The 227,059-nt window shown below is 38.6% G+C and overlaps 2 protein-coding genes and 1 long non-coding RNA gene across 3 annotated transcripts; all 3 read left to right on the top strand.

Moving 5' to 3' along the window:
* Nucleotides 1–50,256: 50,256 nt before the first annotated feature.
* LOC145769201 (uncharacterized) lies at nucleotides 50,257–51,563 on the top strand. The gene is made up of 2 exons (XR_014288990.1): nucleotides 50,257–50,353; nucleotides 51,412–51,563. It is a non-coding gene; the product is annotated as an uncharacterized LOC145769201 (long non-coding RNA).
* Nucleotides 51,564–57,855: 6,292 nt separating this feature from the next.
* On the top strand, nucleotides 57,856–67,478 carry LOC145779754 (uncharacterized). The gene is made up of 4 exons (XM_082591397.1): nucleotides 57,856–57,919; nucleotides 59,680–59,818; nucleotides 66,953–67,058; nucleotides 67,418–67,478. Exons 1-4 carry the CDS (start codon nucleotides 57,881–57,883, stop codon nucleotides 67,476–67,478), a joined length of 345 nt encoding a protein of 114 aa, XP_082447523.1. The 5' UTR covers nucleotides 57,856–57,880.
* Nucleotides 67,479–92,628: 25,150 nt separating this feature from the next.
* On the top strand, nucleotides 92,629–226,790 carry LOC145779630 (uncharacterized). The gene is made up of 39 exons (XM_082591268.1): nucleotides 92,629–92,812; nucleotides 92,926–93,102; nucleotides 93,356–93,420; nucleotides 94,393–94,694; nucleotides 94,840–95,196; nucleotides 97,161–97,240; nucleotides 97,927–98,071; nucleotides 102,525–102,687; nucleotides 105,097–105,259; nucleotides 106,378–106,518; nucleotides 117,957–118,148; nucleotides 118,870–119,037; nucleotides 129,409–129,600; nucleotides 130,322–130,489; nucleotides 140,863–141,054; nucleotides 141,776–141,943; nucleotides 152,317–152,508; nucleotides 153,240–153,407; nucleotides 159,563–159,706; nucleotides 160,103–160,189; nucleotides 160,379–160,551; nucleotides 160,654–160,791; nucleotides 161,322–161,452; nucleotides 161,529–161,613; nucleotides 161,698–161,791; nucleotides 162,692–162,835; nucleotides 164,263–164,382; nucleotides 164,576–164,695; nucleotides 171,162–171,290; nucleotides 171,962–172,096; nucleotides 203,173–203,295; nucleotides 203,465–203,579; nucleotides 203,702–203,838; nucleotides 204,092–204,214; nucleotides 204,533–204,655; nucleotides 205,389–205,567; nucleotides 217,710–217,860; nucleotides 224,816–225,006; nucleotides 226,391–226,790. The coding sequence occupies exons 1-39, from the start codon at nucleotides 92,629–92,631 to the stop codon at nucleotides 226,553–226,555; spliced, it is 6,024 nt and encodes a 2,007-aa protein (XP_082447394.1). The 3' UTR covers nucleotides 226,556–226,790.
* The last annotated feature ends 269 nt before the right edge of the window (nucleotides 226,791–227,059 follow it).

Raw genomic sequence — 227,059 nt, 5'->3', positions numbered from 1 at the left:
GTTCATCTTTCACTCGTTGCAAACTAACTTATTACTAGGGCCATTTCATTTTAATGCAAAAAAAAAATACTTTTTACTTTATTTTTGCTAAACGGAATTGCTAATTTGGAGACAATTAAGCCGACAGCAAAAATCAATCATGCTGTATCTATGTCACAACAACAAAAAACTTGATTCACTAGCTTATACCCAGGGTTTCCATCGACATGGACCCAAAAATAAGGACAACCGAAAAATTAGATTAGCATTTAAAAAACGTTTTTGAACATACTTTGTATTTATACGAGCCGTATCATATCACATTCCATGCTTTTTGACAAAAACAATCTGCTCCAGCAACTATAGAAATTGCCGCATGGATCTAACGGCAGCTCAGTTCTTAGATTTACCTTTACTTGTAGCTGGGATTTGATTGTCATTTCACTACTGTAAGTCTGTTCCTTTCCTTTGTTCACTGCTCCGAAACAAGAGAGAACACTCTTCCCACAAACGCTTTGCTGACCGGAAGGGAGAAAATGATGCTAACCAACTTGTGCAGTAACCAAATGATGCTAACCAACCATCAGAGGAAAAGAGTTGTTTCTGGTAAAGATCTTCATCTACTTGGCCTCAGGTTCATCCTTGCGGAACACATCATCTGGAATCTTTTTGAGCAGAGTGTTAACAGCCGAGATCTCATTGAACAGCTCATCTTTCATTGCTATTAGTGGATCAACTTGCTTCGCCAACCCCTTGACTTCCTCGAACTCGATTGCTTGATCTTTCAGCAGGGTCCAGTTGATGTGCGGTGGATGCTTATCAAATCGATACCACTTGTTGATATATTCCAAGGTGTAGAACTCCTGGAAGCTCGCTTTGAGAACCTTAGCATGCTCTTCATCGACTGTTCTTAGTAGTTCGTCTGTTGTTGCTTCGAAAATCTCTCAACAGTGGCGTTGCAATATTTTGATTTTGAAATATTCAGTTATCTCTTACAGTTCTGGAAACAATGCAGTTGACTTTTGGAAGAGTAACAGTGGTGTATTGAAGTGTAAGAGAGCGCTGTGGAGGAATAATAGGATGATTAGTGACTCTTCTGATTTAAAGAAATCCTCCAATATTCTTGGTGGATGTTTCAGTGAAAGAAATTGCGCTTTAATTGGTTCCCAGAGATCGATCATTCGCTCCAGTACAGCATCAAGTGTGGTCCATCGAGTCGGCGTGTGTGTTAGTAGAGTCGAGCAGTCGTTATCAAGCTCCTCACGTACTGTAAATCCATGAGCCTCATCACCATTTATTATCATTATTACCATTTATTATCATCACTATCACTCATCATCAGTACGATTGTTTCTATGTCAAGTGTGAGGCACTCTTATCTCTTCTCTGCTACGTTATGTAAAATATGAGCAGGGAAGCCGACTTGGATCTGATGAAATGTTCGTTCTTTGAGACGAGAGAAGACGTTCTCTTTTCCACTATGCTGTGATCCTCCAAAATTCACTGGTGCATTATCGGCACAAAAGGATGATAGTTGTTTCATGTCTGGGCCATTCTCTTGAATAAAGGAGAGAATAATGTTCGTTATCAGTGCAGAGGTCTCGCCTGGCATCAATCGCAGGTCAAGAAGACGCACTCGCACTCCAACTTTGGCGTTGAAGAATCTGATGACTAGAGGAAATAGCTTCACCTCGTTGTGATTAGAGGCGATAACCAAGATGAAGAAGGGCAGTTCAGACAAAATCATTTTTTGAGTGTATGGAGCAAGAACCCAGTAACGTAGTCTTGGTCCTGAAGGAAGCAAACTTCTTGATGGCTTGGTTTTGGAGCGGAAAGTCCGCAAAGGCAAAACGCAGCCGCATCAATGGGGTACGGTCGTTGGTCAAAGCGAAAAACCATAATATCTCCGTGGGAAAGTTGTAAGATAAAATTCCCAAATCCTTCGTCTGTATGGAATGACACCGATCGAAGCACTCTTCTGAAAAAGTCTTTTCACGAATTGTATTTCAGACACAGTACAGCTCCACTGGCTTTTACAAAAAGAGAGCGCAACACAGTACGCAATAACGAAAAAAATTGTCACCACAAAACAGATTTATGGATAAAGAACGGAAATTTCGTCTAGTTCCTACGCAAAGCAGAACGGTTTAATATCTGACCAACTTTCTCAGCAACAGTCTACGAATGATCTAACTGATTGCCATATCTCAAACGTACATAACTTGTATCTATGACGTAACAGTCAAGCTGTTTGTTGTGTAATTCCACACGAGGTAAATCTAGATGATGCAACACATTATAATTCACGGTACGTCTTACACGGTTACTTCTTACATGACGTAAGACGCCAGGTTAATTATGACTTTAACGGTTTTATGTGACGTTTGAACTGGGGAACAATTGTCCGTAATAGTTGTGAAAATTCATAACATCAGCTTTCGGGTGCAGATAAACTCTCCCACTCAGCTCAGTACGATGTCAAAAGTTGAATCAAACGAAATATTTTCGGCAATAATTGAAATACAGGTATGGCACCCGGAATTTTCTGAGCCAAGTTTTTTATTTGGGAACTTAGAAAAAAAATTTAGGACTATTTGCTGTACTGTACACCAATATAAAGCAAAAATAAATTTATTCCTGTTACAACTTACGGTATGAACGCAATAACAACGGTTAAATTTAAACTCAATACAATACATTACAAAGATTATAAGGACATATTCTCAGAGTTCAATTGAATATTAATAAATCCAAAGACATCAGAAAATCACTTCCCGCATGCAATTCCAGACCGACATTACTCGCTTAAGGTTTTTTTTGTTAAAACATACTTAATGTTCAAAGCAAAACAGCCATCACAATGAACATCTACCGAAGTATACTAATTTACAGTTCTTGGTCAAGCAATGAAAATTAATAGACGGTATTGTTATTAATACCAATTCAATATGATTTCAGTGATTATAATACAATGTAATATATAGCGTATCAAAATTAGCGACGACATTTTAAGGTACACGTTAATTCGAAAAGAAATAAGAATTTATCAAAAGTCTCAGTCATTTTAGAAGATTTCACATTTTAGAAGATCATATACGTCTTGGAGAGTAGCTAGTTCAGAAAATTCAGATAATAGGAAACCAAGGAAGTTTCCAGAAATAGTTTGGAAAGAATTGGTATTTGGACGTATTACTATTAAAATGAATTATGTTATATAACTAGATAATTCACAACACTATTTTAGTTATGCACAGATATTAATTAAAGTATCAGCGGTACTGGTGCAAACCAACTAGCAAGATGAAACAGTTTACTATCGTACCTTTAGCACCATGCCACACATCGAAAGCATGCTCTGTCTCGGGCATGTTCTCTCGGATAAACTTTATTATTTGTGGATGTCGGTCTGTGATGAGTAGTTTAACTGTGATATCAAAATCACAATTAACAATGATAATCCATCCATCGAATTAGTCCAGTTTTTTTCATTGCGTTGCTCCCACCGGTGTGATTACTCCGTGTAACCAATATGTAAACGTACAGTAAAATAATTCGGAATCGCACTTTACAACACAAAGCAGCTTATCTGTGTGGGTTTAATTAAATCATTGAACAAGAAACTGAGGGTAATATAACATAGCGTATCTGAACAAGCCGTAAGTCCACCACTTTATTCATTCTGAAGTCATTCACTGCGTAGGTCCCAATTTTGGCACACTGTCCAGGACTGTCCGATCTGCCATCTCCAGCTAGGACAAGGTCACCACCAATATTTAGTGCCCTTTTCAGTACAGCCGACTGCTCTCCTCGCCAAAAACCTTTGACTGCAAATACAGATTTGCCAACGTATGGAAAGTAGTAATTGTAGCAAACTTTAGGTGTCCCAGCATCTTCAAAGTTTTAGTGCACGACAAACCATTTGCAAAAAATGGAACCAGCTAACAACGAATTGCATAAAACAACATCTTTCATTATCTAACAATCATGTTTCATAATCAACAACCAGCTAACAACATCTTTCCTAGCAATGGCTAGCTCGCCCACACTTTGAAAAACCGACAACGAAAGCAATTCTGCGTTACGGTTGTGTATGTGCCCGATCTGAACAAGGACGGTTTACAGTAGTAGGCGTCCGGCACGTTGGACACTGGACAGGTTTCAAATGGCATTATTTCAAATAATGCCATTAATAATGCCATTATCTCGCTGCTAGAGTGGCGCGTCCTCTTAAAACCCCGTGTCGCTGCAGATAGGGTTAAGTTCGAATGAAACACAATAAACTGTCTTGTCTTCATCGACTGGCGATGAAGGGAGCAGCAATGAACCGGGAGATCTGAAATATACAGTACACAGTTTAGTTGTGTAATGCGGCCCTTGCACTGAAAGTATTGCTCACCCCTTGCCTTCTGAAAACTGAATTAAAATAAAAAAAACTCTGTACGCAAGATAAACATGGTTTAGCTTTATCAAGAGCTATACAAAAAAAAGATGGAAATGTGCGAAAAACGATATTTTTTTACAAATACCTCGGTTGTTTTTCATAGTTTCATCGAGATATCGGTGAGATGGCTTAAGGAAAAATCTGTGTCCACTTCTTTGCTGTCTTCAAATGAAATGTTTTGAGTACCGAAGGCGTGGTTCTGTGGGAGTGGAAGCCATAAAAGTCACTGGCCTTCGTTTTTTTTTCCTGGACATTGCATGACACCCCGACACTATTTATTGAAATGGTACACTGAATTTCTGAGAAAAAAATTAACTGAAACAAAAAAAATTGTCTGACTTAACCAACGAAGACATCGAAATAACAAAGGACATGATCCTCTACAATCAATTCCCCGGCGGATAATACAAAAAAAACACATTGCTTTTGATCATGATGAATGTCGCTAAGCATATCATCATCCAAAAAATGATATCTATGGATATTGGCAACAGATGCAATGGAGCACAAAACTGTCCACTATCCAAGCCCTGTGGATGGTCATGACGAAAACAAAAGACATAACACAAAAACATAACATTTTTTTGTTATTTGACATTTCCCTTTCTTCTGAACCTACTTTTACGGTCAGAAGAAAGAAGAACAAGTCGAGACTCTTGCTTCAACCGCCCTTCTCAGCCGTCCTTGATGGTAGAGACGACTGATTGCAGCGGTGGGTCTCATTAGCTCAGTACAGTCGTAGAACATCTTTGAAAATTTTTGGACAGCCAAGAGCTTAACAACCCATCTTTAACCCGCCCCTCTCACTCATCTGAAACGGCCCGATGCCGGAAGAATGATTGCAGCCGGGAAATCGTTAACCGTCCCTCGCCGCCCTTCCTCTTGCCCTGGGATGATAGGATTGCAGCGGACTATCCAAAGAAGACTTTGGAAACGAAAGCTACCCTTCTTCTGGCCGTCCCTCTCTAGCATCTCCGTCAAATGAGATGTCAGACTACATGGCCCTTTTTCACAAGCCGGTGCCATTCCTCAAGCATCAAGAAGAAGCACACACACAAACAAACTCAAATTAAATTAAACTCAATTCTCTACCAAAACGTTCTACTTCTCAAGCTTGACTTGCCACCTCCTAGTCTGCTAAAACATCAGCAAGAGAAAAGTTGAGACAAGTACGTAGATAAGTTTGAGGCATCCAATAACCATCATTTTATAAACCACACAGATTACCATCTACCGGGGTGGGGCCCTTCGGTCAGAGTATGTCTCTCGCCTCCCTGGTAGGTATCTTCCATGCAAGTATGGTGTGTCTGCTTAGTGTTTGGGTGTGTGGACGGCTCTCGGAGCGGACGCACTAATGATGAGACAGGATACAAATCGATTTCATATGGAAAATTGTAAACCTGCAAGATGTAGTGGTAACCACCTTGAACTCTGAGCGTTGCGCGAAAAAAATGAAAAAGAAAATTTTTGTTAATGTATATAATATTATATATTATATAATATATACGGCTTACGCCGATTGAGCACTTTACTGGGGGCACCTTGCTATGCATTGCGCAAAGCTCACTGCTTGCAGTTTGAGCACTTTGGCAAGGTTGGCAGTAGTACTATTTTTGGTGCTTACGTAGAAAGTGACCATAGTTGAACCAAATTTTACATTTTTGGCAATAAAGTTTAACCGGTAAGTGTTTTCACTCAAAACAAACTGAATACCGTAAACGAAACTCTTTAAACTAGCGATTTGTGTTTTTACATACCTCGTAAGTAACTTAGTTGTAGCATTTTTTTCACGTATAAGTAAGCTACTCATTTGGCTCAACTATGGAATCGCAGCTCCATAGTTGATCCACCCAGTGTCTTTAGTTGAGCCACTGTACTGTAGAAAAGGGAATTGATAAACTGATGAACCTGTGCGTTTTATAGCTTAAAACACACATTGAGATTAAGTGGTTTCATTAAAGGTGTATTGACAATGAGCAATATGAACGATTTTTATCGTTTGGCATAAAAATATGATATTGAGGTTCACCTTGGTTTGCATGATGAAAAATGAAAATCATAACAAACAATTGCTCGAAGTGATTTTCACAGCTATTTGACCCTTCGCGATGATATCAATTGTAGTTTCTATTACATGAAACCTGTTCAAACTATTTTTTTTTAAAACTGTGGTTGATTCAAGAATATAATACTTTGTAAATATAACTAATTACTTCATTTTTGTGTTTTTACTTCGACTTTTTCACAAGCAAGACTTTACACAAAACAACTTCAGTGTGAGCCTACCCAATAATGTCGATAAGTTATTTGCAACGTGAGTCGATTGACCAGAGTAGCCTCAGTGGACCAGAAAGCTGTGGCCAAAACTTGATTACTTTTATCAAAAGGTTTGCACATAGGGAACAGCAATCACTTTGTTTCAAATCAGCAAATCACTTTTTGTCATTGGTTCAACGTCTGAACTAATATACAACAAAATTGGTTTTCTGGATCTTTGGTTCGGAAAAACATCATTATGATGTATTGCTGAAAATTGAATGAGGCTGTTCACCAGGCATTAAATTAAATGATATGAGATGTTCTACTGGTGCAAATTAAGCTAAACTATCACAAGATGTACACAGTGACAATCTGCTTTTATTCCGACGTTTCGTCAATCAGACACGACTGACTTCTTCAGGGGGCTAGACCAGGTAGTGACTACCTGTCTAGCATGGCAAAACACAGGACATATTGCTGAAAACCCTGAAGCCCCCTGAAGAAGTCAGTCGTGTCTGATTGACGAAACGTCGGAATAAAAGCAGATTGTCACTGTATACATCTTGTGATAGTTTAGCTTAATTTGCACCAGTAGAACATCTCATATCATTTAATTATGATGTATTGTTACGTGGTCTATCAGCCAGCAGTAGTTTATGCGCCTTTTGTTTTTGGTTATGTATCAATTACAAAAGATGGCTTTTGCAGTAATGCCGTCAACCGCAAACTGCATCTAAAATGTTATTTCAAAAATTGAAGAGAAAGAAATCTTCTAATGCGTAAGAAATAGCTTGACACAAAATGCATGTCCAACAAATTAGAAAAACATGTAGAAAACCTTATCTTGCAAATCTATTTGACAACATAAAAAAGCCGTTTCAATCGCTTAGACACAAACGTGCATTTTCAAAATATCAAAAACCTTCAATTTTGCCGAAGAAAAAAGTCAAAATTTTAGTGATTTTTTTGTATGATAATAACAATCAGCCTAAAAAAGATTTTTTTTGCAAGGTTTGATATCTTGCTAAATGTATTTATTTTTCCTATCGTTATGCCACGACTTTGAGTTTGTCACGCAGAACGGGAGTTCCCTTTGGCAATGTACAAACGACCTTTTCTATAGCCTACCAATATGATGTGACTAAACGATTATTGTCACTTCACTTTATCAAAATTGTTGCAAAATTATTTCATTCAAAGTGACCATTGTTGGTAGGTATGGAAACAAATCAGTTTTGTAATGCATCGTGACATAGTTTATCAGTCAGGAGTTCTAGACACTTTTTGTTTTTGAAGTGCATGAAGGTCCAAGTTGGAACGAGCTCCTATCGAAGCAAGTAACTACCTTTGGATAGGTTGTGGTTCAAACACCATGTGACACCAATAGGCTACCTTACTTTTCTGTATCAACCGCTAGCTAGAAAGCAAATCAGATACTTTTTACATCGATTCAACGTCTCTAGACGTTGAAACAATGTTAAAAACAAATAAATAGCTCCCTGGGATGTGCTGTAAACTGCAAAGTGTTTCTCGATCATGTATAACCAAATTGGACAGTATGAGTGTGAAAAGAAAACTGAACTGAACACAATTGTTACAAATAAAATGTTTACTAAAGCTCATTGCTTGATTTAGTTTTAATATCAAGCGATGACAGTACATTTGAAAATGTGTAGACTATAACATATGGCTCAAAAATGACTTGAAACAGTTTATTTTGCCGTGATTTTGTCTCATTCTCTGCAAATGTTGAGACAAAGCGAAAGATTTTTGCAATGCCTCGGGCAAAACAACAAGCAAACGCAAGTCAGACGCCAATTACGATTTCATTGAAGCGTGGACGACGTCCACGCGTAAGAGATTAAAATCCAACACAATGGAATTATCCCGTCACACTCAATTATAAAGTAATTAAGAAACGATTTCTCAAGTCAAATAAAAAAATATGACCAACCATCAAATTATTTGATTTTTCAAGTTACGCTGTTGAACAAATTGCAAAAGATTTTCGATGCTATGTTGTCAGATAAATTATCTGCATCATGTGAAAATTTGATTGATCTATTTTGCGTAGTTTTTGAGTTACACGAGCTGAAAGTGATAGTATCGAACCGACCCCCCCCTCCGCAAGTCAACTGGCCAAAATACGTCACAGGAAATAGGGTTAAAACGAAAGTGAACTTTCCCTTTTTTTTCCGAAAAAATTGAAAGTTTGACCCCCCTGCGGAGGCAGAAGATGCACCTCTAAACTGATGAAATTTTGTACACGTAACTTTTTTATGCATGTGCCACTTTTTATGACTAGCCGTTTTTGAATTTCAAAAAAAAGTCAAAAACGACCCATCCTAATGTGCAGTTATAGTGCATCGTCAAATTTATCTAATAATTCTCACTTTTATAAGAGATACTTTGTTTTGCATATCTATAATATATATAAAACATAGTTATTACTCTCTAACACCTCTACACCCTGTTTCACCCAAAAAGGAGGATCATCAGAAGGTCCTTATTCAAATAGAATCTATCTATAATAACTTCAAATTATTCTATAATTTGAAACTACCTAAGTTATTCCATTGCAGAAGGTTGCCACTTTGATCAGTCTCTTCTAAGGGACAGTGTTCGAATGTTAGGAGGAGCACAAACTTTTTACCGGGTTGGAGATTCGATCAAAGTTTCTTGCAAACAATCGAACAGCTTTCTGAACAGCGCCAAGTCCTAAATACGATGCTTCAGAAGAGACAGATGGGAAATCGACTACACTTTCCTCCGATGCTTTCTTGAGTCATAATCTCTACGCTTTGCCATGTTTTTCAATCCATTAAGCTTGTTACAGTTTAACAATAAACATTGCAGATAAATTTTGTATTATTTCTTTCTTTGTAAAGCTTCATTTAAATTGTTTGGGCAATCGCTACCTAGACTAACCACAGCTAACCTCTATCCAGACTAACCTCTTTCTTTAGAAAGAGCCTTGTTTTGTAACACTGTTAAGTGTGCAAGATTTAAAAAATTATGTTTTCAATTTTTATTCTTTTTCGTCAATATAAATGTAATCATGTTCCTGCACTAACGCAAGTAGTTTGTTGATTTTTTTTGTTAATAGTTAGTCATGGTTTTATCAGTTTGATGTAAATACAACCTTAACAAGTATTGACCATACAATAAAGTTGTTTTTCTTAAGTTGGTCAACACAGAAATCGTTGACATCACAATTACAGCAAAGAAACAAATACTAGATAAACTTTTGTTGCAAACTCTACATGGACATAACCAAATTGGACTGATAAGAGAAATCGTGGTTTATGTACGAGCCACTTTTTAACCTAATAGGCAGCAATCGGTGTGGTTAGAACACATGCGTAGATTTCTTGGATAGGGAAGTAGATGGACAGCCTGACTTACAATCAAATACAATTTAATAATTCATGCAAAACTTAATAAAGCAAGTTATTAACTAGTTTCAAAGAATGTGTATGTATAAAGTGTATTCTAATAATAATTGTAACAAGTGCAAACAAAGTGCTCGATGCAGGTAGCAGAGCTAATTCAAATACAAAAAAATGAACTGGCTGAGTCAAGCGCTACCTAACGTTTCATGCTACAAGGTGACCTAGCAATTAAGCGCAACATTGAAAAACAATGCAATATGTAAGATAAATAATAGTGTAAAAGTAACCTAGATAACAGAACTTTCTTTATTAAAATGGTTGTCAAATATTTTTCGGTGCAACGCATTTGGAAGAATTTGCTGAAATTGAGACGCCCAAAAATGCGTGGTGACATGTCATAGACACAAGGTGGCATGTCATAGACGCATGGTGACACGTCACACAGTGATATGTCATAGACATGTGGTAACAAGTCAAATCACATATACAGTATATGGACATTTAGCCTATAATACGCCTACCTAGTATGCAACTTAAAACCTTACGGGTTTATAAGTGATTTTCGTGCTAAAAGTGAAATTTTGCTTGATTTACCTTTAAAAATACTAAAGGATAAAAAAATTAAGATTTCGCGTTTTAACCCTCTATCGCCCAACTCATCAAATTTGTTACGTTTAGAGTTTCTTTGTTTTATTGGTCAACAAAACAGATTTTCGCTTCATCACTCACATCACCATATTTGTTACGTTTCATATTTTTATTTTATTTTGGAAACTCTGAAAAAATCAAGCTTGTGTGTTCGAAATCAGCTTTTCGTTTTTCTTTGTGTGGAGACTTGGCAGCAGCTGCTAACTTGTCCATTTACTGGTATGGTTTAGCAGGTTTAGAAAAGAGTTCGAAAAGCATTAATTTTTTTTTGTGTAACTGCTTAGGTGTATATTTGATTATGCATGAAAAGTTTTGTCAACTTGATTCCTGGAAGCATATATTAGCCTAGATCTAAACGTACCTAATTTGAGCACTTGGTTTTTTGGTCCATTAGTAATCCTGCCCATTAGGGTGGGGTGAAAAAGTACTAATTTTGGAGTTGAGCATTCTCTCGCAGATATTTCTTGTGGAGGTTTGAGAAAACATCACACAAAAAATTTCAGCGATTTTTGACAACAGGAACCTACCCACTTTTTGAGTTGAAATTTCATAATATTTCAAAATATCCCTAAAATTTCAAAGTTTTTTTCGCATTATTTAAAGTTGATATAATATTGTAATATTTCTTTTATACCTAAGAGTATTAGTTTACTTATGTGTTTTTCCCAATATGGGGCCAATAGATGCAAATTAAAGTAGGGAAATGAATTATAAAAAGTGTAAAAATCTTGGATTTTTTCTAAAAATTTACTAAAGTCAAAAGTTACTCTATCTAGTTTTGTATAGGCCAATAATTCCCGCATTCAATAGTTTCCTCGTCGAATAGGGCCTCGTCGAAAAAGTGCCGCGTCGAATAGCCGTTTACCCTTTTGTGATTGTCTGACAATTTGATACAGACGGTCTTCTTCTTTCGTTTGAAACTAGATCAAATTTCAGGACAGGTGGTGGAAAGCCAGGTGAGTGTAGCTTCGTCCAGCGTTGCTATACCATGCGTTCCATTTGGTGCCTTGTAGATGGGACATTCGAGAACGACATGGTCAGCAGTTTGTTCCTCCGCTCCGCATTCGCTGGCCGATGAGGGAGCCAGACCCCACTTGTGCATGTTGGAGTGGAAGCGACCGACTCCGGTTCGGATTCTGTTGAGCTTGACTCAAGTCGGCCGAGGCAGGTCCATTCCAAGGGGGCGTGCCACCGGGTGAGTTATAAAACCATGTAGTTTGGTGTCGGTAGCGCACCACGCTGCATTCCAAGTGTCTTCCATGAAGTGTGCTGCGCTGATGGCATGATCGCTGAATGGATGTAGTAATTCAACAGCAGCTGGCACAAAGGGGTGTCTTGACTTTAGTTGCCGGGGAGATTCCTGAGGTGGGATGTTGAGTTTTGCATGGAGCAAGTGGTTAGGATCCCCCGCCCGGCAAGCCAGGTGTATTATGGCTCCCTTTCGGCGGAGCTCAGCAGGTTGGATGCCTGCAAGGATTGGTAAGTACTCTGTTGGAGTTGGGCGCAGGCATTCAGTCTTCAGTCACAGTTCGCAATGCGTCGTTGATTGGGCTGTCGATGAGGCGGGTGTGGGCACTGCGGCACCAGGCAGGGGCGCAGTATTCAGCAGTGGAGTGAACCAGAGCCAGGGTTGCAGTGCGTAAGGTGTCAGCACCTGCACCCTAAATTGTGCCTGCCAGACGTCTCAGCAGGGCGACGCGAGATGTCAGCTTTTTGCGTAGTGACTGTAAATGGTGACGGTATGTGAGTGACCTGTCAAGTGTAACCCCAAGGTATGTTGGTTCTGGGCAGGACGGCAGAATTTTGCCGTTAACGGTCACTTTCAGGTCACGTTTTGCCTCCCTGTTGTTGACATGGAAGACTGCCGTCACAGTTTTACTTTCGCTGAGCTTCAGTTTCTATTGATGAAGGTATCCAAATATGGTCGTCATGTCTTGGCTCAACGTCGTTTGTAATGATTGCCAGTCTTTCGCAGAGTACAAGATGGCCAAGTCATCAGCATATGCATATTTGTCAGATGTTGTTGATGGTAGGTCGTGCGTATAGACGTTGAAAAGGAGGGGAGCCAAGACTGATCCCTGTGGGACACCGTTTTTGAGTCGCCGCAGTCTACTTGGTTTTCCGCTTCCGGTGGCAAGGGTAAAACTCCTGTTGTGGATGAGTTCCATGATCATTTTGACCATGTGCCTGTCAGGGAGTAGGCGGAGTAGCTTGTAGATTAGGCCACGGTGCCAAACAGTGTCATAGGCTGCTGTTAGGTGGATAAAACAGCCCCCGCTTTCTTTTTTGCCTAGAAGCTCTTCTCAATATCTTAAGTTAGTAGTGTGACTTGGTCTACAGTTGACTTCCGGTGTCGGAAACCAACTTGTTCTTTGGGAAACAGTGGGTCAATTATTGGTTCGACACGGGCGTAGATCAGTCTCTCAAGGATCTTGAAAGGGATGCAGAGCAAGGAAATGGGGCGATTTGCATCGTCTAGTGGTTTGTTTGGGTTAATGGCTTAGGGATTGCGACGACCAGAGATCTTCTCCATACTTTAGGAATCTTGAGGCGGCACAGGCAGGACGACAGGAAATTCTATAACCAGGACTTTAGAACATAACCAGCGTGCATGATAAGCTCTGGACATATCCTACCTGGACCAGAGGCCTTACCTGGTTTTAGGTGCTTGAGGGCAGCATTGAATTCGCTCCGTTAAAAGGAGCTAGAAATGCTCTCCTAGTCTGGTGTGTTGATTTCCCAAAGCTTTGTCACTTCTTTGGTAACAAACCGATCGGAGATATGGTTACACGGCTTATATATCCCATTTTTTATTACCTGCGATGCGATCTTATTAGCAGGAATGGGACATTGTCGGGGTGATTGTCTTGATCGTCCGTAAGGTTATTGAGTGTGCTCTACGCTGTACGGCTTGAGTGCGAGAGATTGGATGGTCTCTGTCCAGCGTTCTTTTTTTTTGCATCGAGTCATTCCAGAAGAGCCTTGGCGGCTAAGGGTGTTGTTTGACCATCTGAAGAGCTAACAAAAGATTGGTAGAGGCGCTCGCAATCTGCATCCCTAACATGGAGTGTAGTTACTTCTACGACCGCAGCACACTCTGAAAATGTGATAATGGCAATGCTTGCGGATGACACCAGAAAAGTTCGAGAAAATGCAGTCATGGCAATATTGAAAATTCGCAATGGGGCAAATATTGGTGATAGATCCGTTCGGAAGTTTGTTGTTCCAACGATAAATTATGAGGCCAACCATTATTCGACATCACCGTATATTTATGTTATGAACCTATCTTCACAACCACAATTACATCTGATTACATCATCTCATATCGTGAAAGCAAAATAGAAGTGAAAAGCTATCCAAACCACTCCCAATCAGTAGAAAGAATTGTGAAAATGGTGATTGATGCATCGTACAAAGTGTGTGGGTTTGATAGAAGACATGGATTCATCCGTGCTGGTATAGCTTCCAGGAATCTGATTCCTGCTGCAGATACAAAGGCGCACTACAGCCAAGCACATTTGTAGATACTGTTAACACTAAAATCAAGTGCTAGTATATTTGTGTTACAATTGAATTAGTGACTGTTGAATCCAATGGATTTTGCATGACTGTCATTTTATATTCCCAAAACTGATTTTAAAATGCAATGGTATTCGATTTTTGAAAAAAATTGCATGTTTTTGCAAAAAAAATTAAAGCAATCAAATCTCAAAACCTAAACAAAACTTGTATTAGAAGCTAGTCCAAGTCATTATTAGTGCAATGTAAAATAGTATATTGAACATAGCCAAAAAAAGTGTCTTTAAAGTTCTATTTTCATAAGCATATGTTTTGCATATTTTTCGAAAAAGGCAGAATTTTCAACCCAAAAAGTGGATAGGTTCCCAAGGTCAAATTTTCCTCAAATTCGGTTTCTGGTCATTTTATGTTGTTCCACAAGAAATATCAACGAGACAAAGTAAAATTTTTGGTTCACCCCACCCTACTGCCCATGTGGACAGTTTTGTGGACCAACTGCAGCAAAAGGATGTTATTGGCATGGTGGCAGAGGTTAGCGAAGCCATAATATAAGTCAGTTGATTAGGTAAACTGTAATACTAATCTTATTTTTTTAGTATTGGCCTAAATTGTACCGTACGGTACATTGTATTAGCTGACTTAGGTGACATTTTGGTCTTTTGCTGCCATTCTTGCTGTGCAAATAATTTTTGTTCATTTGCCAGCAGAAAAAATAAATAAACTGAACTGTTTTTCAGCATTACAGTTTTTCAGTTACTATAAAAGAACAATGGAAAGTAGGACATTTTATGGTAAACGTAGGCCAAGAGTTCCATTATTTGCAACCGCTATTGCTGGAGGACATGCTGGAGAAAGTGATGATGAAAACTTATCTGATTCGGATGGGGAATACTCACCTGAATCTGAACAAGTTGGCATTGGTGGAAGTGATGTTATGAATCAAAGTGATTCAGGTGAGGTTCGGTTCTTTGTTTACTATGTTTGATAATTCACTGACGGCATTTGATAACCTCATATTCATTGTGATGTTTATTGTTTTTTCAGATGATGATGAGAATGTGGTGGATGTCTCTGTTCTAGATACTTCTAAGAAAACACTGTCTTGGAAGGAAATTAAGGGAACAGCTACATCTCGCATCGTACCACAATGGTTAGGAAGTCCACACAGGGCTGACTGCATCTTAGCATCCATCAACTACTTTCGTTCTTTTTTTGATGCTACTATCATGAGTCACATTGTGTTACAATCAAACTTGTATGCAGTGCAAGTTGATCCATCGAAACCGTTGGGAATTACTGCAGATGAACTTGAAAAATTCTTTGCAGTTGTAATGTTGATGTCCATAATTTATCTTCCAAACTCAAGACTGTATTGGTCTGTGGGCCTTGGAATAACTAAGGTTTCAGAAATTATGTCAAGGCGTCGTTTTGAAGAGATCAAGAGATTTCTTCATTTCAACAACAATACTGACATGCTGGCACCTGGTCACAATGACTTTGATAAGTTGTTTAAACTGAGGCCACTGTTGAACCATCTTCAGAAGAAATATAATTCTATCCCAATGACACAAACACTTAGTATTGATGAGCAAATGGTCATATTCAAGGGGAAGTCATGTATGAAGCAGTACATACCAAGCAAACCTCATAAATATGGCTACAAAGTTTTTGTGCTGTGCAACAGCAAAGGAGTCATACATGACTTTGAGATTTATACTGGCAAAATAAGTGTTCCTATGAATGAACCTGACCTTGGAGCCAGCTCGAATATTGTGGTGCAGTTGTCGAAAGTTATCCCAGCTGATAAAAACCATTTACTTTTTTTTGACAATTGGTTCACATCCGTATCCCTGATCTGTCATCTTGCAAAATCAAAAATTTTTTGCCTCCGAAACAGTGAGAAGCAACAGGCTACGAGGTTGTGACCTACCATCAGACAAGGACATGAAAAAGAAAGGAAGAGGAGCACACAAAGAAAAAGAATATAAAATGAACCATGCCACACTAAGAGCTGTCAAATGGCAAGATACAAAAGCAGTGACACTCCTGACAAGTTTTGATTCTGCCCATCCATTGATATTGGCTGAACGATATGATCGCTCTAGCAAAAGTAGAATTGAAGTTACTTGTCCTACAGCAGTGTCCACATACAACAAGCACATGGGAGGGGTCGATCTGCTTGACTCCTTGATTGCTCTTTATCGCATCAAGATTCGCTCTAAAAAATATTATCACAGACTGTTCTTCCACTTTTTAGATATGACGGTAGTCACTTGCTGGCTACTTTACAGGAGAGATTGTGACAACTTGGGTCTGCCAAAGAACAAGCAACTTCCTTTGCTCTTGTTCAAACATGACATTGCTGAGGCTCTATACAAAGAAGGTAAGGTTATGGGTGCAGCAAAACGTGGAAGACCATCTGTTTCAGTAGAAAGAAGGTATGAAGAAAAGAAAGCTAGAGGCCACAACTCTAAAGCCATACCACAGCAGGCTGTTCGACAAGACAACTTTGATCACTTTCCGATTTACAAGGAGAAGAGAGCTCGATGCAAGCTGCCTGGATGCAAAAGCAGCCCACACCTTTTTTGTCAGAAGTGTGAGGTCTATCTTTGCATCGATAAAAGTAAAAACTGCTTTTTGAAATTTCATAAGTGCTGAACAAGCTCTAGTTTAGTATTAGATTTACATGATATGTTTCTTTTTTTCACCAGTTTCATTGCATTTTGTTTGTTTATGTAGTTTTTCACAAATTTTCTCCATAGATGACCGGTCAGAAGTCAATGCAGCGTAATAATATTTGTGGGGTAACTGGCTGACAACAAAGGAGCACCAAAAGAGATATAGAGAAAAACAATCATTTACAAAAATTGCATTGAGCTGATGTTTTGATTTGCTTTCAAGCTTTGTTTACCTATGTTGTGTGTTATTATGAATAAGGCATAAACAGGTGCCGCTATTCTCATTTCATACTTTGTGTTGTAGATCATGATTTTAACTGCTTTTGGGCTGATTAAAATTGAAACAAACATGTTTTGGATGTACTTTGTCCCACAAAATGACTTTTACGTCAAATACGGAAAGTTTATAGAGAGTAGCTTAGTGGACCAGCGTTACCAATTTGTAACGTTTCAAAAAATGGAATAAAACAAACAAAAAAAAAAATTTTTGTAACAGTGCACTGTCAACATGTAATTGAAGAAGAAAACACACCTAGTTATTTTTTTTTATCCAAAACAAAAAAGTGGACGGTAGAGGGTCCCCTTGTGGAAGATCCAGAGGACCCAATTCTAGTCTAGTCCCAAATTATTTTATCGCGTATTTCGACTCCAAAGTTACGTTTGCTTTAGCTGAATGAAATGTAGGCGTAGTTACTAAGATATGATAAGTCAAAAATTCAAAATTATAATAAACAAACCAAGAACATTTTTAAAATCTTACGATTTCCTTACTTTCATTCAAAAACATGTAGAATTATGTTTGTTGGAATCACCTATAACATACTGAATGCAGCCAAACATTTCTTAAACATTTCTTATTATGTTAGCTTGTAAATGTTTTGAAGCTTTTAGCTGTTTCTCAACTCTAATCTAACAAAGAAGCGATGAAGAGTTTGTTTCAAGCACAGCAGCAACAAAGTTTGGACAAAGCTGAAAATGTGGATGCGAGTACTTATGGTGCAAAAAGACCAACCCGAGTAGCCAGCTGCGTTGAAAAGGGGTTCAAGGGGTAGTTTTGAACCCGGTCCGGCATGATTTAGGGTTACGAAATCTTTCCACGAGGCCAGGGTGTTTGAAAAACCACCGCTTACTCTTTGAATATGGTGCGATTTTTTCATAAATGCCTTGAACTGGGAAACCACAATTTCATTGGTAGTGGCCCCAAGTTATCCTCTCAACGGCGCTGCGGGTAGCAATAATAGCGGAAGTATATGAAATGCATGGAGGATTCACTGCAAGCTTGAAGAGCGACAAAAAGATCTTGATTTTAGAAGAAAAATAATTCAGTGCTTGCTGAACGTTCAAAAACACCGTGCAACAGCAAGTAGTGTTTTTACAAAACCACTACAAGATATAGCCTGCGCTTTTATGGCCTACTCTACACCATTTCCTAGGGCTAGAAACGTAAAGCTAAGGCAGGTGCAGCAGGTGCAGCAGGTGCAGAGAGAACAAGGGAAGTATGCCAACAAAGTGCAACATTCTTCTGTATGAGGAGCGTAGTAAAACTTGTTTAAAAGGTTATCACACTCGTCAGTGCTTTCACGAACAAATGTATGTTTTTCCACCAATTTGTAACTCTTATTCAAACAAACGTAGTTCCAAGTAAATGGAGTGAAAAGTTGAAAATCTTTTACTGGAAACTGCCAATGTTTCACAGGGGTGCCATGTCGTAACTTCCGTTAGAGACATGCGTTGGTACCTAAAGATACGGCCTGATTTGTCATATTTTGCAGAAATTTTCAGATTTTGCTAACTTTGGGCGAACGTTTAAATAAATTGTTCTAAAAATTATATTTTTACGCTTACTTTACTGTTTTCCCTAGATGACACAATGGGTTTTAACATCCTCAAATAATGAAAAATAAAGAAAATTTGATTTCGAAGATTTTAGTCAGACCGTTAATTGTTCAATAACAGCTATTCCTGATAACGTTTTGCGGCATCTGAAAAGTAAAATATAGTGATGATGAATAATTTCAACAGTCTGATTCAGCGTTTTCAGCTTACTTTTTCTCATTTGCTACTGCTTTCCCAAGGCAACAAAAAGCTTTTTATATCATTAGGAGACTGCAAAAAGTAAAAAAAAATCTCAGAAAATGTCAGTCAAACACTAGCAGTAGTTGTAATCAAAAACTGGAAAATGTGACAAATCAGGCCGCATCTCCAGGTGGCCATGAGACATGTTAACGACAATAAAAGCTTCACACAATAACTTTTTATTACAAAAAAAAAATATCTACATTTTTAGTACGATAAACAAATTTATGGTGGGAAGTCCCATTTTCCCGCACATGGCGGGTTTTTGAAAGAGCAAGCTTTACTTCGTACTAGTGGAATGGAAAAAGCAACTATTGTTTTGCCGCAATGATGTTATTTTTTTTAATTTTCTCAGCTTTTTCTTCTTTGTCAAAGTTTTTTAAATTAATTGATTCCATAAAAAAATATCATCTACAAAACAAGCAGAAGTTGACGATTGTTTGAGAGTATCTGTCAACTCCAAGGACTTGAAAGTATCTTGTTAGCTTTTCAACCCTAGGGCTTACCATCAAATCTCATCTTCGGCTATTTGTTCATCAATGCACCACGATTCACGAATCATGTGATCTGTATAGAACTACTTCAAGCCACAAGAGTATTCGGTCAAGAATCAGCTTCTGTCAGATTTTCACCGCATCTGGTCTGCAAGACGCTGAATTATTTGTCAAGCATCTGTCGCATTGGTATAAATTCTGTCCGCTACACACCCGGCGGCAATTGGTATAACGATGGTTATCGCATAGCGGATGAAACATCATGAAGTTAGAAACATCATGAAGTAACGATTTAGCCAGTGCACTCGGACAACTGTGCTAAAGCTAACCTGTTGCAATACCAGATCAATAGTTATCAAGAAATCTCCGCGGTGTCGATTTTGACGTGTTTATAATTCAAATAGTATACGTAAGTAATAATCGTAGACAAGACGGAGGTTTGCACAATGAAAACTAAAAATCGATAATCAAATAGTTAATCGAAAACAACTGCCCGGTGGTCGAATAAACGCCTCATTAACCAGACCTATTTGAAATGAGGATTACAATGTTGGCACTGTCTTTAGTAACAACAAAGGTCTCACAAAGCAGATGAAACAAGCGACAGTGAAGTAAACAGATGCATGGTCCAGTTTTGTAATAAAAATGAGGTGATCTCTGCGATATTAAGTGGAACTCTAGGCTTGATTTCAACAATATTCAGCCATCCAAACAATGACGAAACCACAACAACGAAAGCCTTTCTTGTTATTTACTTCTACAAAATAATACAGTCTGACTTGACATAGCAGGTTCTGTAACATCATTTTTGTGAATATAAAAATGTGATTGTGAAAAAATACTTTCCTATTTGGAAACTTGACGGTCTGATTGGATTACAGAAAGTACTTATACTTTTTACTTTGTCTGTAATGCCAGGGAATAAACAAATCTAATTAACTCTCTTACATTTGTCATAGTCATAAACTGGTGCCAGTACTTCTAGAATTGAATTATTTTAAACTTTTAAGGCATCAAAGATAACTCGTGTTATCGGATTCTTTCAAATTGATTGTACACCAGGGGTCATCAACTGGCGGCAAGAGGAGCGCATGTGGCCCGCCACGCTGTTATGTACGACTAGCCAAACACTAGAAGCCCTGACCGGTCATTTTTGACCGGTTTTGCTCTTCATATTTTTGGCGTTCTTGCGATTTGCTTGGTCATACCCCTTGAGTTTTCATAACTTTTGATAAAGTTTTAGTAGCTGTAATAACTTTTCACTAGAACTTCGCAAACAGAGCATTTCACACATCTACCTATAAGCCCTGACCGGTCAAAAATGATCGGTGCGTGATAAGAAGATATCTAATGTTCGAACAATGCTTGTTTGTATATCTTGTAAATCTTTGTATATCTTTGCACGAATATCAATGTTTGAACTAAAATAAAGAAAAAACAGTAAAAAAATGCGTTTCATACAACCGGTCAAAAATGACTGCAATCGTCTTTATAGGTAGGGAAATATTTCAGGGCTTCTATTGTTAATATTCTATCGTCATTAGTGGGCGAAACAAGATTATTAGAAATTACAACCAATCGATTATTACGTCAGAACAGCAACAGAAATTGCAACAAAAAATCAGAATCTGTGTAGCTTTAATAAAATATCAATAGAGAGAAGAAAAACTACGTTAAAAGAAAATTTTGACCTAACCATGAAATTTGACTTTTTTTTACTTGATAACTTTAAAACATCTCTTCGTGTCAGCCTGAAATTTAGTTTATGGACGTTATATAAACTTTGAAGAGAGCAGAAAAAATTTGATTTTATTGACTTTTGGTTGCCCTAGTTATAGCTATTACAAACCATGAGACCAATTAACTGCAATTAATTGATCAACTACCACCTGTACTGATCATTTGTATTCAATCAATCAACCTAAAATACGACTGGAAGGCTACAACTACCACTACGAATTACTGTACTGAATTCCTGTAATAAATTGCAAATGGTGTTTTAAATTTCCCTCCACTTCACTATTGTGAATAAATTTTTCACTGAAACAGAACCCAATTATGCTTCAGTCAGTAGGCTAACACTCTATCTGTTCTGCATTCTCTGAGCACTGATGCTTACTTGATACTTGAGTAGTCCATCTTGCCTTTACTTTTATACCTACCCTACCTGCAATGCCTATTGCCCATACCCTGCTTTCACCTTTTATACTAAGTTTTAGTAGCCTACTTACTTATATCCCATGCCATTATCTTTTATATAGGCTACCAAGTAGGCTGCTGGCATACCCTGCTTATTTAACCTACTGTAGTTACCTAACCCTATAGCCTAGCTTAGTCTGAGTCCAGGCAACCATACCTGTCAGGAGAGTTACAATTGAACAGTAGCCGCTTTCAATATGTTCTGAATGATTGGAGGTGTCAAAGCTGCAATTGGGGTCTTACTGGGAGTTAACACGTTCAAGTGGCCACCAACTATGTATGTTTTAAGATCTGAGCACACATGTTTCCAATATATTTTTATGTTTCATAACAAGAGACAGTGAAAAACTGGACTGATGCATTCCAAGCTTTATTACTGACTGAGTTTAAATGTATGATGATTGATGAATCAACCATGTTTGAAGGGTGTGCGACGCACACACCCTGAATATACGCCACTGCAATATCCCTGGAATGGGGTGATTTACTGAATAGTTGGACCTTGTTGTGCACACTCTTCCTGGCGTTCAATTAAAAAATGGTTTTTGATTTTGCGATTTACTCGACAAACCTCCTAAGAAACTCGAGTTGCTAAGCGATCTGTTCCCGACGATCCTCCCAATAGCGCACCAGTATTGATGTGCATTGCACATCATACAACTCTGCTACAATTTTTTTAGACAAAATATTGAGCAACAATGGCAATTTTGCTGCTAGCGTAGTCGAGTGATTTTGTTGATTTTTATATTAAATGAAGTATATTTCATCAATGTTGTTAAAATCTAAACTTTAAAAGAATTTAATTTGAGGCTGAAAAAAGAGGGTAAGTTCAGCTTAAGACACATGATCAAACCCATGATTCAAATTCGTTGCTTTTATACTTGCTAAAAACTGTTTTTTTTTTGGGAGGAAACTCATTTTTCGTATTGTTTCTCGACCAATTCTGATTTCTCTCCGAGGCCCGGCGTTGTGAAACCAAATGTGTAACGTGAAGGTGTTTTATAAGTTACACAACAAACACACAATAGTAAAACTGAACAAGCTAAACCAGTGCTTCCCACCCGGGGGGGGGGGGGGGGGGGGAATTCCCCACTAAGGGAAAATTTTGCAATTTTCAAGGCGGGGTTTGGTTTTAGAATTGTACACCTTTTTAAGCCTAGTAAGTTGGCATACACTACAGCGTTAAAGAGGAAATTATCATTAGATTAACTCCCGATTATTTAACTATATCTGTAGCGACACGGGCTTTATGAGGACGCCCTACACTGAGCTTGCTTCAACAAAAGATGCTCGCTAAAACATTTAAATTTTCGTTTGAAAGCATAGCACTTGAGCACTCGACTACAAATTAATAATACAGCTGACGTTGAATGGCTCCATGCTTTTTTGTTGAGAAATCAAGTTGGAGATTTGAATGTCACTGGTCGATGCTAATGTGACCTATTTTGAAAGTGGATATATCGGTCGCAGTATTTTGTTGGCGGAGGAAGAGCGCAGAATGCAAAGTTTTATTGTTGGCTGAAAAGAAGAGTGAGGTTCGGATTGAAGAACATTTGCCAGAGGAATTCATGAATCTTTTTGATGATGAAAAAATAGGCGGGCTATCAGCTCCAACAGAACTTTGTTACGTCATTACAGCTCTAGCTGTTCAATCATACACTACTGTGTCCTCTGATAAAGAGATAAAGAAGAGACTTTTAACAGCTGGAAACAAACGTGCAACGTTAACACGCAACGTCTTTACCCAAGCTCTATTGCTCTTTTAAGCTCTTTTAAGTTTTTTTCATTTTACCAATAATCGAATGCATATTGCAGAAATTTTTTGATTTTTTTATGCAAACCACGTGTAAACAAATGTCGTTGCTATAAAAATAAAGTCACTTTCTGCAACAGCACCACAGCAAACTTATAAAAAAAAAAAATATTTTCTGCCGAGTGTACTTTTTGCAAACTTCTCAAATGAACATTGCAATCAGCAATGGAAACGTACAATGTGCAGAATTTAAAAACTAGCACGAACATGGTCGCACCGCCATTACTGTATGTTGTATGAATTATATAACAGATGGTGTTGCTTATTATTGTTAAGTGTATACGGGAAAATGAAAAATAAATGTATATTTGTTGCAAAAATTCTTGATGTAAATGTTCTGCCTATAACTAGGTGCTTCATTCTACATTACTGTCTTTTGAATATTTTAGTAATTGCTTTATTAATAAATTAATCAATTGTCTCAATCACCTTTTCTAGGATGAATTGTGACGTATTTGTTGACATCACATCCAATGATAAATCCATCCATGATCATTAGATAGTGCAAAATCATTAACTACTTTCAACACTGGACAGTTTTACTAAGCATTGTTTTTCGCTAGTTTCAACAGGTAAAGCGCTGGAACCAATAAAAATTATTCTCCAAAATACCGAAAAAAGATGCATTGAGAACTGTAACTTAAGCAACGGGTTAAGAATCACTGATCCAGCATGCCACGAATGGATGGTGTGGTTGCAGCACACTACCTAGGTTTGATTTCAACATTTTGCGCTGCATCACCAACCAGTTATCAAATCATTTGCTTTTTACATTGAATCAACTATCTAAGACAAACCCTTTCAAGTCTTGTGGGTCATATGTGTCTCAGAGAGGAGACAACGTAGGCTAATGGGACGTTTCCGCCATATAAATCCTTGTACTATTTCGATTTCAGTCCTTTTAGACCAGCTCAGTTGCCAGACATCACGTGACTTCACGTTTTCCCGCGTGTCGCCATTTTACATCCTGGAATTGTAGCAACAGTAAATATGCTTGTTGCTCAGTGCAGCAAAATTGCCTGTTTTTAGTAGTTCAGTGCTATTTCTTGATCAGATATTGTTTAAAAAGGTAGTTTCAGTGATTTTGCATCATGTCTGAGAGTTTTGGCACTATTAGTTAGTCGGAAAAATAAAATAAAATAGTTTATTTGGTTTTGGGACATATATGTCCCGTCAGACTTTTTGGTCGGGACGCATTTGGCCCAATAGACTTATAATCAAACGTGTTCAGGCTGAAATAATAAATATCATCGCTCCAGTTCTGCAGATATATTTACGAGTATTTACAAAAAAATGGCTAATTGTGATCACTTTTTGAATGCTGACGAAGTTAGTAGATTCTAGAAGATTGTTCGTCATCTTCTGATGATTCAGAATTGCTGACAGACGAAGATTCCGATGATGAACTGTCAGATTCTTCATCAGAATCTTTACTTGAAAGTGAAGAGGAAAGTGAGCAAGAAGATTCTACTACTTCTTCTTCAGCTGTTGGCCCACAAAATGCTAGTGAACAGGAAATAGGAAGCAGAAGAAATGAGGAAAGGCAAAGTACTGAAAGTGAATCGCCAGCTGACGACTCAATTGTGTGGTCTGGTATGACCAGGGCCTCTGAGAGAAGTCAGCACTGGTCGGGAAACAACACGAAAAATTGGCCCCATAGTATTTTTTAGCAAATATTGCATTGCATGTTTGTGTTAAGCTAAATTAGCCTACTTTCCTCAGCATAAAAAGAACTTCGTTCAATGTAAAAATCATCAATGTATAATCACTGGATTACACTTGCAGCAAAAAAGACATTGAGGCAAACTATTTTGTCTAGAAAGCTTTGCAAACACACAATAGGCCTACAGGCAACGAAAATAATTTAACCAAGCATTTAATTCAGGAGTGTCCAAACTCTTTCCCACGAGAGCCAGATTTGATAATAAGTGTTCGCGGGCCAACAGCCACAATAATTTTTCTGAAAACTGCAAGTTGAATTTATATGATTTTTGCATGTCTGCAGGCCAAAAATAACACATTGTACAACAACAGGCGGGGGCCATACAAAAACGTCTCGTGGGCCGGACTTTGGACATCTCTGATTTAATTCGACCCTTTCTGGACTTTTTGCAATGCAAAGTTACGGATCACAGCATCAAATGATAAAATTTTGCGACGTCTGAATTGATGCACAACATGTACGAGTATAGTTGGTCTTTTATAGTTAGGCTCGTATAGTTAGGCTTGTCAATCGGTTTTGAGTCATAGGCCTACTGGAGCACAAACAATTCTTTACAAATTTCAGTAATTGCTGAAACCACGTTCTCAAAGCACAACCGTTGAAGGTAGCTACCAGAACACAAAAAAAAAATCATAACAAAACTATTTGGAAAAACCTTTCGAAAGTTGCAATCAATGATTCCTTGTGTGGAGATTATGGGGTGGTTCGTTCTGGTTTGCAGCTGAAGTTTGCTGTGTGGCTTTCTGTCAAAAGTACCAACTCATCCAAAATGTCTTGAAAAATGTCATTGTTGTAGCCTACAAATGGTTTAAATTTGTCCCACATGCCCACAACTGCACAACAGACATACGATGACATTTTCATGGAACTTCAAACTCATCGACGATATGTTTAAGTTTGTTGATACATTTGTCAATTTCAACAACTATCGAATCCTTTGCAATGTACGGTAGAATACATTTCCTTCGAATGATTCAGCTAGTTAAGTGGAGTTATAAAAGCGTTCTGTCCTCAAGAAAACAAAGTCATTTTCTTTTAAATTTATAATTGCCACTGCAACATTAGTTTGCGAGTAGTAGCCTACTCTTCTCAGCTTTCTCTTACTTAGATTACATCTTCCTTTAATTTCATTAAATTCATCAGTGAATCTTGTTTAGGACCGTAACCCACATAATGCAAAGCAGTCACAAATTTAAAACTGCTAGTTGTAGGCTACTTTAGCATTGACTCAGCTTCCGATCAAGCTCTTGTTGGTTCCAACTTGATGAATTTAAGAAACGTCTTTAGAGCTTCAATTGCAAAAGGGCAATGTAAAGCATTGGGTTTGACTGCACCACGCCTTGATTACATTCTCGAAGTCAATTTTCTTTGCAAGATGATAGCAGGACAGCTTTCCTTAGATTTTTCAGAAATTTCCTCTGACTGGGCTATAACTTTAAAGATGACACAAGCTCACAGATAAATCAATTACTCCAAAAATGATAAGACATTTGAACAACGCTGTCTGTAGGCAACATAATGAATTCCAACTAGATTTTAGCAACAACATCCATAACCAAAAAGCTCAAGTAAAGAAAAAATTCACTACCTTCCAAAATCACATCATGAGAAGCATGACCAACAAAAGGCTACTTGACCACACGACAACAGAAGATCTTTTAACTATCACAAAAGTACATCCAATTGAAGCAAAGTTAATAGAATCAAAGATTTTAAAACTGTTCGGCCACACTAAAAGATCACAATTCGGAATCAGCAAAGTTTGCACAGAAGGAAAAGTAGAAGGTAAAAGAAAACGTAGCAGACAACCAAAACGATGGCAAGACAACATTCAATCATGGACCGGACTCAAGTAGGCGAGCTGGCTCAAAATCGCCACTCCTGGAAGCAAATAACTCATGTTGATGCGCAATCTGCTGCAGGCGGAGGAGATAAAGTTACAACATCTTATTATATGCCTGGCCAAGGCAGATTTTGAAGTTAAGGTTCAGTTGTCAAGCAAAATAGTTCCCGCTTAGCTAAAACAGCGCCAGTTTTCAAGTTGAAACTATCAATACAATCGAAACCGTTCAGTGATACAGAAATCATTTCAGCTTCAGATTTTACGTCTTGAAGCTGTTCAACATCGCCTGCCTTAACACGAAAATGATTTGTTCTTGATGAGAAGCATCGAGAGTGACATTTACAATGATTGAGAAATACTTAGAACTACGCACTTCATTTAAAAATTTGTTGATTATTTAGTCGGTACATTGTTACTTTAGTACTAAAAATAGGCCTCCCTCAAAAGTGCAAAAACAAAAAACTACTCGTTTTTCCTTTACAATGTTTTGCTAGGGGGGAAACTGGCCCGACTTCCCCCCTCTCGGAGCCACTGGGTATGACACAACAGTTTTACCCTCGAATGTCTCTTTCTCCACCTGAAATTCCAACAACCCATCCTGATCTTACGGTCAGGTCCAGTATTGTTGATATATTTTTGAAGTTGTTTCCTTACAGTTTGTGTTATAGTCGTCATTTTATTTACGTTGAATATATGTAACTCGTGACCAGCGTCACTACATAATCACCGTTCAGCGTTTTCTGGTACAGACGTTGGAATTGATTACCACCGCACTGCGCGTGTAATCAATTGAGCATTCTGTACCACGTTCCTTAGTTGATTGTTTTGCGTTTCTTTCTTGATATATATTGAGTTGTTTTTGTGCACATAAGTCAGTAAGTAACAAGAGGTAAATGGTTTTCTCACTTGGTTGGCTATCGCTACAATTATTATTGTTTATTTTATATTAAACGTCTGGAAATACAATAGACATTTAACTGGCGTCGCCGGCAGGATTGTTTTACAGAATTTCAAGAAAAGTTTAGAAAACATGGAGAAACTGATAGAAGTCCTGCAACAACAAATTGCCAAACAAGAACAAGAAAAGCGCCACCTAGAAAAATTACGAGAAATACGAGCCCAAACTGCGAGATCACAGCCAACAACAATACAACAGCAGGTATCTTTACCTAAGTTCGTAGCGTTCGATGCCACCACTGAACTGTGGGCAGACTATTGGCAGAGGTTTAACACCTTTGTAGCAGCACATTCAGTCGCACAAGACAAAATGCCGCAGGTTTTTCTCACCAATCAATCACCTACAATCTACAAAATGTTAACAAATTTGGCTGCGCAGGAAACAAACCCAAAGGAAGTCAACGATCTCACCATGACGGAAATTACAAATTACATGGCTCAACAATTCGACCCAAAACGCTTCATCGTGAGGGAGCGATTCCGTTTCTGGAGCGAAATGAAGCGCAAGCCCGGTGATACAGCTCAAGAACTAGCCGCCCGCATACGTCAAGCAGCTGCCTCCTGTGACTTCTCGTCCATTTCAAATCCATTGGACGAAGCTTTACGTACTCGTTTTATTTGTTCAATAGGTAACGAGGCGGTGCTTAAGGCGTTATTCAAAATCAGAGCTGATGAACTTACTTTCAAACGTGCGGTGGAGGTTGCATCAGAAACCGAAGAGGCAGCCAAGGTGGCCAAAGAAACTGTTTACAGCACTCCACCAGCACCAGTTGCGAAAGTAAGGACCATCAGCAAACCTCCAAAAACTAGGCAACTTACAGGTACTTTCTTTACTTCTAAAAATAAAGAATGCTATCGCTGTGGTAATTCCAACCACAACGCCAATGACTGTAGGTTTAAGAAAGCCACTTGCCATTTCTGTAATATTACCGGACACTTACAGAGTGTTTGTCGAAAGAAAGCTAGACAGTTCAAACCTTCTAAGGTAAATTTTATCGAGGAAATTAACTTGCTTTCTAGTTCTTGCAGAAAACCTCGAAATTCAAAGTTGGAAGTACCGATCTCCATTAATTCGGTAACCACACACTTAGAACTGGACACTGCTACAAATGGAAATTTCCTTTCCAGCGACGTCTGGACTCTGGTAGGCGCACCTCAATTGCAAGCACCAGTGTCGCAGTTCCAATCTGCTACCAAGCATCTAGTACCAATCACGGGTTCTTTCACGGCCCAGGTAACTTGTCCTTCCACGGGAAGGTCAGATAATATTCCTTTTGTAGTCGCGACAGTCAAAGGACTAAACTTGCTAGGTCGTGATGCAATCTCGTCTTTAGGAATTTCTATCGATAAATTCCTTCTGTCTAACTGTTCTACTTTACTGAGCATCCAGTCATGCGACAAGCCTGATAAGAGTCTGGAGAAGGCATGCTCCCTCTTATGTGACGAGTTCAAAGATGTTTTTAAGCCTGAACTCGGGTGCTTACGAGATTATGAACTAGACATAGATTTTAAGTCTGATGCTAAACCTGTTTTTCTCAAACCTAGGCCTGTACCTTTCGCGCTAAAGGAGGACTTAGCACAAGCCTATGATTCGGGCATTGCACGTGGTGTATGGACACCAGTTCAGTTTTGCGATTGGGGCACCCCGGTTGTTCCAGTCCGTAAGCCTTCAAACTCTTCAGAAGCGAAGGCTAAGTTACGCATATGTGGCGATTATTCAGTCACGGTGAACCCTTCCCTGGAGACCCATCGTCACCCGTTACCCTTACCAGAAGACTTAATGCAAAAGTTGGGTGGTGGGTACGGTTTCAGCAAGATAGACTTGGCTGATGCCTACAATCAGATTCGACTTGGTCCTGACAGTCGAAAACGACTCGCATTAAGCACTCACCGTGGCGTACTTTTACAAAATGTTTTACCTTTTGGCATATCTTCTGCTCCAGGTTATTTTCAGAAGATCATGGACGACCTTACAGCCGATCTTCCAGGGGTCGCAGTCTACCTAGACGACATTCTTGTCAGTGGCACTACTGCTGAGGAGCATCTCCAGAATCTTAGACGGCTCCTCGATCGACTTCACTCAAAAGGCCTGAGGTGTAGGAAAGACAAGTGTAAGTTTGCACAACCTCAGGTAGAGTATCTCGGACACATTTTGTCCAGGCAGGGCATCTCCAAAGGTCCTAAGGTAAACGCCATACTGGAAATGTCTGACCCCACTGACGTATCTTCTCTTCGTTCATTTTTAGGTTCCTTACAATTTTACTCGAAGTTTCTACCGTTGAACGCTTCTACAGTAGCAGAACCACTATACCATCTCACGAAAAAGGACATTCCTTGGAGATGGGGAAAACAAGAGGAAAACTCTTTTGTTCAGCTGAAGCATTATCTTTCTACTGATGAGGTTCTTACACATTTCAATGCGTCACTTCCGGTAGGTATCGCATGTGATGCTTCTAGTGTGGGCATTGGTGCTATTTTGTTTCACTGTTACCCAGATGGCACAGAACGGCCTATAGCAAACGTTTCAAAGATATTAACAGCTTCGCAGAGAAACTATAGTCAAATCCAAAAAGAGGCTTTGTCGATAATTTTTGCGCTAAAGAAATTCTATCAATATCTTTTTGGTAGATCATTCATTTTGGTCACCGATCATAAACCATTGCTTAGTCTTTTTGGCCCGACCAAATCGACACCTTCTTTAGCAGCAAATCGTTTGGCTCGTTGGGCACTCTTTTTGTCGCAGTTTACATACACTATTGAGTACAGGAAGACGAAGGATCATCAAAACGCTGATGCTTTGAGTCGCTTACCAGCAGGAGGGGATAAAGTCTTCGATGAAGAGGAAAGTGCGGATGACATTGATATCGTCTGCGCTATCGATGCTTTGGATTTGCAGGTCCAGACCCCAAATGCCGCCTCACTACGTAAAGAATCTTCTAAAGATCCTATCATTTCCACGGTAATGCGTTTCATTCATGAAGGATGGCCGGCCAAGTCTTCTCCACAAGACCCGGTCGAACCGTTCCGTAAGTACGCAGACTCTCTTTCTACTTGTTACGGATGTCTACTTTACGGTTCCAGAGTGGTCATCCCTTCTAAACTTCGTCCTTCCGTCCTTCAGTTGCTTCATGAAGGACATTTCGGCATTGAGAGAATGAAGCAGTTGGCAAGGACGTCCGTCTTCTGGCCAAACATCGATCGAGACATCGCGGAACTTTGTCACAAGTGCAGTACCTGTGGCGAATATCAACCGCAATCTAAAACCCAGGTCCAATCATGGACGGTTCCAGAAGCACCGTGGAGTCGCTTACACATAGATCATGCGGTAGAATTCATGGGTTACCATTGGTTACTCAGTAATGATGCTTTTTCTAAATACCCATGTATTCATGCTACTACTTCCTTATCTTCAACAACTACTATCAACCTGCTAGAAGAAGATTTTGCTCCTTTCGGCTATCCCCATACTATAGTTACCGATAATGCTACTACTTTTAAATCCACAGAATTTCAAACTTTCTGTAAGGAGAGGGGTAGGGTAACGTACATCACGGGTGCCCCTTACCATCCGGAAACCAACGGAGCGGCGGAGCGCCTCGTACGTACGTTCAAGCAAGCACTTCGAAAATCTTCCCTACCCCCGAAGCAGGCAGTCTTGTAGTTCCTACAGCAGTATCGACGCACACCCACTCCGAGTGGCTACTCTCCAAGCAAATTACTCAACAATCGTCAGATTCGAACCAAGATCGACACGCTTCTCCCCACACCGTCTCAAGTGGTACCCCGACAAAAACCTCACAACACGGACGCCTCCGAAGGTACAAAACGACATTTCAAACCGGGAGATCCCTGTTACGCGCTATCCTTCACTCCACGACGGAGCCAGGATCCTCGTTGGGTTCCAGCCGAGGTTATTAAGCGACAGGGTAGCAGAATCTTCCTGGTACGTCTGCTGCCACATGGTCCGACGTGGAGGCGCCATATGGACCAACTGCAACCTCGCTATGCATCATCGGAGGACCAGGAGCCGGGAAAAACTCCTGCACCAACAGTCGACTCCTCCGCTGTCTCCACCTCAGCTCGAACGGATTCGGACGACACACCGACTGTACCGGAATTCGGGCCACACAACCCACGAAGGTCGAGCCGTCGCCGCAGACCTCCGGCCCGTTTCGGACTTTGAGTTTAATTGTTTAATTCGGTGTCTTGTTCATATTTTTCTTTGTGTATAAAAATTATCGGGGAGGTGTTATAGTCGTCATTTTATTTACGTTGAATATATGTAACTCGTGACCAGCGTCACTACATAATCACCGTTCAGCGTTTTCTGGTACAGACGTTGGAATTGATTACCACCGCACTGCGCGTGTAATCAATTGAGCGTTCTGTACCACGTTCCTTAGTTGATTGTTTTGCGTTTCTTTCTTGATATATATTGAGTTGTTTTTGTGCACATAAGTCAGTAAGTAACAAGAGGTAAATGGTTTTCTCACTTGGTTGGCTATCGCTACAATTATTATTGTTTATTTTATATTAAACGTCTGGAAATACAACAGTTTGTTTATCCACATAGCTGCATGTACAAACGAAAGATTAGATATTTTTCAAAAACGAAAGAAGCGGAAGATCAATCCAACAAATGCTGGGGAAATTATGCAGCTCTTTGGGTGCTTTCTAATAACTTGCTACAATCGACTTCCAGAGCTTACTGCCTATTGGTCCACGAAAAAATCTCTTGGAAATTGCTTGGTGAAGGAAACATTTTCAAGAGATCGTTTCAGGCTACTCATGTCAAAAATGTATACCGCTAAGCCTGAAAAACCATCTGCAGCCGGAACGTTGTATTATATTGAGGATTTAATAACTTGCCTCAAATTTACTTTTCAAAAATATAGGGAAGATAGTCCTTACCAAAGTATTGAGGAATCAATGGCGAAGTTCAAAGGAAGATGCTCCTTCAAACAGTATCTTCCTATGAAGCCTGTCAAACGAGGAGTGAAAATATGGATGCGCTGTGATTCTCAAACCGGCTATACATACGACATGAATGTATATTCTGGGAAAGAGGAAGCTCCAGCACAAGGTACTCTTGGTGAAAGAGTCTTGAACAAACTGGCATCAACCATAAAAAAAGGAGGTGTTACTTTAGTCTTTGATAGGTTTTTCACTTCTGTTCATCTCATAAATTCTATCGGCTTTGCTGCTTTAGGAACTTGCATAAAGTCTCGGAAAAATCTTCCGGTGTTTCTGAATCACTTAGAACGCGGGGAATCAGACTTTAAGTGCAATAACCAGGGAACCATAGCGGTGCAGTGGATTGACACAAAAGAAGTTATACTTCTGAGTGACTGTTTTTCAAATGCTGTTGTACCAGTCAACAAAAACCAAAAAGGTGGGTCTTCCAAGACCATTGCTTGTCCCGAAGCAATTGGATTTTACTGCAAAGCAATGGGAGGGTTAGATAAAGCGGATCAAATGGCTGGCTTGTATGACATTGACAGAAAGTCAACAAAATGGTGGAAGAACGTCCTATATAGAATGTTGCTACACTCTGCTGTAAATGCATGGGTCATCTACAAAGATTTACAGAGAAAAGAGAACATGCATTTACTTCAATTTATGGTTGAACTAGCGGAAACGCTGACTCAAAAAGGGCAAAGTGGTGGAAATGTGAGACGCCGTAGGGATTCTGGACGGCCATCTAAGCGTGTTAGGATGATGGTGAATGTTGGCGTTCACCTTCCCAAGAAAGGAGCAACCCGTCGAAGGTGTGTTGGCTGCAGCAGGAAAGGAAAAGAGACACGCACGAAAATCATGTGTTGGAGTGCAACCTGCCATACTGCAAAGCTTGTTTCAAGCCTTGCCCATGGCCACCTAAAGATACGGCCTGATTTGTCAGATTTTGCAGAAATTTTCAGGTTTTTCTAACTTTGGTCAAACGTTTAAATAAATTTTTCTAAAAGTTAGATTTTTACGCTTTCTTTATTCTTTTCCCCAGATGACACAATAGGTTTTAACATCCTCACATGTTGAAAAACAAAGAAAATTTGATTTTGTAAATTTTAGTCAGACTGTTAATTTTCAATAACAGTCTGATTTTGCGTTTTTCAACTTACTTTTTCTCATTTGCTACTGCTTCCCTAAGGCAACAAAAAAGTTTTTTGTCATAAGGAAACCGCAAAAAGTAAAAACATCTCAAAAAATGTCAGTCAAGCACTAGCAGCAGCTCTAATCAAAATCTGCAAAATGTGACAAATCAGGCCGCATCTCCAGGTGGCCATGCCCTGCCACACCTAAACTTTTAGAAATTGCTTATTTACGTAATTGAACTCCATGAACATGCATGCTTATTTTTTCTTTTGACGTTTTTCGTGTGTTTCATTTTCATTCGTTAGTGCATTGAAGACTGTTGGGACACTGGTGTCCCGGTTAAAAAGACTAGTGGGACAATATTGTCCCAGCCCCATTTTCCTCCATTTTCACCATTTTATGCAGCTGAAGTTAACAGTATGCATAACACGCAGTATCAACGACATAAAGCACAAAAAATTAGTTTAAAATTCCTGCAGATGATATTCAGACTTGAAACAAATCGACTAATTTGTTTGTTGGGAACGTTGTCAAGAACATGCTTCATCTCGATTCGTCGAGACAGCAAAGTTTTTTTTATAGGTAGTATGAAGCATGGAATCTATTAGTTTTGAAAGGTAGTGACTTGTAGAGTTACTTGTACAAATATTACATTGTTTCCTCGGAATTATTAATATCTTCAACCACACTTGAAACACGTCGATGATGACAACGAAACACAAAACATTTACAAACAATCAGTATAAAACAAACAGCCTCAGGTAAGTTGGTCTAGAAACCGAGTGATTACTCTTCGTTTACCTTTCATCTACCTCCTTTGTTCCTCATCGTTTGTTGGCATCTTTGTTTTCAGAAAATCATTATTAATTGCTCAATGTGTTATTTTAGACAAGAAGTGTTTTGAGATGAAAGATAATAGTCCGGCAGCCCGTGACGTCTTTGTAACATCATAAGGTACAAAAGGCTTGAGTGTTTTATCAACCTTGCCCTACTGTGGGATGTTCAGAAACCCACATCCGAGGTTTCACTGCTGGGGCGTTTGGGGGCTACGGCCCGGTGAAAAACCCATTTTGGGGGTCAAAAAAACATCATAAGGTACAAAAAAAACCTACGCCAGATTTTATGCCTTCACTTGTAGACTTTGGAACAAGTCGATCTGGGTGCCCCAGGTGGGGCATTTCCGAATAAGGAGCCCCCAAAGTTGGGTCAAAATACGTAAAAATAACATCATAAGATACAAAGATGGAACTTGTATCATCAGTTGGGACGCGTTCCACCGAGTTCGAAAAAACTTTTCTTATGGCTCCAAGGTGGGGCTTAACCTCATCTTAGGATATACAACCCCCAAATTCAAGGTTGTAGCTTATTTGGATGAAACCAAGTGTTTGTAAAACGTCAAAAAATTTTTGGTTTAGCTGAGGATTTTTCCTAGCACAAAAACTGATACCGGATGCGAAAGTCATAATTCCATAATAAGCAACTGCGCTATAATTTAATATTTTACTGGTTGAAGACTGTAGTGTACAGTAGCCTAGTAGCATACATTGTGATAATGATTTGGCACAACAGGCATGCTTTCGTCATAGACTATTAAGTGTTACTCTGTATGACAACATAATGATATTATGCTACTCTTGTGGTTATATTTCGTACAAGACAAGAGTCGAAGACAATAATAACGCATAGAGAACTCCACGTGCTGTTTCTGAAATTCTCATACTGACTGCCAGTTAACCTGCGCCAATAGAAATGTAAGATTTAGTATTATAGATTAAAGATTTTGAATCTTGCCAGTGTGTAGTGCCGGTTCCAGTAGCCTACCATTTTAGTTCTACTCAATAGAAAAGGTTAATTTGATGAAGATATTTACAACAAACTAAACGCTAAGCTACATCTCAGGTTAGCAGACAGCATTAGTAGCACAGAAGCATCTGGCTGATGCAAAAAGTAGAATTCGACCACGACAACTACCGGTATAGTAACCAGTTTACAAGGGCTATCAAATAATAAAGTTTTAGTCTTCAATTGTTTAGAATACCGGTAGCGTAGTCTACGTTTTGAGCTCCTACCAAGAATTTTCAAGGAAAACCGAAACAGGAGAAAATGGCAAGACTGCCCAGTACTGGTATGGATACTTAAAACTTGTCAAGACGTACCTCTTCTTTGCTCGGAGTATTTATTCTGCAAATCATCAGTTGTTTGTGCACTGCATAGGAGAGATGTCAAGCGTGTTCTTCATTTTCAACCAACCAAATTATGCAAGATGGATTTTGCCACTGCAGGATAACATGCTAAAAATGAAAGAAACTCACCCTAGAATAAGTGATCTGTTTTCACCCTGGAATAAGGCATCTTGTCCGTAAAAAGGACTGAAAAAAACTTCTATGGATGTGCTGTTGATCAAACTTTGGAGCAAACAATCAATGCAGAATCCGCCAATCGACTCACTGGGATTACGTCTTTCACCAATTTAATTGGTGCCAGACAGAGATGGGCACTTACCCACTTTATGCGCCAAACGATCCTTCCCCACTTCTATGAAGATCTGGGGATGACATCAGCAAAGAAAGCATCATTCGACCTTCATCCTTCATGCATCGATAGAAATCGCAGACATTTGGATAAACTAATGCAAAAAGTAAGCAATACAGTTAATCCATTTAGTGCAGGCTTCGATGTATCCTTTCTATTCAATATTAGCACAGGAAAAGCAGTGGCTCCTGCCACTTCAAACTTTCTTTTGAATGTTTTTCAAAAAAGAACTGAGGATAGAAACAAATTTATTAGTCAATGCCACCAGGACGCTAGCACCTTCAACAAGCCAATACGTAAAAACAAAATCTGCAACTTTGCTTCTGAAGCTGCCGTTGTCAAAAGCATAACCCGCGAAGGCAAATTTTCTCTCTTGAGAATGGAACGCAATTTGATTGGAAGGCTTCTATGTTTAGCAGTAGATCACAAGGTAGACATGGAATTGATGCTGTCTTACCCCTTCACACCAGTACCACTGTCTTTGTGCCATATGGATGCAACGATGAAATCAACCCAAAGTCAATGCTTTTGAAGGCTCTTTAAAAGAAAATTGAAAGTACAGATCCGCCTTTTGTTGACTGCACGTTGATCGATGGTATGTTTCTTCTTCACACTCTTGGATATTTGCCGATGACGTTCGGAGGTGTTGCAAAGATGACTTTGAAGAAATTGTGCAGACACAGTGGGAAAACAATACACGTTGTTTTCTATTGAACTGTATCGCCGTCCATCAAAGATGCCCAGCGAGATCGCTGAGCAATTCATGACTTCCGCGATCAGCAATACGTCATCGAAGGAGAGGCCATGAAACGACCTGTTAATTTTGCAGCCGCAATGAGGAATGACAACTTCAAGCAAGCATTGGTGTATTTTCTTGTTAATTCTTGGAAATCAGATGAGTGTTCCAGCTTCCTCGACTTAAAGGTTCTTTATGCTACACTTATGAAAAATGTTATGTTTATCGAAAAGATGGCGAAAAAATGTTGTCTGGTGAAGAGGAGTCCTTGTTATGCTACCACGAAGAAGCAGATACGCACCTAATGTACCACATCATCACCGCATGCCAAGATTTGAAAAATGTGGTAGTCCGCTCTAATGACACGGATGTTCTGATTATACTGTTGGGAAATTTGTCGTTCGTACAAAAAGACGTAAACATATGGATGAAAGTTGGTCTACAGGCAAACAATACTCTGAGATATATTGATGTATCAAAGCTTGGCAGTAATTTATCTCCAGACATGCTTTGGTCGCTTCCCGGTTTTCATTGCTTTACAAGCTGTGATTATACAGCTGCTTTTTTGGGTAAAGGGAAGGCTCGACCCCTTAATATATTGGAGAAAAATGTGCATGCTCAACATGTCTTTGCTGCTTTGGGATATTCGAAAAATCTTGATGAAACCATTGAAAAAGGCATTGAAAAATTTGTGTGCCAGATGTATGGATGTAAAAGTGGTCATTGCCTTAATGAATTACGATTTAAAAAAATCATTGAGACATACAAACCGAAAGGTTCCAATCCATTGCGACGACTGAAAGGTTCAGATGGAAGCAACTTTCCCCCGTGCAAAACTGTGCTCCATCAGAAAATACTCAGAGCGAATTACATTTGTGGCATTTAGAATCATGTTGCCGAAAAAGGAAGCTTTTTCCAGACACCAGTTGAAAGCGGCTGGCGTTTGGAAGATGGTAAATTCACTCATGGAGATCCAGTTCCGTCCACGCTGGATAACGTTCTGCAAAGTGAGAAGGGTTTGGACCAAAACGGAACAGAATCAGATGATGAAACAACAGAAACGGATGAATGTGACTTTTCTGACGACCAACCTGCAGACCTTAAATGAATAGATGTTTTTGCCTTTCTCCACCTCAAGCATAAATAAACTGTCGGCTATAGCCTACATAAGCAACTTTTTACCTTTATTCTTGTAAACATGGGGATAGAGTATGATTTGAACTTGTATTAATTTTACGGTTTTCACCAGAACTCACAAAACCACATGGAACAAGCTGTTAGGATTAATCTTTTCACATGGCTGCAAACCGGGGCCAATGGTGCATAGCCTACTCAAGAGAGATTATGCAGGAGGCATGCTTTTCAAGAAGCCTTTTGACTTGATGAACAGGGCATACGTTTTCAAATAGTTCAATGTGCATCTTTTCGTTCTAGTGTAGCCTATAGTTTAACGTTTCTTTCGCACGCCTTCCAGGTTTCGTTATTTTGTAGCGAGCAATTTTTCCATTCCTTTTAGCACAAATCACATGTTATTCGAGAAGTCCTCTCAGTTGTTTAAATGACACCACATAGTGTGATTTGTTTCTGTTCAGTGTTTAGCCTGAAAGAAACTTAAATGTAGGTAGGCCTACGTACAATCAGGGGCGGATTTTCAAACTAAATTAGCCCGGGAATTTAAAAATAATAACGGTCCACTTCTATCAAAATAGATTTAGCATAAAAATGCTCGTTTCACAAACAATTTATTTCATTTCAGAAAAAGTCTTTCATCGGTAATGATGTAGGCTATAAAATTAGACATTGTACGTATTTGTACAGCAAGCTTCGATTTGTAACTTGAATCATTGTCAGTGTTATTCAAACAAACAATAAGGATATAGCGCTACGACTATTATATTTCAAATAAAATTTTTTTTTGTACATAAAACAGGACAGTCAGGGCCGGATTTAGCTGATGAGGGGCCCGGGGCACTTTTAGATCGGGGGGCCCCCATGCGAAAAACCATCTCTACGTCTACAGTAGCATCAGTCCAGTACTGCACAGCATTTTGCAAACTTTAAAGGCCAAAAGGAAAAAATATATAACAAAATCACATTTTTTTCCACATAGGGGAGCCCTTCAAAAGTCGGGGGACCCGAGGCAACTGCCCCCCCTAAATCCGGGCCTGAGGACAGTGACCCTCTGACCGGCCAACAGGGAACGTTCTCGAAATCCTAGTAGGCTAATGATTAGCCGCCAATCCACCCCTGCGTACAATATCTATTTTCATTGTGATAAATTTTAACCTAATAAGTAAATGTTATGCTGTGTAGATGATTATATCTTACATACTTCGTTGATTTTCCAAAATATTTGCAGACGTTTTGAAATATATACGAGAGACACTATTGGTTTTATACCTTATGATGTTAATTTTGTGAATTTTAGGGGTTATACCCCCAAAATGAGGTTAAGCCCCACCTTGGAGCCATAAGAAAAGTTTTTTCGAACTCGGTGGAACGCGTCCCAACTGATGATACAAGTTCCATCTTTGTACCTTATGATGTTATTTTTACGTATTTTGCCCCAACTTTGGGGGCTCCTTATTCGGGAATGCCCCACCTAGGGCGACCAAATTTTAATGTTCTGAAATCCGTAAGTGAGGTACTATCACCTACACTTGGTTTCATTCATGTACCTTATGATGTTAATTTTGTGAATTTTAGGGGTTTTACCCCCAAAATGAGGTTAAGCCCCACCTTGGAGCGACAAGAAAAGTTTTTTCGTACTCAGTGGACCATGCCCCAACTGATGAAAGAAGTTTCATCTTTGTACTTTATGATGTTATTTTTACGCATTTTTCCCCAACTTTGGGGGCCCCTTATTCGGGAATGCCCCACCTGGGGCACCCAGATCGACTTGTTCCAAAGTCTACAAGTGAAGGCATAAAATCTGGCATAGGTTTTGTTCTTGTACCTTATGATGTTTTTTAACCCCCAAAATGGGTTTTTCACCGGGCCGTAGCCTCCAAACGCCCCAGCAGTGAAACCTCGGATGTGGGTTTCTGAACATCCCACAGTGGGACAAGGTTGATAAAACACTCAAACCTTTTGTACCTTATGATGTTACAAATACGTCACGAGCTGCCGGACTATAACTTCCTTATCTTTTTCAATTTAAATCATCACTTCAGTAGTTTGTTGATATCAGTGCACTTGATGTCATATTATATTTAAAGTCAGAAGATAGAATTCAATGTTTATATCTCATACAACGACTACTTACTTCGTTTATGATCTCACATGACGAAGACACCCAAACTTGAAAGCTTTCAAATTTGGTTTTATTCTTTTTTCATCATTTTGCCTGGAGGTGAATGAATTGGTGAAACTCTTTCAATCATGAATTTTTTTAGCTTTTTTATTATTTTTTGTGTAATTCTGGGTAAATTGAGTACGCTGAACATCAATAACCACATTTTGTATTCCAAAAATTTTACTTCGGGAGAAATTGCTTGTATCAATATATGATATAATATGATTACTTGGGTGAAAAATGACAAAATTGTGTTTTAAAACAAAACACAGGATAAGTAAGAAATGATAACATTTTATCTTACATACATATTTAATACTAAATTTTAACACATTATAACATGTTGTTTTATTTTTCAATCCCCTGCAGGCAGCTCCCCCCCAAAGTTGCACAAAACATTGACTAAATAGCCTTTGGCTTACCCACAACAAGAAGCAAGTGGTCCAAACAAGCATGTTTCATACGCACATTAAATATACAATGCATGGAACTGATGAAAACAGTTTCTATTTTTTGTTCAGACATGCATTTTACGTAAAATACACACAAAATTGCATTTTCATAACCCAGAAAATTTGCAATTTGCATCGTTTGTCGCACCTTCCAAAACTTGTCTGTTTCTTTTTCATTGTTCTTGTCAATGCAATAAAGATTCATGTTTAAAGTAGTGAATCGATTATAGCTTATTGCATAGTATCCGCAATCAGTGGATAGCATCGACCTTTGCTCTAATACTAGCCAAGCTAGGAATATTGGTTGCTACCCATCACAATATGCATCCAGAAGAAATATTGCTTTCCAAAGAAATTTCAATCTTTACATTTTTGTTGAAAATAATACATGTTTGTTTTTATACTGTGCTAAAAAACTTAGAAAAGTATATGAAACGTGATGTTGGTTCAAATAAATTTCATTCTCCAATTCTTCTACTGGTGTACTTGGGGTAAAATTAGTTTTGACCAATGTAATTTTTGAATTGGTATTTTTGCCTGTTTTATCAGTTGGTTTTATATAACTTTTTCTTTCAGTTCAAGCTCAAAACTTTGAGCATCTTCAATAAGAACTTCGTTATAGCTGTTCCCACTTGAACCAACTTGCAGGTCTTCTAGTACTCCATCATCTTCACCATCTGATAAGTCATCCATTGCCATCCACACATCCAAACTGAACTTTGCTAAGCATTTCTGCATCTTCAGCAGCATTTCTTCTATTTGCCATAACATTACAGAAATAAGATCATTTGCATAACAAGCCTGCATTAAGCACAAATATATATAGAAAGTTTAGAAACTCCAAAATAAAAATCGGAATTGAAGAAAAGTATGATATGATGTCTCGATATCATTTCGTTTTGGTAAATAGCAGAGATAATGCGAGACGTTAGCTGTCACAGTTCAACGTTTAGTTTTGATACTACTGTAATGGTAAGTACAGTTCTGAACAAAGTGTATATACTTGCTTCTTTTGATATGCTACAAGTATCTTCCATTTATATCCCACAACCTTTGAATCATTCTGCATCATATTTGATACACATGTCAAAAAGTACCAATACTTCATGAGAATCTAGTCTAACATTTCAAGCTAATTAAAACTCAGCAGATGAAAATACAGAGCTAAGTTAACATGCACATAACCTAAGTCAACAACCTTGTACTTTAACCACCAGTAATTTGTGCCAAACAGGAAATTACTCGTCAAACTTGATTGAATTTCATTCCCACACTCCTTGAGGCATAATACAAAGAGAGTTGACAAATAAAGTAATTAGGGGCTGCTAAACCAGACTTTAAAAAATGTATCATACATGATACAAAATGAGTGAAAGGGAACAACTTGTTAAAACCTCGCTAACAATCAGACGATTCAAGTCAAGTTAGAAACAAAGACCCAGCCACAAACCTCAAACTAGATGTCGTGTACTACATAAAAATTTAAAATAGTTTGACTTAAAAATCAATTCACAATTTTCAATTTCAGAAAGGAAATATTAGCAATAATGATATGCAGCGCAATTTGTCAAAGCCGGATAAGGTTAAAGGTGTGCAACAGATAAGTTTCATTCGTAGTTGCAAAGTGCAATATTTCCTTTCACAAACCGAGTTCTATCAGAGGATTTTTTACTGTAACTACAGCATGTAGCAGCAACGGAAAGCAGTTACCGAGTACATAGACTTAAATAGTGATACGAATAGGTTTGTGAGTAGTGGGTCTTTAGAATGGCAAATATGTTCAACTGAATTGATCGCACGTGAGGCCTTCACCTCGGCAAGTAAGCAATTGCTTAGTGTGGAAATCCAAGGACGCAGAAACAGTCGTGAATCTCTTATTTGACCAAACAAAGTTGTTTTAAAACGTCCTTATGTTAACGACGTATTGCAAAGGAAACGCATGTTATTCGTTATGTTATGTTATTACACTTCAGAAAGTGTGTTCATATGTTGAAGTGTGTAGTGTGAAGTGTATATTCTGTCATTAGACAAGTAATTGAGTTTCAAAAAAGTAATTTGTTTTATATTGAGCAGATAATCCACAACAAAGTAAGCATTTTTAATAAATATTTCGTTTCAGCATATCTGACATTCATGGCAGTGAACACACTTCTGGTTAAGAACTGTAACACCAAAGTGTAGCATTGACCATACATACCATGTGGATTAGTAACTGATAAGAATTTCACTTTAAGTATGACAACATGTTTTCATACATGAATAAACATAGACCCTTAATGAAAAAATAACTTTGCTGTAATATAAGCAACTCATCAACACCGAGGTAATACTGTTTGTCTTCTGTGGGCTATGTTCAAATCTTAGAAGCACAAACTTTTAACAAGTTCGAAATTTGCTCAAATTTTCACGTAAATAGTCGAATAGCTTCCTGAGCAGCGCCAAGTTTCCAATCAAATGCTCGATAAGGAACAAATAGGAAGTCAACTACACTTTCCTCCAATGCTTTCTTACGTCATAATCTTTGTACTTCATCACAAACGGCAATTCAGCAAGTTCATAAAACTTTCAACAACATGCACAAAACACGGAAAGCAAATGTTAATTAATCATTTGGGATAAATACTTTGCTTCGACTGGCTAATTTTGCAAATATCAAAGTAAAAGCATTTGTCACACAAATCATACGCCTTGATGACGTCAATATATTCGTGCGTGCGTTGTAGCCTGAAATTCACGCATATCCATTTTCTTTTACTTCTTGCAGTGATCATTTGCAAAGTTAGCAATAATAACACTGAACAAAAACGTTTCTACTTTTTTTTGATATTTTTTGTTTTGATATGTTTTTTTTCTGGCACTGAACTAGAAAGCGGCTTTAGTTCCATCTCAATGACTTTCGTTTTTTAAATTTTGCAGTTTTACCCTTTTTTTTAAATTCAACATATCTTTGAAATTCTACATGTACGAGATTATTATTGGCAAATTGATGAAAAAGTTAGCATGCCAGTTTGTTTACAAAGAACTATATAAACCAATATACTTGTACCACATCAAAATAAACTTTTTATGTTGCAGCAAACAATCAGTATCACCATATTGGGAAGGACAAAGTACACTACAAGTAAACCAATTCTGTTGAATTTATAGTCTTCATCCAAAATCAAACATTCACACATAATTTCCGTCATGGCCTTATCTCGTTTTCTTTCACAGAGTTCTTCTTTATTACCTGAGTAGTTTAGTTGATTGCATCACTGTGTTCTTCGATCATATCTGTCATAAAATGTTCATGCAAGTGATGCAGCTTAAGTGACATCCCATGTCCAATAACGGATCTAGAAGTAAATTAGTTGGGTACAAACTTTACAAGTTGTAAACAAATGGGTAATACAACACTTTTGAAGTTTTTTAAATATTTTGTAATGCACGAATGTTTTCTTAAATTACACACACTTTGTATTTGCCCGTTGTAAATAAGATTTCCATAAAAGTTGGGAGTACTTGTATTGATTTAACATAATTTTAAATTTAAATTCGTTTTGAAGATCAGTTATTACAGTATATTAAAAAGAAGGTAATTTCTACTAGAAGATAGGTAGAGTTTGAACTGAGGAAGACTTTGGAAACATCACATACAGCACCTGCCTAATTTTTCATGCAAAGGTTGTTAAGTAAAATGCTGTTACTTTGCTTACTATTTTTCACAACTATGTTCTCAACACAATGAACACAGTTTATTTTGTGTCTTATAGAACATTTTAGAACTTTCACGTAAATCATCAAGAAAGTTTGGAAAACCGTTTGACATGTCTCACCGTTCCCAATGATAATATTTCCCTAACCTTTATTTACTACTTTAAAGGTCCATTAGCTATCGGTACTTTCTCTTAGATATGTTGTATTTCTTCTGCAATTAAAACCATAACACTCCACATTATATTTGTTTTTGGGCTATGGTTTGAGAGCCATTGTACATGGCCGGCCATTGTTACATCATCTATGTTCAAGTCTTTAATAATGGTGTAGTTGTCAGTGACTATTTTCGCTATTATTCGCGAACAACTCTTCCTGGTGATTGTGTGTTACTCCAATTACCACAACACTTGTTGTGTTGAAGTTACGAATAATGAAAACGAGATTTTACACCAGTATCAAACAATTTAGAACAAAGTTATGCTTTAAACTAGGTGCCTGGTAATCATTTGAAACTACAACACATTTATTCATTTTGCAGGTTTTATCACATTTTGTTATTCTACTGTTGTTCTTGATGTTTTATTGTGATGAAAGAATGCTTTCATTGTCAGTGTTGATTGGAGTTTACTTCCTGAGCTTAGTCGAACTCGGACAAGGTGAGTTTGGTTTGAAGTTTTACAAAGTTTCAAATCTGCAGCAATTGTATTTTGTGCCTTCATACTCTATGTGCAATTTTGTACCTTCACATTCTTATGTGCAATTGTGTCATGGCCCAAAACTAAATATTCAGGCTTAACTCATATCACTCACAAGTGAAGTAAATGTTAAAAAAAAATTTTTTTTTGTATAAATTGATAGGGTCCAGATCGATACCATTCCTTCATACATCATCACCATAACATCACATTACCGTCAACATTTTTGATTTTTGCTTGAACAACGCCCAAGTTGTTATGGTGTGTCGCATGTGGTCCAGTGGCTTTTGTTTCTGGCGTTTAAATTCATGATACGCGGTTTAAAACATGCAGTTAGTTTGTTGTTTGATCTCACCCAATCAAGATTTGAAAAAAAAATGTTGTTTGATTTGTTTATCAATATTCTATTTCTGTTTTGAAGTCAAATCAGTGAAAAATAACTAAAAACAGTAAAAAACTAACTGTAGATTCCCTTGATGTCACCCTTCTTTTGCCTAACTTTTACATAAAGGTCAATGCCCCACAAAGAACCTGAGAGCAGCTCTCGCAGTTGGGAGACCCCGATGCCACAGACGATCATGCTCACCAACTAATGATGGATGTGGAAATGAGAGGAGATGTTTGTGCGACCAGGAATGCGGATATTCTTGCATTGATCCAAGTAAGACAAGTTTCAGTCCATCACTAAAACTGCTATGTACTGTAACTTCAAACATATTAAATGCAGTTGCCGGTTGTACCCTATGTTGTAATTGTTGTATACGTAACAAAGATTCTGGAAAGTACAAAAACACTTCCAATTGTCCCTACATAAAGCCCACTGTTCAAACTTGCTTAAAAGTGAAGTCTAAGACTAAATATTTTGTATTAGTTGAAATACACGTTTACAAAAAAATTGAGAATTTTATTTCAATTTCATTTTTGGGCTCTGCATGGAATTGTTCAAAACAAACGAAACCAATCGGCAAAAAACATATTTCAGCAATTGTCTCGAGAACTGATCATTTTCATCGCGAATCCAATTAATTTCTGCATTGGACATCCTGTTTTTTATTTGTATTAAAGATGTTCTCTAATTGCAGGGTTGACGAATCTTTTTTGTTGTTTTGGTAACAAAAGGGACCTAAAAAAATTACATTTAATATTACTGCAAACCAAACCAGCCTTTCTGCATCTCCTCTGCAACATTTATTATTAACCTTGACTGGCCATGCATAGTTTTCAGCTTCACACATATAGCACTCATATCGGAAAGATTTCCGTGTGCTTGATTGTGTTAAATTCAAGTGTGAAAATAAAGATCCATGTCCATATTTATCATCTACAATGCAGAAAATATTTGATGCAACCTTCTGCAGATTAATCAGTTACTTGCTCAAACCACAAGTTTGCATCTCAGGCTATAACTAATCTCAAATTGTTTGTGAAGAATGGAGCGTTCTTCCCGGCCATCAGCACAAGGCTGAGCACTCACAGGTACAGCGAGCAGTTGCGATTCGCTAACCATAATGATGTAGCTTCCACGCTAGCCATTTAGACCGTCCAATCAACTAGGCCTATATCTTTCTCGGCAACCGATTGTAGCAAGAATTGACAGCGATAGACATCGTGTTTCGCCTTAAACTGACTGGTAAAAGCGGTGGTCTAATCCCCTTGTTGCATGAGATAGTGGTGCGATACTGACGAGCCTAGCCATTGGGCGAAACACAGTGTCTATCGCTGTCAATTCTTGCTACAATCGGTTGCGGAGACACAAACTCAAATTGTTTGTTGTACTGTATGATGAAAGCTGCGTTGTTGGTTCAATAAACGAGCAAAATGACTTGGATAGCACCTTCCAATGAATTCGAAATCAAATTTCTGCATGATATGTTATCGCAAATAATGCAAACTATTAATGAACTATTTGCAAATAAAAACAAGAAATGAAACAGCGTTTAAACCTCAAAATTACCAAAGGTCAATTGACTTTTGAGTTTGATATGATGGGATATTTGGAAATGGTGGCATTGTTCTTTCATTTCATTCATAGAAATTGTATTGTTACAACCAGTTTGATTGTTTTCTTTGGTGACTTTAATTCGTTCTTTTAATAACTTTAATAACGTTGCTCGGTAGAATTGCCTTCTATTAACATCACTCATTTCTGGAATTAACTATTTTAAACTTTGTGATGTGGAGTGCTTGTAAACATTTAAAGATTTTGTAGCAGTTTGACAACAATGCAAACTTTATGGAAGACAAAAGAGTAGCCTAGCTATCATTGTTTGTATGCAGTGAGAATTCAGGCTAATTAATCATCTTATTGTTTAGAAAACTACTTGAACACTACTAGTGTTATAATAGACTTAGCCAGTGAGTATCTGAAATTTTTTAGTTAAACGTTTGTTAGACTGTGACCTTCTTGTTTCATGTTGTGTTGTTTTAAGTTCGTCTGTTATTGCTACTGCATTAAATCAATAAATGTTTCACTGAACATAGAAGTGTACGAACTCTCTGCCATGTATAGATTTACAGCCAGATACAATGTAGCCTACAATGCAGAACAATAATCTAAGAATTCTTTGAGTTGGAACAAAACTCGGATAAAGAAGACTAGTCGCCTACTGATGAAAAAACGAAGAACGACCTTTAGAAAGAATGGAAACATTTCGAGCCAAAAATTTAATGTTTGTTGTTGTCCAGTAGCATCAGTTCAATGGCCGAGTGGTTATCGCCTTCGGTTCTCGTGCTGGTAGATCTGAAATTGATTCCAGGTCGGGTCAAGCTGAAGACTTTAAAAACGGTATCAATTGTGCTCTTTCTTGCATAACGCAGTGAAAACAAGTCGGGTGCAATGTGATGACAACGTAAATCTAATACAAAATTGAACATCAGACCTGTCGCTAAAAGACCTTAGCATTTGTAGAGCGATAATGAATATATCAGCCCAACCTCGTTATCCAGCAGGTGCTGTCCGGTTGCAGAGTCACTAGATATGTTTTTGTGATTAACAAAATTTTGCAAGCACGACTTCGTTGATTTCAGGATTTGTTAGTTTCTCCTTTCAGTTTTATGACTTCACAATGCTCAAGAATATATCTCTATTACAGGCATTGCATGCTATTCGCCTCCAAGCATCGCAAACATGCTTAAAATCAACGTACATCGGCAGCTGTCCAACGGTTCACTCGTATCAGTGAACGGTCCTTCCTATCTGTACAACAACGTGGCTGAATATGTATGTGCACCTGGATACAAACGAGCGTGGCCAATCACGAGACATTTTTGCCACAGAAGAGGAAGATGGACTGGAACGACAATTTGTACAAGTCTGTCTTTCTTTTTGTGTACTGTGACATATTTTTAGCTGCATTAGTGTTTTGTTGAGCACAATTAAAATAAACAAAAGTTGTTTATTGACAAAAATAAAAATAAATTTTAAGGCTAGAAGGACTGCAATTTACTTACACTTTGGACAGAAAAAGTCAATTACAACTATTTAGGCCTATTAATTACTCTATAACTTTATAGGCCTTGCAATTATTTAGGCCTATAGAATCTTCTATTTGAACAAGATTGAGATAAAGTCAGTTCACAACAGCAAACCTTTTTTATAAACTGAAGTATTCAAGCTAATGAATCTGGCTGATGTCATTCATTGCACATGATCACGAAATCTTCATTTTCGTGCAGTATCTTGCCAACCACACAGTTTCATTGATGTCTTTGAAAACAATATGATCTGTGGGGATGCTTGCGTGACAGATGGCAATTGTAAAGGATCCATGAGATGCAGATGTGATGGTCCGTGCGGGAAAACCTGTCTTAATCCAAGTAACTAGATTAATATAACGCTATTTCCAAGTAACTGGATTAATACTGTATAATGCTATTTACTATATTTTATTTGTGGTGACATAAAACTCTACAGTTTTTGCTCGAAGTCAATCTTTATACCCTGGACGATGGTATAAAGATTGACTTCGATTCGTTGAAGTTTTAGATTGATGATCGCCCATAGAGGAAGTGCTTTAGTGCCTGATCTATTCTCTGACTTTAGCATCTTTTCAATAATTTTATTTGCGGTGATAGTTTCTTTGCAGCCATTGTTCATGTGCAATTCTGATTTTCGTGCATTCACTTTTATAACGGTTTTGATTGCTGAGTTTAGCTTTGCTTAAACTTTGATATGCGCATTCATACGACGACAACTTGAAAATAAGTGAATCGATTGTTGTTTGTCACCTTACCTTACTATTTGTCCCATAAGTTTTCAACAACAGCATAATTCCACTCATTCACTTAGGTTTAAAGAATTAGGCTACTTGAATGCAAAAACAATTTGTTACCAGAGTGGTTTGTTTTTCCTACCGACTCCTTAACATGGAAAATGTAATCAAACTTTAAAATTTATTTCAATATACCAGTTGGTGACAGGGCAAACAGAGCATAGAGATCACTCTACTAATGAATGAGAATAAAAGAGTCTGTGACTTTTTTCATTTGAACTGGCCACTATTTATATGTTGCTCTTCTGGTACATGGAATCGATATGTTGAAATAGTTGAGTGGAATGGTATGTCCTCTGAACCACACGAAACTACACCACCAACACAATGAGTTCTTGCTTATTGATTGATCGACATCATCCATTTAAAGGTGATATGTTTTCAGACGTGAACTGTGGCAGGGCGCCTCCTTCCTTCCACGCGGTGATCACCTACACAGGAGAAGGACACGAACGTGTCGCTAGATACACTTGTGAGGATGGATACTTCATCAGTTCTGGTAGTTTATCAAGAAGATGCACTGGAGGAGGGACATGGGATGGACAAATTGCATCTTGTCAACGTAAAAATCTGATGCTTAGCAAACTACATGAAGTTTGAATAGTAAAAACAACAATATGCGTCTTCCATCTCTAAGATGAACAATTGAATATTTATCACATTGCTTCCCACTTTGGTTTCAATCGAGTGTCCAGATACTTTACACTTTCCTTCGTTTCACTGTCATTTATTTATTGTAGATCAAAATTTTATATTATTAAATTAAAGTGCAACATTTTGTTGGTAACTTGATTCAAAAATTTTCAGTCGACCTAATAATTGGTGGGAAAATAAGTCAGAAAGTGAAAGTGAAAATATTTGTTAAATATCCTAGAAAAGAATTGAATGGAGACACAATTATATGAAAGGAAGTTTTGCGCTTTTTTTGTCTTTCTATGAAACTTAGTTATTTTTGAAATAATGCATTTGATTTTGAAAGATAGTTAACGGCTACGGGTGCTTAAACGGCTAGGCTACGGGTTTTGAAAGATAGTTAACATTTCGGCTACGGATGCTTAAACGCAACATTAATTTTATAACTTAAGTCGGTAAAATTATATATTTAAAAAAAGTTTTCATATCTCAAAAACGTGATGTGATGAGCAAAAAATAACACCAGATGCGGATTCAGCGCCCCCTAATTATCCTAAATCCATTGAAAAACTCCATGCAAGAAAAGTTGTTTTGACCAGTGAATCGGTCGGCGGATTAGTAAGAAAGTAAGAGAAAAAGATAATAATAATGTTAATACCCTAGAAAGGAATTGAATTAAAACACAATTATATGAAAAGAAGTTTTGTGCTATTTTGTTGTGTTTCTATTGAACTGCTTTCTTTTTGAAATAATGCATTTGATTGCGAAAGTTAGTCAAAAGAAGCCTATATTTCCATTACTGGTGAACATCTTCCAACTAAAAACCACCTGCGACAAAGTATAAACTTATTTCTCTCAGATTTGATATAAACGCATTGCTGAGTAAGCATAGACTATCATTTGATAGGTTACTACATTTTCCTAGAATCAGGCATTTCTACTGAGCTGATGCAATTCTTTCAGTTTTATATTGTATTTGGTCTCCAGGCATCACCTGTGGAGATCCAGAGCCGTCCATCCAAGCAACAGGTGGAAGAATTGAAAGGAAACGAAGTGGCCCCTTATATGTGGGGGATCAGGTTATCTTCGTCTGCCCCCCTTCTCATCGGTTGAGCGGCTCACGATTACGACAATGCTTAGCTAATGGACAATGGAGCGGACAATTGGCTGTTTGTTATAGAAAAGGTGCGTATACAATGCTTTCTATATTAGCATTATTCTTTTTTGCTTTGTTACAGCACAACAATCAACTAAAGATGCGACATAAATTGAAGCTACTTGAAAATATTGCATGTGACGTCTTTACTTGACATGAAATGTTTATGATGGGAAGTTTCTTCATCTAAACTTCCTCAAGGCATCTAATTCTTTGTTTACATCGTTTTGTTTGTACTTTTACTTTTTTGTTTTTTTTTACTGTTCTGTGTTCAACGCTGAAAAATTACACTGCGCAGACACAACAATTCAAAATAGCAAAAACGTGTTTATGGATATTTCCAGTACACTGAGAATGATAATCAAATCTATTTTTATCCATCACTTTAAGTTTTTGGTAATTTTGATTTGTATTTTTTGCAAATTGTTTGTATTTGCTTTATCGCAAATATTACCTTGTAATTTAAGTCTTAAGATATTTTTACGTGTTTTCTTTAATTTAAGTCTTGTAAAACCCCCCTATATCTGACACATGCATGCTTTTGGAAATGGAGTATGCAGACGATGTTGAGTTTCTGGATGAGGAAAGACAGCCACTTGATATGCTACAACCTATTGCGACAAAGAACCTGAAAAACTACAATCTTTTTACGAATGAGACTAAAACATAATTCACCCACATATTTCTTGCAGACACAAATGAAACTGATGCTGATAGCCTACCGATTCGAGGAAACGAAAAATGACGTACACACAAACTTTTGGGATCATTATTGTGCAGCACTGCCGATGTCAAATCTCGCTGCAATTTAGGCAATGTCGCTTTCAGATCATACAGGAAACTATGGAGCAAGAGATCGAGAATCTCATTACAGTTGCGACTAAGATTGTACAACGCGTACTGCATCACAATTATGATCTACTACTGTTATAGCTGGTCTGTTACCAAAGCAAGTCTTGAAAGACTGGATGCCGGTCATCGAAGACATTTACGTGTCATAACTGGTCATACTTGGCCAAACAGTCTTATCTCGAACAAAAACCTCTACAAAATATGCAACAGTGAACCATTGTCTTGCAAGATCTCCACCACGAGATGGAACATGTTTGGACACATTCTGAGACTTCACCAGGACTCACCTCCCCAGAAAGCCCTTGAATTTGCAATAATTGGTAGCAAAAAATACCAAGGCCGAACCGGACGTCACCGTACCAACTTATTACAACTGCTGAGATCTGACATCAGAAAATCTGGCCTGGGATCCCTGCTCAGCACACCACATCTCCATCGATTGCAAAACATCGCAAAGGACAAAACAGAATGGAGATCCTATCAACCTTGTTGCAAGACTGATCGAAGCCAGCGGATGCCAAACGATTTGGCTACACTGGCGGCGGAGACAGTTACAATAATAATTACCTTGTAACATTTGAAGTACAATTAACAGACTATAAGACGGAATTTTGTAGATCATGCCCGTAGTGGTTGTGGTATATTATAATTTATATCAACTTCATTCTCTACTTGTGCCTGCAGAAGAACGTTCTGGAGACAGGTTTAAAATTGAGTTTAAAGTTTCCAATATTATTTTATGGCCAGAGAAGGAGTTTAATAACTTATTTTTTGATGAAGTTTTGTCTTGTCTTTAGGCTATAGTAACAAATAATCTTTCAGAAAAGAAATGACATTTCTGTCAGCAGTGGCCCCATCTTACCACATTATAGGTTCACAAGACACATTTTACCTTGCACTTCTATTATCATTGAAATAGGTAATTTATTTGTTGACCAGGTGCTGAGCATTGAGCAATATGTTTTTGCTAGAAATACAGCTTCAGTTTTTAGAGGCATAAGAATGCACAGTGCACACCTCTTATACAGTATCTGAAGACTTGATTGGTGGCGTAAAACTTGAACATTGCGAATACATAGCTCGAAGCTGCAGCTTTTCGTCTGACTCATCTCAGGAGCTATCGTCAGAATAAAATAAACTTAAATGTGGTAAAGTGTCTATGGTAGAAGAAAATCGAAATGTAATTTTGGCTAATCGGAAATATTCAAATTATCGGAGGAGCTTTGCGGCACAAAACAAATTCCTTTTGGAGGTGTAAGACTGGATCGAGAGTTTTTATAAAGATTGCTTCCAGTGTTGCAAGGGTAGCCTTCCGATGAGCCTAATATATTCTGTTAAAAATTTAAATGTTTTTGTGTTGATTTAAATTTCATTTTTTGTTTGTGTAGCTTTATTTCAAATATAAAATACAAGAAACAAAGATTCATTCTGTTAAATTTTCTTTAATTAAAAAGAGTCAATTTTTAAGAATTTTTAGGCCATTAGAACTTGCCCTAAAAATTACCGTTTCTAACTCGTTAGAGGTAGACCTACCTTTGAAATGTTTACAGGAAAAGTTATCGGCTTAATGATAATCACCATGATAGTTTTTTAGGGAAACTTGAAAAATTTCAAAACCTTGCAATTTTTAAGACAAAAGTTATTGCACTTGCAATTTGCAAAACAGTCAAAATGACAGCACAGGCCGTTCTAGTGTTAAGCACAATGGTGAAAAAATTAAAACGCTTTACAAAAAAAAAAAAAACTTGACGTAATTGTAAAAAAACAAGCCCACATTCAAAATCAGCAAATTCACAGCTAATTCACAAAGTGCAACCTCACAGCTTCTCAAAGTTTTTCAAAAATGGAAATTTGTTGCACAGGCTCATTAATTTAGATGTTTTGTTCATGAGTTGTGATAAACGAGTTTTCCAATTCTCATTTTCGCAAAGTGTTGAGACCTCCTTAAAGAATTTACCTCAATTGAAATCTGTAATTTTCCGAATTCGTCTGACTTGAAGACTAACTTTTGAGGTATTCATACTAAAAGGTAAAGGTGAGTCCCATATTTGATACAAGCATCGGGGGATGAGAAGATAAGGTTCTCATTATAGTAATCCCTCGGCACTAATGTTCATACTAATTCATACTAAGTCACGCTAAAAATATTTTTATTTACCTCCCCGCATATAATCCAATGCAGTGTCTTTGAGGTAAAGGCTTGTTGGTGTAAGTAGGAAACTTGCTATGGAATTACGTACTTATAGATTATAGCCAGAACAAGCTACATCTGGTGGCAAAAACTCGTTAAAAAGAGAAACTCTATTTGAAGATTAATTTTGTCATTTGGCAACTATCAAACTTCATATTGCTGAAAAGAAAGTAGAGCCATCCACAAGACGGACATTGTCTAGAATGGAAAACCAATGTAATACATCAGTGGGTCCCAAATATTTGGTAAACTGCAATGATTTATTTTTAACTACCATGCTGAACTCCTGTTGGAAAGTTTCAACAATAAATTACTGGCTTAAGAGCAGTGAGGTGGGAACTATTTTTCGCTAGGGGGGAGTGAAGCTGCCGTGGTGTTGTCAGCTTCTGGGGGCTTCACCCCCCAGATACCATTCATGTGGTGTGAAATTTAAAGCTGGTAGCAAGCTTTCGGTACCCTTTTATGTAAACAAACGACGCCAAAAACACACCCATTGTTAATTGTAACAAATGAAGATTTGTACTGACTTTTTTTAACTAACATGCTGAACCCCTGTTGGATAGTTTCAACAATAAATCACTGGTTTAAGAAGCATTATAAAAGAAAATGCAGATGTTTTAGAAACTCAGATAAAAAGTTAAAAGTTGTAAGATTCCATCTGTTAACAGGAATAGAACAAACTCATTGTCCTCATCCTGGAGTACCCATACGAGGCAACATTTCATCTTCTTCTCATCTTACTCCTGGAAGTTTTGTTAACTTTTCATGTGATCCTCAATATTTGATGATTGGCAAGATTAGACAGGAATGCTTCTACTTTCTTCAATGGAGTGATGGGGGTGCTCCAAAGTGCATTGGTGAGTTCATCTCCATGTTACAGTGAAAATGTTTATTTTACATCCAACTTATAAATATCTTTTATCGTATATTTTTCACACTAGTTATGTAGAAACTTTAATAATAACGTTAAACCAATCACCATAACCAAGCACAATGTCGACAAATATTTTTACGTATACTCTTAATATTGAGGTTTTGAAAAGTATTGATGTAATTATAATACTGTCACCAAAGATCGTTATTTTCATGTTCTATGTTTTAATACTTAGACACTTCAAGACACAGCTAAATGGAAGACACGTAGATAAAAAACATCATTAGAAACGACATAACAAAGATAAATTATTGTAGACAAGAGCAAAGGAATGTAGACAAAAGAGCACAATAAGACAGAGCACACAATAAAGCAAATAGCGCAATTAGGCAGAAAACATAATAAAACAAAACACACGGCCAGACAAAAGACATCATTATGGAAAAGTTATAAAAAGCTGCTGTGTCTAGTTATATCCAGACACAGCAGCCACTAGATTGAGAAATTTAAGTACCCAACACACTGGTAAAGACAAAGAATGCAGTTTAACAGAATACATACCTCAGCAATTTGTGACCATTCAATAACACTGTATTATGTAAGACTCCAAAGTAACACCAATATATTTTTTGAGTTTTTTTTTATAGCTTGTCATGTCATTGTTAAATTTTGGTTCATTGTTCTGAAGATTGAACACAATTATAACCTAAACTGAAAATTCTCCTAGATCCTCGATATCCGGACACCGATGAATCCGCCCTGATAGATCTACAACAACTTTCCCATTCAGTGAAAACAAACTCTCAAGCAATTGGACGCTTTATAAACGAAGTATCTTACTTCGAAGTTTATTTCGTCATCGACATATCGAATGATGTCACTGATGTTGTGTTGGGGGAGACTCTTTTATATGCTGAAGATAAGTTACTCACCGTAAGTTTTTAGCGTAAGTCTGTCACAATTTTGATATGTATCAAACTTTGAATAATTGAATGCATATCAGCAACTATCTAAAACTTTCCATAATTAAGCTGCATAAACATGATTAATACAAAGTTTTTGTTAATCATCAATCCAATATTTCCCTTGGGTTTAATGTAGCTTTGTTCAACTTACCACACATAAAATTGCGAATGATGCACGCTTGTTATTTCTTGTTAATCCGACAATCATGATTGTTTATCACAGTTGTCTGCTAGAGGATGGATCCGTTGTGAGATCATAGTGTTTGCTGAACATGCCAAAGTTCAATTGGAATTAACAAGCACCCGACAAGAGCATGCAGTTCAAGCATTGAGAGATATCCGCAAAAACCGATGTAATATGCTGAATTTTTAAAAATTATAAAGAGCGATCTCGTAAGAACAAAACAATTTTACAGCAATGTTTTGATCGCGTCAAGTAAGATTTTTTGGTTTGATGCCAAGAGAAGTTAATTGTAATGTTAAATATTCCAGATAACTTACTACAAGAGCTGGGGATCAGACGCAATACAAATAGAGTCCTTCGGATGTTAAACGAATCTTTATCTGTTTCGTTTCAAGCCGATGAAGAAAAAGCAAGATATTTGCTGCTTTTTATCAACGGTAAACCCCGAGAAGTTGATGACGATATCCGCTCGTAACAATTTGATAATAAATTATTTGCTCTTCATTTAACATTTTGATGATGTGTTGTGACAATAGCAACATGTAATAATAGTGACATGTGACATAATAGTAGGTGTCAACGTATTCTTTCTCTTGTTTGTAAAAAGAGTATGACAATATACGTCGTATAAGGCAAGTGTATGCTAACTTTTTAACACAAAGACCAATTAATTTAATTTTTTTTATTCGGTAGAGGTGTGAGTATATAGTGGACAAAAAGTGTTTAGCTAGCACAATAAGTGTATTAGCTATTATCTTGTAGCACAGATATCACACGTGCAAAAAATTGTCCGAGTTTTGGTTGTCGAATATAATCGGTAACTCAACCTGGAGTATTTTCAATAACTATTTTTGGAACAATTCCAGTGACTACCTGAGAAATTCCCAACATGTACATTACAGTATATCGTTGTGTAATCTACAAACGCGATGAACATTCCCAGAAGCTAAAACACTGATATCTGTAATTTATTTTTTGTAGGAATGCACCAAGACGGAGATCATCCAGGGACCCTAATGAACAACATACGGCTTCGGTATTCAGAAGACTTTCTTGAGGTAAGCAAAGTCAATACATTTGTAAATATTTTTAAGTATATTTTATTGATCTGAGTCTGTTTATGTTTTCCAATAGGCAAAGAAAGTAGTTGGAGAGTAGCCAGACAAATATAACAAATTGGCTGCATGAAGAGTTCTGGTTGCTGAAATACTCGCCAACACTCGTTGGATTACAAATGGTAGAAAGAGAGATTGAATGGACGTGGCTAGATCAGGTGATGAAGAGAATAACTTGTTAAATGCATGTGGCGTTCAGAAATTAAGAAAAGGAAAAAACATTAAAACAAACTAATCAAAAACAGGAAATAAGAATGGAAGAAAAAAGAATTATACATAGTAAAGCGAAGGAACCATTTTTATTAGTAACAGTAGCTGAAATACTGTAAATAATTAGTGTTAAAACTATAAGTAATTCAAAACAAACAAGATACATGCCTCAAATAACCAGCCAATAGTGAAACGGCTGCAGTGTTGTTAAGGCTTGAAATGGGCAGATCAGTTGACAACTAAAGAACCAGATCATCAGGCAGCAAATACAAGTTGGCGAGAAGAGAAGAAATTAGGATAAATATTTAAATCAAAGACAGAAAAGACACAACAATACCACAGGGTTGAGCATTACAACAGTATATTTTACATATTTACAAATAGTTTAACATTCAAACGTTTTCGGCTTAACTTAAACCCTCATCAGGAATCTGCAATTACTGTATTTATAAAATACAATAAATTTAAACTTCTTGAAAGTAACTACCGTAACTAACTAACTAAACAACTAATTGTAAGCATCAAGAAACACGCAACGATTAAAAGCAATAGTGTGGAAAACATACAGACAGACGGAAAACAAATTACATTAGGAACAGGCAACTGCATGACTAAGTTTCAAAAGAATTTGTACCACGGGCTACGAGATACATCTAATAAATGTTGAGGAGAATGGAGGCGCCTCCTGTAAATAATTGTTTGTTTAAGTTTGGGTTGTAGCGTTTGATTAACAGCGCTTCCTGAATTTTTGTGTCAAATTGGGATTTGCGTTTGCATAAAATTTTAAATGAGTCAGTAGAGAATTTTCGATCTGTGCAAAAAGAACAATCCATGATATGGTCTTTGATGGTACTTTTCTTTAAGTCTCTAAAGTTCAGATGCTCTCGTACTCTCATGGTCAAATGTCTGGTGGACTTACCGATGTACGTCAATGCCGAATCACACGGAACAGTGAACAGCAATAGATTCCAACGCTTACAACTATTAATCGAGTTCAACGTAATCCACTCACAGCTTCTCATACGATTCTAATTTCACTCAGAAATTATATTAGCATCAACTTTGCTTTACTCGTTAACAATAACTTCAACTCTCGATCGTCAATAATCTTTGCGTCTATTACCGACTGCCACTACTACAATAATAATTTCTCATAATAATAATAATTTACACAAATTACGCTACTAGTTTATAGCAGGTTGTTTGGTCTAGTAACTTCGAGAAGGTTACGCAATGTTACAGAACTCATTGTTTTGTCAAGTTGCATTACACGTAAACATCTTTGTGACGTCATAAACCTTGCACCTGGCAAAACATGATAAGCAAGCAGAAGAAGCTTCCAGATTTCACGTAGGGTAGAATGTTCTAGAAATACGTTACATAATAAAGATTTCGCAATCAAAGATCCACTGGTAAACATTGCTCAAGAATTCTACAATCAAAACAGCACGTTCGGTCAAGATACAAAGCAGCCCGTCGCGAGGCTTTGCACATTGATTGTGACAATAATAATTTTATAAACAATAATATTTCAAGTACAAGAGGAAACTTCATTTTGTTCATCATGGCACCTAGGCTTACGTCCGCGGTTAAAGCCAATACAAGCATGCGCAGCTGCCAGTATTGTACTTGCAAATAGCCATTCTCAGTCTGAGGACAATGATCTCAACAATTAACCGATTGGTCAATAATTTAAATTTATGTTTAGATCTATCTGATTGCATTTGGTACTGGAATTAGAAATCTTGCAGTTAAAGCAGAATTGTTGTCATTAGTTTCTGTTAAAAGATTTCTTGATAATCCTGACACAAAACCGCTGAAACGCTTCAACCAGTCCTCAAGTGAAGGTAAAATGTGATGTTGTATTTTATACTCAAAAAGTTAATAAAGCCATTTTGTCGTTTTGTATTTGCAAAATAAAATATCTGTGTTTTCAGGGGGTGAATTCTTTTACGGTCAACTTAATTTAATTTAAAGTTTAATTTCACTTTAAGTTGAGATCAAAATTGCAACTGCGACTTTCATAAGAACTGACGAGAGCGAACACTTCTATTTTCTGGTGAAGTTGTTGTTGACAAGCTCAATATGGAAAACAAGAAACAATATTTTGAAAAAATTAGAAACAAAATTTTATTGTTTATCGTTTTGTATTGAGCCGGAGTCGGCCTTTTTTAAACGACTCAGACTCTAGACATTCCAAAATCCTTCCAACTCCGACTCTGACCTCCAAGACTTTGACTCCATAGCTCTGGTTTAACCCTTACAAGGTTGGGCTCCCTGGAGTCTTGCTCAGTTTGGGGGGGGGGCTGTCGATTCTTCTTATGCTTTAGGAGTGATATCTCTGTTATTTTTTAAGGTACGGTTTCAAACTTTGGGATTCCATTTGTAAAATTATTCACGCTGAGCATATCCGAAAATTAAACCTATGTGAATTTTAGAACTGCTCATAGACGTTGAAATGTTGAGGTGACTTATGACTTTTGGATTATTTTGCGATTAAAGCAATTGTAGCGTGAGTTTACACATTATTTTTTGGTAGAGTAATGAAGAACATGCATTGCAATGTTGTGATTAAAATTTTTTTACATAATCTCAATTTAAATCTATATTTTTCATGCAAAATAATAACTTTTCCCACGCTCAAAATAAAGTTCGCTCTTTGACTAAAAGAATAATGCTTCATCAATTACATGCAGTAATGAGATTTCTGAACGCGTGTCACACCAATTTGGATTATGATCTTGTGACCTCGGTTCCAAGAACAGCAACTCCTACGCTTTATTAACAAATGTAGACCAGCTGAAGAAGCAGGGTGGCGTTTATCAAATACTATTATGTAATCCACGAAACGAATGGAAGATCTTGCGACAAAAAACGCGGTTTAAATGCAATGTATTGTAGTTGTAACAGCGTCTCTCAATGTAAGTTCAATGTGAATTCGGCTACATACAAGGCTAGTACTAGGAGTAAGATTACCCGATAAAGTCGATGATGCTTTACGTAAACTGAAGTCAGAAAGAAATTCAAAATAAAACAGTTACGGTTCATTAATTAACAGAACGTCACAACGCTTTTCGTCAAAAGGAAAATCTGTAATGCCTCGGGTCATTTTCTTGTGGATTCAATAAGCTCTCTAAGATTCATATGCCACACACTAAAATCCAAACAATATTTAGATTTATTCAAAGTAGTATTTATTATGCGTCAAATCATTGTGAACCTGGAGAAATACTTTACAAAGAATTAGCTGCCTAATGGTCGTTTATGCGATAAAAATGTCAGTTTGGCAGCAAAATATTGATAAGTATTTTGATTTGGTTACAGCAATACCGGAATGCAGCAATTGGCACAAGGCTCTTGCAGCAACGTTTTTCAACTTGATTCAATGATAAAGCAACTTGTGTTCTGTCAGGTTATGTACACGCAAGTTCAGAAATATTTAGGAATATGCAATGAGGCACATTGAAATTACAAGTGGCTGCACATTTACACTTCGATAATACGAGGAATTGAATACAACGCTAATACAATCATTTCGACGTGGATTCAACATTGCAAGACGATGTAAACATGCGCGGGTTTGCAATTAGATTACTTCTCTTCTGTCCTTGTTTGTATAAAAGTCATAAAATCAGTCGTTGTATCCGTGCTAAAATTCTGCTATGCTCAAACCGCATTATAATGATATTTTCTAAATAGAAAATGGATTTATAAAATATGAATACAATACTGTTTCAGCATATAAAAATGCTGAATTTTACATCGAGTATTACGATTAGTTTTATGACAAACTTTTTATACAAAAAAGGATAGATGATTTTGATAAGCAATCTAATTGCAAAACCGCGCATGTTTACAAGTATTCAACGTCTTGATATGTTGAATCAACGTAAAAATAGCTATCTGTATAATGAAAGGAAAAAAGGAAAATCTTTCATTGAGCTCCGCGTTTTATTTAGGCTGTGGTTGAAGCCAAAGTTTATAAAACCGCAATCATTCAAATAGTTTATTCTGCGCAAAAGCAAGCTTGACATACTCGTATGGAATGTGCAGGGCATAAAGGCTTTTCACAGCACTGACATTGGCCACGGTTTTTTGGTAGTTTATTTTTTCTGGCTTTGGCACCTTCTCAATAAGCAAACGCAGTAGTTGTCCAATGTGGGGACTTCGCTTTGCACGTGAATGAACCAACCCATCCTTTGGTCGATGATATCGGTGCCACCCTTTGTGAAGTCGTAAAGCTTATACAAGCCTGGCTTCTTTTTTCCGTCATCCTTGGTAATCCCCAATAGAGGTTGCATGGTCGTCAACATCAACACATTCCGCATGCCAGAATTCTTCGTTTTTACTACATAAGAATGTAGGCTGAGATCAGCCTCACTCGTCTGCCAATAAATTTCGTACGAAAATTTCTCCCTACCACTCACTTGCTTCACTTCCAGGGGTATTCTTCTACGTATAGCGTTGAGGGTTCCAGCTGACGTTATACCCCTGTCAAGCAACCACTGCGCGTGTGGTATGGAGGTGTACAAGCGGTCATACAAAATATTCCGACCTTGAAAGTCACCGTGTTGTTTCAGGCTCATCACCATTCCTTTTACCAGTTCTTTTGTTCCACGAACGTAAAAATTAAATGGCTCTTCCTTCGGTTTACCTGAATAGACCGATGCCGCAAATGTGTATGGGAATCTGCTGGCGTTTACCGACTTGAACAGAAGGCCATATTTCGCAGGCTTGTTTGGATTATATTGCTTGAAGGCAATTTGTGTCCTCATGGGGTATAGCGTTTTGTCCAACGACAAGTAGTCACCTGGAATGACATGTTTGCCGCAGTTTTCGTTAAACATTTCGAAAACGACTCGAAATGCGGCCAACCGGTCATTCTTCCAACGTTGCGGCCTAGTATTTTGGTCGTCGAACGAAATGTTCGAAAATAAGAATTTAAAGCGGTTCTTGCTCAGTGTTGCACTAAACACGAGATGTCCTTACAGTTGATTGAACAATACATTCGTGGAATGACCAGCCTGTCCTAAAAGCCCCCGAAATTACCCCAATCCAACAAAGGCCAGCATCTCCTCGTTGTTGGTTGGGCCAAAATAGCAGTACCTGCTGTCATCTAAAATTCTCTCTGGCAATTGAGAAATGAGTGTGGCAATTTTTCTATTTGTTTCTTGAACAATAACGTTCAAAATGTTTAAAGAAAAAAATAGTTCCCATGCTTGCCGAGGAGTCTTGGCTTCTTTGGCTTCTCCTCTAACACCAATCGGGCCAGATATAATGTTAGCCCGGCCCCTTCTCCCATTGTGCACCGGTCTCGCATTAGACCAAGTAATGCTGACGCCGCCCTCTTGTCTGTTCTTTGGCTTTTCTACAAAAGTTGTATAAGACTTCAGTGTGTCGGGAAACTCAACAGAATCGTAGTTGTTCTTGTCGAGAGAGGAATCTATGCTGTTCACCAGTCTATTCGATGTTATAATCCGTCGTGGTGGCGCAAACTCCGGTTGAACATCGCCAATGGAAGGCAACTGGTCGTCAATCTCGATCGGAATCGCTGTTGCGGAAGTTGACGGAGAAGAATCCGCTTCTTTATCTGAATCGGAGTGCCATAAATCCTCCAAATCATCCGCCTGGCTTTCGTCGTCAGAATCCAGTAAAACATGTTGCAATATTTCTTTAGCACTGAATCCTTGCATTGCCATGTTTTATTTAAAAGTGAAAAGGACGTAATTTTTTTAATAATGGCGTTGAAATACTAAAGAAATTGTATAATGAAACAAATTGTTAGTCACATAGAAACTAGTTAGAAAAAAACTGTTACACAGAATTATAAAAGTCAAGAATAAACCAAAACTTTGCAATATAATAAATTGTCAGACCGTTGTCAAAAATTGTGAAGTGCACTTTACATATTTACTGATGATGGAACTATATGAATGTTATGGTTATCTATGGTGATTCAGATTAGCTTCTTGAGCAATGCTTCACGTTTATGATAAACTACACGTAGAAGGGAAATCCAACAGGCGTTTGCACAATTTCGTCGTTTAGCGACGTAGATTCGACGAAAGCGGCGTAGGCTAATAATTAGTAGGCCTACCTGGTATCAATATTGGCTGTTTCTGCAATGTTGCGTTATGACTATGAACGCTACGTGGCTTGAAAAACAATATTATAACGCTGAATAAAACCATGTGCATGAAACTGATAATCTATCTAATAAAATTATCTCTGATGTAAATTCAACGATTGGGCAATGGTATGTCTCAACAAAATTACCAAATATTCCATCATTTTGACGGCTAGAATGCATTGTTGAACCTAAACCGAAAAATATAGATGCGCTGTTCATCCATAATTCTTGATATTTGTTTATATGTTTAGTGAAAATAAGCTGTCATTCTTGTTATTACATTGAAAATGTAAAGAGCAGTTGGCAAAACGTCTATATTACCATGAATGCGGTTTCATCTATTTTGATTGTCCCTTGCTGTAGGCCCACTCAGGCAAGTTGTAATTATCACAATCTAACTTTTCCCAACTATGAGCACTATATCTCGATGCGCATTTGTGTATTGTGTGAAAATTTTGATGGTGTCCAAAAATCAAATATTATTTACAAAATAACTCGGTCTCTTAGAATATCCTCATATGTCACATCAACAAATACTTTCCTGACTTACCATTAGGCCTAACTAAGGTAATAAAGAAACATTCTACTAACGGACAGTTCAGTGATAAAAAAAATCCAAAAGTTTGATATTTCTTGCAAATGCAAACAATATAAGCTTTTCATAACAAGATGAAGTTCAATAGCATTACAAGAATTCTATCACCATAATTCAAAAAGAACCTTTCCATTACTTGGGTTGACCCTTGCGATTACTCCGCATATGGGTTATGTTATGTGCCACTATAGTTCACCGTACTGCCGTAAGTTGCATCTGTCTGCGGTTATAAGTTATATTTTTTTCTAAATTCAACTAAAACAGCTATTCGCATTATGAAACAGTTGGATAAGTGCCATAAATCAAATTATGGAATAAGTTTGTTTCCCTATAAAAACGCCTGCCTGCAAAATGATACCATGTTCATAAAAATTACTAGATGTACATAACGCAATTAACTTTATGATATTATATTTTCTGATTATATACATTTCCAGTCCTTGTCACAGACTGCATAATGCTTACTCATTCACTTTCAATGTAACTGAAAGTAGTTGTTAGATAAAACCTATATATCACACGCGCTATCAAGTAAAAGCGTTCTATTTTACATTGATTCGATTGGCTCAATATGAGATGGCTACTTCTAAACTACACTTATGAAGGCAGAGTCTGCAATTACTTGAATTTTTGCAGGTGTTACCTACAATAAATAATGCGATTAATCGAATACAATTCTCACACAACTCGTGAATATGTCTAGTCAATCAGCGCTGACATAATGCAGGATGATGCATTATTGTTTATTGAATAATTTAGTAAATAATGCGTAACTTCATCTGTTTGTTATTGTGAGACGAAACTAGGAAGAATGGAAATAGAAATGGATAAAATAAAGGTATTTTTATTCAATGTAAACGTGCTGCCGCGTGTCATTATCTAACTAAAATATCTCTCGCCGCTAGCCTATGTCGATTCATCGTTTTCTGACGTCACGTCCATTCGACAATAAACGATTTCTTTCATGCATTCTCAGTTCAGGTTGGCAGTTACCCGCCTTTCCGTCGATTCAACGTTGCAAGACGTCGCATAAGTTCATATCTTTAGTTTGGTAAACGGAGATAAGATTTCATTGTGACATTGCTATGTAAACTTATATTTCACATGAGACAACTTGACAAGTAAATACACAAGTTTTCACAATTTATGACGAGTTATACCACATGGAAATGTTACGCTACAATTGCTTTGCGAGGTACTGCATTGCGGTTTATTTTATCAGTGACAGTGAACCTGGTACAAGAAGCCTCGAATATATTGATTCAACTAAGCCGCATCACGTAGAAACGTGGTGGAACGATCGTCCTTTTCACAAAAGCGTGATGTTCTGGTTTATCCTACACAAATGAGAAGCGTATTGCATTTCAAATCTTTACATGTCGACTTGGAAATAAATGTTTACAAGTATATGTGAGAAGCTTTGGGAACATCGACGCCTTTTCTGCTTTTGATAGTGTGTCGGACAAAAGGAAAATTTGAAACCAAAATCATAATATGTTACAGCGCAGCTTCTATAGTAGGTAAATTTCTAATTATTCAAAAAAGCGTTGTGGCCCAAACAGAACAATCTAAAAACAGTCCACCCACAACGTTGAATATGTCACGAGAAATGAGAGTGAAACAAAACAAGTCTATCACTTTCAATACTTATCTCACATTTTACATCAAATCTACTCCAAATGACGCTGAGTCATTGCAATAACGTTGTAGCCTATGCTTTGTTTGATTGAAAGGACATAATTGTCTGCGAAAAACAATTCTCGCTCTAGATGCATTAGCACCAAGTCTTATGTTTAATTTTACGCAATTTCAACCGCAAGCGACGGTAACTCATCGTATCAAAGTTCAAGCTTTTCTTGTATCGACGTCGATTATAAGCCGTGGTGAGAACAAAAGGTCCACGCATACTGCCAATTTCCTTCACGCTGTGAAGCAGTTAGGATTAACATGGGAAAATTAATTACTTTCATCCAGCTGGTGGGAAACTTTTGAACAATAGAATATGAAATATTTCAGAGGATGTGCTGAGAAATGCCTTATATCTCTCAAATTATAACCTTTATTCGCTTAAAATTTCAGCTCAATAGAGGTGAATGAAAGTTAGGAAAAGTCAAGAAATCTCGTAGTCGCAGCCTCAGTGGTTTTAGAGATACAACTGTTGATGCAAAAAAGTTGAATTGACAGCCCCCCCCCAACCTTCAAACAGTTAATGTAACATTGTGATTCAGATAGTTTTAGTCTTCCGTCTTCATTTAGAACTCACCGAATGTGGCCAAGCTGGAGACGTTGGAAACATCAGGAACCGAGCTTCTGTTGGGAGAGTCGTCGGTGGAAATTACGCCGCTAAAGACGCTTGGCCATGGCAAGTACTCCTCTGCCATCTTCACAGCAGCGTTTTCTTGGTAAGATAATTTTAGCAACTGGTTCAGTTTTTCACGAAGTTGAAAATAAAAGTTTTTTTCAGTTGATTTTAGTTATTTACAGTAATTGTTTTGTGCCAATGTTACAATTACTATTATTACCATTTCCTATCAGAGTCCTACAATGGGACACTGGACTCCTGCACTTTGCATTGGATGCTTTGGCTTTAATCTTTTGTTTTAAACATAACAACCAAACCACCGAGTCGCTACCCAGTACCATATTCCGAAAAGATTGCTACGGATCGGGAAAACACTTGATCAAAATGGTTGTTTTGGACCAGTTTTGGTGATATTGTAGGTCAGGATTACCAGGAATATGTGATGTTGAAGATCAAGGGGAACTGTGTTCCAAAAGCTAGTGCAAATCACTATTACCACAGCAAACTCGCAGCATCAGGCTAAAACAAATCGTTAATATCTGCATTGTGAAGAAAATACAAAAGCTAGACAAAAAGAGGCAGCATGTGTTTTATATTTAATGTATTCTCCGACTCCGAATCTGACTCAACAACTTCGACTCTACAGCCCTGGTTTACTGTAACATTGTGATTCAGATAGTATTAGTCTTCCATCTTCATTTAGAACTCACCTAATGTGGCCAAGCTGGAGACATTGGAAACATTAGGAACTGTTTTTACATTTAATATTTATATTCAGACCCTAAACAGTTTTTAACTTCACCTGACCAAAGTTGGTTATTATTGAGCAAATTTGGTACTGGAATTTGAAATCTTGCGGCCAAAGCAGAATTGTTGAAAGATTTCTCGATAATCCTGACACAAAACCGCTGAAACGCTTTAACCAGTCCTCAAATGAAGGTAAAATGTGATTTTTTATTTATACTCAAACACTTCTATTTTCTGGTGAAGTTGTAGAGCTCAACGGAGAACAAGAAACAATAATATGAAAATATAAGAAACAAAAATTTTGTTGTTCATCGTTTTGTATTAAGCCGAAGTCGGCCTTTTTCTAACGACTCAGACCCCAGACATTCCAAAATCCTTCCAACTCCGACTCTGACTCCAGAACTTCAACTCCACAGCCCTGGTTTACTGTAGCATTGTGATTCAGATAGTTTTAGTCTTCTATCTTCATTTAGAACTTATCAAATGTGGCCAAGCTGGAGACGTTGGAAACATTAGGAACCGTTTTTTTATTTAATGTTTATAATCAGACCCTAAACATTTCTTGAACTTCACCTGACCAAAGTCGGCTATAGAGTCCAGTTGGCTTTAGCAACGTTACTCTAAACTTTTGAAACACCAAGATTGGGTCAATGAAAGGAAACATTTGTTTATAATTCACAAAACAGAAATGTGAACAATGTTTAATTTTTTTTTTATCTTCAATACAAATACTTCTTCAATACTTCAATACAAAATCAATACGAATGTTTACTTATTTATGACCAGCACAGAAAACATTTTCAATTCTGTACTGGCAAAATGACCAAATTAGATTGAAAGTTAGACATTTGTTAGACAATCTTATTTACAGTGTCTTAATTGTGGTAATTGCCAGTTTTAAAGATTGCAACTATCCAAAATTAACCTTTAATTCCAAGGTGATCTTAATCTTGTTGTTCTTCAAGATCAAGATCACAGAAAAAAAGGATTTCCAATCAAGATCAAGATCAGATGAACATCTCAGCTAGTGATTTACCTTTGTGGCGCCCGAGAGCTAATTTTCTCTGATGCAACGCGCGTCACCGTGATGTCATGTCGAATTCCAGAATCTTCCTTTCCAATCAACAAATACCGCGTACTTTCGGAATGCAGTCTTGTAATCAATCTTTGCATTGTGCCTGAATCGCAGTACCACTGTATTTCATCGACTAGTGAATCCACCGTTGTATTACGTTAGATGATCGCATGTAGAATTGGCAATGCCTGTGGGTGCGCCTCTCCAATTTAGACTAGACTTCTTTTTAAGAAACTGCAACTATGATCCTTCACTATACTATACTATTCGAGAAGTCGTAGACGCCGTGTCCTTTACCCAAAGTTGAAGTTCTTTTTGTTATGATGAAGTTTCTAATGTAGTACGCCAGCATGCTAGTATTTCGGTAGTGGGTTTGTCAATAGTTCGGTGTTCTCTTTTTGCTATGTTTGGATTTATGTTCTTCTGAAACTAGCAACCAAGTTAATAAACAATGCAGTCTTAAAGAATTCTATCTCGTGGTCAAATACTGTTCCGTCAAGCCAGTCGATAGATAAGACAGTGAAGAAGACTATCGTGCCCTGGTCATTCCTCGCCAGTTCTGATCTCGGTTCTGCCCAGGAGTGTCGCCGTCAGCACGGACGGTTGTATATGAGCGCGCGAGCTAAACTACCGCGTCCGCTACACGTTTGACCGAGAACAGTATTCTTTTTTGTTAGTTGTTTGCTGCTTCTGTTTGACAGGTTTTGTGGACAAGCGACTTGCAGCGTAAAATGTATTAAACCCGTATCAAAAAATATACCAACAAGCATATATGTCAAGCTTTGTTTAGTTTTATTGACTGTCCGCATCGTTATTTTGAATTTAAAACCGGTCGTTGAGAGAAATAGTTCGGGACCATAGTTGGGCTTTCTTATAGTTGAGCTATTCTTACTGCATAGGACTCTGAAACATTATATACTATATTTACATTATTTTTAGTACATCACAACACCACGCATTGATAGCCCTATATTCGGATCAAGAAAACGGAGGAAATGTCACAGAACAGACTTCCACATTGTAACAAAATTTACATTGTACAATAGTACATGTTTCGTACATCAAACTCCACATGTGGAAACAGATTTCAAAGTGAAACAAAGAGTTTCGCGAGCGACTTCAACTTTGCAGGCGCGAATATGTAGAGAACGATAAAGTAAACACACGAACTTGACACCAACAAAAAGGAAAGATGACTGTTCCGTCGGGTCAATTGCCCTCTTGATTATTAAATAGGATGAATTTTGTAACTTGACTGGCTGAATTAAGCAACGTTGAATTTACGTTCTTTCACTGTTCTACGTGACGTGGCCCGTCTTCTGACCAAGACGTTTAATTTCTGATTGTCGCATTTTCCGCGTGACGGGAGCCGTGGTTTCTGGAGACTATTTGCCATTGTGTTGAGTTTCATTTCATTATCGAAATAGCAAGCTATAGGAATGCCAATGTGTACCACGGATTTAAGTTGTCGTTGTTAATGCCATTATAAGTTTATACAAAATCAGGTTTTTATCCCAACTCGCTAAATCAATAAATCAAAAAACCACATGAAACAATTGCAATTATAATTGAGGCCGACCGAGGAGGGATTGTAGGTAGGCAGTGAGCACCTACTCTTGTAACCAATGACAAAACCAAAAGGTTTAAAATGTGTATCGACAAAACACTATCTTAAAAATGCACAGCTACCAAACTTAAAAAAGAAAGAGTAAAAATTAAAACTTTTATTTGTTCGGTTGCAAAATAGGCCTCCAATGAACGCTTGCAAGTGTAACATTTAAATTCAAAAGCGATTTAAATTTTAGAACACCCAAAAGAAATTTAAAAAGGGACAATTTTCCTGAAATTTCTACCTTGAGAGTGTCGCATTTTTAAAACGTAGCTGTGATGTCATAAAAGACTCGGCGAAAAAAAAATTACAGGAAACCGTCTCAGTGTGACGTGCGGATTCAGAAAAAAGTAAATAAAAATAGAGATATAATAAAATGCATCTTTGTCACAATCAATATGTGAAGCCTCACGACAGACTGCACTATGTTTTGACCGATTGTACTGTTTTAATTGTGAAATTCTTATGCTATGTGTTATTATCAGTTACTGATCTGTAGTGACCTCTGTTTGCGAAATCTTTTTGTGTGACGTATTTCGAGAACATTTTGTCTACGTGCGAGTCGGGAATATTCTTTTGCTTGCTTCTCATATTTTGCCAGGTGCAGGGTTTATGACGTCACAAATATGTTTACATGTGCTAAAATTTGACAGAACAATGAGTTCCTATGATCTAACATTACGTAACCTTCTCGAAGTTACTAGACCAAACAACCTGCTATAAATAGTGGTGTAATTTGCGTAATTATTATGAGTATGAGATTGTTGTTGTGGTGGTTTCTGTGGATGCAGAGATTATTGCTGATTGAGAGTTGAAGTAATTGAATACGAGTAGATAAGAGTTGGTGCTAATATAAATTGTTATCGCAATTAAAGTTATATGAGAAGCTGTGAGTGAACCACGTTAAAGTCAATCATAAGAGCTACAAGCGTTGGAATATATTGCTGTTCACTGTTACGTTGATATTTGTTGGAAGTGTTGAGCCGTTCGTTAAAGTCTTTCAAGAATTTTTATTATCATTTCATTAGTAGAGTTATCCGGCCATTTAATTGACTGCTTTTCGTTGATATCACATTAAACTACGTCATTAATCCTTTCCAAGTCTCTTTCCTGGAAAGAGATAGAAAGTAATCGTGACAATCTGGAAGTAATCGTGACAATCTACTACTTCTATTCACATAAAGTCTAATCGATTAATTTTAATTTCCGAAGGTTTTACAAAAATTACAAGTGAAACAAATTTTTGGCGATGTAAATGCAATTATTTCACCAAAACGTCGCCAAAGTGATAAAAGTGCAAAAAAATGTATTGTAAAGCAAATGAAGGAGAAGTATTATAATTGTTACAATTTTTATGAAACATTAAAGCTATATTAAAGCTACAGAAGTAAAGCAGTTTCGATGATACGAATTATAATACAAAAAATATAAAGAAAGGTCTAGCAGCACTGCTTATAAAAATACAGTTATGCTACCAGTTAATTTATATTTTTATAAATAATTTGATGACTAAAATAACTAATTTTAACAACAATTTAAACAATTTAAAGTTGTATTTTTATGATAATTAATCAGATCTCATTCCATCACAGGTAACTTTTTTATATGACCAAATCTTTCATTTCATAATTTATATGACCATCAATTTCCATTTGGAAGCTTAATTTTTGTCTTCGCTTTTTTCCACATTTTTCCGAAACTCCACTTCGTGATTTCTTGGAAACTTTTTGAAGAAGTTGAAATTGTAATTTTTCTTATTTTCTTGAGTCTCAAAGTCCTAAATTTACACAAATCCAGTTTTACGACTTGGACCTGGAGAACAAAATTCTTGCAACTGACTTTCAAAAAGTGCTGAAACCTTTTACTACTTAGAAATTTTTTACTAGATGTTACATCAAACCAGTCATGTCATATGGAAGTGAAAGTTGGACTTACAGCAAAGAAATTCACAAAAAAATTAATGCTTTTCAACTCTGGTGCTACAGAAGAATATTAAAAATATCATATAAAAAACACATTACAAACGAAGCAATTAGGAAAAGAATTGGAGTGCAAGATAGATGGGCAAACGACTTGGCAAAACAAAAGATGAAATTCGCGGGACACATTTTGAGAGGATCGGCGGGACAGCTACATCAATTGGTTATTGAAGGTATGGTGGAAGGAAAGAAGTGCAGGGGAAGAAGGAGACGAACATGGGGAGATGACGTAGTACAGTGGGCTGATTTGACAAGCATCGGAGAAACAAAAAGAGTAGCGGAAGAACGTGACTTGTGGAAGAAAATGACAGCCAACCTTCGGATCGGAGACGGCACGTGATGATTACTAATTTTAAATCATTACTAGATATATATTTTCTTGTTACTGTGACACGCGTTGATGTTACAGTAGAAATGGATTGATATGATAGAATTGAGTTTCGCGTTTAGCAGCATTGTCGTTGCTTACTTCTCAAATGTAGATACAAACGACCTATGATACTGCGAGTTCGCTGTGGCAATAGAAGTTACACTAGCTTTCGGAACATATACTATGACGAATAGTGTTGGAGTTAGTGTGTGGCTGTTTTATGCAGTTTGTTTGGTTGAGGGTGCTGGCTTGATTGCTGTCTGTTGTGTTTATGTGTTGTCAGGCGTTATCACTGCAAAATTTGTCAAATCTGTTGTTTAATATTGTAAATTTGGTGAAGTGGTACTCCCCCTTACTGTAAAAAGCTTTAAGTCTTTGTATCTATTCTGCAGATGCTTCAGGTGTATTACTTTATTTTGTTTTTGTTGTCGTCATTTATGTTTGTTCCATTCAGACTTATGCCAGCGTTTTCGGAGGAGGCTCTGTGATAAACAATCGCTGGGTGTTAACAGCTGCTCATGTTTTCAACAAAACTCGCTACCCAACCAATTGGCCTCGCAATGTATTATTGACTATGGGTGAGTTTGTGAAAGATGATGTTACCTTGTTGTAAAGGAACCATTTTTAATCAATGTCCCATAGCCATCGCAAGGAGGTCAAAGTATAAAATCAAATTGCAACCATACTTTTAAGACTAACAAAATTAACTTAATCAGTTCTTCCCAAGTGCAACAGAAACAAGATTGTTCAGTTCGAATGCAATGAAGGGGAAATATTATTGAAAATATTAGTAGTTTCGGCGATCTGGTTGGTGTCATAACAGAGACTTATGATGATTCATCTCGATGAGTTATCTCTGCAGATTTTTGTTTTAGGAGTTAGTCGACTTCCTTTGAGAAGACCAGTGTCTCTTCCTTCAGGAGCAAGGGTGTTTCTTTCAGAAGAAATTTTCATTCACGAAAATTTTTCATCATTTAGCTTTGATTACGATATCGCACTGGTAAGTTGATTTACTTTGCAAACCTCTGAGATCAGCGCATGCCTGTGATGAATACTGCACTACATGGAAATGTATATTATTAAATCTTTCCACTTAACCTAGGCAGACCAAGTTATTTATTCTTGCAGTGCTCAAAGTTCTCATAATCACGTCGCCAAAGCATTTATTCAATTGGTCATTTTCGTTTGGAAGCATCAACTCAGCGAGACCTAACATCTTGCGCCAAAATGTCCGTACAAACTGGAGTAGTGTTTTAGAAATACAAAAAGTACAAAATCTTCTAGTAGCAAGTTTGGCAAAAAAGGATGTGTACTGCTAGGGCTAAAAGTTATCTTAGGCAAATAATTGCCCATATCAGTTATGAAGACTTACGCTATAGCATGGGACACCTATTTAAGACAATGTAACCTACCATCTGGGCTACTGAGCACATTCACTGCGAAAATAAGCAAACTTGAGTCGTTTGACAATTCCTGCAAGTCCAAAAGTTCATTGTGTGAGTAAACGTTTCAATTCAAACCTTGTACAAAATTGACAGTATATGTCGCTTGTATGCGATTTTAAATTGTAGTTTCATTGTATCTTATGATCACACAGATAAAAATTGGTCAGCGAAAGGTTGCAAGCAATGACAGATGGGTCAACAATGGAGGCGGGGGTTGGGTTAGTTACTCCCCTAATATCAAGCGAGTTTGTTTACCTTGCTTGAGAGGAAACTGCATTGGAAAACACCTTCAACAAATAGGAGAATTGAATGGAAATGAAACTAAAGAGGAAAGATGTAGAAAGGAAGGTGTGTCGTAATTAAAAACTACTTGCAATTGATTCATTTGTGTATAAGAAATGATTGTAACCGATTCAGTCGTTAGCATAAAAATATACAAATCATCTTTATCTAATCTGCTTATACAGTATATAACACAATCAAAGTTTGTTCACTCGCAGTTGAAAGGACCGACCAAATGGCTTCAACTTATCCAGCTTTGACTGTATATAAAACTTAAATGTTGTTGTGGTTTTCAGATTATAGTCGATAGGAGCCCGTGATGTGTTTGTAACATTATAAAGTACAAAAAGTTTAAGTGTTTTATCAAACTTGCCCTACTGTACGATGTTCAGAAGTCTACATCCCGGTATCACTGGCGGGGCCTTTGGAGGCTACTGCTTGATGAACATTTTATAGGAGGTCGAAACAACATAATAAGTTACAAGAACAAAAATTTCCCCAGGTTTTATGCCTTCCTTTGTAAACTTTGAAACAAGTCAATTGGGTGCACCAGGTAGGTTATTCCCGAATAATGGGCACCAAAAGTTGACCCAAAATACGTGAAAACAACATCATAAAGTACAAGGATGGAACATGTGCCATCAGTAGGCGCATGTTCTACTGAATTTGAAAGAACTTGTCTTATGTTCCCAAGGTGGGGCTTAACTTCATTTTTGGGAATAAAACCCCAACATTCACAAACTTAGCATCATATGGTACAAGAGCAATACCTTCGCTAGATTTTATGCCTTCATTTGTATAATTTGAAACAAGTCAATTGTATCGCAGTCCATCAAGGATACGGAGAGAGATCGCCTAACAATTTAGGCAATATAGATCTGTATTCAGCAGTACGTCATCGAAGGAGAAGCCATGAAACGGTCTGTTAATTTGGCAGCCGCATTGAGGAATGACAATTTCAAGCAAGCATTGGTGGATTTTCTTGTTAATTTTTGGAAATCAGATGAATATTTCAGCTTCCTCGACTTCACCCTATCTGTAACGACACGGGGTTTTATGAGGACGCCCGACTGTAGTTGTGAAATATGTCAAAGAAAGAAATATGATAGAAATGTTAAATTTTCTGAATTTAAGTTATTATTCTTTGTGAATCTACAGACTACACTGGTAATTTTTCTACCTTCCTGCCCTTCACAATAAGCATTTCGTCTCAGATGGCTAGACATTTTCGTGCAATGCTAGTTATATAATACTTTAATGTAAGTGAAACATAAATGTTAGTGCAATTACTTTAAAATGAAAAAACGACTAAAAATGGTGTCACAATCAATGTGCAAGGCCTCGCGATGGACTGCTTTGTGTCTTCAACGAGCGTATTGTTTTGATTGTAAAATTCTGGTGCTATGTGTTATTATCGGTTATGACCTGAAGTAACCTTTGATTGCGAATCTTTGTTATGTAACATAGTTCTGGACCATTCTGTCAGATGCGACCTCGAACATTCGGTTGTTTTCTCAATCACTAAATATCGTTTGTCATGATGTCATAAGGATGTTTAACAGTAGATGTCCGATTGCGAAATATTTATTATGTAAGAATCTTCTACCCTACGTAACATTCTTTGAACTTCTTTGAGCTTTTACTTGTTTACATTTAATGCAACTTGACAGAACAATGAGTGATGTAACATTGCGTAACCTTCTCGAAGTTACTATACCGAGAAACCATCTATAAATAGTGGTGTAATTTGCGTAATGTTTATTATGATGATTATTATGATGAGTTGATTATTATGATGAGTTGGTGATGAGAGATCATTGTTGTAGTAGTAGCAGTTGTTAATAGACGCAAAGATTATTGTTGATCGAGAGTTGAAGTATTGAATACGAGTAAAGCAAAGTTGATGCTAATATAATTTTTGATTGAAATTAGAATCGTATGAGAAGCTGTGAGTGGATCACGTTAAACTCGATCAAAAGTCGCAAGCGTTGGAATCTATTTCTGTTTACTGTTACTGCTACTTTGATTAATTGCTGGAAGTGGTGAACCATTCGTTGGAGTCCTTCAAGCGTTTTCATATATATCATTTCACTAGTAGAACTATTCGACATTTAATCGACTGCTTTTCGGTTTAACCCATCAAACTACGTCATTGAACCTTTCCAAGTCTTTTTCCTGGTAAGAGATAAAAAGAAATCGTGACATTCTGGGGGCTCGTCCGGGAATAACCGAATAAACCGAAGAATACCGAAGGATTTATTGAAAGAATTAAATCTACAACAAGCTATCAAAATGGCGGATACTATCAAAAATGAGATGATCGAAGACTTAGGGAGCATGGCTGAACGAATGGGGCTGACTGGCAATGAGAAGTCTCAGTTTGTGATGGAAGAGTATCACAAGATAATGGCCCAAAAAGCTCAGCGAGAAGCTGACGAAAGAGAAGATAGAAGAGCTCTCCCGTGATTTGTCACAACCTAATATCCGCCATTTTCAAGTTTTCGAGATAAACGACTTTTTGTGTTTATAGCTGTAAAATTAACAAGGTAAAACACTCGAAGTTGACTTTTGGAAGGCTGGAGCGGACAACCAAACAAAATTTTTAAGAATGAAATTTGAGCCAGGTTTTTGTTTGTTTATTAAAATATGGCTTATGTTTGGTTTTGCCAGATAACTAGTTATAAAAAAAGTATTAGGTTTGTATGATAAAACCTAATATATACTCTCGATGTTGACTTTAACCGCCTTATTGGCTTATTTAATGTTATGTTTTTGTATGATAAAGCCTCACATAAGCTAAATGTTGACTTTGACCACACTATGTTGGCTTTGTAAGCCTAAATCAAACCTAAAGTACCAGTAAGCCTCTGGATTTCTCCCAGAACTGTGTATCATTTCATCACTGTAATCTCTAGATGACTTTGCTGATATCACAAAAGCCTGCTAGGTTAACTAAAGGCTATCGCTGACTCAAAATTAGTTGCTGGTAGCCTACTTAATAACCATGCCTTCATTTAAGGCAGAGGTGACGAACCTGCGGGCCGCATGCGGCCCGTCAAAGAGTTTTGTGAGGCCCGCAAAACGATTTGACAATCGCTCATGCATTAAAGACAAAATACAACTTTCAAGGTTTAAAGTTAGAAAATAGGAAAGCTACAAGGCAAAGTTGTTAACACTATTCACCAACTTCACCTTGTATTTTTGGTCGATTCCAATCTATGACGTCATAGAATTTTGACAAGCGCTAAGAAGTTGTGTGGCCCGATAACTCATGTGTAATTGAAAAAGTGGCCCGCGACCGCAAAAAGGTTCGTCACCCCTGATTTAAGGCTACCGTACTACATTGGCTGCACAGCATCTGGGACGGTTGATTAAAAATGAACAAACACACTGAGTAGCGTACTCCCGGGCCTCTGCTTTAAAATCTTAATAATTATATGCAAGCTAAGTTATTTAGCGTACCGTAAAGTCAACTAAGCCATCAGTACACCAGTAGGCTAGGCTACGAAAAATCAAACTGATCGGCGAGACGTAAATGATAGCCCTACGGCATTTAATGAAAAGAAAAGCTAGTGTGTTCGGATAGACATTTTTAGGCTAGCCTATATAATTAAGCTTAGGCTACTTAGTGCTTGACAACATTTTCGCCCAATCTACTTTATCAAACGCTTTTAAATCCGCTTCATGCAACTCAAGAGATGTAAGATGTTGTGAAATAGCCTGCTGCAATTGCTTCTGAAATTATGGCTGTCACGTGACGATATCCTGTTACGTGATTGGAGTACATGAATATGTTAGGTTTCAGAAAATTATTCTTGCACAGATTAGAATATGTTAGGTTTTACCCACCAATTATCTCGAAAACCATACTACATTAGGGCACAAATTTTTGTCAGGAGATGCATGAAGTCTTTAAACGTAGAAAAATGCAAAAAAGTCATTTTCGACAAAATGGCGCATATTAGGTCTACCAAAATCACGGGAGAGCTGCTCGTGAAATAAGGAAAGCAGAACTTGAAACTGAAGAAAAACGAGCACAACTTGAAGCTGAGGAAAAACGAGCACAGCGTGAAGCTGAAGCTGAAGAAAAACGAGCACAACTTGAAGCTGAGGAAAAACGAGCACAGCGTGAAGCTGAAGCTGAAGAAAAACGAGCACAACTTGAAGCTGAAGAAAAACGAGCACAACTTGAAACTGAGGAAAAACGAGCACAGCGTGAAGCTGAAGCTGAAGAAAAACGAGCACAGCGTGAAGCTGAAGCTGAAGAAAAACGAGCACAGCGTAATTCTGAAGAAAAACGAGCACAATTCGAAGCAGAAGAAAAACGGGCACAGCGTGAAGCTGAAGCTGAAGAGAAACGAGCACAATTCGAAGCAGAAGAAAAACGGGCACAGTGTGAAGCTGAAGCTGAAGAAAAACGAGCACAACATGAAGCTGAAGAAAAACGAGCACAGCGTGAAGCTGAAGCTGAAGAAAAACGAGCACAATTCGAAGCAGAAGAAAAACGGGCACAGCATGAAGCTGAAGCTGAAGAAAAACGAGCACAACTTGAAGCTGAGGAAAAACGAGCACAGCGTGAAGCTGAAGCTGAAGAAAAACGAGCACAGCATGAAGCTGAAGTTGAAGAAAAACGAGCACAGCGTGATGCTGAAGAAAAACGAGCACAATTCGAAGCAGAAGAAAAACGGGCGCAGCGCGAAGCAGAAGCTGAAGAAAGAAGAGCGCAATATGAACTGAAGAAGTTAAAACTTGATATAGAAAGACAAAGGCTGGACATTGGTGAGCGATCTAATTCTACTAATGATAATGCTCAGATGTTATTGTGGCGCAAGTTAGACGTCCAGATTTGCCATCATTTGTTGAAGAAAAAGATGAGTTGGATAGTTATTTGTTAAGATTTGAAAGATATGCTACAATAGCCAAATTGGAGAAGTCGACGTGGGCTACCCAGCTAAGCATGTTATTATCGGGACAAGCTCTTGATGTATATTCAAGACTTTCGCAAGAAGAGGCCATGAACTACGACAGATTGAAGTTAGCTCTGTTAAAGCGATACAATTTTACCGAGCATGGATACCGTCAAAGATTCCGTGAGGCAAAGCCTGAACGACACGAAAGCCCAGGTCAATTTATTGAACGTTTAAGAAACCTTTTGTTAAAATGATTTGAACTTTCGGGGACCGATCAAACATTGGATGGATTGGCAAACCTTATAGTTAAGGAACAATGCACAGATTCATGTTCAAAAGATCTGTCTGTTTATTTAATGGAGAGAAGTCCAAAGACTTTTGAAGACATAGCCAGTGTGGCAGAACAGTATTTAGTTGCTCATGATGAGAAGTTGTCGACCGAAGAGACGTTGTCGTTCGATAATGACGAGGAGCAAACAGATAATTTTGAGCAAAGAATGCCAGCAAAGAATGACTCATATCGCGTCAAAGATTAACTCCCTACCCAGACAGCAAAATCGACATTGAATCAATGTAAAAATGACGGATTTTGCTGCCTGGGTAGAGAATGGAATTTTAGCGCTGTCGAGTTATGACTGACAGACACAAAATGAAACCGCACGCTAATAGCAAACTGTCAATCAAGCTATTGAATATCAGGAAATTTCTTGCATTTTATAACTGGCTGTGACAAAAGGTTTATTGTGAACCTCACAATTATCCGATACCAACATAATCGGGATTAAAAGTTGGGGTAAGAAAAAAAAGTAAAAGTCAAGAAATCTCAGGTTTCTAGCGTCACTGCTTCTATGTGAAATTGCTGAATTAGCAGAGGGCGAGACCATAAGGTCTACGCCAGTAACAGATAGGGTTAATGTTTGTGGTAGACTACTTTAAAGAGTTACTGCTGGCAAAATAAACTGTTATTCAAAAAAAGTTGCACTATTACCTAACATGGGTCTCTAGAGACCCTATAAGTTTTTTCTTCTAAAACAACAGTAACTATTTTACCAGTGGAATATTTTTAAAATTATAAATGTGAAATGGGAGAAGAACAAATGCTTTGAGAATACTGGAAGTCACACAGAATATGGCTAGATGTCCCAAGAGATATTGGGAAAGTAAAGACAGCTCGGGTCACTAGAGACCCACATAGGCGTTTAAGGGTTAAAATGTCATGGCCGATGACTTCATCGCTTACTTCGGTGACGAGTTTGATTGCGCGCTCAACTGCTTGTGTGCAGCACGGAAAACGAGTTTGATTGCGCGCTCAACCGCTTGTGTGCAGCACGGAAAACTGTAAATCGATATAGGAACATCGGTCTCGACGAAAAGCTCTGTGAGCTGTTGGATGCTGAAATTGCGTAGATTGGCGGCTTAGTGAGTTTCCGCTCGCTCTACTGAAGCAACGAGTTTGTTGTCAAATCTGTGTACCCAAAGTTTAGTTTAGGAATTTCAAAACGACGTATCCCACCCGTGTACTTGTCCCTTTCTTTCTGGATCCGATGAACTGCGAGCTTACGCATTGTCTTAGACTCGTCATGCAGAAGGGCCAATACTACATTCTCCGGATGCGTAGCGAAGGCCTTGGCTTGTAGGCAACTGTCGACGACTTTTATTGATTGGCCTGTCAGATAGCGAGTCAGCTTAACCAACCGAAGGAAGGACTGAGCAGCAAAGTGAATCTTCTTGTTTCGCTTGGTAGTAAACCACATCGGAGCGTAAACTTTAACGATGTACGTCGTCATTTCTATCAGTACCTCTGTTGGTACTGGCTCCGAGATATAAAGTCGGCATATCCTTGAAACGACAGTAACCCATCGTGCATGACCCTGTTTTCCTGGATCACGGAATCGAATGCTTTATGGAGGCAGACTTCCTTCGATGACCAACACGATATCGAGCAGATAGGCCTACTTTTGAACGCCACTAATTTCCATCACCTCATCCACTTCCATCAGATTGGATTTTGTCTTCTCGAACTCGACGATTGCAAATTCTCCCATTTTGCACTTATCATTAGCGACGACTCGGCTGATAAATCCTTTGAAGGTTTGTGGTCCTGATGATTTCCGTCAGGAGTTCGTTAAGATGAAACTGGCAAATCGATCATTGCACCGTACTCCCGATATATTGCTCAATGGTGGTGATGGCTCCTGTGTGCTTACCTGTATTGACAGCAGTTCCGCCGCAGCCAACGACCTGAATGCCTTTCACGTCAGTTCCCTTGACGTCAAGAGCAGCCAACGTCGTTTTGGCAATATTGTTCCTGGTTGAACGCCCTTGAATGGAAACGTGGTCGATATATTCAGATCTTGGGTATTTCAGCATCACGTAGTGGTCTTCGATTGATTTTTGACGATAGCCAGTTATGTCATTCAATGTAAGGGTTTTATCCTTTCTGTCGTCAAAGTAAAGGCCTTCAACTATTGTGCCGAGCGAACTGGGCGTGAAGTGACTCGTCTCTAAACGGAGCCGTTTTCGTAGACGAACGAGCTTGTTTTTGTTGACTATCATCGTCGGATTAAAATCATCGTTTGTGTCCAGTAATGTTGCGTTTGCGAGGGCAGCTGCAGGTCGACTCGGAATTCCATACCTTTCCGCCTCACGCGCAACTGTACAAAGATCGAAAGTACATCGCTCCTGCTCTTCTTCGAGTTCTTCTCTGCCGATCGAGCACTCTGAAAGGAAGCGCCTTCTGGGAGTTTCTTCTTTATTATCGTCATCCGAGTCGTGAGTACATTCTTCGCGTTCTTCTGTTCGTTTTCCTGCTTCTCTCTCCAAAGCAGTTGCTCCTTCCGCTCGTCTCTCTTCTTCTCAGATTTCTCCGCCTCCCAATTCAATGAAATCAATGCGTGCACCGAGTTGGTCCTTAACGAAATCAACCTCGCGTGAGTGCAGCAATTTGTCGTCAACGACGTCGAAAAGAGTGTGGAGGCAAAGACTGGCCTTCAATGAAGTTTTCCATTCAGCCGTCTTTCTCGCCGTGAGGATTTTATTCTTCATCTTAACCATGGCCCATTCCTTCAGAATCTTCTTGATCACTCCCTCACGTTTAATGATCGCCACTGTGGCGAAATCGTAGATACTTGTTCGAAATCGTAGATAGCTCTATTTCCTTCTTGTGATCTCCGGTGTCCTCCTTCTTCATGATTTTCTTCTTTCAGTGGGGCGTAACTTCGGAGAACGTAACCACTGGTGGGGGTAATATCCCAGAAATGGGGTGATTCTCTGATTAGTTGGACCGTGTTGTGCAGAGGTCCGGTGTGGGTGACTTTCAAGTTACCTTGTAAAGTTTTACGCGCCAAAAATAAATTTGTATAAATAAATATAAAATTAAATTGATAGAGCAGGAGCCAGGTCGATTTATTTGAATGTCTGGGTCAGTAAGGTTTGACAAGTGTTTCTAGACTGAAATTTTGTGTAGATTTCGAAAATAACCCTCTGTCTACCGTGGGGTCCAATGGACCCCAAAACAAATTTCGCTCTCCGATTTCTCAGGACATATAGCAGATGCGATATTGAATACCTTGACTTTTCACAGCTTTGCTTGATCTTTAGGACAATATAATAATTATTGATCTCAAACAAAAGTTGGTAGCATAGAAAAAAATAATAGCATCTTGTACCGTGGGTTCCAACGGACCCCAAGCCTGCTGTATTCGAAGCAATCTTGTATTACAACTGCACTAAAAGAGGACACTATTGACAGAGTTTTTAGGAAATAAGCTTCCAAAATAATGACGAGAAGATAGCCGATAGCTCTATTTTTCAATATGATCGATATCACTGCTGTCAATGCTTTTGTGATATTGCATCAACTGCAAGGCGAAAATAGCAGCACAACATTGAAGCATGCCTGCATGAAAGAGAACATTTTTTTAGATCCAACTAGGAAAAAAGCTTGTTGGATTACCAGCTTCGACTTCAATATCAGCAAGACATCTAAATCAGCAACAAAATATAAGAAACAGCAGATGAAAATCAGGCGCCATAATCAAAGAAGGCTAGATGCTATCTTTGCGAAAGACACAAAAACCAAAAATGCAGACAGTTCTGTAGCTTACTACTTGCAAACTCAACGTTTGCCAAGAACATTTGCAATTCATTTGCAATGAATGCGATAATATATAAACTCACAATATTTTTTGTGAACTAATATGTACGCCTAATATGCGTTTTTTAGCCAAATCTCTCAATAGTTTGACCATTGCTCAAGAATAGACCAATTCCGTATCAGTTTAGTTTGTGCATGAGCTACTGCATATGACTTCTTTGTTAAATTTCGAGTATTTTTGTTTTTTCTACAGTGTTTATAAGTTATGATTTTTGTAGTTTGCTACGTCCTTTCCTATTGAGCTTTAATTTCATCATCAGATCTGATTTTTTTTTTTGTCCAAAACAAGTACTTTGGAATATGGGGTCCAATGGACCCCAACGGTAAAACTTGCATATTTTTTTTCGGTAGACAGAGGGATAAACTTCTTACTGGCACTGGTCTGACCGTTTTCTCTGTAAAGACCTGTTGTTATACTCTTATCAAGAAAAATGCTTATTTCATGGTGACATGATTAACACGCAGTGAAACTTCACTGATCTTCGAAATTAAATTCTAACTTAGCTCAGGCCGTAATTATACATTTTAGCTTTGGGGGGGCTCAAAAGCTGTTGCGAAGTAAAAGGCTTGCACATAACATTTGTAGTTGCAATGAGTCTAATTTTCGGTTTTTCGGGCAAAGGCACGGCATATGTTATAAAGTCACAAGGTGCTAGATAGCAGTAATTTCGAATGATTGGGATAATTCCAGCCAAAACATGGGCAATTCCAGCCAAAATGATTGTAGAATAGAAAAGATGCAATATTTTTAACACACAACTTTGTCAGGAATGACCCTCGTGAATTTGTCTGGTACAGGTCTCCACCAAACCAACTTATCCCCTTTGGGGTGTAGGCTAATATTCGGCAGTAAACGTCAAAAAACACTAACAGCTATCCAAGCTGATACCAATACCAATGTTGATGGATTTGTTTTTAAGAGATATTCATGGACAATATTTCTAAAACCAACATCTTACTCCATTGTAATTGCTTTTACCTGAGATGCCTTGCCAAATAAACTCACCCAAATTTAAAAATCATTATCGTGCAATCTGTCTGGCATAACCCTATAACTATCACCCTACCAGTACATAACAACTACAAAATTACAAGCAAGATAATTGTACAAAGTGACATATGAGAATCAAAACAAATTAAATATAGAAAGTCTTGGGTCTGGGATTACTCATTTGGAAAACCAAATGTAGCTTGCCTGGCAGAGTTTGCATTGATGAAGTCCCTTGATATATCGTTTACATTCAAGCTAGAGACTTCCTCTTTGTTTTACATGCAACAGCAATAAGCATGAAACAAACTTAATCTACTTTAAAAGGGGAGGGCTACTCAAAATAATTGTTTGTTGAGTGATTTTATAAAGGGAAGAATTGAAGTAAACGTTTTAGCTCAGTCTACAAAATGTATCTCTTACTTTGAGCTTGGGGGGGGCATTAGCTTAAAATATGATATTAATGCATGTTTTTTGGTTGGGTTAATAAAATAGTCATAAACTCCTGCATTAGTCTTTGTTTTATTCTATCTGGAGACATGCGGAGCAAAACGGACTTTTCTTTTTGTAAAAAAACTATGGCCAAAAACATTATTTTTTTTTATCTTGTGAAACATTGCAAATAACGATTCCGCACAAAAAATGGGAAACACTGCTTCCACGCTTTAAGAGAAAGAGAGTGAAATAATTTTGGTAGCTCACTGTTATAAAATCTAGTCTACTGGTGTGTGGACTGTGGAGGTATTTCGGTGTCTTTTTGAAAATTTAAAGTGTTCTTTAAGTTTTGAAAATAAGTGAACAAGATGTTGCTATGTAGCCAAAACTTATTTTTCCAATTATTCTACTTCTTATAATTACGGATTTTTTATGGTCACTGGTTTGGGGAAAAACGGTCAATGGACAATTGGGGCAAAGAGGACATAGCTACTGATACCAGTCAGCTGTGTTTTTTCTTGTATTTTCTATCAATACATTGATATGTCATGCTACTTATGCAGCGCAACTTGAATTAACTTTATTTCTCTGTAGATCAATTTTTTCAGAAATAAATTATTTTGTGAGAGCTGTTAACAGACAAATGCATTCATTAGACAATTAGCTTGCTAATTTCATAAACCAATCCCAACATGATATAAAAAACTACCTCAAAACCATCTTGTATCATCAATATACAACATTCATAGCAACAAGGGATAAGGAAAGCACTTTATTTTGACAACTAAATACTTAAACGTAATATGGGGCAAAACGGTCATGCTATGTCCGCTTTTCCCCAGGCCTGGGGCAAAACGGACAATCACAATGAAAATCATTTTTTGCAAATAAACAAAGAAAAGCAAAGATGTCAGGTTTTATACTGTGAGCAGGTATTCTTATGTATTACATCTGATCAACCAAGGCGGTAGATTTGTGATATCTGATTTATTTGTTGAAATAGAGCATTTTAAAGTTAGCATGTCCGTTTTGCTCCGCCTTCCCCCAGACTATTATCAGATTACAATATATCTCCCAGCATTCTACTGAGCTTTTTGAGAATATTATTAACATGGAATTTAGTAAGAACTTGTGAGAAACAGGAGCATCGGATACAATCCATTTCGGATGACATTGTATTTGCTGCGACCATGGGGCTAGTTAAACCTCAAAAACATCTTTTATTTGGTGTCATGGCCTGGGTGTGAAATCCATAAAAGGCCGTAAGAAACTACTCAATATACTTAACAGACTAGGACATCGCATAAGCTATACAACAGCAGAAGTAGAAACTGAATTGGCCTCAAATATCGCAAATAGGAATTCTGCTACACCTGATGGACTACTCAATATTGCAAATTTACCAACCGGCTGGCTTTCGACAATTATGATGAATTGACTGAAACATTGGATGGAAGCAACTCTCTTCACCACACCCTCGGTATAGCTTATCAAAATGTTTGTAGGGAAACAACTGGGACAGTGAAAGACAGTAAGTTGTCTGACAACACAGAATATGGTTCACACACAGTTGAGGATGAAGATGTATCTGTAACCACATCTGCATACAACTCTTAAGACACAGATTTTCATTATCAACCACCAATAAAGAAGGAAAAAGTGACAAAATCATCAGCTGTTAAACAAAGTGGGATGCCATCAACTGCCACAGCCTGTCTGAAGCGTTAGAACTCTAAACATTCAAGATTGTGATATTCCACTATACATTGGAGTCAGACCTAAAGTCAACCAGTCTAACACTTAGAAGGTTAGGCTCCTGGAGTCTTGCTCAGTTTTGGGGGAGAGGGGGGGGGCTGTCGATTCTTCTTATGCTTTAGGAGTGCTTTCTCTGTTATTTTTTAAGGCGCGGTTTCAAAATTTGGGATTCACTTTGTAAAATTATTCACGCTGAGCATATCCGAAAATTAAAACTATGTGAATTTTAGAAGTGCTCATATACGTTGAAATGTTAAGGTGACTTATGACTTTTGGATTATTTTGCGATTAAAGCAATTGTAGCGTGAGTTTACACAGTATTTTTTGGTAGAGTAATGAAGAACATGCATTGCAATGTTGTGATTAAATTTTTTTGCATAATCTCAATTTGAATCTATATTTTTCATGCAAAATAATAACTTTTCCCACGCTCAAACATAAGCTCGCTGCTTGACTAAAACAAAAATACATCATCAATTACATGCAGTAATGAGATTTCTGAACGCGCGTCACACCAGTTTGGATTACGATCTTGTGATCTCGGTTCTTAGAACAGCAACTCCTACGCTTTATTAACAAATGTTTGTAGACCACCTGAAGAAGCAGGGTGGCGTTTATCAAATACTATTATGTAATCCATGAAAGGAACGGAAGATCATGAGACAAAAAACGCGGTTTAAATGCAATGTATTACTGTACTGTAGTTGCAACAGCGTCTCCCAATGTAAGTTCAATGTGAACTCGGCTACATAAAAGGCAAGTACTAGGAGTAAGATTACCCGATAAAGTCGATGATGCTCTACGTAAACAGAAGTCAGAAAGAAATTCAAAATAAAACAGTTACGGTTCATTAATTAACAGAACGTCACAACGCTTTTCTTCAGAAGCAAAATCTGTAATGCCTCGGGCAAAACTGGTAATTTTCTTGTGGACTCAATAAGCTTCTCGTCCTCGATACAATTTACATACGCCACACACTAAAATCCAAACAATATTTACATTTATTCAAAGTAATATTTATTATGCGTCAAGTCATTGTGAACCTGGAGAAATACTTTACAAAGAAGCAGCCTAATGGGCGTTTATGCGATAAAAATGTCAGTTTGGCTGCAAAATATTGATAAGTATTTTGCTTTGGTTACAGTTATACCGGAATGCAGCAATTGGCACAAGGCTCTTGCAGCAACGTATTGCAACTTGATTCAATGGTAAAGCAACCTGTGTTCTGTCAGGTTATGTACACACAAGTTCAGAAATATTTAGGAATATGCAATGGGACACATTGAAGTTACAAGTGGCTGCACATTTACAGTTCGATAATACGAGGAATTGAATACAACGCTAATACAATCATTTCGACGTGGATTCAACATTGCAAGACGATGTAAACATGCGCGGGTTTGCAATTAGATTACTTCTCTTCTGTCCTTGTTTGTATAAAAGTCATAAAATCAGTCGTTGTATCCGTGCTAAAATTCTGCTATGCTCAAACCGCATTATAATGATATTTTCTAAATAGAAAATGGATTTATAAAATATGAATACAATACTGTTTCAGCATATAAAAATGCTGAATTTTACATCGAGTATTACGATTAGTTTTATGACCCACTTTTTATACAAAAAAGGATAGATGATTTTGATAAGCAATCTAATTGCAAAACCGCGCATGTTTACAAGTATTCAACGTCTTGATATGTTGAATCAACGTAAAAATAGCTATCTGTCTAATGAAATGAAAAAAGGAAAATCTTTCATTAAGTCCCGCGTTTTATTTAGGTTGTGGTTGAAGCCAAAGTTTATAAAATCGCAATCATTCAAATAGTTTATTCTGCGCAAAAGCAAGCTTGACATACTCGTATGGAATGTGCAGGGCATAAACGCTTTTCACAGCATTGACATTGGCCACGGATTTTTTGGTAGTTAATTTTTTCTGGCTTTGGCACCTTCTCCCAAAAAGTAGCGTGTTTGCATACGTCGCATCTACGTCGTGTCGACGATAATTGGGGCAGGGTGGCCCGTCTGGCCCTTGGAGTTGATACAGGGGTTGTTTAAGGTTGTTTCCCTATTACTGCTTCAATCTTATGTATGGTGTGATAGTTCAGGCCCTGGAGAGATCGCGACTTTATGAATGGCTTCACGAGTTCCATGGCCAGTTTCCAACCGAAGTCGAAGGATTTTCGCTTGCGTGGATCAGTTCCTTCATGTAGTGCTAAAACTGTAGATGCGTTGACGCGGCAAGTATCCAAAAAATAAGCAAACGCAGTAATTGTCCACCGTGGGACTTCGCTTTGCACGTGAATGAACCCACCCTTTGGTCGATGATATCGGTGCCAACCTTTGTGAAGTCGTAAAGCTTATACAAGCCTGGCTTCTTTTTGCCGTCATACTTGGTAATCCCCAATAGAGGTTGCATGGTCGTCAACATCAACACATTCCGCATGCCAGAACTCTTCGTTTTTACTACATAAGAATGTAGGCTGAGATCAGCCTCACTCGTCTGCCAATAAATTTCGTACGAAAATTCCTCCCTACCACTCACTTGCTTCACTTCCAGGGGTATTCCTCTACGTATAGCGTTGAGGGTTCCCACTGACGTTATACCCCTGTCAAGCAACCACTGCACGAGTGGTATGGAGGTGTACAAGCGGTCATACGAAATATTCCGCCCTTTAAGGTCACCGTGTTGTTCAAGGCTCATCACCACTCCTTTCACCACTTCTTCTGTTTCACAAACGTAAAAATGAAATGGATCTTCCTTCGGTATACATGAATACACCGATGCCGTAAATGTGTATGGGAATCTGCTGGCGTTTACCGACTTGAACAGAAGGCCATATTGCGCAGGCTTGTTTGGATTATATTGCTTGAAGGCAATTTGTGTCCTCATGGGGTATAGAGTTTCGTCCAACGACAAGTAGTCACCTGGAATGACATGTTTGCCGCAGTTTTCGTTAAACATTTCGAAAGCGACTCGAAATGCGGCAAACCGGTCATTCTTCCAACGTTGCAGTCTAGTATTTTGGTCGTCGAACGAAACATGCAAAAATAAAAATTTAAAGCGGTTCTTGCTCATTGTTGCATTAAACACGGGATGCCCTTGCAATGGAATGAACAATACATCCGTGGAATGACCAGCCTGTCCTAAAAGCCCCGAAGATACCTCAATCCAACAAAGGCCCTCATCTCCTCGTTGTTGGTTGGGCCAAAATAGCAGTACCTGCTGTCATCTAAAATTCTCTCTGGCAATTGAGAAATGAGTGTGGCAATTTTTCTATTTGTTTCTTGAACAATAACGTTCAAAATGTTTAAAGAAAAAAATAGTTCCCATGCTTGCCGAGGAGTCTTGGCTTCTTTGGCTTCTCCTCTAACACCAGTCGGGCCAGATATAATGTTAGCTCGGCCCCTTCTCCCATTGTGCACCGGCCTCGCATTAAACCAAGCTATGCTGTCGCCGTCGTCTTGTCTGTTCTTTGGCTTTTCTACAAAAGTTGTATAAGACTTCAGTGTGTCGGGAAACTCAACATCATCGTAGTTCTTCATGTTGAGAGATGAATCTATGCTATTCACCAGTTTTTTCGATGTTATAATCCGTCGTGGTGGTGCAAACTCCGGTTGAACATCGCCCATGGAAGGCAACTGGTCGTCAATCTCGATCGGAATCGCTGTTGCAGAAGTTGACGGAGAAGAATCTGCTTCTTCATCTGAATCGGAGTGTCATAGATTCTCCAAATCATCCGCCTGGCTTTCGTCGTCAGAATCCAGTAAAACATGTTGCAGTATTTCTTCAGCACTGAATCCTTGCCTTGCCATGTTTTATTTAAAAGTGAAAACAAGTAATATGTTTTTATAATGGCGTTGAAATACTAAAAGAAAATGTATAATGAAACAAATTGTTAGTCACATACAAACTAGTTAGAAAAAACCTGTTACACATAATTATAGAAGTCAAGAATAAACCAAAACTTTGCGATATAATAAATTGTCAGACCGTTGTCAAAAATTGTGAAGTGCACTTTGCATATTTACTGATGATGAAACTATATGAATATTATGGTTATCTATGGTGATTTAGATTAGCTTCTTGAGCAATGCTTTCACGTTTGTGATAAACTACACGTAGATGGGAAATCCAACAGGCGTTTGCACAATTTCGTCGTTTAGCGACGTAGATTCGACGAAAGCGGCATAATAATTAGTAGGCCTATACCTGGTATCAATATTGGGTGTTTCTGTTTAGTTTGGTAAACGGAGATAAGATTTCATTGTGACATTGCTATGTAAACTTATATTTCACATGAGACAACTTCACAAGTAAATACACAAGTTTTCACAATTTATGACGAGTTATAGCACATGGCAATGTTACAATTGCTTTGCGAGGTACTGCATTGCGTTTTAGTTTATCAGTGACAGTGAACCTGGTACAAGAAGCCTCGAATATATTGATTCAACTAAGCCGCATCACGTAGAAACGTGGTGGAACGATCCTCCTTTTCACAAAAGCGTGATGTTCTGGTTTATCCTACACAAATGAGAAGCGTCTTGCGTTTCAAATCTTCACATGACGACTTGGAAATAAATGTTTACAAGTATATTTGAGAAGCTTTGGGAACATCGACGCCTTTTCTGCTTTTGATAGTGTGTCGTACAGAAGGAAACATTTGAAACCAAAATCATAATATGTTACAGCGCAGCTTCTACAGTAGCTAAATTTCAAATTATTTATCAAAGCGTTGCGGCCCAAACAGAGCAATCTAAAAACAGTACACAATTTTGAATATGTCACGAGAAAGGAGAATGCAATCAAAAGAGACAAGTCGATCACTTTCAATACTTATCTCACATTTTACATCAAATCTACTCCAAATGACGCTGAGTCATTGCAATAACGTTGTATGCTTTATTTGATTGAAAGGACAACATTGTCTGCGAAAAACAATTGTCGCGCTGGATGCATTGGCACCAAGTCTTATGTTTAATTTTACGCAATTTCAACCGCAAGCGACGCTAACTCTCTGTATCAAAGTTCAAGCTTTTACTGTATCGACGTCGCTTATAAGCCATGGTGAGAATAAAAGGTCCACGCATACAGCCAATTCCCTTCACGCTGTGAAACAGTTAGGATTAACAGGCCAAATTAATTACTTTCATCCAGCTGGTGGGGAAATTTTGAACAATATAATATGAAATATTTCAGAGGATGTGCTGATAAATGTCTTATATCTCTCAATGTATAACATTTATTCGCTCAAATAAACAAAAATTTCAGCTCAATAGAGGTGAATAAAAGTTAGGAAAAGTCAAGAAATCTCGTAGTCGCAGCCTCAGTGGTTTTAGAGATACAACTGTTTATACAAAAAAGTTGAATTGACAGCCCCCCCAACCTTCAAAGGATTAAGTTTCACATTCACGAGACTGTGGAGCTATCTTGCTCTAAGCTGTTTGCAAGAAGAGGCAATGCGTTGATGATATCTTGTAGATTTGTTGACAATACTCCAATGTTGTATATCCACCATCAAGGCTTGATGTTGTACAGCACATAATGAATATTGCTTTTCGAGTTGCTGATTCATGCCATGATTCATACATACCTGTGACCTATGACTTAGCAATTACAAAGCCTGCGTTACAGGTTCAGTCCTATATATCACCAATGTTTGACAGACTATTTGTATGTTACGGAGCCTTCCTCATCAAGTTAGCATATTTCAAGTGCTTAGGATACATCCTTTCTTGTTCGGGTGGTGACCACATTCTAATGGAAAGCCGAGTAGGCTACCGTACTTGCATTAGGCTCACTAAATGGTCTTTTGTATGAAACATTTTACAATCGAGCAAAGGGACTTCATCCCCTCCTTGCAGTCGCTTTCAGAATAATGCAGCTGGAAATGTTCCTCCTTCAAGCTGACATATCCATTGTTCCAGTGATGAAACTTCTTCAGCTACTTCTCAACAACCCTTCACCTGGCCTGATGAACGATACTGAGAGTCATGAAGATTATATAAACTTTCTCTCAGCCTATGAGAAATTCCCAGATGACACACTGAATGGCAAACATGGTGCTACAGCTCAGTTTTGAATGCAGTATTGTAAGTTGGTGCAGCACTACCAAATGTTCACAAGAGCTGTGAGGATCAGTAACTTACATTTGTTCACTTGTTCTCTGAACAAGATGATTCCCCTGTTCTTTGCAACTCGTCACCACAACTATGCCAGATGGATGACCCTGCCGTAATGAAGCTGCTGAACATTGAAAGCATTCACCCTGGTTTGAAAGATCAGTTGCAAAATGGGTCTTTCAGCATCAGACGATCATCAAAACATTCAGTCGATGTGATGTTGATCTCACGTTGGAACAGACCGTAAATGCAGATGCTGCATCAAGACAAACAAGGATATCATCGATGACACAGAACTTTGGTGCACGTAAGAGGTGGAATATTCTTAGAGCAACAAGAAATGCTATTGTTGGAAGCTTGATGATGAAAGCAGGATTAGCTCAACTTGAAGAAACTGCTCAAGAGCTGAAACCATCAAGAGAGATACACCATATTTGAAAAAAATCCTCAGTGTTGTGGACACAACTATGAATCCATTTGTAGATCCTGTTGAGAATGATGTTTTTTATACCATTGGAAGTGGAAATCTGCACCTAAGGAAGCCACAAGTGAGCTTCTGCAAGTGCGGAGGATTGGCGAGATGTACTCTGAGTTCAAGACAGATTGCTTGGTATCCACTTCTAGGTTTGAGTCACCAATCCACAGAAAGTAGTAAAAAACTCTTATAATGCTGTAAAAGCAAAGGTGGTGAACAAGAAAAGAAAGAAAATAATAGAAGTGAAAGGGACAAGAGACCTGTTTGAGCGACTACTTTTTCTTGCTGTGGCAACTCATATTGAGTTACCAATTGTCTTCAAGTATCCCTTAACTCCTGCCCTTTGTGCCTTGGAAATGTCGATGGTTCAATGGGTTCTACTGCAAAGTCTACACTTCTGCACAAATTGGAAGGAAAGGTTGAAATTGAAAGTACAGCACCTAAATCTGTGGATGTCTTAATTATTGATGCCATGTTTGTTATCAGATGTTTAAGCAACCTACCTATAAAGTTCGAAGGAGTAGCAACATGTAGTTGTCGGCTGCGTAGCCGAGTGGTGAGAACGTCTGCGCGACGTTCGAAAGGACGTGGGTTCGACACCGCTCCAGAGCACGCGGCTGTGTCTCGGCAAAGACACTTAATGGCAAACCAAACTAAGGGGAGCAGCTGACTCGAAGACTATATGTCACTTCGCTGCTTCCTGTCGTCTGTTCTATTGCGTCTGTGATCGCACTGTACTGTATGTTATCGCAATATGGGTGCAAATAAAAACACGATTATTATTATTATTTATGTTAGCAAATGTGTGTAGAACATCTGCTACATGGGTTAATTTTGTCAGTGACACATACACAGGAACAAGTATTAATGGGCTAGAGCAAGACATGCGTGTCAGAGGCTTCAATAATTGTGGTTCAATGGCTGGTTTCAACATCACCGGTGGTGAGCAGACTAGGTCAGGGAACTTCTCTGCGGCCTTGTCGTCATCTTCGTTTAAAAATCCCTTCTTTTCTTGCTTGCTCAACAGTGATGGTGTGGTAATCAGTACTGTGATGTACTCGCTAATAAGAAACCATTCTATGCTGTTGATGACAAGGGCTTCGCGTATTCTGTTGAGGATGGACACATAACAAGGAAAGAGTACAAGCCACTTGTGAGTTTCCACATCGAAGCTGATACAAGGATGATGCAGGATGCGAGGCATATTCACATCCTCAACCCCAACCACATCATCACTGCAAGAGCAAATGACACTGATGTGCTGGTGATTCTGTTGCATCATGCCAGTTGTAACAATTCCGTCACAATATACATGGACGAAGGAAATTCAAACAACAACAGTCGCAGGTACGTTCACGTAACATTGCTCGCAGACACTTTGGGAACTTGGCTCTTCAACAATGGCTGAAGACACCTACCTTGTGCTGGAAGAGTTTGTGTGAGTTTTGTATGGACAAAATAAGGTTAAAGACGTTAACATTGCTCGCTTAAGCCTCTTCAATGTGAAGTATCAATCCGAAGACCCTAACTCTCCTTTGCAAAATATCAAAGGAATGGAGCCATCTATGATTCCTCCATGTAAAGCAACCATCAAGCAACATGTCCTTCGTGTAAACTTCATTGCCAACATGTGGAAGTCAGCAGATGAAAGCGACATTCATCAGCTAGAACATGGTAACGGATGGAGTAAGAAAAAGGGAATGTACATGCTAAATTGGTTCACAGGTCCTATGGTTCCTGATTGTGTCAGCGATCAAATTGAAGAAGTTCCTGATGAAGAAAGTGATAGTGAAAGAGAAGCAGAGGAAACTGATGACTTAGATAAAAAAATTAGTTATTCATTTAAGATGTAGGTCCGAATTCAAATTGATGTCCCTGATATAGCTTCTGTTCAGATTTGGCATAAGTTGCAATTTTAAAGTAGCCTACCGCACCAACGAAATACCTTCTGTATGAATATACTGTGTTATTCCTTCGAACTTTTGAAATGTACCGCTAGTAAACTTAAATCGGTTTTCGTTTAAAGCTGTCTTTTGCAAGTAACTGTCGTATAAGAGGCTACGGTGCCTACAAGGGTCTGTGGTAGATTTGCTTCAGCTCTTGGAACTTTGCTAACATTGACATGTCTATGTTCGTATGTTTTATTTAAAATATAAAATATAAACTTTCTATTTACCATTCATAGTTACTAAATGCACAGTACTAGATACCGGAATATAGAAATGACAAAGTATTTTGTCTGGTGATTGAAACTTTTTGCATGTTACCATATTGCGTATAATCAAACAAAAAGTGTTCATTTTGATCACAATATCAAGTCATGTTGTTCCTATATCTTTAATTTAAAATTTACTTTTCATTAAAATCACCTTTTATTGCCTCTTACTGTTTCCTGTGATGTATACCATCTTGATAAACATTCAGTCACATAACAGGTAGGTTATCATCTCGGAAAATGCTTAATATAACAAAAAAGGTCAGACCAGTGCAAGTAAGAAGTTTATTTTCGAAATCTACGCAAAATTTCAGTCTAGAAACATTTGTCAAACCTTACTGACCCAGACAGTCAAATAAATCGACCTGGCTCCTGGTCTATAATACATGCTCCGTTGATATTCTAAAATATTTGCGGTCAGCGTAAAAATTATCAAGCAGTTGTGGCAGAGATGTCATTGAGACGTAATTTAGCTTCAGCCTTTGTGCTCGGAGAAATCTCCAGCTAGAATTGTAGCCTGTAGCCTACACGTACACTTGGTTTCACCAATTTAAACACTTGGATGATGATGCTACTACTTAAATGAATTTGGTGGCATATTAGCCTGAAAATGAGGGAAGACACGCCTAGGGGTCACAACAAAGGTTGTTTCGAACTAAGTGGAACATGCCCAAACTGAAAACACGTTCTATCTTTGTAGCCTAATTTATGATGCTATTTTTATGTAATTTTCCATTAATTTGAGTGCCCACATCCGGGAATGCCCCTTTTGAGGGTACCAAATTTTGATGTTGTAAAATCTGTAAGTGAAGTACTATCACGAACACTTTTATCTGTTTGGCTACTTTATGATATTAATTTTGTGATTTTAGAGTTTTTTTTGCCCAAACCCCTACTTGGGGCCATAAGACAAGTTGTTTCGCACTCAGTGGAACATGTCCTAACTGATGATACAAGTTATATCTTTGTACCTTATGATGTAATTTATACGTATTTTGGGCTAAGTTTAAGTGCCCCTTATTCGGAAATGCCCCACTTAGGGCGCCCAAATCGACTGGTTTCAAGGCATACAAGTGAAGGCATAAAACCTGGAGAAGATTTTGTTTTTGTACCATATGATGTTACGTTTGTGACTTTGGAGGGTTCAACCCTCACAATGAGGTTAAGTCCCAATTTGGGGCCATAAAAAACGTTGTTTCAAACGCAGTAGAACATGCCCTAACTGATGGCACAGGTTCCATCTTTGTACCTTATAATGCTATTTTTATGTATTTGGGCTAACTTTGGGTGCTCCTTATTCGGGAATAACCCATCTGGGGCACCCAAATTGATTTGTTTCAAAGTCTGCAAGTGAAGGAATAAAATCTGGGAAAAGTTTTGTTCTTGTACCTAATGATGTTTTTTTGATCTCCAAATTAGTTTTTTATCGGACCGTAGCCCCAAACGCCCCAGCAGTGAGACTCCAGATGTGAGTTCATAATCGTCCCTTAGTAAGGAAAGCTTAATAAAGCACTCAAACCTTTTGTACCTGATGATTTCACGGACTCCCGGACTATTGCGTTCTATTACTGCACATAAGATTAATTCTATAACTGCAGACCGGACGCCACTGCTTCGTCCTCAAGGTCTCCTCAGTGCACTACATCTACTACAGACTGGCCACCTCATTACTATATAAGTAATTCAGCGTGGCAATTGTTCCATGTGTGGTACGCAAGGAGCCACATTTAGTTACCTTCACCCACCTTGCCAAAGTGCTCAAACTGCTGGAGGGATGAACAATGAGCAATGCAACAGCAAGATGTCAGCTGCTAGCAAAGATAGTTCGGACTACACTTAACTTTTATAAATAAAAAGCATTGCAGTAAGTTTTAGTCACAGAGCTGCAATTGTACATGATCAAAGTCTCAAGCCTTTTCATTGGTCTAGCAGTTTATGCTTAAATTATTTGCAAAATTTGATTTAAAAAAACGCCTTTATTTCACTATAACGCTGTCCGATGTTTGCATAGAAATAAAAGATTAAATTACATTAAAAAAATGTTACCTTGCTTTCCCAGTGGCTTGCTGTGAATTATCACAGCAAGTCACTGGGAAAGTGATGGAGAAGAAAAAAAATTATCTTGTTTAGTCAAGAGCTGTGTTAAGTTTTATTTTTCACATACAATCAAGATTATTTAAACAAGGTCCATGATGACTTGCTGTAAAAACGCTGTTATGTGTATTGGTTTAATGTGTATTCATACGTATGCGTGAACCCGACAAATCAAACAATGTCGAAATCGAAATTGCCTAAGTTCTAAAAGGGAACCTTTTGTTGCGTGATAGTATCTTTGATCAATAAATTTCCATCGATTGACTTTAGGAGCATGGTTGCTTCAAGACAACTCAACTGTAAATGAAACAAATTTTCTGGCTGCAATCACTGGATTTGGTTTGGAGTCACCAGCTGACAGAACAATATCCAACAAGCTTAAGCAAGGCTTGATACGTCTGTGGAATGGAAACAGGTAAACTTTCTTTCAAAACTTTTGTTATGATTTCCAGCATTTCAATTGTTTAACTTGCTGATGAATGCAAAGCTCTGGTGACAAATGTTGTTTTTATAATTTTGTTTTGGATGTAGTAAATTTAATCCAGTGGTTCCCAACGTGGGCACCAGGGCCCCCCTGGGGGCGTTTGCGACCATGAATGGGGCGCTGGCTATAAAGTGGGCGATTGCGGGGACGCTGAGAATAAATCGAGGCACTAGTTACAAGAAGAGGAATGTTAATGTTCCAATTTTAATTCTCAAGCTTGCCTCAACTTGATACCAGTGACATGTGACCAGTGACACTGCATATAGTGACACTTGATACCAGTGACAGTGCATATCTGATGTTGATGTAGAGACATACAGCAATCATCTTCAGAAAGCACCGGTGTAACCGTCCAGGAGTGAGTGAGTGACCGCAGTCCAAAAGTTAACAGGGCTGCGAAATAAAATTAATTGCTTTTTTTATGAATATAATTGATATTGTTACTGCTCAAATATTACAATTTTGACAATTTTAAGCATTGATTAATCAAACGATAAGGTGTGCATTAGTTTGAGAGCAATTACTCAAATAAACTTAGTTGTAAAATTTTTGTTTTTGCATTGGTTGGTTTTTGAATCTTTATCCTCGAACTGACAAAGCCTTGATAGGTTATTCCTGGTAGTTTCGCATACTTGTAAAGGCTCTTGACGCAAGGCCGGTTCGGGAGATTGGAAGAGTGAAGTTTTCCGATTGTTGAAGTGTTGTTGCCGGGGAATTGTTCCATTCACTAGGTGCCGCTGAATGGAGAGCAGTCCTGAAATGCGTTGCTCAATTCGTGGCCTGAAATTACATAGAAACAGCTCAGCAATGATTGCATTAGCTTAGCAATCGCTAAGCTGATGCAATCAATCCTGAAATGCGTTGCTCAAGCGCACACCCAAAAAGTCGAACCAGCGCAGCGTGATCTTGAGCTGGGCGCGTAACCACTAAGCTAACGTTGCTTTCGAAAGCGCAGGGCAGCTCATCGTAATAAAAGCAGCTTTTCTCTGTCATTAAAGAAAAAGTGAAAGAAGAAAATGAAAAATAAAAATAAAAATTTGCTCCTTTAAAGCAAACAGGTGAATACTGCCCCAGAGGAGGCAATATTCACAAATTCATAAACATGATTTAACAATCTTTGAGAAGTTTCTTAATAATAAAAACTTTTCTGATTAGCTTCCATGTATTAAGTTACCTGTGCTGCCATTTAAAAAAATGGCTCATTAAATGACTAATCTTCTGAACTAACGAGGGAAATTCAACTCAACCAAAATTTTGCAAAAGGTTGTTTTGCAAACGGGCTGCCTAGAATGAACCCACACGTGATCTCACATTATTCCTTGCACTAGATTAATATAATATTTTAAAAAATAATAAAAGTTTTTTAAATTGTTAAAATGAAATATTAATAAAAATATTTTTGTTTTTATAAAAACAAAAATGTACAAACATTATAATGGGCAACCCACCTACCACCTATGTTCGGATCAGTTTACAATTGAGCTACCCAGATTCAACCCACATCAGTGCTCATATTTTCTGCTTTCTCTTTCAAACTAAAAGAAAATAATAAGCAGTTGAAGTTAATTAACCCTTATTAGCGCAGAGATTTTAGGTAACTCAATTGGCACGGATGATGACAAATTGTCAACATGGCATTTCCTTGTAGTTTGCGATACAAATGCGCTGCTCTTAAAGTGAAGTTGATAAAACGTTATAAAAACAGCAATAAATCCCAATTGGGAGATCTGCTTCCTACTCAGGACTTAGTTTTTCACTTACTAGCTTTTAGACAAAGCATAAAGACAGATAAAAAAACACAGAGACATTTAGCATAATAAGAAACAATTGTTCAACATTACATGCAATGGTAATAGCGAATTGCACTAGTTTTAGGAACACAGTTCTCTAGTCATGTGCTATGATATGACAACTGTGTTCCGAAAGAGAACTTGCAGCATCAGGCTAAAACAGGTCGTTGATATCTACATTGGTAAGCAACGAGCATGCTGCTAAAGGCGAAACTCAATCTATTGAATAACATTCGACTGAGCTATCTCAAGCGATATTGGTTGAATCCGGTTGATCTGAAGTTTTCTGTCTTTTGCGTAAACCCATGGCCTACAAGTGACACATGCAGATCGAGTATGCTTTCCACATCTAAAGCATCTTCCACGTTTGGTACGTTGAGTTGTATCATTCAAAGTGAAGAAGCAGCATCAATGCATCCCAACTTTTCGACAAGAAGTTTAGTATCTGCTGCCAATTTCGTTTTGTTGACATACGATTGAGCAAGCTGAAAGGTGTTTTTTGAAAAATTTTGATTTTGTTACTTTTCCCACTGTGTCTCATTATGACAAATGCATTGTCACTGACAACATTTATCAAATTGTAATTGATAACCATTGGTCAATGATTTGTTTTCCTCAAGCATTTAAATTCCTTACAGGTTTCATCAAGAGTGTCAACTCCACCCTTATGCTTGTTATAATCCATTATAACTGAAGGTTTCTCGTGACAGTCTTGACACTTATTTAAACAGAAAAATGTGAAGACATCATGAGGAAATTTCTGTTTTGTTTTAGTACACATGACAACAGAAAAATGGGAGCTGGTATGCAAGTCCTCCCCCCTTGGTAACTCATGACAAAGAGGAATTGACCAAAACATGTGGATTGAAGTGTGTGAACAGTAAAGCAAAGGTAAAGTACTTTCACCCAATATGTTTGGTCGAGTCCTGTCTTTGTCATGAGTTACCAAGGTGGGGGGGGACTTGTATACCAGCTCCGAAAAATGTTACAGTACTCAAATGGTCATAATGCGATATGCGACGATATATATAATATATATATATATATAATATACAGTAATATCATTACTTTCCTCTTCTTTTCCCCTCGGTCCTTTGAGCTGCGATAATACGTCACGTTGTATTTAGTGTTTCTATTCCTACCGATTTTCCGATTGTTGAAGTGTTGTTGCCGGGGAATTATTCTATTCACTAGGTGCCGCTGAACGGAGAGCAGTCCTGAAATGCGTTGCCTCTAATCTGGCTGAAAATTGTTCTGGCTGCAGAACCAAATCAAAGAGAAATACCCTCATGTGTAGAATCGGGTCAAAGTTTTTACCATTGTCTTTCTCAGCCTATACTTGGTGGACCGTGCTTTCAGTGCCGTGACAACGCTTCTGGATAACAAAAGAAACCGTCTTGACATAGTTAGACGGGGAGACTTAAGATTGTTCCTATCCAAACTGAAACCCGATATCAAGAGGGTGATAACATTACACCAACCTCATCTGTCTCATTAGAATTGGATATTGAATATTGGTTATTATATATTGAATATTGGATATTGAATTGAATTAATATTGAATTGAAGTTCAACATCTCGTATCAATCGTTCTGGCTACAGAACCAAATCAAGGAGTAATACCCTCACGTGTGGAGTCGGGTCAAAGTTTTTATCAGTCTTTCTCAGCTCATACTTGGTGGAGCGTGCTTTCAGTGCCGTGACAACGCTTCTGGATAACAAAAGAAACCGTCTTGACATAGTTAGACGGGGAGACTTAAGATTGTTCCTATCCAAACTGAAACTCGATATCAAGAGGGTGATAACATTACACCAACCTCATCTGTCTCATTAGAATTGGATATTGAATATTGGTTATTATATATTGAATATTGGATATTGAATTGAATTAATATTGAATTGAAGTTCAACATCTCGTATCAATCGTTCTGGCTACAGAACCAAATCAAGGAGTAATACCCTCACGTGTGGAGTCGGGTCAAAGTTTTTATCAGTCTTTCTCAGCTCATACTTGGTGGAGCGTGCTTTCAGTGCTGTGACAACGCTTCTGGATAACAAAAGAAACCGTCTTGACATAGTTAGACGGGGAGACTTAAGATTGTTTCTATCCAAACTGGAACCCGATATCAAGAGGCTGATGGCATTGCACCAACCTCATCTGTCTCCTTAGAGTTGGACTTTAAGTTGTGATAAATGAAAAATAACTTTGGTTTTACTTTTTTTGTCGAAGGGGACGTTTGATACTCTGTTATTTGTTCATTGGGTCGCTGTCAAAACAAAATGTTGGAAAACACTGATTTAATCGATTTATTTTCAGTATTCAGTTGTTGAACAAAACCTTCACCATGCACAGTCATTCATCAAAGTAATTGATTTATGGTAACAAGTTTGTTATTTGAATCTTTGTTTTTTGCAACACATATCTGATATAAATGAAGAGCTACAGAAAACAAAGTCTTCTTATTATTATGAAATTTTTCTTTTTGTGTTAATCAATCAGGTATTTTATTTAATCAATTTTGACCAATCATTCGGTAATTAAATAATCATTGTCCATTGTTAAATAGCCATCATTGTTGTTCACACAACTTCAGATGCAGATCGGATCGAAATAAATTGGATAGATTGGTTAAGAATGAAGGGTTTCCTGAGGACATTCCCGAATTCACTGCCAATATGATTTGTGGGATTGGGCCCAACAAGAACAATGTGGTGGACGCATGTCAGGGAGACAGTGGAGGTCCCTTAGTGCGACAGGTTATTCTCAATTTACTTTTTAAAATTAAAATACTTTTTAAACTGTTTCCAATCTTTGCCCTGAGTGAATATTTGTCTCTTCAATCGAAGATTGTACTTTTGCATAAGTCACTAAATGTCCACAGGTTGAGCAAACAAAAATGCAGATTGAGATTGCTACCATATTCCACAAGCTTTGCAACACGTATTCCAATGTATCGTGGAATTTTTTATTCTTTTCCAAAGAGAAAATTTGCAAAAATGTGTATTTTATTTGTATGTCTGAATTATATAATTTGCTTGCTATAAAAATCGTTTGTGTTCTTAATTGTAAAAGTAATAGGAACGAAACTTAGATGCTTTATGAACTGGGGCTGGAAACATTTAAATTTAGATGGTATGCGTATTTAATCCGTACTGCGTATTGTATATTACGAGTTTATGTAGTTTCAGCTTTTTGTTTTAGTATGTGACGTTAAGGTTGCGCTCTTCAAAAGTTTTCACCTGGTTTAAATAATCCAATACATCTGATTGTTGTTTTGTTGTTTTTGGTTGTTTTATTTCTGACCATCATATCACAAGCAATACACGTCATCATAGCAAAGGTTGAGAAAAAGGTAGAAGTGACAAAACGCGAACGTTGAAACGTGCTTGAGACCGAAGTAAGTTATTGAGTTGAAAAAAATTTGGCACGGTCGCAACACCTTCAGAAAAATTTAAGATATAAAGGGAAAATAAAAAAAAGAAAATGTTACAAACAAGAAAATAAACAACATATATTTAGGCTGTAGTTTTGTTAACCCATATAGCTTTAGCTGATATTTTTAAGATTTGTATGGACAGTTGCTATGAAGATCGGCCATGGTGCGTTATCAAGAGTGCTGATGGTCGTAAGGGGAACACGTCTTGATGCGTTTAGCTCATAGCAAAGAGGAGCAAGGCAGGCAAAGAAAACCCCACAAAGATATCCTACCACGGGCAAAGCCATTTCAAGCGCAACGCACCAGGCCTTGCACGACTTACAAAATAGATAGTCTATAACTTGACGACATGAAAACAATGACAAAAACAAATAAAACAAACTAGCAAAAATAGCATCATCATCTTGCGGAAATCCAATTTGACCCAGGGAAATTATGACTTGAAGATATTAGGAGTTTAGGAGTTATATTAGGAGTTTATATTTAGTAGTTTAAATTAGTAGTTTATATTTAGTAGTTTAAATTAGTAGTTTATATTTAGTAGTTTAAATTAGTAGTTTATGTTAAGTAGTTTTGTATTAGTAGTTTATATTTAGTAGTTTATATTAGTAGTATATATTTTACTTGTTTAACTATTCCTAATGAAGCCTTCACGAAAACTTGAAATCTAATTGTGTTGGTATTTTGATTCTCCTTAGATTATGGTGTGTGCACCCAGCCAGCAGTGACAACTGGATCACACCTGCTGATAAAAGGGAAATATATTGGGCGCCAACCAGACTGCCAAGCTGGGTACCAGTTAAATTTGTCCTCGGGCTTTAGTCTTCGCCCAAATGGGCAGCTCAGTTTGAAAACGTTTGAAAAATGAGGATTTAAAAAAATTGGATCACAAACAGATGTGATGCGCCGCTGAACCTAACGCAACAAACTTCGAGTTCAGACGTACTAAACGCAGCTCTGTTATTAAAGAAAAGGTGAAAGAAGAAAATGAAAAATGAAAATAAAAATTTACTCCTTTAAAGCAAACAGGTGAATATTGACCCAGAGGCAATATAGCCCCAGCTCGAGCTGTGATTGTTGAAATCACCAATAAACAAGCCAGACGAGCTGCAATTTTGCACCATCAGATCGTTTAGTATATAGGGTTCATTTTGGGGGCTGATAGACAGGATGTTACGTCTATTCCATCGAGGTGGAGAGTCAGGCATTCAGTGCTATTGCTATCATCGGACGAAACTGAGTTAATGCTTGATCCAGATCTTACATAGATAGCACTGCCAAGTTTCCCATGAGGGATTTTGTTGACGAGGTATTCGTGGCCTATGGTGTGTAGCACTTCGGTGGGTTTTCTGTAGGAAAAAGACATCGCATTGATGTTGCTTGCAGAGTTCAACAAGGATGGCTGATTTTTCTGAAGAAAACCCTTCGATATTGGCCGAGATCACCGTTAGAGCAAGCCATAGGGCTTGCTTGGCACTAGAGTAGGCAAGGTTGTCGTGTGACGTGGTGAAGACATTAGTTTCACTTCTGGTGCTTGTTAGCTCTCTGGTCGAAGTTACTTGTAGGGAAGGCCACATAGAGGCTATCTTCATCTTCTCTTGAGTTGCAAGCAGTAGGTTTCTATATTTGAATCAGCTTTTGTGTAGTTGTAAGATCCAACTACTCAAGATGTATTGCTATAAAATATCTTTAATTTTCCAAAACAAAATATCTTTCAACGGATCTTCAGGTGGTGACAGAAGAGAGGAATTGCTGGGTGCAATTGGGAATCATCAGTTGGGGTGTGGATTGTGCCTTATCGTACCATGATGAGGGCTCTATAAAATACTACCCAGGATTTTATACTAAAGTGACTTCTTTGATTGATTGGATGTCGAACAAGACGCATGGCGGTGAGTTTGTTAACCTATAAATAAATTGATAGTTTTCATCATAAAATTATATGGTTAAAAACAAAGACTTTTATTGAAGAATGAGCTTTTAAGTTTTTAATAATGTTAAATATAATACACATGTAAAGAGTCTTAACCTGTTAATTGCGGAATTAACTTTTGCAACTTGCGTTAATATGCGTATTTGATTTGGCTACTTGCAGTCTTTGTTGTCGCATTCTTACTTTATAATGTTGAGGAGGCCCAAGCCAGCAGCGAAATAACTTTTTGTTTTCACCCTTTACTTTTTAATCCTTTTTGCAAGCTACCTGCTCAAGAAAAGGGTCCGTAAAAGTCAGAACAAATGATTATTTAAGCTGTTCTGATGAGATAAATGTCAATCAATCTTCAATAGACGAAAAGTAATTCCGCAGCATGAAAACATTGCTACTAATCTAATATGTTTATTTTGTTAGAGTAAATAAAATAAAAAATATTTTTTGCAGTGAGCCATGGCCACTTGAATTTGCGGCCTGAATTGTCCCATTTTGCAGATTTGATTACCGCTACTGCTGGTGTATGATTGACACCTTCTAAGGTTTTTTCACTTTATGCTTACTCGTAGTGATATAAAAGCTTTTTTTTGCCTTGATTAAGCAGTAGAAAATGAGAAATCGCAAATTGAAAAACACTTAATCAGACTGTTAAAAAGCGATTAACAGTCTGATTGAAATATTCCAAATCAAGTTGTCTTTGTTTTTCAACTTCTGATGATGTTAAAACCCATGTTTGTCACCTGGGAAAGACAGTGCAGAAGACGTTAAAGCATAATTTTTATAAAATTTGTTCGTACAGTCACCGAAAGTTGGCAAAATCCGAAAAGTTCTGCAGAATGTGACGAATCAGCTCTATCTCTAGATAGCCATGATTGAACCAATGTTTTTTTTTCCTACATTACTTATATTTCTAAGTGTTGAGAACAAATCCATATTTTTTGTTCTCTTGGTATTCCTGTTATTTCTGTCCACTGTAGGTTACACAGTTGAAAGTGACTACAATTTCTACTGTTTTGTCGATCACGAGGAAAAGCTGAAGAATTTAGTTTCAATTCAAATTCGATTTATGTGTTAAATTTTCAGAAATTGGGTGTTTCAAAGATCTATCGAATGTTGAGCCAGGAAGACGTTGTCCAAAGTCCTGTCGCATAGATGCTGATTGCAGAGGACGCAGACAAAGATGCAGATGTGACGGCGCATGTGGAATGGTTTGCTTCAATCCAGGTTTCCTTATTGTTGTCATAAGTTTCATTCCATAAACTATTTTGATATTACAAATGAAAAAAAAGAATACTCCAAATGAAAATGAAGCTATCAGTTGAGCGTTTTAAGGACAGCTCTTTTTCTGCGGCCCCTAGTGTACAAAGAAACTTACAGATAACAACACTTCAACAATTGGAAACTTCAGACTGTCACCCTTGGTGACCTGGCTGCGAAAGTGGTTGTAAGTTCTTTACTCACTTTTGATCATAGATATGGTTTCTCCAGTTTGACGTAAGACATCAACCAGTCCGACTTTCGCATTACAAACAAATAAAACTGGAGTCTTGTTGCTTTGCAAGCCACCATGCTAGTTGCCACTATTAATGTGCTACGCATAGGCGGCAGGCCACACTTTATGTCCTTAAATGTGTGTGTTGTTTGAACTTTGTAATCTTAACAACTGTTATGGTAAATTATTTGTCCTGAGGAAGCCATTGCAACTTTCTAATGTGCTTTTAAGGAATTCTACACTCTTGTATATCTAAATCGTTCTCTAATATCTGAAAAGGAAGAAAAATTCTCTAATATATGACCATTATGACTAATATGAGCATTCTCACATTTCTAAGTTGTTATGACATCAAAAACATATTTACGTGTTGCAAAATGTTTGAGTGGTGTTTTTGTCGTTGTCATCACCATTAATATTTTTAACCTGTGGTAGCCCATTGCAAAGCGAAGGCCTTCCCTTTTTCTTGCCGATCCAGTCGATTGTGTGTTTTATGTACGGTACCAGTTACTTGTTCCATATTCTTTGTCAATCTCGTCTCTCCATCTCATTTTTGGCTTTCCTCAGTTTACAATATCCCGTAATTTTGTTTCATTTCGAATCCATTCAACAATTTTTGTCCCGCCATGTTAAACTCATCATGATTCGTTCATGTGCTCTTTGCATTGATTTGAGTTTAAGAGTTAACTTTGGGCAAAATATATTGGCCGAAATTGTTAGAAAAAAAATTTGGGCACAGTTGGTCAGAACAGTGTGGAATACATATTAGTTGCAACTTAGTTTTGTGTAACCCTCGAAACTCATATAGTACGTTATGACACTTAGGCAAAATAAAATTAGCCAGTTATTGTTGCGAAGAAAGTTTGGGAACAGTTAGTAAGAACATTGTGGGATACATTATGCTGCAACCTAGTTTTGTGTATGGTAGCTCTCGAAGCTCATATAATATGAATTTTAGGGGAAAAAAGCGTGACAGGAATATTGCCCGCCGGAAACTTGCCCGTGTGGGAATATTGCCGTCGAGAAAATTGCCACCGGGAAAATTGCCCGTCTTTGACTAAGAAATAGCTGCGAAAAAATCCAGCTGTGGGTCTGTATTGAACCATTGTTCCTCAAATAGTTTAAACTTAGCACTCTTACAACCAGATTGGTGCGACGAGATTTAATTATCACCCTTTGACACTGATCTTTGTCACGTATTAAGCAAAATTCATGAAGTAGCCTACTTTAATCTGTCGCAAACTTGAAAATGTACATTAGGTAATTCGCAGTAATAAAGGCACATCACATCATAAATTTATCATTTAGACATTGAAAGTAGCAACAACTTTCATGCGGGAATGACAAGTATGGGGAAGGTTTAACTCTTTGAAGGTTGGGAGGGAGCTGTCAATTCAACTTTTTTGCATCAACAGTTGTATCTCTAAAACCACTGAGGCGGCTGCGACTACGAGATTTCTTGACTTTTCCTAACTTTCATTCACCTCTATTGAGCTGAAATTTTGAGCAAATAAAGGTTATAAATTGAGAGATATAAGGCATTTCTTAGCACATCCTCTGAAATATTTCATATTCTATTGTTCAAAATTTTCCCACCAGCTGGATGAAAGTAATTAATTTTCCCATGTTAATCCTAACTGCTTCACAGCGTGAAGGAAATTGGCAGTATGCGTGGACCTTTTGTTCTCACCACGGCTTATAAGCGACGTCGATACAGGAAAAGCTTCAACTTTGATACGATGAGTTACTGTTAGGGATCCTCTGACGTTGGTTGCTTGGATGAGCAGTTGCAACATATATCCATACTCTGCTTGCTACCATCCATATTGTTGCTAGGGACGGCCAGATCCAATGACTGGAAGATCATCATTCATTTTCCCTACAATATTGGCAAGTACACGAATCACCACATTGGCATAGAGAACTTCAGAAACATGTTAGGGATCATCTGAAGTTGAATACTTGGTTTTGCAGTGGCAAAATATCAATACTCTGCACCAGAGAGTGTTCCACTTGGACACACATAAATTGCCAGGTTCAATGGATGCGAGGTTATCATCCATTTACGTCTTCTTATTGCAATCTGCTTTCTGTACAGATATTTTTGGTGAAAAAATAGCAATCTCTAATCGGCATAGCCCATACAGCAGAAACATCTAAAGCAGCTTTCTCCACAAACTCATTCATATCTGTAAACCTTCCAGCCTCACATTTGTACCTCCAACAATTTCTGAACACTTCATTTAGTGAAAGTTTGTGTGCAGGAAAAAGATCTGCTTGTCCAAACACATCGTGCTCTGTTTCTTTTCTAGTTATTCTCTTTGTCTTGGCATAACAATAACTGCTATAGCGATTATTTACAACCCTAAAATACCAATATAAAGTAAGTTTTACTTTAGAAGTCTCGAAATTAGGCTACATTTTATCAAAACATGCAAAAGTATTGCATGGTGACATGCGTGACAACTGACAGCACTGTATTGCAAAAAGTGGCATACAAAGCCACGATATTCTAACCACTGCCAACGACTGTAGGCCATGTCACAAAACACCATGAAACAAAAGATTAAAAGTTTTACTTTAGAAATGTCAAAATTACATTTTATCAAAACATGCAAAAGTATGTGTGACAACTGACAGCACTGTATTGCAAAAGTGGCACACAAAGCCACGATATTCTGACTACTGCCAACGACTGTAGTCTAAGGTGGATCGATTTAGGTGGGTGAAAAACGTTTCTCCTCATTTTGCTTAGCTTGGGGTGCCAAAACTTGCCATTGGGTGTATACAACACTGTGCTAAACGTTTATTTCGATCGAACAACTACCGTGCTCATACAACCGTAACTTTCCAAGAATACTTTAGTAAGGATTTTTGTGTGTTGCTTACTGTAATTATCTTTGATTGGACATTTTACTTTTTAACCCTTTACAGGCGGCGAAGACTATCTCTCATTATTTGTTCGTGATTTTTTTGTATATTGTAGTTTTTCGTCTAACTAAGAATATTTTATGAAAAAAATTTTAAATTTTTATTTCTTTGTTTGTTTTTTATTATGTTCCCAAAATGGGAACGTTGGCATGTAAAGGTACCAAAAAATAGCGTATCGTGTTTTGAATTTGAATACGACGTAAACTTGGGTAGCCTACTTTATTCGATACAATAGCATTGAAAAAGACAATAAACAAAAGTACAAACGTTTAAGAGATCCACAAACAACAAATGTACTTTTTACCACTGTACTTTCTACCATGTAACTGTACTTTCTACAACTTCCCTGTCACTAACTTTATTTGTGGTGGTATACGTCACTGCATAACTTATGCGTCGGTTTTTCGCATTTTGTGCATAGCAACCTTGTATATTTTATGTTCACTACACATCTTCCTTGTTACGATGATACAAGAAAATGATTCAATGAGTCGAATCGCACGGCTGCAGACGGATGTGCAGTAGGTTCCCTAAGTCGACGCCTAGGTTTCTCCACTTTCACCAATGACCGAGCAATCTCGCGCCTGAACTGAAGGTGGTTTTCAGAACATTGATCTACGTAATTATAAAAACGGAAGGCAGCTACAATTGAGAGGTCGATAATATGGGCAAAAAGATTCCATCACCATTTTTTTGATCGAAGTCGTGGCCGGTAAGAAGATTGCAACCTGTCACATACATCCACACCCCCCATTCCCTGATTGTACATAGCAATCAGAAATGGTTGTGTTATTGATTTTTCCTTATGTTTCACTCTTTGTTGAACTGTTTGAGTTGGTGCTACACCGCAGTAATTGCTTGCAATAGTGACAGCATAGAAGAGAGAATCAATAGTTTTACAACATTCTCCCAAACTTTAAAATGAAAGCAATGCATACTAACAAAAACTTGACAATAACGAATAATACGTTAAACGATCAACGGGGCGTCGTTCACGAGTAGATCGACGTAATGTTTCTGGTGCGACAACACTTCGCCCTTTTGTTACATCGTCCGTAACAGTCTCAGACCGTGTATCAGTAATTGGAGCGACAGCTTCTTCAGACAAAATCGGTGTATTACTACTACTGGTAGTATTTCCTTCATGGGCATCTTCATCATCTGGAGCACACACTTTGTCACAATTGGGTATGATCTCCAGGTTTTCGGAAGATCCTCCATACGGTGCTAAATACTTTGTAGCTACTGTTGAGGTTCGTCCATCTGGATATTCTACACGAGCGTAATGTGAATTAGCTTCAATGAGTTGTACTTCATCAACTAACGGGTCGTTTTTAGACTTTCGTACATAGCGTTTAAGAAGCACCGGGCCCGGAGTCGACAACCACGTAGGCATTGAATATCCACTTGTAGATCTGCGAACAAAGTTAAAAAGTCTCTCATGTGGAGTGACGTTAGTAGCTGTGCATAAGAGTGATCTCATCGAATTTAAGACATCAGGAAATACATCCTGCCAGCACTCAGTATGTAAGCGTTTCAACTTTAGGGCTAGTTGAATACCTTTCCAAATAACACCATTGCATCTCTCGACTTGTCCGTTTCCAGCAGGATTGTACGGCGTGGTTCTGCTTGTGGCTACTCCTCTTTCCAACAAAAACTGTTTTAGTTCATGACTCATAAAAGAAGACCCTGGATCAGAATGTATGTTACCAGGCATTCCAAAAACGGTAAACAATGAAGTTAACGCTTCGATCACGCTTTCAGTGGTCATACTGGGAGTGGGTATGGCAAATGGGAACCTAGAAAATTCGTCAATGACACACAAGAAGTATTTGTTACGATTACGAGATGGGAGAGGTCCTTTAAAATCTATGCTCAATCGTTCGAATGGTTGCGTTGGTATCCAGCCAGTTCAAGTCTCCATCGCATAATTTTGTCATTTTTGATTTCACCTTTGTGTCGTTGATCAAACATGAAAGTAACACTTTTTTGATCAGTTTTTAAAACAAAATGACGACAAGCCAGGTAATGGCGCCAATGGCGAACAGCTTCTACAATTGCCTGAGCTTTCTTTTCCACAGCTGGGTGCTTTAGTTCTGAGCCTCTAAGTGTCCGTGAAAAGAAAGCAATAGGTCTTCCTTCTTGATTCAAGGTGGCAGCCAGGGCGTTCTCTGAAGCATCTGTCTCAATTTCAAAAGTTGCTTTTTCATTTACAGCTATTACCACAGCTTCGGCAATAGTTCGTTTGAGATCTTCAAATGCTCGTTCGGCTGTTTCATCTAAAGGAAACGATTTACATTTGGTGAGTGTTTGTATACGATGAGAAAAACGGGGTATCCACCTTGAATAATAAGAAAAAAATCCCAAACAACGACTTAACTCTTTCGCATTAGTTGGCACAGGCATTTGACGTAAGGGTTCCAGTCTGTCCGGGTCCGGTTTGATCTCACCTTCGGAAATTTCGTAGCCAAGTATTGGTAACTTCCTTGTGGTCCAAATACTTTTCGCTTCATTGAGAACGATTCCCCGTTAGTGGCTCCAAACGGCAGCCTTGTAAATTGGTATAACCCACCATCTGCTTCAAACGCAGTAAATTTTCGATCTTCTATTCGAAGAGGGGGTTGATGGTACGCACTAGTTAGATCGACCGTAGTGAAAACTCGGTATTGAGCAATTTAATTCACTCATTCTCCCATGTTAGGCAACGGAAAAGCATCTAATAGTGTGAATTTATTTATAGTTTGTGAGTAGTCGATTGCAACCTTTTTTTGCTGTTTTGTCCTTTGACAACCACGACTTGAGCTCTCCAAGGTGACTGACTTTCTTCAATGATTGATTCTTGCAACAAACGAGTGGTTTCTCTGCGAATGAAAGTCCGATCATCTAGAGAGTATTTTCGTGATTTCGTAGCGATGGAGTGACAGTCTAGGGTTAGATGTTTAAATGGTTCTGGGGGATTAATCTTCAAAAAGGTAAAATTGCACACAGGCACAGAAACACTGGGCTTCTTCCCTCCATAATGAAATATCACACTTTCATGTTGACATTGAAAATCTAATCCGAGTATGACATCCGCGCATAAGGCGTCAAGAACACCGAGCTTCATACCTGGGTATACGTGGTTTTAGTAGGAGACGTCTACTGTCACATAACCCAAAAGTTCAGCGGAACATTTCGAAGACGCCAAAGCTATAGTGTTCCTTTGTGGGACCAAATTGAGATTGAGGGACTTTACGATGCGAGGGTGAATGAAACTTTCAGAACTTCCGCTGTCAAACAACGCAGAAACAGTTTTGTCGCCCAGTACAACAGGGGCAGCCGCCTTTGAAAAAGAACTAGGAACAAAACCTTTGACATATCCCAGTGTACATCTTGGTGCAGGATACTGTTTGAAACTTGCTCCGATTGTAGAATAAGAAATGTAAGCAGATATTTTAGTTGGTTTAGTTTTCATAACATTAGCACTTTTCTTAGCACGACAAACATTAGCAAAATGTCCTAATTTCTGGCAATTAAAACAATGTGCTTCTTTAGCTGGACGAACAGATCTGCAATGTCTTGCTCTCCCACAAAACATGCACTGTTCCTTATTGATAGAGGCCGACAAAGTGTTTTCAGAAACATCTTCCACGACTGATTCTTTGGGATAGGTGGCATTAATAGCGTTCTGAGTTGCATAAGATTGCGAATCCTTTATAGCTGCTTCTAAGGATTTTGCTTGATCTGTCATCTGACGTAAAGTAAGCGTTTTGTTTTCTAGGAGCCTCTGACGGATTCACGAAGAATGTATTCCTCTTATGAATGCATCTCTAATATATTCGTTTTCGTATTTTTTTCTTGAGACTTGACGAAAATTGCAGTCTTTACATAACTCTTGTAATGCACGCAAGTATGCGGCAATGGTTTCGGAATTGTATTGATTTCGAGTTGCGAGTACATGGCGAGCATATATTTCGTTTTTTGGCTGAACGAAAATTTGTTCAAGTTGAAGCTTAGCTTCCTCGTACGAAGTGGTATTGCTAATAAAGCGATACACTCGTGGAGACACATAATTGAATAGAACACTCAACTTGTTTAAATTATCTTGGGGCAAAACCGCCAAGAAAGTCTCAAAAGTCCTTATCCAATGCTGCCGTGCCCATTCTGTTTCCTTCTCGCTTGGATCAATATCCAATTTGTCTGGTCTCAACACTTTATCCATTTCTTCTATTTATCTCTTCAAAAGCTATGTTTTATAAATTGACATATATTATTTACTTAATAAGGTTACCATAACAAAGGCTTTATAATACATAGCTAAACATAAACATAAAGTTAGCACCTAAACTTTACACAACCCTCAAAACACAACTGAAAAGTGGACAAAGAGAAATGTGAACAAGAGCTTCGCGAATCACGCCAGAAGCCCACACGTCGACTGTGCACAGAGCACGCAAGATTAATTAAACACAACCAATCAGAAGAGAGAATCAATAGTTTTACAACAAGTTGGTTATGGAATAATTAAAGCTGAAACATGACCCCAAGTTGATTTTGATAGATTTGTTACATTTAGTGATCTTCCGAGTATAACCCTTAATTCTTGTTGGTCTGATTGTAACCAATTTTTTTTACAAAGCTTCGTTGCATTTTTTAAACGCTTTAGCAGGGAAACAAACTATGCTTGCGGTTATTTAACGTTACAGGATACCTTTGTGTCATCGCTTCTGTTTCGTGATGCCGTGCAATGACTGTTTTTATCGCGTAATCGTTTTAATCTCATAGGCGTTCATAATAGTCTTTCCTTAATTTCTTTCATTACATTTATTGCATTACATTACATTAATTTCTTTCATTACATTACATACGAGAGCTTGTAAATGACGTGATTTTAACTATTTTTCATCTTCGCTTCGAAGTACTGCCATAATTATTATTACAATATAAGTCCTAAATATACCTAAAGCGTACTTAAAGGTCATAAAGGTTTATTAACGTTATTTTTATAATGTTTTTTGCTGAACCAATTATATTTTTATTTAGTTGTTATTTTTGTTTATTACAGATATAACGTTTGATTGGACATTTTACTTTTTAAAATTATTTACTTAATAAGGTTAATAAAGAGACCCACTTAATAATAAAGAGGTGAAGAGACCCACTGCACCTCTGCAGATAGGCTAGGCTAGCTATTCCCAATTACACGCTAGCCGGGTCTATCTTAAGCAGGAAGCACGGCATCGCCACGTTTGTGCATGAGAGCCTGAAGTGGACCTTTGTCGACCAATCTCCAGCTGATGCCGAGATTGAGTGGGTGTGCATTTGTATCTCAGACTACAACATCGTCAACATCTACAAGCCCCCACCCTCGCGATTGTTGCCACTATCCCTCCCAACGTTCCCCTCCCCCAGTCTCTACGCTGGCGATTTCAACTGCCAGCACATCGACTGGGGCTACAACAACACAAGCAGCGACGGAGAATTGCTGGCTGACTGGGCCTCTACAAACCATCTTGCCCTCCTATTTAACCCAAAGGAACCAGCCAGTTTCCACTCCGGCCGCTGGGGAACAGGGCAAACCCTGACTTGGCCTTCGCGAGTGTCGACAGCTCTCTTCCAGACAGACGTGTGATCGATAGGTTCCCGCGGTCCCAACACCGGCCGTCCCTCATCATCGCCCCAAAACTTGTGGCTCCTGTCCCAAGTTCACCGGTGAAGCGATGGAACTTCAAAAAAGCCGATTGGAATCAATACAGCCTCCTGACCAATGAGTCTGCTGCAAAATTACCATCGACTGAAACATGCAACGCAGACGAGGCATACCAGGACTTCTGCAATGCCATAATAACTGCGGCAAAGGCCACGATACCACGTGGCCATCGAACCAGCTACACACCATGCTGGGACTCTGAGTGTGAAGCTCTCTATCGCTCCTACCTAGCCGACACAAGTGGTGCTGCTTCTGGCACCGCCGCCACCAGACTACTTGAGCGGCTGGATGCAAAGAAGCTTGAGCGATGGAACGAAGCTGTCCAAACCATCGATTTTTCACACTCAAGCCGCAAAGCATGGAGCATTATCAACAACCTCACTGGGCGCTCAGCGAACTCCCCTCGTCAGTGCCCCGTTTCTGCTAACGCCATCGCTTCCCAGCTAGTGCAGAACGGGGTCTACAAGACAAAGGACCGCAAGGCATCCCGCCTTGTTGCCAAGGAAGTATCTGCCCTGTGGCGTGTGGAAGCATCACAAGAAGAAACAATCTCTGGAGACTTCACTCCAGAGGAATTCGCCACCGCCCTCCGCCTAGTGAAACCACACAAGTCTCCAGGGCCGGATAAGATCTGCCCTGAGCTTGTGCTCCATGCTGGCCATGCCTTAAAGTCCTGGTTACGTAGATTCCTCTCTTCCTGCTTGCACCACCTCACAATCCCAAAAATCTGGAGAATAGCTTTAGTAGTTGCGATCCCCAAGCCTCACAAGCCACCAGAGGACCCAAGGAGTTATCGACCGATATCCCTCCTCTGTGTTCCTTTCAAGATCCTCGAAAGACTGATCTATGCCCGCGTCAACCCAATCATCGACCCGCTCCTTCCAAAAGAGCAAGCTGGGTTTCGGCGCGGAAAATCCACCGTAGATCAGGTCACACTCCTAACTCAAGACATCGAGGATTGCTTTGAGGCAAAAAAGAAGGCCGGCGCTGTCTTTCTAGATCTCACAGCTGCCTATGACACCGTATGGCATCGCGGCCTTACTTGCAAGCTGCTTCGCCTGCTTCCTGACCGGCATATGGTTCGTATGATTATGGAACTCGTCAGGAATCGAAGCTTCACCCTCACCACCGGTAGCTCACGGCGAAGCAGACTGAGACGCCTGAAAAACGGCGTCCCACAGGGATCGGTCCTGGCTCCACTTCTTTTCAATGTCTACACCCACGACCTGCCAACTACGGTCTCCGCAAAATACGCTTATGCGGACGACCTGGCAATTCTTCACTCCACAAAGTCGTGGGAAAATCTAGAAGAAACCTTGAGCCAGGACATGAAAACTCTCTCAGCTTATCTCCAGAACTGGCGACTGAAACTCAGCGAAACCAAAACTGTGGCAGCAGCTTTCCACCTCCACAATCGGGAAGCTGATCGTGAGCTACATGTCCAGAACAATGGAAAATCTCTGTCCTTCTGCCCCGAACCAAGATACCTTGGGGTGACACTGGACAGATCGCTCACATACCGCCACCATTTGGTGTCACTGCGCAAGAAACTGACATCCCGCGCTGCGCTACTCAAGCGCCTGGCAGGCTCTAGCTGGGGGGCGAGGGCTGATACTTTGCGTATAGCAGCCTTAGCCCTTGTCTACTCTTCAGCAGAGTACTGTGCACCTGTTTGGTGCCGCAGTGCTCACTGCCATAACATCGACACTGCCATAAACAGCGCCCTGCGCACAGTGACCGGATGCCTGCGTCCCACACCATTGGACAATCTCCCAATTCTCGCTGGCATCCAACCCGCTGAGCTTCGTCGCGAAGAAGCCACCCTGTCCCTCGGTCGACGGGCACTGGAACCTGACCACCTTCTCCACAACAAGATCTCTGCTCTCCCAAACGAGCACCCCCGTCGACTGAAATCAAGACACCCATTCGTGCCAGCCGCTCAACTTCTCATCAACGAAGCCGATGTACAAGACATCTCTGCGGCTACTTGGGCGGACCATAAATGGAGCTCTGAATGGAAGTCAAGCACCACCAGACTCCATTCATTCATCCCCGACACCGACACGCGCCCCATTGGCCTGATACTACCAAGACAGGCATGGGTGCGCCTCAACCGTCTCCGTACGGGCGTCGGGCTTTTCCGCTCAACTATGCACCAATGGGGAATGGCCTCTTCCTCCTCCTGTGAATGTGGTGCCGAGGAACAGACCGCAGACCACATCATCAATGAATGTTCCATTTTCAAGCCACCTAACGGAGTGGAAGGTCTGCGTGTCATGGATGATGAAACCAAAGACTGGCTGCTCTCTAGTAGCCTTCCAGTGTAGTCCGGGAACATCGTGAATCTGGGGTGGTAAAAGGATAGACCCTCGGCCCCAGAGGCTCACACGACGACGACGACGACTTTTTAAAGCTTACAGTGTTGCCATGAGTTAATGGAAAAGATCATCAACAGCAATGCAAACTAGAACACATTAATCAACTTTGAGTTATTTATTAACTTTTTCATTAATTATTTTTTTATTTGGTTGTTATTTTTGGTTATTACAGAAATAACGTGCCAAGTACCGCGTCCATTGCTCTTCGGCAGTGTTTCCACACAACGAATGAGAGTTTCATTTGGAGAAAGTATAACTTATACTTGTGATCCACAATTTCAAATAGTCCGGCAATCCTCAAAGTCATCAACCATCACTTGCCAGATCAATGGAAGGTTTTCAACTCAACGACCAACCTGTAGAGGTAATTCACTGTGACGTTATAAAGTAAGAAAATTGTGATAACAATATATTAGATCGGGGGTCCCAACCACCGACTCTCGGACCAGTACCAGGTCGCAAATGGTTGCTACCGGGTCGCGAAATCACTCAGTCAAAATGGTGGTCAAGAGTGTGAGTTGACTGAAAGTATGTTTTTAGCCATAAATCAAATTGATTACAGTGAACGCAATTGCGATTATGCACTTATTACGTATAAATATCACGTATAACCTGCTGTACATCTATCAAAGCAGTGGTGGATCAAAGAAGGGGAGCATTTTACTAAGTTACAAAAATAAAATAAAAACTCGCAAGTTTTCTACATCTTTGCAAAATTTTCACGCTCGCTTTGCCAGCTCCATCTCATGTTGTTAACTTAACTACTGGTGGCATTTGGAACGCATGGTTTTGGCAACAGATTTAAGGAATAGTAGCCCACCGGTAAAGTTCTTTAGGGCCATTCAAAATCCAAGATACTGATAATTTAAAGTGTGTTTGAACCGCTATAAAATTAAAGCTATCAATAGATGTCAAACATCGTTTTGCCAATTGCCGATTCTGGTGGGTATTTTTATTTTTAATACCGGCGTGATCGATCGTCATTGAAATGTATAATATGCAACAGCAGTACCCACCTTTTTGTTACAGCAACTTCTCTACTCTCTTTACAAAGTTTTTAAGTAAGGTTACTTTATTTTTTCTAGGTATTTGGAGAAACTGGGGCTCTTGGAGCGGTTGTATGAAGACATGCGGTGGTGGACAGAGGCGTAGAACTCGCACGTGCCCCGGCCCTCAGAGTGGTGATGGGGCTTGTGTGCCTGGGTCAAGAGTGGAAACCAGCCAATGCAACACTGCCCCTTGTCAAAGAAGAAGTAAATATATGAACTCTAATCTGCAGTGTTATGATTTAAAGTTTTAACGTCTATCTAACTATCTAAAAAATATTTAGTCCTAAAAAAATTCAAGAGCAGTTTTTGGTGCCTTTTGTCGATTTCGGGGTGCTACTTCGCAATATGAATTCTGTTTTCACCGATCAGTTCAGCGTTTTTTTTGCTTCAATGCGACAATTTTCATAGTTACTTTGTCAACAGTAGAAGTGTTGTGCCTGATACAGCTACAAACATTACCCATCACCCGCACAATTATATCATCCCAAACAACAGCAATTATTGTTTATATAAGTAAATCCACAATGCAGATCCTGCAGTAGTTCAGTTGTGACAGTGCATTCTTAAAATGAAGGCCTTTAAAAGTTGTAGAAACAAATGGGAAGCATATGTATCTTTGTTGATAAGATCTTCTATGTTTGTGTTGTGCCCCCGAATCATCTCGTTACATTGAATCTGCAAGCATGCTTACAGAACATTTTTCTTAATTGAAGTTGCAATGACAGAAATGTCCTGGTCAAACCGTTCACTATGTTCATCAGAAACATCTTCCAAATTCTTGTGAAAAAAATCTAAATGCGTCTTCAAACAGTTAAAAAGTTAACTTTGAGAAACGTTTTGTACCCTGAAGCTTTATAAGTGGTTTTTTGGTAATTTAACGGAATACGGATTGCAGAAGATATAAAATTTTCTTTCGGGTTTTATGATGAAAGCCTTGTGTATTAGTTATGCAGAAAAAACAATCTGTAACTTGACCTGTTTTTCTCGTCACGTCATTGATATGCCAAATAATAATGTAAGCTTTTCACCTGTAAACCACTTGTTGAGAATATTACTACAGTCCAGGCAGCAAACATTGAGTGCCTAAGTTTTTTCTTGATATTCTGCTGCACATCCAGAGTATGTCACAGTCCTCTCTATCTCTTACACGTAAAAGGACTTTAGAAAGATTGATTACGTAGTTTATTGGGATATCAAACAATCAGATAAATGGCCGAATAGTTCTACTTGTGAGATGATAGATGAAAATTCTTAAATTGATGAATGGTTTACCATAAATTAAATTTGTAACCCATCTATTGCAAAAAAAAGTTACACAAAAACTACCTTGAACGACCAATTGTTTTTTTGACTCAAAGTTTTGTACTGCAATGCATCACTGGGTTGATTCAGTATTGTTTCATAATGATGTAACAAACAAAATGAAAATGGAACTAATAAACCTCTTTTCCATTTGTGTGCAATGAAATTGTCAGTTATGCTTTTGACTCAGTTGGTGACCTAGTTATCGTGACAAAAATGCACAATGACTACGAATATCATTTGGAGATATTTGTGTTGTAGTCCTGCAGAATTTTTGGTCAACCTTTTGGTCAAGATTTCACCGAAATAAAAAGTTTTTCTGTTATAAGCAAGGACATGTAAGCAACAAATAAAGATTCACTGTGATTTCATCGTGGTAATTTCATCGCAGTAATTGCATCACATTGTAATTACATCGCATTGTAATTACATCGCAAGACACCACATCGTCAGTTAGGTGGGTCAATATATGAAAAATATGGAGGCAACCCCAAAAAAATTTATACAAAAGGTTTTTTTGTTCTAAGTGTATGATTAGGTTGTACTATACCCCAGAAAAAAAGTCTACAAAAATCTGACCCCTGGAAAGTGGTCAATTTACATAATTTGAAAATGGTGACCCCCCAAATATTTCAATGCACACACATTTTTTTTAGTTCAATTAACACACTATAAATGTATTAAACACATATAAACATGGTATCTATGCACCAAGTGAACATATCAGAAACCGTCTGTGATGTCATTATGATGTCATGGAAGACATAGGCATCGATTTTTTAACATTTAAGAAAAAATCTGAGGGGGCAAGATGATAAAAAGTGTGAAATATGTACCCAAATTTGAACAGTTCCTTAAATTACACTGTCAAAGCTACAAAAAAGAACAGAAAAGCAGGGTGGCTGCCCCCCCAAACAATTTCTACTGGGGGGCGCGCCCCCTGCCTCCCGGGAATCGACGCCTATGATGGAAGAGTATATGCACTAAACGTCAGAGAATGTCAGAGATGAAGTACCATTTTTCAAGTTATGATTGTTACATACTAGTAGTCGTCACAATTATCATCAGTAGGTACTGTCTGTGTCGTCTTGATCCAATGGAAGGACATTGTTTGGGTTTTCACAGGACACAAGTTGGCATTGTCCACAAGGGTCAGGTCTGATGGACATTCTCGAAACTGTTTATGGGGATAATGCAGTAAAGCATATGATTGGTGGCAAAGCTGTGCAGAGAGCTTTGCGGGGCTACCTCTTGATAGAAAAATGCTTGAATGGGATGCTGGTCTCTGAAATGATGGATACTGATCCCGAGTTAGCTGGTTCAGTGAAGTCGTGTGAGGACATGTACAGTGTACACCTTGTTGATAGAAGGAAAGACCACATTGGAAACAGTAGCTACTTCGGAGACAAATGCTAAACTTCAGTAAGCACTTTAGCATTTGTCTCCGAAGTCTCTGTCAACTTCAGCAAGCACTTGACAAGAAGAAACTTGGCTTGTCTGATAAATCCAGGACAAGTAAGCTTTGGATTTCTTACATGAACATGGTCAAATGTACACGAATGCTGCTGATGGCAGATCGAATTTGTTCCTGAGATAGACATCTTAGTGCAGTTGCCGAGTGCTTACCAATATTTGCTGCTGCAGGGCACCACAACTACTTGAAATCAGCGTACTTGTACTTGCAAAACATGCAAAACCTCAAAATGAAGGACCCTGCTGTCTTCAAGAAATTTCAGGATGGATTACATGTCATCAGGCGAACCGACAAAGTCTGGGCTGGCCTTGGTTCGGACCTTGTAATTGAACAGACATTGATGAAATCGCTAAAGACAACCGGTGGCTTGACAAGGGGTAGTGGAATGAGCGAGGAGCAGCGAGCTTTGTGGGTGTTATCCTCACCAGCTTGTTCAAAGTACAATCGTGCGATGGAGGACTTGAACAAGCGTGCATTTACAACGAGTGCACAGCATAAGGAAATGAGTGGGGTAAGGATGAAGAGAGATCAGGCCGACCTCGCGAAAATCAAAGAAAAGCTCCAATCATTCAGTCCATTTCGTGCGGATCCAACGCTGAGGAACATCATCACTGGAGTGATTGCGAAAGATGGCGTAAATGTTGATGACTATCGAACAGTCGGGAGGAAAATCTTAGAAAAAATGGAGGGTCAGCCAGTTTTTACATATGCAAGTAAACGGAAGGACAAAGTGAAAACTTTACGTGATTCATGTTGCATCAAAGTTTCCCAAGATAGATCCATCGATCCCGCCCTACTTTTTCAGAGACTTTTGGTCATATCGAATGCAGGTGACTTTTCTCCAGAGAAGGTTCTAGAATACGAACTGAGCCCATTCCCACCTGCCCTGTTTGAGACAAGCAACATTATGAGGAAGCCAGAGAAAACACAGCTTGCTAAAGCAATCGATGAGTACGCAAGCAGCCTATCTGATGAGGCTGTTACCAACGAAGTACCACAGACCGAGAAGTATGTCCTTGATGGTGGTTCCCTCATGCATCGCGTACAATGGACGAAGGGAAGCACATACGGTGCCATTGCGGATGGCTATGTCGACTTTACCCTACGCAATTACGGGATGGCGACAATCGTTTTCGACGGTTATCGTGATCAACCATCAGTGAAGGACTGCACCCACCAATGCCGTCAGCAGAAAAATCATCCAAAAGTGAGCTTCACTCCAGCAACAGTCTTCACTGCAAACAAGGAGGAATTCCTGTCACAGGGCTGCAATAAGCAAGGGCTGATCAATATGATAAGCAACAAACTGCGAGAGAAAGGCCCCACAGTTATAAACGCTGAAGGAGATGCCGACTATGATATTGTTCAGGCAGCTATTGCAGCTTCTGAATACCACACTACAACCCTGGTTGGAGAAGACACAGATCTCTTGATCCTTCTCCTCTATCATATGGACAGTCGGAAGAAGACAATGTATTTTCGTTCGGACAAGAGGTCAAAAGATCAGAGGGTGTACAATATTAATACCCTAAAGGAATGTCTCGGACAACAGCTATGTTCTCAGTTACTCTTCATCCATGCGTTTACAGGATGCGATACCACCTCACGAATCTTCGGAATAGGAAAGAGAACACTCTTTCAGAAAGCCACCAAAGAGCTAGAATCCTTGGCACTTGCATTTACAAAACCTGGCCAGAAGGTGGATGCAATTGAAGAGTATGGCAAACAGTCAATGGTTCTACTCTATGCTGGAAAGCAAAGCGATTCGCTGACATCTTTGCGACATTCTATGTTGAAAAAGGAAGTAGTTTCAGTGTCATCCTTCGTTGCGCCAACCCGACTCCCACCAACTGCATCTTCTACAATATTCCATTTCCTGCGTGCTTACTATCAAATAATGATATGGTTAGGACTAGAAAGCAATTTGGACCCTACTGGCTGGGGTTGGAAGATTAAGGACAAACAATTCGCACCAGTAATGACTCTGAAAAACCCTGCACCGGACAATCTGTTAAAGATTGTGCATTGTAATTGCACGATCGCTTGCACAACACGGCGATGTACATGTAGGAGGTACGGATTTCCGTGTACCTCTGCTTGTGGACAATGCCAACTTGTGTCCTGTGAAAACCCAAACAATGTCCTTCCATTGGATCAAGACGACACAGACAGTACCGATGATAATTGTGACGACTACTAGTATGTAACAATCATAACTTGAAAAATGGTATTTCATCTCTGACATTCTCTGACGTTTAGTGCATATACTCTTCCATCATAGGCGTCGATTCCCGGGAGGAAGGGGGCGCGCCCCCCAGTAGAAATTGTTTGGGGGGGCAGCCACTCTGCTTTTCTGTTCTTTTTTGTAGCTTTGACAGTGTAATTTTATGGAACTGTTCAAATTTGGGTACATATTTCACACTTTTTATCATCTTGCCCCCTCAGATTTTTTCTTAAATGTTAAATAATCGATGCCTATGTCTTCCATGACATCATAATGACATCACAAACGGTTTCTGATATGTTCATTTGGTGCATAGATACCATGTTTATATGTGTTCAATACATTTATAGTGTGTTAATTGAACTAAAAAAAAATTTTGTGTACATTGAAAAATTTGGGGGGTCACCATTTTCAAATTATGTAAATTGACCACTTTCCCGGGGTCAGATTTTTGTAGACTTTTTTTCTGGGGTATAGTACAACCTAATCATACACTTAGAACAAAAAAACCTTTTTTTATAAATTTTTTTGGGGTCAAACCTTATATTGACCCGCCTAAGTAGTTTAATCGTCTTCGTCAACGTCCACACATTTTTTTTAAAGTGAAAAGGCTAACCCTAACCCAGCTGGTGAGATAACCCAGGAATGCAGCTGGTAGCCTACGCATCTCTCATACTGCGATGTAATTACCTGACGATGTGATATACTGCGATGTAATTACCTGACGATGTGATATACTGCGATGTAATTACCATGCGATGAAATTACCACGATGATTATACCATGATGAAATTACTGCGATGAAATTACCGGACACCCAAATAAAAGCTATCTAAGAGGTAGTGAAGAAGTTTTTAGTTAAAATGCTCTTTCATAGGTATTTAGTTATGAAAATACAAAAAAATCTGTTCTCCCCCCTCCCCCCCAGTCCTGGAGTGCCAAAAAAGCTCGGTCCTGCTAGGGTTAAACCAGCTGTAAAGATGTATAAACCACATTTACAGTTTTAAGTTCTAATAAAATGTAGCCTCAACACTAGGGTGTTTCATTTTTTCACCATTTTTGAAATTCAAAATGCCTGGGGTCCTATCTGGTGGTATTTGGGGCAAAAAGTTTACACCCCAAAATTTGTTTAATTATGACGTCATATTGAGGTGGTCCACAAGGTTTGAGGTTTGTGGACCTCAAAATCTCAAAATTTGGCCGTATCTCCGAAACCACTTTCTCATAAATCGACAAAATTAGTGTCAAAATGCGCAGAAGGGTCAGTTTCCTATACCTGATGTAGAGAATATTAAGGTCTACATTCTTCAGAAAAAAAGGTATAAAAACTAGTTTTTGGCAAAATTATCGGCTTTTTTACGTAGGTAACTGCAAGCCTTAATGTATCTGTATTTCTGGCGATTATGCTTTTTAGCTAAAGTATCAACAATCAATTTTGCTGCGAGAACCATTCTAGCTTAGCTTTTAACCCTTAGGCGGTTGGGCTCCTGGAGTCTTGCTCAGTTTGGGGGGGGGGGGCTGTCGATTCTTCTTATGCTTTACGAGTGATATCTCTGTTATTTTTTAAGGCACGGCTTCAAAATTTGGGATTCACTTTGTAAAACTATTCACGCAGAGCATATCCGAAAATTAAAACTATGTAAATTTTAGAACTGCTTATATACGTTGAAATGTTGATGTGACTTATGACGCTTGAATTATTTGGTATTTTTTGATAGAGTAATGAAAAACATGCATTGCAATGTTGTGATTAAATTTTTTTTACATAATCTCAATTTAAATCATTTGATTAACGAGACATGGGCCAAATTAATTGCTTTCATCCAGCTGGTGGGAAAATTTTGAACAATAGAATATGAAATATTTCAGAGGATGTGCTGAGAAATGCCTTATATCTCTCAATTTATAACCTTTATTCGCTCAAAATTTCAGCTCAATAGAGGTGAATAAAAGTTAGGAAAAGTCAATAAATCTTGTAGTCGCAGCCTCAGTGGTTTTAGAGATACAACTGTTGATACAAAAAAGTTGAATTGACAGCCCCCCCCCCAACCTTCAAAGGGTTAAATGCACAGCAGCTATTCTTGTTACCGGAACGTTCAACTGATCAGTTGGTGTTAAGGTTTCAGTACTTGGCTTGTCTAGTCTTGCTATCTGGTTAAGCAAAGCCCCATCATGCATTGCTCCAGGACCCTTTTGGCGGCGTTCACAAAAGAAATGACACGGGAAAGATATATTTCGTTTATGTGGAACATGCATTCAAGAGTATGAATATCATGACCAACTTTATCATTAAAATAATTGACCAGTCGAGTATTGACTCCGGACTTTTTTCCTGTGTTGAGAGCTGTCGTATCAGCCATGACTGACTATACTAGGGATAGGTTAAATCTGCAAGCCTCCTGGATGATGGTGTCCAAAATCAGTTCTGCAGTGACCGATACACTCTTGGGAAAAAATTTAACAGCAAGCACACTTTCGTGCTTCATGCCATTATCATAACAAGTTGACCCAAGAAAACGTATCGATCTGTTTTATCGACAATGCCCCCATCATAACATAACTGCATGGCAGAAGTGGAGTTAAGAAGGTTCTCAATTTCCATCAAAGATTTTTCTCTTGTTTTTTGTCGTTGGTGGTATACTGTCGAAGGTGATGCAGCTATTTGATCTTTTCTAAGAACCGACCTCATAAGATCTGACTGCTGGCGTACCGAAGTCATCCTACGATCAGCAAGTACACAACTTGCATCGTTTATTGAAAAATAATACTTTCTTGTACATTTTTCCCCCAACAGCTGGCTTCAGAGGCTCGTATTCCTTATCATCTTCCCGATTCATATCCCCATCAGAGTCGCTTTCGCTACTGTGTAGATATCTACATGTTTCATTTCTTTTTCTCTGTTTCGAACATAGTAGTGCAGATGATTTGGCAGATGTATGCCAGAAGTGCTCGGTTGTTCAACTTTACTGCTCGTTTCCCACCTCCTTTTATGATTTTCCCATTCCAAAGCCTTTTCTACATGGTTGACATCTATGACACCAATAAACATTTTTTGATCGTTTCGCTGATCTTTCAAGAAAGCGATTTCTTTATCCTGAACTCGGTTTTCGAGTTCACAGCTGCAAGAGAGTTTCTTTAGAAAAACAACCGGATTTTCGGAGATCGAAACTTGCATGCACGTTGCACATACATCGAACAAGTTCTGTAACCATTCTTGATTAACCTCATTACCTCTGCGTTTCATTTCCTTCTTTCTTGCAATTTTGTACTTCTCTATCAGGTCTTTTAACTTCGCTTCAATTCTCTGTTTGCTAAGCACCGGAAGACCAACTTTGTTCCATATGCCAAGTACATCTTTCAGCAGTTCATCTTTCAAATGGGGTATTTTCTTCAAAAACTTAGGATTAGTTTCGGCTACTTTCCTCTTCAAGTAAAAATAGTGACTGACTATATCTGAATTAAGGGGAAGCACATTTCTCTCAATTCCTTGCAATTTTACACCGACTTACTAATACTTGGCCTTAATGACATATGACACTTAATCGAAATCTAAAGCAAGTGAGCAGGATACCTCTTCCTCAACGGCTATATTATAATAGAAATACACTGTTCAACTGGGGGCCATAACCAATTCGTTAATGAATACTTTCAGCAATTCAGGTTCATGGGGGTTGTCTGTGCCAATAATATCTTCAACTGAAGGATACGTACTGCTTTCGTGTTCATAATTTTTTATGGCATCCCTTATGAGTTTTTACTGCTGTTTTAACAATGCGCTCAGTATCCTGAGATACATTGCTGTCTCTTTCCTGCTACCATTTTTCACTTACAATTCCACTCACTCTGTTGGCCTAACACTATCAAGACAGGCATGGGTGCGCCTCAACCGTCTCCGTACGGGCGTCGGGCTTTTCCGCTCAACCATGCAACAATGGGGAATGGCCTCTTCCTCCTCCTGTGAATTTGGTGCCGAGGAACAGACCGCAGACCACATCATCAATGACTGCTCCATCTTCAAGCCACCTAACAGAATTAAAGGTCTGCGTATCATGGATGATGAAATCAAAGACTGGCTGCTCTCTAGCAGCCTTACAGTGTAGCCCGGGAACATCGTGAATCTGGAGTGGTAAAAGGATAGACCCTCGACCCCAGAGGCTCACACGACGACGACGACTTAGGCACAGAACGCAAGACAAAAGCAATGCAATGTAATGCTTCAAGCAATCACTTAGGCACAGAACGCAAGACAAAAGCAATTCAATGTAATGATTCAAGCAATCACTTAGGCACAAAACGCAAGACAAAAGCAATGCAATGTAATGCTTCAAGCCATCATTTAGGCACAGAACGCAAAAAAAAAGCAATGCAATGTAATGCTTCAAGTGGTCACTTAGGCAGTGCACGCAAGACAAAAGCAATGCAATGTAATGCTTCAAGTGGTCACTTAGGCACTGAACGCAAGACAAAAGCAATGCAATGTAATGCTTCAAGTGGTCACTTAAGCATAGAATGCAAGACAAAAGCAATGCAATGCTTCAAGTGGTCACTTAGGCATAGAACGCAAGACAAAAGCAATGCAATGCAATGCTTCAAGCAATCACTTAGGCATAGAACGCAAGACAAAAGCAATGCAATGTAATGCTTCAAACAATCATTTAAGCACAGAACGCAAGACAAAAGCAAAGCAATATAATGCTTCAAGTGGTCACTTAGGCATAGAACGCAAGACAAAAGCAATGCAATGTAATGCTTCAAACGATCATTTCAGCACAGAACGCAAGACAAAAGTAATGCAATGCAATGCTTCAAGTGATCACTTCGGCACAGAACGCAAGACAAAAGCAATGCATTGTATAATGCTTCAAGCAATCACTTAGGCACAGAACGTAAGACAAAAGCAATGCAATGTAATGCTTCAAGTGTTCACACATTGTAAAAATTAAACTAAAATCGAAAATCTAAATTACCAAAAAATAGCCAAGTAGAAGGCAGAAAGGCAGTGGAAGTCTTATTATGCTTATAGAAATTCCTACAACTCAGCAGTTCTGAACTCAGCACATGGCAGTTGAGCAAGTGACAACTGAGCTACCAACGTTTCAGCAAGTGGCTGAAATGGGTTAATGATGAACCTAATCAAGCAAAAACTGAGCAAGCCGATAATTGGCATGTCACGAGTCAGCAAATTCAGTTTAGCAAGCGATGACCAAGCAAGTCTGATGCTAGATCGGATATTCATTTTCTGACTTGGGTAGCAGCTGAAATGCAATTGCTGGGTTGAAATGCACTTGCTGAGTTGAATTGCACTTGCTGAGTTGTCGCATGCTGAGTGGTCCAACTACCATGCTTATACAACCGACACTTTCCAAAAACACTATAGAAATGACTTTTATGTATTTTTTATTGTAATTACCTTTGATTGGACATTTTACTGTTTAAAGTTTACAGTGTTGCCATGAGTTAATGGAAAAGATCATCAACAGCAATGCAAACTCGAACACATTAATCGACTTTGAGTTATTTATTAACTTTTTCATTAATTATTTTTTTATTTGGTTGTTATTTTTGGTTATTACAGAAATAACGTGCCAAGTACCGCGTCCATCGCTCTTCGGCAGTGTTTCCACACGACGAATGAGAGTTTCATTTGGAGAAAGTATAACTTATACTTGTGATCCACAATTTCAAATAGTCGGGCAATCCTCGAAGTCATCAACCTTCACTTGCCAGATCAATGGAAGGTTTTCAACTCAACGACCAACCTGTAGAGGTAATTCACTGTGACGTTATAAAGTAAGAAAATTGTGATAACAATATATTAGATGGGGGGTCCCAACCACCGACTCTCGGACCAGTACCAGGTCACAAATTGTTGCTACCGGGTCGCGAAATCACTCAGTCAAAATAGTGGTCAAGAGTGTGAGTTGACTGAAAGTATGTTTTTAGCCATAAATCAAATTGATTACAGTGAACGCAATTGCGATCATGCACTTATTACGTATAAATATCACGTATAACCTGCTGTACATCTATCAAAGCAGTGGTGGATCAAAGAAGGGGAGCATTTTACTAAGTTACAAAAATAAAATAAAAACTCGCAAGTTTTCTACATCTTTGCAAAATTTTCACGCTCGCTTTGCCAGCTCCATCTCATGTTGTTAACTTAACTACTGGTGGCATTTGGAACGCATGGTTTTGGCAACAGATTTAAGGAATAGTAGCCCACCGGTAAAGTTCTTTAGGGCCATTCAAAATCCAAGATACTGATAATTTAAAGTGTGTTTGAACCGCTATAAAATTAAAGCTATCAATAGATGTCAAACATCGTTTTGCCAATTGCCGATTCTGGTGGGTATTTTTATTTTTAATACCGGCGTGATCGATCGTCATTGAAATGTATAATATGCAACAGCAGTACCCACCTTTTTGTTACAGCAACTTCTCTACTCTCTTTACAAAGTTTTTAAGTAAGGTTACTTTATTTTTTCTAGGTATTTGGAGAAACTGGGGCTCTTGGAGCGGTTGTATGAAGACATGCGGTGGTGGACAGAGGCGTAGAACTCGCACGTGCCCCGGCCCTCAGAGTGGTGATGGGGCTTGTGTGCCTGGGTCAAGAGTGGAAACCAGCCAATGCAACACTGCCCCTTGTCAAAGAAGAAGTAAATATATGAACTCTAATCTGCAGTGTTATGATTTAAAGTTTTAACGTCTATCTAACTATCTAAAAAATATTTAGTCCTAAAAAAATTCAAGAGCAGTTTTTGGTGCCTTTTGTCGATTTCGGGGTGCTACTTCGCAATATGAATTCTGTTTTCACCGATCAGTTCAGCGTTTTTTTTGCTTCAATGCGACAATTTTCATAGTTACTTTGTCAACAGTAGAAGTGTTGTGCCTGATACAGCTACAAACATTACCCATCACCCGCACAATTATATCATCCCAAACAACAGCAATTATTGTTTATATAAGTAAATCCACAATGCAGATCCTGCAGTAGTTCAGTTGTGACAGTGCATTCTTAAAATGAAGGCCTTTAAAAGTTGTAGAAACAAATGGGAAGCATATGTATCTTTGTTGATAAGATCTTCTATGTTTGTGTTGTGCCCCCGAATCATCTCGTTACATTGAATCTGCAAGCATGCTTACAGAACATTTTTCTTAATTGAAGTTGCAATGACAGAAATGTCCTGGTCAAACCGTTCACTATGTTCATCAGAAACATCTTCCAAATTCTTGTGAAAAAAATCTAAATGCGTCTTCAAACAGTTAAAAAGTTAACTTTGAGAAACGTTTTGTACCCTGAAGCTTTATAAGTGGTTTTTTGGTAATTTAACGGAATACGGATTGCAGAAGATATAAAATTTTCTTTCGGGTTTTATGATGAAAGCCTTGTGTATTAGTTATGCAGAAAAAACAATCTGTAACTTGACCTGTTTTTCTCGTCACGTCATTGATATGCCAAATAATAATGTAAGCTTTTCACCTGTAAACCACTTGTTGAGAATATTACTACAGTCCAGGCAGCAAACATTGAGTGCCTAAGTTTTTTCTTGATATTCTGCTGCACATCCAGAGTATGTCACAGTCCTCTCTATCTCTTACACGTAAAAGGACTTTAGAAAGATTGATTACGTAGTTTATTGGGATATCAAACAATCAGATAAATGGCCGAATAGTTCTACTTGTGAGATGATAGATGAAAATTCTTAAATTGATGAATGGTTTACCATAAATTAAATTTGTAACCCATCTATTGCAAAAAAAAGTTACACAAAAACTACCTTGAACGACCAATTGTTTTTTTGACTCAAAGTTTTGTACTGCAATGCATCACTGGGTTGATTCAGTATTGTTTCATAATGATGTAACAAACAAAATGAAAATGGAACTAATAAACCTCTTTTCCATTTGTGTGCAATGAAATTGTCAGTTATGCTTTTGACTCAGTTGGTGACCTAGTTATCGTGACAAAAATGCACAATGACTACGAATATCATTTGGAGATATTTGTGTTGTAGTCCTGCAGAATTTTTGGTCAACCTTTTGGTCAAGATTTCACCGAAATAAAAAGTTTTTCTGTTATAAGCAAGGACATGTAAGCAACAAATAAAGATTCACTGTGATTTCATCGTGGTAATTTCATCGCAGTAATTGCATCACATTGTAATTACATCGCATTGTAATTACATCGCAAGACACCACATCGTCAGTTAGGTGGGTCAATATATGAAAAATATGGAGGCAACCCCAAAAAAATTTATACAAAAGGTTTTTTTGTTCTAAGTGTATGATTAGGTTGTACTATACCCCAGAAAAAAAGTCTACAAAAATCTGACCCCTGGAAAGTGGTCAATTTACATAATTTGAAAATGGTGACCCCCCAAATATTTCAATGCACACACATTTTTTTTAGTTCAATTAACACACTATAAATGTATTAAACACATATAAACATGGTATCTATGCACCAAGTGAACATATCAGAAACCGTCTGTGATGTCATTATGATGTCATGGAAGACATAGGCATCGATTTTTTAACATTTAAGAAAAAATCTGAGGGGGCAAGATGATAAAAAGTGTGAAATATGTACCCAAATTTGAACAGTTCCTTAAATTACACTGTCAAAGCTACAAAAAAGAACAGAAAAGCAGGGTGGCTGCCCCCCCAAACAATTTCTACTGGGGGGCGCGCCCCCTGCCTCCCGGGAATCGACGCCTATGATGGAAGAATATATGCACTAAACGTCAGAGAATGTCAGAGATGAAGTACCATTTTTCAAGTTATGATTGTTACATACTAGTAGTCGTCACAATTATCATCAGTAGGTACTGTCTGTGTCGTCTTGATCCAATGGAAGGACATTGTTTGGGTTTTCACAGGACACAAGTTGGCATTGTCCACAAGGGTCAGGTCTGATGGACATTCTCGAAACTGTTTATGGGGATAATGCAGTAAAGCATATGATTGGTGGCAAAGCTGTGCAGAGAGCTTTGCGGGGCTACCTCTTGATAGAAAAATGCTTGAATGGGATGCTGGTTTCTGAAATGATGGATACTGATCCCGAGTTAGCTGGTTCAGTGAAGTCGTGTGAGGACATGTACAGTGTACACCTTGTTGATAGAAGGAAAGACCACATTGGAAACAGTAGCTACTTCGGAGACAAATGCTAAACTTCAGTAAGCACTTTAGCATTTGTCTCCGAAGTCTCTGTCAACTTCAGCAAGCACTTGACAAGAAGAAACTTGGCTTGTCTGATAAATCCAGGACAAGTAAGCTTTGGATTTCTTACATGAACATGGTCAAATGTACACGAATGCTGCTGATGGCAGATCGAATTTGTTCCTGAGATAGACATCTTAGTGCAGTTGCCGAGTGCTTACCAATATTTGCTGCTGCAGGGCACCACAACTACTTGAAATCAGCGTACTTGTACTTGCAAAACATGCAAAACCTCAAAATGAAGGACCCTGCTGTCTTCAAGAAATTTCAGGATGGATTACATGTCATCAGGCGAACCGACAAAGTCTGGGCTGGCCTTGGTTCGGACCTTGTAATTGAACAGACATTGATGAAATCGCTAAAGACAACCGGTGGCTTGACAAGGGGTAGTGGAATGAGCGAGGAGCAGCGAGCTTTGTGGGTGTTATCCTCACCAGCTTGTTCAAAGTACAATCGTGCGATGGAGGACTTGAACAAGCGTGCATTTACAACGAGTGCACAGCATAAGGAAATGAGTGGGGCAAGGATGAAGAGAGATCAGGCCGACCTCGCGAAAATCAAAGAAAAGCTCCAATCATTCAGTCCATTTCGTGCGGATCCAACGCTGAGGAACATCATCACTGGAGTGATTGCGAAAGATGGCGTAAATGTTGATGACTATCGAACAGTCGGGAGGAAAATCTTAGAAAAAATGGAGGGTCAGCCAGTTTTTACATATGCAAGTAAACGGAAGGACAAAGTGAAAACTTTACGTGATTCATGTTGCATCAAAGTTTCCCAAGATAGATCCATCGATCCCGCCCTACTTTTTCAGAGACTTTTGGTCATATCGAATGCAGGTGACTTTTCTCCAGAGAAGGTTCTAGAATACGAACTGAGCCCATTCCCACCTGCCCTGTTTGAGACAAGCAACATTATGAGGAAGCCAGAGAAAACACAGCTTGCTAAAGCAATCGATGAGTACGCAAGCAGCCTATCTGATGAGGCTGTTACCAACGAAGTACCACAGACCGAGAAGTATGTCCTTGATGGTGGTTCCCTCATGCATCGCGTACAATGGACGAAGGGAAGCACATACGGTGCCATTGCGGATGGCTATGTCGACTTTACCCTACGCAATTACGGGATGGCGACAATCGTTTTCGACGGTTATCGTGATCAACCATCAGTGAAGGACTGCACCCACCAATGCCGTCAGCAGAAAAATCATCCAAAAGTGAGCTTCACTCCAGCAACAGTCTTCACTGCAAACAAGGAGGAATTCCTGTCACAGGGCTGCAATAAGCAAGGGCTGATCAATATGATAAGCAACAAACTGCGAGAGAAAGGCCCCACAGTTATAAACGCTGAAGGAGATGCCGACTATGATATTGTTCAGGCAGCTATTGCAGCTTCTGAATACCACACTACAACCCTGGTTGGAGAAGACACAGATCTCTTGATCCTTCTCCTCTATCATATGGACAGTCGGAAGAAGACAATGTATTTTCGTTCGGACAAGAGGTCAAAAGATCAGAGGGTGTACACAATATTAATACCCTAAAGGAATGTCTCGGACAACAGCTATGTTCTCAGTTACTCTTCATCCATGCGTTTACAGGATGCGATACCACCTCACGAATCTTCGGAATAGGAAAGAGAACACTCTTTCAGAAAGCCACCAAAGAGCTAGAATCCTTGGCACTTGCATTTACAAAACCTGGCCAGAAGGTGGATGCAATTGAAGAGTATGGCAAACAGTCAATGGTTCTACTCTATGCTGGAAAGCAAAGCGATTCGCTGACATCTTTGCGACATTCTATGTTGAAAAAGGAAGTAGTTTCAGTGTCATCCTTCGTTGCGCCAACCCGACTCCCACCAACTGCATCTTCTACAATATTCCATTTCCTGCGTGCTTACTATCAAATAATGATATGGTTAGGACTAGAAAGCAATTTGGACCCTACTGGCTGGGGTTGGAAGATTAAGGACAAACAATTCGCACCAGTAATGACTCTGAAAAACCCTGCACCGGACAATCTGTTAAAGATTGTGCATTGTAATTGCACGATCGCTTGCACAACACGGCGATGTACATGTAGGAGGTACGGATTTCCGTGTACCTCTGCTTGTGGACAATGCCAACTTGTGTCCTGTGAAAACCCAAACAATGTCCTTCCATTGGATCAAGACGACACAGACAGTACCGATGATAATTGTGACGACTACTAGTATGTAACAATCATAACTTGAAAAATGGTATTTCATCTCTGACATTCTCTGACGTTTAGTGCATATACTCTTCCATCATAGGCGTCGATTCCCGGGAGGAAGGGGGCGCGCCCCCCAGTAGAAATTGTTTGGGGGGGCAGCCACTCTGCTTTTCTGTTCTTTTTTGTAGCTTTGACAGTGTAATTTTATGGAACTGTTCAAATTTGGGTACATATTTCACACTTTTTATCATCTTGCCCCCTCAGATTTTTTCTTAAATGTTAAATAATCGATGCCTATGTCTTCCATGACATCATAATGACATCACAAACGGTTTCTGATATGTTCATTTGGTGCATAGATACCATGTTTATATGTGTTCAATACATTTATAGTGTGTTAATTGAACTAAAAAAAAATTTTGTGTACATTGAAAAATTTGGGGGGTCACCATTTTCAAATTATGTAAATTGACCACTTTCCCGGGGTCAGATTTTTGTAGACTTTTTTTCTGGGGTATAGTACAACCTAATCATACACTTAGAACAAAAAAACCTTTTTTTATAAATTTTTTTGGGGTCAAACCTTATATTGACCCGCCTAAGTAGTTTAATCGTCTTCGTCAACGTCCACACATTTTTTTTAAAGTGAAAAGGCTAACCCTAACCCAGCTGGTGAGATAACCCAGGAATGCAGCTGGTAGCCTACGCATCTCTCATACTGCGATGTAATTACCTGACGATGTGATATACTGCGATGTAATTACCTGACGATGTGATATACTGCGATGTAATTACCATGCGATGAAATTACCACGATGATTATACCATGATGAAATTACTGCGATGAAATTACCGGACACCCAAATAAAAGCTATCTAAGAGGTAGTGAAGAAGTTTTTAGTTAAAATGCTCTTTCATAGGTATTTAGTTATGAAAATACAAAAAAATCTGTTCTCCCCCCTCCCCCCCAGTCCTGGAGTGCCAAAAAAGCTCGGTCCTGCTAGGGTTAAACCAGCTGTAAAGATGTATAAACCACATTTACAGTTTTAAGTTCTAATAAAATGTAGCCTCAACACTAGGGTGTTTCATTTTTTCACCATTTTTGAAATTCAAAATGCCTGGGGTCCTATCTGGTGGTATTTGGGGCAAAAAGTTTACACCCCAAAATTTGTTTAATTATGACGTCATATTGAGGTGGTCCACAAGGTTTGAGGTTTGTGGACCTCAAAATCTCAAAATTTGGCCGTATCTCCGAAACCACTTTCTCATAAATCGACAAAATTAGTGTCAAAATGCGCAGAAGGGTCAGTTTCCTATACCTGATGTAGAGAATATTAAGGTCTACATTCTTCAGAAAAAAAGGTATAAAAACTAGTTTTTGGCAAAATTATCGGCTTTTTTACGTAGGTAACTGCAAGCCTTAATGTATCTGTATTTCTGGCGATTATGCTTTTTAGCTAAAGTATCAACAATCAATTTTGCTGCGAGAACCATTCTAGCTTAGCTTTTAACCCTTAGGCGGTTGGGCTCCTGGAGTCTTGCTCAGTTTGGGGGGGGGGGGCTGTCGATTCTTCTTATGCTTTACGAGTGATATCTCTGTTATTTTTTAAGGCACGGCTTCAAAATTTGGGATTCACTTTGTAAAACTATTCACGCAGAGCATATCCGAAAATTAAAACTATGTAAATTTTAGAACTGCTTATATACGTTGAAATGTTGATGTGACTTATGACGCTTGAATTATTTGGTATTTTTTGATAGAGTAATGAAAAACATGCATTGCAATGTTGTGATTAAATTTTTTTTACATAATCTCAATTTAAATCATTTGATTAACGAGACATGGGCCAAATTAATTGCTTTCATCCAGCTGGTGGGAAAATTTTGAACAATAGAATATGAAATATTTCAGAGGATGTGCTGAGAAATGCCTTATATCTCTCAATTTATAACCTTTATTCGCTCAAAATTTCAGCTCAATAGAGGTGAATAAAAGTTAGGAAAAGTCAATAAATCTTGTAGTCGCAGCCTCAGTGGTTTTAGAGATACAACTGTTGATACAAAAAAGTTGAATTGACAGCCCCCCCCCCAACCTTCAAAGGGTTAAATGCACAGCAGCTATTCTTGTTACCGGAACGTTCAACTGATCAGTTGGTGTTAAGGTTTCAGTACTTGGCTTGTCTAGTCTTGCTATCTGGTTAAGCAAAGCCCCATCATGCATTGCTCCAGGACCCTTTTGGCGGCGTTCACAAAAGAAATGACACGGGAAAGATATATTTCGTTTATGTGGAACATGCATTCAAGAGTATGAATATCATGACCAACTTTATCATTAAAATAATTGACCAGTCGAGTATTGACTCCGGACTTTTTTCCTGTGTTGAGAGCTGTCGTATCAGCCATGACTGACTATACTAGGGATAGGTTAAATCTGCAAGCCTCCTGGATGATGGTGTCCAAAATCAGTTCTGCAGTGACCGATACACTCTTGGGAAAAAATTTAACAGCAAGCACACTTTCGTGCTTCATGCCATTATCATAACAAGTTGACCCAAGAAAACGTATCGATCTGTTTTATCGACAATGCCCCCATCATAACATAACTGCATGGCAGAAGTGGAGTTAAGAAGGTTCTCAATTTCCATCAAAGATTTTTCTCTTGTTTTTTGTCGTTGGTGGTATACTGTCGAAGGTGATGCAGCTATTTGATCTTTTCTAAGAACCGACCTCATAAGATCTGACTGCTGGCGTACCGAAGTCATCCTACGATCAGCAAGTACACAACTTGCATCGTTTATTGAAAAATAATACTTTCTTGTACATTTTTCCCCCAACAGCTGGCTTCAGAGGCTCGTATTCCTTATCATCTTCCCGATTCATATCCCCATCAGAGTCGCTTTCGCTACTGTGTAGATATCTACATGTTTCATTTCTTTTTCTCTGTTTCGAACATAGTAGTGCAGATGATTTGGCAGATGTATGCCAGAAGTGCTCGGTTGTTCAACTTTACTGCTCGTTTCCCACCTCCTTTTATGATTTTCCCATTCCAAAGCCTTTTCTACATGGTTGACATCTATGACACCAATAAACATTTTTTGATCGTTTCGCTGATCTTTCAAGAAAGCGATTTCTTTATCCTGAACTCGGTTTTCGAGTTCACAGCTGCAAGAGAGTTTCTTTAGAAAAACAACCGGATTTTCGGAGATCGAAACTTGCATGCACGTTGCACATACATCGAACAAGTTCTGTAACCATTCTTGATTAACCTCATTACCTCTGCGTTTCATTTCCTTCTTTCTTGCAATTTTGTACTTCTCTATCAGGTCTTTTAACTTCGCTTCAATTCTCTGTTTGCTAAGCACCGGAAGACCAACTTTGTTCCATATGCCAAGTACATCTTTCAGCAGTTCATCTTTCAAATGGGGTATTTTCTTCAAAAACTTAGGATTAGTTTCGGCTACTTTCCTCTTCAAGTAAAAATAGTGACTGACTATATCTGAATTAAGGGGAAGCACATTTCTCTCAATTCCTTGCAATTTTACACCGACTTACTAATACTTGGCCTTAATGACATATGACACTTAATCGAAATCTAAAGCAAGTGAGCAGGATACCTCTTCCTCAACGGCTATATTATAATAGAAATACACTGTTCAACTGGGGGCCATAACCAATTCGTTAATGAATACTTTCAGCAATTCAGGTTCATGGGGGTTGTCTGTGCCAATAATATCTTCAACTGAAGGATACGTACTGCTTTCGTGTTCATAATTTTTTATGGCATCCCTTATGAGTTTTTACTGCTGTTTTAACAATGCGCTCAGTATCCTGAGATACATTGCTGTCTCTTTCCTGCTACCATTTTTCACTTACAATTCCACTCACTCTGTTGGCCTAACACTATCAAGACAGGCATGGGTGCGCCTCAACCGTCTCCGTACGGGCGTCGGATTTTTCCGCTCAACCATGCAACAATGGGGAATGGCCTCTTCCTCCTCCTGTGAATTTGGTGCCGAGGAACAGACCGCAGACCACATCATCAATGACTGCTCCATCTTCAAGCCACCTAACAGAATTAAAGGTCTGCGTATCATGGATGATGAAATCAAAGACTGGCTGCTCTCTAGCAGCCTTACAGTGTAGCCCGGGAACATCGTGAATCTGGAGTGGTAAAAGGATAGACCCTCGACCCCAGAGGCTCACACGACGACGACGACTTAGGCACAGAACGCAAGACAAAAGCAATGCAATGTAATGCTTCAAGCAATCACTTAGGCACAGAACGCAAGACAAAAGCAATTCAATGTAATGATTCAAGCAATCACTTAGGCACAAAACGCAAGACAAAAGCAATGCAATGTAATGCTTCAAGCCATCATTTAGGCACAGAACGCAAAAAAAAAGCAATGCAATGTAATGCTTCAAGTGGTCACTTAGGCAGTGCACGCAAGACAAAAGCAATGCAATGTAATGCTTCAAGTGGTCACTTAGGCACTGAACGCAAGACAAAAGCAATGCAATGTAATGCTTCAAGTGGTCACTTAAGCATAGAATGCAAGACAAAAGCAATGCAATGCTTCAAGTGGTCACTTAGGCATAGAACGCAAGACAAAAGCAATGCAATGCAATGCTTCAAGCAATCACTTAGGCATAGAACGCAAGACAAAAGCAATGCAATGTAATGCTTCAAACAATCATTTAAGCACAGAACGCAAGACAAAAGCAAAGCAATATAATGCTTCAAGTGGTCACTTAGGCATAGAACGCAAGACAAAAGCAATGCAATGTAATGCTTCAAACGATCATTTCAGCACAGAACGCAAGACAAAAGTAATGCAATGCAATGCTTCAAGTGATCACTTCGGCACAGAACGCAAGACAAAAGCAATGCATTGTATAATGCTTCAAGCAATCACTTAGGCACAGAACGTAAGACAAAAGCAATGCAATGTAATGCTTCAAGTGTTCACACATTGTAAAAATTAAACTAAAATCGAAAATCTAAATTACCAAAAAATAGCCAAGTAGAAGGCAGAAAGGCAGTGGAAGTCTTATTATGCTTATAGAAATTCCTACAACTCAGCAGTTCTGAACTCAGCACATGGCAGTTGAGCAAGTGACAACTGAGCTACCAACGTTTCAGCAAGTGGCTGAAATGGGTTAATGATGAACCTAATCAAGCAAAAACTGAGCAAGCCGATAATTGGCATGTCACGAGTCAGCAAATTCAGTTTAGCAAGCGATGACCAAGCAAGTCTGATGCTAGATCGGATATTCATTTTCTGACTTGGGTAGCAGCTGAAATGCAATTGCTGGGTTGAAATGCACTTGCTGAGTTGAATTGCACTTGCTGAGTTGTCGCATGCTGAGTGGTCCAACTACCATGCTTATACAACCGACACTTTCCAAAAACACTATAGAAATGACTTTTATGTATTTTTTATTGTAATTACCTTTGATTGGACATTTTACTGTTTAAAGTTTACAGTGTTGCCATGAGTTAATGGAAAAGATCATCAACAGCAATGCAAACTCGAACACATTAATCGACTTTGAGTTATTTATTAACTTTTTCATTAATTATTTTTTTATTTGGTTGTTATTTTTGGTTATTACAGAAATAACGTGCCAAGTACCGCGTCCATCGCTCTTCGGCAGTGTTTCCACACGACGAATGAGAGTTTCATTTGGAGAAAGTATAACTTATACTTGTGATCCACAATTTCAAATAGTCGGGCAATCCTCGAAGTCATCAACCTTCACTTGCCAGATCAATGGAAGGTTTTCAACTCAACGACCAACCTGTAGAGGTAATTCACTGTGACGTTATAAAGTAAGAAAATTGTGATAACAATATATTAGATGGGGGGTCCCAACCACCGACTCTCGGACCAGTACCAGGTCACAAATTGTTGCTACCGGGTCGCGAAATCACTCAGTCAAAATAGTGGTCAAGAGTGTGAGTTGACTGAAAGTATGTTTTTAGCCATAAATCAAATTGATTACAGTGAACGCAATTGCGATCATGCACTTATTACGTATAAATATCACGTATAACCTGCTGTACATCTATCAAAGCAGTGGTGGATCAAAGAAGGGGAGCATTTTACTAAGTTACAAAAATAAAATAAAAACTCGCAAGTTTTCTACATCTTTGCAAAATTTTCACGCTCGCTTTGCCAGCTCCATCTCATGTTGTTAACTTAACTACTGGTGGCATTTGGAACGCATGGTTTTGGCAACAGATTTAAGGAATAGTAGCCCACCGGTAAAGTTCTTTAGGGCCATTCAAAATCCAAGATACTGATAATTTAAAGTGTGTTTGAACCGCTATAAAATTAAAGCTATCAATAGATGTCAAACATCGTTTTGCCAATTGCCGATTCTGGTGGGTATTTTTATTTTTAATACCGGCGTGATCGATCGTCATTGAAATGTATAATATGCAACAGCAGTACCCACCTTTTTGTTACAGCAACTTCTCTACTCTCTTTACAAAGTTTTTAAGTAAGGTTACTTTATTTTTTCTAGGTATTTGGAGAAACTGGGGCTCTTGGAGCGGTTGTATGAAGACATGCGGTGGTGGACAGAGGCGTAGAACTCGCACGTGCCCCGGCCCTCAGAGTGGTGATGGGGCTTGTGTGCCTGGGTCAAGAGTGGAAACCAGCCAATGCAACACTGCCCCTTGTCAAAGAAGAAGTAAATATATGAACTCTAATCTGCAGTGTTATGATTTAAAGTTTTAACGTCTATCTAACTATCTAAAAAATATTTAGTCCTAAAAAAATTCAAGAGCAGTTTTTGGTGCCTTTTGTCGATTTCGGGGTGCTACTTCGCAATATGAATTCTGTTTTCACCGATCAGTTCAGCGTTTTTTTTGCTTCAATGCGACAATTTTCATAGTTACTTTGTCAACAGTAGAAGTGTTGTGCCTGATACAGCTACAAACATTACCCATCACCCGCACAATTATATCATCCCAAACAACAGCAATTATTGTTTATATAAGTAAATCCACAATGCAGATCCTGCAGTAGTTCAGTTGTGACAGTGCATTCTTAAAATGAAGGCCTTTAAAAGTTGTAGAAACAAATGGGAAGCATATGTATCTTTGTTGATAAGATCTTCTATGTTTGTGTTGTGCCCCCGAATCATCTCGTTACATTGAATCTGCAAGCATGCTTACAGAACATTTTTCTTAATTGAAGTTGCAATGACAGAAATGTCCTGGTCAAACCGTTCACTATGTTCATCAGAAACATCTTCCAAATTCTTGTGAAAAAAATCTAAATGCGTCTTCAAACAGTTAAAAAGTTAACTTTGAGAAACGTTTTGTACCCTGAAGCTTTATAAGTGGTTTTTTGGTAATTTAACGGAATACGGATTGCAGAAGATATAAAATTTTCTTTCGGGTTTTATGATGAAAGCCTTGTGTATTAGTTATGCAGAAAAAACAATCTGTAACTTGACCTGTTTTTCTCGTCACGTCATTGATATGCCAAATAATAATGTAAGCTTTTCACCTGTAAACCACTTGTTGAGAATATTACTACAGTCCAGGCAGCAAACATTGAGTGCCTAAGTTTTTTCTTGATATTCTGCTGCACATCCAGAGTATGTCACAGTCCTCTCTATCTCTTACACGTAAAAGGACTTTAGAAAGATTGATTACGTAGTTTATTGGGATATCAAACAATCAGATAAATGGCCGAATAGTTCTACTTGTGAGATGATAGATGAAAATTCTTAAATTGATGAATGGTTTACCATAAATTAAATTTGTAACCCATCTATTGCAAAAAAAAGTTACACAAAAACTACCTTGAACGACCAATTGTTTTTTTGACTCAAAGTTTTGTACTGCAATGCATCACTGGGTTGATTCAGTATTGTTTCATAATGATGTAACAAACAAAATGAAAATGGAACTAATAAACCTCTTTTCCATTTGTGTGCAATGAAATTGTCAGTTATGCTTTTGACTCAGTTGGTGACCTAGTTATCGTGACAAAAATGCACAATGACTACGAATATCATTTGGAGATATTTGTGTTGTAGTCCTGCAGAATTTTTGGTCAACCTTTTGGTCAAGATTTCACCGAAATAAAAAGTTTTTCTGTTATAAGCAAGGACATGTAAGCAACAAATAAAGATTCACTGTGATTTCATCGTGGTAATTTCATCGCAGTAATTGCATCACATTGTAATTACATCGCATTGTAATTACATCGCAAGACACCACATCGTCAGTTAGGTGGGTCAATATATGAAAAATATGGAGGCAACCCCAAAAAAATTTATACAAAAGGTTTTTTTGTTCTAAGTGTATGATTAGGTTGTACTATACCCCAGAAAAAAAGTCTACAAAAATCTGACCCCTGGAAAGTGGTCAATTTACATAATTTGAAAATGGTGACCCCCCAAATATTTCAATGCACACACATTTTTTTTAGTTCAATTAACACACTATAAATGTATTAAACACATATAAACATGGTATCTATGCACCAAGTGAACATATCAGAAACCGTCTGTGATGTCATTATGATGTCATGGAAGACATAGGCATCGATTTTTTAACATTTAAGAAAAAATCTGAGGGGGCAAGATGATAAAAAGTGTGAAATATGTACCCAAATTTGAACAGTTCCTTAAATTACACTGTCAAAGCTACAAAAAAGAACAGAAAAGCAGGGTGGCTGCCCCCCCAAACAATTTCTACTGGGGGGCGCGCCCCCTGCCTCCCGGGAATCGACGCCTATGATGGAAGAATATATGCACTAAACGTCAGAGAATGTCAGAGATGAAGTACCATTTTTCAAGTTATGATTGTTACATACTAGTAGTCGTCACAATTATCATCAGTAGGTACTGTCTGTGTCGTCTTGATCCAATGGAAGGACATTGTTTGGGTTTTCACAGGACACAAGTTGGCATTGTCCACAAGGGTCAGGTCTGATGGACATTCTCGAAACTGTTTATGGGGATAATGCAGTAAAGCATATGATTGGTGGCAAAGCTGTGCAGAGAGCTTTGCGGGGCTACCTCTTGATAGAAAAATGCTTGAATGGGATGCTGGTTTCTGAAATGATGGATACTGATCCCGAGTTAGCTGGTTCAGTGAAGTCGTGTGAGGACATGTACAGTGTACACCTTGTTGATAGAAGGAAAGACCACATTGGAAACAGTAGCTACTTCGGAGACAAATGCTAAACTTCAGTAAGCACTTTAGCATTTGTCTCCGAAGTCTCTGTCAACTTCAGCAAGCACTTGACAAGAAGAAACTTGGCTTGTCTGATAAATCCAGGACAAGTAAGCTTTGGATTTCTTACATGAACATGGTCAAATGTACACGAATGCTGCTGATGGCAGATCGAATTTGTTCCTGAGATAGACATCTTAGTGCAGTTGCCGAGTGCTTACCAATATTTGCTGCTGCAGGGCACCACAACTACTTGAAATCAGCGTACTTGTACTTGCAAAACATGCAAAACCTCAAAATGAAGGACCCTGCTGTCTTCAAGAAATTTCAGGATGGATTACATGTCATCAGGCGAACCGACAAAGTCTGGGCTGGCCTTGGTTCGGACCTTGTAATTGAACAGACATTGATGAAATCGCTAAAGACAACCGGTGGCTTGACAAGGGGTAGTGGAATGAGCGAGGAGCAGCGAGCTTTGTGGGTGTTATCCTCACCAGCTTGTTCAAAGTACAATCGTGCGATGGAGGACTTGAACAAGCGTGCATTTACAACGAGTGCACAGCATAAGGAAATGAGTGGGGCAAGGATGAAGAGAGATCAGGCCGACCTCGCGAAAATCAAAGAAAAGCTCCAATCATTCAGTCCATTTCGTGCGGATCCAACGCTGAGGAACATCATCACTGGAGTGATTGCGAAAGATGGCGTAAATGTTGATGACTATCGAACAGTCGGGAGGAAAATCTTAGAAAAAATGGAGGGTCAGCCAGTTTTTACATATGCAAGTAAACGGAAGGACAAAGTGAAAACTTTACGTGATTCATGTTGCATCAAAGTTTCCCAAGATAGATCCATCGATCCCGCCCTACTTTTTCAGAGACTTTTGGTCATATCGAATGCAGGTGACTTTTCTCCAGAGAAGGTTCTAGAATACGAACTGAGCCCATTCCCACCTGCCCTGTTTGAGACAAGCAACATTATGAGGAAGCCAGAGAAAACACAGCTTGCTAAAGCAATCGATGAGTACGCAAGCAGCCTATCTGATGAGGCTGTTACCAACGAAGTACCACAGACCGAGAAGTATGTCCTTGATGGTGGTTCCCTCATGCATCGCGTACAATGGACGAAGGGAAGCACATACGGTGCCATTGCGGATGGCTATGTCGACTTTACCCTACGCAATTACGGGATGGCGACAATCGTTTTCGACGGTTATCGTGATCAACCATCAGTGAAGGACTGCACCCACCAATGCCGTCAGCAGAAAAATCATCCAAAAGTGAGCTTCACTCCAGCAACAGTCTTCACTGCAAACAAGGAGGAATTCCTGTCACAGGGCTGCAATAAGCAAGGGCTGATCAATATGATAAGCAACAAACTGCGAGAGAAAGGCCCCACAGTTATAAACGCTGAAGGAGATGCCGACTATGATATTGTTCAGGCAGCTATTGCAGCTTCTGAATACCACACTACAACCCTGGTTGGAGAAGACACAGATCTCTTGATCCTTCTCCTCTATCATATGGACAGTCGGAAGAAGACAATGTATTTTCGTTCGGACAAGAGGTCAAAAGATCAGAGGGTGTACACAATATTAATACCCTAAAGGAATGTCTCGGACAACAGCTATGTTCTCAGTTACTCTTCATCCATGCGTTTACAGGATGCGATACCACCTCACGAATCTTCGGAATAGGAAAGAGAACACTCTTTCAGAAAGCCACCAAAGAGCTAGAATCCTTGGCACTTGCATTTACAAAACCTGGCCAGAAGGTGGATGCAATTGAAGAGTATGGCAAACAGTCAATGGTTCTACTCTATGCTGGAAAGCAAAGCGATTCGCTGACATCTTTGCGACATTCTATGTTGAAAAAGGAAGTAGTTTCAGTGTCATCCTTCGTTGCGCCAACCCGACTCCCACCAACTGCATCTTCTACAATATTCCATTTCCTGCGTGCTTACTATCAAATAATGATATGGTTAGGACTAGAAAGCAATTTGGACCCTACTGGCTGGGGTTGGAAGATTAAGGACAAACAATTCGCACCAGTAATGACTCTGAAAAACCCTGCACCGGACAATCTGTTAAAGATTGTGCATTGTAATTGCACGATCGCTTGCACAACACGGCGATGTACATGTAGGAGGTACGGATTTCCGTGTACCTCTGCTTGTGGACAATGCCAACTTGTGTCCTGTGAAAACCCAAACAATGTCCTTCCATTGGATCAAGACGACACAGACAGTACCGATGATAATTGTGACGACTACTAGTATGTAACAATCATAACTTGAAAAATGGTATTTCATCTCTGACATTCTCTGACGTTTAGTGCATATACTCTTCCATCATAGGCGTCGATTCCCGGGAGGAAGGGGGCGCGCCCCCCAGTAGAAATTGTTTGGGGGGGCAGCCACTCTGCTTTTCTGTTCTTTTTTGTAGCTTTGACAGTGTAATTTTATGGAACTGTTCAAATTTGGGTACATATTTCACACTTTTTATCATCTTGCCCCCTCAGATTTTTTCTTAAATGTTAAATAATCGATGCCTATGTCTTCCATGACATCATAATGACATCACAAACGGTTTCTGATATGTTCATTTGGTGCATAGATACCATGTTTATATGTGTTCAATACATTTATAGTGTGTTAATTGAACTAAAAAAAAATTTTGTGTACATTGAAAAATTTGGGGGGTCACCATTTTCAAATTATGTAAATTGACCACTTTCCCGGGGTCAGATTTTTGTAGACTTTTTTTCTGGGGTATAGTACAACCTAATCATACACTTAGAACAAAAAAACCTTTTTTTATAAATTTTTTTGGGGTCAAACCTTATATTGACCCGCCTAAGTAGTTTAATCGTCTTCGTCAACGTCCACACATTTTTTTTAAAGTGAAAAGGCTAACCCTAACCCAGCTGGTGAGATAACCCAGGAATGCAGCTGGTAGCCTACGCATCTCTCATACTGCGATGTAATTACCTGACGATGTGATATACTGCGATGTAATTACCTGACGATGTGATATACTGCGATGTAATTACCATGCGATGAAATTACCACGATGATTATACCATGATGAAATTACTGCGATGAAATTACCGGACACCCAAATAAAAGCTATCTAAGAGGTAGTGAAGAAGTTTTTAGTTAAAATGCTCTTTCATAGGTATTTAGTTATGAAAATACAAAAAAATCTGTTCTCCCCCCTCCCCCCCAGTCCTGGAGTGCCAAAAAAGCTCGGTCCTGCTAGGGTTAAACCAGCTGTAAAGATGTATAAACCACATTTACAGTTTTAAGTTCTAATAAAATGTAGCCTCAACACTAGGGTGTTTCATTTTTTCACCATTTTTGAAATTCAAAATGCCTGGGGTCCTATCTGGTGGTATTTGGGGCAAAAAGTTTACACCCCAAAATTTGTTTAATTATGACGTCATATTGAGGTGGTCCACAAGGTTTGAGGTTTGTGGACCTCAAAATCTCAAAATTTGGCCGTATCTCCGAAACCACTTTCTCATAAATCGACAAAATTAGTGTCAAAATGCGCAGAAGGGTCAGTTTCCTATACCTGATGTAGAGAATATTAAGGTCTACATTCTTCAGAAAAAAAGGTATAAAAACTAGTTTTTGGCAAAATTATCGGCTTTTTTACGTAGGTAACTGCAAGCCTTAATGTATCTGTATTTCTGGCGATTATGCTTTTTAGCTAAAGTATCAACAATCAATTTTGCTGCGAGAACCATTCTAGCTTAGCTTTTAACCCTTAGGCGGTTGGGCTCCTGGAGTCTTGCTCAGTTTGGGGGGGGGGGGCTGTCGATTCTTCTTATGCTTTACGAGTGATATCTCTGTTATTTTTTAAGGCACGGCTTCAAAATTTGGGATTCACTTTGTAAAACTATTCACGCAGAGCATATCCGAAAATTAAAACTATGTAAATTTTAGAACTGCTTATATACGTTGAAATGTTGATGTGACTTATGACGCTTGAATTATTTGGTATTTTTTGATAGAGTAATGAAAAACATGCATTGCAATGTTGTGATTAAATTTTTTTTACATAATCTCAATTTAAATCATTTGATTAACGAGACATGGGCCAAATTAATTGCTTTCATCCAGCTGGTGGGAAAATTTTGAACAATAGAATATGAAATATTTCAGAGGATGTGCTGAGAAATGCCTTATATCTCTCAATTTATAACCTTTATTCGCTCAAAATTTCAGCTCAATAGAGGTGAATAAAAGTTAGGAAAAGTCAATAAATCTTGTAGTCGCAGCCTCAGTGGTTTTAGAGATACAACTGTTGATACAAAAAAGTTGAATTGACAGCCCCCCCCCCAACCTTCAAAGGGTTAAATGCACAGCAGCTATTCTTGTTACCGGAACGTTCAACTGATCAGTTGGTGTTAAGGTTTCAGTACTTGGCTTGTCTAGTCTTGCTATCTGGTTAAGCAAAGCCCCATCATGCATTGCTCCAGGACCCTTTTGGCGGCGTTCACAAAAGAAATGACACGGGAAAGATATATTTCGTTTATGTGGAACATGCATTCAAGAGTATGAATATCATGACCAACTTTATCATTAAAATAATTGACCAGTCGAGTATTGACTCCGGACTTTTTTCCTGTGTTGAGAGCTGTCGTATCAGCCATGACTGACTATACTAGGGATAGGTTAAATCTGCAAGCCTCCTGGATGATGGTGTCCAAAATCAGTTCTGCAGTGACCGATACACTCTTGGGAAAAAATTTAACAGCAAGCACACTTTCGTGCTTCATGCCATTATCATAACAAGTTGACCCAAGAAAACGTATCGATCTGTTTTATCGACAATGCCCCCATCATAACATAACTGCATGGCAGAAGTGGAGTTAAGAAGGTTCTCAATTTCCATCAAAGATTTTTCTCTTGTTTTTTGTCGTTGGTGGTATACTGTCGAAGGTGATGCAGCTATTTGATCTTTTCTAAGAACCGACCTCATAAGATCTGACTGCTGGCGTACCGAAGTCATCCTACGATCAGCAAGTACACAACTTGCATCGTTTATTGAAAAATAATACTTTCTTGTACATTTTTCCCCCAACAGCTGGCTTCAGAGGCTCGTATTCCTTATCATCTTCCCGATTCATATCCCCATCAGAGTCGCTTTCGCTACTGTGTAGATATCTACATGTTTCATTTCTTTTTCTCTGTTTCGAACATAGTAGTGCAGATGATTTGGCAGATGTATGCCAGAAGTGCTCGGTTGTTCAACTTTACTGCTCGTTTCCCACCTCCTTTTATGATTTTCCCATTCCAAAGCCTTTTCTACATGGTTGACATCTATGACACCAATAAACATTTTTTGATCGTTTCGCTGATCTTTCAAGAAAGCGATTTCTTTATCCTGAACTCGGTTTTCGAGTTCACAGCTGCAAGAGAGTTTCTTTAGAAAAACAACCGGATTTTCGGAGATCGAAACTTGCATGCACGTTGCACATACATCGAACAAGTTCTGTAACCATTCTTGATTAACCTCATTACCTCTGCGTTTCATTTCCTTCTTTCTTGCAATTTTGTACTTCTCTATCAGGTCTTTTAACTTCGCTTCAATTCTCTGTTTGCTAAGCACCGGAAGACCAACTTTGTTCCATATGCCAAGTACATCTTTCAGCAGTTCATCTTTCAAATGGGGTATTTTCTTCAAAAACTTAGGATTAGTTTCGGCTACTTTCCTCTTCAAGTAAAAATAGTGACTGACTATATCTGAATTAAGGGGAAGCACATTTCTCTCAATTCCTTGCAATTTTACACCGACTTACTAATACTTGGCCTTAATGACATATGACACTTAATCGAAATCTAAAGCAAGTGAGCAGGATACCTCTTCCTCAACGGCTATATTATAATAGAAATACACTGTTCAACTGGGGGCCATAACCAATTCGTTAATGAATACTTTCAGCAATTCAGGTTCATGGGGGTTGTCTGTGCCAATAATATCTTCAACTGAAGGATACGTACTGCTTTCGTGTTCATAATTTTTTATGGCATCCCTTATGAGTTTTTACTGCTGTTTTAACAATGCGCTCAGTATCCTGAGATACATTGCTGTCTCTTTCCTGCTACCATTTTTCACTTACAATTCCACTCACTCTGTTGGCCTAACACTATCAAGACAGGCATGGGTGCGCCTCAACCGTCTCCGTACGGGCGTCGGATTTTTCCGCTCAACCATGCAACAATGGGGAATGGCCTCTTCCTCCTCCTGTGAATTTGGTGCCGAGGAACAGACCGCAGACCACATCATCAATGACTGCTCCATCTTCAAGCCACCTAACAGAATTAAAGGTCTGCGTATCATGGATGATGAAATCAAAGACTGGCTGCTCTCTAGCAGCCTTACAGTGTAGCCCGGGAACATCGTGAATCTGGAGTGGTAAAAGGATAGACCCTCGACCCCAGAGGCTCACACGACGACGACGACTTAGGCACAGAACGCAAGACAAAAGCAATGCAATGTAATGCTTCAAGCAATCACTTAGGCACAGAACGCAAGACAAAAGCAATTCAATGTAATGATTCAAGCAATCACTTAGGCACAAAACGCAAGACAAAAGCAATGCAATGTAATGCTTCAAGCCATCATTTAGGCACAGAACGCAAAAAAAAAGCAATGCAATGTAATGCTTCAAGTGGTCACTTAGGCAGTGCACGCAAGACAAAAGCAATGCAATGTAATGCTTCAAGTGGTCACTTAGGCACTGAACGCAAGACAAAAGCAATGCAATGTAATGCTTCAAGTGGTCACTTAAGCATAGAATGCAAGACAAAAGCAATGCAATGCTTCAAGTGGTCACTTAGGCATAGAACGCAAGACAAAAGCAATGCAATGCAATGCTTCAAGCAATCACTTAGGCATAGAACGCAAGACAAAAGCAATGCAATGTAATGCTTCAAACAATCATTTAAGCACAGAACGCAAGACAAAAGCAAAGCAATATAATGCTTCAAGTGGTCACTTAGGCATAGAACGCAAGACAAAAGCAATGCAATGTAATGCTTCAAACGATCATTTCAGCACAGAACGCAAGACAAAAGTAATGCAATGCAATGCTTCAAGTGATCACTTCGGCACAGAACGCAAGACAAAAGCAATGCATTGTATAATGCTTCAAGCAATCACTTAGGCACAGAACGTAAGACAAAAGCAATGCAATGTAATGCTTCAAGTGTTCACACATTGTAAAAATTAAACTAAAATCGAAAATCTAAATTACCAAAAAATAGCCAAGTAGAAGGCAGAAAGGCAGTGGAAGTCTTATTATGCTTATAGAAATTCCTACAACTCAGCAGTTCTGAACTCAGCACATGGCAGTTGAGCAAGTGACAACTGAGCTACCAACGTTTCAGCAAGTGGCTGAAATGGGTTAATGATGAACCTAATCAAGCAAAAACTGAGCAAGCCGATAATTGGCATGTCACGAGTCAGCAAATTCAGTTTAGCAAGCGATGACCAAGCAAGTCTGATGCTAGATCGGATATTCATTTTCTGACTTGGGTAGCAGCTGAAATGCAATTGCTGGGTTGAAATGCACTTGCTGAGTTGAATTGCACTTGCTGAGTTGTCGCATGCTGAGTGGTCCAACTACCATGCTTATACAACCGACACTTTCCAAAAACACTATAGAAATGACTTTTATGTATTTTTTATTGTAATTACCTTTGATTGGACATTTTACTGTTTAAAGTTTACAGTGTTGCCATGAGTTAATGGAAAAGATCATCAACAGCAATGCAAACTCGAACACATTAATCGACTTTGAGTTATTTATTAACTTTTTCATTAATTATTTTTTTATTTGGTTGTTATTTTTGGTTATTACAGAAATAACGTGCCAAGTACCGCGTCCATCGCTCTTCGGCAGTGTTTCCACACGACGAATGAGAGTTTCATTTGGAGAAAGTATAACTTATACTTGTGATCCACAATTTCAAATAGTCGGGCAATCCTCGAAGTCATCAACCTTCACTTGCCAGATCAATGGAAGGTTTTCAACTCAACGACCAACCTGTAGAGGTAATTCACTGTGACGTTATAAAGTAAGAAAATTGTGATAACAATATATTAGATGGGGGGTCCCAACCACCGACTCTCGGACCAGTACCAGGTCACAAATTGTTGCTACCGGGTCGCGAAATCACTCAGTCAAAATAGTGGTCAAGAGTGTGAGTTGACTGAAAGTATGTTTTTAGCCATAAATCAAATTGATTACAGTGAACGCAATTGCGATCATGCACTTATTACGTATAAATATCACGTATAACCTGCTGTACATCTATCAAAGCAGTGGTGGATCAAAGAAGGGGAGCATTTTACTAAGTTACAAAAATAAAATAAAAACTCGCAAGTTTTCTACATCTTTGCAAAATTTTCTCCTTACCTTTGCCCGCTCCATCTCACATTGTTAACCTAACTACTGGTGGCATTGGTAACGCATGGTTTTGGCAACAGATTTGAGGAATAGTAGCTTACAGGTAAAGTTCTTTAGGGCCATTCAAAAACCAAGATACTAATAATTTAAAGTGTGTTTGAACCGCTATAAAATTAAAGCTATCAATAGATGTCAAACATCGTTTTGCCAATTGCCGATCCTGAAGGCTATTTTTATTTTTAATACCGCGTGATCGATCGTTATTGATATGTATAATATGCAACAGCAGTAATCATACCATTATAAATATTTTTGTTACTGCAACTTCTCTACTCTCTTTACTAAGTTTTTAAGTAAGGTTACTTTATTTTTCTAGGTATTTGGAGAAACTGGGGGTCTTGGAGCGGTTGTACGAAGACATGCGGTGGTGGACTGAGGATCAGAATTCGTAAGTGCCCCGGCCCTCAGAGTGGTGATGGAGCTTGTGTGCCTGGGTCAAGAGTGGAAACCAGCCAATGCAACACTGCCCCTTGTCAAAGAAGAAGTAAATATATGAACTCTAATCTGCAGTGTTATGATTTAAAGTTATAACGTCAAACTAACTATCTAACAAATTTTTAGTTCTTAAAAAACTCAAGAGCAGTTTTTGGTGCCTTTTGTCGATTTCGGGGTGCTACTTTGCAATATGAATTCTGTTTTCACCGATCAGTTCAGCGTTTTTTACATGCAGATTAAATTTTTTTTAGCTTCAATGCGACAATTTTCGTAGTTACTTTTTCAAAAGTAGAAGTTTTGTGCCTGACATAGCAACAAACATTACCCATCACCCGCACAATTATATAAGCTCAAACAACAGCAATTATTGTTTATATAAGTAAATACACAATGCAGATCCCGCAGTTGTTCAGTTGTGACAGTGCATTCTTGAAATGAAGGCCTTTAAAAGTTGTAGAAACAAATGGGAAGCATATGTACCTTTGTTTATAAGATCTTCTATGTTTGTGTTGTGCCCCCGAATTGTCTCGTTACATTGAATCTGCAAGCATGCTTACAGAACATTTTTCTTAACCCATTAAAAGCCGCACCTATTTCTAGAAGTTAATTTTTTTTCATTTTCTGATATGTTAGTAGCACCCTTCCAGTTTAGATAATTTGTAAAAAAAATGGAAATTTTTTTATTTGTTTGTACAAAATCTGAGGCGTTTCAGAAACGCAACGTCAGCGGTTAAGCGATAAAATGTTTTTTAATTGTTTGACTAATCGAGTGTTACGACTCCTTTCCCTTTGCGTCTTCTGCGTCTCTCTTTTGACTGTTTTCTTTTTTTCCTCTGAACATATAAAAATCTAAGACCATATTTTAGTCAAGTGCGAAAACTTAGTTTTCTATTCACAATTGCAAACAACGAAATCATGTGGCATAAAAACATACGAGTAATAAAAGTACACAAAAAATGCACTCAATAAAACAAAATGTGATTGAACACATCTACTTTGGATTATTGCCTGTTTTTGTGGTACTGTACAATTCATTGCAATGCTGATGAAGAGGAACGTCACACATCCCACAAAGAAAGCGCGTTTGGCTGTGATTTGTCTGCAACGACGTCTTTTATTGCAGGGAATAGCTTTTAGAAAGTGGTGCGATGTAGAATTACTTGGTCGGCTATATTCATCATCATCCTCAACCAATTTTGATTATTCAGGCCATGAATTAATCCTCATGTCGACGGTGTAGCCTGTTTGTCTGTCGAGAACGAGAACGAAGTCTTCCCCTCCACATCTCGCGATTTATTGGGTTGGCAAAGTCCATGTTCAGGGCTACAAGGTCATGTTTTAAAAGTTTTTCCCAAGAAGGTTTTGGTCTACCTTGACCCCGCTGTGCTGCGATGTTGACACATCTGACCTGTGAGATCCAGCATGAGCTGCGCTCAACGTGACCAAGCCATCTCAGTTTGCCTAATTAGAGGATTTAACTGATGTCTTTTATTTTGAGCTTTGATAGAAGAGTCTCAAACTGGATGTTATCTTCAGGCTTGACTAGGCAGATTCATCTTACCATATCTCTGTCATTACGTTGTAGGCGATCAACGGTGCTTGCTAAAGTAGCCCACGTTTCAGAGCCATAGAGCATGACACTCCTCACACAACTGGAGTAAACTTGAACTCTGGTTGCAGCAGGAAGTTGCTTGATTGTGAGGATAGGGAGGAGTTCTCTAAAATTTTTCCAGGCTGACTTGCACCACGTTATAGCCGCATGCTCACACCCCCCTCCAGAAGACATGGTATCACCAAGGTAGCAAAAGTCAGCTACCACGTCAAGTGTGCCACCTTCAACTTCAACCTCGCTTACCGGCCCACCTTAACCTCGCCCTCTTTTTGGGCGTTTTTACATTTCAAAGTAATTGCACTAACATTTATATTGCACTTGCATTAAATCATATATATCTAGCATTGCACGAAAATGTCTAGCCACCTGAGACGAAATGCTTTTTGTGAAGGTCAGGAAGGTAGAAAACTGACCAGTGTAGGTTTAGAAAATTCGCAAAGAATAAAAACTAAAAGTCATGAAATTTCACATTTCTAGCATATTTCCTTCTGAGAAATATTTCACTACTAGAGTGGTGCGTCTTCATAAAGCCCCGTGTCGCTACAGATAGGGTTAATCAATCAAAGTTTAAATTTATCAATTTGCCAAAGGATATTAAAGTGCTATGTCTGGTCAATCCTTTTATACATTTCTGAAACTTGGACAGTATCACAAAAGTGGAGAAACTCATCGATGCCTTCGAGCTCTGGACATACAGGGAAATGTTAAAATTTTATGGAAACAAAAGATCACTAACGATGAAATATTATCCAAAGTCAATTCAAAAAAATTCTCTTAAAAATGGTCAAAAGAAGAAAATAGAAGTATTTCGGACACACAATAAGGCAACACTCGTTACAAAGATCATTAATAGAAGGGAAGATAGACGGTAAAAGAAATAAAGACAGACCAAGACTGATTTGGACAACAAACAACTTTGAATGGACAAAAATTAAGTTATGAAAGTGCAGTATGAACAACTCATGGTCGATAACAATTGGTCGGGACCAATTATTGGAAAGCCAGTGGAAACATGTGTAACAGAAAGCTTCTGTTTTGGCCTTGTTCCTCTCAGTTTATGTAGATACATGAGTATTTTAACTACTTTAACTATTTTAACTACGAGTATTTTACATCATTTCTACTTACGGATACTCTCACAAAGAAAAATTTCTTTGCAAGGAGCACTACAGGGAGTGATTGCATAGTAAAGGTGCCATTGGACGATCTGTCCCTCAAAAAATTTGAGTAGACATTCATTTGTTGAAGATAAAAATGGTGATGTTACACTTGTGTAATGAAACAATAGCAGTCATCGATCCCTTATTACCAATATAAAGTCTTGCTACCTTTGTTGTTGTTACATGCAAACGCTGGTAGAGGTCTGAGAGGAAGCAGGTGACTGTACCCCAACCAAATTTCATAAAGTTATACAACTAAACAACCGGAGGTAGATCTCCTTAACAACTTGAAAAGACATTGCCACATCAGGATTTATTCCATAAAGTCAGAGGTTTTTAAAAGTATGGGGTGTCAAACACTTCCCAAGAAGAGGGTGTGTTAAATTTTAGTGTTTCCAAATGTTCAAATTTTTTGGCAAAGTGTTATTTAACAGTACTAGTAGCCCACTGAAAAGCATGTTCGTTTGAATCATTGTATAAAGTGGTACTGGCCACTTTTTAGGTTTTGTCTCAATGCTATCTTAATCAAATTATGATTGCTGTGGAATTATGTGGACAACAAACTAGCCTTGCTTGAATTCACCACTCAAGTTGTTATTGCACTGCAGGCTGCTCCAAGTGTACAAAAAAGAGAAGAAGTTGCACTAAAAACAAGTTCTAGATATGACTAGACTGGACGGAAAAGTTGTAACAAATTCAAATTCAAAGTCAAATGCAACATCGGACTGCATCCAGATTAATGTTTTGTGAAATTTCATTAGTAATAGAGTACACTGCTCTGTATATGTGTAAGCTACATGGAGCATATCCAGGATCTTCAAATTAGGGTTACAACCCTGAAACATTTCAAGGTGCTGGCGTAGCCTGCAATTTTGTATTTTTAGGTTTCCAAACACACTCTTATCTCAAAAAAGGGTCAAGATCAAACCTCCAGATACACCACTGTAAACTACAGTAACAATTGATGAGAATTTGGCAAATCGATCATTGTACCCCACCCCTGATACTTTGCTCAATGATACTGAATACTTAATTGACGGCAGTTCCGTCGCAGCCAATGACCTGAATGCCTTTCAAGTCAGTTTCCTTGACTTCCAGAGCAGCCTACATCCTTTGGCAATGTTGTTCCCAGTTGAACGCCCTTGATCCTGGGTATTTCAGCATCATGTAGTGGGCATTTTTGACGATAGCCAGTTATATGCCATTCAATGTAAGGGTTTTATCCTTTCTGTCGTCAAAGTAAAGGCCTTCAACTATTGTGCCGAGCGAACTGGGCGTGAAGTGATTCGTCTCTAAATGGAGCCGTTTTTGTGCACGAACGAGCTTGTTTTTGTCGACTACCATCATCGGATTGAAATCATCTTTTGTGTCCAGTAATGTTGCGGTTGCGAGGGCAGCTGCTGCTCGACTCGGGATTCTATACCATTCCGCCTCACGCGCAACTTGATGCAGATCGAAATACATCGCTCCTGCTCTTCTTCGAGTTCTTCTCTGCCGATTGGAGCACTCTGAATGGAAGCGCCTTCTGGGAGTTTCTTCTGTACTGTCTCCATCCGAGTCGTGAGTACATTCTTCGCGTTCTTCCGCTCATTTTCTCGCTTCTCTTTCGGAAGCAGTTGCTCCTTCTGCTCGTCCCTCTTTTCAGATTTCCCCGCCTCCCAATTGACGCTTCCAGTGAAACCAATGCGTGCTCCACGTTGGTCCATAACGAAATCAACTTCGCGTGAGTGCAGCAATTTGTAGTCAACGACGTTGACAAGAGTGTGGAGGCAAAGACTGGCCTTCAATGAAGTTTTCCATTCAGCCTTCTTTCTCGCCGTGGGGATTTTATTATTCATCTTAACTATGGCCCATTCCTTCAGAATCGTCTTGATCACTTCCTCACGCGTAATGATCGCCACATGGCGAAATCGAAGATACTTGTTATCATGGTGGCCACTGCTTCCGCCAATTCGTGCAGCTCCATTTCCTTCTTGTAATCTCCGGTGCCCTCATTCTTCATGATTTTCTTCTTTTACTAGGGCACAATTTCGGGGAACATCAACACTGGTGGAGGTAATATCCCTGAAATGGGGTTATTTACTGATTAGTTGGACTGTGTTGTGCACAGGCCCGGATTTAGGGGGACAGAGGGTGCAGTTGCCCCGGGCCCCCTTTTGAAGGGCCCTATGACGTGAAAAAATGTGATTTTGTGTTATTATAATTATTTTCTCTCAGCCTTTGAAATCTCTGCAAGATGCCTCCTTTTTCTTTCAATGTTAATTTTTGGTCACAAGGTGGGATTGAGCTAGGCGCAAAGGCATTAGCAACGATGTGGGTGACTTTCAAGTTACCTTGCAAAGTATTTCGCGCTCTGGGCGCAAAACAATTTTTGCACGGGCCCCCGATATAAGAGTACTCTGGGCCCCCAATCAGTTACACTCGCCCCTGGTTGTGCACCATCTTCCTGGCGTTCAATTAAAAAATGGTTTACGATTTCGCCGTTTTCTCGACGAACCTCCTAAGAAACTCGAGTTGCTAAGCGATCTGTTTCCCACGGCCCTCCCTACTATGTAGTATGTAGCATAGTTGCGACTCGTGAAGTAGTAAATTCTATAAAAAGTCACGATCGATATAAAATCTTACGTTTACTGCATGACTGGTTCACACGAGAAATGAATATGGCTTCAAAAACTGTTAAACGTTTGTTAACATGTTAACATTATCGAAGCAGTTATCAGAGTTATCATTTTAGGAGGTTGTAGCATGTATCTAAAAAAATTGTAAACATTGATTTTAGAATCAAAAGTGGGAAAAACTAACCGGAAAAGGCGATCTGGTACTATGACACTTCCTCAAATGGGTGATCAACATATTACAGAAAGCAATCACTAAGAAAACAAATCAATAGCTTTTTTTCCCTAAAAGTCTGATTTTACAATACTTTATCTCATCTTCAATTTTTGTTTACTAAACCACATCAATTAAGATAGTGGTTCTAATAACTCGAAGTTGTACATCTTCAAGTTTTGTCTCATATAGTTACAACTTTACATCAACTGCAAAACGTTCGAAGAGGTAACAAGTGTTTCACTTCAAAGTTTTCTTGTCCTATGTAGGCTTACGTCCAGTTGTTAAGGATTTAGATTAAGCTGACGAGAAGGCAAGGAAGCGAACTTTCGTACCCAGCTTCAAGCATGCTATTATTGCTATTTAGAGTTCTGCCAAAGATGCAGCCGCAAGCTCTTGAGAGGTGTCGTACTGGTGCCTTTTTGAGCGACATGTAAGGATTTCATTACTCAGCAAAACAGTTTATAAAGCTTAGTTTAAACAAGAAACGCTTAAAAAAATGATTCTTTGAAGGAACAGCTTATAATAAATTATTACATTAGTTATTGTTCAAATTGTTGTACTAACGTTGAGACAATACTGTAATTGAACCTCACACTTCAGTTTGGCATTGCGACTTCGACGTGGATGGCATTTTCAATTTCTTGAACGATCCTACAGCCGACTTTAATTGGACTCGAAACAATGGTTCCACACCTTCTTCTGAAACCGGGCCATCACGTGACCATACAAGAGGAACAAGGATTGGTAGGTAACATTAGAATTTAACACAATTAATTTGAATGTAACTTTAACAGACACATCTCTATGTAGTTTCGGGAGAGAGTTTTCTTTCTTGTACCAAAGACAGGCAAGAACCAACAAAACAACAGGGTTGAGCATTGTAAGTTCATTGTGCCATCAATTTGTAAACATTGAGCAATAACATCAGGGAATTTTTCATTGTTATCCTGAAATGGCAGTAAATGATGAACAATATTTTTTAATAAAATGAAGACTTCAATAATGTTTTTACAATTTTTTCAATAAAATGAAAACTTCAATTATGTTTTTTTGCTATAAAAAAAATGCATCCAAATAATGCTAACAATTATTCTGTTACCAATTTTATTTTATTATATTGATCCGACCAATTCGTCGTAGGATTCTACATGTTCATAGAAGCATCCCGACCCCGGCAAAGTGGAGATGTAGCCCGCTTGCTATCACCGCTTTTAGAACCGACTGTGGGTGAGTTCTTATTCTCTGGACAATAAATGTCACAATTTCTTTATGTTTTCAATTATTGTTTGATACAATAATCATCAGCAGATAAAAATTTAAACGAAACGCATTAACGGTTGATGAAAGCTTTGCTGTTCTTTCAAAATGGTCTGATTCATCATGCAATTTGTATAAAGCGCCATTGACACATTTCAGGCCATTGCTTGGATTTTTACTACCACATGTTCGGCGCTGGAACCGGTGATTTAAACGTTTTGGTGCAACGGGCTGATGGTCTCTCTGGCAAGAAGGTTTGGAGTGACACAGGCAACCATGGTAACCAATGGAAAAAAGCAAAAGTGACAGTTGATTCTGATTATCCATTCAGGGTGAGTGACGATAGCTGCTCAATGCTCATTGCTCAATGTTCACAGCAAACACTTTGTCCGAGTAGTGAACAGCTGGAGTTGTTGTTTCTTTTACATTCACAGTTGGCTTTTGAAGCTGTTCGTGGTCTGGATTTTCACGCGGACACTGCCATCGACGACGTCACAATTTGGAACGAACCTTGCCCGAAACCGCTGGTGCAATGTGGATTCGAAAGTCTTGACATGTGCGGCTTCACACAGGTATCATTTGCAGAGAGGGTTTTGCACCTTAATAATTTTGTAAATCATCTACTATACAGTAGAATACCTTTGATATTCATTGTTGCATTTTCTTGCAAATTAAATAAACCCTCAGTTTAAATGAATGTCATCTGAGACACCGAGACCTAACCCTGGCACGCCGTCAGCAAGAAGCGATGGACTTGATCACATCGAAATAAGTTGAGAATTAAAATAAAGTTCAACCAGCCTCATGTTTAAAAAGAATATATATTTCGCTACATAGTAATGAGCATCTTCAGTTCTTATTCAAATAGAATCAATTATTTGAATAAGAACTGAAGATGCTCATTACTATGTAGCGAAATATATATTCTTTTTAAACATGAGGCTGGTTGAACTTTATTTTAATTCTCAACCCTCAGTTTAGGAGCATTTTTATGTGAAAATATTGTTCTTAACTTTCAAGAGGCTTACCATAAATCATTGTCACATAAAATGAAATGTAGAAATAACTTAAAACCAGGCCAATTTATGACGTGTACGAATAGGACAGTGATGACGACTTTGACTGGGAACGACTTAGTGGTGAAAGTTCATCGGCCGATACTGGGCCGATTGCTGACCACACGTACGGAACAGCGGTTGGTTTCTATTTATATCTGGAATCTTCTACTCCAAGGTGTGTTTGTGAAATGTCTTTCGAAAGTTTTTGGTGGTTTTAAGTGATTTTATAATTAACCACTTCATGCATACAGAGCTTTTGGAGATGTCACTCGTCTGTCGTCACAAACTTTCAATCCCACTACTGCACAATGCTTGCAATTCTACTACCATATGCACGTGAGTCGATGATCAGATGAATTTTGTGAAACACATCGATAGCAATAGTTAATACGTTTTCTGGTTGTTGTGAATGGTTTTCAGGGAGTGGACATTGGTACTTTGAATGTCTATGTTCGCGAAGACAGTAGTCCGACAAATCTCGCGACACCTATCTGGAGCAAGTCGGGACCTCAAGGTGAATATCTCATCTGTAGACTTTTATCCTACACGGACCCAAAAGGCAACCATGAATGAGTTAATCTAATAACTTTGTTACGTTTATTCATCAAAATTTACCATAAGTAGGGGATACATCCGTGAAGGATAAGCCATCGCGTGTCCTTGCAGGCACATGTGTTGGTTAGGGACGGTACATTGCGGGACGCGCAACTCCGTTGTTCCTTCAACATTAGAAGGGTCAATTGCCAATTTGACATTTTTTTACGCTTTACTGCTGGCTTGCTTTCAACTAAAAACCTTAAATTACTTTAAAACCAACTTCACTCTTCTTATATAACCCATAAAAAGTAAAATATTTTGTAAATTATAAAAAAACGTAACCCTTCTAGTGTTGCGGATAAGCCAAAAGCGGATGAAGTTTCGCATCCCTATGATCTACAATCCCTAGTGCTGGTGCACTTCAACGTCCGAACAGCTCAGTGGATTAACTTTTCTCAACAACGTGAAGGAAAAACGGCAAGATCGAGCGGAGGCGGTTCGACTCTTGCGATGTACGCTTCAAGGAGAGCTCTCTATGTAGCATCACCTATTGGATGGAATAATTTGCATAAAACAAAACTTCAACAACAAACTAACCTACTACGATTAAGCTTCCAAAGAAGCTTTCTCAGTCTGATAATAAAAATTTCCACAATTCCCAGTAGCATCTCATTATAACCTCCGCTCCTTGCAGACACAAACGAAATTAACACGGTTTGTTTATTTCATTGCATATTGACGTTGCATTGCTGATCACGAAAAATCTTGGGATTCCAAAGCAAAAATCTCCATAAAAGAGTTGTTAAAGTTTCACCTCTAATCTTGGAGACTGGCAGACATAAACTAACCAACACTAACAGATAACTTTGACACCTAGGAAACGAATGGCTGCTCGGTAGAACAACAATGGCCTCAGCCGATTCCTTTCAGGTTGTTATCGAGGGAGTGAGAGGCAATGATTACCATGGTGACATTGCAATTGATGACATCACCATCACAGAAGGTCAATGTGACCAGCCAGGTAAGGTGAAGACGATGCAGGTTTGACATTTTTTCAAGAGCCCCTTAAATCGCTGACTAATTACTGAATATGTAATGACATGGGCACTTTCTAATCTTCTTGACATGATCCTAACTCCTCAGGTGTTAAAGAAAGAGAAATAATAGTCGTCTCAATATAAAAATAAACTTATCTTGTGCTCATCTATGGCAATTAATTTCCTAGCAATTATTGTATTCACGGCGTTATTAATTTTTTTCGCATCACGAAACTTGACAAAACGAATATTGTATCTGCATTATTACTTTTCTATTTATTTATTTCCAACTTTCACTTTATGCTTACGGTTGTGTGGTTTAGTTGGGATTAACAAATGACGTTGTAATGAAATTAAAAATAATTTGAGGGCCTACACTTTAACATACACTTTTACAAACTGTGTTACAAACACATCGTCGGTTCGGGCCGGTTATAATGCTTTCTCTCTGATTTTAACGTTACGTAGATATTGCGTAAATATTCGTCTTGACAACGTCATGTTTAGATCTCATACATTTGATGCCAGAGTGGCGGCGTAAAACTCTCGATAGGAATCATATGGAGTCATGATAAGACAGCGACTTTCTCTCTCGCTATGATGTCTTCGCTTTGTTGTTCAACGTAACTTCTATGTATTTAGTGAAGATATGGGCCACTGCTTTCTAAGCGCACAATTATCCAGTCGAACGCGCTTATCCATCGTTCAATTTATTTGACTAGTTTAGTAGCTTGACATGAGCCTAGAGCGTGTATTCGTACTTTTAGTGCAGTTTCATTTATGGCACGAATATAACCAGTAATAGTTTCGTTCTATCTTTCAGATTTAAGCTTGTTGTAGGTGTTTGCCACAACTACTCGAAATCTCTCCCTCTCTCTTTCTTTGTCTAAATAGCAATCTCAATTTGATGCGTAGTTTATATCGAACTTGTCTATTGGAAGCGTACTGTCTTTTTGAGTGGAAACGTTGGAAGTTAATAGAAATTATTTGAGAGCATTTCGTTTGGCACCTGCAGACGAGAAGATTAGCGACCCAATTGCCTAAGAAAGCCGCACCGTCTTATCTTAGCTATTCGGGTTTGGCGAGAGATCTCAATAGGTGAAATCGCTTGCTACATAGGGTTCTACAAACTGTTCAATATCAGTTAGGTCTCTTTAATTCTATCGTTTGGTTTGTTTCTATCACAATAACCCTGTTAACAGATAATGCTGTTGCGGGGAATTGTGAACGAGTAAGCCGCGAATGGCGCATTTGAAATACGATGATTTGACAAGAGCGTCAGATTTGCAGAGAGCATTTACTGTATGTAACAATTTTTGGAAGATTTACATTTATTAATATCTTTCAATGACATATAATGTTGATTTTCTATACATCTGTTTTTATCAACTAATTTTTTGTCCTTGTTTAGACATCAACGAATGCCGAGACAATCCTTGTGTGAATGGGAAGTGTATGAACGTGGCTGCGAGCTTTAGGTGCATTTGCATGACTGGTTTCACACTGGATGAAAGCGGCCGCGAATGTATCGGTACGTAATTTGTTGGTATGTTTAGCTATAGATTTTTATAAAGGTATGTTACCAGACTTTACAGTAAACTATAATTTACGTTTTGATTTCAAAATGATTAAATGTTGTGGTAGTGTATTGTAGGAATGATTTCATCAAGGAATTTTTAAGAATAATTTTGATTACATCATTTTTATTCAAATTGATAATTTAGACGTGAATGAATGCGACGCGATTCATGCTTGTGGCAGAGGTACCTGCGAAAACACAGAAGGAAATTTTGAATGCGAATGCGAGGTCGGTTTCTACAATGGGCCATCGATCGTTTGTCTTGGTGAGTTCAAAGCGCCATGCTTTTACATCATTGTCTTGTAATTGCAAGAGTGAGATTATTGAGATGCTTGGCTTCCAATCATATGATCCTGGTTCGACAATCGACCAATCTAGGTGCTGAAAATACTGTTTCTTTCCAAAGTGTAATAAATTATTGAGTGAGTGTAATTGTTGACAGAAAAAAAGCTGAAATCAAAAAAGGTAACCGACTTGTTCTAGTTAATCTCGTAGGCCAAATATAATAAGAATCTTGTTTTCCTTTCCCCGGCCGCAAATTTCGAAAAGGTACCATTAAAAAATCCCCTTCGTCACTTTGTTTGGTAATTGCGGAAGAACAAAGAGCATATCAGTGGTGGGAATCAAATCCACGTCAATGCGATGACTAGTGACTACCACCGCCCTAACACTCCACGCCAAGTTAGCCAGTTGCAAACCGACGAGTTATGTTAGCTATTATTTGCCTTTTTCCTTTGTTGCTCAAAGGGGATTTTTTAATGGTACCTTTTAGAACAGTGGTTCCCAACCTTTTTGCTGTCACGGACCCCTTTAGACAAATTATTAATTCTGCGGACCCCTACCTAAATTTTGCCTGAAACTCAATTAACATACTATTGACTATTGCAAAGAAATTTATTTTCATACGAGTCAGTTCAATCACAGTACTAATGACTATTGTAATAATTCTTATGCTACACAACTACTGTACTGTGTCATATTGCATTGCCGCTGTGACTCCTGCGGCAAATATTAGGTTAAACAGTTGCTCAAATAAGAAAATGAATGGATTGTTCTAGAAATGTCAGCAGTGTTTGAATATTAAGGTGACCCAAAGTGCCATGCCGAGACTTTTTCAACGTAAGCAAATTTAATGAGATGGTCGTTGTTGCCTTTCCTGAACTAAACGACTGACCTGCGGTTGAGTTTTTGACAATGCAACACGCATGTCATCTTCAACGTCCAAGCGATTTCGATGTTGTTTTTATTGTAACAAGAGCTGAGAATCCTGCCTCGCAAAGATTAAGTGGTTAACTGGTTATGAATGGTAACAAAACAATAATCGCTTGCTTTGCCAAGAATGGGTAGGTTTGCAGTTGTGAGCACCGAAATTCTTCCACAGTTTTTGAATGAAACTCAATGCGTAATAACTCTTTTGATCTCAAATCAATTAGGTCATCTTTACTGAGATCGTCAGCGCTAATGTTGTTTAATTCAAAAAGAAAAGCATTTCGAATCCCTGTTTCAACTTCGTTCGGCAGGTGTTCTAAATTAAAATAACGTTGAAATGAGATTTGCAGGGTTTCCAAGTGTGCGCAAAATTTTTCTCTCATAGAGATCAAAAGAGTAGGCTACATTCTCTTTGAATTTCATCCATTAAGATAAGATCTTCTAACATTGGAAAGTTAGCGTAATTACCTGCTTCCAATCTGCGTTTCCAAACCGGCAACTTGGCTAAGTAAAAATGCTTTCAGCTTTTCAGCTGCATCAATTATTGTCACACCTGGTCCTTGAATGCCACGATTAACATTGTTAATATGACTGAAAATATCGGCTAAGTAGGCCATGCCGTATAGAAAACTTTTACTCTCGAACAATTTTGAGAGGGGACTTTCTTTTGCTTTCAAAAGAGTTGATACCTCATTTTTTAGCTTCTGCAGTCGTTTTGAAGTTAACCAACTGAAGTAAACTTAATTCACTTGTACAACAACCTTGCAAAGGCTTTAATAAAATAGAAAGCAACTACATCTGCAAATAAAAGGATACATAAATAACTGCTTCCGAACGTACATAATGCTACAACAACAGAACTGAATGAATGAACGAATGAAGAAAACGTAGAACCAAGGCGTGTAGAAAACAAGGCAATAATTAACTGAGTAACAAGCTTGAGGGACAGAGCGCCGTGCTCAGAAACACACGACATTCTCCCCCTCTCAAAATTGCATTATATATAGCACAACCACGCAAAATATAGTTCATAAGCGTAACTTGGACAGCAAGCGTGATTTTACATGAAATCAAAGCAGACTGCTAAAAATATGGCACTGCACCATAACGATCAACCGAACGACGAATACGAGTAGATCTGCGTAAGTGTGTTGTATCAGTGGTGGGCGAAGACGATGACATAGAGTGATCAGTAGTTTCACGTTGTACAATGTCGCCATCGTCACTACGCACACTTAAATTTACATTCGGTGATGTTGAAGTCACGTCATTATTTACAAATCCATTGGGTAGAGCAATAGCTTCACCATTCGCCACTGGAGGAGGCAAACGTATTAAGTTTGCTTCGACTGGAACATCCTGGTCAACCGGTAAAACAGGTTCATCCGATTGTCCCAATGGTGCAATATCTTTGAGAGAGACCGTTGTTTCTCTGCCAGAAGGAAAACGAACACGAGCATAGTTAGGGGTGGCATGCATGAGCTCTACTTCGTCAACAACAGGATCATACTTTGACAAACGAACATGACGCCGTAGAAACACTTTATTTGGTGTTGATAACCATGTCGGCATAGAAACTCCAAATGACGATCGACGTTTATACACAAATAACCTTTCGTGAGGCGTTTCATTTGTAGCGGTGCAAAGCAAAGAGCGGATAGAATGCAAAGCGTCGGATAGCACGCTTTCCCAGCGCGACATGTCAAGTTTACGAGACTTTAATGCTGATTTCACTGCAGACCAAATTATTCCATTATACCTTTCACATTGTCCGTTTCCAGGAGCATTATAGACAGACGTCCTACTGCATGCAACACCATGACTATTAAGATACGATGATAGTTCTTTGGACATGAAAGCCGAGCCCCTATCGGAGTGTACATACGCAGGCATACCAAACAACGCAAACAATTGGTTTAAACAAGAAATAACAGTTCGCGCATCAGTACTTGCACAAGGAAACGCGAAAGGAAAACGAGAAAATTCGTCCACAACTGTTAACATGTATTTGTTCTTGGACACAGACGGCATAGGGCCTTTGAAATCTAAACTCAGTCGCTCAAACGGCTGGGTAGCTTTAACAAGATGCGCATTAGGTGGTTTATAAAAGTTAGGTTTGATTTCTGCACATACGCTGCAGTTTTGCACCGTTTTCCGAACGTCGTCGACAGAATAAGGTAGATTTTTAGTTCGAACAAAATGAAGCAAACGAGTTATACCAGGATGGCATAAAGATACATGAATATCGTGTAGCACATTATTATGCATCGTAGCAATGTATGCTCTGGACAGTGCATCGGGAGCGGAGTTATATTTCCCAGAGCGGTAAACAATGTCAAAATTGAACTCATTTAGTTCCATGCGCCATCGTTGCACTTTATTGTTTTTAATTTTGTTATGATTTGTGCTTGAGTACATCAATGAAACTGACCTTTGATCCGTCACAACCGTGAAATGACGACCACTTAGGAAATGCTTCCATTTTCGTACTGCTTCGACGATCGCTAAAGCTTCCTTTTCTACGCTGGAATATCGAATTTCGCTCTTGTTTAGCATCCTCGAAAATAAAGCTACAGGGCGTCCTTGCTGATTCAGCGTTGCTGATACTGCGTTGTCGGATGCGTCGGTTTCAAGCACAAACGGGAGTTGTTCATTTACTGTCCCAAGAGTAGCAATGCTCAAATCTTTTTTCAACGTGGAGAGAGCTTGTATTGCTTGCTTGTCAAGTGGAAAAGTTTTTGACAAAACCAGAGGTTTAATTTTTTCCGAGTACTGAGGGATCCACTGCGCATAGTAAGCAAACATGCCTACCACGCGCTGAAGTTCTTTAGCAGTGTTAGGAACAGGCATTTCAATAACTGGTTTTACTCTTTCAGGATCTGGTTCAACCACACCTTTCGAGATGCGATATCCTAACAATGTTATTGTTTCTACGCAAAAACTACATTTGTCTTCATTAAACGTTAGATTACAGTCTTTTGCAGCACCCAGGAAAACTTGAAGATTTTTATCGTGCTCCTCGCGCGTCTCACCACACACCGTAACGTCATCAAGATAGGCAAATGTTCCTTTGCAAGCATATTTCGAAATGATTCCATTGATAACTCGTTGAAAACAAGGCACTGCATTCTTAAGGCCAAACGGAATCCTTTTAAAGTGATACAGCTGTCCGTTGGCTTCAAAGGCGGTGTACTCTTGTTCTTCAGGCAGCAAGGGAACTTGGTGATAAGCGCTGCGTAGATCCAGAGTAGAAAACCATTTGTACTGAGAAACATTATCTATAATGCTTTGCATGTTCGGAATCGGGTAGGCATCGAGCAAAGTAAATTTGTTTACTGTTTGACTGTAGTCCACGCACATGCGTTTTTTATGGTTTTCATTTTTTACAATTACCAATTGAGCACGCCATGGTGACGTGCTTGGTTCAATAACATCATCACGCAAGAGTTGAGCGACTTGATTCTTAATAAAACTTTGATCAGCTTTAGAATATCGACGTGATTTGGAAGCAATTGGGCAACAGTCTCCTGTCATATGCTCAAATAAACGTACTGGCATTGGGCTCCTCAAAGGTTTTAAGGCCCCAAGGTTCAAAGGTTGTTCAGATCCTCCAAAGTTAAAATTTACGCATTTATGCTGTTGTAAAAACTCACGTCCAAGAATTACGTCCCAGAGTAGTCCGTCCATGACATTGAATTTCACATCAGCATAATCGCGATCCAGGAGTTGTAGAGTTGCAAAGCAGGAGCCTCGAGGTTTCACTGATGAGCCTTTTACAGCTAAATCCACATGCTGCTCGTCACTATAGCTTACTTTCAAGTTAGCGCGATTACTGAATTCATGGCTTATGTGGTTGTTTTGGGCGCCCGTGTCAATAAGGCATTTAGCTAGTTTTCCATTGATCTCAATGGATACGTTTACGTTTTGATCTGATTTAGACATCGATGTGAGAGCTGCCAAGCTTGTTGATTGACATGCAGCGGTTGCGTTACTGCTCGTCGAACGGCACACGTTAGCGAAGTGGCCTTTTTTGTTACATTTGTAGCAAATCTGTTCTTTGGCAGGACATTTGTCTCTGGGATGAAGTCTTCTGCCACAAAAGAAGCATTTTTTCTGCTCTATTGCAAGGCAGTCGCTTTTGCGAGGTGGCGTTTTGTTGCTGGATTGGGAATCCCAAGAACGTGACTCGCACACAGCTAGAGGATCATTCAAAGCTTCGCCGCCAGGGGGCATAACGTACGCTTCGGCATTACGTTGGGCATCATAAACCGACCGAGCTTTTTCAAAGACTCTTTGTAGTTCCAAGACATTGTCTTCAAGAAGTCTTTGTCGGATGTAACTTGAAGTAATTCCCGCAATAAAGGCGTCCCGAATGGCTGCTTCTTTGTTTTGAGCTGCAGAAACTGCACTAAAGTTGCAGTCAGCACTGAGCTGTTTTAGTCTTTGAAGAAAACTTTCCAGGGGTTCGTCCACTTTTTGCCTGCATGTGTTAAGCCGGTGTCGCGCAAAAATTTCGTTGATTGGTTTATTGTAGAGGGTGTCCAACTGAGCAATGGCGTTATCGTAAGTGTCACTTTCACTGATGTGCGCATACACATGTGATTCTAGTAAATTTACTAGGATGTCGAGCTTCGCTTGCGCATCAGCACCCTCAATCCTTGCGATGTAGTTTCGAAACGTCCGCTTCCAATGTTGCCACTTTCTTGAGGCTTCCGGGGAGTTTGTGTCGACCCCAAACACTTGGGGTTGCATGAACTTATGCATAGCTACTATTTTATTAAATTGAAGTAAACTTAATTAACTTGTACAACAACCTTGCAAAGGCTTTAATAAAATAGAAAGCAACTACATCTGCAAATAAAAGGATACATAAATAACTGCTTCCGAACGTACACAATGCTGCAACAACAGAACTGAATGAATGAACGAATGAAGAAAACGTAGAACCAAGGCGTGTAGAAAACAAGGCAATAATTAACTGAGTAACAAGCTTGAGGGACAGAGCGCCGTGCTCAGAAACACACGACACCAACGTACCTCAGAATGATACAAAAGTACTCCGTAATCTGACCCTACTTCTTGACAGAGCGCTTTAAAAGTACGGTGGTTTGCAGCTCTGCTTTTGATGAAAGTAACGACTTTCACGCAATTCGTCAGAATTTCTTTGACTTGCTAGTGAAGTTTTTGCTGCTAAGGCGTAGGCTACCTGTTCAAGAAGCAATGGGTAACAACCACGCGAGGAGCTTCGTTTTTTACTAAAGCAGCAAATCCGGATTTGATCCCGAGCATAGCTGGTGCTCCATCCGTGCATATAGAACAAAGTTTTTTTTTCCAAAATTCATCAAGGTAATCACGGACCCCCAAATGCTTTCTCACGGACCCCCAAGGGGTCCGCGAACCCCAGGTTGGAAACCACTGTTTTAGAAAGTTGCTCCCCGGCCGAGTATGAGGTCACATATACCGTGTTGCTGCATATTTATATTGGCAACGCAAAATCAACATATTTTTTCGTTTGTACGCAGATATTGACGAGTGCAGGGACGACCTAGGTTTGAATCATTGCAGTTTCCGATGTGAAAATACTGAGGGAAGTTTCTATTGCGCATGCCCACAAGGATTCCAACTGCGTTCAGACGGTCGCATGTGTGAAGGTAACTGGTGCTGTTGAATTAACCAATTTTGAGAGTTTGTTTCTTAAATGATTTTTTGGACAAATTTTTGTTGCAGTAAAATCTTGAGAAATTTGCATTTATTTGCAACAAAATCTGCAATAAAAAGTTGCATTTAGTCACACTCATTTTAAATGATAGAAATTCGCTTAAACTAAGTATGATACTAAATATTTCCAAACATTCAAGAAAAAAATGGCGATTTTTTTCAACAATTTGTCTGGCATGCTAAAACATCGTTTCACAGTCCATAAAATTCCTGGGCAGGTCAACAATTTGGTATGGACTGATGTTTGTTGGGTCATTTCAACAATTGTTTTTAGGTCGTTATTCAGTCTGCATCAGTGATATGAAACACTAAGATATTTTTATAGTACGTTTTTCAAATAACACTTTTTTATTTTACAAAATACTTGATAAAATTTGTGGTAAAAGTTACATTCAAAAACTGCAAAAACTGTAAAATTTGTAAAAAGGTTGAACACATTATAGCCTACTCCGAAAGTTTTGCACATTTAGGCAGCTGTGGGAAGCTATAAAAATTGCAAAAGTTGCGAAAACTTTTCCTAGTTCTTACTTAGGCTATTCGATGTTGATTATGTTTGCATGTACTTGTACATAACTAGCTTTTCAAGATTTCCTTTTTTGTTTAGATATCGACGAATGTCTATCTGATTCTCTCAACGATTGTACGGCGAAGGGAATGACATGCAAGAATGTCGTAGGCTACTACACATGTCTCTGTCCATCTGGCTACCGAAGAAAAGGCATAGCTGATACTTGTGTTGGTTAGTCTTTGGTCTTCCTTTCGTAAGCTATGTGAAAAAACATACTTTCTATTATCTATTTTCATTGCAAGAATAGCCAATTTAAGACAAGTTTTAACCACTTAGCAGTTTCGACGTGGTTTTCCTGCTTAGTTTAAGTTACAGTACTACTGCTGCATAATTATGATGCAGTTTTTAATGTAAAAGTTTTCAATACGTAAACAACATGTGATAGAAAACAAACCAAACGATAGAATTAAAGAGACCTAACTGATATTGAACAGTTTGTAAAAGTGTATGTTAAAGTGTAGGCCCTCAAATTATTTTTAATTTCATTACAACGTCATTTGTTAATCCCAACTAAACCACACAACCGTAAGCATAAAGTGAAAGTTGGAAATAAATAAATAGAAAAGTAATAATGCAGATACAAAATTCGTTTTGTCAAGTTTCGTGATGCGAAAAAAATGAATAACGCCGTGAATACAATAATTGCTAGGAAATTAATTGCAATAGATGAGCACAAGATAAGTTTATTTTTATATTGAGACGACTATTATTTCTCTTTTTTTAACACCTGAGGAGTTAGGATCATGTCAAGAAGATTAGAAAGTGAAACGACTCGCTTTTGGTACAATTCCTCTTCTTTTTCTGTATTTGGTGCAACAAAAAGTGAAGTGACAACATGGTTTGTGAATTCAAGCAAGGACATTATATTGTCTACATACCTCCAAAGTAAACATAAGTTGATTATGCTAGCATTGAAGCAAAACCTAAAAAGTGACTGGTACCACTTTATACAAGTATTTGGAGTAATGAATTTTTCCTTAGGCAAAACTTGGGCTACTACTGCTGTTAAATAACACTTTACTAGAAAAGCTTGAACAACATCTGCCAACACTAAAATTTAACACAATCTCTTCTTGGCGGGTAGTTTGACGTCTCGTAGTTTTAGAAACCCCTAACTCTATAGAGTGAAACCTGATGTGGTAATGTCTTTTCAAGTTGTTAAATCTATACCCCATTGTTTGATTGTACAGCTTTATGAAATTTGGTTGTGGTACAGTCACCTGCTTCCTTTCAGACCTTGTTCTTTCTTTTTGATAGCAGCTATGTATGAACTGCTATCCGACCTGTCTTCTTCCTAGCTTTCGACTCAAGTTCCACATGTGTTGAGTGAAGATTGCTTGTATGTTGTTAACAAGAAACGGGTTCAATTGTGATGTGGAATAGTCACTTCACACTCTTATTACGTCCGTCCGTTAGATTCACACATCGTAAAAGAAAGACGAAACACGTTTGGAAAACACAAGTCAGTAAAAATAGAGAAAGAATAACGAGAGATTGTCGCTCAAGCGTGACAGTGCACTGCAATGATGACGTCACGATTGCGTTACAATCTATGTCACAATACGGAGACAGATAGCTTGGCCATAATTTTGTGAACATAGCAGCCTCCAAGATGAATATTACAATATCCATCTTCCAGAATATTATTTTTACCTAAACGAAATTACTCAACATTGGCCATACCTAACACACATTAAACATAATTGCAATGTCGCATAATATTGTCGTATAAATAACATACATAGTCATGTAGATGAACCTGTAGTCCCACACTGCTGTCTGAAGGTATTTAAAACGGACCATGTTTACATGACATTATTAACACACCATACACATAAAGTTATACAAAAACAAAGTTGTCATATGAAGATACTAAATAAATGTGAAAGAGTGAATACGATGCTCAGCTTAGTCACAGGTATCACAAGAAAATTTGCTGTATGCGATATTGGCATAACTCAAGGTGACAATATGTACTTGACAAATACATACGGTTCCAGCCAGACTCTATCTATTTAATTTGTAAACAGCGAGCATAAGCATCAGACATCATACAAGTCATAAACAATGAAACATTAATAATAAAGTGAACACATTTTCTACGAGTGACGTCCCTTAACGTCCATCTGGGGGCCCGAACCAACTGGAGCGAGCACAGCAGTGCGTGCCCGCGCGCCCTCCACCGGAGCAACGCAAGAAATATCAAGAAGCACGGTTTCAACGTGCGACTTCTTTGTGTTAGTGTCCCATGCTACCACAACCACCCTCACCCTTCTCACAAACTCTTTACCCTTTCGATGCTGCGGTAAAATTTCAACCACTCTGCCGATTCGGTAGTCCCCTCGTTTAGGCCGATCATTCATATCCCATACCAGGACCAAGTCTCCGGGTTCTAAATTGCGACAGATGTCTCTCCATTTTCTTCGACCCCGCAACTTAGGTAGGTAGAAATCTGTCCAGTGAACCCAAAACTTATCAGCGAGTGACATGCTCTGCCGCGAATCTGCCAGCTTGGCCTCTTTTAACTCCTGCCTTAATTCATCCACCATGCAGTCGCGCGTCAAAATTTCACGTTTTAACCAGTCCACGTTCTCAAGATCATCGCAAACCTGTACTTTCCTGACTGTGACACGACTGTCAGAACAGAGAGGAGACCGCCCCCCACCGGCTAGCCATCCCAACGGTGTGTTGATCGCGTGCGGCTCATACAACGTTTTACCAATTCGCTCTTCAAGCACAGTTAACAAGAATGGACAGTCGTCGCCTATCACAATGTCCACAGTCTGACGATTTTCTAATTCAAACACACTAATGTCATCAAAATGTCTGTAACCACTCAGTTCTTGCTTATGGGGCAAGGTTTCAATGTCATCGCTCCATGGCGTCGAACAAACAACATTATCTATGTTAAAACTCTCACCCGTCGACAACGATTTTACCACAAATTTGACCAAACCAGCATCAACTTTCGCATCACCGTTCAAGGTTTTCATGGTAAAGGAAATGTTTTCATAGGGCTGTAAACCCAACTCTGCACACAATGATTTTGATACCAGCGTTATCTGGGATCCATAGTCAAGCTGACAGTACACCAACTTTTCTAAGCCAGTTGCCGGGTGTCATTGTCACATTTCTCAAAGAGACTGATTTTTCTCTACCTTGAACTCCAGTTTTATTAACCGCAGACTTGTCAACTTTGTCCACAGCGAACTCGCGTACCTTCTTTGGAACTGGTTTGTTTGCTGGCCTATCATTAACGACCCATTCATGCAACATAGCGAAATGCTTCGGCGTTTTATAGTTAGCATCCTGACACTGATCACAGTTCATGGCACAGCGACAATCTCTAGCCCGATGCTTTCCTCCACAATTATAACAGAGCCCATGTTTGTAAAAAAACTCTTCACGCTTTGCCACAGTCATACCCTGCAAACGATGACATACCTCCAAACCATGATCCACATTCACACCAAACGAAAGGCAACACTCACACAACGAGACACTCGTTCTTGACGTTGCGGAATTTATATTACCATAGCCGTCACCCTTGGCCGCCGTATGTGTAACTTGAAATGCACCCGCGTCCCTTTTACTCTCCGACTTACCAACAGAATGGTTATTGCTCGACTTATGGTCCTCACTCATTAACCAAACGCCAAAGTCGGTTGATTTCGCATTTTCTTCCGCAATAACAAACTGCAACAAACTATCAAAGGAAGGGTCCGCCGTACCACCAAATTTATCACCTAAGAAATCAATAAAGCGCTGACGCGCATAAACGGGCAAACGTTTAGCTAGATCACAGACAAATTTCCCTTCAAGGTAGTCCAACCGCTTGTATGCTGCCGCATATATTTGGCAATCTAGTAATTCTGCCCGAAACTTGCGCCAACCAGAAATGTCAGCCCCCGACACACGCGGTCCAAATCGGATACTCTTAACACAAGCCTCAGAATCAAAACCGCCGCGAACAGAAAATCTTAAAGACAAACGCTCCAATGCCATACTAGCACGCATTGCTTCGTTGTAACCTGGGGTGCTACTTATCACCAAGCTTATGTCTTGTGCAGCAGTTTTAATACCCCCTGCTCTAATCAAGCTCAGTCTCATATCCTCATACGGGCATTTTTCTAACAAAGCATTTATCTCGTTTCTAAAAACAATAAAGGGCATAGAAAACCCGTCATATTTTATGAGCGAGGCCATGTCAAGATAGTCCTTCCTTGACGCCTTTTCGCACGCTCCGTCGTAGGCTAGGGGCGGTTGCTGTTCTCTCCTTGCCATCACGTAACTTTCATGCAGGGGTAAGCCATGATATCCATCATGGGCTGCACTACCCTTAGGGATATACCTAGTAGTATCAGCAAATCCTGGCGGAGGTCTAATAGGTCTCTCATAGACAGGTACATTTAAGCTAGGAGCCATTAACTTGTCTGCTTCGTTAGCAACCTCCATATGGGAACAGAATTTATAAAACACAGAGTTAGGGGCCTTTTTTGAAGCAGGATCTCGCTTTCATTGAAATGGGGACCACCTTTCACTTGGGCGCTCGTCTTAGAATCCTGCGTACGATAACTCCTCAAGCTAGGTGTCTTCTCTGAATAGCATTCCGACATGGCCATCTGCTTCTGCAAACTTGCTCTTATTTGTAATTCCCTAAGCTCTCTGGCCAGATTACGCTCTTCTCGGGCTTCCTGTTCCCGGGCCTCCTTCAATTGCCTTGTCTCCCAGGCCTCATCTAAGCGGTTCTCAATTTGAATCTGTTCTAATTGAGTTTGTAGATCATCCTGTGCTAGAATCTGTGCAGACCTTCTACTTTTCCCTGCAGATGAGGGAGGGACCCCAATTGTAAGGTTTGGCAGGGAAGCTGAATTGACTGGGAGCGAGTCTGTTAGCTTCTCCCATCGTTGCTTACACCTTCTAACCAACATCTCAAACTCGGGAGCGACCCTAGGTTCGGAGTCCTCCTTCTGCGAAATGGCACAAAAGTCCTTTACCCTCCAGTCTAGAGCCTTGACATGCTGTGATTCAAATTGTAAGACTTGGTCTCTGGTTCTCAGTTCCCCAAGCTGTCTCGTGGCCGCACTGATGTCACTAAGTAGCTGACGCCTTCGTTGACGTGCTTCCCTGTCATTCGCTAGCCCTAACACTTCCTCTCTACCGACCTCTGAGGGAAGTTTTGATTGTGCTAATGATCGACTCACCGGAGGCCGCGCTACGGTGGCCCCACTCTCCGAGACAGATCCACACCGCCCCAATAAAGAGCGGCGGACCAGCCCCTGTACACTACCCAGCCCGCCCGAGACCCACAGACAGTCCTCAAGGGAAGCGGCACTCATAGTTATTTCAGTAACTTATTAAATGGAATATGTACGGTATGGAATATGTATGGTGTAACATCCATTTATTGAGTTTTAAAAAACTAAGAAACGAAGTGTACCTACAAAACACAAACCATAAATATAAAGCGAACAAAGTAGATCCGTTTCACACAATGAGAAAACTGAGAACTGAGCGCTAAACTGAGAACTGAACGCGAACTCAGAAAACAATCAACGTGAAGCGCTCTAGGCAAGGAAACCAGAATGTAGGAACATAATGTAGACTAAACGTAATTTTGCAACATTCTTCCCTCCTAAAACGTAACGAAATCGCCATATCGTAGTGGTGGGACGCCTTTGTTAGTTCGCTTGGAACGTCTGATGTTTGGGTTTACGTCGTCACAGTCTAAATCGAAGCTTCTTGCGCTATCACCAGAAGTATCGAGTCCAATGTTATTCGGGTCATTGCCAACATCCAAAACTGATTTAGAGAACTCAGCAGCTTCCAATCGGGAATTGTCCGTGACGAATGGTTCAGGGCAATGAGATTGATCCGGAGAGTCGTCCGGGCACGGCGCTAGGTCTCTTAGCGAAACATTTGATTTTCTTCCATCTGGAGATTTTACTGTTGCATACATAGGATTGGCATCGGTTAGTTCGACCCGCCGAACCAGATCATCGTTCTTCGAACCCACAAAATTGCGCAATAACACGGGCCCGGGTTTCAGTAGCCAAGACGGCAGTGATAACCCAGTTGGAGATCGCCGGTCGAAACGAAAGAATAACTCGTGCGGTGTAGCATTAGTTGCAGTACACAACAACGTACGAACATAATGCAGCACAACGGGTAGCACCGTTTCCCAACGACTAGGAGGTAGATTGCTAGATTTCAATGCCAAACGTATCGCTTTCCAAATAATGCCATTGTAGCGCTCGACTTGCGAGTTCCCGATGGGATGATAAATGGAAGAGCGACTGGTGGCAATGCCTCTGCTAGTTAAGTAACTTTTGAATTCTTTAGACACGAAGCTTCCCCCATTATCAGTGTGTACACAACTAGGGAAACCACATAAAGAAAATAGATTATCAAGACATTTGATCACCGTTTCGGTGCACATGTTTGAACACGGATAACAGAACGGAAAACGAGAAAATTCATCAACTATTACGAGCAAATACACATTGCGACTACTGGATGGTAATGGTCCTTTAAAGTCAATCGATATGCGTTCGAAGGGGCGAGTAGCTTTAACAAGAGTGCCTTGTTGCTGCTTAAAAAATCTTGGTTTTAGTTCTGCGAATATTCTGCAGTTACTACACACTCTCTTTATGTCATCCATTGAGAATGGCAAATTTTTGGACCGTACGAAGTGGGAAAGTCTCCTCACACCAGGGTGGCAAATGTTCTGATGAATTTCGTTTAGATTGTAACTGGCGGTAGACGCGCAATACGCTCTAGTTAATGTATCAGGTTCGGCATTGTCCTTTCCGGGTCTATATTGCACTGTATACGAAAAAGATGGGAGTTCGAGACGCCAACACTGTATTTTATTATTTTTAACTTTCGTGCGTCTCCTGTTGTCGAACATAAATGCTATCGACTTTTGGTCTGTGACCAAGGTGAAATGTTGTCTCGCCAGAAAATGCTCCCATTTGCGAACGGCTTCTATGATTGCAGTAGCTTCTTTTTCTACGGCAGGATAATGCCGTTCGCTCCCTTGAAAAGTCCTTGACATAAAAGCAACTGGTCTTCCTGCTTGGTTAAGAGTAGCAGAAACTGCAACCTCCGACGCGTTGCATTCGACAACAAATGGTAACGTCTCGTCGATGGCCGCCAATGCGGATTCGGAGATTTCTTGTTTAATAGAAACAAAGTCTCTCAGCGCTTCTGGATTCAATGGAAACGACGTAGTGTTTTTCAGACTCTGAATTTTGTCACAAAAGTTCACGACCCATCGTGCATAATAGGCAAATAATCCTAGAGCTCTTTTGAGAGATTTGGTACTTTGGGGCGCAGGTAATTCAAGCAGTGGCCGTAGTCGTTCGGGGTCCGGTTTTATTTTGCCATTGCCGACGCAATACCCGAGAATACAGATTTCTTTGACCGACGAGATTGTTTTATCTTCACTTAACGTAAAATTTCTTTTCTGAATTGAATGAAGAAAGCGCGAGACATTTTCATCGTGTTCACTTTTGTCACGCCCACATACCGTAACGTTATCTAGATAAGGGTAGGTATTTTTCAATATATCAATTTTCACTATTTCATCCATTTTCCTTTGAAACTGGGGAACGCCATTTGTTACTCCAAAAGGGATTCTGTTGAATTCCCAAAGTCTTCCGGAAGCCTCAAACCCGGTATGAATCTTGTCCTTTTTAGCGATAGGGATTTGGTGATAGGCGCTTTTGAGATCGAATGTTGAGAAAAACTTATGAACAGACAACCGATGAACTAGATCGTCTATGCGTGGCAGCGGATAAACGTCCAAATTTGTGAACAAATTTATTGTTTGTGAATAATCGACACATAGCCTCTTCCTATTTGTTTCTTTGTTGTTAACGACCAGAACTTGGGCCCGCCAAGGCGAATTGCTGGGGCGGATGATACCTTTGGAAGAGAGTTTTTCAATTTCTGCGTCTATAAACTTTCTGTCCGACTCGTTGTACCGTCTTGACTTAACAGCTATCGGCTTACAGTCTTTCGTCAAGTTTGCGAAAAGAGACGCTTCATCAGTTATTGCAGCGATCACCGAGCAATGGTCGTTCTGTTGATGAACTACAAAATCGGGTTCACCTCCTTGGTATTCAAAAATTACTTGACGATGATTTCTTTGGAAGTCTGCTCCCAATAAGATGTCGCAGCACAAGTTTTGTAAAACTCCAACTTTTACATTGCTGTAGAACTTCCCGCTGACAGTGATATCGATGAAACAGATTCGTACGACTTTTTCTTTTGAGTTGTGCGTAGCCATATAGAGACTTTGGAATTGCTGCGTTCAATTTTAAGTTTTAGCTTGTAAGCAGTGTCTTGGTTGATGAAACTAACAGAACTACCAGAGTCGATGAGTGACGACAGCTCGATGCCATCAACGAAGGATTTCATAGTAGCATGAGACAAACAGCGCGGTGCGGGGTGAATTGCGCACATATAGTCGGAATTAACGCAAGCGGTAACTTTTCCTCGAGAAAACTTATTTTTGCAAACTTTAGCAAAATGTCCAACTTTATTACAATGATAACAAGTTGCATTTCGGGCAGGACATCTCTTCCTCTCATGATAGGAATCCCCACAAAAGAAGCAATATCTTGCGACGTTGCTTACAGCACTGATAGTAGAATTGTTTTTGCTCTTACCTTCAACAACTTCATCGCTATGGATATTTGAGTTCGATGAGACAGCCGATACCTGTAGTTGGTCTCTTGAAGCATGAAATAGCCGAGTGTCTCTTGCCGCTCGATCAAGGGTGCTTGCTTGAGTGTATGCGTCAGCTAGACTGAGCTCTTGGTTTTCCAACAGGCGTTGTCGAATTGTATCGGAAGAAATGCCGTTGATGAATGCGTCGCGTACCATTTCCTGCTGATATTGAGCCGAATCAACGGCTTGAAAGCCACATTCTTTGCTTAGAAGCTTTAAATTTTGAAGAAATTCGTCTAAGGATTGTCCTGGGTGTTGTTTGGTGGTGGCTAGACGATGCCTCGCAAATAAAATATTCGTAGGCTTCACATATAAGTTTTGACGAACGTTCAATGCACCGTTGTAATCTTTACAGTCTTCGATGAATTCGTAGACTTCAAAATTTACACTATTCGTGAGTATTCGCAGGTCATCCCGCCGGTTTTCTCCTTCGTCTTGGACGGGGAGAGAAGCCAAGTAATTTTCAAACGTCTTCCTCCAGTGCTTCCATTCTTTTGCCGCTGTGCTTGCGTTTGGATTTAAAGCAAGGCGTTCCGGCTTCATTAACTTGCTCATCTTAGTTTTTTAAATTGTAACATCCATTTATTGAGTTTTAAAAAACTAAGAAACGAAGTGTACCTACAAAACACAAACCATCAATATAAAGCGAACAAAGTAGATCTGTTTCACACAATGAGAAAACTGAGAACTGAGCGCTAAACTGAGAACTGAACGCGAACTCAGAAAACAATCAACGTGAAGCGCTCTAGGCAAGGAAACCAGAATGTAGGAACATAATGTAGACTAAACGTAATTTTACAACAATCAACAAATTAATCTTTTACTACTAAATTTCAGTAGGTTACACAAATTTGCTATAAAAGCTCGATACCATACACAATCAAATAAGTAGCACACTGACCAGAGGCAGGAAATAGTCCTCGCACCACTGCCCTTACGAGAAGCGTCGCACCCTTTGTCCACGTGGTCCAGTTTCAAAATGGCGTCGCGCGCTTCGTCTTGTGGTTGGTGGAATATCACAGTTTCTTGCTCTCCTCGGACAGTTCGATCGTCGACGGATTGTTGGTCTGGTGACCGTTCCCCAGCCGCTTCAGGCAGTATCAAGTAACCGTGCTTATACTGCCCCACAGTAGAATTAGTGACTTCTCGACCTGGAGATCTGGTTTCACTTTTTCGATTGCTGTTCTTTGGCCGCTTCGCTTGGCCAGCAATATGCGTTTTACAACACCAGCAAAAAACATTCTTGTAGCTTCACGATTGAAGTGAATAGCGTAACACAATTGAAGATGGGTAACCGCAGCCTCACGATTGAAGTGACCTCCCGTTTAACACAATTGAAGATGGGAAACTACAGCCTCACGATTGAAGTGACCTCCCGTTTAACACAATTGAAGATGTTCTTTCTTTCTGATAGCAGCTATGTATGAACTGCTATCCAACCTGTCTTCTTCCTAACTTTCGACTCAAGTTCCACATGTGTTGAGTGAAGATTGATTGTATATTGTTAACAAGAGACGGGTTCAATTGTGATGTGGAATAGTCACTTCACACTCTTATTACGCCCGTCCGTTAGATTCACACATTGTAAAGAAAGACGAAACATGTTTGGAAAACACAAGTCAGTAAAATACAGTAGAGAAAAGAATGACGAGAGATTGTCGCTCAAGCGTGACAGTGCATCGCAATGATGACGTCACGATTGCGTTACAATCTTTGTCACAATACGGAGACAGATAGCTTGGCCATAATTTCGTGAACAGACCTGTTCCAACGCTTGCATGTACCAACAACAAAGGCCGCAAGATTTTTTATTGGTGATAAATGATCGATGACTGCTGTGGTTCCATCACACAAGTGTAAATTATCTTTTTTCTCCTTAACATAGCCAAATGAATGTCTAATCAATTTTTTGGAGTGGTCTTTCAATGGCACTTTTACTGTGCAGTCACTCCTTGAAGTGCCAGTTGCAGAGATTTTTCTTTGTACGAGAGTCCGTAAATGAAAGTGATGTGAAATACTCGTAGTTACCCACGTATATACATAAACTGGGAGGAACAAGGCCAAAGCAAAAGTTTTCTGTGACACTTGTTTCAACTATAGCTTTCTAATAATTTTGTCACTTCCATTATAAAGGTAAAAGTTAAAAAGTTGGCTATCCTTGCGGACTTGTCTAGTACTAAAGTATAAACATGTATCAAATAGGCTTGTCTTTAATGAACTGCTTCATGGAATGACGGCCATAATAAAGTATAACCCTAAAGTCCAATAGCCAACAAGCATAGAATAATTTCAAACCTCACACTTATTTTTGAAAATACAAATGCACGTTACTCACCGTCCTAAAAAAATAGATCACCAAAATATGACTCTACATAAAACTGGTTATTTTAAAATCTTGTCGTTAACTCGATCCTTTTAGTTTGTCACATGCTAACATGATGGTTGACCAAAATACTCATGAAATTATAATGACAAAGTTTTCCATTTTGTTTTTAATAAAAAAGCTTGCCCGAGTGTATGATAAATCATACTCTGGACATTAATGGGTTAAAATGTTTAGTTCTTTCTTTTCTTCACAATAAAAGGTATGAAAGATATCAATAAGTTCTTCTTTAACCGAAAAAGCACCAATCTAAATGTATCAAAACTATGAAATAAAATGGTTAACCCTAACCCTAACACATAATTATGTATATTGCTCTAAAATCTTCACGTTTTAATAAGTTTGGGCAAAAGTTTAAAAGCGAAAGCAAAAAATGCCATCGTATACCTACAAATAGCTTTTATAGCTACCATTTTATAAAATTTTACCAATTGAAAAAATGTATCCCTCTAAGTCAGTGTTTCCCAACCCGAGTCCACGGACTCAAATGAGTCCGTGGAAGGCTTTGAGTGAGTCCGCAAGCACATCAACTAAGATTAAGGAAAGCAAACACATTTTAAACAAAGACATTTTAGTTATTTAATTTTTGGAAAACAAAGATATTTTAGTTATTCATTGTCTTTTTCATCGAGAAAACCTGGTAGAAAAAGAGATTCAAGAAGACCTATAGCCACATAGTCTTCTATGAAGTTGTATCTGTGGTTAATTATATCTAATCCCGCCCTTTATGTACTCGTATGTTTCGAGCGTTGTGTGACGAGATGGGTGCGGAGCACACTGGGCTTTTATTTCATTCGAACATCCGTTGGCTGTCACGAGGAAATGTGTTAGAGAGAGTGGCTAGCCTACGCAATGAAATCGGTGCTTTTTTAAAAGAGCAGAATCATAAACTTGCCAAGCGATTCAGCGACAACGAGCGGATTGCCAAATTGCTGTTCTTATCTGATTTTTTTCAGCCATTTAAACCAGCTAAACACTACTATGCAGGGAAGAAATAAAATATTTTTGGATTTATCGGAAGACATTGTCGCATTTAAAGGTAAAATGCATCGAATGGAAATGGGAAGATAGCTGCTTTTCCTGCTTTAAACGCATTTTTGGAAGAAGAAGAATTTGATTTGAAGAGCATCGGTGAAATCTTTCTTGAGCACCTTACTTCATTTATGTTCGAGCTGGACAGATATATTCCTTCCCACAATTTCAACAAAGAGTATAAGTGCGTGCGAAATTCCTTCGAGGTTTCAGCACTACTAGTTCATCCTGAAATAGATTGCATTGGTGAACAACTGGTTGTGCTGCAAAGTCGACAGCTGTGGAAAGAGAATTACATAAATGTTTCTCAAATTTAGGACAACGTCCAAGTAATGGAACCCAATCTATCTGAACTCTGTTGGCAGGCAACTACAATACATTGCATTTAAACCGCGATTTTTGTTGCATGATCTTCCATTCGTTTCGTGGATTACATAATAGTATTTGATAAATGCGACTCTGCTTCTTCATCTGGTCTACATTTGTTAATAAAGCGTAGGAGTTGCTGTTCTTGGAACCGAGGTCACAAGATCATAATCCAAATTGGTGTGACACGCGTTCAGAAATCTCATTACTGCATGTAATTGATGAAGCATTGTCCTTTTAGTCAAGGAGCGAGCTTTGTTTGAGCGTGGGAAAAATTATTATTTTGCATGAAAAATATAGATTCAAATTGAGATTATGTAAAAAAAATTTAATCACAACATTACAATGCATGTTCTTCATTACTCTACCAAAAAATAATGTGTAAACTCACGCTACAATTGCTTCAAAATAATCCAAAAGTCATAAGTCACCTCAAAATTTCAACGTATATGAGCAGTTCTAAAATTTACATAGTTTTAATTTTTGGATATGCTCAGAGTGAATAATATTACAAAATGAATCCCAAATTTTGAAACCGTACCTTGAAAAATAAGAGAGATATCACTCCTAAAGCATAAGAAGAATCGATCACCCCCCCCCCCCCCAAACTGAGCAAGACTCCAGGAGCCCAACCTTCTAAGGGTTAAGGCTTATCCTTTACGACATACCACAACCAGTCTCGTATCGTATTCCAGTTACGCAATTGAAGTTCTAGGATGCTTTAAAGCTACATTGCAAATCGCTGAGCAGTCATGTAATTTAGACTTGCTGGTGATAAGAGAAGGAAAGTGCTTCCTAGGAAAAGATGCCTTAAGATATTTCAAGTTTACTATTGCTGATTTAAAATTCCCGGTGATGCCGAGCTGTGAAGATGTCAATGTTACGGATGTCACGGGTGTGGGTGTCACAAATTCTATTAATTTGTCTAAGTTTGATGATCTATTCACTTCTTCACTGGGGTTGGTTAAGGGTTACCATCATCGTATTTTACTTAAACCTAGCTCAGCGCCTTTTCAAGCTAAATTGCGTAGACTTCCATTTGCTGTGCGTGATGCGGTTGCAACCGAGTTGAAACGACTAGAAGAAGGCGATGTCATCGAGAAAGTTGCATCGTCAGACTGGATTTCTGCAATGGTGATTGCTTGGAAGAAATCAGGTGATATCCGATTATGCATAAATTTAAGAAAGGTCAACGAATCTATTACTGTGGAGAAGTACCCATTGCCTCATATCGAGGAATTACTTCATACTTTAATTGGAGCAAAATACTTTGCTCGTTTATATTTAGCATCTGCATACCATCAATTACTACTTTGTGAAGAAAGCAGACACCTTACAACATTTACAACGCATGAAGGGCTATATCGTTTCAAACGTGTTTGCTTTGGGTTGGCGTCTGCTCCTTCTACGTTTCAAAAACTGATGGGCAATGTTTTAATAGGGTTAAAGGGAGTTCAGTGTTACTTAGATGACATCATTGTTGACGGAAAAACAAAAGAAGAATACGAAATTAATTTACAAGCGGTTTTGATCAAAATTCGCGACAGCGAGATGAAGCTTAATGACAAATGTGAGTTTGGTTTAACATCAGTAAAATTTCTGGGTCACTTGATTACGTCTGAAAGTTTGCATCCCACACAGGACCAAATGAAAGCTATTTCTGATGCTCCTGTTCCAACCAATAGAGTACAACTTCGTTCCTTATTGGGTTTGGTTGGTTATTATGCAAAATTTTGCCCAAATTTTGCTTAAGCGGTAGAACCAATGCGATCACTAATTCGAGGAAATACTCCCTCTCAACAGAGTGAAAAAGCCAACTCTAGTTTTGTCAAAATCAAACGTTTAATAGAAGAGAATATTACACTTGCTTTATATGATCCAGAGCTACTTCTATTATTAAAACAGATGCTAGCGATTGTGGAATATCAGGAGTGTTCAGTCGAATCCAAAATGGAGTTGAAAAAATAATTGCATGTGCTTCTAGAACACTGTCTGAGCAAGAAAGAAAATATTCTGTGGGGGAGAAAGAAGCCTTAGCTTGCGTTTGGGCATGTGAAAAATGGCGTACGTATTTGTGGGGTAGGCATTTTAAACTACGAACTGACCACAAAGCTTTAACAACACTACTAAACTTTACTGGTTTACACAGAGCATCCATGCGTATTCAAAGATAGAACGCCCGATTGATCCACTGCAATTACACCATTGAATACAAGCCAGGTCAGGAAAATTTGGTTGCCAATGCGCTATCACGCATGCCAATACAAGATGAAACAAAACTTGAATCACATAACGTGGAAAAGGAGGTAATATGCTATTTAAACTTATTGACAGAAGAACCGCCAGGGATTGCCTTGAAAAAAATACAGCAAGAGACAGGACCAAACCTCACGTTTTCGTCTATAGCCATGCATATTGAAGCAGGGTGGAAAACGTTTAATAAAAACAGGAACCAGAACTTGTCCGGTATCATACTCTTAAAGATGCACTGACGGTGGTTGACAAAGTGATTCTCCGCGAGAACCGTGTTTTGGTTCCATCTGTTCTTGTACGGCAAGTCATTGAGTTAGGACATTTTGGCCACCAAGGTATCGTAAGAACAAAACAACGCATTTGTCAGCTGTATTGGTGGAAAGGGATGGATAGGCATATAGAAGAATTTGTCAAAAACTGTTCCATATGTAACTTAACCCTTTGCTTTTCAACGTTTTTTTGGAAGTTAACTGCTCAAGGGGGGGCCGTTTTTGGATCAAATTCAATCAGCTGTTACGTGTGATCCGCTGGTGCTATTTCAACAGAAGTTGCACTGGTGTGAAAAAAAATCATTTGTCTATAAGTTTGAAAAGTCATTATTCTAAAATTTTATATGTGAAACTTGATATTTCAACTTTTGCAAAGATACCCAAAAACGACAATTTTGATTTAACTTGCCGCCTTTAATTAACCGTGCTAATCCGATTTCATGCAAAATTCTAAAGGACAAAGAACTCGATCAACCGCACGAAGTGTGTGTGCGGTGTGCGGACTCATTGCGTCGATAAAGATTTATGCGAGCAAATCTTATTGTAGGCTACTCATTAATTATAAAATAGTTACAGAGTAACATTGTTACATGAATTTGAAAAAAACAAAACTGCGTTGTTTTATATTTTTGTCCTGAACTAATGCTTTGCGAAACCCATGGCCAGCTTCTTGTTTTATGGAACCAAACTTCTCATAAGTAACACCTTGGCTTACTTGAATAGCTGTTTACATGTTCGTTTGTGTATTTTAGGTCTACAATTGAGTTTGTAGTATGAATATTTTTAGTAGAGAGAAGACAATTGAACAAGCTGTTGAAATTATCTGAAATTTCTAAGTTCAAATTAGGCGCTTTTGGAATTGTGGATTTGTGTCAAGTCGCATCACAAATATCATGCCGGCTACATCATAAGTCATTTGGCTTACGGGTGTTTATAAACATAACTCATGAATTACATCCACTAAAAATACAGCATTTACATCAACAAAGCTAAGTTCGAAGTTCACTTTTTATTGTGTGTCAATCAATTTGAAAATGCATTTTTAGTCCGCCAACGTCGAAACAATGCAACAGCAAAGTGAGGAACATGGGTAAACAAAGGAAATGTGAAATAAACCCACAGTCAGCAGATCTACATTAATTTAACGTTTACAAATGTTGAATCAATGTAAAAAGACTGAATTGCTGACTTGGTCGTTATTGTTTGGAACACAAAAAATACGCGTAAACGCGACGAAGCGATACAAGAGCAAAGCAGCGATTATAATTTCTGGCCAAAAAAAATGGACTTATGACTTGAAAGATAAAAATGATTATAACGAAGCTTCAAAATTTGTCATAAAAAATATTGCAGAGGTACAATAAACACAATCATTTTGTGCTAGATTGTGAGAAGACTTCCTAGATTCTTTTCAAACATTTGTAGTATTGCAAATTATTTTGTATAACTTCATATTGCCAAAAAATGGCTTCTTGGTTGATAAAACGTGGCTACAATTCTATAAAAAATTCTTAGGCCTACTACATTGAAGTAATGAAATGTTTTTTTTGTGATTTTTTCTGATGACGTTTTACAACATCCGAAAAGTAAAAATAATAATGATGAATAATTTCACATAACCATGGTTTGTAAACGCTTCACAAAAATTTTGCGGAAATTTTACTGTTAGACGTAAAACGTTTGTAAAAGAAAACTGTCGGGTTACGTATTTATAATGTTTATTACGCTGTTATCTAGTTATAAACTGCCTTTGTTGTCTACCTTTGTGGTTACCGGCCAGCTTAGAGCAGCATGCAAACTACGCGTTTATGGTATTTGCATCGTGTTATGATTCCCACAAATTTCCCACAAGGTCTTTGTTTTTATCTTGATATTTTTGTGCCTTTTCTGCCCTAAACTTGAAGTCACTGTGCAGCACAATCCACACCGGTTTTTAGAAATCCACCATCAACATTGAAAATCTTTTGTGTTGTGCACCATTTCAAGTAGTGTCTTCCCCTGAACTGTTACACAAACCGCCCAGAACCAGGTTGATTATGAATATTATAGCCGTTGAGTGGCCGTTATTGTATGTGTGGATTTATTAGCTGTCTGACTAAATTCATGCCAAAGTCGAGCAAATTCTGCTTTCGGGAAACCTGCCGTTTTTTTCGGTATTTTTTGTTGATAAGTTTAGGCAGCATTTTTCCAAAATAAATGAAGACATCGGTATTGTTCGTCACTTAGATTTAGTTTTCTCAGCATTGTTTTTTCATTCTTTGATCCATTGGTTTATCCCACTTTAGGAATAATCAGATCGTTTATAAATGGCGGGTTTTCACAATAGCCGGCCTCTTATACATTGGCGCAACGTATTCAGATGTTGAATCAATGATCAAGAAAGCCGATTTGTTGTTTGTCTGATGTGACGCCGAGCATTATGCCTAGTCTACAATACAAAATATTTTGTAGTGAAGACATTATCATCTTTATTTTGCGCTCTTTGGAACAATACACAGTGCACCGTCGAACAAAAATGCAACACATAACAAGTAAGCGTAGGCGACATAAAGCAGCGAAGGGACATGTAGTCATCGAGTAAGCTGCTACGTGATCTCATAATTTTGAGCATACTGTATCTCACAATTACTGTTTGCAAAAACGCCATTTTTTCAGCTTCTTCCAAAAGCATTTGAAGTGATACATTTTCCCAATGGAAAGTTTTGCCAATGAGAGTATTTCCATAGAACATTTATTTCGAAACCAGGTTTTTCATGTCACTACTCACTACCTAAGGGAAGATTTCTTATTGTAACGCTTTTTATTCGTCAATGGATATTTGCTGGTTGAAACAACTGTTTTGAATAGTTTGTGGCCTACATTGATCATAGATTGCTTTTCTTCGTAAAGCTGATAACGCAAAAAACGTTTGCTATTATTGTTTCTAATTAACAACTTTGTGACCACTGGCTTCTTTTTGTAGCATTAGAAATAACGTGCTTTGTGTTATTGAGGTCAAACCAAACAAAGGAAAACAAGAGGACGTTTCTCTCTGCTCGCGCATATCGATGCACGAAGCAATTATGAGCTCATGGCTTGTTATCGCAATGTAATCCATTTCACGCTTTGCTGGAAGTGAGCTAGAAATATCAAAAATTCACCAAAATCTTGAATTTACAAGAAAACTACACAACTTTTAGCATCAAATTTAGTATCATCAGATCCGCCTGGCAATTTTAGGAAAAGTCAAGAAAAACCAAGTGCATGGCGTTACTGTGCTTCAAGTAATCAACGGAAATATGAGGGGGGGGCCAAATCTGGCCTCCCTTTGAGGAGCAAAGTGTTAAACGACAAAACGGCTACGGCAAGAACCGCACCATTGCAGCCAGCATCGTTATCTGGAGGACCGTGGGATAAATTGGCCATTGACATTGTGGGATCATATTTAAATGGCCCTGTTCGTAATAGATACGCCATAACATTGATTGATTACTTAGGAAAATGGCCAGAGATTGAATTTAAGTCAAATGTTACTTCATATGATGTAATTAACTTTTTAGAAAATGTATTTTGCACAGAGGGGTTGCCATCGGAAATAGTTTTTGACCACGGCACAAAATTTACATTGCATGAGTTTGAAGACTATTTGAAACACAGAAACATCAAGCACACGTTTTCTGCTATCTACCATCCCCAAGCAAATGGAGCTGTCGAACGTTTCAACCGAGTGCTCAAGGACGCTATCCAAAGTGTGAATCTTGAAGGCAAAGATGTACAAGCTGGTATCCGAGATTTCTTATACGTTTATCGTAGCACTCCGCATGCAATTACAGACATTGCTCCTTCCGAGCTGTTGCATGGGAGACGAATGCGCACGAACTTAGATGTGAAACAACTTCACGATACAAAAATTAAAAACTATGATGTAGTTAAATTGCGTGAAAACGTAAACTTGAAACAAACTAAAAGTAAAACATAATACTGCTAAACTGCTAAACTGCTAAACATAATACTGCTAAACTGCTAAACATAATACTGCTAAACGTGCTGCTAAGTGGGCAAACTTCGAACATGGTTCCACAGTTCGTATCCTTAAACCAGGCCACGTACAAAAAGGCCACAGTAAATTTATGTCTCCATGTACTCTCGTAAAAAGAACTGGGCCAGCTACTTACAAAACAAACGATAATAAAACTTGGAACCAAGCTGCAATTACAAAATTTAACGATACCAATACATCACATGCTCCAACTACATGTAAACAAATGATTCAACGGCCATGGAGAGTATTTCTACTTGTGGTGGTAAGGGTGATAGATCCAGGAGAATACGACAACCTCCAGTGTGGCACAAAGATTATCATCTTGAGTAGTGTAGACCTTGTTGGTGCAGCACTATATGAACTGTATTTTTATGTCATAATTAGTCGTTATCCTTGTGTTGTGTATCGCTGTGCATTTCATTGTATTACTATATTGTTCATTAGTGTCTTAGGCTTTTTTTAACAAATGGGGAAATGTTGTGTGGTGCTTCACTGCACACGTGCTATTTGATGATTCACGCTCTCCTCGATTGCGTTCAGTACGCATGCAAGCCGGCATGGCTGACGATGGCAAACAACTAGAAGGAGACACAGATAGAATGAGGATTGTTGAGCAGCGGTCACGTTTAGTAGAACGTACATTACAAAAGATTTTCGTTTCATTAGACAGATAGCTATTTTTACGTTGATTCAACAAATCAAGACGTTGAATACTTGTAAACATGCGTGGTTTTGCAATTAGATTGCTTATCAAAATCATCTATCCTTTTTTGTATAAAAAGTGGGTCATAAAACTAATCGTAATACTCGATGTAAAATTCAGCATTTTTATATGCTGTAACAGTATTGTATTCATATTTTATAAATCCATTTTCTATTTAAAAATATCAATATAATACGGTTTGAACATAGCTGAATTTTAGCACGGATACAACGACTGATTTTATGACTTTTATACAAACAAGGACAGAAGAGAAGTAATCTAATTGCAAACCCGCGCATGTTTACATCGTCTTGCTATGTTGAATCCACGTCAAAACGATTTTATTAGCGTTGTATTCAATTCCTCGTATTATCGAAGTGTAAATGTGCAGCCACTTGTAACTTCAATGTACCTCATTGCATATTCCTAAATATTTCTGAACTTGTATGTACATAACCTGACAGAACACAGGTTGCTTTACCATTAAATCAAGTTGAAAAACGTTGCTGCAAGAGCCTTGCGCCAATTGCTGCAGTCCGGTATTGCTGTAACCAAATCAAAATACTTATCAATATTTTGCTGCCAAACTCACATTTTTATCGCATAAACGACCATTAGGCAGCTAGGAAAACAAATCAATAGCTTTTTTTCCCTAAAAGTCTGAACCTTAAAACATTTGACCAGGCTAACACTCACAATAGTATTTCAATAAATATAATTTATAATTTATAATATAAATTATATTTATTGAAATACTATTGTGAGTGTTAGCCTGGTCAAATGTTTTAAGGTTCAGACTTTTAGGGAAAAAAAGCTATTGATTTGTTTTCTTAGTGATATGCTTTCTGTATTAGGTTGATCGCCCATTTGAGGAAGTGTCATAGTACCAGATCGCCTTTTCCGGTTAGTTTTTCCCACTTTTGACCATTAGGCAGCTAATTCTTTGTAAAGTATTTCTCCAGGTTCACAATGATTTGACGCATAATAAATACTACATCGAATAAATCTAAATATTGTTTGGATTTTAGTGTGTGGGCGTATGTACTAAATCTTAGAGAGCTTATTGAATCCACAAGAAAATGACCAGTTTTGCTCGACGCATTGCAGATTTTCCTTCTGAAGAAAAGCGTTGTGACGTTCTGTTAATTAATGAACCGTAACTGTTTTATCTTGAATTTCTTTCTGACTTCTGTTTACGTAGAACATCATCGACTTTATCGGGTAATCTTCTCCTAGTACTAGCCTTGTATGTAGCCGAGTTCACATTGAACTTACATTGAGAGACGCTGTTGCAACTACAATACATTGCATTTAAACCGCGTTTTTTGTTGCATGATCTTCTATTCGTTTCGTGGATTACATAATAGTATTTGATAAATGCCACTCTGCTTCTTCAGATGGTCCACATTTGTTAATAAAGCGTAGGAGCTGCTGTTCTTGGAACCGAGGTCACAAGATCATAATCCAAATTGGTGTGACACGCGTTCAGAAATCTCATTACTGCATGTAATTGATGAAGCATTGTGCTTTTAGTCAAGGATCGAGCTTATTTATTTATTTGGATTTTGTTTCAGACACAAGCAGAATTGGTCCATAGAATACAAACACACAAAGAAAACGAAATACACTACACAGAGAACGAGTAGCAACTATCGCTACTACACAAATATTAACCACAAGTTTCAGGCTAGAGAGCACGATCACGATGCTGGACGAAAGCAGATTGATAATAACACTCGGAATTCATCAAATGCTGAATCCACGTATTCGATGTGTTAAAGCAGCGATCAGTAAATTGATATATAGTTTTACGAAGAAGAACATGAAACGTCGTAATTTTGTTAGTTACCATCACAGAGCTTATACTTATACGCCTCGGGAGATGAAATATAATTCTATAGCTGTTATTGTACGCTACACGTAGACGGTTGATACTGTAAGAAAAATATTTACACCACAGCTGAGAACCATACATTGGCATGCAGTAGGAATGAAATAGTACGTTTTTGACAGTAGTAGAACACCTGGAGAATCTTGCTCTCAGCATATTGCCAGAGCAGTAAAGTGACCGGAGCTGTCTTTTTATGTCTTCATCATCATACAGCATGTTGTTAATCACAATGCCCAAGTACTTTACTGTCGTTTCAAAATGAATACATTCATCACCCAGATAAACAAACTGTTGGAAATCAAGTTTTAAGAACTTGGTTTTGAACATAACTCTAACCGTTTTATTGCAATTAAATACGTATAATGTCATGCAACATAGCATACTGCTGGCACACATCAATAATTCTTTGCAGGCCCTTAATACTGGGTGCAAAAAAACACACATCATCTGCATAAATAATTAATGTGATTAAGGCAGGAATTCCTAACATAGCATCCTACGGCAAGGTTATTCAGCTCACACGACAAATCATTCATGTACAAAGCAAAAAAATATGGACTTAATACACCACCCTGTCTCACACCATTAGACACTTGGAATTTCTGGGAGAACTGACCTCCTCACGTTACTGTCATACATTGATTGGCGTACCAGAATAACAATAGACGAACAAACAATATGGGAACAGACCGTTCAATCAGCTTTGAGAACAGCAAAGAGTTCACTCTGTCAAACGCTTTGGACGAGTCTAAAAATACAGAATACACAGGGGTTCCATGCTTGACATACTGAGAAATGGTCTGCTTTAGCAGGTAAACACACATATCTGTGCTACGCTTAGCCTTAAAACCAAATTGGTTGTCAGAACTACTCAACACAGGCTCGATAAAATGAAGAATAAAATACTCAACAATCTTTGACATAATTGTAGCAATTGCAATCAGTCTATAGTTGGCAGTGCTAGTAATGTCTCCTTTGTTACTTTTACCATAGGCAAAATCACAGTATACATGAAATTGTTAGGCACAAATCCATGAAAAATACACATATTAAAGAAGAGACTGAGATACAGGAAAATTGCAGGATGAGAATACAGAATATGTTCAGCAGAAATCTTATCATGGCCAGTAGATTTATTTAAACAGAGCTTCTTGCACAGCATTTTAACCACATCCACATTACACAAGTGCTGATTACAGTCAACATATTTACAAGCATTTGTTATGTTACTTTCAACTAATTTTTAGCATGGTATTGGGGCTGCACAGAGTTGAGGTGCTTGCTGTAATGATTTCCCCACATACTGGCAATATCAGCACTACCTGTTGCCCCACCAACTGTTAACGAAAGAGGTGGGTGAATTTTGTTTTTTCTAATGCGTGTCCAGAATTGATTAGATGGGCAGCCAGCAATAAAGTCTTTTGCTAAGGCATCTGCTTGATGTTGTTCTTTTTTATTCTTGCACCTGCGAAGTGCATACTTGAAAGCACAACGGGTTGTACACATTTGTGAGTAGACTGTGCCACTTCTAGGTTTCTCACAGTTATGCTTCACGAGCCTTTTTATGAGCTGACTTGACATTGTCGTTCCAGCCAGCAGTGTGAAGGTCGGCTCTTTTCTTTTTCTTAAGTATATTCATAGATGCCCTTTGCAATGCAGATGTAATACTGTTATAGAACAAATCAATATCATCTAGATGATTCTGATCACTACAATGAGAGTCTCTGCAAGAAATGGAGTGAGCTGATAGAGGAATTTGAGCGAGCAATTGGTATGTGGCATCATAATACACAGACCCTTCATCTGTTATGTTGCTCCACAGTAATGAAACATCATCAGTACAAGTATCATTGAAGTCCAGCTTAGTGAGAGAAGCCTCAGAAAGCTTGATACCAAGAGGTAGATGATCTGAAGTGAATGAGTCCTGGAGGACTAATAATTTGTTAATTGCTTTATGGACAGTGAGTGAGGATAGACAGTGATCCAGCCAGCTAGTCGTACCATGGGCATAACTAATATAGGTAAATGTATTAACAGGCAGCCGTATTCTGTCAGACATAATCAGATCCAGATCTTCACAGAAGGTATCAAGATATGGACCAAATGCACTGTTATCACTGGCATTGAAGTCACCCACTATTAGTAGGTCACAGTCACCCAGGTCATCACACATAATTTCCAGTTTGCTGAGATAGTCAATGTAATCATCCAGATTCTCATTACAACAGTATGGCTTATACATATTCAATATTATCAATGATGATTTATCAAAATTCAGTTTAATACCAATAATACTTCCATCATGGCTTTGGAGTTTGGTAGCATTAAGACTCTTATCCTATAAGATTGCTGTGCCGCCAAATGGCCTTCCGAGTCTGAAGCCATCCTCATCATTCATAGCAGAGTATCCACACGAGTAATGAGTTTTACTAAGATTACTCAGCCTATCAAGTTGTTGTAATGATAGCCAAGTTTTTTTTATGCAAGAGAATAATTTCAAATTTTTTACAGAATTGTCTTATTTCATCTGCAGAGCTATCTAGGCCTCTGCAATTGTAAGACACAACCTGAATATTATGTGCAGCCATGAAGATGCTTCATTTTACATGTGTGTCTTTCGTCACAGGCACCCGAGGTGAGAAGAATCTTTTTACCAGTATGCCACTTGGCCAGGAATTAGGGTTGACAGAGTTTTTGAACGACACTCCTTTAAGGACCACCTTGAAGGAGGAATAAGACTCATGCTTTGTATTTAATTTTGAACAGCTAATGTTGAGAACATCAGGAAACTGACGTTTTACAAATGCTTCAACTCTCAGGGTGCTTGTATCCGGTTCCAGTCTGGATATGAATACTTCTGCAGCTTTATAGTTAGTAGAAACAGCCTTTAGACCGTCATCTAGTAACTTTCCAATTCGAGGGAGCCGTTTTCGTTTCTTCACTAGATTCCATGATGCAGAAGGTCCAGATTCAATCATGGCAGTTTCTCCAGATGTCGAGCCAGTAGTTTTTTTCCTGAGGTGTACTGACAGAGACAGCAGCCTCAGACTCTGATGCAGGATTCAAATTAGAAGATACTTTCTGGGCATAGCTTAATGGTGCAGGATTGGTGACATCAGCAGAACCTACTTGCTGTCTTTTTAGGGTAGAGTTTGAATTCTTTTTTATCAATGCTTTCGTCTCTGATAACATACTGCGCAATTCTTTCACTTGTTCATTTAAGCTTGTTGGTATTGCGTTGGCCTGCTTAAGCTGTTGAGTATCAGAATGCATGGATATTATTTTGTCATGCCATTCAGCATCATCAACATTTTTTATATCCAGTGATGGAAAATCACAATTTGATGTCACAAAAGATACTTGTTGTTCGTTGAGTTGTTCATTATATTGATGGAAAATCTCTAACATATCTTTTATGTTTTTGGAAGATTTGCTCTCTCCTTTTCTTTTCACCAAGCGGTGATTAGCGAATTCAACTGGGAATTCATAAAGAGCATCTTTTGCTGCTTCAATGGCAGATTCTTCATAATGATCAATGACCAATTTGACAATCAAATCACTTTGCAGAATATCAATTCTGTTGTAGATGTACTACAAGATTGAGTTCACCACAATGTTTGGCATTGCCATTGTGGCAATCAGATTCAGCAAGCCACAGAGCTTTAATCAAATTTAGCTTTTACAGATGAAGGGCTTAGTGCAAAAGGGAGGTATGTCAATTTTTACCAAATTTGAGTTAAGCACGTCAGGAAGTTCATGAGCCTGCTGCGCGTCTTGTGCAAAAAGGCCGTATGCGTATCTTGAGAAATGAAGGAGATAGGCGAAGGAAAAAGGGGATATGTTACAAAATTTTTTTATCATTTCAGCACAAAAAAGATATATGTCTGACATATATCCTTTTTGCGCTGAAATGATAAAAAAATTGTCTCACATATACCCTTACTGCAAGCAACAGATTACAACAATTGAACATATAACCTGCAAACCCTAGCTTATCCAAGCAAAGCATTCTCGAAATGATTTGTTTTTTTTTATTGGAAACACTATCTCGTGTTTAATGAAGTGTTGCAAGCAGCTCATCTTTCAGCAATCCGGAGTCGTTTTTATGGGTTTTGACCTACAACAAGCAATGCCTCTCACAAAAATATCTACATCTGTTGCATTTTATTTGAGACAACTTTGGATGTATAACTTTGGAGTTTATTCGATCCGAAAAAATGATGATTCGAGTAATGTGGACGAAAACGGATTCATGCACTCTTGGGTAGAGAATGAAGGAGGCAGAGGGTTGAACGAGATCATCTCATCTCTCTATGCTTTTATGTTAGAAGCTGAGGTACACACGCTGACACGCTAATAGCTTGATCGGATTCCTGTGGAGGTCAGAACAAATACTTCTATATGATGGCTTTCTGGGACTTTCTTGTTCAAACGAGGAGATTAGAAAAAGTTTTTCATAAATTTCCGATTGTTGGGCATTGCTACATGGACTGCGACAGAGATTTTGGTCTCATTGAGAAGCAACTAAGAAAACATCAGCATATTATGACATGTACTCGCCAGAGCACTATAGAACTGTCATACGGGACACAAAACATCAAAACAAATTCTGTGTCTATGACATGGCAAACAGTTTTTATAACTTTAAACTGCTGCCTGAACAACTTGGACTACCTAAAAGGAGCAAGAATACCTGTAAGGAAGAGTTCTCCATTCAGAAAGTTAGTGTGATGTTTATCAAGGAATTCGGCACAACTTGCTATAAAAACGATTTTGAGGATGAAGAATGGAAAGGTTTGGATATTAAGCATAAAAGAAAAATTGTTGATTTCAACATTGATTCCCTTAGGTTGCACCAAAACTACTCACGTGGAACTTCCAGCAAAACGTTTGCATATACCCAGAAGCAAATGCCTTTTGTTCCTCACCAATATCACTGGTTTTACCAGCGTCTCGTACAACGTGCCGCAGAAAAACTTGAAGAATAGGATGGCCGTACAAGATCCAAACAACTTAAACGAACTTTTTTAAAACAGCTTAAGCAAGAAATAAATTGTCTCATTGCTTTGTTCTTGAAATCCTGATCTTGAGTGTGACATATCTCCTTTCATTTGAAGAAATTGTTGTGCAAAAAGGTGGTATGTCATTTCCTGCACAAAATAAAGACACGCAACTTATTTTCAAAGAACAATAAACTGTACTGGCACACTTCAACAACCATTAGGGACTGACACATAACCGTGAAATTTGGTATAATGCCAAGAAAAGAGCAGGGTACAACGATATACTTTAACGTTCATTTTCTCAAAAGTGGGTTTTTTGACATATCTCGTTTTTGCTCTAAGCCCTTCAGATTAGGTTTCAGTTAAACAATACTTATGTGCAACTATGTACCTTGTATTCAAATAGAATGAAAAAATAATTATGTTTGAGCCAGGGAGGTTTGAGCGTGGGAAAAGTTATTATTTTGCATGAAAAGTATAGATTCAAATTGAGATTATGTAAAAAAAATTTAATTACAACATTGCAATGCATGTTCTTCATTACTCTACAAAAAATTAAGTGTAAACTCACGCTACAATTGCTTTAATCGCGAAATAACCCAAAAGTCATAAGTCACCTCAACATTTCAACGTATATGAGCAGTTCTAAAATTTACATAGTTTTAATTTTCGAATATGCTCAGCGTGAATAATTTTACAAAGTGAATCCCAAATTTGAAACCGCACCTTAACAAATAAGAGAGATATCACTCCTAAAGCATAAGAAGAATCGACCGCCCCCCCCTCCCCCAAACTGAGCAAGACTCCAAGAGCCCAATCTTCTAAGGGTTAAGCAAATTGTTTTTAATTAGATGTTGATGAGTGCGCCCTTCGTCCTGACGTTTGTGCTCCAAATGGAAGATGTGAAAACATGGAAGATGTGAAGGCGTTACATGTGTTTGTGCGATGCTGGATACAGCGCCACTCCGGATGCTCAGGATTGCCAAGCAGGGCCTCCGAGAGAAGTCAGCACTGGTCGGGAAACAATACGAAAAATGGGCCTCATAATATTTTTTAGCAAATATTCAACTAATTTGTATCTTGCGTTGCATGTTCGTGTTAAGCTGAAATTAGCCTACTTTCTCAGCATGAAAAGAACTTCGTTCAATGTAAAAATCATCAACATAATCACTGGATTACAATTGCAGCAAAAAATGCCATTGAGGCAAACTATTTTGTCTTGAAAGCTTTGTAAACACACAATAGGCCTACAGGCAACGAAAATAGTTTAACCAAGCATTTAATTCAGGAGTGTCCAAACTTTTTCCCACGCTAGCCAGATTTGATAACAAGTGTTCGCGGGCCAACAGCCACAATAATTTTTCTGAAAACTTCAAGTTGAATTTATATGATTTTTGTGTGTCTGCAGGCCAAAAATAACACATTGTACAACAACAGGCGCGGGCCATACAAAAACGTCTCGTGGGCCGGAGTTGGCCTGCGGGCCGAACTTTGGACATCCCTGATTTAATTCAACCCTTTCTGGACTTTTTGCAATGCAGAGTTACGGATCACAGCATCAAATGATAAAATTTTGCGACGTCTGAATTGATGCACAACATGTATTGTTAGGGTTTTCAATCGGTTCATAGGCCTACTGGAGCGCAAACAATTCTTTACAAATTTCAGTAATTGCTAAAACCACGTTCTCAAAGCGCAACCGTTGGAGGTACCTACCGGAACACAAAAAAAACCATAACAAAATTATTTGAAAAAACCTTTCGAAAGTTGAAATCAATGATTCCTTGTGTAGAGATTATGAAATGGTTCGTTCTGGTTTGCAGCTGAAGTTTGCTGTGTGGCTTTCTGTCAAAAGTACCAACTCATCCAAAATGTCTTGAAAAATGTCATTGTTTTAGCCTACAAATGGTTTAAATTTGTCCCACATGCCCGCAAACTGCACAACAGACATACGATGAAATTTTCATGGAACTTCAAACTCATCGACGATATGTTTGAGTTTGTTGATACATTTGTCAATTCAAACAACTATCGAATCCTTTGCAATGTAGCCTACGGTAGAATACATTTACTTCGAATGATTCAGCTAGTTAAGTGGACTTATAAAAGCGTTCTGTCCTCAGGAAAAGAAAATCATTTTCTTTGAAATTTAAAATTGCCACTGCACCTTCAGCTTGCGAGTAGTAGCCTACTCTTCTCAGCTTTCTCTTACTTAGATTACATCTTCCTTTAATTTCATTAAATTCATCAGTGAATCTTGTTTAGGACCGTAATCCACATAATGCAAAGCAGTCACAAATTTAAAACTGCTAGTTGTAGCCTACTTTAGCATTGACTCAGCTTCCGATCAAGCTCTTGTTGGTTCCCACTTGATGCATTTAAGAAACGTCTTTAGAGCTTCAATTGTAAAAGGGTAATATAAAGCATTGGGTTTGACTGCACCACGCCTTGATTACCCTCTCGAAGTCAATTTTCTTTGCAAGATGATAGGACAGCTTTCTTTAGATTTTTCAGAATTTTTCCTCTGACTGGGCTATAACTTTAAAGATGCCACAAGCTTACAGATAATCAATTACTCCAAAATTGATAAGACATTTGAACAACGCTGTCTGTAGGCAACATTATGAATTCCAACTAGATTTAAGCAACAACATCCATAAACAAAAAACTCAAATAAAGAAAAAACTCACTACCTTCCAAAATCACATCATGAGAAGCATGACCAATAAAAGACTACTTGACCACACAAAACAGAAGATCTTTTAACTATGACAAAATTACATCCAATTGCAGCAATAATAAAATCAAAAGTTTTAAAACTGTTGGGCCACACTAAAAGATCACAATTCGAAATCAGCAAAGTTTGCACAGAAGGAAAAGTAAAAGGAAAAAGAAAACGTGGCAGACAACCAAAACGATGGCAAGACAACAACCAATCATGGACCGGACTCAATTTGGCGACACTGGGCGAGCTGGCTCAAAATCGCCACTCTTGGAAGCAAATAACTCATGTTGATGCGCAATCTGCTGCAGGACGAGATGATGACTGATGATGATGATCATCCATAAACAAAAAATATACGATTTACTTTTTTTAATCGTGCTTGGACTGATACCTTTAACTTTCCCAGATAACTTATGTTGGATACAACATCCTATGCCTGGCCAACGCAGATTTTGAAGTTAAGGTTCTGTTGTCAAGCAAAAATAGTTTTCAAGTTTTCAAGTTTTCCAGTTTTCAAGTTGAAACTATCAATACAATCGAAACCGTTCAGTGATACAAAAATCATTTCAGCTTCAGAGTTTACGTCTTGAAGCTGTTCAACATCGCCTACGTTAACACGAAAATGATTTGTTCTTGATGAGAAGCATCGAGAGTGACGTTTACAATGACTGAGAAATACTTGGAACTACGCACTTCATTTAAAAAAATGTTGATTATTTAGTTGGTAGGCTACATTTTTACTTTAGTAGGCTACTAAAAATAGGCCCCCCTCAAAAGTGCAAAAACAAAAAACTACACGTTTTTCCTTTACAATGTTTTGCTAGGGGGGAAACTGGCCCGACTTCCCCCCCCCTCTCGGAGCCACTGTTGCCAAGGTAAGACTGATGATGTTCGCCCTTCGTTTTCCGAAGATGGCCAATGAGACTGAGATCAAGCTTTTTTTTTAATGTGGGCTTTGGTCAGTGTAGGCTACATGAGTGCGGAGATGGTTGATGAGGCCTATCTGTGCGGTGAAGCTTCTACTGCAGGATGGACATTGGAATGATGGTTGGCTAGGACCAGGGTTGTTTGAGGCTCGGGCCTTGCGATGTTCTCGTTTTTTGACAGCATATAGCGTACGGTGTTTCTCAGCTGATTCTGCGCCTTTATAAATAAGACTGCGCCATGTTGGTCGTTCTGCGGCTAAGTCTTCCCAGGAATCTACGTCGATGGCGAATTCTTTCATGGAAGCTTTTAAAGTGTCCTTAAAGCGTTTTCTTTGACCACCTACATGACGTTTGCCGTTAGTCAGTTCTCCGTAGAGCAGTTGTTTAGGAATGCGATGGTTCGGCATCCGGTGGACGTGGCCTGCCCATCTTATTTGTGCCTTTTTTACTAGGGTAAGAGTGCTGGGCATGTTTGCTTTACTGAGAACTTCGGTGTCTGGGACTTTGTCCTGCCATCGAATCTTGAGAAGTTTTCGGAGGCAGGAAAGGTGGAAGTGGTTCATCTGCCTTTCGTGTCTCTTATAAAGTGTCGAGGCCTCACACGCATACAGAAGGGTCGTCAAAATAACAGCTTTGTAAAAATAACAAAATAACAGCTTTCTAAACTTTTAACTAAACTTTTTTGTTCGTTTAGTTAACTTGTGGTAATGTCCTATGATATGTTAAAGAAAGTTATTCTTTAACATATCATAGGTTCAATTACTACACATAACCGTATCTCATAATATATATTTTATAAAGCGTTAAAAAGTAAGGCCTGTTTCTTTGTATAAAATCTTGTAGCAAGTCCGAGACCTCAACAGGAACGATATTGCTTGCGACATATACCATGTTTGAGGTTGCTTTCCAGTTTACTCTATTGCTTGATTGTTCGCACAGACATCGATGAATGCGCAACAAACAACGGCGGTTGTCACATGGGTTGCACCAACACCATCGGTTCCTATAAGTGTAGTTGTGACGAAGGGTACGTTCTTTTCTTTGATGGACACACATGTGCCGGTAAGCTGTTTTTATCGGTTATTTTTGTTTTTTGGTAACTGAAATAGAGATTCCACTAAATTCTAAACTAACCGACTAAATGTATGTGCTAATTTGTTTCGTAGGCTACGTGCAGCAGCAATCAACATTAGCTAATCGTTTATGTAACTTTGTTTATGTGTGTAAATAGACCGCGACGAATGTATAGAGCAAATGAATCGCTGCAACGGAGGACGATGCGAAAACACAAATGGTGCATTCAGATGCGTTTGTTTTGACGGTTTCATGTCAACCACCGACTTGCAGTAAGTGGTGTTTGTAAAACAGAGCAACGCTTATAAATAATGCGCTGAGTAGTTTATGTTTAGTAGCGTGCGGTGTCATAACTCGTAACAACAACATGCTGAATATTTCATTATTTTTTAAGGTTCTGTGAAGATATTGACGAATGCGCGATGAATCCTCACATTTGCATGAACGGAAAATGCCACAACACAAGAGGTTCTTACACGTGCAACTGCAATCCTGGCTATTGGGTATCACTGGGACAGATGATCTGCGTCGGTGAGTCAATGCACAGAAGAAAATATATTTTTGCACAATTGGCAAAAAACGTTCTTTTTTATAGTTTCAACTTCGATCGTATTGAATGTAAATAGAATAATGTATTTGCTGGAAAAGATTTTTTGGTTTTGATCTGGTTCTGTTTTTTTTTGGTTCTGTTTTTCTGGTTTTGATCCAATGCCCAGGAGTAGAGTTTAACCCTGTAGAAATTTGCGAATTCTATTGCACTGAGTCTATTCTTTCGTTTTTGCAGACGAAGATGAATGTGAAATGTCAAAGCATAATTGCCACGTCAATGCTGACTGTAACAACATGGAAGGAGGATACGAATGCTTTTGTATCAGTGGCTTCAACGGAGACGGTTTCATGTGTTACGGTAAGACAGTGCTAGGCTATGTCTTAAACGTAAGTTCAAATCACGTAGTGCGAAGCACATTTGCGTGTTTTCTGTGATGATTTCACATGTGATGATGATTTCACTGATGCAAAAAAAAAAATAGCATGATTAGCGGATTGTACTTTGAGGAAGGGAAATCACTAGGTGTCGTGCCGGGTTTTAATGCGCGTGTTTGGTGTATTCAGCTCATTTTTGGTGGAAATTAAAACCAGCAATAGTTCTACTTCAAGTATGAGCTGTGAAAGTGACGTGATAAAATTCTGTGTTTTACAAATACCGTTTTTTCTTCTGTTTCAGACGACGATGAGTGCAATTTGGGAACACACTTGTGTAATGAGTTTGCTTCTTGCACTAACAAATTTGGATCTTATACCTGCGACTGCAATGATGGTTACCACGGTGACGGCTTCTCCTGTTCAGGTAAAAATTTAAGCTAAGCATTGACAAATTATCAAAAACTGTATGTTCTTCCTTATTTTGTGAAGTAGATTGATTAAACACAAACCTGACCAAGTTTGTGCTTATTTACTTCAAGCCGACGCCAACTTAAAACGTAATTGCACCGCGTCGTTTTCTATGGCAATGGTTGTAAATTCAAAATCGGTGAGGCACTGTTGTTGTTGATCAAAAACCAAACTATTACCTGAGCTAAGGCACTGTCGATTAAAATTTGCATGGAAAGAGAAACTTGCTCTGTAGCTTACACGAGATTTGGTTGCACATTTACTTTGTTTATCATGATTATCATGGTTATCATTATCAGTTCAAATTTATTGAGCCTAATGCAGTAGAAAGATAAGATTTGAACCTAAAGATAAATCACGTCTATATGTCATAACAGGATTGGTAAACCTATTGAAAGTTCTAAATTGTGCTGTACAATTAAACGTTTCAAGTTATGTGTTTTCGAGTTATAATTTGGTAAGAACTTAAAATCTGATGCAACACTTTCAAATCTGTTAAACTCCGCAAGCACTAATCTAATTTTTAAATAAAACATAAAAAGCTATCATAGAAAATATTGAAGAATTATTGATGGTTTCATATTAGATCATATTGTAGCAATTAAATTATGAATGATTTCTACAACACAACCGTGGTTACGTATTTTCATGGAATATACGGTTTCTCAGATATTTAATCTTAATTTCAGCTCCTTGTGGCTTTACCGCAATAGCTAAGTCTGCAAAGCAGCCTCTAAACTCTCCTGGCTGGCCTGGACATTATGCAGATAACTTAGCTTGCACATGGACTCTGCAAGCTAGACTAGGAAAACAGGTCTCACTTGAGTTCACTTCTATCAACGTTGAGGAATGTTGTGATTTGGTAAAGGTAAGTGGAAGTGTGGTGCAGCAGTTGTAGTCACAATGTGAGAAGTAATAGTCGTTATTATACTGGTATAATTGTTTTGATAACTACTACTTGGATGAATTAAAACATAATGTTGAAATGATTTCAGATAACTTGTGTACTTCTTTGTGTACAATGCCTGTTTGAGGCATAGGCGTTCATGCACAGTTCTTTGCAGTTATCCTGCTATTTGACTTTACTAAAAATTGTTGCGGTTGGAAGGTGATGATCATTGAGGTTATTGAGAAAAGCAAGGCGATGTTTTCTACGAGCTCGTTTTCCTTTGATCTTTTCACAAAAAGCAGTGTGTTCTAATTGTTCTTTCCTCGTGCCATGACCAAAAAAAAACTTATTTGTCGCTTGATGATGTTTTTCAAGTAGGTTCTAGTTTGATTGGTTTGAGTTAGTGCATGTCCATTTGTTTTGTGGCTGATGTATGATATTCGTTACATTCTTAGAAAGAACTACATTTTAGTGGCCTTTAAATATATCTGTGTTTGTAATTGATAGAGTTTCGCTTTTAGCAGCATGATCGTTGCTTACTTCACAATGTAGATTTCAATGACCTGTTTTAGCCTGATGCTGCGAGTTCGTTGTGGTAATTGCACTAGCTTTCGGAACACAGTTCCCTAGTCATGTGCTATGTCGAATGGTATTGAAGTCAGTGAGGATTATGCAATTATGTAGTTGACTATGCAGTCAGTATAGCATAATCTCTGTGTTTCTTTTCTTAACCCATATCTTCCTAGCGTCAGTTTAAACTGACGCTAGAAAAAGTAACGTCACTCATACATAAAACATCATATAGGTCAAAATACCGTTTCCAGCGGCCCAAGAGAGAACTATCTACACAAAAAACGCTTTGAAATATTTTTGACATTGCATAATATAATTTTATTAATAAAAATAACTAAAAAATCATTTTTTCTTTTTTTTTAAATATATTTTCCACTAGTGGGCGCATTTGACAATCAAAAATTTCTAAAATTGTTTCCGCGGTAAATTGGTTCTTCAGCAGTCAAAATAAGTTGCAGTTGCAGCAAAAGGTTGTTTGACTGACTCCTGACAACCGATCTGCTTCCGTCAGTTTAAACTGACGCTAGGGAGATATGAATGCTTTTTTCAATGTAAATAGCAGTTTTGTGCTGTTGAAGCAAACCTGGATTTCTTCAAACTGTCGGTTTTAAATTAGTTCAGTTGTGTTTTTAAATGACCCTACACCAGACCCGTAGCCAGCCGGGGGCCAGGGGGGCATCGCCCCCCCTGGCAAAATCCCAACATTCTCGAGCAACAGCTACAATTATAATGATTTTGCCCATCAAATATTTTGCTCCCCCCCCTAAAAAAGTTGGCCCCCTTGCTCTGCCGTCTGGCTACGGCCCTGTTTACACCTGTTCAGTATCAGATTTAAGTTGATTATGAGCCTGAAGTAGCAAAGTATAATGACTTCAGTAAGTAACTAGCAGGCTAGGTATGATCTAGTCATGCTGGTATTGAATGTGATACTGGTAAATGGTAATAGCACCTGTGCCAAAACAAACTGATCAGCTGTCAGATAGGCCTAATGATGACAGACATGCCCTGGTTTTTCTATGAGTAGGTTTCCAATACCACTATGCTATTTGTTCTTGCTAGCTGATAGGCCTGGCAAGCTAATATTATTATAACCAATTGAACAGCAGGCCTACCGGTAGCAGTTCTGTAAACTGCTGGTTCATCCTACAGTGTGGATGAATCCATGGTCCCATACTCGGCAGACATGGAGCCAAGCAGTATATTCATGTAAAACCAATTAAATTTGGATACAAGCTATTGGTCCTTGCCAATCCTTTGGGCTACTGCATCCAATTTCGACCCTATTCAGGAAAAGATTCGCAGCTGAATGTATATGCAGACATTGACTTAGGTCTTGGTGCTGCAGTGGTTGCCCACTTATCACAGTATTTGCTTCCTCAGTCTGGATCAAATTATCATATTGCAATGGATAATTTTTTCACATCTTCAGGACTACTACGTCACCTCAAAGAAAATTCAATTGCTGGAACAGGACTGCAAGAACCTGTCGAATGGAAAACCCTCCGTTAAAAACTGTTGAAGAAGTCAACAAGCTAGAAAGAGGTGCAGCAGACGTTGCTGTTCAAACGTCATCCAATATTGCAGCAGTTCGGTGGAAAGACAACAAAGTTGTGAATGTTCTTTCAACGTTTGTAGGAAAAGAATCCCTACAGCAAAGCGCTACAGTCAGAAAGAGAAAAAGAGTATAACTATTCCCCAGCCAAATGTTGTTGTGGTATACAATTGATCCATACATGGGTGGAGTTGATCGGATGGATCAAAACATATTATGCTACATGATCAATTTAAGAAGCAAGAAATGGTGGTGGCCTCTGTTCTGTTTTTGTATTGATATCGCAGTTAACAATGAGTTTCACTTATACCGGCTTCGCAAGTTGGACAGTGGAGAGAATCGGATGGATGCACTTGGCTTTAGAAGAGCAATTGTGTGGAAGCGTATCACCTTCATAGGAAGGAACTTCCTCTTACCCTATGTCCTGGAGCACGAGCAACTCCTCGAAAGCATGTGAAACAAAGGTCTGGTGACCATTGGATAGTGAAGGGGAAACAGCGTCGCTGTGCAAAACGAGGATGCACTAGAACATCTTTATTTTACAGCGAAATTTGCAATGTTTCTCTTCATCCGCAATGCTTCAAAGCCTACCATTTTGAATAGTCATTGAACATGAACTGGTGCTTGGATAGCTTAGATTTGTTGCAAATTAACATTGACTTCCAGTGTAATGTGTTTGATTTTTGACTTCATATTCTTTCTAATACATTTGCATTTTGATGAATATCGTGTCACGCAGAAAACAAAAATCCGTGAAATTTTGCAACTATATCTTCCTAGCGTCAGTTTAAACTGACGCACATAAAACTGGCCTTATTTCCGGTCAAACACAAAAGTGTGCAAAATTTCGGCCGAATCTGTTCAACTTGCCCTAAAACTAAGGTGCAAACAAGATATCGAAAAAAAATAACACTTCAGGATGATATGGGTTAACGTCTAGGTTTTACATCCATACAGCAAAATAGAAAAGATATACCACGTTAACACACGCTTCCTTGTTGCGAATTGTAAATTTTTGTTTCGAAGGATGTATGCAGTGTTTTGGAAAGCCTGTTTCGCTTTGCATTTAGCATCATTCGTAGTGAACGATCGAAGGTATTCAAAAGAGTTGACTTGTTTAATCGATTTTTTTTTTAAATCAATGTATTGCAATGTCACAATCAATATGCATAGCTTGGACGGCAGGCTACATTTTTATTTTGGAATGATGGAAATATTTTATTGCGTAAATCTATTGTGTTGCTTCGACGATTACTGACCGATAACACTAGACAAAAAAAAAAAAAAAATTGTGGTGCCAAAAATATTTCAACTGTGTTTCGCTAATTTGTTGTTGCTGATTTAGAAAATGCAATCAGTTTTGTCTATCAGGTCTAGTTTTCTAGTTACAGTGATTCCACTGCATGAGTTCACTTATGTAAAATTGCTCATGTGAAATCTATTCACGAGTCAAATATAATGTCAAAAGACAAAAATCAATTTCAGGAAGCCAACGAAGAAATTAAAAACGTACACACAAACATAGGATTCACATGTACGGTAGCTTCTCCTTATTCTTCACCTTGCTTAAGTGTCTGCCATAAACTTGCGCTTAAGAGACCTACGAGAGTGAACTGCAAAAGCATCATTGAGTTTAATAGACCAGCAATAGTCAGCTAGCATGGTAGCATCCCATCTTCCTTGATATCTGACTTCTATCTCACTAATGTCTTGGTGAAATCGCTCTCCTTGCTCGTCACTCAAATCGCCAAGATTATCAGGAAAGTAGTCTAGATGATTGTGCAGAAAATGAAGCTTGATGCTCATGTTAACACCAATACCCTGGAGTCTTTTGAGTAAGTTAAACACGAGCTATTTGTAATTAGATGCCTTTTTAAAAAGTCCCCAATCTTGAGGATTGTATTCATCGGAACAGTATGCTGCATCATTTTCCTGAGAAAAAAAGGGCAAAAATTCGACATAGCGTTTCGGATAAAAAGTGATTACAGTACCTGGTTCCAACATATTTTTTTCTTTTAGTCTTGAAGCCAGTAACTCAGAAGATTCCTTTGATAAATTTAAACCCCTCGCCAAGTCATTGAGTTCTCCCTGAGAAAGAAGTTGACGAGTTAAATAGCAGGAGGAAATTCTCTTTCAGCAAGGGTGCAATCGCTGTTAGTGGAAGCTTGCTCGTCTTCGCTGTCAGGAAGTAAATCCAATTGTGGCAACCCTTCAAAAACAGGAACAGAAAGTTCTTCACTAGGGTGGCTCGTTTTTGAACTTTTTTTTAAAATTCTCTCGGGGTAGTGGGGAAATGGTGCCAATGAATGAGAAAACAATCATGACAACATTTGAGATTCGTAACAAATTGTCTTCAGTCTCCTCATGGGGCCCAAAAATCGAAAAATGGGGTCAAAAACGCAATTGTTTTCAAAAATATTTTTAGGTTAGGTAGTTACAATATTGTTTAGACATATCTAAATAACCTAAAAAAAAATTGAAGTCTTTTGAACTATTCCTTCAGCTTCCTCACAGCTTTTGAAAATTTTCATTTTGCTGAAAATTTCCCATTTTTATTTGTGGTTACATAACTACAAACTTCGTCAGTGACGTAAATTCAAATAAAAGACGTCACTTTTTCCTACCAAATTAACCGAATTTCATTAAAAAATGACGCAACAGCTCAGGGCAGGTCTATAAAGAGAAATACAATGACGTTTTATAGCTGGCAAAATGTCTAACGCTGTTATGTATCATGTAACCACCCACAAAAATGCAAAGTTTTCACCAAAATGGAAATTTACAGAAGCTGAAGGAATAGTTCAACCGACTCCAAATTTTTTTTCTTAGGTTAATTAGATATATCTAAACAATATTGAATCTACCCAAACTAAAAATATTTTTGAAAACAATTGCGTTTTTGACCCCATTTTTTGATTTTTGGGCCCCATGAGGAGGCTGAAGACAATTTTTACAAATCTCAAATTTTGTCATGAGTGTTTTCTCACTCATTGGCACCATTTCCCCACTACCCCGAGAGAATTTAAACAAAAAGTTCAAAAACGAGCCACCCTATTCTTCACTGTGTAGCATTGGCTTGATTGACGAAGCTAGGTTTGGATATTGCCAGGAAGTCCTATTTTTCCTGTTCATGCCTTTTGTGTTTACTGCACAAAAATTGCAGTCGCTATTATGATCTTTTGGTTCACGCCACACCATTAGAATAGCAAACCTTAATCCTTTTCTTCTTTTATTCGTCCATTGACGGAAACGTTCTTTACAAGTTTTGCAAACAATGTGGGGAGCCCAAGACTTATCTTGATCCCCCAACTTCACTTTACAGTAAAGTAAGTAAGATAAGCACGCTATACAAATCATCGATTGGTTTTCTCTTAGGTCCTAGCCTCTAGTGTGTAATCACCACAGATGTAACAGAAAATATTTGTGTTATTGAGACAACGTCTTTAGATGTTGTAGCCATAAGCGCGCTAGATTCCCCCCCAAACAAAGCAGCATTATGCTGTCTTGATTTCCACCTACTAGCATTCAACACAGAAAACAATTGTCTTGGCATTGTCTGCTTTCATTGTTTGTTTTAGAATGTAATACAAGAGTATATAATAACAAAGGTTGTAATCCCATAAAGACAGCATTTAAACTATTGCATTTGTGCTACTTTGTAGGGCAATTGTAAAAAAGTCAAAATCACTGTAACTTAAAAAGTTTACCTGATGGAGAAAAAGTGATTGCATTTTCGGAATCAGCGCCCCAAAGTTAGTCTAAATCAATTCAAAAACTGCCGGCACCAAAAATTGTGTGGGCCAGTGTTATAACTTTTAGTTACGAAATCAATTTTTGTGAAACCTGCTTTTAGAAAGGTTTTGTGTACGTGATATTCTGGAAACTTCTTTGACTTGTTGAGCAGAAAAATAAATTCTAGTGATGTAATATTACCGTACCCTAGTTTCTGGAAGCTTTTGGTCCAAGCAAACCTGTTGTAAATAGCCGCGTGAATAGATGTTTATTATTAGAGTTGTGTATTAAAAGTAGTAGGGGATTAGAAGTATTAATGAAAAGTATGTTGAAAACGATTCTAAAGCTCAAGCTGATATTAAACACAGTGTAAAAGTGGAAGTTGTGGCCAATTGTAAAGTAGCTGTTGCAAGTAGTGGTGTATCTTTATTTTGTTTTGAAATCAACGAAGTTGTTTGGTGTTCAGAATTTGATTTTTTTATGTGTGAAGTGGTGAACCATTTGTCAGTTTAAGCATTTTATAATCTGGAACATTTTTTGTAGTAGAAAAATGGTCTATAACATTGGCCAACATGATATTTCTTGTATGAAGATTTTCAATGCATTTAGGGTAATTTGGGGGCGCTGAATTCGGATCTGGTATTAGTTTTGCTCATCAGATCACATTTTTGAGATATGAAAAACATTTTTTAATTGAAATTTTTACCAATTCAAGTTATAAAATTTATGTTGCGTTAAAAACACCCATATGTGATATAATGTGTGCAATGGGAGGCAGCTATTCCCTTAATAATGCTTTTTCAAAACTACTTTTGTGACTGCACTTTTTTGCATTATTGTTGACTGCAGTATACAAACCTTACATATATTAAATCTATTTAATAAAAAGTACAATTTGGAACATTGTGCTCATCACAGGTAAGGCACTACTGAAAATCTGATTTGGTTTAGTTAATGTTATTCTCACAGAATTGAATTTGCAGATTTAAACCAAACATATCCAAGAAAAGGTAATACTGGTAATCTTAAAATAGAAGGGAAGGTAATTTTTATTTCAACTTTAGCCCTAGTTTTAGAATACAACACAACATTCTACGACCGCTGGAAAAAAAATAAAATTCCCGTCCAAACTAACAATTTAATTCTCAATCTCAATAATCATCTCAATAATAATGAATTACTCAATAAAAATCCAACTTTATCTTGGTACAAACAAACGCAGTCATGTTAAGACATCAAAAATATTATTTTTGTAGCTGATCTCATATGAACTGCACAAGGGACATCTATCACCAAACCCCAGCAGTAATCTGTCATCATGTTGTAGTTTCATCGACTTTGATAACGTTTTTTCATCACTTTGATGTCCTGATGGAAACGCATGCTCCTCATTTACGTCGCTAAAGTTCTCTGGAAACTCGCTCAGGCGGCTGTACAAGTAGTGAACTTTAATGCTGAACTACTCCCAAGCTCGTGTAGGCTGATGAGCTTCCGTACTATCTTTTTGTAATTGTCGGCTTTCTTATTCCCAAGAAAGTTATGAACCACATCAGCAAATGAATTCCAAGCTCAAGCCTCGATGGTGGCCATGGTAGTTACAAAGTGCTGGTCCTTGAGCAACGTTCTAATCTGAGGCCTATCAAATATCCCTGCATTTTTATTCTAGTCATGTTTAACTTTTATATCATCATCATCACGTGCCGTCTCCGATCTGAAGGTTGGCTGTCATTTTCTTCCACAAGTCACGTTCTTCGTTTTTCCTCTACTCTTTTTGTATCTCCAATGCTTGACAAATCAGCCAACTGTATCACGTCATCACTAGGGTGGAGTGAAACATAGGTCAAAACTGAAAGTTGATAGAATTAATCTGTAATAGTTACTAAAAGTTGTGATCTGGTAAATGTATTCACATGCTGAAATATTTCCAATTTTGAATAACGTTTACGTCTGCCGCAAGTCGATTGAAGTTTTCACTGGTATTTTGGAGCTATGACGTCATCAAAATTAGCACATCGTCACTTTTATCTAACTTCTACCTTCGGTACTTCTATCTAACAATATCAGAGTTGTAAATTACACATAAATCGTTGCAATGCAGTGGAAAATACGTCTTGTAGAACGCTTGTTGCATGTATATGATCAACTGATAAGAAAAAACACGGATTTTAAGATATTTTCATTAAATTTCTGTTCCTTTCACAAGTTCATCAGCACAGTGTAATGAATGTAAAGTAAATTACAGTAGAAAAGCGTTTTTCTTAATATAACAATGATGAGATTTCGGTTGCCTGTTTACTTTTGATCCCATATAAATATTGCAGGCCTAAACGCTTTTTAAATCATCAGCTTATACAATACCTGGGCGTTGGCAGAAATATTGCAGGGAGGGGCAAACATCTTTCAAGCCAAATTTCATCTTGTGAGCTGCAACGAGTGCAACGTAGCTAAGTGTATTGATGAAATGTAACGTAAATTTGGACGGCACGAGCGAAAACGTTGCAATTAAAGATATTTCCAAGGTATAGGCTATTAGCGATAACTTCCGAAAGCGCGAAAAAATAGTCCTGGAAAAATGTTGGTTTACTTCGAAGAAAATTGGATGAAAAAGATATTATCGCCCGAAGGTAAGAAACATTTTTGAAATATCGTTTTCATAAGGAAAGAAACGTTTATAAGACCCAAATTCAGGGGGACAAGTGCCCCTCTCTGCCGACTCCCATGAGTTTAAATCTCATTAAGCACTCCATTTTCCAAAAATTCCCGTTTTGTATTGAATACAGGCATTTCTAATTTTGACTGCAGTCTACTTCGAATGAATCCCTCCCGTTGTTTCTGCCCACACACCGCAGATGCTGCTTCAGTAACGAGGCGCACGGCCCTTTCCATGGCTTGCGTGTGACACGGATAGCTAGGAAATTCAAGCTCTGGAGCTGCAGCATCGTCAATGAACGACATTAACTGACTGTCCGGTATGTCTCGAGTTAGCGGTAGTTCATATCTCTCGGTATGCTGCCAATCAATCAGTTCAAAGTATTCGTTTGCTTCAAAGTTCAAGAGAAGAACTTTAAAGAGACGAATGGAATCTCCATGACCTTGTTTTCTGGAAAGTATCCTTCTCAGTGCTAATTTTCTGTTGTACAGACGTTCATCTACCAACATCCACAGCAATAGGTTTTCTTGGTGAGCAAAGAAGGCATTTCGGTTGATAGCAGGTTCAACTATTGCTTTTAGCTCAGCGCTAAGACAGCGCGACTTTTTAACTACGTGAAACAAATGTTTAGCTCCTTTACAGTAGTACAGGAAGGTTGCGTTTTCACTGCAAACCACGTTGGAGCGTATACCTTGGCACTGTAGGCTACTCCACCAACGCTCACAGATTTTCACAGGGATTCTTTTGTGAAACATAACGCCTCAAAGTGCGATTGGTTGTTGTCAGCCATCTGGAGTGATTCATCTTTCCTGGATTACGTTAGGCAAGGTTGGCATCACAACGCCCTGAGCTAATTGCTTTACAGATGCCATACAAGTACAGTAGGCTACTGCTGGTCTCTGCTTAAGCTCACGTCAATTGAAGGCAGTTGAATATCAACAGCCTCAAACTCAGCGACTGGTAAACTGTCACAGTCTTCAAGTTTTTTACCAATGGAGCCAGAAAAACTTTGTGGACTAGATGTAACTCCATCAAGATAATGCATCAAGTGTCTCAGTGGTAATTCATTAAAATGCAACAGACATACAAACCGCTGCAATGGCTTTTTCAGGCCCTGTTTAAGAATTGCATATTTCCGATTATGTTGCTTAAATGGACTAATTGAATCGTAAGAAATATCCTCTATGACGTCACATGCGATGGTTTTGCTGTGGAAAAAATTCTGAAGCAAATTGTGATATTTAATCAGCACGTCCCTTGTAATCTTGAACTTGCTTGCGGCAGACGAAAACTTTATTTTAAAACGCTGAAATTTTCAAAGCTTAATAGTCAAGCCACACTACAACTTTTAATCGCTATTACAGAGCAAAAATCAAAATTTTCTTTTTTCACTCCACCCTAGTCATCACCCCATGTTCGTCTCCTTCTTCCCCTGCACTTATTTCCTTCCCCCATACTATAACCTTCAATAACCAATTGATGTAGCTGTCCTGCCGATCCTCTCAAAATATTTCCCGCGAATTTCATCTTTTGTTTTGCCAAGTCGTTTGCCCATCTATCTTGCACTCCAATTCTTTTCCTAATTGCTTCGTTTGTAATGTGGTTTTTATATGATATTTTTAATATTCTTCTGTAGTACCAGAGTTAAAAAGCATTAATTTTTTGTGAGTTTCTTTGCTGTAGGTCCAACTTTCACTTCCATGTGACATGACTGGATTGATGTAAAAGAACAGTTTTAATTATAAATTTATATTTCCTCTTAAAAATTCCTTGCATTTCCAAAATGACGCTTTGGCTTGACCGATTCTTCTTTTTACTTTTATAACCAACGTTAGAAAAAAAGTTATTTATCTATCATCTACGTTGTTTTGCGGTTCTCTCCAAACCATTGGCACACCAAATTTGAGCTTAGCATTTTTTCCTTGAGAACATGACCTCAGTGTTTCGCCTTAAGTTATGCAGACTTAACGAGGTGCCCAATTTTTGTACTGGTTACCAAGTGGTACTCGGAAATAAGTAAGGTATACTCTTTTGAGATAAGTATTGATAAAAGATTGCGTAATTAAAGGTTACTTTAAGACAATAACGCCTCGCAACAATTGCATAATTAAAATAGTACACTTGTGCCAGAACATATCATGTAGCCTGCCGTGAAGCTATGCATATTGATTGTGACACTGATTTAAAAAATATGCCTTAAAAGCTGCTTTGTACGTGATTGTGCGTGTGGTGTCAAACTCTTATGTGGATGAGCAACTTTTGCGTAATTCATCAATATGGAAGATGCAGATTGCAAAAAAAACGTGATGTGATAGAAGAAATCTGAGCTCAGATTTAGATTTAGCACCCCAAAATTAACCAAAATCAGTTCTCAAAGTTCATGCAAGAAAAAAAATTGTTGACCAGTGTAATTTTGTCAGCTAAATTTAACTGCACTTCTTGTAGTTGAAATTTGATTGTCGGTTGTTGATAGCTTTCATAATAGTATTTTGTTTTGGACGATCCTTTAGCGCATTTCTTTAGTTTGACTCTTATCTTTACAGCTTGTCTACAATAGCGAATTTTATGATATTATTTGTAAATGGCTTTACAGTTAGATTATGACTAACTCTCGTTAGTCATTCTCTTGCGAAAAATAAATTCCACTGCGCAGTGCAATTATTGATCAATCAAGCCGAAGTCAACAACTACGGCCCTGTAAAGGAACTGAAGATTCGTACCAGAAATAAAATGAGAAGGTTTACTTACACATTTTTAGCAGAAATAGCGTAATTACACTAAATTTGGTGAGAAATTCTTGGTAAATAAAAACCATGCTCGTTTGTGAACCACTGGTGGAAAGGACTAAAAGCATTTACATAAATTAAATACTCGCCTTTCGCTAATAACGGGAGCTATGAAAATCACAGAGCCAAAATATTTTATAAGATAATAGCCATGTGTATGGTGCGTATAGTAATTCAATTTTTACCCAAATAATTAAAAAATTGTTTGAGATGAAAAAAACGTCAGAAAGTCGGTTTTTATTCTAATTTCACGAAATTATTATTGTAACTGTCTCCGCCGCCAGTGTAGCCAAATCGTTTGGCATCCGCTGGCTTCGATCAGTCTTTCAACAAGGTTGATAGGATCTCCATTCTGTTTTGTCCTTTGCGATGTTTTGCAATCGATAGAGATGTGAATTTCACGAAAATAGCTTCAAAATTGAAATTTTTGAATTATAACATAAAGTAATGCTAAAATAAACAAAAAATTACATTTTCTCATAAATATAAAGCATTTTTGGGCGTTTTTAAATTTTAAAATAATTGCGCTAACATTTATATTGCACTAACATTAACATTTAATATAACTAGCATTGCGCGAAAATGTCTAGCCACCTGAGACGAAATGCTTATTGTGAAAGGCAGGAAGGTAGAAAAATGACCAGTTTAGGTTTAGAAAATTCGCAAAGAATAAAAGCTAAAAGTCAAGAAGTATCACATTTCTAACATATTTCCTTGTGAGAAATATTTCACTACTAGAGTGGGGCATCCTCATAAAGCCGCATGTTGCTACAGATAGGGTTAAGCATTTTATAATATAACACATTATCAGCAATGTTTTGTACGAAGATACTGGAAAATGGAAATGAAGTGATTTCGCTAACAGGTGAAACACTTCCTGAAACTCCTTATATTGTGACGTCCAAGACTGGAAGGTTAACTGTGCGATTCACTTCGGATTCGTCAGTCAGCAAGCCGGGCTTTGAAGCATCATTTTATGGTACGATTTGTGTATTTTTTTCATAAAACCGTTAATAATACTTTACAATTCACATTGGTAATCAATAGTAACCTACACAAAGAAAATTTACCTGTCGACATCACCTGTGCCCTGATGGATAGAAGTGTAGAGTTTTGTTTTTAAATTGAACCAAGACAGCCGCTTAACCTCATTTAAATCTTCACCAGATGTGGTCAGTCCGACTACCTATAACCTACCAACAGTTATGACAATCTAAGCATATGAAACATTATCACCAAGGGTGTATTCCTAACATTTTATTTGGGCCGGCTCTATTAACACCCAACTGTGTTGTTATAGATAAAGTATGTAGGATAATTATGTAATCGGTGTGGGTTAGCCAACAATCTTTACCTTTTTTAAAATGAAACACTGTTCAGTTTGTTTTTATTTCTGAACATCATATCGACAAACAACCCACGCTAAAACATAGCTTGAGCTACAGAAAAACGTAGAATCAACAAAACGTGAAAACGTGGTTGAATCCGAAATAAAATTATAAGTTTAAAATTTGGCTCATTGCTACACTGCAATCTCCTTTCTTTTCCTTTATTGCGTAGGCCTACACTTGAAACTCGCATTGCATGAGCTAAATCCAATCTTTTAACTCAATTGTAACTCAATTATTTGTATGAGCCAATTCTAAGCAAACCCGCAAAAAAATTGACTGTAGGAAAGTGAGGAAATGCATTTCTTGGAAATCAGCGCTTGTGTTTGCAGCTTTACTAGTAAGAACCAATAAGCTTCCAATGTGACAGTTACACTAAAATCTCATTTAGTTATTAACGAACAGTTTAAAAAACTCCAATTACAGCAAAAGCATATTCCAAGTTGGTTCAAACGAGATTACACGAAGCAAATAGCCTGCTGCCAGGTCTTTGGTTTTATGGGCTAAGTTATAAGCACCACGACAGACTTTGATTTTAGCCAACAAACAGTTTTTGCACAAATCTGCGTTCATTCAATGTAGGCAGCTTAGAATGCTTAACCTGAGTATCCACATTCCACAGCTGATCGATGAGTCCGCAGCCACTTCTGAGCCGCTGCAGTGCCATTCCATAAATGAGGAGTTGGTCCATTGATGCTGATGAACAACAATGCTGAAACAAGTGATATGGTCAGCCGTGATCGTAGCGGTGGGATGACCAAGTTCATTTGTGAAAATCCACGTTCTGCTTCAGCAGAACTTATAGCAATCATGTTTATTACTACGTTTTTGAGCAGCTTTATCGTATCTGGTGTATGGCAAGGATTGTCAACGTACAATCGAAAATAGGAGTGATGACATGAAATCCCTCCCCTTTTTCTCGTAATCTCTGCTCCCCTTCCTGCCATGGAACTTCGATTGCAGCAGGCCATAACTCTTGTTTAATAATTTTCAAGCTTTCCAAAGAATTTTTGTTCTTAGTGTCCACCATCCTGCTTCCAATTGGTCAACCAAAGCTTGAATAAATTGATTACGATCAATAGAAAGGTAGTCTCTACGTCGAGCTTTGAACTGGTCCAACGTTATACCTTTCAAAGTAGTGGTTTTTTGTACTTCTAGGACTCAAATTGACAACTTCATCAAACGAATACTTTCCTTCTTGAACAGATTTTTTATTTGAAATAAAGAATTAAACGTCCATTTGACGTGACGATTTGCTACTACGAAGTTGATATTCCCAGCCTGGAGAGTTTCTGACAAAAGCGATAATTGCCGAAGAAAATCTTTTGAAAACGCCAGATCTTCTACGAATTGCTTGGTGGTCATTTTGATGCAGAGACATCTTAACATGACGCGATCTAATTGCTCTAATATTCTTCCTTTTTGCGAGGATTGTGAAGTGTCTATACAATGCTGGGAAACTATTACACAGAGCATTGATAGCACGATGTAAGGACGCAACCCAACGCACAACTCGACCTCAACTCGACATCGAACTCTGTTGCAATGCTGCTCAGTTCCCGATGCAACTTCGCGGATCTCGAATATCTACTATAAATTTTGTCAAAAAATGCCTGTACCTGATAAAATCCATCTACAGTGTATATTGCATCAGATACAGCTAATTCTAACCGGTGGTTCAAACAGTGTCACAAAATTATGTTCGGAAAAACTTTCATTCTGAGCCCACTCCGCTATTGGTACCCTGCATTACAGACACACCGTTAGATGTAAAAGAAATCAAATGTTGTTTCAAATAAGCTTCAGTGGAACCATTCGCTCTCAGTACTTTCTTAATTGCTTCATGAACAGAAACCGAATCTTGGCCATCAAGTTCACAAACATCCAAAATATGTTTTCTGGAGATTCGTTATCACATATGCTGCGCACATATACAACCAAGCATGATTTCTTTGAGAGTGCCGCTAATACATTAACAATCAAAGAAACGTTCATTTTGATGCGCAATGTTGTATGCTGTACCCATACACTCAATCGTTATTGCCATCATGTGACTTGTAGGCTACTCCTGTCAATCGCTTTTTCTAGCTTGCCTTCCTTTTCGCTTTTCACAATCTGTACAGTTTTCTTATGAGTTTCAGAGTCCTTATGTTTGTAAAACAAAATTCTGAAAGATTTTTGTCAATCGGATTTCAGAATACCTCTAGCCACTACACTACCAGAAGTCCACTCCACACTTACCCTGATCTCTATACTTTTATGCATGCTTGGAAATGTCACTTCTATACATACTGCACAAGTGTACAACCAATGCCTTTCGTGTCGGAAATAAACAGCCATGGATTTTCAGAAAGAAAATACTTTTTCTGCTTAGCAGTTCAAGTATCATCAAGAGAAATATCAGAGGCCGAAACTGCGTTTGCACGAAATTCGGTGCGTTAGATTCAAGCGATTCGGCCACATCCAGCAAAGTTTTATCATTTTGAGGTTCACTTTCAGCAACATCCAAGCTCATTGCTTTCAATGAAGTTTTGATCTCTATTTCTAGCTTTCAGAAAATTTAATATTGTCTTTTGCCTTTATGCTGGCGGTGCAGACATAGCAAATAGCTTAATAACTGAAAACAAACACAGAAAGCTCTTTGAAGTTGCAAACTTAATCTAACACTAGCTTCACTTTTAAAATAATTAAGCTATTTTAGGGAAATTAGAATAAAAAACGACTTTCTGACGTTTTTTCATCTCAAACACTTTATTTCAATAAATTTGTTGAGTAAAAATTTAATTTCTATACCCACAATACACATGGATATTACCTTGTAAAATATTTTGGTTCTGTGATGTTCATAGCTCCCGTTATTAGCGATTCATTAGCACGGGGCTAAGAAAGCCCGTGACGTGCTTTCCGCGTACGAAAACAGCTCGTATCAAGATAGGGTTAAGTCTTCCAAATGACTATATGCACTACTAAGTGCTTCGGTGGGGATACTGTGGCTAACATCAACAATCTGGTCCATCACCAAAGCATCTGCAACGGAAAACACAGCTTGCTTTACCATTCCCTGCACAGCCAAAAATCAACTTTCTTGTCATGAAAGGAGACAGCATTGGTGGTCAGCAACTCTACATTGCTTTTCTTTGCAGCAACTCCTAAGCGAGATACGAGGCTTGAGGAGCATAGACTGACGCTGACCTTTCATCGATAAATGCATTGCATAAGTAATAGTTGGAGGGGTCCCCAGTCCATACCTTCACTGACAAAACCTTAAAAATTGTAGTCCCAGATGTAGCTGGCACAGTTGCGGATGTTGTTGCTGAGATGCCCTTCCTCGGACAAGAGGAGCTTTCCACTTCTACACGGTTTACATGCAGAAGTGAATTATGCCTCGATCTACACGTTGCACAAGATTTCTTAAATCTGCAGTCAACCACTCTGTGGCCTGATCTCAAGCAACAAAAACACAGTCTATGCTTTTGCACCAGGGTTCTTCTTTCTGCAACGGGTTTTTGTATCTCACACTTCCATAGGGCATGCGACTCTGCGCACAAACAATAGGACTCTGGCTTATGGTTGGCAGATGGGGAAATCCGCTCTTGGGTTGTGCAATCCGTAACACGCTTGTAGCTACCTTGCGGATTAGATCGAGCCATCGATGCCTGGTTGCATAAGATGGCCATATTGGCTGTCGGCTCGAGTGGTGCATCCTCGACCAAGACTCTTAAATCACGAAACGTGGCACAGTCCGATCCTAAGTGATTAACATTAACAAACTGCTCCTTTTGCTTATAAGGAAGTCGCAGTAACAGCCGTTGAAGCACCTCATCACTATTTAAAAGATGAGACTTACCCCAGCCATCAAAACTGACTTCACATATATACATCTTGTCGCAGAGCTTTGTAAAGGCCTGCGCATATCACTTTGAGACAGGGGGTCCTTACAGCAAATTTCTTTTACTTTGGTCATGAATTTTCCGTGGTTGCCAAACCTTTTTCTCAATCTATCCATTCCATATGCTCTTTCACTGTTTTGCAAGCAACTCAGGCCAGATATTACTTCCAAGGCCTGGCCTACACAATTGTCCTCCAAAAAGGCAATGCGATCTTCAAAACTTAGATAGTTTGACTCAATGTATCGTTCAAAACGCCGTTTAAAGTTAAAGAACTTTAACACATTGCCGTCAAATTTCTCAAGCGATGATCGAGGACCATGAACATTTTGAAACCCTGCTCTGAGCTGGGGCTGAGGCATGACAATGGGCAACTCACTATTCTTGTTTATTGTTTCTGTGAGAAAGGGAGCTGCGCAAGGATTAAGAATATTACTAGCACTACTGCTTCCCTGAAGGATATCCTGTTCTGGTTTTACAGATGGTATCTTTACACCACTCTCACGGGGTGTCACGTGACTGCTAGACTCAATAGCTTTGCTTGTGTCACTGCCCGCATCCATAACTATAGATGATGTTTGATGTGACACAGGGTTGGATTGCTCTCGACAGCTTCGAATGAGAGTAGAGCATGCTTCAAGCAAACCATAAATGCTTTCCCCCATACGGTTGATCCTAGATTCTATTGAGCCTGATTGCGGTGGTTTACATTTGAGTAAGTCTAAAAGTTTAAGGGAGAGCTTCCTTTGAAGTTGGAGGCATCTTTTCCTTACCTCCAAAACTCCAGAAGAACTCAGGAAATCATCACTTGAGCATAGCTCCATGTCGATGGAAGTTATGCCAAGCTCGATTTCAACCAGCTCTTGTTCTAATACAACGAGACCTAGCAGCTCTTCGTTAATGTCATGTTGACCACTAACATTAGAGGCCGCCTCATGCTGCTCTGTTGAGCCACTAGCATAACCATTTGACTTACCCCGTCTTGGGGTTTGCTTGGGCCTTTCACGGACCATAATTAACACACAGCAATATACAAGTTACAAAAACAAAATCTGTACTTACCTTAGATGAGGTGATAATTGACCTTCACAATATTACGCAGAATGTCAGTTAACCTACTGAAATTACAGGGTTTAACGGTAGTCAGTTCTTCCTGACTAGAACAGTGGCCTGACAGAGTACAGGCTTAGAAGCTTCAATCTTTGGCATACCTGACAAGACTGCCCAAAGTGAAGATCTAGTTACAAAGTTTAAACAAAGTTTACAGCATGGCAGGCTCAAAGGCACAAACCAAAAATGAATCCTTGGCAGACCTGTAAAGACTACCCTAGGATAACAAACAAATTACACGATTAGCTAAAGTGAGAAAGACAGACACAACATTGCACTTAGCAAAGGTATGTTTTATAAATTGTGTCTTAAACGTTTTCTGCCTAGACTGGATAAAGTGCAGGTCTTACTTATTAGAAGAAATGGTGTATTGAAAACGACAATAATAAAACGAAACAGACAGTTGCTTACCGAGTTCTTACATATTATTCCCTAGTCACTCCAAATCTCCGCTTCTCCAGATTTATAAAACAATGACCACTCCAGTCCATGCCAGAACGCAAAAGAAAGATAAACTAGCAAAAATTGTTAATGCATGGCCGGGTCACTCAAGCATGAAAAATAGAATGGAGCAGAGATACAGCAATAATACTAAATGGGCGGGGAATCGTTTCTAACAGCATCAAGCCTTTTCATATTTCGGGGCTGAGGCCACCGGAGCCCCCTCCTAGGAATGCAACCCTGATTATCACGCAGGCGTTGAAAATGCGAAGACTTCTAAGTTCTATATGTTCCAGCGTTTAATCATCAATTTTATGTCTTCAAGTTTCAGTCTTGTTTCTTGCCTCTATATTTTCCAATCTTAAATTAGAAAAGACGGGAAATTTAACCGGCTGTCAGTGGTGGACTAATTATTATCTACTTGCGCAATAAGCATTATGTATTTGTGTTTCGCCACTATAACGTGAACAATTCCAATCAGACAACGTATATTGGTGTTACACTGTGATGAGCGGTGGTAAACTATTTAGATCTGTTTGGTCTTATTGGGGTAGCTCACTTCTGCATAGCCTATTTTACCGTCTTTTCTAATTTAAGATTGGAAAATATAGAGGCAAGAAACAAGACTGAAACTTGAAGACATAAAATTGATGATTAAACGCTGGAACATATAGAACTTAGAAGTCTTCGCATTTTCAACGCCTGCGTGATAATCAGGGTTGCATTCCTAGGAGGGGGCTCCGGTGGCCTCAGCCCCGAAATATGAAAAGGCTTGATGCTGCCACCACCATCGGCATCAATGTGGCCTTACGGTCAAAACAGCTGTAGGCTAAATCTCTTGCCGCAGTTGACTGCTATACCTGCGTTGAATATCCTGTTATATAAAAACATACTTTACTATTATTTCGTTTTGTATGATTTTAATTTTGTATGTAGGCTACAAAATTTGTGATTCCTGTCATAGTGATATACTCTAAAATAAATTCTGAAATAATGTAATATGTAAAATAGGCTATATCTGCTTGACAAGCGATTGTCAATAAAGCAATATAATATGTTACAGTTAAATTTTCAAATACTACCCTTGATACTGGATATTTCCTTTCAGATGCACTTTCAGTGTTACCGTGCCTCTCCTTTACTTACCTTACGGGTCCATCGATTCTTCAAACTCCAAACTTTCCATCAGATTATCCAAACGACTTATTGTGCGCTTGGATTTTATATGCACCTTTGGAACGTCAAGTGGTTTTAAATATAACCAGCCTTGATACAGAACGTTGTTGTGACTATTTGAAGGTTAGTGTTGGGTAAAAGAATGTAGACAATGCAGGAAAGAATGAACATAACCTACCAAGGTAAACCATGCTGCAGTAATTCATCGTAGCCTGCGTGGTCAACATTATTGATTGTAGGGCTTACTGATTGGTGTACGGTACCATATCATTTAACCAAAGTGAAATGCCTAATTTTGTGAAAATAATAAATGACTTTAGCTTGCCTTGAGTTTTCCTAGTTTTTCCATTTTATAACCATAAAATTCGCCTACATAAAAAAATGTATGTTCAGAGTTTAGCTAAAATTGTTTTATCTTAATACGAGCTGTTTTTGCACGCGCAAAACACGTCACGGGCTATCTTAGCCCCTGCTAATTAATCGATAATAACGGGAGCTATGAAAATCACTAAGCCAAAATATTTTACAAGATAATAGCCATGTGTATTGTGCATAAAGAAGTTAAATTTGTAACCAACAAATTTATTGAAATGAAATGTTTGAGATGAAAAACATCAGAAAGTCGGTTTTTATTCTAATTTCCTGAAAATAGCTTCAAAATTGAAAATTTTGATTTATAACCAAACTAATAAAAAAATTACTTGTGCTCATAGTCATTAATATAAGGTATTTTTGAACGTTTTTAAATTTCAAAGTAACTGCACTACCATTTATATTGCACTACAATAAACATAACTACCATTGCACGAAAATGTCTAGTCACCCGAGACGACATGCTTATTGTAAAGGGTAGGAAGGTAGAAAAATGACCAGTTTAGGTGTAGAAAATTTGCAAAGTACCGGTATAAAAACTAAAATTCAAGAAATTTCACATTTCTAGCATATTTCTTTCTGTGAAATATTTCACTACTAGAGTGGGGCGTCCTCATAAAACCCCATGTCGCTACAGATAAGGTTAAATGTTTATCTTATCTATGTCAAATTTGACATAATGTTGTGAAAAGAAAAGGAAGGTTATTTCGAAACATTTTGAAACACAGGTTGAGTAATTAAGAAATTTTTTGGAAGTGGATAGAAAAAATAAATAATTTATAGAGAATAAATAAATGACATGCAATCTCTTTTATTATAGCTTTTTCACAAATAACCTTTTATAAAAAAAAAGAAAACTATTTTAAACCAAGTGGAAATTGCATATTCTGATTGATCACTCATTGCAGATGAAATATTTTAGCAGGCCAGTAGGATTACTTAAGATAGTACACATATACATTCGTCAGTAAATTAAAAAAACATGTTGCTAAAGCAATTTCATCTTCTGTATGAAATATGAAAATGCATCAATACAGTATATGATAATCGACTATATGGTGTTTTTTCTGTTATTTTTACAATTGTTCGATATTCTTCTCACTTCACTTCTGTAGCGTATTCCATTGTACTGCAGATCACCGATGGACCAGATCTCCGCCTGATTGAAACTCTTAGAGGAAGCATTCAAGAAAACCTCATCTTTAGATCGTCCACCAATATTATGACAGTCACGTTTCATTCTGACTCATCCCAAACGAGATCGGGATTTCAAGCCACGGTTGAAGTGGCAAAACACTGAGAGTGTCATTTGCATTTCTTTTGGTTGTCAGTGTTGAATGGTTTACTTGAAAACTATTAGTCTACTTACGAATAAGGTCTGTCATCAACCATGGCAAGCGCCAACTTATGTTAAGCAAAAATATATGTTAAAGTGATACTAAATGATACAAAATCTGACTTGGCGATTATGCACGTTGCTTGTGTTTAACATGCTACCATAAACCGATTTTGAATAAAATTTGGCCACTTTGCAGTCTGACCACCATTCCGCGCGCGCTTTTGTCAGAGCTTTTAAAACGGGAATGGGCGTGAGCGATTATACAGGCTACGTCACTTGCGACTAGCAATCAGCTGATCGGGCAATAGATTTTACTGCGGGTGATTTAAGTGTATCTATTTTCTCATTCATCGGAGTTTCTATGATTACAATCCTTAGTTTTTATACTTAGAAAATGAAATAATGTTGTGTAGTTCAAATACTACATTCATAGCAATGGCATACACTTGATTTTACACAACAAAC

This window comes from Aplidium turbinatum, chromosome 1 (genome assembly GCF_918807975.1).
Source record: "Aplidium turbinatum chromosome 1, kaAplTurb1.1, whole genome shotgun sequence".
Taxonomy (NCBI): Eukaryota; Metazoa; Chordata; class Ascidiacea; order Aplousobranchia; family Polyclinidae; genus Aplidium; species Aplidium turbinatum.
The sequence above is the reverse complement of the archived record's forward strand: the minus strand, read 5'-3'. Positions and strand labels throughout refer to the sequence as shown.

Excerpts from the sequence above, each read along its gene's own strand:
- LOC145779754 (XM_082591397.1), top strand. The coding sequence starts at position 57,881 with ATGGTAGAAAGAGAGATTGAATGGACGTGGCTAGATCAG. Across the intron at positions 57,920-59,679 it reads AATGGACGTGGCTAGATCAG|ATCTATCTGATTGCATTTGG; the intron begins GTGATGAAGAGA and ends ATTTATGTTTAG. Across the intron at positions 59,819-66,952 it reads CAACCAGTCCTCAAGTGAAG|AACTCACCGAATGTGGCCAA; the intron begins GTAAAATGTGAT and ends GTCTTCATTTAG.
- LOC145779630 (XM_082591268.1), top strand. The coding sequence starts at position 92,629 with ATGCAGCTGGAAATGTTCCTCCTTCAAGCTGACATATCCATTGTTCCA. Across the intron at positions 98,072-102,524 it reads CGTCTGTGGAATGGAAACAG|ATGCAGATCGGATCGAAATA; the intron begins GTAAACTTTCTT and ends ACACAACTTCAG. Across the intron at positions 161,614-161,697 it reads AATTCTACTACCATATGCAC|GGAGTGGACATTGGTACTTT; the intron begins GTGAGTCGATGA and ends AATGGTTTTCAG.